Genomic DNA, 288358 nt, shown 5'->3' on the forward strand with positions numbered 1-288358 from the left:
AAAATTTAGTAAAAGGTTTGTTTGTAAAAAATAAGGATTATTTAATAATTATTTTATATTTAATGATATTATATTAAAAGTTTATGGCTAGGGACCTAAGAGTAAATATTAGAAGTTTGATATAATTTATGAAAGATTCAGATTTAAGTTAAAAAAAAAAAAATATAGTGGACATGTGTCACTAGCTAACCTAAGGTTGGTGCCACTTATATTTGCTTTAGAGATGGCACCTAGCCCCTTTCATGCATGCATGACACCTTGTAACTTTTGCATTAGCCAAAACCCAAATAATTAGATGAAAAGTTAAAGAAAACAAACCTGAAGAGTTGCAGCCAACGTGAGTTTGAGAAAAGAAGAAGAAGAAGAAGAAGAAGAAGAAGAAGAAGAGCTTGAGGTTTTTCATCAATTTTTCCACATTTGGGATTCAAATAATTTTAAGGCAAGTGTTCTAACCCCATCCCACAGTAACCTTAATCTCTGTTTCCATTTTTATTCTGCAAAAATTTGAAAGATTTCAACTGGGAACCAGACATTCTTTCGTTTTGATATAAAGCTATGAATCTATAATTTTTCGGTAATCTGACCTCTATGCAATGTTTCGGTCATAACATTTTGTAATAAACTCTGATTTAGACAAGACCTATTCCATTTGAAAGTAGACAAAAAAATCTTTATTTTGATACTAAGATCGAATGATTTGGATTTTAAATGCCTACTAAGACTTCTGTTTAAATTAACCCTACAGATTCTGTAAAACAATGACTGAAATTTCTGACCTCTTGTTGCTTAACTACTTATAACTTTCTGCTGTGAACTCAGATTCATACAAAGTATAATTTATTCGAAGCTAGACTCAAAATGCTTTCTGTGTATTCCTGATTTGAAATTTTTGGAGTAAAATTGTTAACTGAAACATCTGCTTTCATCGACCTTATGGATTCAGTAAAACAGAGCTAATATTTTCAGACCTTTCACTATGAAGTTATCTGTAACTCTCTGTTGTAAATTCAAATTCTTGTAAAACTTGATTTGTCTAAAAATAGATTGACAAAGCTTTCTAATGACACCTATTTTATATAAATTGGAGCATAATTGGTTATCCAAATAGTTCATACAATGTTCCTATCAAATTCTGCGAGCTTTGGTCGATTTCGGCTTTCCTTGTTTCTTCTCTTTGGAAATCGATTTCGGCAAAAACTCTTACTTCAGTTAAGCTTTACATTATTACCTTAAATTCCTATATACTTTTGTCCTTTATTTATTTGTACATCTGCAGCTATCATCTAAAGATCATGTTTGCATCGTAATGATTTGGCACATGCATCCCATTGTTCTGTATTTGCTTTCGATATGTGCCTCTTCCAGTTTCATTTCGTTGGACATTGAATTCACCTAACTTTCTTTTTTCAATTGAGATATATGTGATTTCTTGAAATCCTTGTATGTTCTTGCTTTTGTTTTCTTTCAAACCTGAATACATTTATGAAAGATTATGTTTGCTTCGTATTGACTCGAAATGCATATGTACATTTCGTTGTTCTGCATGTGCTTCCGATATGTCCCAATTCATTATTCACAATACCCTTTTGTACTCTGGTGTTTGTGAGATTATTTGGACCTTTGCCAGAAATGGTAAAGGGTATGTGCATAGAGCCCGTGATGCTCTAGATTATGTTTGGTGGTCATTCAGAAATGGATGGACCATATTATGTTTGGAATCCCACTTCACCTTCTATCTGTTTGATATGAAATTCAGAGCTGACCTAGTACTTGGGCAGGGTGAGAGGGCTCGAGTAGAAAAGGGCTACCTATGGATGGAGTCGAGAACTCATCACGGCGTGGAGCCACCACTGAGTTAAACCTCACATGTACTATGCTAGAGTACGATGTTTGAGCTTCTATTTCGTATTTGTTCTTTGATATGTTCTGAAATGCTTCTTATGCTTCCGAAATATTTCCATATGCCATTGAGACGTTCTGAAGCATTTCATTCACCATTGATATGTTCCAAACTGTTTCTTATGCCAATGATATGCTCCAATTACCTTTCCTTGATTGTATGAACAAAACGTGCTTCGAACGAAATGACATCGTAATTCTACAATCATGATATTCAAAATGCTCCTTACGTCTTTGTTATGCCTTGAAATTATCATATGTCATCGATATGCTCCTTATGCCAATGATATGCTCCAATTACCTTTCCTCGATTGTATGAACAAAACGTGCTTCAAATGAAATGACATCGTAATTCTGCATTCATGATATCCAAAATACTCCTTACGTCCTTGTTATGCCTTGAAATTATCATATGTCATCGATATGCTCCTTATGCCAATGATATGCTCCAACTACCTTTCCTCGATTGTATGAACAAAACGTGCTTCGAACGATATGACATTGTAATTCCGCATTCAAACAAAACATGCTACTGTTTCATCTTATATCTCTGCTTTGTATTTTGATACTTTATTTGTTTGAAACCTGTCCTCTTTGCTATGGAATATGTTAGTCACTTGCTGAGCTTTATATGCTCACCCCGTTGCTATATAAATTTTTCAGGATAGCTTATCGCTCACTATAATGTGTAAATTGGGTTGAGGTAGTGGAAGACTAGAAGAGTTTGGGGCAAATATTTTGTACTTGATAGGTTGATGTTGTATAAGTTCTTTTTGGGTGTAATGAAATATCAATGACAAATCTAGATTGATGTATCTTGTAAATATTTGAAAAGTACCTCTTACGTTCGGATTTTAGAAATGTTAAGTTTAAAACTGTGTACTGATATAAACATGTAGTACATGTTGGTTTTGTGATTGCATTAATTGCCGCGCTTATGGATTTATGATGTGGTTATGGTTTAGTTAAGTTGCCTTTGGATTTTAAGAATCATCTAGTGACATGGTGTATGATTATAAACTGCACAGGTTTTGTGAATTGTGGATTGTAGAGGTGAATGACTTGAATGTTTTTCTTAGTGATCTCAAATGTGTGATTGGATCCTGGATTGTTTGTTGAATTATAATATTATCAATTTTGAGTTAGGTTCACACCTCCTGAATGAAAATTAAATTCAGGGGGGGGACATAACATACATGGGCCTAGTTAGCCCCTAATTGGTTTGGCCCAAATCCAAACCCAAATACATGCTAACTACGAAATCTAAGACATTTGCTAAGCTAAACAAGTCCCAATATCTTGGTTTCTTCCAGCGAGCTTCTAGCGATCTTCCGACGAACTTCCGACAATCTCTCGGCAATGTTCCGACATGTTCCGACGATCTCTCGGCAATGTCCAATCTTCTGACATGTTTTCCTCCGGCCCAACATGATTTTTCCTATTTTAATTGTCTCATCCTGATCGACGCATCCTACGTTACTCAAAACATAGCTTAAATCATAATCACTTATCAATTGGTTTCATCATTAAAATCCAAGATTCAACAAAAGCATCATGTAATTTCAAAATAAACTAAGGGGATTTTGATTACCTCGTTTATCGAAAGCTGTTAAGGCGTAGTTTGCCACCTCACCTTTGTTCATTTTCTCCTCATCTTCGGACGAGCTCGATTCGTCCCAAAGTGCTTCTCTCTTCCTGCATTTATAGCAAGTAGTTACATTCTTTTTGTTCTTTAATTTTTATTTCATGAACTTTTTAAATTTCATAGTGAGGAGTTTAAGTTCACCATCACATGAGCTTATGCTCGAGTGGTCTTCAATTGTTCTAAGTCTGAAATCTTTCCTATTCTTTGGAAGGTTGTTCTCAAGTTCATTTTGTGCCACATTGGTCATTTCGTAGGTCATCAAAGACCCAATTAGTTCTTCGAGTGGAAGCTTGTTTAAGTCTTTTGCCTCTTGTATGACAATTACTTTTGAATCCTAGTTCTTATGAAAAGAACGTAAAATTTTGTTTACAAGTTCAAAATCCAAAAAACTTTTACCAAGTGCTTTTAAACCATTGATGACATCCGTAAAATAAGTGTACAAGTCTCCAATGGTTTCGCTTAGTTTCATATGAAACAATTTGAGGTCATGCATTAAAAGATTAATCTTCAAAACTTTTACTCTACTAGTGCCTTTGTATGTGGTTTCAAGAATGTACCAAATATCAAAACCCGTTTCGCAAGTCGAAACCCGATTAAATTCATTTTTGTCTAAGGCACAAAACAAAGCATTCATAGCTTTCACATTTAAAGAAAAAGTCTTCTTCTCCAAATCATTCCAATGGTTCATTGGTAGAGAAGACCTTTGAAAACTACTTTCGACAATATTCCATAAATTCAAATCCAAAGAAAGCAAAGAAACTCTCATTCGAGTTTTCCAATATGTGTAGTACGTCCCATTGAACATGAGAGGACGAATGAGAGAGTGACCCTTGTTAGGATCGAGAGCACTAAGAGGGGGGGGGGGTGAATTAGTGCAGCGGAAATCTTATAGCGATTAAAAACGAAAGCTGCGTTCGTTCGATAAAAGATTATTATGATGCAAAAGCCGATTTACAGTTTGTATCTAAGTGCAATTTGCGTAGTTTGCATCTAAATGCAGTTTTGCGTCTAAATGCAGTTTGCGTCTAAATGCAGATTGCGTCTAAGCGCAGTTTGCATCTAGGCGCAGTTTGCGTCTAAGCGCAGATTGCGTCTAAGCGCAGTTTGCGTCTAAACACAGTTTGCGTCTAAACACTGTTTGCGTCTAAGCGCAGTTTGCGTCTAAACACAGTTTGCGTCTAAGCGCAGTTGGCGTTTAAGCGCAGTTTGCGTCTAAGCGCAGTTTACGTCTAAACGCAGTTTGCGTCTAAACACAGTTTACGTCTAAACACAGTTTACGTCTAAACGCAGTTTGCGTCTAAACGCAGTTGGCGTCTAAGCGCAGATGACAGTTTGTAGTTATAAATGGAATCAAGACGTAAACGTAAACTGCACAGAAACTCGTTCGTAAAAGCGCAGAAGACAGTTTGCAGTTATAAATGGAATCAAGACGTAAACGTAAACTGCACAGAAACTCGTTCGTAAAAGCGCAGAAGACAGTTCGCAGTTATAAACAGATTCAAGACGTAAATGTAAGCTGCAATGTAAAGATCGTACGAAAACACCTTTTTACGTCTGAATGCAGATTCGGAAAGATTAGAACTTAGAAACTTATTCGTAAAAGCGCAGAGAGCAGTGGCTATGTAGGAGGTTTGCAGTAATGATAAAGTGCTCAAAATAAACGCAAACCAGAGATTTAGAGTGGTTCGGTCAGTCTTGACCTGCTCCACTTTTGGCTTCCTCCACCGGCGAGGTCACCGACGTCAACTAGGGGCCTTCCTTCAATGGGTGAAGGCCAACTGCCCTTTTACAGTTTCTCTCCTTTTGACGGGCTCAGGAGACAACCCTTACAGATCCTTTCTCTCCTCTCTTTACAACTCAAGACTTGAAGAACAGAGAAGAGGAGAACTTTAGGACTTTACACAAATTTGAGCTCTTAGAGTCACTGAAAAGATCAAGAATTTGGTGTGGATTTGTATCTTTTCAGTGCTGAATGGGTGGGGTATTTATAGGCCCCAACCCAATTCAAATTTGGAGCTCAAAACGATCAAATCCCGGAATCAGGCGGTTGCACCTCTTGACTGGAGAGGTTGCACCGCCTGGCAGAGCTCGAAGACTGAGCCCAAGTGGTGCCACCTCTTGACTGAGGCGGTTGCACCTCTCTGCCAGAGCTCGAAGACCGAGCTCAGGCGGTGCCACCTCTCTGTCAGGGAGGTTGCACCGCCCAGTCTTGCTCGAAGACTGAGCTCAGGCGGTGCCACCTCCTGGCTGGGGAGGTTGCACCGCCCAGTCTCGCTGGGAGGCTTAGCCCAGGCGGTGCCACCTCCTGGCCTAGGCGGTTGCACCTCCTGGTGCAATCAGGGTCCGAATGGTTAACTCCATTCGGCCTAATTTCAGTCTTTCAGGGGCCCAATTGCCCCAAGATTAAGCTAATGGGATCACCTCCCATTTTCCAACTTAATCAACGTGCTAACTACGATTAGATCTAAGACAATTTCTGCAGCTTTGCTTCGGTGCGTAAATCGCTTCTTCCGACGAGTTTCCGGCGAACTTCCGTCGATCATCCGATGAACCCTCGGTGATGCTCCTGCGGACTTCTGGCAAACTCCTGGACTTTGCGACGATCCACTTGGCAAGTTCCGACGAGCTTCGCTTGGCAAGCTTCTGGACTTCTCGGATCTGTTCTCGCAGAACCTCCGACGACCGTCCGAACTTCCGTCGAACTCTCGAACTCCCAACGTGATCATGAACTTGACTCTGGTGCAACTCCTGCTGCTTGTCTAACTTTCATCGTAGTTAATCCTGCACACACAAAACAAAAACTTCGATCGAGACAATTAATCCTAAGCAATTAACCAAGTTGTCCGGCATGTCATTGGTCCCTCGACGCTTCGCCCGATTCTTCGGCGCATCGTCCTTTCCTGCAGCCTATTGCCCAATCAGCCAGTTGACTCCGCAACTCCGATATCCTTGGCATAATACCCGCTCTTCTTGGCCCGATGCCCGAGTCCACGGCCCGAAGCCTTCTGTCGATACGTCGATCGATCCACCGGCCCGACGTCCAATCTTCTGACATGTTCCTCCGGCACAACATGATGTTCCTGCTTTAATTGTCTCATCCTAATCGAAGCACCCTGCGTCACTCAAAACGCAGATTAAATCATAAACATATATCAAGGAGCTTCATCATCAAAATACGAGATTCAACAATCTCCCCCTTTTTGATGATGACAACTACTTGATGACGGAGTTAAACTGAACTCCCGGAGTTTAAACAAACTCCCCCTATCAATATACCTTATTGATAGAAACTCTTAGATTCAAAAATCTAAGCAACATGTCATCATAATCGGAGTTAACCTTAACTCCCAGAGTTTAAACAAACTCCCCCTATCAATATGCCATATTGATAGAAATTCTTGGATTCAAAAATCCAAGCAACATGTCATCATAAACTTATGCATAACATGTGATGTCATCAACATACTTCTCCCCCTTTGTCATCAACAAAAAGGAGAAGTACCACAATCAAGTGTTTGTGATGTAAGTTTTAACTCATTGCATGAAAAACATAATATCAAGTTTTATCATCATGTAGTTTTGAAGCCAGAAAATTTAGCAAATGTTACATCATGCTTAGAACATTCAAGCTATCAAGTTTTAGATATGCAAGTTTTACAGCATACAAGATAGCACTTTTATGCAAGCTAGCAATGTTGCAACATTTTAGAACTTGCAAGCTAGCAATTTAGAGATGTTCAAGAAGGCAACTCTTTCTTCTTGAAATATGCAAGTTGTAAGCTAGCAACTTTTTACGATATGCAAGTTTTGCTTCTTGAGATAGGCAAGATAGCACTTTTGCAAATTTTTGTTTGGCAAGCTTGTGATGTTCAAGATAACAAGCTCTTTCTTCTCTTTTGAGAAGTGTCATTTTTGCTTTCTTTGCAAAGTGCAAGCAAGTTATCTCCTCCTTAGTCATTGTCAAAAAGAAGAGAAAACCCTTTCTGTCAATTTCTAAATCATGACAAAGGTGAGTAATCATTCTTATTTCAAAATTCCATAATTGAGATAAACCTTGAATTCAAATCAAGGCAATTTTAATCAAGGTTCATATCATATGCAATACATTACGTAGAAAGCATAAGTATTGCATGCATCATTTTAGCAACAAATCGTAGCATTTCATCACATGGCAAGATATCATCAAGTAGAATTACGATGCAAGTTCTTGATATCTTAACATGATGAAAATTCAAATATGGCACTTATAGTATCAATTCATATATTTCTCCCCCTTTATCATCAACAAAAGGAGAAGTAGCTCTAGCTATTTTAAAATATATGCAAGTTTTTATAACATGAAGCTATATTTTCATCACAACATATAAGCACAAAAGCATAGCAAGATTCTTAGGTTCAATCATGGCAATTCAACACTTGCTTCATGTGCAAGATTGCACTTGCTTTTCTTTGCATGTTCTAACTAGCAAAAGCTTTCTCCCCTTTGCTTTTGTCGAAAAGAAGGGAGAAATCAATAGCCAAAAATTTTTAATTATTATACAGGCCATATTACAAAATCTTGTCATGATATCAAGAAAGTTCAAGAAGGACATGATCCATTCAACAAATCCTTTTAATAGGGCAAAGGAATTATATAACCAAGAATCATGATTAAAATATTTCAATATCATAGATCAAGTCATGATTCGTGATTCATCATAAAGCAAATTAATTTTCAGTCATCACATAAGGCATTTAAAGAATTTTTGAAACATAGAAGAATGATTAATTTAAGCATGTAATGTTTCAATCAAAATCAAGTCATGAATACCAATACTTTCATATTGTGAGTATCAATTCATGAATACCAAAAGATATTATTTGTGATTTCAATTTTGCAAGATCATGATTATGATTTAGACATAACTTATTCAAATCAAATCGTCAACTTGAAACTCATAGTCAAGTCATTAAAATTAATTTCGAAATTCACAAAATATCATGAAATCAAAAGACAAGTTGCATTTCATTTGAAGAACTCCTTTTGATAAATGTAGGGAGCATAATGAACGATCTTGATTTATATAGAGCTTCATGTTATAATTATCAAGATCATGATTTTAATAATTATTCTCTTTAGCAAAGAATCACAAAAGCACTTTATTTTTGCATAAAAAATCTCATTGTATTATGATTTATAAATTCTTTTTCTGCACATGAATCATAGGAGATATGTATGTGAAACAAATCTTTGCAAGCAAAGACACTATCATTCATATTTCAAGATGGAATTTATAAGCAGGAATCATTTCATCAAATCCATTTTAGAAAAATATTTTTCAAAAGTGTATGAGAAAATCCGATTGTTAGGATACCAATTGTTAAGTGAATCCGAAAATGAAATTAGTACTTTCATGCATTCGGATAAGATTTTGCTATAGATTTTCAAGTTCAATTATGAAGATAAAGCATGCTCATGATCATAAAAATTTATGTATCGAAAACATATAATTTCCAACATGTTATAGTGTAAAATCATCATGGCAATTAAGTGTTTTGAACATTGAATCAAGAATGTCCGAAAAATAATCTTAACACGTTCATGCATTCGAGCACATTTTTGCCATAGTTTTTCAAATATACTCATGAGAATAACACATGCTTATCATCGGCTTAAAATCTCATGCATATAATTGTTAATCGAAATATTTAATTTCATCATTATGCATTTCTTCAAATCAAACATGATCTTTAATCAAAATCGAGAAATAACAATGGAAATCAACGTAATGCACATTATTACTTCTTAACCATGATTTCATATTTTCAATCAGGATCATTTTATTTGTTTATCATAAAATATGTAATATTATCATTTTCGAAATTACTTAGTATGATCATAATAATTTTTTTAACATGTAATTTTTAAGAAAATTAATTCTAAACTAAAAGAGAAAAATACATCATGAAAGCATCAAGTAATTTCAAAATAAATTAGGGGGATTTCGATTACCTCATCATTGTGGGCTGTTAAGGCGTAGTTTGCCGCCTTGCTTTTGTTGACTTTCTCTTCTTCGGAGGAGCTCGATTCATCCCAATTTTTGTTCTTCTTCTTGCGTTTAAAGCAAGTAGTTCGATTCTTTTTGCTTTTTAATTTTCATTTCATTTGTAGTTTAAGTTCACCATCACTTGAGCTTATGCTCGAGTGGTCTTCAAATGTTCTATGTCCCAAATCCTTCCTATTCTTTGGAAGGTTGTTTTGTTCATCATTGTCCTCATCACTTGAGTCATCGCTCAAGTGGCATTCATTTGTCCAGAGTTCCAAATCCTTCCTGTTCTTTGGAAGGTAATTGTGTTCAACATGTTCATCATGTGCATTGTGCACCATTTCATATGTCATCAATGAACCAATTAGTTCTTCAAGTGGTAAGTTGTTTAGGTTTTTAGCTTCTTGTATTGCAGTTACTTTTGAATCCCACTTCTCAGAAAGAGAACGCAAAATCTTGTTTACGAGTTCAAAGTCCGAAAAACATTTTCCAAGAGCTCTTAAACTATTGACGACATCCGTGAAACGGGTGTACATGTCACCTATAGTCTCGCTTGGTTGCATTCGAAAAAGCTCGAAATCATGCAATAAAAAGTTAACTTTCGAGTCTTTGACACTACTAGTTCCCTCGTGCGTGATTTCAAGTGTTCGCCAAATGTCAAAAGCTGTTTCGCACGTAGAAATCCGATTGAACTCATTTTTGTCCAAAGCGCAAAATAAGGCATTCATAGCCTTTGCGTTTAAAGAGAAATACTTCTTCTCCAAATCCGACCATTCGTTCGTCGGTTTAGAGGTAAGTTGAAAACGTTTTCAACGATATTCCATAAATCCAGATTTAGAGAAATCAAGAAAACTCTCATTCGAGTTTTCCAATAAGTGTAGTCCAATCCGTTAAAGAACGGTGGACGAAAGACCGAAAAGCCCTCTTGAAGAGCCATTTCTCTCGGGTGTAAATCCGAAATGAGAAATACCCCGCTCTGATACCAATTGTTAGGATCGAGAGCACTAAGAGGGGGGGGGGTGAATTAGTGCAGCGGAAATCTTATAGCGATTAAAAACGAAAGCTGCGTTCGTTCGATAAAAGATTATTATGATGCAAAAGCTGATTTACAGTTTGTATCTAAGTGCAGTTTGCGTAGTTTGCATCTAAATGCAGTTTTGCGTCTAAATGCAGTTTGCGTCTAAATGCAGATTGCGTCTAAGCGCAGTTTGCATCTAGGCGCAGTTTGCGTCTAAGCGCAGATTGCGTCTAAGCGCAGTTTGCGTCTAAACACAGTTTGCGTCTAAGCGCAGTTGGCGTTTAAACGCAGTTTGCGTCTAAGCGTAGTTTACGTCTAAACACAGTTTGCGTATAAACATAGTTTACGTCTAAACACACTTTACATCTAAACGTAGTTTGCGTCTAAACGCAGTTGGCGTCTAAGCGCAGATGACAGTTTGCAATTATAAATGGAATCAAGACGTAAACGTAAACTGCACAGAAACTCGTTCGTAAAAGCGCAGAAGATAGTTTGCAGTTATAAATGGAATCAAGACGTAAACGTAAACTGCACAGAAACTCGTTCGTAAAAGCGCAGAAGACAGTTCGCAGTTATAAACAGATTCAAGACGTAAATGTAAGCTGCAATGTAAAGATCGTACGAAAACACCTTTTTACGTCTGAATGCAGATTCGGAAAGATTAGAACTTAGAAACTTGTTCGTAAAAGCGCAGAGAGCAGTGGCTATGTAGGAGGTTTGCAGTAATGATAAAGTGCTCAAAATAAACGCAAACCAGAGATTCAGAGTGGTTCGGTCAGTCTTGACCTACTCCACTTTTGGCTTCCTCCACCGGCGAGGTCACCGACGTCAACTAGGGGCCTTCCTTCAATGGGCGAAGGCCAACTGCCCTTTTACAGTTTCTCTCCTTTTGACGGGCTCAGGAGACAACCCTTACAAATCCTTTCTCTCCTCTCTTTACAACTCAAGACTTGAAGAACAGAGAAGAGGAGAACTTTAGGACTTTACACAAATTTGAGCTCTTAGAGTCACTGAAAAGATCAAGAATTCAGTGTGGATCTGTATCTTTTCAGTGCTGAATGGGTGGGGTATTTATAGGCCCCAACCCAATTCAAATTTGGAGCTCAAAATGATCAAATCCTGGAATTCCGGGATCAGGCGGTTGCACCTCTTGACTGGAGAGGTTGCACCGCCTGGCAGAGCTCGAAGACTGAGCCCAGGCGGTGCCACCTCTTGACTGAGGCGGTTGCACCTCTCTGCCAGAGCTCGAAGACCGAGCTCAGGCGGTGCCACCTCTCTGTCAAGGAGGTTGCACCGCCCAGTCTTGCTCGAAGACTAAGCTCAGGCAGTGCCACCTCCTGGCTGGGGAGGTTGCACCACCCAGTCTCGCTGGGAGGCTTAGCCCAGGCGGTGCCACCTCCTGGCCTAGGCGGTTGCACCTCCTGGTGCAATCAGGGTCCGTATGGTTAACTCCATTCGGCCCAATTTCAGTCTTTCAGGGGCCCAATTGCCCCAAGATTAAGCTAATGGGATCACCTCCCATTTTCCAACTTAATCAATGTGCTAACTACGATTAGATCTAAGACAATTTCTGTAGCTTTGCTTCGGTGCGTCAATCGCTTCTTCCGGCGAGTTTCCGGCGAACTTCCGTCGATCATCCGATGAACCCTCGGTGATGCTCCTGCGGACTTCTGGCAAACTCCTAGACTTTGCGACGATCCACTTGGCAAGTTCCGACGAGCTTCGCTTGGCAAGCTTCTGGACTTCTCGGATCTGTTCTCGCAGAACCTCCGACGACCGTCCGAACTTCCGTCGAACTCTCGAACTCCCAACGTGATCATGAACTTGACTCCGGCGCAACTCCTGCTGCTTGTCTAACTTTCATCGTAGTTAATCCTGCACACACAAAACAAAAACTTCGATCGAGACAATTAATCCTAAGCAATTAACCAAGTTGTCCGGCATGTCATTGGTCCCTCGATGCTTCGTCCGATTCTTCGGCGCATCGTCCTTTCCTACAGCCTATTGCCCAATCGGCCAGTTGACTCCGCAACTCCGATATCCTTGGCACAATACCCGCTCTTCTTGGCCCGATGCCCGAGTCCACGGCCCGAAGCCTTCTGTCGATACGTCGATTGATCCACCGGCCCGACGTCCAATCTTCTGACATGTTCCTCCGGCACAACATGATGTTCCTGCTTTAATTGTCTCATCCTAATCGAAGCACTATGCGTCACTCAAAACGCAGATTAAATCATAAACATATATCAAGGAGCTTCATCATCAAAATACGAGATTCAACAACCCTCTTGAAAGCCGAAAAGAGATATTTCTCTTTGGGTTTTAAACCAAATGAGAAGAACGTGGCTCTGATACCAACTGTTAGGAATGAGTCGGCACAAAGAGGGGGGGGGGTGTGAATTAGTGCAGCGGTAAAAACATCAGTTTAATTAAAAATCTTCTTGTTATAAAACCTGATCTCGAAAATATATACTTGAAAGCGAATGCGAGCATAGGCATAGTAAAAGCATAGTAAGGAGGAGAGGCAATTTGCTATAAAAGTAAATTGCTCAAAGTAAATGTAAACCGAGTTTATAATGGTTCGGTCGTCGTGACGTACATCCACTCTTGATTCCTCCTCCGTCGAGGCCACCGGCATCCACTATCGGTTTTCCTTCAATAGGCGAAGACCAACCACCTTTTACAGCTCTTTCTCCTTTTATTGGGTTTAGGAGATAACCCTTACACTCCCACTTACTCTTCTCTCAAACTATTCTAACACTTAGAAGGAGAGGAGTTCACACAAGATTGTAGCAGCGTTTCTTTCTTTTTTTCACTCTCAATTCTTGTGTAATTTAACCAGGGATGAGAGAGGTATTTATAGGCTTCATGTTGATTCAAACTTGAAGCCTAAAAATGTCTCATCCCAGGTTTTTTGGGTCTTAGCGGTACCACCGCTTGGAAGATTGTGCTAGTCATAGGTGCCCAGCAAACCAATCACGTGAGTGATGACATGTGTGACTTGACTCGAAATTTTTTTGCTTATTATATTTTGGCATTTATCACTTTATATTAACAAATGCATATATGCATGTATATATTGCGATGTCCTTGGATCTGTGCAATGAGAATCAGATCATGATGAGATCACGATAATGAGACCGATTCAACTTTAAACACAGATCCTAAATAATCCCGATCATAGGTTACTCAAGAGGGAACTTGAGATAACCGGACAGACTAGTGTGTTGTATACCCGTCCATATGATGGATGTAGATGGTCTCATAGCTGCTCATGTGGGGACACTAGGGATATAGTATAAGTGCTCATTGGAGAATGAGTTCACTGATTGATTCTCTTACGAAATGTTGGATGGTTGATAATACTTTATTGTCAGACAGTGATTCCGTAGTCCTAGTGATATATCTGGTCCTTAGACTTGAGATACCAAGGATGTCCTATATGAGTGCTCCATTCTTTGATACCGGACTTATAGGTTTGGTTGTCCCAGATCTTGTACAACCGATCATTGGGAGTGGTAGTTAATCTTACGAGGGCTATTGAGTGTTGATAAAGGATCATCCACTCTCGATGTCATGAGACAAATATCTCATGTGTTCTTGCTCAAACAAATCCCTAGCTAGGGTCATTCAGTTTGGGAGAGAAAGAGTTCTTTGGGAGAATCCGATTAGAGCGAGACTCGAGTAGAAATCATAAGGGTCTGACAACACCATTCCCGGTATACGGTCTCTGGGATATATATGGATGAGGGACTATAGGTACATGGTAATTGAGGACAGACAGGTCCAATGGATTGGATTCTCTTGTATTGTCTGGGGACTGTGGCGTTGTGGCCTAGTACATCGACAATCGATGAGTCGAGTGAATTATTATGGAGATAATAATTCACTAAGCCAGAAGGAGGTCTGACAAGTATGACTCACGGCCAACTCGATATTGGGCCTAGAGGGTCATACATATATGGTAGGCACTACGATGAGTAGAGGTACGGATATGAGATATCCGCCGGAGCACCTATCTTATTGGATATCCAATAAGTCCCTAAATTATTGGATCATATAGATGAGATCCAATAAGAGCCCGTGAGAGAATATTAGATAGCGATCCACTAATCTAAGAGGCTTGGGTAGTTGGATGCAGATCCAATACCCAATAGAGGAGGATCCATTAGGGTTTGACAGGGGACCTTTATAAATATGAGAGATTCAGTGGTTCATAGGCTAGAGCTTTTGCTTGCCTCTCCTATTCTCTTTCTCCTCTCTACCTCAGAGTAAGCCTAGAGTTTTGAGGAGCGTCGTCACAGCCATGCTGTGTGGATCACCGCTAGAGAGGAGGGCGCTTGACCTCCTTCACCCTCTCCTAGAGATCTATAGGGAAATTGGGATATACGATCTCCCTGGGTAACACAATCTATTCTATACGCAGTTTTAAGTTTCTTGGATTTTTGCGTACCAATATTTGCACGACGATGAACATCTATTTGGGAATAGGGGATGTTGTTTTTCTGTTCTTCCGCTGCATATGTGATGTTGCCCCCAAAGATTTTTCAACAGTGATATTAGAGCTAGGTTGTTCGTGCGATATATTGGTTTTCAACTATATGTATTATGTTTTGGAGAAACTTTTGATGTCAAAATCATTGACGCAAAAGCAAGGAAGGGCAACAATAGTTGTTGCCGTCGATCTGCATTCCTACAACCACCTATAGCGGTAGGTACAGCCAGGCAGCACAACGCTGACGTATGCGCAAGCGTTGTGCCTACAGCAGCCGACCGGTGGCCTACTTACAGCAGGCTTGCAGCCGGTGGGGCTGGCAGCCCACGGGCAGAGGCACCTGCGGCCGCTTCTCTCGCGGCGTGAGGCGCCGTAGGGCAGCGGCGCCTACGACCACTTCTCTCGCAAGGTGAGGCGCCATAGGGCAATGGTGCCTGCGGCTGCTGCTCTCGCAGGCAAACCTCCCCCGCAAGGTGTGACGCCCACCTGCAGGGGCAACGTCGCTAGTGGGCGTGCCACCCGCAAGCGAGGGCAGCGCCCCCGCCCTCCACCGTACAACTTGTCGTCGATAAGGTGGCGGCAGCGACGACGACTGTAGTATGTGAAAGGGAGAAATGGGCTTAGGGTTTTTTGGGCAAAAGATAGTTTACCCCTCGAAATTTAAAAAATTCTAGTTCTATCCTTTTATCTAAATTACGAAAATACCCTCTTAGAATTCAAAAAATTCCCTACATGTCCCTGATTTCAAAAATGTTAATTAATTAAAAGGTTTAATTGATTATTATTTTTATTTATCTAGTAGTCCTACATGATAATGATTTATACATGTGATATATGATGTGTGGACGGATGATCATGGACCGTGTGATGTGTGTGTACTTGTGATTATTATTTTTGGGGCCTACGAGCCTCCATTTTATTTTTCGTTTATTATTGGGCCAGCGTGCCTATGATTAAGTTGTAATCACATGAGGAGGTGCAGCGGGAGTGTGGAAGCGATAACGAGACCCATGAGACAAACGATCGCGATGCATAAAGATGCGTCGAGATGTTGATAGAATCGATGAGGATGAGATGGACGATCACAGGGCATGGAGATGCACCGCTGCACACATAGATCTTGATGTGAGTGATTAGGTCCACTGGCTCGGGCCTAATCATATTAGGCTGTGGTCCATGATTATCTGGTGTGATTGCTCATGTGATGTGTGATTGCTTATACACCTAATAGATATGTATATATATATTTGCATGCGATGTAGATATATATTAAATATGTATATGTGTGACATGTCATATTAGGAGACCAACTCATAGAAACCCCTCTCTCGACAATATTAAGTCAGTAAATGTGAGGCAATTAGATTGACCCACGTGGCCTTCCATCATTATTGGTAGGGACCGATTCCCGGTGTAGGATGAGTTGGTCGAGTCCCTCGAGGCTCACCTATATCGTGATTCGCTATCTTGCCTATAATATAGAGATGTCACCGGTGACTTAAGGACATGGTATACTTGGTCGAGTCCCTCGAGGGTTTATCATCGAATCAGACTCATCTTGTAACAATGGTGTTGACTTAACCGAATAACATGGTTGGTTGAGTCCCTCGAGACTATAGTGATTCAGAGGCTGAATAGGACGAGAATCACAAGAAGTTATGATCGGCAAGAGTTGCCTATCTTTTGGGCTTAATGTGATTGGTCGAGTCCCTCGAGGTTACACTAAGACACTGATTAGATCCTGATCCTTACTAGAAGTCTACCGGAGACTTCCGTTTCACGTGCTGAGGGTGTCGCGTGACTCGCAAGTAAAATAGTGGGTGCATATTAAGATAGAAGTCCATATCTTGATTATTTATTTTTGCAAAATTTGCATGTTATTTATTTCTATTGCATCTTTATTTTTAGAAAATATCGCTTTCAAATCCCTTAAGTGGCATACTAGATGTCAACCGCCTCAATGGTCTAAATCATATGGATTGGCTCCGTAACTTGAGAATTGTTCTCACGACGGAGAAAATCGCATATGTCCTTGATACAGTGATGCCTACGCCCGAGGAAGGGGCAAGCGAGGATGAGATCGCTCGCTACGTGAAGTACATTGATGACTCCACTCTTGCTCAGTGTTATATGTTGGGCTCTATGACTCTTGAGTTACATAGACAACATGAAAAGATGGATGCCAAATTCATACTACTATATGTCCATAAACTGTTCGAGGAATAGGGAAGGACTTAGTGATAAAAGATATCCAAGAGCCTCTTCCGAGCTAAGATGACTGAGGGGACATTGGTTCAGAATCATGTCCTAAAAATGATTGAGCGGATAGAGAAACTCACAGGTCTAGGAATGGTCCTAGAGGATAACTTGTATATGGACATTGTGCTTTACCTACTAGATTTCGTTTCAAAGTTCATAATGAATTTTAATATGAACAAGCTTGAGGTGACTCTCCCAAAGCTCCTTAGTATCTTGAGGGAGGCAAAGAGCACTATCAAAAAAGAGAGGTCAATTCTCTATACTAGTGAGACTAGAAAGAAAAGGAAAGTAGAAAAGTCCCTTAAGAAGGGCAAGGGCAAGGGCAGATCAGGTAAAGCAAAGGTTGCTAAGAAAGATCCGGGAAAGAACAAAGGCCATTGCTTCCACTTTAGCAAAGATGTGCACTAGAAGAGGAACTACAAAGAGTACCTTGCAGAGAGGGCAAAATAGAACCTTGGAGAAGCTTCAAGTACATTCATGATCAATCTCCAATTGTCAGAATTTTATGATAGTGCATTGGTATTGGATACTCGTATTACTTATCATATCTATAATTTGTTGTAGATTCTAGCAAAACCAAGAAGATTAGCGAGAGGAATATTGTATAATGGTTTATTTTAGATACTACTCCACATATCATGAATGTAAGTGTGTCTAAGAGGAAATGAGATGAGGTGAACAGTGCATACCTGTGGCATTGTAGGCTAGGTCACATCCATGAGGGAATGATTCAAAAATTACTAAAGGATAGATATCTAGATCCATTCGACTATGAGTCATATGCAACTTGCAAGTCTTGCCTTCATGGAAAAATGATCAATTCTCCATTTAATGGAACTAGAGAGAGAGCCACTGAGCTATTGGAACTCATACATAGTGATGTATGTGGACCCATATCAACTCATGCCATTGGTGGTTATTCCTACTTCATTACCTTCATTGATGATTTCTTAAGGTATAGATATATGTACTTAATGAAGTACAAGTCCAAGACTTTTGAGAAATTCAGAGAGTATAAGAATGAAGTGGAGAACCAGACTGGAAAAAGTATCAAGACTCTTCGATCAAATCGAGGAGGTGAGTACTTAAGTACAGATTTTACCCAGTTCCTCAATGACCATGGGATATTATCCCAATGAACACCTCCTTATACACCTCAACTCAATGGTGTGTCTGAAAAAAGGAATCAAACGCTATTAGACATGGTACGGTCCATGATGAGTTTCGTTGATCTATCCATCACATTCTGGGGATATGCCCTAAAGACCGCAGCTTACCTTTTGAACAAAGTTTCAACTAAGTCGGTAGTATCTACACTATATGAGATATGATAAGGGAAGAAACCCAATCTTAAAGTTGTTAAGATTTGGGGTTGTCTTGCCCACATTAAAAGACACAACCCCGATAAGTTGGAATCAAGGATAGAGCGGCGCAAGTTCGTGGGATTCCCCAAGAAAACTTATGGGTATTATTTCTATCATCTCGAGGACCAAAAGGTCTTTATAGCCAAGAGAGCGATGTTCCTTGAGAAAGAATACATTCTTGGCAGAGATAGTGAGAGCATGATAGAGTTGAGCGAGGTTGGAGAACCAAGCTCAAGCACCACTCTACAGCCCGAGTCTGTTCAAGTACCTAATATATAAGTTCCAACTTTACATAGGTCCGGCAGAGTATCCCATCCTCCTAAGAGATATGTGGGATATATTAGAGGAGAGGATATTGAGGATATTGATCCTCAGACCTACCTCAGCTATTATGAGTATAGACTCTGGGAAGTAGCAAGAAGCCATGAATTCTGAAATGGATTCCATGTATTCTAACAAGGTTTGTAACCTAGTTGATGCGCCCGAAGGTATTGTACCCATCGGTTGCAAGTGGATCTTTAAGAAAAGATCATAGTAGATGAAAATGTAGAGACCTATAAAGCAAGGCTAGTGGCTAAGTGGTATCGTAAAATGTAAGGTGTTGACTATGACGAAACCTTCTCACCCGTAGCAATGCTAAAATCCATCTGAATTCTATTGGCTATTATAGCACACTATGATTATGAAATCTGGCAGATGGATGTGAAAATCACATTTCTCAATAGGAACCTCAAGGAGAATGTATATATGATACAACCTGAGGGATTCGTGTCCAAGGACTGTCCAGATAAGGTGTGCTGGTTGCTTTAGATCCATTTATGGACTAAAGAAAGCTTCCTAAAGTTGGAACATAAGATTTGATGAGGCAATCAGATCTTATGACTTCATTAAAAACGAAGATAAGCCTTGTGTGTACAAAAAGATAAGTGGGAGCACTATAACCTTTTTGGTATTTTATGTAGATGACATCCTGATCATTGGGAATGATATAGGAATGTTATCCATAGTAAAGGCTTAGTTATCTAGACATTTCTCCATGAAGAACTTAGGAGAAGCATCCTATATGTTGGAGATTTGGATCTATAGGGATAGATCCAAGAGGATGCTTGGCTTGTCCTTGTCCAGGTACATAGAAACCATTGTCAAAATGTTTGGCATGGAAAATTCCATGAGAGGTCTCATACCGATGAGACATGGGATATCGCTTTTTAAGAGTATGCCCCTAAAGACTCCTATAGAAAGGGCGAACATGGATAGGATACCCTATGCATCAGCAATAGGGTCTGTTATGTACGTCATGCTATGTATTAGGCCTGATATAGCGCATACTTTGAGTGTCACGAGCAGGTATAAAGCGGATCTAAGCTTGGAGCACTGGAAAGCAATAAAGTGAATCCTTAAGTACTTGAGAAGGACTAAGGATCTTTTACTAGTATATGGAGGTAGTGGCCTCAAGGTTGAAGGCTACACGAACTCGAGTTTTCAATCTAATGTCGATGATAGCAAGTCGAATTCAGAGTTTGTGTATATCCTGAATGGAGAAGCAGTATGCTCGAAGAGTTACAAGAGATATACTACTGTTGATTCGACCACAAAAGCGGAGTACATTACTGCAGAAGAGGCAGCAAAGGAGGGAGTCTGGGTGAAGAAGTTTATCACAGATTTAGGAGTCGTGCTAAGTAGCAAGGAGCCAATTCCTTAAATTGTGACAACTACAGGGCGATTGCTTAAATAAGGGAACCCGGGTCTCATCAAAAGTATTCTGAGGAGGTTCCAACTTATTAGAGAGATCATGACCCGAGGAGATGTAGTAGTGGAAAGAGTTTCATTCAAAGATAACATTGTAGATCCACTGACAAAGCTGTTGTCTCAGATTGTCTTTGAGCGTCACAAGGGTCTGATGGAGATCAGACACATAGGTGATTGGCTTTCGGTCAAGTGGGAGATTGTTAGTTATAGGTGCCCAGCAAGCCAATCATATGAGTGATGTCACGTGTGACTTGATACGAAATCTTTTTGCTTATTATATTTTGACATTTATCAATATTGTGATGTCCTTGGATCTGTACAATGGGAATCAGATCGTGATGAGATTACAATAATGAGACCGATTCACCTTTAAACACAGATCCTGAATAATTTCGGTCATATGTTACTCAAGAGGGACATCGAGATAATTGGACATACTGATGTGTTGTATACCCGTCCATATGATGGATGCAGTTGGTCTCATATATGCTCGTGTGGGGACACTAAGGATGCAATATAGGTGCTCATTGGAGAATGAGTTCACTGATTGATCCACTTACGGAATGCTGGATGGTTGATGATACCTTATTGTCAGACAATGATTTTGTAATCCTAGTAGTGTATCTGGTCCTATGACTTGAGACACCAAGTATGTCTTGTATGAGTATTCTATTCTTTGATACTAGACTTATAGGTTTGGCTATCTCAGATACAATCAATCATTGGGAGTGGTAGTCAACCTTACGAGGCCTATTGAGTATCGATAAAGGATCATCCACTCTCGGTGTCATGAGAGGAATATCTCATATGTTCTTGCTTAAACAAATCCCTAGCCAGGGTCATTCGGATTGAGAGAGAAAGAGTTCTCTGGGAGAATCCGATTAGAGCGAGACTCGAGTAGAAACCATATGGGTTTGATAGCACCATGCCCGGTATACAGTCTCTAGGATATTAGATAGATGAGGGATTGTAGTTACACGGTAATTGAGGACAGACAGGTCCAATGGATTGGATTCCCTTGTATCGTTTGGGGACTACGACATAGTGGCCTAGTACGTCTACAATCGATAAGTCGAGTGAATTATTATGGAGATAATAATTCACTAAGCCAGAAGGAGTTCTGACATGTATGACTTATGACTAGCTCGATATTGGGCCTAGAGGGTCACACATATATGGTAGGCACTACGATGAGTAGAGGTACGGATATGAGATATCCGCCGAAGCCCCTATCTTATTGGATATCCAATAAGCCCCTGAATTATTGGATCCTATGGATGAGATCCAATAAGAGCCCATGAGAGATTATTGGATAGAGATCCACTAATCTAAGAGGTTTGAGTAGTTGGTGTTAGGATTGGAGCGGTACTAAGAGAGGGGGGGGGGGGAGTGAATTAGTGCAGCGGATTAAAACTCGTAAGTTTGAAATCGATTTCGTAAATGTATAGAGATTTCGATTCGACGAAGGATGACTTAGCTAAAATAGCTCGAATAAAGGTAGTCAAGAGTAGGGAGATGAAAATCGAATGATTTGTAGCTAAGTAGAGAAATGGTTCAAAAAATTATACACTCACACATTCAAGGAACACCACGATGTATAGTGGTTCTGTCAAATGACCTACATCCACTTTCGAAGCCTTCTTCGATGAGGCTCCCAACTTTTACTAGCAAATCAATTTGAAGGGGAAGGACCAAATATCGCTCTTACAACCTTCTTACAAGTAGTTCACACTCTTACATATTTTTTTCAAAGCAAAAGAGGGAGGTGAACACTTAAGCTATTGAAAACAATGCTAGAGTTTTTTCTCACTTTCTAACTTCTCAAAAAGGTATAATCTCTGTTGAGAATTGAGGGATATTTATAGGCCCCAAGAGGATTCAAATTTGGGCTCCAAATTTGAATTATTTTTGGGTTTCTCGGTGTTGGCGGTGCCACCGCGTGGACTGTTCCAGCTCACTGGTTGGGCTACAAACTTAGCCCAATTGGCCCCTAACCGAGTTATAGGATTAACCCTTAATCCTAACCCAAATTATATGCAAACTATGAAATTAAGACATAGCCCTAAGCAAATTTTTAACCGGTAATGTCGAGTTTCCTTCCGGCGAGCTTTTCGGTGAACTTCCGGTGGACTTTCGATACACCCTCGAATTTCTTCCAGCGGACTCCCAACAGGCTCCCGGTCTTGTGGTGAGTTCAATGAGTCTTTGGCAAGTATCTGAACCTTCTCAGTGATCTCCGTGAACCTCCGACGATTTTTTCGGCGGACTTCCGAAAACTTCGGCAAGTCCTTGATTCTTTCTTGGTTGGTTCCGGCAGCACTTCTCGATGGACTCTCGGATACCCATCGAACTTGACTCTGGTAAACTGTTAGGACTCTAGCTTGGAGAGTCCTAATTGAGAGGGACATTCATGTAAAACTGTTAGGACTAGCTAGGAGAATCCTAATTGAGAGGGATATTCTGTTAGGACTCTAGCTAGGAGAGTCCTAATTGAAAGGGGCATTCATGTAGGAGGTTGTTTCTTAGAGAAGAATTAGGAGTTGTAAAGGAATAGGAGTCTTAAGAATTAGGAGTTATAAAGAAATATGAGTCTTAAGTAGGAGTCCTATTAGGAGTTGGTTAGAAGTAGGAGTCTTGAGTAGGAGTCCTATAAGGAGTTAGGGTTTAGAAGCCCTATAAATAGTCATGTATTCCTCCTCTTTTCATAAGCAATAGATGAATATTTTCTGCAGCCTTTGAGCAGCAACTTGGAGGGAGGAACCCCTATAGAGTTCCAAGGAGGCCGATCCCCTAAAGAGATCAACCCCAAGTTTAGAATCTACAAGGGTTCTAACACCTGGTATCAGAGCAGCGTTCTTGGCGTCTCGCTGCCCTTCCACAGCCATCCATCAACCCTCTACAACCATCCAAAGCAATTCCCACAATTGCTTAAAAGATCGTCACCGAATTCCGCCATCATCTCCACCACCGCGGATCATCCTTTGATCTCCCCGTGAATTGCAACAGGTTCTGGTTTCCTACCTTACTGCTGCTGAAATTTAGTTATCCTTATTCCAAAATCTAAAAAAAAAAAAATTGTTCCTATATTGCTGCATAAACTTTTCGTCACAAAGTTTTCATCTCTACGACGAAAGATACATTGTAGAATTCCAGCCGCATAGCACCATCTGTTTGATCTTGCTACTGTGCTTTTTCTATCCAAATTTCGTATGAAATTTTTATGACATCTTTGACACTTCCTAATAGTGGATTTCCCTTTCGTTGCATCAAAAAATTCTCAATATAAACTACTGATCTTTTATGTCCAATCTGCTGCACTTGAATTACAGAATTCAAGCCACATAGCACCATCTGTTTGATCTTGCTACTATACTTTTTCTATCCAAATTTCTACGAAATTTTTATGACATCTTTGACACTTCCTAACAGTAGATTTCCCTTTGGTTTCATCGAAAAATTCGCAATATAAACTACTGATCTTTTATGTCCAATCTGCTGCACTTGAAAATCTATGCTGCAGAAAATTTCAGCTGCATATCGTTGCCTTAACCCATCTATTTGCAATCTTTTTTTAATAAAATTTCTTATACACTTCATAGATCATCTTGGCTTCCATCTAAGATTGATCTATTAAGAAATTCATCTCTAAAAACGATTTTATGTTGCTGCAAATTTTCATCGTAACCCGCTGAAATTTTTCGACGATAATTCTGCAATTGCAACTTGCACCAATTTCCTTGCTGTTATACTGCCGAAATTTTCTTGATTAAATTAGATATCCTTGCTGTCATATAAACTGTGATTTTGCTATCAATTCCCTCCTCAATTTTCTCAAGTTTTTGGTGGAAATTACGTCGAGAAACCGTTGTTTCTTCGACGACAATTCTACTCTTACAAGACAGCACATACTTGCTGCAACTTCCACGGATTTCTGTCAAACCTTTGCTACCATCTACCACAGATCCAAAACTTTCATCCACAACCCTAAAACTCTGCCAAACCACACCCTCAAACTGCACCCAAAACAGCCACAAAACAAGCCTAAACCGCAGCCTACATCCACCAATCCACCAACCCTTTCAACCATCACTTCTCTCAACCTATACATGCCTTTAACCCAACAACAAAAGAGAGATTTTAACATCATAGATTTGGGGGCATATACTATGGCATCTAAGGAGGCAATCAATGCTAAATTCGAAGCCTTGGAGGCACGAATGGAGGATAAGATTCGGATGCTCTTTACCGAACTCAGATTGGGCCGACCACTAAGCCCGAATAAATCATATCAAGGAGAGAGCTTTGCCCAATCACACCAAGCCCAAAGAGATGACTTCCAAGGGAGGGGAGGCTATATGACTGACCCCAACTATCCATGCATGAGAGTGGACTTCCCTAGATGGGAAGAAGGAGACCCGATTGGTTGGATCTCGCGCGCGGAGCGATATTTTCGGTACCACAAAACCGCGGATGTATCTATGGTAAAAATTGCAGCTATACATCTTGAAGGGGATGCTATACAGTGGTTTGACTGATTTGAACATACTTATGGAGTCCTTTCATGGCGACAATTCAAAGAAGGACTGCTGATTCGCTTCAGACCAACCGATTACGAGAATATTGACAAACAACTAGCAAAGATCCGACAAACCTCCACCATTCAGTAGTACCAAACCAGGTTTGAAAGGTTATCTAATCAAACTCATGATTGGTCTCAAAAACAGCTATTGAGGACCTTCATTGAGGGCTTGAAGCCGGAGATCCGAGGAGAAGTTAAAGTGCGACAACCATATACGCTTATGGCAGCCATCTCTTTCGCACGACATCAAGAGGAGCAATTGAACCATGAAGCTCGGAGGACTAGGGTCGCTCCTCAACCAGTAATATTGAAGCCCTCAGCCTCCCCTACTGTCGACCAAGTCCCTATACCAAAGAGGTTAACAAGAGAAGAGTTTCGGGAGCGATATGCGAAGGGGTTATGTTGGCATTGTGACGAGCCATGGAACCGTGAGCATCGCTGTAGTAAAGGGGGACTTCTTATGATTGAACCGATAGAAGAAGAGGTCATTGAACATCCAAAAGAGAGCCTTGAACATGAAGAAGAAGATGTAGAAGAAGAGCCACAACCGACCAAAGTTACGGTACATACACTAGTTGGCTACTCAATCCCACAAACGATGAAAGTTGGAGGCTTTCTCAAACAACAACCGATCACTGTTCTCATCGACACGGGCAGCACTAATAACTTCCTAAACAGTAAGGTTGCTGTCTATATAAACTTACCTATTGAGAATTGTAGTAGGTTTGACGTTAAGGTCGTCGACGGACGGATTTTGAATTGTGATCGTAGGCGCCCGCAGGAGAAACTATTGCTGCAGGACCAAGAGATAATTACATATTTCTTCCTACTCCCTCCTGATGATCATAAGGCCATGTTCATAATTAAATGGTTGACGACATTAGGTGATATTTCTTGGAATTTTATGCAACTAATTATGAAATTTTACAGTAAGGAGAAACAGGTGATACTAAACGGGAAACGTGGGGGCGACATAACGACGATTTGCACACAACAAATGAAGAAGGTTTTGCATAAAGCATGCAGCAGATTTTTTATACAACTTGAGCAGCAAACTAAGGGAGAGCCAATACAATTTGAAGATCCAAACCTACTTCCTTTGCTTGCTGAATTTTCAGATATATTTGATGAACCGTACAACCTACCTCTTACCCATCGGAATGATCATTATATAATGATTCTTTCAGGCAAACCTCCAGCAAATACTCGGCCATATCAATGTCTATATCTCCAGAAGGATGAAATAGAAAGGATTGTAAAAGAAATGCTTAAAACAAGAATTATTCGGCCAAGTTGCAACCTCTATTCTTCACCGGTGCTACTTGTACGCAAGAAGGACGGAACATGGCGAATATGCGTTGATTACCGAGCTCTCAATGGCATAACCATCAAGGACAAATACCTTATTCCAATAGCAGATGAATTGCTAGATGAAAGGGAGCACAAATCTTTACAAAGCTGGACCTTTGATCCGGGTATCATCAAATATGAGTGTGCGAAGAAGACATACAGAAAACCACCTTTTGAACACACAACCACCATTACGAATTTTTGCTTTCTTCAACAGAAGGTGGAATATCTTGGATATATCATATCAGAGGAAGGTGTGACAGTGGACCCCTTCAAAATTGAAGCAATGCAAAACTGGCCTACCTCGAGAAACGTAAAATTGCTACATGGCTTTCTGGGTTTAACAGGCTACTACTGCAAGTTCGTGAAAAACTATGGCGAGATCAGTGCACCACTTACTTCCTTACTGAAAAAAGATGTCTTTCAATGGTCGGACAGAGCCTCCGCTGCCTTCGACAAACTTAAGGCAGCCATGACGACGACGCCGGTGCTAACACTACCAGATTTTAGCCGACCCTTCATTATTGAGGCCGACGCATCTGGAGTCAGAATTGGAGCCATTCTCATGCAAGATGGTCGACCACTCGCATACACTAGCAAGGCATTATCTCCCTCCCATCAAAATAAGTCAACATATGATAAAGAGATGCTCGCCATTGTGCGCGCAGCAACGAGGTGGAGACCCTACTTGATTGGTCGACGATTTCAAAATAAAACCGACCATTAAAGCCTCAAGTACTTTTTGGAGCGAAAGATACCATCCCCTGAGCAGCAAAAATGGGTAACAAAACTTCTTGGATTTGATTATGAAATAACTTACAAAAGGTGGAAAGAGAATGTTGTTGCAGATGCGCTTTCGCAGCTACCTAAGCAAGCTGAATTTTCGGTCGTTTTACTTCCAACCAGCGACTTCCTTGAGGATATTAAGATGGAATGGCAGGAAGACTCGGAGACTAGTAAGATCAAAAAAAAAAATTAGAGGAAGCACCAAGCTCCATGGCTTATTACAATCGGGACTCAAAAGAATTATGCTATAAGGGACGCATTGTGCTTGTGACAAATTCTACTTGCATCTTCAAGAGCAGATTTTGGACAAAGTTATTCCATATACAGGATACTAAATTGAAAAGGAGTGCGACATATCACCCACAAATCGACGGCCAGATAGAAGTTGTAAATAGGTGCTTGGAGACAGCCCAAAGCCACCCACCAAATATGACTACCCAAAGAGAACTCCAGACCCAGCCAAGTGCCATTATTGATCGACGGATCATGACTCGACGACGACGACCCACTAATGAAGTGCTAATACAGTGGGCGAACCTACCAATAGAAGATGCCACTTGGGAGAACTATGACGACTTGAAGATCAAATTCCCAGAATTCATGAATCATCAGCCTCGAGGACAAGGCTGATTTGAAGAGGGCGGGTCTGTTAGGACTCTAGCTTGGAGAGTCCTAATTGAGAGGGACATTCATGTAAAACTGTTAGGACTAGCTAGGAGAGTCCTAATTGAGAGGGATATTCTGTTAGGACTCTAGCTAGGAGAGTCCTAATTGAAAGGGGCATTCATGTAGGAGGTTGTTTTTTTGAGAAGAATTAGGAGTTGTAAAGGAATAGGAGTCTTAAGAATTAGGAGTTGTAAAGAAATATGAGTCTTAAGTAGGAGTCCTATTAGGAGTTGGTTAGAAGTAGGAGTCTTGAGTAGGAGTCCTATAAGGAGTTAGGGTTTAGAAGCCCTATAAATAGTCATGTATTCCTCCTCTTTTCATAAGCAATAGATGAATATTTTCTGCAGCCTTTGAGCAGCAACTTGGAGGGAGGAACCCCTATAGAGTTCCAAGGAGGCCGATCCCCTAAAGAGATCAACCCCAAGTTTAGAATCTGCAAGGGTTCTAACATAAACTTGCTTTATGTCTTCAAGCTATCGTAGTTAATCCTGCACACTTAACTCAATAATATGGATTAGATCAATTAACCCATCAATTGACTTTATCATCAAAATCCGATATTCAACAATCTCCCCCTTTTTGATGATGATAATCAATTGATGGCGGAGTCAATCATAACTCCCTCTATCTATATGTCATATTATGAGAAGATAAAAATACTTGAATTTAATCTCTTTGAATTCAAGCCTAAACCGATAAGTTCTATCCGCTGAACTTATCGTTATTCTTAATAAGCATGAGCAAATACGAAACTTCATATTTCTCATAATTTCAAGGCATGAAAATTATTTTTAAGCCGAATGATAAAAGATAATTATCATTTCGATAAGAAATAATAATAATTTAAAATTTCAACATGGATCTCATGATATAAATGGAAGTCATGATTTCATATGATCATGAGACAATTGCTTATCATATATATAATATATATATATATATATATATATATATATATATATATATATATATATATATATATATATATATATATATATATATATAATGATAAACATGATATGACAACCAATCTAAAAACTTTCATATGCGATATGCTCAAAAAGTTTTACGATGCTTTTAAGGAATAGAACACATATAAGACATTTTTCATTGCATTATACAACATATAAGCTATTGCAATACGATACATATAAGTCATGCTAATTTCATATTTGTACAAGTCATTAATCTTTTGCACATTTTTCTCCCCCTTTGTCATCTACAAAAAGGAGATGAGTTTTCAAGCATAAAACTTATGATCATTGAAGCCATTCATAAAATCATCTGATAAAAAAAATCTTGAAAATGAGATATCAAAATTGACAAAGCTTCAACTTGGCATTAAGATCGATCATTCAAGGAAGACATCAAATCATCCAAAATAACATGAATTTGCCATCAAAATGTTGACAAATTTTAGGAAAGAAACATCCAACATTATATACTAGGATAATGTCAAATGCATGTCAAGGTAGCATAGAGGTTTACAATAATAAGAAAGGTTTAACACAACGATTATTCCTTAGGAGGAATTCTAGAGTTCCTATACATGGCATCTATCTTCTGGTTCATCTGTCGTAGTTCCCTCAAAATTTCAACTTATTGTAATTGGATTTGGTCTTGTTGTGATTTGAGTTGCTCTTGTTGTGATTTGATTTGATTTAATTCTACCATGATAGGATCTTCAGAAGATGAAGTAGGAGCTGGTTCTGAAGGTGCTACACCAAAGGGACTAGGAGGAGGAGATTCATTTCCCTTAAAAATGGGTGTTTCAAGGTGTTCTATTGGTGGGGGAACTGGATCAGTCCTTCTAGGTTGCCTAATCCATATACCATTACCAAAAGTGCACCTAAGTCTCTTGAATAGGTTTCTGTTGATAGTGTTAAATTGATTGACCTGAATTATTTCTTCATCGGGCGAGACACAAATATTATAGGCAAGCATTAATCGAGTGACTAACCCCCCATACGGTAACATTGAGTCTTTAGCTATTATGTCCTGCATATGTTGCCAGATTAAGTATCCAAAACAATTATTTTGGTCGGTCATAATCCAATATATAGTACTTAACTCTATTTGACTAATCTCATCATGATGAAATTGTTTAGGAAGTAGGATGCTTATCATGATGTGATGAAGAAATTTAGAGTTAAAGGGCAACAAGTGCTCGTAACTTTTGGGAATTATGCCTAGGTTCGGATTTGCAAAAATAGTTTCTAAGGCTTCGGAGTAAGTTGCTCCGATTGCATTGATATCCCATTTAACTCACATATAGTGCTATCAATGATTCGAATTTGTGTTCCTACGAGGTAGGTAGTTAAGCTATCATTGTCCACACTTAAGTTTGCATAAAATAACCTAACTAACCTAGGGTAAATCGGTTCATCGATTTGTAGGATAGATAAGACATCTAAATTTGTAAACCATCTAATGGGTTCTAGGTTTCCAAGTTCATCTAGATCAACATGTTTGCCATTATGTATTATTCTTGTTTCGAAATTTGGATACCTAAGGGCTACTTCATTAGATCTAAAGAGGATTTGGTCATAGGAATCTCCTTCCACCCTTTTCCCTTTGGTTCTTGATGATCTCTTAGGAGCCATATCTAATCATGATGATAGATTAAGAGAGAACTTTAAAGAATAGGCCAAATAATGAGAGGAAGAAAAAAAAAATTTTAGATCTTACCTTATATAAGTTTCCTTGGGAGGTAGAGAGCTTGATCCAAGAAGAACCCCTCTCTTTAGAACTTTAAAGAATAGGCCAAATAATGAGCGTTTAGAGGCTTCGAATGATGTTGAGAGAGGTTTAGAGGGCTTTGTGAGAGTGTTAGGGAGGATGCTCTCGGGTTGGGGGCAATTCCACCACCGACCCTAAGCCCCCCCCCCCCCCCCCCCCCCCTCTTTATAAGGGGCTTCTCGGGTGGTGCCACTGCCTGGGGACCGAGCACCTAGGCGATGATACTGCTGGTTCTAGCGGTGCCACCACTGGCACGTTAAAAAATGATTTTTTTTTTTATTTTCAGAAGTTTTAATGTGTTTGATTTAAGATAGGATAGTGTCTTGGATCACTCTTTAAGATGTCATTCAAAATCGAAAAGAAAGAAGTCAAATCCATGAAAACCAAAAAAAGGATGAAATTTTTTTGAAAAATATATACAATCAAGCTCATTCACAAGGACAATTCAACATGCATAATTCCCTTCTAATAAAGTCAAATTGATCTTTATTTAAGGCTTTTATGAAAATATTTGCTAATTGATACTTTGTATCAATAAATTCTAGAATGACATTATTATTATTGACATGATCTCATATAAAGTGATGTCTAATGTCAATATGGTTAGTTCTAGAGTGTTGAATTGGATTTTTGGTTAGACAAATAGCACTTGTATTCTCACATTTTATGGGAATGTTCTTTAAGTAAATTTCATAGTCTTCCAATGTATTTTTCATCCAAACAACTTGTGCACAGCATGCACTTGTAGCTATGTATTCGGCTTTCACCGTAGATAGTGCAACCGAATTTTGTTTCTTGAAAGTCCAAGAAACAAGTGCATGTCCTAAAAATTGACATGCTCCGGATGTGTTTTTTCTATCTATCCTACATCCACCAAAATCGGCATATGTATAAGTTATTAAATCAAAATTATCATATTTTGGATACCATAATCCTAAATTATGAGTTCCATTAAGATATCTAAGGATTCTTTTAACACTTTTAAGATGAGACAATTTAGGATTAGCTTGAAACCTAGTACAAAGTCCTATAGTAAACATAATATCCGATCTATTTGCGGTGAGGTAAAGTAAACTACCAATCATTCCCCTATATATTTTTTGATCAAAGCTTTCACCACTTTCATCTATGTCTAACTCAGTGGAAGTACTCATAGGAGTGTTTATAGCTTTTGAACCATCCATGTTAAATCATTTTAACAATTCTAATGTATATTTAGATTCATTAAGAAATATACCATTACTAAGTTGTTTAATTTGCAATCCTAAAATGAAGGTTAATTCTCCCATTAGGCTCATTTCAAATTCATGACTCATACACTTGGCAAATGATTTATATAGTGATTCATCTGAAGAATCAAAAATAATATCGTCAACATAAATTTGAACAATAAGAAAATTATTTTCAAAATATTTGATAAACAATGTAGTATCAACCTTGCCTTTTGTAAAATTATTTAAAATAAGAAAGGAACTAAGCCTTTCATACCAAGCTCTAGGAGCTTGTTTTAAGCCATAGAGAGCCTTAGTCAATTTAAATACATGATTAGGAAGAAGAGAATTTTCAAATCCGGGAGGTTGTACAAGCTACACTTCTTCGGAAATAAAACCATTCAAGAAAGCACTTTTGATATCCATTTAAAATAGTTTAAAATTATTACTACTAGCATAGGAAAGGAGCATCCTAATGGCTTCTAATCTTGCCACAGGAGTGAAGGTCTCTTTGTAGTCGATACCTTCTTCTTAGTTGAAACTTTTGGCCACTAGTCTAGCCTTGTTTCTAACCACGATACTGCATTCATCTTGCTTGTTTCTAAAGATCCATTTAGTACCAATGACTAAATGATCACTAGGTCTAGGAACAAGCTTCCATACCTCATTCCTCTCAAATTGGTTCAATTCCTCTTGCATTGTGATAACCTATGAATCATCTTTCAAGGCTTCGTCAATGCATTTAGGTTCAATTTGAGAAAGGAAGGTGGCGTTAGCATAAAAATTCTTGAAGGAAGAACGAGTTTGAACCCCTTTTGATATATCTCCTATAATTAGCTCCTTTGGATGAGCATCTACATACTTCCATTCCTTGGGTAAGGAAATTTCGGAAGAAGATGCATCAAAGTTGCTATTTTAAGGAGGGCGTTCATTTAAATTCAAATTATCAAAACCAAGATCATCATCAAAATCATTTTTCTTTAACTCGAAAATTTCATAAAAAACTACATGAATAGACTCTTCTATAACTAAGGTTCTTTTGTTAAAAATATGAAAAGCCTTAGAAATGGAAGAGTAACCAAGAAAGATGCCTTCATCGGATTTAATATCAAATTTTCCTAAGGCATCCTTTTCATTCAAAATAAAGCATTTGCAATTGAAAACTTTAAAATAAGAAACATTTAGTTTTTTGTTATTCCATAATTCATAGGGAGTTTTTGATAGAGATGGTCTTATTAGAACCCTATTCATGATATAGCAAGCCATATTAACAGCTTCGACCCAAAAATACTTAGGTAGACTATGTTCGTTTAATATTTTTCTTGTCATTTCTTGTAAATTTCTATTTTTTCTTTCAACTACCTCATTCTGTTGAGGATTTCTCGGAGTGAAAAAGTTGTGGTTATATCCATTGGATTCATAAAAACTTTGGAAGTCACGGTTTTGAAATTCACCACCGTGATCACTCCGAATTGATGAAATCATGAAGCCTTTTTCGTTTTGAGTAAGTTTACAAAATTTAGAGAAACATTTGAAACAATCACTTTGGTGAGCCAAGAAATAGGTCCAACTGTATCTTCTATAGTCATCTATAATTACGAAGGTATATTTGCTTCCTCCTAGACTCGTTGTGTCAATTGGTCCAAATAAATCAAATGGATCAATTGCAATGGTCTAGTGGTGCTAATTTGATTTTTTGATTTGAAACTAGTTTTTATTTGTTTTCCTAGTTGACAAGCATCACACACTTTGTCCTTAACAAACTTCATATTGGGAATCTCTCGTACTAACTCTCTAGATGAAATCTTAGATATTAGTTTCATACTTGCATGGCCTAATCTCCTATGCCAAAGCCAAGCATCATCATTTAAAGCGGAAAAGCACATTTCATTACTAAGTTCATCAAGGTTGATGGTGTAGATATTATTTGTTTTAAGGCAATCATTAATATGTTATTATTTGGTTTTTCAATAATGCACACATTAGATTCAAATCTAACGATATAACCTTTATCGCATAATTGACTAATGCTTAAGAAATTATGTTTTAATCCATCAACTAGCAACACATCATCAATTGAAAAACTTGATTTGTTACCTATGGTTCCCTTGATAATGATTTTACCTTTGTTGTTGTCTCCGAAGGTAACATACCCTTCTTCTTTGCTAGCGAGCATAGAGAAATGAGATGGATCTCTGGTCATGTGCCTTGAGCATCCACTATCAAGATACCATCTCTTGCTCCTAGCTTGTGAGTTTGTTTACAAAAGAGGATGGTTTTTAGGTGTACCCATTTGATTTTGGATGCCTCAAAAATTGATCTACTAATTTTGTTATTCATCATTGAATTATTTATAGTTCCTTTAGGAGCCCATATCAACTTATGTGGACTAATTTTCTTAAATAGACATTTGTAAAAAACATGTCCGGATTTACAACAAAAGTTACATTTCAAATGAGGTGAAACATGTAATATGGGTCCTTTAATGAAGGTGGTAGGATTTTGGTGAGATCCTCTCACAAAACCAATTCCACTTCTATTTGCAACGCGACCCTTGTTTGCAAGGATCCTGTCCAAGCCTTTGCTACCAACCTTAAACTTGTTTAAGGTCTCCTTAAGTAGTAAATCTCATTTTTTATTGCTTCTAAGTGTTCACACTTAGAGCATGAAGGAGTTTGAAGACTATCAAGCTTATTTTGTAGTAAGGCATGCTCTTTCTTTAATAGATTGAACTTCTTACTAATAGTTCTACACTCATCAAATAATTCATGAAAAGTGATAGAAAGTTCATCGAAAGATAAATCTTCATTAATTAAATCACATACCTCTCCTCCTAAAGCCATTAGCGTGAAGTTTGCCTCCTCTTTGTTGCTAGCTTCTTCATTCTCGGAATCACTTGAGTAATCCCAAGTCGCTTTTAAAGCTTTTTCTTCTTCGGTTGCTTCTTCTTGGCTTAGGGATATTCATTTTTGAAGTGCCCCGGCTTCTTACATTTGTAGCATATTACTTAGTCCTTTTTATGTTCAAGTTTGTTTTTGGTGTCATTTTTAAATTTATTCTTTCTTATAAATTTTTAAAATTTTTGAGTTAAAAGTGCAATGTCATCATCACTGTCCTCATCACTTGATGTTCCTTTCAAGTGGTCTTCTTGTGTTCTAATTGTCATATCCTTCCTATTCTTTAGAAGGGGGTTCTCAAGCTCTTCATGAGTATGACACATCATTTCGTAGGTCATTAGAGACCTAATAAGTTCTTTGAGAGGAAATGTTTTAAGGTCCTTGGCCTCTTGAATGGTCGTAACTTTTGAATCTCAACTCTTTGGAAAGGATCTTAAAATTTTAGTTACTAGTTCAAAGTTAGAAAAACCTTTACCAAGAGCTTTGAGTCCATTGATGACATCCATGAAACCGGTGTACATATCTCCGATGGACTCACTTGGTTTCATCTAGAAAAGTTCGTAAGAATGCACAAGAATGCTGATTTTGGACTCTTTCACTCGGCTAGTGCCTTCATGAGTGATCTCAAGAGTTCTCCAAATATCAAAAGCCGAATCACAAATCGAAACGTGATTAAATTCATTTTTTTCAAGTGCACAAAACAAGGCATTCATAGCCTTTGTATTTAAAGCAAAAACCTTCTTCTCTGATTCATCCCATTCGCTCATCGAAAGAGAAGATTTTTAAAATCCATTTTCGACAATATTCCAAAGCTCAAAATCCATGGAAATAAGGAAGATCCTCATACGAGTCTTCCAATACGTGTAATCTGACCCATTAAACATAGGCGGACTGTCATGAACAAACTTCGAAACAGGATGTTTGATGTAATGCTTATGTATATCTGTGTCTTTTGGTATGTTCATACTTTGACTAGCATGTAGAGGGATAGCCGAAGGCTTAATAGTTCCATTTTAGTTGGGTTTGGTGGCCGTTTTAGGCTTGTAAATAAAAGTTATGTCATGTTGACACTTGTGAGATATTTTCGATCTATAATGGACCATTTTACCCTTTGTTGTGCAACTGTTCAGAGCTTATAAAGTCTGTTTGTAATTTGCATTATCTATGATGTGTTTTCGGAAATGTTTACTTGTGGATCTCGAATGAGGCATTTTCTCTAACCCGTTTTCTCTTTTGTGGGTCCTAAGAGACATGGGAGGCTTCGGGGAGGCTGACCTTTACAGACGGACACGCAAGGGTGCCGCACGACTTAGGCAAAACCAGCTAAGTCCGTGACAGATGGTATCAGAGCGGGACAAGCACTCATAGAAACACTTAGCATGCAAATGTGGGGGACCTAGCGGGGCTACGTTGAGGGCAGTCAGCACACGCGCGACCGTTAGAGGGAAAACAGGCATGGAGATATAGGGAAAAGAGTCGCTCAGAGGAGCGGGCATCTGAGATTGGCATTCAGAGGAATGGCCAACCCTTCACGCAAGAGGTACCATGAGAACAGATAAGCTTGGAAGTGCTAGTCATAGGTGCCCAGCAAGCTAATCACGTGAGTGATGGCACGTGTGACTTGATACAGAATCTTTTTGCTTATTATATTTTGGCGTATATCACTTTATAACTATTGCATAAATGCATACATATATTGTGATGTCCTTGGATTTGTGCAATGAGAATCGGATCGTGATGAGATCACGATAATGAGATCGATTCACCTTTAAACACATATCCTAAATAATCCCGGTTATAGGTTACTCGAGAGGGACATCGTGATAACCAGACAAACTGGTGTGCTATATACCCGTCCATATGATGGATGCAATTGGTCTCATAGCTGCTCGTGTAAGGACACTAGGGATACAGTACAGGTGCTCATTGGAGAATGAGTTCACTGATTGATCCGCTTACGGAATGTTGGATGGTTGATGATGCCTTATTGTCAGACAGCGATTCCATAGTCCTAGTGGTGTATCTGGTCCTTAGACTTGAGACACCAAGGATGTCCTGTATGAGTGCTCCACTCTTTGATACCAGACTTATAGGTTTGGCTATCTCAGATCTAGTACAGCTGGTCATTGGGAGTGGTAGTCGACCTTACGAGGGCTATTGAGTGTCGATAGAGGATCATCCACTCTCAGCGTCATGAGAGGAATATCTCATGTGTTCTTGCTCAGACAAATCCCTAGCCAGGGTCATTCGGGTTGAGAGAGAAAGAGTTCTCCGGGAGAATCTGATTAGAGCGAGACTCGAGTAGAAACCGTATGGGTCTGACAACACCATGCTCGATATACGGTATCTGAGATATTAGATGGATGAGGGATTATAGGTACACGGTAACTGAGGACAGACAGGTCCAATGGATTGGATTCCCTTGTATCGTCTGGGGACTACGGCGTAGTGGCCTAGTACGTCCGTAGTCGATGAGTCGAGTGAATTATTACAGAGATAATAATTCACTGAGTTAGTAGGAGTTCTGACAGGTATGATTCACGGCCAGCTCGATATTGGGCCTAGAGGGTCACACACATATGTTAGGCATTGCGATGAGTAGAGGTTCGGATATGAGATATCCGACGGAGCCCTTGTCTTATTGGATGCAGATCCAATACCCACTAAGGGAGGACCCATTAGGGTTTGACAGGGGACCTCTATAAATAGGAGGGATTCAGAGCCCCATAGGCTAGAGAGCTCTTGCTTGCCTTTCCTATTCTCCTCTCCCTCTCCACCTCAAATCAGGCCTGGAGTTTTGAGGAGCGTCGTCGCAACCCTGCTGTGTGGATCACCGCTAGAGAGGAGGACGCTTGACCTCCTTCACCCTCTCCTAAGGATCTGCAAGGAAACAGGGATATACGATCTCCCTAGGTAACACAATCTACTCTATACGCAATTTCATGTTTCGCGGATTTTTGCGTACCAATCTTCGCACGACGACGAACATCTCTTTGGGAATCGAGGATTTTGTTTTCTTGTTCTTCCGCTGCGCATGTGATGTCGCCCCCATGATTTCCCCATAGTGGTATCAGAGCCAGGTTGTTCGTGCGAATGATTGGTTTTGAACTGCGTGTGTTGTGTTTAGGAAGAATATTGACGTCAAAATCGTTGACGCAAAAGCGAGAAAGGGCAACAACAGTTGCTACCCTCGATCTGCGTGCGTGAAGCGCAGTCGAAGGCGGGCAGCATAGGGGCTGCGTTTGCAGCAGCCGGCCGGCGGCCTGCTTGCAGCAGGCTTGTGTCCGGCGGGGCTGGCAGCCCGCGGGTAGAGGCGCCTGCGGTCGCTTCGCCCGCGGGGTGAGACGCCGCTGCTCCCGCGGGCGAAACCCCCCCTACTAGGGCGGCTGCCCGGCGGGGCAGCACCGCCTGCGGGCGTTGCCCCGCCGGTAGAACCGCCCGCGGAGGCGGCGACGCCCGCGGGGGAGCCCACCTGCAGCGGCAGCGGCGCCAGCGGGCGTGCCGCCTGCAAGCGAGGGCAGCGCCCTCGCCTTGCCGCACAGGCCGCCGCCAGTAGGGTGGCGGCGGCGGCAGCAACAACAAAGGGTAGTAGGGTATTAGGGTTTTCTGGGTAAAAGATAGTTTTGCCCCTCGGAATTTGAGAAATTCTAATTTCTGTCCTTTGTCCAAATTACGAAAATACCCTTAGGAATTGAGAAGTTCCCGACATGTCCCTGATTTCAGAAAATATTAATTAATTAAAATGTTTAGTTGATTATTATTTTTATTATTATCTAGTAGTCCTACATGATGATGATTATTTATACATGTGATGTATGATGTGTGGACGGATGATCATGGACCGTGTGATGTGTATACTTGTGATTATTATTATTGAGGTCTGCGAGCCTCCATTATATTTCTCGTTTTTGTCGGGCCTGCGTGCCTATGATTAAGTTGTAATCACATGAGGAGGCGTATAGGGAGCGTGGATGCGATAGCGGGACCCACAAGACGGACGATCGTGATGCATTGAGATGCATCAAGATGTCGACGGAACCGACGAGGACGAGATGGACGATCACAGGGCATGGAGATACACCGTTACACACATAGATCTTGATGTGAGTGATTAGGCCTACTGGCTCGGGCCTAATCATATTAGGTTGTGGTCCATGATCATCTGGTGTGATTGCTTATGCACATACTAGATATGTATATATATTTGCATGCGATATAGATATATATTAAATATGTATATGTGTGACATATCATATTAGGAGACCAAATCATAGAAACATCTCTCGATAATATTAAGTCGGTAAACGTGAGGCAATTAGATTGACCCACGTGGCCTTCCATCGTTATGAGTTGGAACCGATTCCCGGTGTAGGTTGAGTTGGTCGAGTCCCTCGAGACTCACCTATATCGCGATTCGCTATCTTGCTTACGACATAGAGATGTCACCGGTGACCTGAGGGCTTGGTATGCTTGGTCGAGTCCCTCGAGGGTATATCATCAAATCAGACTCATCTTGTAACGAAGGTGTTGACTTAACCGAGCATCATGGTTGGTTGAGTCCCTCGAGGCCATGGTGATTCGGAGGCTGAACAGGACGGGAATCACAAGGAGTTGTGATCAGCAAGAGTTGCCTACCTTTTAGGCTTAGTGTGATTGGTCGAGTCCCTCGAGGTTACACTAAGACGCTGATTGGATCCTGATCCCCACTAGAAGTCTGCCGGAGACTTCCGTTTCACGTGCTGAGGGTGTCGCATGACTCGCTAGTAAAATAGTGGGAGCATATTAAGATAGAAGTCTATATCTTGATAGTTTATTTCTTGCAAAATCTGCATGTTATTCATTTCTGCTACATCTTTATTTTCAGAAAATGTCGCTTTTAAATCCCTTACGTGGCATACTTGATGTCAACCGCCTCACTGGTCCAAATTATACGGATTGGCTCCGTAACTTGAGAATTGTTCTCACAACGGAGAAAATCGTGTACGTCCTTGATACAGTGATGCCTACGCCCGAAGAAGGGTCAAACGAGGATGAGATCGCTCGCTACGTGAAGTACATCGATGACTCCACTCTTGCTCAGTGCTATATGTTGGGCTCTATGACTCCTGAGTTATAGAGACAATATGAAAAGATGGATGCCAGATCCATTCTCCTACATGTCCGTAAATTGTTTGAGGAACAGGGAAGGACTCAGCGATATGAGATATCTAAGAGCCTCTTCTGCGCTAGGATGACTGAGGGGACACCGGTTCAGAACCATGTCCTAAAGATGATTGAGTGGATAGAGAAACTCATAGGTCTAGGAATGGTCCTAGAGGATAACTTGTGTGTGGACATTGTGCTTCAGTCCCTACCAGATTCCTTTTCACAGTTCATAATAAATTTTAATATGAACAAGCTTGAGGTGACTCTCCCAAAGCTCCTCAATATATTGAGGGAGGCAGAGAGTACTATTAAGAAAGAGAAGCCAATTCTCTATACTGGTGAGACCAGAAAGAAAAGGAAAGCAGAAAGGTCCCTTAAGAAGGGAAAGGGCAAGGGCAAACCAGGTAAAGCAAAGGTTGCTAAGAAAGACCCAGTAAAGGACAAAGGCCAATACTTCCACTATGGTAAAGATGGGCACTGGAAGAGGAACTGCAAAGAGTACCTTGCAGAAAGGGCGAAACAAGAAGCTTGGTGAAGCTTCAGGTACATTCATGATCAATCTCCAATTGTTAGATTTTTGTGATAGTGCATTGGTATTGGATACCAATATTGCTTATCACATCTATAATTTATTGTAAATTCTAGCAAAGCTAAGGGGAGATTGACGAGAGGAATATTGCATAAAGGTTTGTTTATGTAAGACACTACTCCACATATCATGAATGTAAGTGTCGAAGAGGAAACGAGAGGAGGTGAACAGTGTATACCTATGGCATTGTAGGCTAGGTCATATCCATGAGGGAATGATTCAAAAGTTGCTAAATGATGGATATCTAGATCCATTTAACTATGTGTCATATGCAACTTGCGAGCCTTGCCTTCGTGGAAAACGGACCAACTCTCCATTTAGTGGAACTGGAGAGAGAGCCACTCAGTTGTTGGAACTCATACATAGTGATGTATGTGGACCCATGTCAACTCATGCCATTGGAGGTTAGTCCTACTTCATTATATTTACTGATGATTTCTCAAGGTATGGATATGTGTACTTAATGAAGTATAAGTCCGAGGCTTTTGAGAAATTCAGAGAGTATAAGAATGAGGTGGAGAACCAAACTGGAAAGAGTATCAAAACTCTTCGATCAGATCGAGGAGGTGAGTACTTAAGTACAGAGTTTACTCAGTTCCTCAAGGACCATGGGATATTATCCCAATGGACACCTCCTTATACACCTCAGCTCAATGGTGTCTCTGAAAGGAGAAATCGTACGTTATTAGATATGGTACGGTCCATGATGAGTTTCGCTGACCTACCCATCTTATTCTAGGGATATACCCTAGAGACCGCAGCTTACCTTCTGAACAGAGTTCCAACTAAGTCGGTAGTGTCTACACCATATGAGATATGGAAAGGGAAGAAGCCTGATCTTAAGGTTGTTAAGATTTGGGGCTGCCCTGCCCACATTAAAAGACACAACCCCGATAAGTTAGAATCAAGGACAGGGCGATGCAAATTTGTGGGACACCCCAAGGAAACTTGTGGGTATTATTTCTATCATCTCGAGGACCAAAAGGTCTTTGTAGCTAAGAGAGTAATGTTCCTTGAGAAGGAACACATTCTTGGCGTAGACAGTGGGAGAATGATAGAATTGAGCGAGGTTGGAGAACCAAGCTCAAGCACCACTCTACAGCCCGAGTCTGTTCAGGTACCTAATACACAAGTTTCAACTTTACGCAGGTCTGATAGAGTATCCCATCCTCCTGAGAGATATGTGGGACATATTAGAGGAGAGGATGTAGAGGATATTGATCCTCAGACCTACGAGGAGGCTATTATGAGTATAGACTCTGGGAAGTGGCAAGAAGCCATGAATTCTGAGATGGATTCTATGTACTCCAATAAGGTTTGTAACCTAGTTGATGCGCCCGAAGGTATTGTACCCATCGGTTGCAAGTGGATCTTTAAGAAAAAGATCGGAGTAGATGGAAAGGTAGAGACCTATAAAGCAAGGCTAGTGGCTAAGGGGTATCGTCAAAGGCAAGATGTTGACTACGACGAAACCTTCTCACCCGTAGCAATGCTAAAATCCATCAGAATTCTACTGGCTATTGCAGCACACTATGATTATGAGATCTGGCAGATGGATGTGAAAACCGCATTCCTCAATGGAAACCTCGAGGAGGAGGTGTATATGATGCAACCTGAGGGATTCGTGTCCAAGAACTGCCCAGATAAGGTGTGTAGGTTGCTTAGATCCAGATAAGGTGTGTAGTTGGAACATAAGATTTGATGAGGCAATCAGATCTTATGACTTCGTTAAGAACGAAGATGAGCCTTGTGTGTACAGGAAGGTAAGTGGGAGCGCTATCACCTTTTTGGTATTATATGTGGATGACATCCTCATCATTGGGAATGATGTAGGAATGTTATCCACAGTAAAGGCTTGGTTATCTAGACACTTCTCCATGAAGGACTTAGGGGAAGCATCCTATATCTTGGAGATTAGAATCTATAGAGATAGATCCAAGAGGATGCTTGGCTTGTCCCAGTCCAGGTATATAGAAACCATTGTCAAAAGGTTTGGCATGGAAAATTCCAAGAGAGGTCTCATACCGATGAGACATGGGATATCGCTTTCTACGAGTATGTCCCTAAAGACTCCAAAAGAAAGGGCGAACATGGATATGATACCTTATGCCTCAGCAATAGGGTCTATCATGTATGCCATGCTATGTACTATGCCTGATATAGCGCATGCTCTGAGTGTCACGAGCAGGTATCAGGCGGATCCAGGCTTGGAGCACTGGAAAGCAGTAAAGTGTATCCTTAAGTACTTGAGAAGGACTAAGGATCTTTTACTAGTATATGGAGGTAATAGCCTTAAGGTTGAAGGCTACACTGACTCAAGTTTTCAGTCTGATGTCGATGATAGCAAGTCGAATTCAGGGTATGTGTACACCTTGAATGGAGGAGTAGTGTGCTGGAAGAGTTCCAAGCAAGATACCACTGCTGACTCGACCATAGAGGCGGAGTACATTGCTGCATTAGATGTAGCAAAGGAGGGAGTCTGGGTGAAGATGTTTATCACAGATTTGGGAGTCATTCCGGATAGCGAGAAGTCGACATCCTTATATTGCGACAACTATGGGGTGATTACTCAAATAAGGGAACCCGGGTCTCATCAGAAGTGTTCTGAGGAGGTTCCAACTTATCAGAGAGATCGTAACCCGAGGAGATGTAGCAGTGGAAAGAGTTCCATCCGAAGATAACATTGCAGATCCACTGACAAAGCCGTTGTCTCAGATTGTCTTTGAGCGTCACAGGGGTCTGATGGGGATCAGACACATAGGTGATTGGCTTTAGGTCAAGTAGGAGATTGCTAGTCATAGGTGCCCAGCAAGCCAATCACGTGAGTGATGGCACGTGTGACTTGATACAGAATCTTTTTGCTTATTATATTTTGGCGTATATTGTTGAATCTCGTATTTTGATGATGAAACTACTTGATATATGTTTATGATTTAATCTGCGTTTTGAGTGACGCAGGATGCTTCGATCAGGATGAGACAATTAAAGCAGGAACATCATGTTGTGCCAGAGGAACATGTTAGAAGATTGGACGTCGGGCCGGTGGATCAGTCGACGTATCGACAGAAGGCTTCCGGTCGTGGACTCGGGCATCGGGCCAAGAAGAGCGAGTATTGTGCCAAGGATATCGGAGTTGCAGAGTCAACTGGCCGATTGGGCAATAGGCTACAGGAAAGGATGATGCGCCGAAGAATCGGACGAAGCGTCGAGGGACCAATGACATGCCGGACAACTTGGTTAATTGCTTAGGATTAATTGTCTCGATCGAAGTTTTTGTTTTGAGTGTGCAGGATTAACTACGATGAAAGTAAGACATGCAGCAGGAGTTGCGCCGGAGTCATGACAATGATCACGTTGGGAGTTCGAGAGCTCGACGGAAGTTCGGACAGTCGTCGGAGGTTCTGCGGGAACAAATCCGAGAAGTCCAGAAGCTTGCAAAAGGAGCTCGTCGGAACTTGCCAAGTGGATCGTCGCAGTCCAGGAGTTTGCCGGAAGTCCGCAGGAGCATCACCGAGGGTTCATCGGATGATCGACGGAAGTTCGCCGGAAACTCGCCGGAAGAAGCGAGTGACGCACCGAAGCAAGCTACAGAATATGTCTTAGGAAATAATCATAGTTAGCACTTTGATTAAGTTAGAAATGGGAGGTGATCCCATTAGCTTAATACTGGGGCAATTGGGCCCCTGAAGAACTCAAATTGGGTCGAATAGTTCAACCCATTCGGACCCAGGTTGCTGTGGGAGGTGCAACCGCCCAGGCAGGGAGGTAGCACCGCCCAGGCTATGTCTCCCAGCGAGACTGGGCGGTGCAACCGCCCCAGCCAAGAGATGAAACCGCCCAGGGCTCAGTCTCCGAGCGAGACTGGGCGGTGCAACCTCCTCTGTCAGGAGGTAGCACCGCCAGAGCTTAAGTTTCGAGCTCTGCCAGGTGGTGCAACCTCTCCAGTCAGGCGGTGCAACCGCCCGAGCTCAGTCTTCAAGCTCTGGCAGAGAGGTGCAACCGCCCCTGACAGAGGTGGCACCGCCCAGAGGCTTAGTCTTCGAGCTCTGCCAGGCAGTGCAACCTCTCCAGTCAGGAGGTGCAACCGCCTGATCCCAGAATTCCGGGATTTGATCGTTTTGAGCTCCAAATTTGAACTGGGTTGGGGCTTATAAATATCCCACCCATTCAGCACTGAAAAGAAATAGAACTACATCGAATTCTTGATCTTTTCTGTGAATCTAAGAGCTCAAATTTGTGTAAAGTCCAAAAGTTCTCCTCTTTCTGTTCTTCAAGTCTTGAGTTGTAAAGAGAGGAGAGAAAGGTTCTGTAAGGGTTGTCTCCTGATCCCGTCAAAAGGAGTGAAACTGTAAAAGGGCAGTTGGCCTTCGCCTATTGAAGGAAGGCCCCTAGTTGACGTCGGTGACCTCGTCGGTGGAGGAAGCCAAAAGTGGAGTAGGTTAAGACTGACCGAACCACTCTAAATCTCTGGTTTGCTTTTATTTTGAGCACTTTATCATTACTGCAAACCTCCTACATAGCTACTGCTCTCTGCGCTTTTACGAACAAGTTTCTAAGTTCTGATCTTTCCGAATCTGCATTCAGACGTAAATCGGTGTTTTCGTACGATCTTTACATTGCAGTTTACATTTACGTTTTGATTCTATTTATAACTGCAAACTGTCTTCTGCGCTTTTACGAACCAGTGTCTAAGTTCAGATCTTTCCGAATCTAAGCTTAGACGTAAACTGCGCTTAGACGCAATATGCGCTTAGACGCAATCTGAGCTTAGACGCAAACTGCGCTTAGATGCAAACTGCGCTTAGACACAATCTGCATTTAGACGCAAACTGCATTTAGACGCAAACTGCGTAAACTGCGCTTAGACGCAAACTGTGTTTAGACGTAAGCTGCACTTAATCATAAGTAATCTTAGAATCGACTTTTGCATCAAAATAGTTTTTATCGAACGAACGCAGCTTTCGTTTTTAATCGCTGAAAGATTTCCGCTGCACTAATTCACCCCCCCCCTCTTAGTGCTCTCGATCCTAACAATTGGTATCAGAGCGGGGTATTTCTCATTTCGGATTTACACCCGAGAGAAATGGCTCTTCAAGAGGGCTTTTCGGTCTTTCGTCCATCGTTCTTTAACGGATTGGAGTACACTTATTGGAAAACTCGAATGAGAGTTTTCTTGATTTCTCTAAATCTAGATTTATGGAATATCGTTGAAAACGGTTTTCAACTTCCCTCTAAACCGATGAACGAATGGTCGGATTTAGAGAAGAAGTATTTTTCTTTAAACGCAAAGGCTATGAATGCCTTATTTTGCGCTTTGGACAAAAATGAGTTCAATCGGGTTTCTTTATGCAAAACGGCTTTCGATATTTGGCGCACTCTTGAAATCACGCACGAGGGAACTAGTAGAGTCAAAGACTCGAAAGTTAATATTTTACTGCATGATTTCGAGCTTTTTCATATGAAACCAAGCGAAACCGTTGTTGACATGTACACCCGTTTTACGGATGTCGTCAATGGTTTAAAATCACTTGGTAAAAGCTTTTCGGATTTTGAACTCGTAAACAAAGTTTTGCGCTCACTTTCTAAAACTTGGGATTCAAAAGTAACTGCTATTCAAGAATCGAAAAACTTGAACCAATTTCCACTTGAAGAACTAATTGGTTCATTGATCACATATGAAATGACGTGCAATGCACGTGAAGAACTTGAGAACCACATTCCAAAGAACAGGAAGGATTTGGGACATAGAACATTTGAAGACCACTCGAGCATAAGCTCAAGTGATGGTGAACTTAAACTACAAATGAAACAAAAATTAAAAAGTAAAAAGAACGGAACTACTTGCTTTGAACGCAAGAAGAAGAACAAAAATCAGGATGAATCGAGCTCCTCCGAAGACGAGGAGAAAATCAACAAAGGCGAGGTGGCAAACTACGCCTTTACGCCTTTCGACGCTGAGGTAATCAAAATGCCTTTAATTTACTTTGAAATTACATAATGCTTTTCATAATGCATTTTTCTTTTTTATTTTCTTGAAAATTGCATGTTTAATAATTTTATAATGAAAATACAAAAAATTAGGAATCATGCTTATCATTCTAGTAATTTTGAAAATAATCATGAAAATTGCTTGTTTATGATAAACAAAATGATTTTGATTAAAAATACATTATGAAATCATGCTAGATGTGGTTGAGAAGTAATAATGTGTATCATGTTGATTTCCATTGTTATTTCTCGATTTCGAGTATATGAAATCATGTTCAATTTGAAGTTATGATTAATGAGTATATATTTTTGAAATTATGTATGATGATTCTTGATATTTATGGATTATCGATTTTCATGATAATAACAGTGGCTTTAAAAAAAATTAATGTATGTTTTCATAAATGAAAAGGCATGCTAACATGAAATCGACCACTTAAAATGAAACACTTAAAAAGGGGGAAAATATATTATCAATGAAATCATGAATCTATTTATGTTATAAATTTTGTGAGCCATAAAAATGATTTTGATGATTTAAATTTGAAATGAGTTTTATCAAAATCATGATCTTGATTTATCAAAATGAATGAATTGAAAATGAATGATGATTTTTCTCTTGAATGATTGTGACTTGTATTCCTTATATTCATGATATGATTTTTATGCAATTCTTTGTATTCATGAAATATTTATCTCATCACCCAATTATTTCTTTTCAATATTCCTCAAGTGATGATATGAATGCATGAGATATTCATGAATTTATTTTGATGTATGCAAATGAGAAGTTTCGATCATGCATGGTAGGATGCAATGTGACAAATTAATACCATGATGATTTGAAATATTTATGATTTGGAATGATGCATATGCTTTTTATTATGATAATGTATGATGTGTATCATGAATGCTTAAAAAAAAATTAAATAAATAAATGTTTATATCATGTTAGATGGTTTTACATATTATGCATGATAAGCTATAGTGATGAGTGAAACAATGATTGAAATAATATGAATGATGATTTGAAATCATGCATATAATAATGAGTTTATATGTTTTGAAAATGTGCATGTTTTAATTTGAAAATATAATGATGCACAAATGAGATTGATACTAACCTTTGTCATGATTTAAAAAATTGATGTAAAGGGTTTTTCCCTTCTTTTTGACAATGACAAAAGGGGAGATAGTTAGCTTGCACAATTCAAGAAGAAAGCAAAAATTGCACTTCTCAAAAGAGAAGAAATTGCTATCTTGAACATCACCAAGAAGTGCTATCTTGCAAATTTCAAGACACACAAATGCAATCATGCAAAATTTGTAATTTTGCACATCATTAAAATTTATGATGCTTTGGTGATTATGCATGTTCTAAAATGTTATAAAATTCACTAGCTTGCGGGCCTTAAAATGTAGAAATTTTTTGCTAGCTTGAATATGGTAAACTTGCTATCATACTACCATGATGATGAGCATGCCTTATCTTCATGATTATATTTGAAAAACTATGACAAAAATCTGTCCAAATGATTAAACCTGTTAAAATTATTTTTCGGACTTTTTTGATTAAATGATCAAGTCACTTGATTGCCATAATAATTTTACACAATTACTTGCCATGATTACATGTTGAAAATTATGTGCTTGAATACAAAAATTTCTATGATAATAAGCATGTTTTACCTTCATGATTGTAATTGAATATCTCTAGTAAAACCCTGTCCGAATGTATGAAAGTGTCAAATTTTATTTTCGGATTTTCTTGATCCTAACAATTGGATTTTCTTGATACATTATTTCTCTTCCGAACTTAACAAGCATATGTCATATCAAGTTTAATTCACATCATTGATTTTTGACATATGGAATCATCTAGCAAATGCACTTATCATGTGAAAAATATTTTTCGAGAAACATATTTGATGGTTCCCTCTTATAAAAGGAAGATATTTTTACATACAAGGATTTGACACACTTACACATCTTAATCCTTGCAAAAATGAAGTGTGCTTTAATATCTTATCGATTTGAACTTCACATATGACTTTCCTCCTTCATGTAAAAAGATAACAAATAAAAAGGAAGAAGCAATAAAAGCTATCTCCATGTCATGTTTTCCTCGAGATGTTTGCATTACTGGTATCCTATCACTCACTGTTGGAAAATGACATGAACCAACTTATGGCATCGCACTTATATTTAAAATTTGCTTATATCGTTCTCCTTGTTGTTGATGACAAAGGGGGAGAAATATATGAATTGATATGTTTGCTATCACTAATGATTGCTATCACTGATGCTGATATGTTTGCTATCATTAATGATGATATGGTTGCTATTACTGATGTTGATATGTTTGCTATCACTGATGTTGATATGGTTGCTATCACTGATGCTATGATTAGGCCATACTTGCATCACCAAGTAATATATGATTGCTATCATTGCTATATGCCCTATATCAAGATATCAAACAAAAATTTGCATCGTACGAGCTGATATCTTACCATGTGATGCAATGCTACACTTGCTAAAATATTCGAAATGTGTACATCATGAAATGATATCAAAATCTTGCTTCACAGCTTTACATGTCGATATCATGCCATATGATGAAATGCTACAATTGATAAACACTTGAAATGGTTGCGTTACGATATCAAAAGCTAACACTGCAAAGGAAGCAAAAATTTGCTAGCTTGCAACTTGCATATTTCAAGAAGCAAGAGTTGCCTTCTTGAACATCTCTAAACTGCTAGCTTGCAAGTTCTAAAATGTTGTAACATTGCTAGCTTGCATGTGCTATCTTGTATGCCGTAAAACTTGCATATCTAAAACTTGATAGCTTGAATGTTCTAAGCATGATGTAAAATTTGCTAAATTTTCTGGCTTCAAACTGCATGATGATATAAATTGATATTATGTTTTTCATGCAATGAGTTAAACTTATATCACAAACACTTGATTGTGGTACTTCTCATTTTTGTTGATGACAAAGGGGGAGAAGTATTTGATGACATGACATGTTATGCATAAGTTTATGCATAAGTTCATGATAACGTGTTGCAAGTATTCATGATGAATATTGCAATGACTTGAATTCAGTTTGAATTCAAGGTTCTATCAATATGGCATATTGATAGGGGGAGTTTGTTTAAACTCCGGGAGCTAAGTTTAACTCCGTCATCAAGTAGTTGTCATCATCAAAAAGGGGGAGATTGTTGAATCTCGTATTTTGATGATGAAACTACTTGATATATGTTTATGATTTAATCTGCGTTTTGAGTGACGCAGGATGCTTCGATCAGGATGAGACAACTAAAGCAGGAACATCATGTTGTGCCGGAGGAACATGTCAGAAGATTGGACGTCGGGCCGGTGGATCAGTCGACGTATCGACAGAAGGCTTCGGGTCGTGGACTCGGGCATCGGGCCAAGAAGAGCAGGTATTGTGCCAAGGATATCGGAGTTGTGGAGTCAACTGGCCGATTGGGCAATAGGCTGCAGGAAAGGACGATGCGCCGAAGAATCAGACGAAGCGTCGAGGGACCAATGACATGCCGGATAACTTGGTTAATTGCTTAGGATTAATTGTCTCGATCGAAGTTTTTGTTTTGAGTGTGCAGGATTAACTACGATGAAAGTAAGACATGCAGCAGGAGTTGCGCCGGAGTCATGACAATGATCACTTTGGGAGTTCGAGAGCTCGACGGAAGTTCGGACAGTCGTCGGAGGTTCTGCGGGAACAAATCCGAGAAGTCCAAAAGCTTGCCAAAGGAGCTCGTCGGAACTTGCCAAGTGGATCGTCGCAGTCCAGGAGTTTGCCGGAAGTCCGCAGGAGCATCACCGAGGGTTCATCGGATGATCGATGGAAGTTCGCCGGAAACTCGCCGGAAGAAGCGAGTGACGCACCGAAGCAAGCTGCAGAATATGTCTTAGGAAATAATCGTAGTTAGCACTTTGATTAAGTTAGAAATGGGAGGTGATCCCATTAGCTTAATACTAGGGCAATTGGGCCCCTGAAGAACTCAAATTGGGTCGAATGGTTCAACCCATTCGGACCCAGGTTGCTGTGGGAGGTGCAACCGCCCAGGCAGGGAGGTAGCACCGCCCAGGCTATGTCTCCCAGCGAGACTGGGCGGTGCAACCGCCCCAGCCAAGAGGTGCAACCGCCCAGGGCTCAGTCTCCGAGCGAGACTGGGCGGTGCAACCTCCTCTGTCAAGAGGTAGCACCGCCAGAGCTCAAGTTTTGAGCTCTGCCAGGCGGTGCAACCTCTCCAGTCAAGCGATGCAACCGCCCGAGCTCAGTCTTCAAGCTCTGGCAGAGAGGTGCAACCGCCCCTGACAGAGGTGGCACCGCCCAGAGGCTCAGTCTTCGAGCTTTGCCAGGCGGTGCAACCTCTCCATTCAGGAGGTGCAACCGCCTGATCCCGGAATTCTGGGATTTGATCGTTTTGAGCTCCAAATTTGAACTGGGTTGGGGCTTATAAATACCCCACCCATTCAGCACTGAAAAGAAACAGAACTACATCGAATTCTTGATCTTTTCTGTGAATCTAAGAGCTCAAATTTGTGTAAAGTCCAAAAGTTCTCCTCTTTCTGTTCTTCAAGTCTTGAGTTGTAAAGAGAGGAGAGAAAGGTTCTGTAAGGGTTGTCTCCTTTTCCCGTCAAAAGGAGTGAAACTGTAATAGGGCAGTTGGCCTTCGCCTATTGAAGGAAGGCCCCTAGTTGACGTCGGTGACCTCGTCGGTGGAGGAAGCCAAAAGTGGAGTAGGTCAAGACTGACCGAACCACTCTAAATCTCTGGTTTGCTTTTATTTTGAGCACTTTATCATTACTGCAAACCTCCTACATAGCTACTGCTCTCTGCGCTTTTACGAACAAGTTTCTAAGTTCTGATCTTTCCGAATCTGCATTCAGACGTAAATCGGTGTTTTCGTACGATCTTTACATTGCAGTTTACATTTACGTTTTGATTCTATTTATAACTGCAAACTATCTTCTGCGCTTTTACGAACTAGTGTCTAAGTTCAGATCTTTCTGAATCTGAGCTTAGACGTAAACTGCGCTTAGACGCAATCTGCGCTTAGACGCAAACTGAGCTTAGACGCAATCTGAGCTTAGACGCAAACTGCGCTTAGATGCAAACTGCGCTTAGACGGAATATGCATTTAGACGCAAACTGCATTTAGACGCAAACTGCATTTAGACGCAAACTGCGTAAACTGCGCTTAGACGCAAACTGTGTTTAGACGTAAACTGCACTTAATCATAAGTAATCTTAGAATCGGCTTTTGCATCAAAATAGTTTTTATCGAACGAACGCAGCTTTCATTTTTAATCGCTGAAAGATTTCCGCTGCACTAATTCACACCCCCCCCTCTTAGTGCTCTCGATCCTAACATATATCACTTTATAACTATTGTATAAATGCATACATATATTGTGATGTCCTTGGATTTGTGCAATGGGAATCGGATCGTGATGAGATCACGATAATGAGATCGATTCACCTTTAAACACATATCCTAAATAATCTCGTTCATAGGTTACTCGAGAGGGACATCGTGATAACCGGATAGACTAGTGTGCTATATACCCGTCCATATGATGCATGCAACTGGTCTCATAGCTGCTCGTGTAGGAACACTAGGGATACAGTACAGGTGCTCATTGGAGAATGAGTTCACTGATTGATCCACTTACGGAATGCTGGATGGTTGATGATGCCTTATTGTCAGACAGCGATTCCGTAGTCCTAGTGGTGTATCTGGTCCTTAGACTTGAGACACCAAGGATGTCCTGTATGAGTGCTCCACTCTTTGATACCAGACTTATAGGTTTGGCTGTCCCAGATCTAGTACAGCTGGTCATTGGGAGTGGTAGTCGACCTTACGAGGGCTATTGAGTGTCGATAAAGGATCATCCACTCTCGACGTCATGAGAGGAATATCTCATGTATTCTTGCTCAGACAAATCCCTAGCCAGGGTCATTCGGGTTGAGAGAGAAAGAGTTCTCCGGGAGAATCCGATTAGAGCGAGACTCGAGTAGAAACTGTATGGGTCTAACAACACCATGCTCGATATACGGTATTTGGGATATTAGATAGATGAGGGATTATAGGTACACGGTAACTGAGGACAGACAGGTCCAATGGATTGGATTCCCCTGTATCGTCTGGGGACTACGGCGTAGTGGCCTAGTACGTCCGTAATCGTTGAATCGAGTGAATTATTACAGAGATAATAATTCACTGAGTTAGAAGGAGTTCTGACAGGTATGATTCACGGCCAGCTCGATATTGGGCCTAGAGGGTCACACACATATGGTAGGCATTGCGATGAGTAGAGGTTCGGATATGAGATATCCGACGGAGTCCTTGTCTTATTGGATGCAGATCCAATACCCACTAAGGGAGGACCCATTAGGGTTTGACAGGGGACCTCTATAAATAGGAGGGATTCAGAGCCCCATAGGCTAGAGAGCTCTTGCTTGCCTTTCCTATTCTCCTCTCCCTCTCCACCTCAGATCAGGCCTGGAGTTTTGAGGAGCATCGTCGCAACCCTGCTGTGTGGATCACCGCTAGAGAGGAGGACGCTTGACCTCCTTCACCCTCTCCTAAGGATCTGCAAGGAAACAGGGATATACGATCTCCCTAGGTAACACAATCTACTCTATATGCAATTTCATGTTTCGCGGATTTTTGCATACCAATCTTCGCACGACGACGAACATCTCTTTGGGAATCAGGGATTTTGTTTTCTTGTTCTTCCGCTGCGCATGTGATGTCGCCCCCATGATTTCCTAATAGGAAGAATGTCGAGCACACAAAGGTTGGGATGGCTGAGTTTAAGCTACGACTCAACGTTGACAACTACACTTGATGGTGCGGCAAGAGAGGCGCTTGGTAGAGGATGAGTGTAACATCCCTGATTAGTCCCATATCGAAAGTGGGCAAGACTAAGATTGGCTTATAAGGGTCTGATGAGTGTACTACTATCAACTTCAGCTTAAGCATTTTGGTTAGTGGATTAGACCAAACGAAGTTGATAGGCTAGTTAGCTCATCAGGCCCGAGTCATTATATTTGGTATCAGAGCCGACCTAGCATTTGGGCATAGTGAGGGGGCTCGAGTAGGAAAGGGCTACCCATAGACGGAGTCAGAGGACTTGTCACGGCGTGGAGCCACCACTGGGCTACGCCTCACATGCACTATGCTAGGGTTTGATCTGGGTTATGTAGGGGCTTGACGAGGACGTCAAGCCTTTGAGTGGGGGTGATTGTAACATCCTTGATTAGTTCTACATTGAAAGTGGGCAAGACTAAGATTGACGTATAAGGGTCTGATGTGGTTTAGACCAAACGAAGTTGATAGGCTAGTTAGCCCATCAGGCTCGGGTCATTATAATGGGACCATCCAAGGTTGAATGAGTTGCCCATCAAAGCTTACTCAAGGGAGGGTTGACCCATGGAATGGTGGGCATGGTGGGCGCGAGGGCCACCATCAACTCAATGCAAAAAATGAGGAGCGGAGCAACTTGGGTGTAACTTGGCGAAGTACCCATGCCACATGAAGGGAGGACAGAGGTCAAGGATATAAACTCTTGCAGAGGCAAAAGCAGGATCATGTTCATGGGAGGGACTTGATCATGCAGAGGTATGATCGAAGCAGCTAGAGAGTTGGACTGCTCCAAAGCTCATATTCGCTTGAGAGTGCACGACAAGTCAGAGAACAAGGTCGAGTAAGCGAACAAACCCTACAACATGATGGCAGAGGCCATGCATGGGAGTTGTAGTCTGTCTTTCCATCGACTAAAGGGAGCTGCATGCAAACTCCAAGTACCGAGACAAGGCTGAAGGGTAGAGGCTAAGGAACTTCGTAAGCCATTGCAGCTAGAGTAGAAGATTGAAGACTCAGCAAAGGTGAGGAGTTGTAGTGTCGGCAAAGGCTTCGACAAGGACGTCAAAGGAATAAGTGGGGGAGAATGTCACGGACAAACTTCGAAACAGGATGTTTGATGTAATGCTTATGTATGTCCGTGTCTTTTGATATGTTCATACTTTGACTAGCATGTAGAGGGATAGTTGAAGGCTTAATAGTCCCATTTTAGTTGGGTTTGGTGGTTGCTTTAGGCTTGTAAATAAAGGTTATGTCATGTGGACACTTGTAAGATATTTTCGGTCTATAATGGACCATTTTACCCTTTGTTGTGCAACTGTTCAGAGCTTGTAAAGTATGTTTGTAATTTGCATTGTCTATGATGTGTTTTCAGAAATGTTTTCTTGTGGATCCCGAATGAGGTATTTTCTCTAACCCGTTCTCTCTTTTGTGGGTCATAAGGGACATGGGAGGCTTCGGAGAGGCTGACCTTTCCAGACGGACACACAAGGGTGCCACACGACTTAGGCAAAACCAGCTAAGTCTGTGATAGGATGTGTAATAGAATGACCCTCTTGCATGCCGGAGTAAGCCATCTCTATTGGGTATTAAACCAAATATGAGAGTGAGCCTTGCTCTGATACCAATTGTTAGGATCGAAGCGGCACTAAGTGGGGGAGGGTGAATTAGTGCAGTGGATTAAAACTCGTAAGTTTGAAATCAATTTCGTAAATGTGTAGAGATTTCGATTTGACGAATGATGACTTAGCTAAAATAGCTCAAGTAAAGGTAGTCAAGAGTAGGGAGATGAAAACTAAACGATTTACATCTAAGTAGAGAAATGGTTTAGAAAATTAAACACTCACACATTCAAGGAACACCATGATGTATAGTGGTTCGGTTAAATGACCTATATCCACTTTCGAAGCCTTCTTCGATGAGGCTCCCAACTTCCACTAGTAAATCACTTTGAAGGAGAAGGACCAAATACCCCTGTTACAACCTTCTTATAAGGAGAAAGAGGGAGGTGAACACTTAAGCTATTGAAAATAAGACTTTGCTAGAGTTTTTTCTCACTTTCTAACTTCTCAAAAAGGTGTAATCTCTACTGAGAATTGAGGGGTATTTATAGGCCCCAAGAGGATTCAAATTTGAGCTCCAAATTTAAGTTACTTTTGGGTTTCTCGGTGCTGGCGGTGCCACCGCCTGTCAGTGGTGGTGCCACTGCCTATCAGTGCCTGACACTGACAGTGTACTGGCGGTGCCACCGCCGGACCTCTTGGGTTCTGGGCGGTGCCACCGCCCAATCCAGTGATGCCACTGCCTGGATTGTTCCAGCTCACTAGTTGGGCTCCAAACTTGGCCCAAACTAGTCCAAACTCGGGCCCAATTGGCCCCTAACCAGGTTATAGGATTAACCCTTAATCCTAACCCAAATTATATGCAAACTATGAAATTAAGACATAGCCCTAAGCAAATTTTTAACTGGCAACGTCGAGTTTCCTTCCGACGAGCTTTCCGGTGAACTTCCGACGGACTTCCGATACACCCTCGGATTTCTTCCAACGGACTCCCAGCAGGCTCCTGGTCTTGTGGTGAGTTCAACGAGTCTTTGGCAAGTATCCGAACCTTCTTGGTGATCTCCGCGAACCTCCGACGATTTTTTCGACGGACTTTCAAAAACTTTGGCAAGTCCTTGATTCTTTCTGGGTTAAGTTTGGCAGCACTTCTGATGATTCTTTGGACTTTCAACGGACTCTCGAACACCCATCGAACTTGACTCCGGTAAATTTGCTTTCTGTCTTCAAGATATCGTAGTTAATCCTACACACTTAACTCAATAATATAGATTAGATCAATTAACCCATCAATTGACTTCATCATCAAAATCCGAGATTCAATAATTGGATGCAGATCCAATACCCAATAGGGGAGGATCCATTAGGGTTTGATAGGAGACCTCCATAAATAGGAGGGATTCAGTAGTTCATAGGCTAGAGCTTTTGCTTGCCTATCCTATTCTCCTCCCCCTCTCCACCTCAGAGCAAGCCTAGAGTTTTGAGGAGCGTCGTCAGAACCATGCTGTATGGATCACCGCTAGAGAGGAGGGCACTTGACCTCCTTCACCCTCTCCTAGAGATCTATAGGGAAATAGGGATATACGATCTCCCTAGGTAACACAATCTATTCTATACGCAGTTTTATGTTTTGTGGATTTTTGCACACCAATCTTCGTATGATGACGAACATCGCTTTGGGAATAGGGGATTTTATTTTTCTGTTCTTCCGCTGCGCATGTGATGCTGCCCCCAAAGATTTCCCAATAGATTATGTCTGGGTGGCACCACCACCTGACATAGTGTTGGAGACTGTGTCACGATGGTGCCACCTGTTGGGTCACTGTTTGGGCCTTTCATTGGGCCCAACATAGTACATACATGGGCCCAACTAGCCTCTAATTGGGTTGGCCCAATTTCAATCCCAATTATGTGCTAACTACGAAATCTAAGATAATTACTAAGCTAAAAAGTCTGTAAGTCTAGGTTTCTTCCGACGAGCTTCCGACGATCTTCCGGCGAACTTCCGACGATCTCTTGAAAATGTTTCAGCGGACTCCTAGCAAGCTCCTGGACTTCATGACGATCTTCTTAGCGAGTTTTTATGAGCTTCTTTGGCAAGCTCCTGGACTTCTCGGTTAATTCCGGTAGAACCTCCGACGAACGTTCGGACTTCCGACGAACTCTCAAACTCCCAACGAAATTGTGTTCTTGACTCTGAGACTTCATTTTGCTTTATGCCTTGCTATCATAGTTAATCCTGCACACATAAAACCTACTTTGATCTAGACAATTAATACTAAGCTAATCAGATGTTGTCCAGCACGTCATTGTTCATCAACACCTCGTCTGATTGTTCAACACATCGTTCTCTCTTGCGGCCTATTACCCAATCGGTCAATTGACCTCCGTAACTCCGATTTCCTTAGTATAATATCCACTCTTCTTGGCCTGATGCCCGAACTCATGGCCCGAAGCCTTCTGTCGACACATCGACTGATCCTTCGGCTCGACGTCCAATCTTCTAACATATTTTTCTCCGGCCCAACATGATTCTTCCTGCTTTAATTATCTTTCCCTGATCAAAGCATCTTGCATCACTCAAAACGCAGATTAAATCATAAACACTATCAATTGGTTTCATCATCAAAATCCGAGATTTAATAGAGTCGGCATCACCCGCGGGTGAGCCACTTGTAAGTAGGGGTAGTGCCTCTGACCCCCGCTACATTAGGCCACCGCCGGTAGGATGGCGATTGCCGTAGAAAATATGGGAGAAAGGGATTAGGGTTTTTTTTTATACAAAAGACACTTTTACACTTTAAAATTTTAGAAATTTTAGATTCTGTCCTTTGTCCAAATTATGAAAATATCCCTCAAAATTCAAAAAAATTACTTGTATGTCCTTGTATGTCCTTATTTTTTATTATTTTCTAGTAGTCCTATAAAAGGATGATGTATACATGTGATGTATGATATGTGGACGGATGATCATGAATCGTGTGATGTATGTACTTGTGATTATTATTATTGGGGCCTACGAGCCTCCATTTTATTTCTCATTTATTATTGGGCTTGCGTGTATATGATTAAGTTGTAATCATAGGAGGAGGCGCAATAGGAGTGTGGATGCAATAGCAGGACCCACGAGACGGACGATCACAATGCATGGAGATGCGTCGAGATGCCGACGAAACCAACGAGGATGAGTTGAATGATCATAGGGCATGGAGATTCATCACTGCACACATAGATCTTGATGTGAGTGATTAGACCTACTAGCTCGGGCCTGATCATATTAGGCTGTGGTCTATGATCATCTAGTGTGATTGCTCATGTGATATGTGATTGCTTATATACCTACTAGATATGTATATATATTTACATACGATATAAATATATATTAAATATGTATGTGTGTAACACGTTACATTAGGAGACCAAATCAAAATCCCCTCTCACGATAATATTAAGTGGGTAAACGTGAGACAATTAGATTGACCCACACATGGCCTTTCATCGTTATAGGTAGGGACCAATTCTCGATGTAGGTTGAGTTGGTCGAGTCCCTCGTGGCTCACCTATATTTCGATTCGCTATCTTGCCTACAACATAGAGATGTCACCGATGGCCTGAGGACATGGTATGCTTGGTCGAGTCCCTCGAGGGTATATCATCGAACCAGACTCATCTTGTAATAATTGTGTTGACATAACTGAACATCATGGTTGGTCGAGTCCCTCGAGACCATGGTGATTCGGAGGCCGAATAGGACGGGAGTCACAAGGAGTTGTGATCGACAAGAGTTGTCTACCTTTCGGGCTTAGTGTGATTAGTCGAGTCCCTCGAGGTTACACTAAGATACTGATTAGATCCCGATCCCTACTAGAAGTCTAACGGAGACTTCTGTTTCACGTGCTGAGGGTGTCGCGTGACTTGCTAGTAAAATAGTGGGAGTAAATTAAGATAGAAGTCAATATCTTGATTGTATTTTGTAAAATCTGCATATTATTTATTTATGCTGTATCTTTATTTTTAGAAAATATCTCTTTCAAATCCCTTATATGGCATACTTGATGTCAATTGCCTCACTGGTCCGAATTATATGGATTGGCTCCGCAACTTGAGAATTATTCTCACGGTGTAGAAAATTACGTACGTCCTGTTAGGATCGGAGCGACACTAAGAGGGGGGGGGGGTTAATTAGTGCAGCGGTAAAGTACGATAAACTTTTGACGATTTAAATACTTTCGGAAACTTCGTACGATAAAAGCAACGTTTCGTTTGAAACTGTTTCGATTGCGTTTTAACTTGAAGGGATACGTAAGAAGGAGACAAAGAAGTAGAGCATCAAAGTGAAGATGCCACCGCTTAGTTCTCGGGTTCTAGGCGGTGCCACCGCCTACACTATTTCAACTCATTGGTTGGGCTCCAAACTTGGCCCAAACCAGTCCGAACTCAGGCCCAATTGGCCCCTACTTGAGTTATAGGATTAACACCTAATCCTAACCCTAATTAACATGCTAACTACGAATTTAAAGACATTTTCTAAGCTATTACAAAGTCCGCAAGTCAAGACTTTTTCCGGCGAACTTCCGATGAACTCTCAGAAACCATTCTACTGACTCCCAGCAAGCTCCTAGACTTCATGATTTGATCTTGGCGAGTTCCAATGAGCTTCTTCGGCAAGCTCCGATCTTTCTTGGTGAGCTCTGCGAACTTCCAATGAACCGTTCGGCGAGCTTCCGAAAAACCCTTCGGCAAGCTCCCTACTCATTCTCGGCTAGTTCCGGTAGCATTCCCGACGAACCTTCGGACTTCCGTCAAACTCTCAAACTCGCAACAAATCCTTCGCGCTTGACTCCGACACTTTGTTTTGCTTTATGTCTTCGTCGTTATCATAGTTAATCCTGCACACACAAGCCAAAACTCTACTCCGATCTAGACAATTATTACAAAGCGAATTGACATTCTGTTGCCTGGCACGTCATTGGTTCGTGCTTCGTCCGATTCTTCAGCGCATCGTCCTCTCTTGTGGCTTGTTGCTCAATCGACGGTTGACCTCTGCAACCCCGATATCCTTGGCGCAATCCCGCTCTCCTTGGCCCGATGCCCGACGTCTGAAGCCTTCTGCCGTCCAATATCCTGACGTGATCTCCTCCGGCGCAACGTCAATTCCTCCTGCGTCAACTGTCTAATCCTGATCGAGTAGACCTGCATCACTCAGAATGCAGTTAAATCATAAACACATATCAATTAGTTTCATCATCAAAATCCGAGATTCAATAATCTCCCTATTTTTTATGATAACAACTAATTGATGACTAACGGAGTTAACCTTAATTCCTCGGAGTTTAAACAAACTCCCCCTATCAATATGCCATTGATAGAACACTTGGATTATCCCAAATCCAAGTAACATTCATCACATGTTATGAAAAACATTTAAACCATCATGCAAATATATATATAATATTTAATTCAATGCATGAAGTCATCAATATACTTCTCCCCCTATGTCATCAACAAAAAGGAGAAGTAGCTCTAGCTATTTTAAAAGATATGCAAATTTTTGCAACATGAAGCTAGATCACAACATATAAGCACAAAAGCATAGCAAGATTCTTAAGTTCATGGCAATTCAACACTTAAATTTTTGTGCAAGATTGCACTTTGCTTTTCTTTGCATGTTCTAACTAGCAAAATCTTTCTCCCCTTTGTTTTTGTCGAAAAAAAGAGAAGAGTACAAGCTAGCCAGCATTTGCCCTGAGCTAGCAATCTTTCTCCCCCTATGTCATTGCCGAAAAGGAGAGGAACCAATGATTTAGACTTTTACATAAATTATGAATTTGCATCAATCAATATTTCAATCATCACATGATATATACAAGACAAAAATGCAAAGAAATCATGTCATAAAAGACATCAATTGTTAAACATGATATGATAATAGTCTCAAAAATTTCAATTTGTGATACATGTGATACATTGCGGATACTAAAAAATTTAATGCGATGCTTTTAAGGATATCAACCTATTTTTGATACAAAGCATGGAAAGAGCAATTATATTGCAAGTTTTCTAAGTTTTGCATTTTTTGCTTCTTTCGAGATAGCAATTCTTTGCTTCTCTACAAGCTAGCAACTTTTACGATAGCAAATACAAGATAGCTTTCTTGTTGAAGTGTGTAAGCTATCGATTCTTGCTTCCTATTGTAATGTGCAGGTTGCCAAGTCTTGCTTCTTGAGATAGGCAAGATAGTGATGTTCAAGAAGACAACTTTTGCTTCTTGAAATAAGTAAGTTAGCAATCTTTGTTACTTAAGATAGGCAAGCTAGCAATCAAGTTTTTGTATCTTCTTGACTTGTGCAAGCTAGCTATCTCCCCCTTTGTCATTGTCAAAAAGAAGGGAAGACCCTTTATATCAATTATGACAAAGGTAAGTATCAATCTTATTTGTGCATCATCATATTTTCAAATTAGAATATGCATATTTTTAAAAACCCTATATTTATTCATGCACGATATTGAATAAATCGATCAACATTATGAGGATATCATACATGATACTAAAATTTTTAACTATTTGTCAACATTTTGATCATGATACCAAACATTCATCATTTAGAGTATTCATGATACAAAACATTAAATCAATATTTATAATACATTATTTTAGCAACAACTCAGAGTATTTTAAATCATGATTTACATCATATGTAATACATCACATCATAATTAGAAGGCACAAGTATTGCATATATCATTGCAAATCATAAATGTTTCATATCATGATGGTATCAATTTGTCAAATTATATCCTACCATGCATGATCAAAACTTCTCCCCATTTGTATTTCATGCATAATTTCACTTCATCACATTAGGAGTATCAAGAGGAATTAATTGGGTGATGAGATAAATATTTCACGAATATATGAAATTATATAAAAAATCATATCATAAGTGTTTTATACATTCATATCATCACATGAAGGAATATAAACAAAAATTAGTGATGAGATATTACTTCATGAATACAATAAAATTCATATAGCATATCATGGTTTATTAGAATTAGTCTTCCTTTTGGTGAATAGCAAAAAGAATAGTAGGAGAGCAAGATCTCAATTCATGCACATCAAATATTCAATCATCAAAATCATGATTCATCTAGAAAATTATCCTCTTTAAATATTCCAAGAGAGAATCATGATGAACATTCTTGGTTTACATAAAGTTTCAAAACATAATTATCAAGATCGTGATTTTGATAAAAAATTATTCAAATTTAAATCATCAAATCCATTATCAAAATCCAAGAGATTCACAAAGATGATACAAATGGATTCATCAAAATCAATAAGATTGAGCAAAATAATTTTCAAGAATGTTTTCCTCTTTTCGATTGTTTCAAAACTTATGATTTTGTTTCATTTATGCCAAATAAAAACATGTTTCATGTTTAAAACCGAAAGAGTAAGATTTATTTCAACAAAGATCAATAAGGTACTTTCATTATGGTAAAAATCAATAATCCATAAATCGTAAGATTCAACATGCATAATTTTGAAATTTATTAAGCATGATCAATATGCATGACACTAAAACATGGTTTCAAAATGTTTAATATGTTTATTACACAATTTCATCATTATGCATCATTATATATAACTTTACAATATCATGCATAAAATCATCAAATCATAGTATTAAAATATTAATATTTTCATTACAACTTTATGCATCATTAAGTATACAATTGTCAAGCATGACACTTCACTATTTCATATAAGCACGCCTATTTTATTTATGTTAAATCAAAACATACATCATTTTTTAAAGCCACTTTTATGTCAAATCAAAAAATGCATCATTAAGCATGATCATTATGCATTACTTCAAATCAAACATGATTTCATTTATTTTTAAAATATTTATCATGATAGAGCATATAAGCCAAAGAAACTATTAAACATAAAGCATATTCATCAATGATGGTTTCATTGAGTATAAAGTATTTTCAACCAAAATCATTTGTTATTTGTTGTAGTTATACATTTTTCTTTTTAGGTGAATCTATCTTTCCATGCTTAGTTTGCATACAAAAGCCGTGCATCATTTTCTAAAGCAACTTTCATCATGGTATAAATCGATAATCCATAAATCGTAAAAGATCATTATGGAAATCATCAATAATCAATAAACTATAAATTACCCAAAACTCATCGTCATCATGCATAGCTTCAAAAAATAAATTTATTAGGCATGATATCATATTTCATAAGGCATTTTTAATCAAAATCATTTTATTTATCATAAAAACATAATTTTCATGATTATCTTCAAAATTACTAGAATGATAAGCATAATTTCTAATTTTTTTATATTTTCATGTAATTTTTAAGAAAATTAATCCTAAACTAAATTAAAAATAACTCATGAAAAGTATTATGTAATTTCAAAATAATTCAAGAGAGTTGAGTTACTTACCTTGTAGTCGAAGCTCGTCAAAGCCCAATTCGTCGTTTCACCTTTGGAAGTTTTTTATTCATCCTCGGTTGCCTTCCACTTCTTTGGCTTCTTCCTCCGTTTAAGTTCATTGTTTATTTTAGATTTTTGTTTGATAAACTTATTAAGATTTAGTGTTCGAAGTTCAAGTTCATCATTGTCCTCATCACTTGAGTCATCGCTCAAGTGGTATTCATTTGTCCGGAGTTCCAAATCCTTCCTATTCTTTGGAAGGTGATTTTGTTCACAATGTTCATCATGTGTATTGTGCACCGTTTCATATATCATCAACGAACCAATTAGTTCTTCAAGTAGAAAAATATTTAAATCTTTTGTTTCTTGTATTGCGGTTATTTTAGGATCCCACCTTTTTGGAAGGGATCTTAAAATCTTGCTTACGAAATTAAAATTCGAAAAAGATTTACCAAGAACTCTTAGATTATTGACGACATCCGTGAAACGGGTGTACATGTCGCCTATAGTCTCACTTGGTTGCATTTGAAAAAGCTCAAAATCATGCAATAAAATGTTAACTTTTGAGTCTTTGACTCTACTAGTTCCCTCGTGCTTGATTTCAAGTTTTTGCCAAATATCAAAAGCCGTTTCGCACTTAGAAATCCGATTGAACTCATTTTTGTCCAAAGCGCAAAATAAGGCATTCATAGCCTTTGCGTTTAAAGAAAAATATTTCTTCTCCAAATCCGACCATTCGTTCTTCGGTTTAGAGGGCAGTTGAAAACTGTTTTCAACGATATTCCATAAATCCAAATTCATAGAAATCAAGAAAACTCTCATTCGTGTTTTCCAATAAGTGTAGTCCAATCCGTTAAACAACGGTGGACGAACAACCGATAAGCCCTCTTGAAAGCCATGAAGAGCCATTTTTCTCGGGTGTAAAACCGAAATAAGAAATACCGTGCTCTGATACCAATTGTTAGGATCGGAGCAGCACTAAGAGGGGGGGGGGGTGAATTAGTGCTGCGGTAAAGTACGATAAACTTTTGACGATTTAAACACTTTCGGAAACTTCGTACGATAAAAGCAACTTTCGTTTGAAACCGTTTCGATTGCATTTTAACTTGAAAGGATACGTAAGAAGGAGACAAAGAAGTAGAGCATCAAAGTGAAGATTGTTTGCAGTAATATAAATGACAATAAGATAAACGCAAACCGATTTATAGTGGTTTGGTCATGCGACTTACATCCACTTGCGAAGCCTTCTTCGATGAGGCTCCCAACTTCTACTAGCAAATCACTTTGAAGAGGAAGGACAAATACCCCTCTTACAACCTTTTACAAGTGGTTCACTCTCTTACAAATTTTCAAAGAGAAAGAAGGAGGTGAACACTCAAGCAATTGAAAACAAAAACTTGCTAAAGACTTTGCTAAGACTTTTATCTCAATCTCTTGCTTCTCAAAGGTTATATTCTCTGTTGAGAATTGAGGGGTATTTATAGGCCCCAAGAGAATTCAAATTTGGGCTCCAAATTTTGAATTCTCTTGGGTTCCCGAGGCTAGCAGTGCCACCGCCGGACCTCTCGGGTGCTGAGCGGTGCCACCACTCAGTCCAGCGGTGCCACCGCTTGGTTCTCGGATTCTAGGCGGTGCCACCGCCAACACTATTTCAACTCACTGGTTGGGCTCCAAACTTGGCCCAAACCAGTCCGAACTCGGGCCCAATTGGCCCCTACTTGAGTTATAGGATTAACACCTAATCCTAACCCTAATTAACATGCTAACTACGAATTTAAAGACATTTTCTAAGCTATTACAAAGTCTGCAAGTCAAGACTTTTTCCGGCGAGCTTCCAGCGAACTTCCGGCGAACTTCCGACGAACTCTCGGAAACCATTCTACGGACTCCCGGCAAGCTCCTAGACTTCACGATTTGATCTTGGAAAGTTCCAATGAGCTTCTTCGACAAGCTTCGATCTTTCTCGGTGAGCTCCGGGAACTTCCAACGAACCTTCCGGCGAGCTTCCGAAAAACCCTTCGGCAAGCTCGCTACTCATTCTCGGCTAGTTCCGGCAGCATTCCCGACGAACCTTTGGACTTCCGTCAAACTCTCGAACTCGCAACAAATCCTTCGCGCTTGACTCCGACACTTTGTTTCGCTTTATGTCTTCATTGTTATCGTAGTTAATCATGCACACACAAGCCAAAACTCTACTCCGATCTAGACAATTATTACAAAGCGAATTGACATTCTGTTGCCCGGCACGTCATTGGTCGACGCTTCGTCCGATTCTTCAGCGCATCATCCTCTCTTGCGGCTTGTTGCTCAATCGATGGTTGACCTCTACAACCCCGATATCCTTGGCGCAATCCCGCTCTCCTTGGCCCGATGCCCGACGTTCGAAGCCTTCTGCCATCCAATATCTTGACGTGATCTCCTCCGGTGCAACGTCAATTCCTCCTGCGTCAACTGTCTAATCCTGATCAAGTAGACCTGCATCACTCAGAATGCAGTTAAGTCATAAACATATATCAATTAGTTTCATCATCAAAATCCGAGATTCAACACGTCCTTGATACAATGATGCCTACGCCCGAGGAAGGGGCAAGCGAAGATGAGATCGCTCGCTATGTGAAGTACATTGATGACTCCACTCTTGCTCAGTGTTACATATTGGGCTCCATGACTCCTGAGTTATAGAGACAACATGAAAAGATGGATGCCATATCCATTTTTCTACATGTCCATAAACTGTTTGAGGAATAGGGAAGAACTTAACGATATGAGATATTCAAGAGCCTCTTCTGTTCTAGGATGACTGAGGGGACACTGGTTTAGAACAATGTCCTAAAGATGATTTAGTGGATAAAAAACTCATAGGTCTAGAAATAGTCCTAGAGGATAACTTGTGTGTGGATCTTGTGCTTCAGTCCTTACCAGATTCCTTTACATAGTTCATAATGAATTTTAATACAAACAAGCTTGAGGTGACTCTCCCTGAGCTCTTCAATATGTTGAGGGAGGCAGGAAGCACTATCAAAAAACCAGTTCTCTGCAATAGTGAGACCAGAAAGAAAAGAAAAGTGAAAAAGTCCCTTAAGAAGGACAAGGGCAAGGGTAGACCAGGTAAATCAAAGGTTGCTAAGAAAACCCGGCAAAGGATAAAGGACAGTGCTTTCATTGTAGGAAAGATAGGCACTCGAAGAGGAACTAAAAAGAGTACCTTGCAGAGAGGGCAAAACAGAAGTTTGGAGAAGCTTCAAGTACATTCATGATCAGTCTTCATTTGTTTGACTCTTATGATAACACATTTATGATAACACATGAGTATTGGATACCGGTAGTGCTTATCATATTTATAATTCGTTACAGATTTTAGTAAGACCTAGGAGATTGATGAGAGGCGAGATGGACTATAAGATGGGCAATGTTCTAGTCATAGGTGCCCTACAAGCTAATCACGTGAGTGATGACACGTATGACTTGACACACAATCTTTTTGTTTATTATTATATTTAGCATTTTATCACTTTATATTGTTTGTTGCTCAAATATATTGTGATGTTCATGGATTTGTGCAATGAGAAATGTATCATGATGAGATCATGATAATGAGACCGATTCACCTTTAAACACTAGTCCTAAATAATCCTGGTCATAGGTTACTCGAGAGGGTCGTCGAGATAACTAGATAGACTGGTGTGCTATATACCCATCCATAAGATGGATGCAACTAGTCTCATAGCTGCTCATGTGGGGACACAAGGGATACAGTACAGGTGCTCATTGGAGAATGAGTTCACTAATTGACCCGCTTACGAAATGCTGGATGGTTGATGATGCCTTATTGTTAGATAGCAATTCTGTAGTCCTAGTGGTGTATCTGGTTCTTAGACTTGAGACACCAAGGATGTCCTGTATAAGTACTCCATTCTTTGTACCAGACTTATAAGTCTGGAGGTTCCAAATCTAACACAGTTGGCCATCGAGAGTGGTAGCTAATCTTATGAGGACTATTGAGTATCGATAGAGGATCATCCACTCTCGGTGTCATGAGAGGAATATCCCATGTGTTTTTTGCTCAAACAAATCTTTGGCCAAGGTTATTCGGATTGAGAGAGAATGAGTTCTCCGAGAGAATCTGATTAGAGTGACACTCGAGTATAAACTGTATGGATCTAATAATACCAGGTAATTGATCAGAAAGGTCCAATAGATTAAATTTCCTTGTATCGTCTAGGGACTACGGCATAGTGGCCTAGTACGTCCATAGTCAATGAGTCGAGTGAATTATTATGGAGATAATAATTCACTAAACTAGAAGGAGTTCTGACAAGTATGACTCATGACCAGCTCGATATTGGGCCAAAGGGTCATACACATATGGTAGGCGTCGTGATGAGTAGAGGTTCGGATATAAGATATCCGTTGGAGCCCCTATCTTATTGAATATCAAATAAGCCTATGAAATATTGGATCCTATGAATAAGATCAAATAAGAGCCAATAAGAGATTATTGGATAGAGATCCACTATTCTAAGAGGCTTGGGTATTTGGATGGAGATCCAATACCCGATATGAGAGGATCCATTAGGGTTAAGTTGATATGGGGCCTCTATAAATATGAGAGAACTAGTGGTACATAGGCTAGAGCTTTTTGGTTACCTCTTCTATTCTCCTCCCTCTCTCCACCTTAGATAGTAGGCTTGGAGTTTGAGGAGTATCATCATAGCCTTGATATGTGGATCACCACTAGAGAGGAGGGTGCATGACTCCTTCACCCTCTCCTAGATATCTATAGAGATTCATGGATATACGATCTTCTTAGGTAATATAATCTTTACTAGACGTAGTTTTCTATTTCGTGGATTTTGCGCACCAATCTTCGCATGACAATGAATACATATTTAGGAATTGATAATTTTATTTTTATATTCTTCCGCTGCGCATGTAATATTGCCTCCAGATTTCCCAACCCAATTAAGCCAAAGTTGTTGTAGTACCTATTGGCGAGGTCATCCTACATCTTCCTAGTGGAGCTATTATTGCATTGGATGCATGCTACGTTGTTCTTTCTATTATCAAAAATATTATTTTCATTTTATATTTGATAGTTAGTGGATATAAATTAGTTTTTAAGAACAATGATTGTTCAATATTATTTGATAATGAGATCATCAGGAGAGAAACATTGTATAATGGTTTATTTATGCTAGACACTGCTTCACATATCATAAATGTAAGTATGTGTCACGCCCCCCCGAATTTGTTGTATTATAATTCAACAACAATCCATTCTAGGATCTGATCACACATTTGAGGACACTGAGAAAATATACAAGTCATTTTCATATATTCCATAATCCATAAGACCTGTGTAGTTCATCATTGTACCATCATATCACTTAATGATTCACAAAATCCAAAGCCAACTCAACTAAAATCTAACCACATCATAAATCCATAAGCATGGGAATCTATATAATCACAAAACTAACATGTACTATATATTTATATTATTACACAATTTAAACTTAACATTCTTAAAATCTGTATATGAGGGATACTTTTCAAATATTTACAAGATACATCAATCTAGATTTGTTATTGATACACACAAAAGGAACTTATACAACATTAACTTATCAAGTATGAAATATTTGCCCTAAAACCTTCTAGTTTTCCACTACCTCAGCCCAATTTAAACATTTTAGCGAGTGATAAGCTATCCTAAAAAATTTATATAACAACGGGGTAAGCACATAGAGCTCAGCAAGTGACTAACATATCCATGATGAAAGAGGACAGTTTCAAAGGATATCAAGGACATATAAACATTTCAAAGAATATCAAAGAACAACTATGAAACAGAAGCTCAAATGACACATAGCAAAGGAGTAGGATTAGTTAGAGCATATCATTGATGTAAGGAGCATTTTGGATATCAATGGTATATAAAATGTTACGGAGCATATCAATGGCATATAAAGCATTTTAGAGCATATCAAGGATGTATGAAATGTTTCAGAGCATATCAATAACAAATGAGATATTTTGGAACATATCAAAGGACAAATACGAAATAGAAGCTCAAACGTCGCATACGACGTTGCATATATTTCATTCTTATCCAAAGCATATATAGAAGTACATAAACAAAGCTCTGAATATCATATCAAACAGATAGAAGGTGAAGTGGGATCCCAAACATAATCTAGAGCATCGCAGGCTCTAAGCACATACCCTTTATCATTTCTGGCAAAGGTCCAGATAATCCCTTTACCATTTCTGGCAAAGGTCTATATAATCCCTTTACTATTTCTAGCAAAGGTCCAAATAATCCCACAAATACCAGAGTACAAAAGGATATTTGAACAATAAATTTGGACATATCAGAAACACATGCGGAACAACGGAATGTATGTGCCTATACGAAACATTGTGATACAAACATGAACTTTACATGATAGATGCAGGTATATAAATAATTAAAGGACAAGAGTATATAGGAATTTAAAGTAATAATGTAAAGCTCAACTAAAGTAAGGGGTTTGCTAAAATTGATTTCCAAAGGGAAGAAACAAGAAGAGCCGAAATTGACCAAAGCTCGATTCTAGCAAAATTTGAGAGGCACTTGTATAAATTATTTGGATAACCAATTATACTCATATTTATATAAAATAATATCATTCAAAAGATATGTCAATATAGTTTAAGGTAAATCAAGCTTTGTATGAATTAGAGTTTGCTGCAGGGAGTGACAAATAATTTCGTAGCAAAAGGTTTGAAAACATAAGCTCTATTTTATTGAGTCCACATACTCGATGAAAATAGATGTTATAGTTTGTAATTGTACACCAAAAGTTTCAAATCTAGTAAGCACATAAAGAATTTTGAGTGTAGTTTTGAATAAATCATACTTTGCATGAATATGAGTTCCCAAAATAAAGTTATAAGCAGTTAAGCAATAAGAGGTCAGAAATTACAATCCCTATTTTATATAATCAATATGTTTAATTGAAATAGAAGTCTTAATAGGCATTTAAATTCTAAATCATTCAATCTTGGTATCAAAATAAAGATCTTTGAGTCTAATTTCAAATGGATTAGGCTTTGCCTAAATCAGAGCTTAGTAGTAAAAGTTAGGTCCGAAATAGTACATAGAGGTCAGATTATCGAAAAATTACAAATTCATAGCTTTGTATCAAAACGAAAGAAAGGTTTGGTTCTAAGCTGAAATATTTCGAATTATGAAGAACTAAAATGAAAACAAAGATTAGGATTACTGTGGGATGGGGTTAGAACACTTGTCTTAGAAAAGTTTGATTCACAAAGAAGCTCATATGTCATCATTAGAATAAACATAGGTGGCACCAACCTTAGGTTAGCTAGTGACACATGTCCACCTTTTTTTTTTCTTAAACTTAAATTTGAATCTTTCATAAATCATATCAAATTTCTAATATTTACTCTTAGGTCCCGAGCCATAAAGTTTTAATATAATATCATTTAATATAAAAAAATTATTGAATAATCATCATATTTACAAACAAGCATTTACTAAATTTTCAAAAATGGGGGATGTTACACTCTCTCCTCAAAAGAAAAATTTAGTTTAAATTTATCATACCTCTTTTGACGAAAAGATAAGATCAAAATTTTGTACCTAGATTGAGGCTATCAACATCATTGAGTCTTCTATGATGACTTTCATTTTCAAATCCAGATGTCTTGACCCTCTTGTTATTACTTTCTAATTCATTTTCAATCGTATTTTTATCGTTTTCCACCAGTGCTCAGCCTCTACGTCTAATAGGAATGTGGCAAAAGAAATATTTTGATCGTTAGAATAATTCTTTTTTGTTTTAAATGATAATGCATATTTCTGTTTGGCATAAAAAGATAAAGGCATGCTTGGATGAAATCAAATCACTTAGATTAAAACAAAAAGGGAGAATGCATGTTTTCTTGAAAACACCTCTAAAGCTTTTCGATTTTTCAACAAGTGATTCTTAGTGATGAATCTATCTTAAGTAATCTCTTGAAAATGATCTTGATTTGATGATTTGAATTTAAATGAGCTTTATCTTGATTTTTTGAGATTTATAACTTGAGATTTCTTATGCATGAATCGAGTTCTCATGTGAATCTATTTATGTTGCCTTCATTGAATTTTTCGCAAAGTGATTTTGATAATTTAAATTTGAGTGAAAAATTTTCAACTGAATCATGAACTTTCTTTTTTATTTCTCTACTTGCGTTATCTTTTATGAGAATCAAAATATTTTCTATCTTTGATTATTTCTTCTTACCATTTACTAAAGAAGAGACTTATGCAAACAAACTATGATCTTGATAATAGTTTGCAATGGTTTGAAATTATACATGTTATATATTGAATATTTGAAACCATGTTTTGGTATCATGCATATCATGTTGATTTAACAAATTGAATGAGTTGAAAATGAATGATGATTTTTCTCTTGATTATAACTTGTGATATTTTTTATATATGAATCATCATCTTGATTTCTCGATATTCGATACATGAGATTTATCTATGAATCAAGATTTTTCATACTATGATTCTTCTTGGTATTCACTAAAAAGGATGTATTCAAATTAACCATGATATGCTACTTGACATTTTGATAATTTATGACTTGAGTTTTGTTATACATTATTCCCCTCTTCTTCATTCTTATTTACAATGATAAAGGAGAGAAAAAAAATCACTAGCATTTCAAGAGATCGATAAATTTATTTATTTCATTTTGAATCTCTTGCAAGTGATTTTGATGATCTTGATTATTTGAAGTTGAATGTTTGGTACCAATAATCATAAAGTGATAAATACTTAAAGATTTTAATATCTTAGTATCATGTATGATATGCCCATAGTGATAATCGATTTATTTTTGGTATCATGCATGTAGTAAGAATGAAATGAAAGGTTTTAAAATTGTGTATGTTTTAATTTGAAACCATAATGATACACAACCATATTAAAAAAAAGGGGGGGGGGGGGGGGGGGTGGGGGGGTGGGGGGTGGTTGATACTCTAACTTTGTCATGATTTGAAAATTGATGTAAAGGGAAAAGAATTATAATATTATATTATTCCCTTCTTTTTTACAATGACAAAGGGGGAGAAAAATTGCTAGCTCAAGATGCAAAATTTAAAAACTTGCACATTGCAAAAGAAGCAAACTCGCTAGCTTGCTCATCTAAAAAGAGAAGCAAGAAGTGCTATCTTGCAAATCTCAAGATGCACAAATGCAAACTTGCAAAATTTATAATATTGCACATCTTTAAAATTTATGATGATTTGGTGATTATGAATGCTCTAAAATGACATAAAATTTGCTAGTTTGTATGTTGTAAAGTGATGAAAAATTGTTGCTAGCTTGTATGTTGTAAAACTTGCATATCTCTAAAATTTGTTTCTTAGATGATGCAATTCTCTCTTTTTTGTTGATGACAAAGGGGGAGAAGTGTGATGATGTTATGTATGATATTTTGCTTGGATTTTTGAATTCAAGAGTTCTATCAATATTGCATATTGATAAGGGGAGTTAAGGTTAACTCCATCATCAATTGGTTGTCATCATCAAAAAGGGGAGATTGTTGAATCTCAGATTTTGATGATGAAACCAATTGATAATGTTTACCTGATTTGCGTTTTGAGTGATGCAGGAAGCTTCGATCAGGGAGAGACAAGTGAAGCAGGAAGAATCATATTGGGTCGGAGTGGAACATATCAGAAGATTGGACATCGAGCCAGAGGATCGGTCGACATGTCAACAGAAGACTTCGGGTCGAGAATTCGGGCATCGGGCCAAGAATAATGGAAATTGTACCAAGGAAATCGGAGTTGCGAAGGTCAACTCACCGATTGGGCAATAGACTGCAAGAGAGGATGATGCACCGAAGAATTGGATGAAGCATCGAACCAATAACATGACCGGACAACATTCGATGAGCTTTATAATAATTATCTAGATCGAAGTAGGTTTTTGGTCTAATTGAGTCGGTATTGGGATGAAACAATGCCAACTCAATTATGGGCCAATTAGGCCTAAATTGGGAATGATTTGGGTTCATTGGGAGGCCCATTCAATGACCCATATGTTGAGCCAAGCGGTGGCACCGCTAGAATTGGCAATAAAACCGCTTGTGAGTTAGAAAACTCGAAAAACCTAGTCTCTGAGGCTGTCAGGGGGTGGTACCACCTAGACACAGTCTCCCAAATGGTAGTACTGCCAGCCTAGGCAGTGGTACCGCCCAATGTCAGGCTACAGGTGGTAGTACCGCCCGTACCCTGAAATCTCAGGGATTTAAATTTTGGGCTCCAAATTTGAATCCATTTGGGGCCTATAAATACCTCACTCTTTCCTACTTAGGACAACAAGAATTGGGTAGAAAGGGGGAAAGAATCCTTGATGAAAAAGAGTTAAAAAAGCTTGAAAAGTGTTGAGTGTTCCCCTCCACCTCTTAGAGTTTAAAGTTCATTCTAAGAGAGGTGTGAAACTTGTAAAGGTTCTCTCCTGAGTCTATCAAAAGGAGAATAGAGTTGTAAGAAGGTGGTTGGTCTTCACCGATTGAAGGAAGACTGTTAGTGGATGTCGGTGGCCTCGACGAAAGAGGAATTGGGAGTGGATGTAGGTCATGATGATCGAACCACTATAAACTCGGTTTGCATTACTTCTTGCAATTTACATTTACTGCAAACTACCTTACTTACTTCATTTGCTCATTACATTCTTACAAACATTTTAAAGTTAAACACCTTCCGAGATCGGTTTTCGACGAACGAAGATTTTACAAAATCGACGTTTTTATCTACTGCACTAATTCATCCCCCAACCCCCCCTCCCCTCTTAGTGCCGACTCGTTCCTAACAATGTGTACTTACTGAAGTACAAGTCCAAAGTTTTTGAGAAATTCAAAGAGTATAATAATAAAGTGGAGAACCATATTGGAAAAAGTATAAGACTCTTTAATCAGATCGAGGAGGTGAGTACTTGAGTACAAAGTTTACCCAGTTCCTCAAGGACCATGGAATTCTATCTCAATGTACACCTCCTTATATACCTCAGCTTAATAGTGTATCTGAAAGGAGGAATCGTACACTAGTAGAAATGATGCAGTCCATGATGAGTTTCGCTGACCTACCCATCTCATTTTGGGGATATGCCCTAGAGACCGTAAGTTACCTTCTGAACAAAGTTCCAACTAAGTTGGTAGTGTCTACACTATATGAGATATGGAAAGGGAAGAAGCCCGATCTTAAGGTTGTTAAGATATAAGGCTGCCCTGCCCACGTAAAAAGACATAACCCCGATAAGTTGGAATCGAGGATGGAGCGGTACAAGTTCGTGGGATACCCCAAGGAAACTTGTGGGTATTATTTCTATCATCCTGAGGACCAAAAAGTCTTTGTAGCCAAGAGAGCAGTGTTCCTTAAGAAGGAACACATTCTTGGCGGAGACAGTGAGAGCATGAAAGAGTTGAGTGAGGTTAGAGAACCTAGCTCAAGCACCACTCTATAGCCTGAGTTTGTTTAGGTACCTAGCACACAAGTTCCAACTTTACGTAAGTTCGATAGAGTATCTCATACTCCTAAGAGATACGTGGGACTTATTAGAGGAGAGGATATTGAGGATATTGATCCTCAAACGTATGAGGAGGCTGTTATGAGTATAGACTTCGGGAAGTGGTAAGAAGCCATGAATTCTGAGATGGATTTCATGTACTCCAATAAGTTTGGAACCTAGTTGATGCACCCGAGGGTATTGCACCCATCGGTTGCAAGTGGATCTTCAAGAAGAAGATCGGAGCAGATGGAAAGGTAGAGACATATAAAGCAAGGCTATTGGCTAAAGGGTATCATCAAAGGCAAGGTGTTGACTATGACGAAACCTTCTCACCCATAGCAATGCTAAAATCCATCTGGATTCTATTGGCTATTACAACACACTATGATTATGAGATCTGACAGATGTACATGCAAACCACATTCCTCAATGGTAGCCTCGAGGATGAGGTGTATATGATATAGCTTGAGGGATTCATGTCCAAGAACTACCGAAATAAGGTGTGTAGGTTGCTTAGGTCCATTTATGGACTAAAGCAAGCTCCTAAAGTTGGAACATAAGATTTGATGAGACAATCAGATCTTATGACTTTGTTAAGAACGAAGATGAGTCTTGTGTGTACAAGAAGGTAAGTGGGAGTGCTATCACCTTCTTGGTGTTATATGTGGATGATATCCTGATAATTGGGAATGATGTAGGAATGCTATCCACAATAAAGGCTTGGTTATCTAAACACTTCTCCATGAAGGACTTAGGGGAAGCATCCTATATCTTGGGGATTCAGATCTATAGAAATAGATTAAAGAGGATGCTTGACTTATCCCAATTCAAGTACATAGACACCATTGTCAAAAGGTTTGGCCTGGAAAATTCCAAGAGAGATCTCATATCGATGAGATATGGGATATCGCTTTCTAAGAGTATGTCCCCAAAGACTCCTGAAGAAAGGGCGAACATGGATAGGATAATACCCTATGCCTTAGTGATAGACCTTATCACTAAAGTATCATGCCTGATATAGTGCATGATATGAGTGTCACAAGCAAGTATCAAGCTGATCTAGGCTTGAAGCACTGGAAAGCAGTAAAGTGTATCCTTAAGTACTTAAGAAGGACTAAGGATCTTTTACTAATATATGGAGGTAGTAGCCTCAGGTTTGAAGGCTACATGGACTCAAGTTTTCAGTCTGATATCGATGACAGCAAGTCGAATTCGGAGTATGTATACATCGTGAATGGAGGAGCAGTGTGTTGGAAGAGTTCGAAGCAATATACTACTGCTGACTCGACCATAAAGGTGGAGTACATTAATGCAGCAAAGGCAGCAAAGGAGGGAGTCTGGATGAAGAAGTTCATCATAGATCTAGGAGTCATGCCAAATAGCAAGGAGCTGATTCCTTATATTACGATAACAACGGGGCGATTGCTCAATTGAGGGAACCCGAGTCTCATCAGAAGTGTCCTGAGGAGGTTCCAACTTATTAGAGAGATCGTGACTCGAGGAGATATAGCAATGGATTTCTCAATAAAGGCGTCATCAACCATCCAGCATTCCATAAGCGGATAAATCAGTGAACTCATTCCCCAATGAGCACCTGTACTGTATCCCTAGTGTCCCCACATGAGCAGTTATAAGACCAACTGCAACCATCATATAGACAGGTGTACAGAACACCAGTCTGTCTGGTTATCTCGATGTCCCTCTCAAGTAACCTATGTTATATTGTGATGTCCTTGGATCCGTGCAATGGGAATCGAATCGTGATGAGATCACGATAATAAGACCGATTCGCCTTTAAAAATAAATCCTTAATAATCCTGGTCATAGGTTACTCGAGAGGGACATCGAGATAACTGGACAGACTAGTGTGCTATATACCCATCCATATAATGGATGCAGCTAGTCTCATAGTTGCTTGTGTGGGGACACTAGAGATATAGTACAAGTGTTCATTAGAGAATGAGTTCACTAATTGATCCGCTTACGGAATGCTAAATGGTTGATGATACCTTATTGTTAGACAGTGATTTCACAATCCTAGTGGTGTATTTGGTCCTTAGACTTGAGACACCAAAGATGTCCTATATGAGTACTCCATTCTATAATACCAGACTTATAGGTTTGGATGTCTCAAATCTAGTACAACCAGTCATCGGGAGTGGTAGTCAACTTTACGAGGGCTATTGAGTGTCAATAGAGGATCATCCACTCTCGATATCATGAGAGGAATATCCCATATATTTTTGCTCAAATAAATCTCTAGTCAGGGTCATTCGGATTGAGAAAAAAAGAGTTCTCTAGAAGAATCCGATTAGAGCAAGACTCGAGAAGAAACCGTATGGGTTTGACAGCACCATGCCCGGTATACGGTCTCTGGGATATTATATGGATAAGGGGCTATAGGTACATGGTAATTGAGGACAGACAGATCCAATGGATTGGATTCCCATATATCGTTTAGGGACTATGGCGTAGTGGCCTAATACGTCCGTAGTCGATGAGTCGAGTGAATTATTAAGGAGATAATAATTCACTAAGCTAAAAGGAGTTATGATATATATGACTCATGGCTAGCTCGATATTGGGCCTAGAGAGTCACACACATATGGTAGGCGTTACAATGAGTAGATGTTCGGATATGAGATATCTACTGGACCCCCTATCTTATTGGATATCCAATAAGCCCCCGAATTATTGGATCCCATGGACAAGATTCAATAAATACTCATTATAGATTATTGGATAGAGATCCATTAATATAAGAGACTTGGGTAGTTGGATGAAGATCCAATACCCAATATGGGAGGATCCATTAGGGTTAATTTGACAGGAGGCCTCTATAAATGGAGGGATTCAATGGTTTATAGGCTAGAGCCTTTGCTTACCTCTCTTATTCAATGGTTTATAGGCTAGAGCCTGGAGTTTTGAGGAGCATCATCGTAGCCCTGCTATGTGGATCACTGCTAAAGAGGAGGGCACTTGGCCTCCTTCACCCTCTCCTAGAGATCTACAAGGATTCAGGGATATACGATCTCCCTAGGTAACACAATCTGTTCTATACGCAGTTTTAAGTTTCACAGATTTTTGTGCACCAATGTTCAAGCAATGACGAACATCTCTTTGGGAATAGGGGATTTTGTTTTTGTTCTCCCGCTACGCATGTGATGTCGCCTCCAAAGATTTCCCAACAGTGATATCAGAGCCAGGTTATTCGTGCGATCGATTGGTTTTGAACTGTGTGTGTTATGTTTTGGAAAAGCTTTTGGCATTAAAATCGTTGACACAAAAGCGAGAAAGGGCAGCAACTGTTGATGCCCTTTTTGTCGTCGCAGATGGCAGTGCTGCCATCTGCGTGTAGACAAGCAGTCGCAAGGCCGGCCATGTGCAGGCAGGGCCCCTACAGGCAAGCCTACAAGCAGGGCCGCAGGCACGGCGGCCACCTGCGCCCGCGCGCAAGGGCGGCACCTGCAGGTGTTGGACCCGTGGGTAGAGGCGCCATGTGGGAACGACGCCTGCGGTGCCCATGGGCAAAAGCGCCGCGGGGTGAGGCACCTACGGCCGCTGCGCTCGCGAGCTGAGGCACCGCAGGGCAGCGGCGCCTACGGGCGCTACTCCTGCTGGGTGACACGCCGCAGGGTAGCGGTGCCTGCGGCCGCTGCTCCCACGGGCAAAACCCCCAGCAGGGGCGGCCACCCAGCGAGGCAGCACCACTTGCGGGCATTGCCCCACTAGCAGAACCGCACACGGAGGCGGCGGCACCGCCCACGGGCACACTGCCCGCAAGCAAGGGCACGCCCCGCCCCCTGCCGTACATGCCGCCGCCGGCAGGGTTGCATCAGCAGCAGCAGCAATAGGGGAGAGAGAGAGAGAAGGGCATTAGGATTTTAGTGCAAACGATAGTTTTGCCCCTCGAAATTTCAGAAATTCTAGTTCTATCCTTTTATCCAAATTATAAAAATGCCCCTCGGAATTTAAAAAATTCTCTACATGTCTCTAATTTTAGAAAATATTAATTAATTAAAAAGTTTAATTGATTATTATTTTTATAATTATCTAGTAGTCCTACATGAGGATGATTTATTCATGTGATGTATAATGTATGGATGGATGATAATGGACCATATGATGTGTGTACTTGTGATTATTATCGGGGCATGCGAGCCTCCATTATATTTCTCATTTATTATCGAGCCTGTGTGTCTATTATTAAGTTGTAATCGTACAAAGAGGCGTAGCTGGAGCGTGGAAGAGATAACGGGACCCACGAGACGGACGATCGCGATGCATGGAGATGCGTCAAGATGTTGACGGAACCGACGAGGATGAGATGGATGATCATAGGGCATGGAGATGCACCACTGCACATATAGATCTTGATGTAAGTGATTAGGCCCACTGGCTCGGGCCTGATCACATTAGGCTATGGTCCATGATCATATGGTATGATTGCTTATACACATATTAGATATGTATATATATTTGCATGTGATGTAGATATATATTAAATATGTATATGTGTGACATGTCATGTTAGGAGACCAAATCAGAGAAATCTCTCGCTTGATAATATTAAGTCAGTAAAAATGAGACAATTAGATTGACTCACATGGCCTTACATTGTTATAGGTAGAGACTGATTCCCGAAATAGGTTGAGTTGGTCGAGTCCCTCGAGGCTCACTTATATCGCGATTCGCTATCTTGCCTACGACATAGAGATGTCACCGGTGACCTGAGGACATGGTATGCTTGGTCGAGTCACTCAAGGGTATATCATCGAATCAGACTCATCTTATAACGATGGTATTGAGTTAACCGAACATCATAGTTGGTCGAGTCCCTCGAGACCATGGTGATTCGGAGGCCGAACAGGGTAGGAATCACAAGGAGTTGTGATAAATAAGAGTTACTTACCTTTCGGGCTTAGTATGATTGGTCGAGTCTCTCGATGTTACACTAAGACGCTGATTTGATCCTGATTCCCACTAGAAGTCTACCGGAGACTTCCGTTACATGTGCTGAGGGTGTCGCGTGACTCGCTATTAAAATAGTCTGAGCATATTAAGATAGAAGTCAATATCTTGATTGTTTATTTTTGTAAAATCTGTATGTTATTTATTTATGCTATATCTTTATTTTCGAAAATGTCGCTTTCAAATACCTTATATGGCATACTTAATGTCAATCGCCTCACAGGTTCAAATTATACGGATTGGCTCCGCAAATTAAGAATTATTCTTACGGTGGAGAAAATCATGTATGTCCTTGATAATCAGCCTACGTCCGAGGAAGGGGCAAGCGAGGATGAGATCGCTCGCTACGTGAAGTATATTGATGACTCTACTCTTACTCAGTGTTACATGTTGGGCTCTATGACTCTTGAGTTATAGAGACAATATGAAAAGATGGATGCCAGACCCATATTACTACATGTCCGCAAACTGTTTGAGGAATAGAGAAGGACTCAGTGATATAAGATATACAAGATCTTTTTCTGAGCTAGGATGACTGAGGGGACACTGGTTCAGAACCATGTCCTAAAAATGATCGAGTAGATAGAGAAACTCACAAGTCTAGGAATGGTCCTAGAGGATAACTTGTGTGTTGAAATTGTGCTTCAGTCCCTACTATATTCCTTTTCATAGTTTATAATGAATTTTAATATGAACAAGCTTGAGGTGACTCTCCCGAAGCTCCTCAATATATTGAGAGAGGTAGAGAGCACTATCAAAAAGGAGAAGCCATTTCTCTTCATTGGTGAGACCAGAAAGAAAAGGAAAGTAGAAAAATCCCTTAAGAAGGGCAAGGGCAAGGGCAGACCAGGTAAAAAAAAGGTTGCTAAGAAAGACCCGACAAAGAACAAAGGCTAGTGCTTCCACTCTAGCAAAGATGAGTATTGGAAGAGGAACTGCAAAGAGTACCTTGCAAAAAGGGTGAAATAGAAGCTTGGAGAAGCTTCAGGTATATTCATAATCAATCTTCAATTGTTAGATTTTTGTGATAGTGCATTGGTATTGGATACCGGTATTGCTTATCGCATTTGTAATTTGTTGTCGATTCTGGCAAAGCCGAGGAGATTAGCGAGAGGAATATTGCATAATGGTTTGTTTATGCTGGACATTGCTCTATATAGCATGAATGTAGGTGTGTCTAAGAGGAAACTAGATGAGGTGAACATTACATACATGTGGCATTGTACACTAGGTCACATCCATGAGAGAAGGATTCAAAAATTACTAAAGGATGGATATCTAGATCCATTCGACTATGAGACATATGCAACTTGCGAGTCTTGCCTTCATGAAAAACTGACCAACTCTCCATTTAGTGGAACTGGAGAGAGAACCACTAAGCTACTGGAACTTATACATAGTGATGTATGTTGACCCATGTCAACTCATGCCATTGGTGGTTACTCCTACATTATTATCTTCACTGATGATTTCTTAAGATATGGATATATGTACTTAAAGAAGTACAAGTCTGAGGCCTTTGATAAATTCAAAGAGTATACGAATGAAGTGGAGAACCAAACTAAAAAAAGTGTCAAGACTCTTCGATCAGATTGAGGAGGTGAGTACTTAAGTATAGAGTTTACCCAGTTCCTCAAGGACCATGAGATTTTATCCCAATGGACACCTCCTTATACACCACAGCTCAATGGTGTGTCTAAAAGGAGAAATCGTACGCTTTTAGACATGGTACGGTCCATTATGAGTTTCGCTGACCTACTGATAAGACCCTAAAGTCTTATCGTAAAAAGAAGAAGAGAAGGGGATGATCACTTCGAGGGGATCGACCTCCTTGATCGCTTCGAGGGGATCGGCCCTCCTTGATCGCTTCGAGGGGATCGGCCTCCAAGGGTTTGTCAAAAGACAAAATAGTATTTTTTATAGATAAGCGAAAAGAAGCAGTTACATCTCTATTTATAGAGTTCCGACTTTAGCTAAACTAAACAGACTTAATAAATATGCAGAAAATAAAAGGATGTTAGGATCGAGAGCACTAAGAGGGGGGGGGTGAATTAGTGCAGCGGATATTTTTCAGCGATTAAAAAGCGAAGGCTGCGTTCGTTCGACAAAGACTATTTTGATGCAAAAACCGATTCTAAGATTACTTATGATTAAGTGCAGTTTACGTTTAAGCGCAGTTAGCATCTAAACGCAGTTAGCGTCTAAATGCAGATTGCGTCTAAACTCAGATTGCGTCTAAGCGCAGTTTGCGTCTTAGCGCAGATTGCGTCTAAGTGCAGATTGCGTCTAAACGTAGATTGCGTCTAAGCGCAGATTGCGTCTAAACGCAGATTGCGTCTAAGCGCGGATTGAGCAGAAGTATAAAGACAATGTGCTGCTGTTGTACAGCTCAAAAGGTAATCTGCAAGAAAACAGATTTACGTCTAAACGCAGATTTGCGTCTAAACGCAGATTTACGTCTAAACGCAGATTTACGTCTTAAACGCAGATTAGACGCAGATTTACGTCTGAACTTTGAAACTCGTTTGTATATTCGCAGAGGGCAATATGCATTTGAAATCAAGACGTAAACGTAAACTGAAATCTGACGATTGTGCGAGGAAAGCCGATTTACGTCTAAATGCAGTTTTACGTCTAAATGTTGAAACTCGTTCGTAAAATTGCAGAAGACAGTTTGCAGTTATAAATAGAATCAAACTGTAAGTGTAAACTGCAAAGAAACTCGTTCGCAAAGGCACAGAGAACAGTTCTGCAGAATCAAAACATAAACGTAAACTGTAATGTACTAAAACACGACTTTACGTCTGAATGCAGATTCGGAAGAACAGCACTTAGAACTTGTTCGTGAAAGCGCAGAGAGCAGTAGTAGTGGAGGAGGTTTGCAGTAAAGATAAAGTGCTCAAAAATAAACGCAAACCAGAGATTTAGAGTGGTTCGGTCAGTCCTGACCTACTCCACTTTTGGCTTCCTCCACCGACGAGGTTGCCGACGTCAACTAGGGGCCTTCCTTCAATGGGTGAAGGCCAAACTGCCCTTTTACAGTTTCTCTCCTTTTGACAGGCTCAGGAGACAACCTTTACAGACCTTTCTCTCCTCACTTTACAACTGAAAACTTGAAGAACAGAAGGAGGAGACTTAAAGGCTTTACAACACTTTTGAGCTCTTAGAATCACAGAAAAGATCAAGATTTCGGTGTAGGTCTGTATCTTTTCAGTGCTGAATGGGTGGGGAATTTATAGGCCCCAACCCAATTCAAATTTGGAGCTCAAAACGATCAAATCCCGGAATTCCGGGATCAGGCGGTTGCACCTCTTGACTGGAGAGGTTGCACCGCCTGGCAGAGCTCGAAGACCGAGCTCAGGCGGTGCCACCTCTCTGCCAGGGAGGTTGCACCGCCCAGTCTTGCTCGAAGACTGAGCTCAGGCGGTGCCACCTCTCTGCCAGGGAGGTTGCACCGCCCAGTCTAGCTCGAAGACTGAGCTCAGGCGGTGCCACCTCCCGGCTGGGGAGGTTGCACCGCCCAGTCTCGCTGGAAGACACAGCCCAGGCGGTGCCACCTCCTGGCCTGGGCGGTTGCACCTCCTGGTGCAATCAGGGTCCGAATGGTTCATTCCATTCGGCCCAATTTTAGTCCTTCAGGGGCCCAATTGCCCCAAGATTAAGCCAATGGGATCACCTCCCATTTTCCAACTTAATCAGCATGCTAACTACGATTAAATCTAAGACAATTTTTGCAGCTTTGCTTCGGTGCGTCAATCGCTCCTTCCGGCGAGTTTCCGGCGAACTTTCGTCGATCATCCGATGAACCCTCGGTGATGCTCCTGCGGACTTCCGGCAAACTCCTGGACTTTGCGACGATCCACTTGGCAAGTTCCGACGAGCTTCGCTTGGCAAGCTTCTGGACTTCTCGGATCTGTTCTCGCAGAACCTCCGACGACCGTCCGAACTTCCGTCGAACTCCCAACGTGATCATGAACTTGACTCCGGCGTAACTCCTGCTGCTTGTCTAACTTTCATCGTAGTTAATCCTGCACACTTATCTCAACACATAGATTAGACAACAAATGACAATTGACTTCATCATCAAAATCCGAGATTCAACAATCTCCCCCTTTTTGATGATGACAATCAATTGATAATGGAGTTATCCTTAACTCCCCCTGTCTATATGCCATAGTTGAGATAAGTCAACCTTGAATTCAAGACCTAAGAATTCAAGTGACGTATTGATAAGTTAGATCAGTTAAACTTATCAATACTCCCATCATGATACTCATCATGATGTATCTCTTCAAAGATGATGTCAGGGCTTGACATTCATCATCAAGTTTGTATGATTGTGTTTGTAACCATTCATCATGTAGTATGAACATTATCATATAAAGCTGTGAAGCACTATTACATGATGCATACATTTGAAATATACTATCAAGTTTTTGCATTTTCTTCACATGATAACATATCAACTCAGGGCATAATGCAAACTTTAGCACATGTTTTTGTATCTCTTGGTGATGCAAGGATGGCATAATCATAGCAGTGTTTATAGCATCACTATAGTATGGCAGTGTTTATCAATTCATATATATATCTCCCCCTTTGTCATCAACAAAAAGCATAATAATCATGATACCAGGAAATTAATCAAAGCAAGCTTATAGAGGAATTTCACATAGATTGCTCTAAATACTTCTTCCCCTTTGTGTTATAATCCATTGTCCATGTAAAGATTTTGCAGGATGGAATACATACACATGAATCACTTCATCAAATCTATTTCAGATACTTATTTTTCATGAAAGTGTACGAAAAAATCTGGTTTATAGCATTCGAAAAATAAGATGCATTCGGAGAAGATTTTGTTGCATATAATCATAGAGACATGGCAATCAAGTGATTTGATCATACAATATAGTCCGAAAAATAATTTTAACAAATTTAAGTATTCGGACATATCAACATTCCTAATTCTCTTCTAATGAAGTCAAATTGTTCTTCACTTAGAGGCTTTGTAAAAATGTCAGCTAGTTGATATTTAGTATCAATGAACTCTATGGTTACGTCATGATTGGTGACATGATCTCGTATAAAGTGATGTCTGATATCAATATGTTTTGTTCTTGAGTGTTGTATAGGATTCTTGGTTAAGCATATTGCACTTGTGTTATCACATTTAATTGGAATATTTTTGAGATGAACTTTATAATCTTCTAAGGTATTTTTCATCCATACAACTTATGCACAGCATGCACTTGCTGCAATATATTCAGCTTCGGTTGTTGATAGTGCAACCGAGTTTTGTTTCTTTGATGACCAGGAAACAAGGGCATGTCCTAAAAATTGACATGATCCTGATGTGCTTTTTCTATCTAATCTACAGCCAGCAAAGTCAGCATCAGCATAAGCAATTAACTCAAAATTCTCTGATTTTGGGTACCATAATCCTAGATTTGTGGTACCATTAAGATATCTAAATATTCTTTTAACTGCTTTGAGATGATATCTTAGGGTTTGATTGAAATCTAGCACAAAGTCCTACACTGAACATGATGTCTGGTCTGGTTGCAGTGAGGTAAAGTAAACTTCCTATCATACCCCTATAAGTTTTTTGATCAAAGCTTTCTCCACTTTCATCAGTTTCTAACTTAGTGGAGGTGCTCATAGGAGTGTTACTAGCCTTTGAGTTGTTCATATTAAACCTTTTTAATAAATTCATGGCATATTTAGTTTGACTAATAAAGATGCCATTGCTTAGTTGTTTGATTTGTAAACCTAAGAAGAATGTTAATTCTCCCATTAAGCTCATTTCGAATTCAAGACTCATAGTTTTAGCAAAAGATTCACACAGAGATTCATTTGTAGAGCCAAAGATGATATCATCAACATAAATCTGAACAATGAGAAAATTATTTTCAAAATTCTTGATAAACAATGTAGTATCAACCTTGCCTTTTATGAAATTATTTTTAATGAGAAAAGAACTAAGTCTCTCATACCAAGCCCTTGGGGCTTGTTTTAAACCATAGAGAGCTTTAGTTAATCTAAACACATGATTAGGGAGGCTATTATTTTCAAATCCAGGAGGTTGTTCAACATAAACTTCTTCAGAAATAAAACCATTTAGAAAAGCGCTTTTAACATCCATTTGAAATAACTTAAAATTATTACAACTCGCGTAGGCAAGGAGCATCCTTATGGCTTCCAATCGAGCCACAGGTGCGAAGGTTTCTTCGTAATCGATACCTTCTTCTTGGTTGAAACCTTTGGCCACTAATCTAGCCTTGTTTCTAACCACGATACCATTTTCATCTTGCTTGTTTCTAAAGACCCATTTAGTACCAATAACTAAATGGTCATTTGGCTTAGGAACAAGCGTCCACACCTCATTTCTCTCAAATTGATTCAATTCATCTTGCATTGCGATAATCCATGAATCATCTTTCATGGCTTCATCAACACATTTGGGTTCAATTTGGGAGAGAAAGGCGGCGTTGGCACAAAAATTTTTAAAAGAAGATCGTGTTTGAACCCCCTTTGATGTGTCTCCTAATATTATCTCCTTAGGATGAGCATCTACATACTTCCAATCCTTGGGTAAGGATGTTTCGGAAGTGGATGCATCCAAGTTGCTAGTTGGAGAAGGGGTTTCATTTAAATTTAAGGAATCAAAATTAACATCATCATCAAGATCATTTTTCTTAGTTTCGGAAATCTCATTAAAAACAACATGAATGGATTCTTCAATAATTAAAGTTCTTTTATTGAAGATACGAAAAGCTTTAGAAACCGAAGAATAACCAAGAAAGATTCCTTCATCGGATTTAGCATCAAATTTTCCTAAGTTTTCCTTTTCATTTAAGATAAAACACTTACACCCAAAGACTTTAAAATATGAAACATTGGGTTTTTTGTTATTCCATAACTCATAAGGAGTTTTGGTGAGTAAGGGTCTTACTAGTACTCTATTTAAAATATAACATGCAGTGTTTATGGCTTCGGCCCAAAAATATTTGGGTAGGCTATGTTCATTCAACATGGTTCTTGCCATTTCTTGTAAATTTCGATTTTTTCTTTCTACAACCCCATTTTGTTGAGGATTTCTTGGAGTAGAGAAATTATGGTTGTATCCATTGAGTTCACAGAATTCTTGGAAGTCATGGTTTTGAAATTCTCCACCATGATCACTTCTAATTGACGAAATCATAGAACCCTTCTCATTTTGAACAAGTTTACAAAACTTGGTAAAGCATTTAAAGCATTCATTTTTCTGTCTTAAGAAGTAGGTCCATGTATATCTGCTATAGTCATCAACAATGACAAAGGCGTATTTGCTACCTCCTAGACTCGATGTGGAGATTGGTCCGAACAAGTCCATATGGATTAATTGTAAGGGCCTAGAGGTGCTTATTTGATTTTTAGATTTGAAGCTGCTCTTAATTTGTTTACCTAATTGGCAAGCATCACATACATTATCCTTGATGAACTTGATATGAGGAATTCCTCTTACAAGTTCTTTGGATGATATTTGAGTGATCAGTTTCATGCTAGCATGACCTAATCTTCTATGCCATATCCAAGCATCCTCATTTAAGGCAGAAAAACACATTTCATTACACAAATCATTGATGTCAATAGTGTATACGTTATTTTGTTTCAATGCAATCATAGATATATTTTTGTGTGGTTTTTCAATGATGCAAGCATTAGATTCAAATCTTATAATATATCCTTTATCACATAATTGACTAATGCTCAAGAGGTTATGTTTTAAACCATCAACTAGCAAAACATCTTCAATAGAGAAGTTGGATTTGTTACCTATGGTTCCTTTGCCAATGATTTTACCCTTGTTGTTGTCTCCGAAGGTGACATATCCTTCGTCTATGCTAGTGAGCTTAGAGAATTGAGATGGATCTCCGGTCATATGCCTTGAGCATCCACTATCAAGGTACCATCTCTTGCTCCTAGCTTGCGATGGTTTAGTTTTCTACAAGAAAGGATGATGTTTAGGTACCCATTTGCTTTTGGGTGCCTCATAAATAGATCTACATTTTCTATCATGTTGCATCGAGTTTATCATGGTTCCTTTAGGAACCCAAATCAGTTTGTTTGGACTTATTTTCTTGAATGGACAACAATGTGTCCTATGTCCAGATTTGCAACAAAAGTTGCACTTGGTTTGGTGTTGAACATGTAAGATGGAGCCTTTTATAAAAGTCGTTGGATTTTGGTGAGGACTTCTCACAAATCCAATTCCGCTCCTTTTTGGAACGTGACCCTTGTTTGCAAGGATCATGTTCAACGACTTGCTACCAACCTCGAATTTCTTCAAGGTATCCTTGAGTAGCAGGTTTTCTTTTTGTAAAGTTTCTAAATCATGACATTTGATACATGAATTTAAACTATCATGATGTTCGACTTTTAACTTATCAAACTCACAAGTAAGACTATCATGCACCTTTTTCAGCAATTTATATTTTCTACTTATACTCTTGCATTCGTCAAATAAGTCATTGAAAGCATTTAATAATTCATCGAAAGATAAATTAGCATTTAATGAATCTGTTACCTCCTCTCCGATAGCCATTAAGGCGTAATGAGCAACTTGCTCGGTGTTGGACTCCTCTTCCTCAGATGCGCTTGAATCATCCCATGTTGCTTGGAGCGCCTTCTTCTTTATTGTTCTTTTCTTGACTTGGGGACAGTCACTCTTGTAGTGTCCCGGCTTTTTACATTCATAGCAGATTACTTGGTCCTTTTTGGGTTCAAGTTTATTTTTTGCATCATTCTTAAACTTGTTTCTTTTAAAGAACTTTTTAAACTTTCTTGTTAGGAGTGCCAAGTCATCATCACAGTCCTCATCACTTGAGTTTTCTCTCAAGTGACATTCTAAAGTTTTGAGTGCCATATCCTTCCTGTTCTTTGGAAGGATGTCTTCTTGCTCTTCATGAGCTTTACAAGTCATTTCGTAGGTCATTAATGACCCGATTAGTTCTTCAAGAGGGAAATTTCGCAGATCTTTTGCCTCTTGAATAGCGATGACTTTAGGATCCCAACTCTTAGGAAGGGATCTTAGTATCTTATTAACAAGATCAAAATCCGAAAAGCTCTTTCCGAGTCCTTTTAGACCGTTGACGACATCCGTGAAACGGGTAAACATGTCGCCAATGGTTTCACTCGATTTCATCCGAAAAAGTTCGAAGGAGTGTAACAGCAAATTGATTTTTGACTCTTTTACTCTACTTGTGCCCTCATGGGTCACTTCGAGTGTGTGCCAAATATCGAATGCAGTTTCACAAGTTGAAACACGGTTAAACTCGTTTTTATCAAGTGCACAAAATAAGGCATTCATAGCCTTTGCATTTAGAGCGAAAGCCTTCTTCTCCAAATCATTCCAATCGATCATTGGAAGAGAAGACTTTGAAAAACCGTTTTCGACAAGATTCCACAGTTCAAAATCCATAGAAATAAGAAAGATCCTCATTCGGGTCTTCCAGTAGGTGTAGTCCGTCCCATTAAACATGGGTGGACGTGTAATAGAATGGCCCTCTTGGTTTCCGGCGTAAGCCATCTCTCTTGGGTTTTAATCCTTTTGAGAGTTAACCGTGCTCTGATACCAATTGTTAGGATCGAGAGCACTAAGAGGGGGGGGGTGAATTAGTGCAGCGGATATTTTTCAGCGATTAAAAAGCGAAGGCTGCGTTCGTTCGACAAAGACTATTTTGATGCAAAAATCGATTCTAAGATTACTTATGATTAAGTGCAGTTTACGTTTAAGCACAGTTAGCGTCTAAACGCAGTTAGCGTCTAAATGCAGATTGCGTCTAAACTCAGATTGCGTCTAAGCGCAGTTTGCGTCTTAGCGCAGATTGCGTCTAAGTGCAGATTGCGTCTAAACGTAGATTGCGTCTAAGCGCAGATTGCGTCTAAACGCAGATTACGTCTAAGCGCGGATTGAGCAGAAGTATAAAGACAATGTGCTGCTGTTGTACAGCTCAAAAGGTAATCTGCAAGAAAACAGATTTACGTCTAAACGCAGATTTACGTCTTAAACGCAGATTAGACGCAGATTTACGTCTGAACTTTGAAACTTGTTTGTATATTCGCAGAGGGCAATATGCAGTTGAAATCAAGACGTAAACGTAAACTGAAATCTGACGATTGTGCGAGGAAAGCCGATTTACGTCTAAATGTTGAAACTCGTTCGTAAAATTGCAGAAGACAGTTTGCAGTTATAAATAGAATCAAACTGTAAGTGTAAACTGCAAAGAAACTCGTTCGCAAAGGCACAGAGAACAGTTCTGCAGAATCAAAACGTAAACGTAAACTGTAATGTACTAAAACACGACTTTACGTCTGAATGCAGATTCGGAAGAACAGCACTTAGAACTTGTTCGTGAAAGCGCAGAGAGCAGTAGTAGTGGAGGAGGTTTGCAGTAAAGATAAAGTGCTAAAAAATAAACGCAAACCAAAGATTTAGAGTGGTTCGGTCAGTCCTGACCTACTCCACTTTTGGCTTCCTCCACCGACGAGGTTGCCGACGTCAACTAGGGGCCTTCCTTCAATGGGTGAAGGCCAAACTGCCCTTTTACAGTTTCTCTCCTTTTGACAGGCTCAGGAGACAACCTTTACAGACCTTTCTCTCCTCACTTTACAACTGAAAACTTGAAGAACAGAAGGAGGAGACTTAAAGGCTTTACAACACTTTTGAGCTCTTAGAATCACAGAAAAGATCAAGATTTCGGTGTAGGTCTGTATCTTTTCAGTGCTGAATGGGTGGGGAATTTATAGGCCCCAACCCAATTCAAATTTGGAGCTCAAAACGATCAAATCCCGGAATTCCGGGATCAGGCGGTTGCACCTCTTGACTGGAGAGGTTGCACCGCCTGGCAGAGCTCGAAGACCGAGCTCAGGCGGTGCCACCTCTCTGCCAGGGAGGTTGCACCGCCCAGTCTTGCTCGAAGACTGAGCTCAGGCGGTGCCACCTCTCTGCCAGGGAGGTTGCACCGCCCAGTCTAGCTCGAAGACTGAGCTCAGGCGGTGCCACCTCCCGGCTGGGGAGGTTGCACAGCCCAGTCTCGCTGGAAGACACAGCCCAGGCGGTGCCACCTCCCGGCCTGGGCGGTTGCACCTCCTGGTGCAATCAGGGTCCGAATGGTTCATTCCATTCGGCCCAATTTCAGTCCTTTAGGGGCCCAATTGCCCCAAGATTAAGCCAATGGGATCACCTCCCATTTTCCAACTTAATCAGCGTGCTAACTACGATTAAATCTAAGACAATTTCTGCAGCTTTGCTACGGTGCGTCAATCGCTCCTTCCGGCGAGTTTCCGGCGAACTTCCGTCGATCATCCGATGAACCCTCGGTGATGCTCCTGCGGACTTCCGGCAAACTCCTGGACTTTGCGACGATCCACTTGGCAAGTTCCGACGAGCTTCGCTTGGCAAGCTTCTGGACTTCTCGGATCTGTTCTCGCAGAACCTCCGACGACCGTCCGAACTTCCGTCGAACTCTCGAACTCCCAACGTGATCATGAACTTGACTCCGGCGCAACTCCTGCTGCTTGTCTAACTTTCATCGTTGTTAATCCTGCACACTTATCTCAACACATAGATTAGACAACAAATGACAATTGACTTCATCATCAAAATCCGAGATTCAACAAAGGAAAGCACAGAAAATAAAAGGAAAAAATAAAAGGATCCTAACAATCCCGCCTCCTTCAATTCAGCCTTGTCCTCAAGGCTGAGCAGCATCAAATTCTGGAAACTTCTCCTTTAGCATGTTGTAGGACTCCCAAGTTGTCACGGACAAACTTCTCAACAAGACGTTGGATGTAATGCTTATGTGTGTCCGTGTCTTTTGGCATGTTCATGCCTTGTACAAAATGTAAAGGGGCGGCCGAAGGCTTATAAGTCCCATTTTAGTTGGGTTGGTGGCCTCTTTAGGCTTGTAAATAAAGGTTGTGTCATGTGGACACGTGAGAGAGCTTTCGGTCTGTAATGGACCATTTTACCCTTTGTTGTGCCACTGTTCAGAGCTTGTAAAGTCTGTTTGTATTTTGCATTGTCTATGAAGTGTTTTTCGGACATGTTTGCTTGTGGATCCCAATTGAGGCGTTCTCTTTTGCCTGTTCTCCCTTTTGTTGGTCCTAAGGGACAATGGGAGTCTTTGGGGAGGCTGACCTTTGCGGACGGACACGCAAGGGTGCCGCACGACTTAGGCAAAACCAGCTAAGTCCGTGTCATATGGTATCAGAGCGGGACAAGCACCCATAGAAACACTTGACATGCAAACGTGGGGGACCTAGCGGGGCTGCGTTGAGGGCAGTCAGCACACGCGCGACCGTTTGAGGGAAAACGGGCATGGAGATGTAGGGAAAAGAGTCGCTCAGAGGAGCGGGCATCTGACATTGGCATTCAGAGGAATGGCCAACCCTTCGCGCAAGAGGCACCACGAGAACAGGCAAGCTTGGAAGAATTTGGAGCGCACAAAGGTTGGGATGGCTGAGTTTGAGCTACGGCTCAACGTTGACAACTATACTTGATGGTGCTCTAGGCAAGCGAGGCGCTTGGCAAGAATGAGACCATGCAAGGTGGAATGAGTTGTTCAGCGATCGAAAGAGTTGTGCAAAGCTCACAGAGGTGAGGGGAATTGCTAACTCAAAGAATTCGGTACTCATACATGGGCTTGTATGCGAATGATGGAGTGTTCGCGGCCATCCCAAGGCGGCCGAGACTCGGCACCATGGAGCATTGAAACTTTCTCTTCGGCATTTGAAGGATACGTCCGTAGGAGGCTGAAGTGTGCAACGAGTTCAGCATGTTGCTAGGCCTTGAGGGGTGCAGTGGGGGCTGTATTGACGGTGAGTCGCAATCTAGCAAGTGCGTTTGCAGGAGGCAGAACAATGCACAGTTTGTTCAGCAGATCGGAGTAGTCCAAGGGGATGGTGGTCTCCGAAACGAAGAGAGATGTTGCTCCAACGAGATAGTTATCCAGGAGGGATAAGTCTCGGCACTCCAGAGGGAGAATCATGTGAGACGGACTTCACATGTTGAGGAGGAGTACCTCACAAACAACAACTCCACGAAGCTCAATGGACCGAGCAAGCAGCGAGGAGTTGCCGCATGATCTCGCTCGAGAGAATGCATTGGTGGATGCATTGCGAGATCAAGTGGGGGAGCGATCTTAAGCAACTTAAATGAAGGCACACTTGGAGTCGATGTGGAGATCGGACTCAAGGGAGGGCTGACCCGTGGAATGGTGGGCGAAAGGGCCACCATCGACTCAATGCAGAAACGAGGAGCGGAGCAACTTGGGTGTAACTTGGCGAAGTACCCAAGCCGTATGAAGGGAGCCAGCAGAGAAGTTGGAACATGGAGCAGAGGCACAGTGCTTTTCTTAGACAGAGGTCAAGGACATGAGCTCTTGCAGAGGCAAGAGCAGGATCATGTTGTTCCATGGGTCCTTCATTCTGACGGAGTGGACTCATCTTGCATGGTGCCAAAGACGAAGGGAGCTTCGGGGCACATGCACCTTATCTCGGAGAAGCATTTGATGGAGGAACTAAGGCGACTCAATTTGCGGAGGCGAAGTTGGGTTCAGAAGGCCTTAGCACGGGGCAAGAGGACGCAGAGGCGGGTACTCTTGAAGAATATGCCACAGTGTTGCCATTCGAGTTGCTATGAAGGAAGCGGTGCGCAGCGGAGATTGTGCTGGTAGGGGCAGAGGCCTAGGATCCAGGCAATGGTGCACCAATTGCAGTGAAGTCGGGGGACTTCGGGAGCTACTAGGCGACGGACTGTCCTAGAGCGGTGCTTCATCTAGGTGTGACCCAAGAGTGGGTGGATGAAGGTCGATTGCCAAAGGAGCGAACAAACTCGAAGGTGGAAGAGACCTGGCGATGTATTGGCAGAGGCCACACATGGTGGGTTCACAATTCGAGTTTATTCCACAAGGATCAGAATGCAATGGAGATGTCACCAGGAGGCGACATGGTGCAGCGGATCGTGGTGGAAGACAATAGTGAACAGTTCGTGGCAATGCGATACACACGACAGTGCGTCCCGTGAGGGATGAGATCATATGGAGGTATGATCGGGAGCTACTGGGAGCTCCGCTTTGGTGAACAACACGACGGCAAGAAGGGCTATGGATTCAAGGATTGAAGGCCATGGTACCGCAGAGGCGGGTCTTCCGGGCGTGCACCGAATTTTGCATCGGATGAAAACCTTGGTCATCAGCATATGGGGGCTGGGTTCCACCAAGGGAAAAGTTCGAATGCAAGTACCAGTGAGTCCCATGGGAGGGACTTGATCATGCAGAGGTATGATCGAAGCAGCTGGAGAGTTGGACTGCTCCAGAGCTCATATTCGCTTAAGGGAGCCCGGCAAGTCAGAGGACAAGGCCGAGTAAGCGAACGTTGCTACCAAGGAAGCTATGGAGAACAGAATCGGTGCAAACCCTACAATGCGATGGCAGAGGCCATGCATGGGAGTGCAGTCTGTCTTTCCATCGACCAGAAGGAGCTGCTTGGAGAACATAGAGGTGTTGAAGCAGGGGGTCGAAAGGGGCGAGGAAGCGACGACGAGTCCAGAGGGACTTAGCTACCCAAAATCAAGCATCAGTTAGAATGGAGGTGGACTCAGAGGAGGGCCACGGAGACATGTCTACTGATCGTGAAGAAAAGGGATGCAGATGCGAGGCGACGGATAGTAGGGCCATGGGCATTGCAGCGCCATGGTACCGCAGAGGCGGGACTTCCGTGCAAGTCATTGATCCCTTGCTCTCACGGAGGGAGAGCGTTTGGTCGTGAAAGGGGCCGAGGAGGTGGAGCATGCAGAGGCAATCTCCAAGTACCGGGACAAGGCTGAAGGGCAGAGGCCGAGGAACTTCGTAAGACCGGTGTCAGTGTGCTTCTCATCAAGACAGCCGTAAGTGAAGGACTTCGGGTCATGCAAGAGTGCACGACCAAGGAACGAAGCTGGCAGTACGCGGTGCTGTACCTTTGCTACTCAGTGGAGTAGGCGGCAGGGTTGATGGAGAAGACGGTACAATCCCAGAGGCGACCTCATCTATCAGAGAATTACTCCAAGTTGGGGTGGAAACTTCCTGCATTCCAGAAGTTCAATGGCTTTGAGAAGGTGAATCACAGTAACTAACTCAATGCAAGGAGTGCAAACACTTCAAGTGCTTCAGAAGTGTGAGCAAAGAGCAGGCGAAGGCCAGTAACCAGCTCGATGCATGAAGTACAACCTCGAGGAGGCGGGCGAAGTCAAGTAACCTTTGCCTTCTCAACTCTTAAGAGAATGGGCGAAACCGAGTACCCCAATTCTCTTATCTATCCAGCAGAGGAGCTCTGCACAAGTTCAAAGACCCTTCGAAGATAATGGAAGACAATAGTTGTCAAATCCTCACCAACGGTGATCAGTGCTACTGAGAGTAGATTGTCCGCTTCATTTCCCAACGAAATGCCAATCGAAAGCGGAAGTGATGCGAACCTACTTGGATATGACAACTAACTGAAAGAAGAGTCAATGAGCAGATTTTGTGGAGGAATGACCCAAAACTTCAGAAGTTTGCGAGGCGATGCTCGTTAAAGCTCCAACAAGCATCCACCCAGTTCAAGCAGCATGTGGAGATTTTGAGAGACTGGCGCAGTAAGGATGGGCTTTTCCTTCATTTGGTGGATCCGCAGGAATCAACGAGGATCAACACAACTCAGCCAACCCCACACCAGAGTCAGAGTCATTGGCGAGTTGAAGCAGCATGGCGGATCAAAGGTTCGACTACTCAAAAACAGCAGCGGAGAGCAGTTGGGAGCCAGGAGGCGCATTGCAGCTGGAGCAGAAGATTGAAGACTCAGCAAAGGCGAAGAGTTGCAGTGTTCACAAAGGCTTCGACGAGGACGTCGAAGGGATAAGTGGGGGAGAATGTCACGGACAAACTTCTCAACAAGACGTTGGATGTAATGCTTATGTGTGTCCGTGTCTTTTGGCATGTTCATGCCTTGTACAAAATGTAAAGGGGCGGCCGAAGGCTTATAAGTCCCATTTTAGTTGGGTTGGTGGCCTCTTTAGGCTTGTAAATAAAGGTTGTGTCATGTGGACACGTGAGAGAGCTTTCGGTCTGTAATGGACCATTTTACCCTTTGTTGTGCCACTGTTCAGAGCTTGTAAAGTCTGTTTGTATTTTGCATTGTCTATGAAGTGTTTTTCAGACATGTTTGCTTGTGGATCCCAATTGAGGCGTTCTCTTTTGCCTGTTCTCCCTTTTGTTGGTCCTAAGGGACAATGGGAGTCTTTGGGGAGGCTGACCTTTGCGGACGGACACGCAAGGGTGCCGCACGACTTAGGCAAAACCAGCTAAGTCCGTGTCAAAGTGGCATCTTCCTTTGGTAAGTTGGCCCATTGCACCAGCACTTCAGTTACAGGATGTCTGCGGTACATGACAACTCGTCGATCAAGTATGACCTGTGGTTGAGCTTGAACTTCCCCAGTAGTAGAAGTGTCTGGCAAGTGGCACTACACTATTGCATCATCACCCAATTTCCTTTTAAGGCATGCAACATGAAAGACTAGATGTAGTTTAGAGCTAGCAGGCAAATCCAAGCGGTAGGCCACTGGTCCAATGCGTTCTAATACCTTATAAGGCCCAAAAAACCGAGGAGATAGCTTCATGGAAGATCGGACCTTTATGGAAGTTTGCTTGTAGGGTTGAAGACGAAGGAAAACCCAATCACCTACAGTAAATTCTCATTCACTTCGGTGTTTATCAGCTTGTTGTTTCATTCTTGCTTGTGCGGCTGTGAGGTTATCCTTTAAAAGCTGAATAATCTTATTTATATCCATCAATTCCTTGTCCACTTGATCAACTTTAGAAGAACCAGGTACATACTTTGTAATTGTAGGTGGGGGTTGGCCATAAACTACTTCAAATGGAGTCATTTGAATAGAAGAATGGTAAGAGGTATTATACCACCACTCTGCCCAGGGAAGCCATTTGACCCATTCCTTCGGTTTGTCGCTAGTAAAACACGGAGGTAATTTTCTAGGCACCTGTTTACCACTTCAGTTTGCCCATCTGTTTGTGGATGATAAGCAGTGCTCAAATTCAGCTGAGTACCTTGTAAACGAAAAAGTTCTGTCCAGAAGGAGCTAGTAAAAATCTTGTCTCTGTCACTAACAATTGAACGGGGACTCCCATGCAATTTAGCTATGTTTTCCACAAAAGTACGAGCAACACTTGCAGCAGTATAAGGATGTCGTAAAGCACAGAAATGAGCATACTTTGTAAGTCTATCCACGACTACAAGTATAGTACTCTTTCCTTGAGATGATGGGAGACTGTCAATGAAATCCATAGATATGTCGGTCCAAGTAGCATCAGGAATAGGGAGGGGCTGTAGTAAGCCTGGGGTGGCTACTGTCTCACTTTTGTGACGTTGGCAAACATCACATTCAGCAACAAATTTCTTGATAAAATTTTTCATACCTTTCCAGTAAAAAAGTTGTCGAACTCGCTTATAAGTGCGGAGAATTCCCGAGTGACCAGCAATTGGTGATGAATGGAACTCCTTCAGAATTATTGCTTGGCAAGAAGAATGTGGGGCAACTGCTATTCGGCCTTTATAGCGCAAGTCCACCGAATCCCAACTATAATTTGAGACAGAACCTGGGACTTCTTCTAAGTTTTTAATGATGTTTTGGATCTCAGGATTATTTGACCATTCCTTTCTGATAACTTCCAAAGTCTCGCAAATAGGAATAGAAATAGCTACTAGTTCAGCTTGTTCTGGAAGGCGTGAGAGGGCATCGGCTACTAAATTCTCACTCCCCTTTTTATAAATGATCTCATAATCGAATCCCAGTAGCTTTGTGACCCATTTCTGTTGCTCTGGAGAAGAAATCTTTTGCTCTAGAAAATATTTGAGGCTTTTGTGATCAGTGCGTATTTGAAACCGTCGACCAATTAGGTAGGGTCTCCACTTTGTGACTGCATGTATTATAGCTAGCATCTCCTTGTCATAAATAGATAAACTTAAATGGGAAGGGGAAAGAGCCTTACTAGCATAAGCGATAGGCCGACCTTTCTGCATTAATACAGCCCCTATTCCAGCTCCAGAAGCATCAGATTCAATTACAAACATCTTATTAAAATCGGGCAAAGCCAGCACGGGTGTAGTAGACATTGTAGTTTTCAAGAATTGAAATGCCTGAGTTGCCTCTTTTGACCATCTGAATGCATTTTTCTTTAGAAGTGACGTCAAGGGGGCACTAATTTTGCCATAATTCTTCACAAACTTTCGATAATAGCCGGTTAATCCCAAGAACCCCCTTAAAGCTTTGATTGACTTTGGAATTGGCCAATCTGTCATCACTTGGATTTTTGAAGGATCAACTGCAACTCCCTTTTGAGATATGATATGGCCGAGGTACTCAACCTCAGGTTGCCCAAAACTGCACTTGGATTTCTTAACAAAAAGACCATGCTCACGAAGAATATTAAAGACAGTTCGTAAATGTAATAAATGACTTTCTAAGGAATGACTGTATATTAAAATATCATCAAAGAAAACCAAAACAAACTTACGGAGATGAGCCCGAAATATATCATTCATTAAACTCTAGAAGGTAGAGGGTGCATTGGTTAACCCAAAAGGCATTACTAGAAACTCATAATGGCCATTATGTGTCCTGAAGGCAGTTTTCTGAACATCCTCTTCATGTACTCTGATTTGATGATAGCCTGATCGTAGGTCCAATTTAGTGAAGACCTGAGCTCCTCCTAATTCGTCCAATAGTTCATCCACTACTGGAATAGGATATTTATCTTTCACTGTAATGTTGTTAAGTGCTCGATAGTCGACACACATCCGCCATGAGCCATCATTCTTTCTGACTAGTAAGACTGGGGAAGAATATGGGCTAACACTAGCTCGTATAACTCCTGTTTTGAGCATCTCCGTGACAATCCTCTCTATCTCTGCCTTTTGGAAATGTGGATATCTATACGGTCGGACATTAGTTGGTGCCTTCTCGAGTAATAGTGGAATCCGATGATCATGACATCTAAGAGGTGGAAGTCCGTGTGGCTCTGCAAATATATCCACAAACTCTGTTAGCAATGATTCAATATTTCCAGCCGGAATGTTCACTGTCATTTCCTTTTCAATGTTATGCAATTGCACCAAAAATCCGGTGTGTGTCTTCCGAAGGACCCGCTCCATCCGATGGCTCGTGATAGTTGTAACCTTACCCCCACGTCTTCCTTTGAGAGTCACCTGTCTTCCATTAATAAAGAACTTCATAATCAGTTTAGAAAAATTCCAAGAGACATCACCTAGGGTTGATAGCCATTCAATTCCGAGCACCACTTCATAGTCTTCCAAGGGTAATAAAAAGAAATCCACAAATAATTCTTGACCTTGCAAAATTAGTTTTATCTTTGAGCACTTGCTGTCACAGGTTAAAATCTGTCCATCGGCGACCTTGACTTCAAATTTGTCACAACATTCAATGTGGTAAGCTAATCGGGCTGCAATTTTTCTATCCATAAAATTATTAGTGCTACCCGTATCAATCAAAACAGTGACAGACTGGTGTTTAAGAGTTCCCCCAATTTTCATAGTTTGTGGATTAGAGTAGCCAGCCAATGCATGCACTGTATGTGTGACGGCTTCAACATCATCATTAATTTCCACTTCTTCTTGATCGGAATCTAATACTTCTACTTCTGGTTCCTCCTCGATCGGTTCAATCATCAAAAGTCTTCCTTGTTTGCATCGATGCTCTTTACTCCACTTTTCATCGCAATGCCAGCACAAACCCTTCGCTAACCTTTCTTTGAGTTCTTCTCGGGTTAGTCTGCTAGTGTTATAGTTTCGACTTGGAGTAGATGAGGTAGGTTGCCTGCTAATCACCTATTTATTGGCACCTCTATTTCGACGATATTCCACACTGATTTTTTCTTCATGTAGGCGTGCAAATGAAATCGCAGCCATCATAGTGCGAGGTTGACGAGCCTTAACCTCACACCGGATCTCGGGAATAAGCCCTTCAATAAATGTACCCATAAGTTGTCGTTCTGACCAATCTCTAGCTTGGTTGGACAATCTTTCAAATCTACTCTGATATTCCAACACTGTTGAAGTCTGATGAATTTTGGCGAGTTGGCCATCAACATTCTCATATTCGGACAGGCCAAAGCGAACAAGAAGTCCTCTTTTAAACTGCTCCCACGAAGGAATTCCATGGCAAGTTTCGTACCAATCATACCACTGGATTGCATCTCCATCGAGCTGGATTGAGGCCACTTCTACCTTAGATTCTTCTGGAGTTATGTGAAAACGAAAAAAATTTTCCGCCCTAGAGATCCAACTGGTCGGATCCCCATCTTCCCATCGTGGAAATTCTACCCTGATACGTGGGTAGTGTGTGTCACCATCCTGGGGACCTTTTCCTGTATCTCTCGATCTGTTTAGCGTAGAACTTGAACTTCCATCTTGTTGAAACCCGCTAAAGTGCTCTAACAAGCTCTTTTTGAAATCATGAAGAGTTTCTTGTAGCCGATTTTCAATTCTGGTTTCCAACGCTTCCATTTGTACCTTCATTGAGTTATCGGTAGCCATTGCGTACGATTGTAAGTCGGTAATCCCCAATTCTTGTTTCTGATGTCTAGTCAAGGGCATCTGCATAGTATCCGAGCAGTAGCAGCGACAGTGGCGACAGCCGGCAGCAGCAAGGGAACCCATGCGACTGTGGCGCGGCTGAAACAAGGCCAGAGCAAGTGTGCTCTGTTTCGGTTAAATGCAGAGCAAGGTGTGGCGCGGCTGAAACAAAGGCAGAGCAATGTGTGCTCTGTTTCGGTTAGATGCACAGCAAGGTGAAGCGCCGGCAGCTGGGAGACGAGCGGCGGTCGTCGCAAGGTGGCCCACAGCGGTGATGGGTCGGCTGGGCGGCAACGGCACTCGAGGGAAAGAGGAGTGCTGGAGGAGGCGCGGCTGGTGGAGGCGCGGCTGGAAACAAGGGCAGCAGCGGTGAGTTGCCCTGTTTCGGTCGCCGTGAAGAGGAGGGGGGCAACCGGCGGCTGCGGCTGCGACCCGGGGTCACGGTGGCAGAGAAGTTAGGGCAGCGTCGCCGAGAGTCTCAACGACGAAGGGGTGGTCCGTTGGCAGGGAGACGGCGCCAGCGATCCTTCTCGCTCGAGCGAGACGGGAAAGCGAGGATGAGAGGTCGCCGGCTGGGGGGCAGCGGCGGCGTTGGTCGATCGGCTGGGACGCAGCGCCGGCAGTGGAAAGGAGGTAGCAAGGAAGGGCGCGGCCTGCCGGAGAGCAGGGGCGGCGGTGGGCTGGTCGCAAGCAGAGGAAGCAGGGATGCGTGGCTGCGGCTGCTTTCTCTCTTCCTTTCCTTCTAATTTTTTTTTTTTTTTAGTTACGTTGCAGCGGGAACGTGCCAAGGATCGCTGCTCTGATACCAATTGATAAGACACTAAAATCTTATCGTAAAAAGAAGAAGAGAAGGGGATGATCACTTCGAGGGGATCGACCTCCTTGATCGCTTCGAGGGGATCGGCCCTCCTTGATCGCTTCGAGGGGATCGGCCTCCAAGGGTTTGTCAAAAGACAAAATAATATTTTTCATAGATAAGCGAAAAGAAGCAGTTACATCTCTATTTATAGAGTTCCGACTTTAGCTAAACTAAACAGACTTAATAAATATGCAGAAAATAAAAGGAAAGCACAAAAAATAAAAGGAAAAATAAAAGGATCCTAACACCTACCCATCTCATTCTGGGGATATGCCCTAGAGACCGCAATTTATCTTCTGAATAGAGTTCCAACTAAGTCAGTAGTCTCTACACCATATGAGATATAGAAAGGGAAGGAGCCTGATATTAAGGTTATTAAGATTTAGAGCTGCTTTGCCCACGTTAAAAGACACAACCCCGATACCCAAAGGAAACTTGTGGGTATTATTTCTATCATCTCGAGGACCAAAAGGTCTTTGTAGCCAAGAGAGCAATGTTCCTTGAGAAGGAACACATTCTTGGCGGAGACAGTGGGAGTATGATAGAGTTGAGCGAGGTAGGAGAACCTAGCTCAAACACCACCCTATAGCCCGAGTCTGTTCAGGTACCTAATATACAAGTTTCAACTTTACGTAGGTCCAGTAGAGTATCTCATCCTCCTGAAAGATATGTGGGACATATTAGAGGAGAGGATGTTGAGGATATTGATCCTCAGACCTACGAGGAGGCTATTATGAGTATAGACTCCGAGAAGTGACAAGAAGCCATGAATTCTTAGATAGATTCCATGTACTCCAACAAGGTTTAGAACTTAGTTGATGTGCTCGAGAGTATTATATCCATCGGTTGCAAGTGGATCTTTAAGAAAATGATTGGAGTAGATGGAAAGGTAGAGACCTATAAAGCAAAGCTAGTGGCTAAGGGGTATCATCAAAGGAAATGTGTTGACTATGATGAAACCTTCTTACTAGTAGCAATACTAAAATTCATCCGAATTCTATTGGCTATTGCAGCACACTATGATTATGAGATCTGACAGATGGATATGAAAACTGCATTCCTCAATGGGAACCTTGAGGAGGAGGTGTATATGATACAACCCGAGGGATTCATGATCAAGGACTGCCCAGATAAGGTGTGCAAGTTGCTTAGATCCATTTATGGACTAAAGCAAGCTTTCCGAAGTTGGAACATAAGATTTGATGAGGCAATCAGATCTTATGACTTCGTTAAGAATGAAGATGAGCCCTATGTGTATAGGAAGGTAAGTGGGAGCACTATCACCTTTTTAATGTTTTATGTAGATAACATCCTTATTATTGGGAATGATATAGGAATGCTATCTACAATAAATATTTGGTTATCTAGACACTTCTCTATGAAGAACTTAGGGGAAGCATCCTAAATTTTGGGGATTTAGATCTATAGAGATAGATCCAAGAGGATGCTTGGCTTGTCCCAGTCCAAGTACATAGAAATCATTATCAAAATGTTTGGCATGGAAAATTTGAAGAGAGGTCTCATACCAATGAGACATGGGATATCGCTTTCTAGGAGTATATCCCCAAAGACTCCTGAAGAAAGAGTGAACATTGATAGGATACCTTATGCATAAGCAATAAGGTGTATCATGTATGCTATGTTATATACCAGGCCTGATATAACACATGCTCTGAGTGTCACGAGTAGGTATCAGGCGGATCAAGACTTAGAACACTGGAAAGTAGTAAAGTGTATCCTTTAGTACATGAGAAGTGTTAAGATTAAGAGCACTAAGAGGAGGGGGGGGGTTGAATTAGTGCAGCGGAAAACTTTCGACGATTTAAAATGACGTTCGTACGATAAAAACGATTTTGGTGAGAAAGCCGATTCGAAAATCAATTTAACTTGTGATTAAGCGAGATGTAGTTAAAGTAAAGATATAGAGACAATTTGCAGTTAAGATAGAGAACAAAATGCAATTGCAAACTGAAATACGACGTTCGTACGATAAAAGCGATTTCGATATGAAAGCCGATTCAGAAATTACTTTAACTTAGATTAGGCGAAGTGCACTTAAAGTAAAGCTATGGAGGCAGTTTGCAGTTAAGATAGAAAACAGAAAGTAAATACAAACCGAGATTTAGAGTGGTTCGATCAATCTTGACCTACATCCACTTTTGGCTTCCTCCTTCGATGAGGTCACCGACGTCCACTAGAGGCCTTCCTTCAATAAGCGAAGGCCAATCACCCTTTTACAGTTTCACTCCTTTTGACGAGCTTAGGAGACAACCCTTACAAAATTTTCTCTCCTCTCTTGAAAGATCAAAACTTAGAAGAAAAGAGGGAGGAGAACTTCTAGCCTTTACAACACTTTTGAGCTCTAAAAATCACAGAGTAAGATTGGATTTTCGGTGCCCTTTTATGCAGGAAAGGGTGGGGTATATATAGGCCCTAAACTGGTTTGAATTTGGAGCTTTAAAATGTCATCTCTCGGATTTCCGGGGTCCTAGCGGTACTACCGCCAGACTAGGCGGTACGACCGCCTGACAGAGCTCGGAGACCGAGCTCTAGCGGTGCCACCGCCTGACTAGGGCAGTTCCACCGCCCAGCTTTCTTGGGAAACTGAGCTCCTGGGCGGTGCCACCGTCGGCCAGGAAATCTGAGTCCGAATGGGCGGATTCATTCGGCCCAATTTGGGTCTGTCAAGGGCCCAATTGCCCCCAGATTAAGTTAATGGGATCACCTCCCATTCCAAGCTTAATCTACATGCTAACTACGATATTTCTTAAGACATTTACTGCAACTTGCTCTAGTGCGTCAATCGCTTCTTCCGTCGAGCTTCCGGCGAACTTCCGGCTAACATCCGACAAACCCTCGGCAATGCTCCGGCAGACTTCCGGCAAATCTCTTGGACTTGCGATGATCCACTTGGTGAGTTCCGACGAGCTTCTTTGGTAAACTCCTGGACTTCTCGGATTTGTTCCCGTAGAACCTCCGACGACCGTCCGAACTTCCGTCGAACTCTCGAACCCCAACGTGATCATGGTCTTGACTCCGGCGCAACTCCTACTGTATTTCTTACTGCCATCGTAGTTAATCCTACACACTTATCTCAACATATGGATTAGATAACAAATGACAATTGACTTCATCATCAAAATCTGAGATTCAACAATCTCCCCCTTTTTGATGATGACAATTAACTGATAACGGAGTTAACCTTAACTCCCCCTATCTATATGCTATACTTGAGATAAGTCATTCTTGAATTCAAAGCCTTTGAATTCAAGAGATATATTGATAAGTTAAGATCATTTAACCTTATCAATACTCCCATCATGATTCCTATTATGATGTATTTCTCTGAAAATGATGTCAAGGCTTAACATCCATTTTCACGTTTTACATTTCAAATGTGAAAGATAGCAATTATAGCAATTCATCATATGGCAAGATATTAACATGTAAAATTACGATGTACGTTCTTGATATCTTAACATAATGCAAATATTTCAAGTGTTTAGCAATCATAGCATTTCATCACTTGACAAGATATCGATTTGTAGAATTGCGATGTAAGCTCTAGATATCATTACATAGTGCAAATATGGCAATCATAACAATTCTATCACCAATTTATCAAATATTTCGAGGCAAGCTTTTGATATCTCAACATAATTCAAATTTAAGTATGGCACTCATAGCATCAATTCATATATTTCGCATTCAAATATGGCACTCATAGTATCAATTCATATATTTCTCCCCCTTTGTCATCAACAAAAAGGAGATCAATATAAGTAAATTTTAACTCAGTTTATATCAATTTTCAACAATGAGGGATAGGATACCAATTATACAAATATCTCAAGGAAAACATGACATGGAGGTAACTTTCATTACTCCTTCCTCTTTATTTGTTATTATCCTTTTGCATGAAGGAGGAAAGTCATTTGTGAGCTTACCCGAATGAAGTTAAAATTGATAAGATATTAAAGCATGCTTCATTTTTACAAGGATCAAGTTATGTGTGTGAATCAAATCCTTGCACGTAAAATAATTTCTCGAAAGATATAAGAAGGAATTATCAAATCCATTTCTCAAAAGATATTTTTCACATGATAAGTCTATGAGAGATGCATTTGTTAGTTGATTTCATATGTCAAAAATCAATAATATGAATCAAACTCGATATGACATATGTTTATTAAGTCCGGAAGAGAATAATGTATCAAGAAAATCCGATTGTTAGGATCAAGAAGGTCCGGAAATGAAATTTAACACTTTCATGCATTCGGATAAGGTTTTGCTATAGATTTTCAAATTCAATCATGAAAATAAAACATGCTTATTATCATGGAAATTTTTTATCCAAAACACATAATTTCCAACATGTAATTAAGACATGTAATTGTGTAAAATCATCATGGCAATTAAGTGATTTGATCATTAAATAAAAAAAGTCTAAAAAATAATCTTAACAAGTTCATGCATTCGGACATATTAGCATTCCTAATTCTCTTCTAATGAAATCAAATTGTTCTTCACTTAGAGGTTTTATAAAAATATTAGCTAGTTGATGCTTAGTATCAATGAACTCTATGATTACATCATGATTAGTGATATGATCTCGTATAAAGTGATATCTAATATCAATATGTTTTGTTCTCGAGTGTTGAATGTGATTCTTTGTTAATCATATTACACTTGTGTTTTCACATTTAATGGAAATGTTTTTAAGATGGACTTTATAATCTTCTAAGGTGTTTTTCATCCATACAACTTGTGCACGACATGCACTAACTGCAATATACTCAGCTTCGGTTGTTGATAGTGCAACCGAGTTTTGTTTCTTAGATGACTAGGAAACAAGGTAATGTCCAAAAAATTGGCATGTTCCTGATGTGCTTTTTCTATCTAGTCTACACCTAGCAAAATCTGCATCAGTATAAGCAATTAACTCAAAATTCTCAGTTTTTGGATATCATAATCCTAGATTTATGGTATCTTTAAGATATCTAAGTATTCTTTTAACCGCTTTGAGATGAGATATCTTAGGGTTCGATTGAAACCTAGCATAGAGTCCTACACTGAACATGATATCTGGTCTAGTTGCAATGAGGTAAAGTAAACTTCCTATCATACCTCTATAAGTTTTTTGATCGAAGCTTTCTCTACTTTCATCAACTTCTAACTTAGTGGAGGTGCTCATAGGAGTGCTAATAGCTTTTGAGCTATCCATATTAAATATTTTCAGTAGATCTAAAGCATATTTAGTTTGACTAATAAAGATGTCATTGCTTAGTTGCTTAATTTGTAAGCCTAAGAAAAAGATTAATTCTCCCATCAAACTCATTTCAAATTTGAGATTCATGGTTTTAGCAAAAGATTCACAAAGAGATTCATTCGTAGAACTGAAGATAATATCATCAACATAAATCTGAACAATGAGAAAATTATTTTTAAAATTTTTGATAAACAATGTAGTATCGACCTTGCCTTTTGTGAAATTATTTTCAATAAGAAAAGTACTAAGTCTCTCGTACCAACCCCTTGGGGCGTGTTTTAAATCATAGAGAGCTTTAGTTAATTTAAATACATGATTAGGAAGGCTATTATTTTCAAATCCGGGAGGTTGTTCAACATAAACTTCTTTATAAATAAAGCCATTAAGAAAAGTGATTTTAACATCCATTTGAAATAACTTAAAATTATTATTACTAGCATAGGCAAGGAGCATCCTTATGGCTTCTAATCTAGCTACAGGAGTGAAGGTTTCTTCGTAATCGATACCTTCTTCTTGGTTGAAACTTTTGGCCACTAATCTAGCCTTGTTTCTAACCATGATGCCATATTCATCTTGCTTATTTCTAAAGACCCATTTAGTACCAATAACTAAATGGTCATTTGGCCTAGGAACAAGCTTCCACACCTCATTTCTCTCAAACTGATTTAACTCATCTTGCATTGCGATAATCCATGAATCATCTTTCATGGCTTCGTCAATACATTTAGGTTCAATTTGGGAGAGAAAAGCGGCGTTAGCACAAAAATTTTTAAGAGAAGAACGTGTTTGAACCCTCTTAAGATGAGCATCTACATACTTCTAATCCTGGGGTAAGGATGTTTCGGAAGTGGAGGCATCCAAGTTGCTAGTTGGAGAAGGGGTTTCATTTAAATTCAAATAATCGAAATTAACATCCTCATCAAAATCATTTTTCTTGATTTCGGAAATCTCATTGAAAACAACATGAATGGATTCTTCTATAATTAAAGTTCTTTTATTGAAGATATGAAAGGCTTTAGAAACTGAAGAATAACCAAGAAAAATTCCTTCATCGGATTTAGCATCAAATTTTCCTAAGGCATCTTTTTCATTCAAGATAAAACACTTACACCTAAAAACTTTAAAATATGAAACATTGGGTTTTTTATTGTTCCATAACTCATAGGGAGTTTTGGTGAGTAAGGGTCTTACTAGAACTCTATTCAATATATAACATGCAGTGTTTACGACTTTGGCCCAAAAATATTTGGGTAGGCTATGTTCATTCAACATGGCTCTTATCATTTCTTGTAAATTTCTATTCTTTCGTTCTACTACTCCATTTTGTTGAGGATTTCTTGGAGTAGAGAAGTTGTGGTTGTATCAATTAGATTCACAAAATTCTTGGAAATCACGGTTTTGAAATTCACCACCGTGATCATTTCGAATTGATGAAATCATAAAACCCTTTTCATTTTGAACAAGTTTACAAAACTTGGTGAAATATCTAAAGAATTCATTTTTGTGTTTCAAGAAATAAGTCCATGTGTATCTACTATAGTCATCGACAATGACAAAGGCGTATTTGCTACCTCTTAGGCTTGATGTAGAGATTGGTCCGAACAAGTCCATATGGATCAATTGTAAGGGCCTAGAGGTGCTTATTTGATTTTTATATTTAAAACTACCCTTAATTTATTTTCATAATTGACAAGCATCACACACATTATCTTTAATGAACTTGATATGAGGAATTCCTCGTACAAGTTCTTTGGATGATATTTGAGTGATTAGTTTCATGCTAGCATGACCTAATCTCCTATGCCAAAGCCAAGCATCCTTATTCAAAACCGAGAAACACATTTCATTGCAAAGATCATTGATGTCAATGATGTATACGTTATTCTGTTTTAATGCAATCATAGATGTGTTGTTGTGTGATTTTTCAATGATGCTAGCATTAGATTCGAATTTGATGATATATTCTTTATCATATAATTGACTAATGCTCAAGAGGTTATGTTTTAAACCATCAACTAACAAAACATCTTCAATAAAGAAGTTGGATTTGTTACCTATGGTTCCTTTGCTAATGATTTTACCCTTGTTGTTGTCTCCGAAGGTGTCATAGCCTTCGTCTATGCTAGTGAGCTTAGAGAATTAAGATGGATCTTTGGTCATATGCCTTAAGCATCCACTATCAAGGTACCATCTCTTGCTCCTAGCTTGTGATAGTGTATGTCTCTACAAGAAAAGATAATTTTTAGGTACCCATTTACTTTTGGGTGCCTCAAAAACTGATCTACATTGTTTATTATATTGCATATAGTTTATCATGGTTCCTTTACGAACCCAAATCAGTTTATTCGGGCTAATTTTCTTGAATGGACAATGATACGTTTTATGTCTATGTTTGTAACAAAAGTTGCATTTGCTTTGGTGCCGAACATGTAAGATAGTCTTTTATGAAGGTGGTTGGATTTTGGTGAGGACTTCTCACAAATCTGATTCTACTTCTTTTGGGAATGTGACCCTTATTTGTGAGGATCATGTTTAAAGACTTGCTACCAACCTCGAATTTCTTCAAGGCGTCCTTAAGCAGCAAATTCTCTTTTTGGAGAGTTTCTAGATCACGACATTTTTCACATTGAGCTAAACTATCATGATATTCAGTTTTTAATTTATCAAAATTGCTAACAAGACTATCATGCTTATTTTTTAATAATTTATATTTTCTACTAATTATTTTACATTCATCAAATAAGTCATGGAAGGCATTTAATAATTCATCAAATGATAAATATGCATCAATTAAATTTGTTACCTCCTCTCCGATAGCCATTAGGGCATAATGAGCAACTTGCTCGGTGTTAGACTCCTCTTCTTCAGACGCACTTGAATCATCCCACGTTGCTTTGAGCATCTTCTTCTTTGATGTTCTCTTCTTGGCTTGGGGACAATCACTTTTGTAGTATCCCGGCTTTTTGCACTCGTAGCAAATGACTTGGTCCTTTTTGGGTTCAAATTTATTTTGTATCATTTTTAAACTTGTTTCTCTTAATGAATTTTTTGAATTTCCTTGTTAGAAGTGCCAAGTCATCATCACAGTCCTCGTCACTTGAGTTTTCTCTCAAGTGATCATCTAAAGTTCTAAGTGTCATATCCATCCTATTCTTTGGAAGGATGTCTTCTTGTTCTTCATGAGCCTTGCAAGTCATTTCATAGGTCATTAATGACCCAATTAGTTTTTCAAGAGGGAAGTTATTTAAGTCTTTAGCCTCTTGAATAGTAGTGACTTTAGGGTCCAACTCTTAGGAAGGGATCTTAGAATCTTATTTACAAGCTCAAAATCCGAAAAACTTTTGCTGAGTCCTTTTAGACCATTGATGACATCCGTGAAACAAGTGTACATGTCGCCAATAGTCTCGCTCGATTTCATTCAAAAAAGTTCAAAAGAATGTATCAAAAGATTGATTTTTGACTCTCACTCTACTAGTGCCTTCGTGAGTCACTTCGAGCGTATGCCAAATATCAAATGCGGTTTCATAAACCGAAACACGATTGAACTCATTTTTATCAAGCGCACAAAATAAGGCATTCATAGCCTTTACATTCAGAGCAAAAGACTTCTTTTCCAACTCATTCCAATCGATCATTGGAAGAGAAGACTTCGAAAATCCATTTTCGACAAGATTCCAAAGTTCAAAATCCATTGAAATAAGGAAGATCCTCATTCGGATCTTCCAATAGGTGTAATCCGTCCTATTGAACATGGGCGGACGTGTAATAGAGTGCCCCTCTTGGATTTCGACGTATGCCATCTCTCTTGGGTTTTAATCTATTTGAGAGTTAACCTCGCTCTGATACCAATTGTTAGGATCAAGAGCACTAAGAGGGGGGGGGAGTGAATTAGTGCAGCGGCGGAAAACTTTTGACGATTTAAAATGACGTTCGTACGATAAAAACGATTTCGGTGAGAAAGTTGATTCGGAAATTACATTAACTTGTGATCAAGCGAGATACAGTTAAAGTAAAGATATAGAGGCAGTTTGCAGTTAAGATAGAGAATAGAATGTAATTGCAAATCGAAATACGACGTTCGTACAATAAAAGCGATTTCGGTATGAAAGCCGATTTAGAAATTGCTTTAACTTAGATTAGGTGAAGTGCAATTAAAGTAAAGCTATGGAGGCAGTTTGTAGTTAAGATAGAAAACAGAAAGTAAATGCAAATCAAGATTTAGAGTGGTTTGGTCAATCTTGATCTACATCCACTTTTGGCTTCCTCCTCCGATGAGGTCACCGGCGTCCACTAGAGGCCTTCCTTCAATAGGTAAAGGCCAACTACCCTTTTATAGTTTCACTCCTTTTGATGGGCTTAGGAGACAACTCTTATAGAATTTTCTCTCCTCTCTTGAAAGATCAAAACTTGGAAGAAAAGAGAGAGGAGAACTTTTAGCCTTTACAACACTTTTGAGCTCTAAAAATCACATAGTAAGATTGAATTTTCGGTGCCCTTTCATGCAGAAAAGGATGGGGTATATATAGGCCCCAAACTGGTTTGAATTTGGAGCTAAAAAATGTCATCTCCCAGATTTCTGGGGTCTTGGCGGTACTACCGCCAGACTGGGTGGTACTACCGCCAGACTGGGTGGTACGACCGCCTGACGGAGCTCGGAGACTGAGCTCTAGCGGTGCCACCGCCCTGTCTTGCTCAGAGACTAAGCCCAGGCGGTGCCACCGCCTGACTGGGGCGGTTCCACCGCCCAGCTTTCCTAGGAGATTGAGCTCCTGGGCGGTGCCACTGCCAGCCAGGAAATCTGGGTCCGAATGGGCTTATCCATTCGGCCCAATTTTGGTCTGTCAAGGGTCCAATTGCCCCTAGATTAAGTTACTGAGATCACCTCCCATTCCTAGCTTAATCTACATGCTAAGTAGAATATTTCTTAAGACATTTACTATAACTTGCTCCTGTGCGTCAATCGCTTCTTCCGACGAACTTCCGGCGAACATCCGACGAACCCTCGGCGATGCTCCGACGGACTTCCGGTAAATCTCCTGGACTTGCGATGATCCACTTGGTGAGTTCCGACGAGCTTCTTTCGCAAACTCCTGGACTTCTCGGATTTGTTCCCGCAGAACCTCTGACGACCGTCCGGAATTCCGTTGAACTCTTGAACCCCCAATGTGATCATGGTCGTGACTCTGGCGTAACTCCTGCTGCATGTCTTACTGCCATCGTAGTTAATCCTGCACAATTATCTCAACATATAGATTAGATAACAAATGATAATTGACTTCATCATCAAAATCCGAAATTCAACAAGAAGGACTAAGCTAGTATATGGAGGTAGTAGCCTCAATGTTGTAGGCTACACAAACTCGAGCTTTCAGTCTGATGTCGATGATAGCAAGTCAAATTCGGGGTACATGTACACCTTGAATGGAGTAGTTTGTTGGAAGAGTTACAAGCAAGATACTACTATTGACTTGATCACAAAGGTGAAGTACATTGCTGTAGTAGAGGCAGCAAAGGAGGGAGTCTGGATGAAGAAGTTTATCTTAAATCTGGGTGTCATGCCGGGTAGCGATGAGCTGATTTCCTTATATTACAATAACTATGGGATGATTACTCAAATAAGGGAACCCGAGTCTCATCAGAAATCTAAGCATGTTCTGAGGAGGTTCCACTTGATTAGAGAGATCGTGACCCGATGAGATGTAGCAGTGGAAAGAGTTCCATCCGAAGATAACATTACAGATCCACTGACAAAGCCATTGTCTCAAAGCGTCACAGGGGTCTGATGGGGATCAGACACATAGGTGATTGACTTTAAGTCATGTGGGAGATTGCTAGTCATAGGTGCCCAGCAAGCTAATCACGTGAGTGATGGTATGTGTGACTTGACAAGCAGTCGTTTTACTTATTATATTTTGGCATTTATCACTTTATATTGACTATTGCATATATGCATGTATGTATTGTGATGTCCTTGGATATGTGGAATGGGAATCAAATCATGATGAGATCATGATAATGAAATCGATTCGCCTTTAAACATAAATCCTAAATAATTCTGGTCATAGGTTACTTGATAGGGACATCGAGATAACCGAATAGACTAGTGTGCTATATACCCATCCATATGATAGATGCAGCTGGTCTCATAGCTGCTTGTGTGGGGACACTAGGGATATAATACAGGTGCTCACTAGTGAATGAGTTCACTGATTGATCTACTTACGGAATGCTGGATGGTTGATGATACCTTATTGTCAGACAGCGATTCCGTAGTCCCAATGGTGTATCTGGTCCTTAGACTTGAGACACCAAGGATGTCCTATATGAGTGCTTCATTCTTTGATACCGGACTTATAGGTTTGGATGTCCTAGATCTAGTACAGCCGGTCACCGAGAGTGGTAGTCAACTTTATGAGGGCTATTGAGTGTCGATAGAGGATCATCCACTCTCGGTATCATGAGAGGAATATCTCATGTGTTCTTGCTCAGACAAATCCATGGCCAAGGTCATTCGGATTAAGAGAAAAAGAACTCTCCGTGAGAATCCGATTAGAGCAAGACTCGAGAAGAAATCGTATGGGTTTGACAGCTCCATGCCCGGTATATAGTCTTTGGGATATTAGATGGATGAGGGACTATAGGTACATGGTAACTGAGGACAGACAGGTCCAATGGATTGGATTCCATTGTATTGTCTAGGGATTGCGGCGTAGTGGCCCAGTACGTCCGCAATCAATTAGTCGAGTGAATTATTATGGATATAATAATTCACTGAGCCAGAAGGAGTTTTGACAAGTATGACTCACATATGGTAGGCATTACGATGAGTAAAGGTTCGGATATTAGATATCTACCGGACCCTCTATCTTATTGGATATCTAATAAGCCCCTGAATTATTGGATCCCATGGACGAGATCCAATAAAAGCCCATGTGAGATTATTGGATAGAGATATATTAATCTAAGATGCTTGGGTAGTTGGATGAAGATTCAATATCCAATAGGTGGCGATCCATTAGGGTTAAGTTAATTGGGGACCTCTATAAATAGGAGGGATTCAATGGTTCATATGCTAGAGCCTTTGCTTACCTCTTCTATTCTCCCCCCCCCCTCTACACTACAGAGTAGGCCTAGAGTTTTGAGGAGCATCATCGCAGCCTGTTGTGTGGATCACCGCTAGAGAGGAGGGCATTTGACCTCCTTCACCCTCTCCTAGAGATCTACAAGGATTCAGGGATATATGATCTCCCTATGTAACACAATTTGTTCTATATGCAGTTTCAAATTTCACGGATTTTCGTGCACCAATCTTCGCATGACGATAAACATCTCTTTGATAATAAGGGATTTTATTTTTGTTCTTCCGCTGCGCATGTGATGTCGCCCCCAAAGATTTCTCAACAGTATCTAATACCAATGTGTTATCATAAGAGTCTAATAAATGGAGACTGATCATGAATATACATGAAGCTTCTCTAAGCTTATATTTCACCCTCTCTGCATGGTACTCTTTGTAGTTCCTCTTCCAGTGCCCATCTTTGCCACAGTGGAAGCACTGGCCTTTGTCCTTTGCCGGGTCTTTCTTAGCAACCTTTGCTTTACTTGGTCTGCCCTTGCCCTTGCCCTTCTTAAGGGATTTTTCTACTTTTCTTTTCCTTTTTGATAGTGTTCTCTGCCTCCCTCAACATATTGAGGTGCTCTAGGAGAGTCACCTCAAGCTTGTTCATATTAAAATTCATTATGAACCATGGAAAGGAATCTGGTAGGGACTGAAGCATAATGTCCACACACAAGTTATCCTCTAGGACCATTCCTATACCTATGAGTTTCTTTATCCACTCAATCATCTTTAGGACATGGTTTTGAACCGATGTCCCCTTAGTCATCCTAGCGTAGAAGAGGTTCTTGGATATCTCATATCGCTGAGTCCTTCCTTGTTCCTCAAATAGTTTGCAGACATGTAGGAGAATAGATCTAGTATCTATCTTTTCTTGTTGTCTCTATAACTCAGGAGCCCTAGAGCCCAACATGTAACACTAAGCAAGAGTGGAGTCATCATTGTACTTCACGTAGCGAGTGATCTCTTCTTCGCTTGCTCTTCCTCGGGCGTAGGTATCACTATATCAAGGACGTACACTATTTTCTCCGCCGTGAGAATAATTCTCAAGTTGTGAAGTCAATCCATATAATTTGGACTAGTGAGGCGGTTGACATCAAGTATGCCACATAAGAGATTTAAAAGTGACATTTTATGAAAATAAAGATGTAGTAGAAATAAATAATATGCAGATTTTCCAGAAAATAAATAATCAAGATATAGACTTTTATCTTAATATGCTCCCACTATTTTACTGGCAAGTCATGCGACACCCTCAGCATGTGAAACTGAAGTCTCCGGCAGACTTCTAATGGGGAACAGGATTCAATCAACATCTTAGTGTAACCTCAAGGGACTCAACCAATCACACTAAGCCCGAAAGATAGGCAACTCTTGCCGATCATAACTCCTTGTGATTCTCATCCCGTTCGACCTCCGAATCACCATTGTCTCGAGGGACTTGATTAACCATGATGTTCGGTTAAGTCAATACCATCACTACAAAATGAATCTGATTCGATGATATACCATATAGGGACTCGACCAAGCATATAATGTCCTCAGGTCACCGGTGACATCTCTATGTCGTAGGCAAGATAGCGAATCGCGATATAGGTGAGCCTCGAGGGAATCGACCAACCCAACCTACATCGAGAACCAGTCTCTTCCTATAACGATGGAAGGCCACATGGGTCAATCTAATTGTCTCACGTTTACCGACAATATTATCGAGAGAGGGGTTTCTTTGATTTGGTCTCCTAATATGATATGTCAGACATATACATATTTAATATATATCTACATCGCATGCAAATATATATACATATCTAGTATGTTGATAAGCAATCACACCAGATGATCATGGACCATAGCCTAATGTGATCAGGCCTAAGCTAGTGGACCTAATCAATAACTCACATTAAGATCTATGTGTGCAGCGGTGCATCTCCATGCCCTATGATCGTCTATATCGTCCTCATCGGTTCCGTCGGCATCTCGACGCATCTCTATGCATCGTGATCGTCCATCTCGTGGGTCTCGCTATCTCTTCCACACTCTCGCTGTGCCTCCTCATATGATTACAACTTAATCATAGGCACGCATGCCCGATAATAAACGAGAAATAAAAATGGAGGCTCAGAGGCCCCAAAAATAATAATCACAAGTACAAACATCACACGGTCCATGATCATCTGTCCACATATCATACATCACATGTATAAATCATCATCATTTAGGACTACTAGATAATAATAAAAATAATAATCAATTAAATCTTTTAATTAATTAATATTTTTTGAATTCAGGGACATGTAGGAAATTTTTCGACTTTTGAGGGGTATTTTCATAATTTGGACAAAAGGACAAAATTATAATTTCTCAAATTCACAAGGGCAAAACTATCTTTTTGTCCACAACCCTAAAACTCCCCATGCCCTGCTCGTTGCGGTAGCTGCCACCCTACCGGTGGCAGCCTTGTGCGGCGGCGAGCGTGGGCGGGGCCCCCACCTGCGGGCACCCCTACGGGTGGTGCTACCCCATGTAGCACCCGTAGGCGACTGTGCTGGCGGGCGTAGCACCTGCAAGTGCCTTTGCCCGCGGGTCTAGCACCCACAAATGCCGCACTTGTGCTCGGGCGTAGTGCCTACGCACAAGTGGCTGTCGTGCCTACGGCCCTACCTGTGGGCGCTGTTGTAGGGGGCCTGCTTGCATGCGGCTAGCCTTGTGGCTGCCGCTGTAGGCAGCCTACCTGCATGCAGATGGTAGCAGTTCCATCTACAATGGCAGCAAGGCTAGCAACAGTTGCTGCGCTTTCTCGCTTTTGTGTCAACGATTTTGACACCAAAAGCTTCTCCAAAACATAACATATGTTTTTTAAAACCAATCTATCGCACGAACAACCTGGCTCTGATACCACTGTTGGGAAATCTTGGGGGCGACATCATATACGCAACGGAAGAACCAAAAACAAAATACCCAATTATACGAAGATTGGTGCGCAAAATCCGCGAAACTTAAAACTGCGTATAGAATAGATTATGTTACCAAGGGAGATCATATATCCTAGAATCCTTGCAGGTCTCTAGGAGAGGGTGAAGGAGGTTAAGCGCCCTCCTCTCTAGGGGTGATCCATAGTGATCCACATAGCAGGGCTGCGACGACGCTCCTTAAAACTCTAGGCCTGCTCTGATATAGAGAGGGGGGGGAGAATAGGAGAGGCAAGCAAAGGCTATAGCCTATGAACCACTGAATCCCTTCTATTTATAGAGGTCCTCTATCAACTTAACCCTAATGGATCCTTCACTATTGGGTATTGGATCTCCATCCAACTACCTAAGCCTCTTAGATTAGTGGATCACTATCCAATAACTCTCATGGGCTCTTATTAGATCTCATCCATGGGATCCAATAATTCAGGGGCTTATTGGATATCCAATAAGATAGGGGCTCCGACGGATATCTTATATCCGAACCTCTACTTATCGCAATACCTACCATATGTGTATAACACTTTAGGTATTGAATCTCATATTTTGATAATGAAACTAATTGATAGTGTTTATGATTTGATATGTGTTTTGAGTGAAGTAGGAAGCTTTAATCAAGGAGAGACAATGGAAGCAAGAAGAATCATGTTGGGCCGGAGAAAAATGTCAAAAGATTGGACGTCACACCGAAGGATCGGTCGACGTATCGACATAAGGCTTTGGGCCATGGTTTCAGTCATCGAGCCAAGAAGAGTGGATATTATGCTAAGGATATCAGAGTTACGAAGGTTAATTGGCCGATTGGACAATCGATCGTAAGAGAGGACGATGTGCCGAAGAATCAGACGAAGCGTCGATGAACCAATGACATGTCGGACAACATGATTCAAGCTTTGTAATAATTGTCTAGATTGAAGTAGGTTTTTATGTGTGCAGGATTAACTACGATAGCAAGGCATAAATCAAATTGAATTCCTAGAGTGAAGAACGTGATTCCATTGGGAGTTCGAGAGTTCATCAGAAGTTCGGACGTTCGTTGGAAGTTCTGCCGAAATTGACCAAGAAGTCCAGGAGATTGCTAAAGAAGCTCGTCGGAACTCGCTAAGAAGATCGTCGTGAAGTCCAGGAGCTTACCGGGAGTCCATTGGAACATTGCTGAGAGATCATCGGAAGTTCGCCGGAAGATCACCGAAAGCTCGCTGGAAGAAACCTAGGCTTACGAACTTTGTTTAGCTTAGTAAATGTCTTAGAATTCGTAGTTAGCACATAATTAGGATTGAAATTGGGCCAACCCAATTAGGGGCCAGTTGGGCCCATGTATGGACTGTGTCGGGCCCAATGAAAGGCTCAAATAGTGACCCAACAGGTGGCAGCGTCATGGCACAGTCTCCGAGACTATGTCAGGCGGTGGTACCACCCAGACACAGTCTCTGAGAGGCTGTTAGGCGGTGGTACCGCTAGTCTGGGTGGTGGTACCGCCCTGCACAGGTGATGGTATCACCCGTACTCGGGAGACCCGGGATGAGACATTTTTAGGCTCAAAGTTTGAATCAACTTGAGGCCTATAAGTACCCCTCTCATCCCTGGTTATAGTATACACAACTGAGAGCAAAAAAAGAAAGAAAACTCTATTTTAATTGCATGTGAACTCCTCTCAAAGTTCTAAGTGTTAGAATAGTTTGAGAAAGGAGTAAGTGGGGGTGTAAGGGTTATCTCCTAAACTTAGTAAAAGGAGAAAGAGCTGTAAAAGGTTGTTGGTCTTCCCCTATTGAAGGAAGACCGATAGTGGATGTCAGTAGCCTCGACGGAAGAGTAATCAATGGAGTGGATGTAGGTCATGACGACCGAACCACTATAAAAACCTGGTTTGCATTTTTTTTGTACAAATTACCTTACTGCAAACCTCTTTACTTGCTTACTGCTTTCAATACGTTTACAAACATGCTTTTAAGTTAAGCATATTTTCGAGATCGGTTTTCAATATATGAAAGAATTTTCTGAAACCGATATTTTTAATTGCTGCACTAATTCAACACCCCCCCCCCCCCTCTTAGTACCGACTCGTTCCTAACAGTTGGTATCAGAGCCACGTTCGTTTCTCATTTGGTCATTTGGTTTAACACCCAAGAGAAATGGCTCTTTTCGACTTTCAAGAGGATCACTCTCTCATTGGTCCTCCTTTGTTCAATGGGACGGACTATACATATTGGAAAACTCGAATAAGAGTTTTCTTATTTTTATTGAATCTCGATTTATGGAATATTATCAAAAATGGATTTCAAATGTCTTCTCTTCCAATGAACCTTTGGAATGATTTAGAGTTCTTTAAATATGAAAGCTATGAATGCTTTGTTTTGCACCTTAGATAAAAATGAATTTAATCATGTTTCTATTTATGAAACTGTGCACGATATTTGGTACATTCTTGAAACCACACATGAAGGCACTAGTAGAGTCAAAGTTTTGAAGATTAATCTTTTAATGCATGACTTCAAATTGTTTCATATGAAACCAATGGATTTTGAACTTGTAAACAAAATTTTACGTTCTCTTCATAAGGATTGGGATTCAAAAGTAACTACTATACAAGAGGCAAAATACTTAAACAAGCTTCCACTCGAAGAACTAATTGGGTCTTTAATGACCTACGAAATGACAATGTGGTACAAAATGAACTTGAGGACAATCTTCCAAAGAATAAGGAGGATTTCAGACTTAGAACAATTGAAGATCACTCGAGCATAAGCTCAAGTGATGGTGAACTTAAACTCCTCACTATCAAATTTAAAAAGTTCATGAAACAAAAATTAAAGAACAAAAAGAACGTAACTACTTGCTATGATTGCAAGAAGAGTGAAGTACTTTGGGATGAATCGAGCTCATCCGAAGACGAGGAGAAAATCTACAAAGGCGAGGTGGCAAACTACGCCTTAACGGCTTTCGACAACGAGGTAATCAAAATCCCCTTGGTTTATTTTAAAATTACATGAAACTTTTCATTCGTTATTTTTAATTTAGTTTAATTATTTTTCTTAAAAATTGTATGTTTAATAATGTAATGAAAATGCTAAAAAAATTGGGATCATGCTAGTAATTTTGAAAATAATAATGAAAATTACATGTTTTTATGATAAAGAAATAAAATGTTAGATTTAAATGTAATGATAAATATATGTATATTTTTAAGAAGCATTAATGTGTATCATGTTGATTTCCGTATTGTTTCTCGATTTTGAATGAAGATGCTCTATGATTAATGATATCATGCCCAAAGTAATGATGCATAATTATCATGCTTAATAAGTTTATATTTCAAATCATGCATGATGATTTTTGTGATTTATGGATTATCGATCTTTGCCATAATGAAAATTCTTTTTCGGTTTTAAATATTGATGCATGTTTTTATTTGGCATAAATGAAAAAGGGGCACGCTTTTATGAAATCAATCATATTAATTAAAACACTAAAAAGAGGAAAGCTTTCTCCTTGAAAAATTTCTTTTTCTCTACTTTATCGATTTTCAAAAAGGAGAGATTAATGAATCTATCTACATTTTTTATGAATCTATTGAAAATGATTTTGATGTGATGATTTAAATTTGAATGAGCTTTATCTTGATTCTTCGAGATTTATAACATGAAATCTTTTATGAATCAAGATCTCTTATTTGATCTCTTATGTTTCTCTTTGCCATTTACTAAGGAGGAAAATAATTCAATTCATGATCTTGATTTCTCGATATTTGATACTTGAAATCTTTCTATGAATGAAGATCATTTTCTCCTTATTTCTTTTTGCTATCTACTATCTAAATGAATCATGATTTTTCAAAATTATAATTTTTATGATTCATAATGAATTGAGAGATTTTATATGCATAAATTGAGATCTTGTTCTCCTACAAGATTAAATGAATTTTATTTATATCATGATCTACCAAGAATTCTTTTCGTTGATCATTTAAGAGGAGATTTGTTAAAATGAATAATAGTTTCTCTTGATTTCTTGAATTTTAGACTTGATCTTTCATTTTTTATGATTAAAATAATGATTGAAATATTGATATAATTATGAATGATGATTTGATATTATGCATGTAATACTTTAACTTGTGATAATGATGTATGCAATGATGAAATATTATTTTGAAATTCATGACTTAATTTTTCATCTTTGAAAATTATTGTAAAGGAAAAAGAATTACAAAATCATATTTCTTCCCTTCTTTTTGACAATGACAAAGGGGGAGAAAGAACTAGCTATGATTGTTCTAAAATTATGTAAAATTTGCGAGCTTACATGGTGCAAAATGTGTTAGCTTGCTTAATATAAAACTTGCTATCTTACTAGCTTGCATATCCAAAAATTGCTAGATTGCCCAACTCAATAGAGAAGCAAGAATTATTAGCTTGCACATCTCAAAGGAGAAGCAAAGATTGCTAACTTGCATATTTCAAGAAGCAAAAGTTACTTTCTTGAACATCTCAAATATTGCTAGCTTACATTTAAAAAAAAAATGATGTAAAAATTTGCTAGCTTGCATTATGTAGAACTTGCTATCTTGAACATCACCAAGACTTGCTAGCTTGTAATCTCAAGAGAAGCAATAGTGCTATCTTGCCTATCTCAAGAAGCAAAACATGCTAAACTTGCACATATAGCAAAATTTACAAACTTGCAAAACTCAAATTTTTGCTAGCTTTCAAGATGGTAAAACTGAAGATAATGTTTATTATGCAATGATTTGAACTATAATATCTCAAACACTTGATAGTTGTACTTCTCCATTTTATTGATGACAAAGGAGGAGAAGTATGATGATGTTATGCATAAGTTTTATGATAACATATTGCTTGGATTTTTGAATCCAAGAGTTCTATCAATATGACATATTGATAGGGGGAGTTTGTTTAAACTCTAAGAGTTAAGGTTAACTCCGTAATCAATTGGTTGTCATCATTAAAAAGGGAGAGATTGTTGAATCTCGGATTTTGATGATGAAACCAATTGATAGTGTTTATGATTTGATATACGTTTTGAGTGACACAGGAACCTTCGATCAAGGAGAGATAATGGAAGCAAGAAGAATCATGTCGGGCTGAAGAAAAATGTTAGAAGATTGGACGTCACACCAAAGGATCGGTCGATGTATCAATAGATGGCTTCGAGCCATGGTTTTGGGCATTGGGCTAAGAAGAATGGATATTGCACCAAGGGTATCGAAGTTACAGAGGTCAACTGACCGATTGGGCAATCGGTCGTAAGAGAGGACGATTCGCCGAAGAATCAGACGAAGCGTCGATGAACCAATGACATGCCAGACAATATGATTCAAGCTTTGTAATAATTATCTAGATCGAAGTAGGTTTTTATGTGTGTAGGATTAACTATGATAGCAAAGCATAAAGTAAAATGAAGTCCCGGAGTCAAGAACACGATTTCATTGGGAGTTCGAGAGTTCGTCGGAAATTCGGACGTTCATCGGAAGTTCTACCAGAATTGACCGAGAAGTCCAGAAGCTTGCCAAAGAAGCTCATCGGGACTCGCTAAGAAGATCGTCATGAAGTCCAGGAGCTTGTCGGGATTCTACTGGAACATTGCCGAGAGATCGTCGGAAGTTTGCCGGAAGCTCGCCGGAAGAAACCTAGACTTACGGACTTTATTTAGCTTAGTAAATGTCTTAGAATTCGTAGTTAGCATATAATTGAGATTGAAATTGGGCCAACCCAAATAGGGGCTAGTTGGGCCAATGTATAGATTGTGTTGAGCCCAATGAACGGCCCAAACAATGACCTAACAGGTGGCACCGTCGTGACATAGTCTCTGAGACTGTGTTAGGCGGTGGTACCGCCCAAACACAGTCTCCGAGAGGTTGTCAGGCGGTGGTACCACCAGTCTGGGTGGTGGTACCACCCAGTGTAGAGTGTCAGGCGGTGGTACCACCAAACTGGGCCGTGGTACCGCCAAGTGTCAATGTTAGTGTCATGGCACTAGCGATGGTATCGCCCAACATAGGTGATGGTATCGTTCGTACCCGGGAGACCCGGGATGAGACATTTTTAGGCTCAAAATTTGAATCAACTTGAGGCCTATAAATACCCCTCTCACCCCTGGTTAAAGTACACACAATTGAGAGCAAAAAAGGAAAGAAAACTCTGTTTTAATTATATGTGAACTACTCTCAAAGTTCTAAGTGTTAGAATAGTTTGAGAGAGGAGTAAGTGGGGGTGTAAGGGTTATCTCCTAAACTCGGTAAAAGGAGAAAGAGCAATAAAAGGTGGTTGGTCTTCGCATATTGAAGGAAGACCGATAGTGGATGCCAGTGGCCTCGACAAAAGAGGAATTGGTGGAGTGGATGTAGGTCACGACGACCGAACTACTATAAAAATCTTGTTTGCATTTCTTTTGTGCAATTTACCTTACTGCAAACCTCCTTACTTGCTTACTGCTTTCAATACGTTTACGAACATGCTTTCAAGTTAAGCATATTTTCGGGATTGATTTTCAACGCATGAAAGAATCCCCCTCTTAGTGCCGACTTGTTCCTAACATTAGGCCCAATATCGAGTTGGCCATGAGTCATACCTGTCAGAATTCCTTCTGGCTTAGTAAATTATTATCTCTATAATAATTCACTCGACTCATCGATTGCAGACATACTAGGCTACCACGTCGTAATCTCCAAACGATATAGGGGAATCCAATTCATTGGACTTGTCTGTCCTCAGTTACCATGTACCTATAGTCCCTTATCCATCTAATATCCCAGAGACCATATATCGGGCATGGTGCTGTCAGACCTATACGGTTTCTACTCGAGTCTTGCTCTAATCGGATTCTCCCATAGAACTCTTTCTCTCTCAATCCGAATGACCATGGCTAGGGATTTGTCTAAGCAAGAACACATGAGACATTTCTCTCATGACACCGAGAGTGGATGATCTTTTATCGATACTCAATAACCCTCGTAAGCTTAACTACCACTCCCGAAGACAGGCTGTCCTATATTTGGGACATCCAAACCTATAAGTCTGATATCAAAGAGTAGAGTACTCATACAAGACATTCTTGGTGTCTTAAGTCTAAGAACCAGATACACCACTAGGACCATGGAATCACTATCTGACAATAAGGCATCATCAACCATCCAGCATTTCGTAAGTGAATTAATCAGTGAACTCATTTCCCAGTGAGCACCTATATTGTATCCCTAGTATCCCCACACGAGCAGCTATGAGACCAGCTACATCCATCATATGGACGGGTATACAACACACCAATCTGTTTGGTTATCTCGATATTCCTCTCGAGTAACCTATGACCAGGATTATTTAGGATCTGTGTTTAAAGGCGAATCGGTCTTATTATCATGATCTCATCATGATCTGATTCCCATTACATGTTAGGATCGGAGTGGCACTAAGCGGGGGGGGGGGGGGGGGGGGTGAATTAGTATAGTGGATTAAAACATTGATTTTGGAAAATCTTTCGTATAATAAAAAACCGAACTCAGAAGTGCTTAATTTGATCTTGGCGAGTTCCGACGAGCTTCTTCGGCAAGCTCCGATCTTTCTCGGCGAGCTCCGCGAACTTCCAACGAACCTTCCGGCGAGCTTCCGAAAAACCCTTCGGCAAGCTCCCTACTCATTCTCGGCTAGTTCCGGCAGCATTCCCGATGAACCTTCAGACTTCCATCGAACTCGCAACGAATCCTTCGCGCTTGACTCCGACACTTTGTTTCACTTTATGCCTTCATCGTTATCATAGTTAATCCTGCACACACAAGCCAAAACTCTACTCCGATCTAGACAATTATTATAACGCGAATTGACATTTTGTTGCCCAGCACGTCATTGGTTGGCGCTTCGTCCGATTCTTCAGCGCATCGTCCTTTCTTGTGGCTTGTTGCCCAATCGGCGGTTGACCTCTGCAACCCCTGATATCCTTGGCGCAATTCTGCTCGACGTCCGAAGCCTTCTGCCGTCCAATATCCTGACGTGATCTCCTCCAGTGCAACGTCAATTCCTCCTGCGTCAACTATCTAATCCTGAACGAGTAGACCTGCATCACTCAAAATGCAGTTAAACATCTAAACATAATCAATTAGTTTCATCATCAAAATCCGAGATTCAATAATCTCCCCATTTTTGATGATGACAACTAATTGATGACTACCGGAGTTAACCTTAACTCCCCGGAGTTTAACCAAACTCCCCCTATCAATATGCCATTGATAGAACACTTGGATTATCCCAAATCCAAGCAACATTCATCACATGTTTTGAAAAACATTTAAACCATCATTCAAATATATATAAAATATTCAATTCAATGCATGAAGTCATCAATATACTTCTCCCCCTATGTCATCAACAAAAGGAGAAGTAGCTCTAGCTATTTTAAAAGATATTCAAGTTTTTGTAACATGAAGCTAGATTTTCATCACAACATATAAGCACAAAAGCATAGTAAGATTCTTAAGTTCAATCATGGCAATTTAACACTTGCTTCTTGTGCAAGATTGCACTTTGCTTTTCTTTGCATGTTCTAACTAGCAAAAGCTTTCTCCCCTTTGTTTTTGTCGAAAAGAAGGGAATAGTACAAGCTAGCCAGCATTTGCCTTGAGCTAGTAATCTTTCTCCCCCTATGTCATTGCCGAAAAGAAGGAGAGGAACCAATGATTTAGACTTTTACATAAATTATGAATTTGCATCAATCAATATTTCAATCATCACATGATACATACAAGACAAAAATGCAAAGAAATCATGTCATGAAAGACATCAATTGTTAAACATGATATGATAATAGTCTCAAAATTTTCAATTTGCGATACATGTGATACATTGCGATACTAAAAAATTTAATGCGATGCTTTTAAGGATATCAACCTATTTTTGATACAAAGCATGGCAAGAGCAATTATATTACAAGTTTTCTAAGTTTTGCATTTTTTGCTTCTTTCGAGATAGCAATTCTTTGCTTCTCTACAAGCTAGCAACTTTTACGATATGCAAGTTTTACTACATACTAGCTAGCAAATTAAAGATGTTCAAGAAAGCAAGCTCTTTCTTCTCTTTTGAGAAGTGTCATTTTTGTTTCCTTAGCAAAATACCAAACTAGCAAGGGACTATGTTTTACATGAGGCAATCAAACAATTTGGCAAGTGTTACATTTGTATCTTTTCTTTAGATGTGTAAGAAAGTAAGCAAGTTTTTGTATTTTCTTGACTTGTGCAAGGTAGCTAATTTCTCTTTGAGATGACCCTTTACATCAATTCAAGATAGCACATTAGCAACTCTTTCTCTCTCTTTGTCATTGGCAAAAAGAAAGGAAGATTTAAGTCATGAATATCAAAAGAATAATTTTATCATGAATATTTCATCATTGCGTGCATCATTATTGCATGCATAATACCAAATCATCATATATATTTTCAACACATATAAACTCATCATTATATGCATGATTCCAAATCATCATTCATATCATTTCAATCATTGTTTCAATCATCACTATAACTCATCATGCACAAAATGTAAAATCATCTAACATGATACAAACATTTATTTTCAAAATATTTATCACTATTTTCATGTATCATAATAAAGTATTCATAATACTGAACATTAAGTCAACAATGATTCATTTTATCAAATCTCTTCTTTTTATAAATAATAAAAATTATAGATGTACAAATAAGAGATTGTTATTAAAAAAAATCTCAAGTAGTAAATCCAAGAAGTCAAGATCATAATTCGAATACAAACTCATTCAAATTCAAATCGTCAAATTCATCAAAATCTCAACATTACTTTCAAGAGATTCAAAATGGTATACATAGATTTATCATAAAGCAAATTAATTTTCAATCATCACATAAGGCATTTAAAGAATTTTTTAAACATAGGAGAATGATTAATTTAAGCATGCAATGTTTCAATCAAATTCAAATCATGAATCCAATACTTTCATATTGTGAGTATTCATGAATACCAAAAGACATTATTTGTAATTCCAATTTTGCAAGATCAAGATTATGATTTAGATAAAACTCATTTAAATCAAATCGTTAACTTGAAATTCAAAATCAAGTCATCAAAATCAATTTCGAGATTCACAAAATATCATGAAATCATTAATCTCGATCAGATGGGAAAAGCATTTTTTAAGTGATTCTTTTTCATCTAAGCATGCCTTAGTCATTATATGTCAAATCAAGATAAGCTTGAAAGTTCAAGACGTAAAGGCAAAATCTTATAAAACAACTCATCAAGCAAGATTTTAAACATCTATTTTCAAGCCAGAGTAAGTCAAGGATTCAATTATCTCATGTCATGAATTCCAACAAGCATCTCAAATTATCAACATCACATTAAAAAGATATTTCAAAAGGACATATCGATAAGTGATTCATTTGTATCATTTCATTTTCGGAAGATTCTCCTCTTTGGTAAATAAATCTAGGAGAACAAAATGAATTAAGGGAGATATAACATGACTGAAGCATTGAACATGATTCATATTTAAAATGTGTCTCATGTCATAAGTATGAATCAAGCATTTGTGAAATCCGAAATCATCCTCAAAGTCACATTCAATAAATTCATACATGACAAGCATAGATTTATTGAAAAGTCGATAAGATAGAGGATCGCATTTCGTTTTTATAAATTTCTATTCATGTGATTTGCTTCTTATAAGCATGCCTTTACCTTTAATAAAACAAGTGTCAACATTTAAGACGGAAAGAAAAATTTCGTACAACAAATCATCAAGCAAGATTCCATGATAACATCCTTTTAATATCTTGATATTCATCATCAAGTATTATTTCATAAAGTATGTTCAAGAGAAATCATTAAGACCAAATGCATGATACACTCATTTATTTTCAAAATATTCATCATGTTTATTTTCATAAGATTCACAAGATTGTTAAAATAAATTCATTAATTTCAATAGGATAAAAAATTCATTTCCATTTCATACAATTGATTTCATGTGAGGGTATTCAAGTCTGTTGTGAAAACATGTATCATCATTTAAAATCGAAACATAAGTTTCGTCATGAAGCCGTCAAGACCAAACACATCATGATATCACATCTATCATCAAAAGACTATCAAGAAATTCATACATAGATGTACATGTACTATGTCATCTTAATATGTCATAAAAACGATTAGACCAAAAACATGTTAATCTAAAATGAGAGTTTCAAATCAACATTTACTTCAAAAACTCATGACACAAAATCATCAAGATACACATGTATGGATTAATCCTAAGCATTATCACATATCATATAATTATCATCCCTAATGTTGCATACATCATTCAACATTTCAAAACATAACATGCATGAAACCTTAGCAATATACTTTTCATGATCAATTTTTTTAATTTTTCAAAGATGCTAAAAAGAAAAACATGATATAGTTTTTGAAAAACAATTTTTTATTTCCTATTCCTGCTATCTAAATTAAGCACTCATGAAAAACTTTAAGTAATTTCAAAATAATTCAAAAGAGTTGAGTTACTTACCTTGTAGTCGAAGCCCATCAAAGCCCAATTCGTCATTTCACCTTTGGAAGTTCTTGATTCATCATTGGTTGCCTTTCTCTTCTTTGGCCTCCTCCTCCGTTCAAGTTCATTGTTTATTTTAGATTTTTGTTTAATGAACTTATTAAGATTTAGTGTTCGAAGTTCAAGTTCATCATTGTCCTCATCACTTGAGTCATCGCTCAAGTGGTATTCATTTGTCCGGAGTTCCAAATCCTTCCTATTCTTTGGAAGGTGGTTCAAGTGCTCACCAGGTTCAAAATGTTCCAAAAGTGTCATTTCATAGGTCATTAATGACCCGATTAATTCTTCTAATGGAAAATCATTTAAATTTTTTATCTCTTGTATTGCGGTTATTTTAGGATCCCACCTTTTTGGAGGGGATCTTAAGATCTTACTTACGAGATCAAAATTTGAAAATGATTTACCAAGAACTCTTAGATTATTGACGACATCCGTGAAACGAGTGTACATGTCGCCTATAGTCTCGCATGGTTGCATTCGAAAAAGCTCAAAATCATGCAATAAAATGTTAACTTTCGAGTCTTTAACTCTACTAGTTTCCTCGTGGGTGATTTCAAGTGTTCGCCAAATATCAAAAGTCGTTTCGCACATAGAAATCTGATTGAACTCATTTTTGTCCAAAGCGCAAAATAAAGCATTCATAGCCTTTGCGTTTAAAGAAAAATACTTCTTCTCCAAATCCGACCATTCATTCATTGGTTTAGGGGGAAGTTGAAAATCATTTTCAACAATATTCCATAAATCCAAATTCATAGAAATCAAGAAAACTCTCATTCGAGTTTTCCAATAAGTGTAGTCCAATCCGTTAAACAACGGTGGACGAACAACCAAAAAGCCCTTTTGAAAGCCATGAAGAGCCATTTCTCTCGGGTGTAAATACGAAATGAGAAATACCGGGCTCTGATACCAATTGTTAGGATCGGAGCGGCACTAAGAGGGGGGGAGGGTGAATTAGTGCAGTGGATTAAAACGTCGATTTTGAAAAATCTTTCGTATGATAAAAACCGAACTCGGAAGTGCTTAACTTGAAAGCGTATTCGTAAAGTTGTGCAGCAAAAGTAATGAGGAAGTAAAGCACATATGAAGGTTTGCAGTAAGGTAAATAGCAATAAGTAAATGCAAACCAGAGAACACACCAATTTTATAGTGGTTCGGTCAAATGACCTATATCCACTTGCGAAGCCTTCTTCGATGAGGCTCCCAACTTCCACTAGCAAATCACTTTAAAGGGGAAGGACAAATACCCCTCTTACAACCTTTTACAAGTGGTTCACACTCTTACAAATTCTTGAATAGAAAGAAGGAGGTGAACACTCAAGCAATTGAAGATAAGACTTGCTAAATACTTTGCTAAGGCTTTATATCAATCTCTAACTTCTCAAAGGTTGTTATTCTCTACTAAGAATTGAGGGGTATTTATAGGCCCCAAGAGGATTCAAATTTGGGCTCCAAATTTTGAATTCTCTTGGGTTTCCGAGGCTGGTGGTGCTACCGCCTATTAGTGTCTGACACTGATAGTGTACTGGCGGTGCCACCGCCGGACCTCTCGGGTGCTGGGCGGTGCCACCACTTAGTCCAGCGGTGCCACCGCTCGGTTCTCGGGTTCTGGGCGATGCCACCGCCTACACTATTTCAGCTCACTAGTTGGGCTTCAAACTTGGCCCAAACCAGTCCAAACTCAGGCCCAATTGGCCCCTACTTGGGTTATAGGATTAACACCTAATCCTAACCCTACTTAACGTGCTAACTACGAATTTAAAGATATTTCCTAAGCTATTACAAAGTCCGTAAGTCAAGACATCATCCAGCGAGCTTCCGGCGAACTTCTGGTGGTCTTCCGATAAACTCTCGAAAACCATTTTGCGGACTTCCGGCAAGCTCCTAGACTTCACGATTTGATCTTGGCGAGTTCTGACGAGCTTCTTCGGCAAGCTCCGATCTTTCTTGGCGAGCTCCGCGAACTTCCAATGAACCTTCCGGCGAGCTTCTGAAAAACCCTTCGTCAAGCTCCCTACTCATTCTTGGCTAGTTCCGGCAGCATTCCCGACTAACCTTCGGACTTCCGTCAAACTCTCGAACTCGCAACGAATCCTTCGCGCTTGACTCCGACACTTTGTTTCGCTTTATGTCTTCATCGTTATCATAGTTAATCCTGCACACACAAGCCGAAACTCTACTCCGATCTAGACAATTATTATAACACGAATTGACATTCTATTGCCCGACACGTCATTGGTTGGCGCTTCATCCAATTCTTCAGCACATCGTCCTCTCTTGCGGCTTGTTGCCCAATCGGTGGTTGACCTCCGCAACCCCAATATCCTTGGCCCAATTCCGCTCTCCTTGGCCCGATGCTTGACGTCCGAAGCCTTCTGCCGTCCAATATCTTAACGTGATCTCCTCCGGTGCAATGTCAATTCCTCCTATGTCAACTATCTAATCTTGATCGAGTAGACCTGCATCACTCAAAATGTAGTTAAACATCTAAACACAATCAATTAGTTTCATCATCAAAATCCGAGATTCAACATTACACAGATCCAAAGACATCACAATATATATATATGCATATATGCAATAGTCAATATAATGTGATAAAATGTCAAAATATAATAAGCAAAAATATTGTGTCAAGTCACACGTGCACTCAAATGATTAGCTTGTATGGCACATATGACTAGCAGCCTTATTGTCAGACAATGATTTTGTAGTCGTAGTGGTGTATCTGGTCCTTAGACTTGAGACACCAAAGATGTCCTATTTGAGTGCTCCATTTTTTGATATCAGATTTATAGGTTTGGATGTTCCAAATATAGCACAACCAATCATCGGGAGTGGTAGTCAACCTTACAAGGGCTATTGAGTGTCGATAGAGGATCATCGACTCTCGATGTCATGAGAGGAATATCTTATGTGTTCTTGCTCAGACAAATCCCTGGCCAGGATCATTCGGATTGGGTGAGAAAGAGTTCTCCGGGAGAATCCGATTAGAGCAAGACTCGAGTAGAAACTGTGTGGGTTTGACCGCACCATGCCCGTTATACGATCTCTGATATATTATATGGATGAGAGACTATAGGTACACGATAACTAAGGGCAGACAGATCTAATGGATTGGATTTTCCTATATCATCTGGGGACTACGGCGTAGTGGCCTAGTACATCCGTAATTAATGAGTCGAGTGAATTATTATGGAGATAATAATTCACTGAGCCAGAAGGAGTTATGACAGGTATGACTCACGGCTAGCTTGATATTAGGCCTAGAGGGTCACACAGATATGGTAGGCATTATGATGAGTAGATGTTCGGATATGAGATATCTATTGAATCTTGTATTTTGATGATGAAACCAATTGATAATTGTGTTTATGTTTTAATCTGTGTTTTAAGTGACGCAGAATGCTTCGATCAGGATGAGACAATTAAAGTAGGAAAAATCATGTTGTGCCGGAGGAACATGTTAGAAGATTGGACGTCGAGCTGGTGGATCGGTCGACGTATCGATACAAGGCTTCGGGCTGTGGACTCGGGCATCGGGCCAACAAGAGTGGGTATTGTGCCAAGGATATCGGAGTTGCGGAGTCAACTGACCGATTAGGCAATAGGCCGCAGGAGAGGACGATGCGCCGAAGAATCGGACGAAGCGTCGAGGGACTAATGACATGCCGGACAACTTGGTTAATTGCTTAGAATTAATTATCTCGATCAAAGTTTTGTTTTACATGTGCAGGATTAACTATGATGGAAGTAAGACATGCAACAGGAGTTGCGCCGGAGTCAAGACTATGATCACGTTGGGAGTTCGAGAGTTCTACGGAAGTCTGAACGGTCATCGGAGGTTCTACGGGAACAAATCCGAGAAGTCCAAGAGCTTGCCAAAGAAGCTCGTTGGAACTCGGCAAGTGGATCGTCGCAAGTCCAGGAGTTTACCAGAAGTCCACCAGAGCATCGCCGAAGGTTCGTCGGATGTTCGCCAGAAGTTCGCCAGAAGCTCGCCGGAAGAAGCAATTGACACACTGGAGAAAGTTGCAATAAATGTCTTAAGAAATATCGTAGTTAACATGTAGATTAAGTTAGGAATGGGAGGTGATCCCATTAACTTAATCTGGGGGCAATTGGGCCCTTGATAGACCCAAATTGGGCCGAATGGATCAACCCATTCGGACCAGAATTCCTACTAGGCGGTGGCACCGCTAGGGTCGGCGGTGGCACCACCCAGGAGATGGTCTCCCAGGAAAGCTGGGCGGTGCAACTACCTGGGCTCAGTCTCTGAGCGAGACTGGGCGATGCAACCACCCTAGTCAAGCGGTGGCACCACTAGAGCTTGGTCTCCGAGCTCTGTCAGGCGGTCGTACTGCCTAGTCTAGTAGTAGTACCGCTAGGACCCCGGAAATCCAGGAGGCGACATTTTTTAGCTCCAAATTTAAACCAGTTTGGGGCCTATATATATCCCACCCTTTCCTACATGAAAGGGCACCGAAAATCCAATCTTACTATGTGATTTTTAGATCTCAAAAGTGTTGTAAAGGCTTGAAGTTCTCCTCCCTCTTTTCTTCTAAGTTTTGATCTTTTAAGAGAGAAGAGAAAATTCTGTAAGAGTTGTCTCCTAAGCTCGTCAAAAGGAGTGAAACTGTAAAAGGGTGGTTGGCCTTCGCCTATTGAAGGAAGGCCTCTAGTGGACGTCGGTGACCTCATCGGAGGAGGAAGCCAAAAGTGGATATAGTTCAAAATTGACCGAACCACTCTAAATCTCAGTTTGCATTTACTTTATGTTCTCTATTTTAACTGCAAACTGCCTCCATAGCTTTACATTAACTGCACTTTGCCTAATCTAAGTTAAAGCAATTTCTGAATCGGCTTTCATACTGAAATCACTTTTATCGTACGAACGTCGTTTTAAATCCTCGAAAGTTTTCTACTACACTAATTCAGTCCCCCCCCCCCTCTCTTAGTGCTCTTGATCCTAACAATATCTGTCGGGGCCCTTATCTTATTGGATATCCAATAAGCCCATGAATTATTGGATCCTATAGATGAGATCCAATAAGAGCTCATGAGAGACTATTGGATAGTGATCCACTAATCTAAGATGCTTGGATAGTTGGGTAGAGATCCAATACCCAATAGGGTAGGATCTATTAGGGTTAAGTTGATAGGGGACCTCTATAAATAGGAGGGAACCAATGGTTCATAGGCTAGAGTCTTTTTTGATTTGCCTCTTCTATTCTCCTCCCCTTCTCCTCCTCAAAGTAGACCTAGAGTTTTGAGGAGCGTCGTCGTAGCCCTGCTATGTGGATCATCGCTAGAGAGGAGGGCACTTGACCTCCTTCACCCTCTCCTAGAGATCTATAGGGATTCAGGGATATACGATCTCCCTTTTGGGAAATTTGAGGATTTTATTTTTTCTGTTCTTCCGCTGTGCATATGATGTTGCCCCCAAGATTTTCCAATAATATTAAGCCTAGAAGGTCACACATATATGGTAGGCATTACGACGAGTAGAGGTTTGGATATGAGAAATCCGCAAGAGCTCCTATCTTATTGGATATCCAATAAGCCCCTAAATTATTAGATCCCATGGATAAGATCCAATAAGAGCTAATAAGAGATTATTAGGTAGAGACCCACTAATCTAAGAGGCTTTAGTAATTAGATGGAGATCCAATATCCAATAAGGCATGATCCATTATGGTTAGTTTAAATACGGGACTATAAATATGAGGGACCCAAAGGCCCATAGGCTAGGGCTATTTATTCTCAAATTTTGATGATGAAACCAATTGATAGTGTTTATCTGATCTACGCTTTGAATGACACAGGAAGCTTCGATCAGGGAGAGATAATTAAAAGCAGGAAGAATCATGTTGGGCAAGAGGGGAACATGTTAGAAGATTGGACGTCGAGCCGAAGGACCGGCCAACGTATCAGCAAAAGGCTTTGGGCCATGGGTTCGGGCATCGGGCCAAAAAGAGCAAAAATTATGCCAAGGAAATCGAAGTTGTGGAGGTCAACTAGCCGATTGGGCAATAGACCGCTAGAGAAGACGATTTGCTGAAGAATCAGACGGAGCGTCGATGAACCAATGACATGTAGGACAACATTTGATTCAATCCTTATAAAAAATGTCTAGATCAAAGTAGGTTTTAAGTGTGCAAGATTAACTATGAGAGCGATCAAGTCATAAAGCAAAATGAAGTCTCGGAGTCAAAAACGAGATTTCTTTGAGAGTTCGAGAGTTCGTCGGAAGTTTGGACATTCGTTAAAAGTTCTGCCAAAATTGACCTAGAAGTCCAGGCACAAGCCAAAGAAGCTCATCAGAACTCACTAAGAAAATCATCATGAGGTCCAGGAGCTTGCCGAGAGTCCACTAGAATATTACCGAGAGATCGTCGAAAGTTCGTTGAAAGATCGCCGGAAGAAACCTAGACTAACCGGACTTGATTTACTTAGTGGATGCATTAAAATTCATAGTTTACACATAATTGGGTTGGAATTGGGCCAACTCAATTGGGGGCCAATTGAGCCCTTGGGCTGTGTTGAGCCAAGTGAAACACCCAAATAGTGACCCAACAGGTGGAATCATTGTGGCATAATCTCTAAGACTATGTTAGGCGATGGTACCGCTAGACTGCCCAGACTCAATCTTTGAGACTGTCAGGCAGTTGTACCACCCAAACATAGTCTCCCAAGCAGTGGTACCACCCAGTGTTAGTGCTACAGGCGGTGGTACCGCTAGTACCCCGAAAATCGGGGATGAGACACTTTTAGGCTCCAAGTTTGAATCCACTTGAGGCCTATAAATACCTTTCTCATCTCTGGTTAACAAACACAAGATTTGAGAGCAAAAAAGTAGAAAAACACTATTGTAATCTTGTGAGAACTCCTCTCAAGCTCTAAGTGTTAGTGTGGTTTAAGAGATGAGTAAGTGGGGGTGTAAAGGTTCTCTCCTAAACCTATCAAAAGGAGAATCGAGTGTAAAAGGGTAGTTGATCTTCGCTCATTGAAATAAGATCAGTTGTGAAAGCCGGTAGCCTCAAGTGAAGAGGAATCGGGAGTGGATGTAGGTCACGACGATCGAACTACTATAAATCAGTGTGCATTTCTATTATTATCATTTACTTACTTTGCTATGGCTTCACTTCCTCCTTACTTTGCTTTCACTATGCTTACGAAAAAATATTCAATTTCAAGTTATCTTCCGAGATCGGTTTTTATCGTACGAAGAGATTTTCAAACCGATATTTTTATCCGTTGCATTAATTTATCCCCCCTTTTAGTACCAACTCGATCCTAACAGTTGGTATCAGAGCCACATTCTTTCTTGTTTGGTTTAACAACCAAGAGAAATGGCTCTTTTTGGATTTCAAGAGGGTTACTCTATCATTCATCCTCCTATGTTCAATGGGACGGACTACACTTATTGAAAAACTCAAATGAGAGTTTTCTTGCTTTCTATGGATTTGAATTTATGGAATATTGTTGAAAGCGATTTTCAAAAGTCTTATACTCCAATGAACGAATGGAATGATTTAGAGAAGAAAACCTTTTCTTTAAATTCTAGATCTATGAACGCTCTATTTTGCGCTTTGGATAAAAATGAATTCAATCAAGTTTCTATTTGCGAAATGACTTTTGACATTTAACATGCACTTGAAATCATATACGAAGGCACTAGTAAAATTAAAGATTCAAAAATTAATTTTTTGATATATGATTTTGAATTGTTTTGGATGGAACCAAGTGAGATCATTGGAGATATGTACACCCGGTTTATGGATATCGTCAATGGTCTAAAAGTGCTTAGTAACTTTGAACTCGTTAACAAAATATTTAGATCCCTTCCAAAGAGTTGGGACCCTAAAGTAACGGCAATTCAAGAGGCCAAGAATTTAAACTATTTTCCACTTGAAGAACTTATCGGGTCTTTAATGACCTATGAAATGAGTTGTATGGCACAAAACAAACATGAGAACAACCTTCTAAAGAATAAGAAGGATTTAGTACTTCGAACAAATAGAATACCACTTGAGCGATAACTCAAGTGATGATGATGATGACTTTGAACTTCTCACTATACAATTTAAAAAGTTCATGAAACAAGAATTAAAGAATAAAAGTGAACTTAAAAAGAAGTTGCTAAAGAAAAAGAAAGTATTCAAGGTGGCTTGGGACGAATCGAGCTCATCCGAAGACGAGGAGCAAACCAACAAGGGCAAGGTGGCGAACTACACTTTGACGGCTTTCGTCAACAAGGTAAGCGACTCAATCAAATCTCATTTTCCTTACCATGAAATTACTTAGTGCTTTTCATAATTAGTTATATATATATATATATATATATATATATATATATATATATATATATATATATATATATATATATATATATATATATATATATATATATATATATCATGACAATTGCATGTTTTGTAATAATTCTTGCACATCAAATAAGATTAATTCCTTGTATGTTATAAGAAATAATTATGTGTGTCTTCATGATTTTGTATTGCTTTTCGGTTTTAAATAAGATGAATATTTGGTATCATGATCAAAATATTGATTTAATGCATGAAGTGATAAATGCTTACAAATTTTAATGTTTTAACATCATGAATATTATGCCCAAAATGATGTATCAAGAATGCTTGAGTATCATATATGATATACCCATAGTGATGATTTATTTTTGGTATCATGCATGAAGAAAGGATGAAATGTAAGGTTTTGAAATTGTGCATGTTTTAATTTGAAACTATAATGATGCACAAACATATTGAATTAAGAATGATACTTTATCTTTGTCATGATTTGAAAATTGATGTAAAAGGAAAAGAATTATAAAATTATATTCTTCCTTTCTTTTTGACAATGATAAAGAGGGAGATAAAACTTGCTAGCTTGCTCATCTCAAAAGAGAAGCAAGAAGTATTATCTTGCTAATCTTAAGAGAAGCAATGTTTGCAAAGTTGCATATTTCAAGAAGATACAAAAATAGATTATCTTGCACATCTCAAAAGATGTAAAATTTTGCTAACTTTCATATGTATAAAATTTGCTAGCTTGCATGCTCTAAAATGATATAAAATTTACTAGCTTGCATATTCTAATATGATGTAACACTTGTTAAATTTGCTAGCTTATAAATTGCATGGAGAAAGAATTGCTAGAATCACAAACATACTAGCTTGCACGTTTCAAGAAGATGTAAAAAACTTGCTATCTTATATATATCAAAAGGTGTAAAAATTTTATAAAAAACTTGCTAGTTTGCATGATGACAAATGCAATGATTTGAAATTATATCTCAAAAACTTGCTAGATGCACTTCTCCTTTTTGTTGATGACAAAGGAGGAGAAGATGTGATGATGAGTTGAATCATACATGGTAGGATGTAATATACTTTGATATTTTGATACCATTATGATACTTATGATAATGATCATGCATATGATGCATGCAATACTCATGATTTTATTATGATGATGTATATGATGTATTGCATATGATGTGAATCATGATTGCTTTGACTTGAATTCAATTTGAATTCAATATTTTATCAATATTGCATATTGATAGAAGGAGTTAAGGTTAACTCCGTCATTAATTGGTTATCATCATAAAAAAGGGGGAGATTATTGAATCTCAAATTTTGATGATGAAACCAATTGATAGTATTTATCTGATCTGCGCTTTGAGTGATATAGGAAGCTTCGATCAGGGAGAGATAACTAAAAGCAGGAAGAATCATGTTGGGCCAGAGTGAAATATGTTAGAAGATTGAACGTTGAGCTAGAGAACCGATTGACGTATCAGCAAAAGGCCATGGGTTCGGGCATCGGGCTAAGAAGAGAGGAAATTATACTAAGGAAATCAGAGTTGTGGAGGTCAACTGACCGATTAGGTAATAGGCCGCAAGAGAGGACGATGTGCCGAAGAATCAGATGAAGCGTCGATGAACCAATGATATGCCAAACAATATTTGATTCAAGCCTTGTAATAATTGTCTAGATCGAATTAGGTTTTAAGTGTGTAGGATCAACTACGATAGTGATCAAGGCACAAAGCAAAATGAAGTCTCGGAGTCAAGAATGAGATTTCGTTGGGAGTTCAAGAGTTCGTCTGAAATCCGGACGTACGTCAGAAGTTCTATCGAAATTGACCGAGAAGTCCAAGAGCTTGTTGGGAGTCAATTGGAACATTACCGAGAGATCGTCAGAAGTTCGCCGTAAGAAACTTAGACTAACCGGACTTGATTTTCTTAGTGTATGCCTTAAAATTCATAGTTAGTAAATAATTAGGTTGGAATTGGGCCAACTCAATTAGGGGTAAATTAGGCCTAAGTTTGGGTTGTGTTGGGCCAAATGAAAGGCCTAAATAGTGACCCAACAAGTGGAACCGTCATGGCATAGTCTCCATGACTGTGTCAGGCAATGGTACCACTAGTCTGGGTGGTGGTACCACCCAGTGTTAGTGCTACACGTGGTACCGCCCAGCACAAGCGGTGGTACTCCCCAACACAGGCGGTGGTACTGCCAATACCCCAAAAACTAGAGATGAGACACTTTTAGGCTCAAAGTTTGAATCCACTTGAGGCCTATAAATACCCCTCTCATCCCTGGTTAACAAACATAAGAATTGATAGCAAAAAAGTAGAAAAACGCTTTTGTAATCTTATGAGAACTCCTCTCAAGCTCTAAGTGTTAGTGTGGCTTAAGAGAGGAGTAAGTGGGGGTGTAAAGGTTCTCTCCTAAACCTGTCAAAAGGAGAATCGAGTGTAAAAAGGTAGTTGATCTTCGCTCGTTGAAATAAGATCGATTGTGAAAGCCGGTGGCCTCGAGTGAAGAGGAATCGGGAGTGGATGTAGGTCACGACGACCGAACCACTATAAATCAGTGTGCATTTTTATTATTATCATTTACTTACTTTACAATTGCTTCACTTCCTCCTTACTTTGCTTTCACTATTCTTACGAACAAGCATTCAATTTCAAGTTATCTTCCGAGATAGATTTTTATTGTACGAAGAAATTTCAAACCGACGTTTTTATTCACTGCACTAATTTACCCCTCCTCTTAGTGCCGACTCGATCATAATAGGGGCTTCTTGATTGCCACTTCATATTCTCCTCTCCCCTTCTCGTTCTTAGATAGTAAGTGTAGAGATTTAAGCAGCGATTTGAGGAGTGTCGTCGTAGCCCTACTATGTGGATCACCACTAGAGAGAAGGGTACTTGAACTCCTTTATCCTATCTCACAGATCTATAGGAATTCAGGGATATACGATTTTCCTAGGTAAAAACACTATCTCACATGTGGATTTAAGTTTTGCATGTTTTTGCTTACCAATCTTCGTACGACGACGAATACTTTTTTAAAAATTTTGAGATTTTTATTTTATGTTATTCTATTGCGCATGTGATGTCGCCCCTAGGTTTCCCAATAGTTTGCTATTAGCTGATCATTCACCCTTGTCTTGCACGTTTGATATCACCTTGCTTTAGATAGTAGGCTTGTAATTTTCTACTTTCGTATAGCTTTCTTTTGACCCGTACCAAGAACTCTTTTTAAAAATCTATTGCTTTTCAATTTTTAAAGTTAATTTGCTTACATCATTTAAAAACTAATATGGTTGCAGTTGAACCACTTTAGCAATCTCATATTTCAAACCTCCTAAGTATCTTGCAATGGTTTGCTCTTCTAGTTCTTTTAACAAGAGATTATCGAATTCTGCTGTGTTCTCTTGCACACTAAGAACTTTTTGCATGAAATCATAGATTTTGAGAAAGATCTCTTGCCTATAATTGTCAAGTAAATATTTTATCTTTAACTCCCTTATCATTTTTTCCCATGATCTTACTCTTCCCCTCATGTTCTCTTTGCTTCTTCAGATTTTCCCACCAAAAAGATGCATTCTGTCTGAGTTTGAGTGCCACAAGTTTTACCTTCTTTTGTTCTGCTGGTTCATGAAAATAAAAAATTCTTTCCATTGTATTAAGCCAATCGATAAAGTCATCAACATTTATTTTACCTTCAAACTCTAAAATAAACTTTGGGTTACATTTATTTTTCCACTCGTCTTGGACTCCATGCCTTGCTCGAAATCTTCTCGACTCCCTTGAATGAGGAGGTGTATTATCATCAGAAGTAAACTCTTGGATATTATTTTCATGCTAGTTGTTTATACTTTGAAGTTGTTCAATGATTTCATTTTTTTCTTGTAGACTATTTAGCAATCTTCGTAGTTGCAGCCTCAATGACTCAACATTATCTTTATAACTACTATCTTCACCAACTACATCTTTTCCATTCCACCTTGTTATGATCTCTAACATTTAGCTTTAATACCAAACTGATATAGGGGGTATTGTATAATGGATTTTGAAAGAAAGCCAATAGTATAGTTATATTTGCTGGAATAAGTTTTTCGGATAGAAAATGAACGAACTCATGATAATACTTCAATAAATCGAAAAAAAAAAGCTCACCACCAAGTTTAAAATCACAAAGGGATACAAAAACTTCACCACCCCAAGGATCATGAAAATAAAAAACTCACCACTTAAGAAAACATCCAAGGGATTTAGAGTTTAAGAGAAAACTCCAAAAGAGTTTCTACCAATATCTTTAGTTTCTAAACTTCTTTCTAACTCCTAAATACCAAAATAAGTATTAGTGCATGAAACAACCCTTCATGCATAGGGAATTACAAAATTAAATATTTTACAATTGGTAACTAACTTATTTAATACATTCTATGGTTATGAAGAAAAGCACTTTGAAATAGTTGTAATTTTGTCTAAGGAATATGCTCATGAGTTGTAAATTTTAGTAGGCTGAAGTTAAAAACCATAAGATAATATTATGGGCTATAAAGAATACCATAACATCTACAAGATCCAAATGAACTAATTGTAGCAAATTAAACACTCTTATGTCAACCTTTTCTTAGGTATAAATTAGATATTACCAATATTTATTATAATAAAATTCTATAAGTTACTACTATTGCCGTTATCCTTAAAAATTCATCTAAATTAACCCTAGAAAATAGCCCTCATGGATCCATCAACGCTTAAACTTCTCAAACAAAAACAGAATATTGATTATATTTAGTATCCTAAAATTCTATTAGTTCCAACTAGTACTGATTGTTATCCTTACAAAATTACCTAAATTAACCCAAGAAAATGACCCTTTTCGATCCATCGACGCTTCAACTTCTCACTGGCAAACAAAAATAGGATATTGCCTATATTTATTATCCTAAAATTCTATTACTCTCTGCTACTATCGTTATCGTAAAAAAATATCTAAATTAACCCAAGAAAATGACCCTCATCGATGGAACGCTTCGACTTCTCACCGACAAATAAAAGCGGCACGGTGCGCGGTGGGCATCCGCAAGGGGAACCCGGGTGCTCATTAATGAAAAGCATCCCTTGTGGCCAGCCTGTGTGTGGTCGGCCCACTACCTACTGCTACCTCTTCTGTCTCTCTCCCTCTCTCTCTATCTCTCTCTTTTTTTTTTAATCTCGACCATTAACTGTATCTGTTGACTTTCGAGCTGTGAAATCACTGTACTTCTTTAAATAATGCGTGGTGATAGAGCATCTGCCACTCTCTTGATTGTATTTTTGGGGCCCATCTCCACGAGTTATATTGTTTTTAACCAGTGTACTTCTTTTATAACTTGGGACATCATCGAATTAACTTTTGTATACTACTATATACTAATGGCGTTGGGTGAGCGTATAAGGTCATGTGATTCGGTACCACCCATTCTATAAAAATAAAAATAATAGAAATTAATAAAAAAAGGAAAACAAAAAATCAATCCGATGATTTTCCGATAAACTCTCGGAAACCATTCTGCGGACTCCCGGCAAGCTCGTAGACTTCACGATTTGATCTTGACGAGTTCCAACGAGCTTCTTCGGCAAGCTCCGATCTTTCTCGGCGAGCTCCGTGAACTTCCAACGAACCTTCCGGCGAGCTTCCGAAAAACCCTTCGGCAAGCTCCCTACTCATTCTCGGCTAGTTCCGGCAGCATTCCCGACGAACCTTCGGACTTCCATCGAACTCTCGAACTCGCAATGAATCCTTCGTGCTTGACTCCGACACTTTGTTTTGCTTTATGTCTTCGTCATTATCGTAGTTAATCCTGCACACACAAGCTAAAACTCTACTCCGATCTAGACAATTATTACAACGTGAATTGACATTCTGTTGCCCGGCACGTCATTTGTTGGCGCTTCGTCCGATTCTTCGGTGCATCGTCCTCTCTTGCGGCTTGTTGCCCAATCGGCGGTTGACCTCCGTAATCCTGATATCCTTGGCGCAATTTCACTCTCCTTGGCCCGATGCCCGACGTCCGAAGCCTTCTGCCGTCCAATATCTTGATGTGATATCCTCCGGCGCAACGTCAATTCCTTCTGCGTTAATTGTCTAATCCTGATCGAGTAGACCTGCATCACTCAAAATGCAGTTTAAATTATAAGCACATATCAAGTGGTTTCATCATCAATATACGAGATTCAATAATCTCCCCCTTTTTGATGATGACAACCACTTGATGATGGAGTTAACCTTAACTCTCGAAGTTTAAACAAACTCCCCCAATCAATATGCCATATTGATAGAACCTTGAATTCAAACTGAATTCAAGTCATTGCAATATTCATCATGAATACTTGCAACACATCATCATGAACATATGCATAAACTTATGCATCACATATCATGTCATCAACATACTTCTCCCCCTTTGTCATCAACAAAAAGGAGAAGTACCACAATCAAGTGTTTGTTATATGGGTTCAATTCATTGCATGAAAAACATAATATTAAATTTTTATCATCATGCAATCTAGCAATTTTACAACATTTTAGAACTTGCAAGCTTGCAATTTAGAGATGTTCAAGAAAGCAACTCTTGCTTCTTGAAATATGCAAGTTTTATAAGCTAGCAAATTCAAATATATGCAAGTTGGCATATTTGCTTTTCTTGAGATAGGCACGATAGCACATTTTTGTATTTTCTTGATGTTTCAAGCTAGCAATTCTCGGTGATGTTCAAGATAGCAATTTCTTCTCTTTTGAGAAGTGCAATTTTTGCTTTCTTCTTGAATTGTGCAAGCTAGCTATCTCCCCCTTAGTCATTGCCAAAAGGAAGGGAAGACCCTTTATGTCAATTTCTAAATCATGACAAAGGTGAGTAAACATTCTTATTTAAAAATTTCATAATTAAGATAAACCTTGAATTCAAATTAAGGCAATATTAATCATGATTCACATCATATGTAATACATCACATAAAACGCATAAGTATTGCATGCATCATTTTAGCAACAAATCGTAGCATTTCATCACATGACAAGATATCAGCAAGTAAAATTACAATGCAAGTTCTTGATATCTTAACATGGCATATGGCAATCATAGCATTTCGATTATCAATTTACCATATATTTCGATGCCTGCTTCTTTTGATATCTTAACATAATTCAAATTCAAATATGACACTTATAGCATTAATTCATATATTTATCATTAAAATATGGCACTCATAGTATCAATTCATATATTTCTCCCCCTTTGTCATTACCGAGAAGAATGGAGAAATCAATGGCCAAAAGATTTTAATCATTATACAAGCCAACTTACAAAATCATGTCATGATATCAAGAAAATTCAAGAAGGACATGATTCATTCAATAAATCCTTTTAATAGAGTAAAAGAATTATACAACCAATATATCAATATCATAGATCAAGTCATGATTCATGATTCATCATAAAGCAAATTAATTTTCAGTCATCTCATAAGGCTTTTAAAGAATTTTTGAAACATAGGAGAATGATTAATTTAAGCATGCAATGTTTCAATCAAATTCAAGTCATGAATACCAATACTTTCATATTGTGAGTATCAATTCATGAATACCAAAAGATATTATTTGTTATTCCAATTTTGCAAGATCAAGATTATGATTTAAATAAAACTTATTCAAATCAAATCGATAACTTGAAACTCATAATCAAGTCATCAAAATCAATTTCGAGATTCACAAAATATCATGAAATCATTAATCTCGATCAGATGGGAAAAGCATTTTTTAAGTGATTCTTTTTCATCTAAGCATGCCTTAGTCTTTATATGCCAAATCAATATAAGCATGAAAGTTCAAGACGTAAAGGCAAAATCTTATAAGACAACTCATTTATAAAATATTCATCATGTTTATTTTCATGAGATTCATAAGATTGGTAAAATAAATTCATTAATCTCAATAGGATAGAAAATTATTTCCATTTCATACAATTGATTTCATGTGAGGGTATTCAAGTCTTTTTGTGAAAACAAGTATCATCATTTAAAATTGAAACATAAGTTTCGTCATGAAGCCGTTAAGACCAAACACATCATGATATCACGTCTATCATCAAAAGACTATCAAGAAATTCATACATAGATGTACATGCACTATGTCATCTTAATATGTCATGAGAATGTTATCTTAATTCATCATAAAAACGATTAGACCAAAAGCATATTAATCTAAAATAAGAGGTTCAAATCAACATTTACTTCAAAAACTCATGCATGACGTATACATATGTATGGATTAATCCTAAGCATTATCACATATCATATTATCATCCCTAATATTGCATCATTCAACATTTTAAAACATAACATGCATGAAACCTTTGCAATATACTTTTCATGATCAAATTTTTTAATTTTTCAAAGATACTACAAAGAAAAACATGATATGATTTTTGACAAATAATTTTTTTATTTCCTATTCCTACTATCTAAATTAAGCACTCATGAAAAACTTCAAGTAATTTCAAAATAATTCAAGAGAGTTGAGTTACTTACCTTGTAGTCGAAGCCCGTCAAAGCCCAATTCGCCGTTTCATTTTTGGAAGTTCTTGATTCATCCTTGGGTGCCTTCCTTTTCTTTGGCCTCTTCCTCCGTTCAAGTTCATTGTTTATTTTAGATTTTTGTTTAATGAACTTATTAAGATTTAGTGTTCGAAGTTCAAGTTCATCATTGTCCTCATCACTTGAGTCATCGCTCAAGTGGTATTCATTTGTCCGGAGTTCTAAATCCTTCCTATTCTTTGGAAGGTGGTTCAAGTGTTCATTGTGTTCATCATGTGCATTGCACACCATTTCATATATCATCAATGAGCCGATAAGTTTTTCAAGTGGAAAAATATTTAAATCTTTTGTTTCTTGTATTGCCGTTACTTTTGATTCCCAAGCTTTAGAAAGTGATCGTAAAACTTTACTAACAAGTTCAAAATTCGAGAAACATTTGCCAAGAGCTTGTAAACCATTGACGACATCCGTAAAATGGGTGTACATGTCAACAATGGTTTCGCTCGGCTTCATTTGAAAAAGCTCGAAATCATGTATTAAAATGTTAACTTTCGAGTCTTTGACTCTACTAGTTCCCTCGTACGTGATTTCAAGTGTTCGCCAAATATCAAAAGTCGTTTCGCATGTAGAAATCCGATTGAACTCATTTTTGTCCAAAGCGTAAAATAAGGCATTCATAGCCTTTGTGTTTAAAGAAAAATACATCTTCTCCAAATCCGACCATTCGTTTATCGGTTTAGAGGGAAGTTGAAAACCGTTTTCAATGATATTCCATAAATCTAAATTCATAGAAATCAAGAAAACTCTCATTCGAGTTTTCCAATAAGTGTAGTCCAATCCATTAAACAACGGTGGACGAACAACCGAAAAGCCCTCTTGAAAGCCATGAAGAGCCATTTCTCTCGGGTGTAAATCCAAAATGAGAAATACCGGGCTCTAATACCAATTGTTAGGATCGGAGCGGCACTAAGAGGGGGGGGTGAATTAGTGCAGTGGATTAAAACTTCGGTTTTGATAAATCTTTCGTACGATGAAAAGCAATATCAATGGAAATCGATTTTAGAAACTTGATAACTTAGAAATGTATGGAAGCGTAGTAACTAAGTAGAGAAGTTTACAGTATGTAAATGGCAAGAGTAGGATGAAAACCAGATAACGCAACAGTTTTTAAAGTGGTTCGGTCAAAATGACCTACATCCACTTGCGAAGCCTTCTTCGAAGAGGCTTCCAACTTCCACTAGCAAATTTCTTGTAGGGGAAGGACTAATACCCCTCTTACAACCTTTACAAGTGGTTTACACTCTTACAATTCTTTTCAACAAGATGGGAGGAGGTGAACACTTAAGCAATATGAAAACAAGGCTTGCAAAGACTATTCTAAGGCTCTTAACTCAAACTATTGCTTTTCAAAAGGTTGTTATCTCAGTTGAGATTTGAGGGGTATTTATAGGCCTCAAGAGGATTCAAATTTAGGCTCCAAAATTTGAATTATCTTTGGTTCCCGATGCTGGCGGTGCCACCGCCCAGCTCTAGGGTCCTGGGCGGTGCCACCGCCTGGCTCTCGGGTGCTAGGCAGTGCCACCGCCAAATCTGGCGGTGCCACCGCCTACACTATTTCAACTCACTGGTTGGGCTCCAAAATTGGCCCAAACCAGTCCGAACTAGAGCCCAATTGGCCCCTACTTGGTTTATAGGATTAACACCTAATCCTAACCCTAAGTAACGTGCTAACTATGAATTTAAAGACATTTTCTAAGCTATTATAAAGTCCGTAAGTCAAGACTTCTTCCGGCGAGCTTCCGGCGAACTTCCGACGGTTTTCCGATAAACTCTCAGAAACCATTCTGCGGACTCCCGGCAAGCTCCTAGACTTCACGATTTGATCTTGACGAGTTCCAACGAGCTTCTTCGGCAAGCTCCGATCTTTCTCGGCGAGCTCCACGAACTTCCAACGAACCTTCCGGCGAGCTTCCGAAAAACCCTTCGGCAAGCTCCCTACTTATTCTCGGCTAGTTCCGGCAGCATTCTCGACGAACCTTCGGACTTCTGTCGAACTCTTGAACTCGCAATGAATCCTTCGTGCTTGACTCCGACACTTTGTTTTTCTTTATGTCTTCGTCGTTATCGTAGTTAATCCTGCACACACAAGCTAAAACTCTACTCCGATCTAGATAATTATTACAACGCAAATTGACATTCTGTTGCCCGGCACGTCATTTGTTGGTGCTTCGTCCGATTCTTTGGTGCATTGCCCTCTCTTGCGGCTTGTTGCCTAATCGGCGGTTGACCTCCGCAACCCCGATATCCTTGGCGCAATTTCGCTCTCCTTGGCCCGATGCCCGATGTCCGAAGCCTTCTGTCGTCCAATATCTTGATGTGATCTCCTCCGGCGCAATGTCAATTCCTCCTGCGTTAACTATCTAATCTTGATCGAGTAGACCTGCATCACTCAAAATGCAGTTTAAATTATAAACACATATCAAGTGGTTTCATCATCAAAATACGAGATTCAACACTTCTTTCTCTTTGAAAATTTGTAAGAGATTGAACCACTTGTAAAATGTTGTAAGAGGGGTATTTGTCTTTTCCCTTCAAAGTGATTTGCTAGTGGAAGTTGGGAGCCTCATCGAAGAAGGCTTCGCAAGTAGATGTAGGTTGCATGACCGAACCACTATAAATCGGTTTACGTTTATCTTATTGTCATTTATATTACTGCAAACCATCTTCACTTTGATGCTCTACTTCTTTGTCTCCTTCTTACGTATACCTTCAAGTTAAAATGCAATCGAAACGGTTTCAATATGAATGTCTTATATTGTGCACTTGACAAAAATGAATTTAATCGCGTTTCGATGTGTGACTCGGCTTTTGATATTTGGAGAACTCTAGAGGTCACTCATGAAGGCACTAGCCGAGTGAAAGAGTCCAAAATCAATATTCTTATGCATTCTTACGAACATTTCCGGATGAAACCAAGTGAGTCCATCGGAGACATGTACACCCGTTTCACGGATATCATCAATGGACTCAAAGCTCTTGGTAAAAGTTTTTCTAATTTTGAACTAGTCACTAAAATCTTAAGATCTCTTCCAAAAAGTTGGGATTCTAAAATAATTGCAATACAAGAGACAAAAAATTTAAATGATTTTTCATTAGAAGAATTAATCGGGTCATTAATGACCTATGAAATGACACTTTTGAAACATTTTGAACTCGATGAACACTTGAACCACCTTCCAAAGAACAGGAAGGATTTGGAACTCAGGACAAATGAATACCACTTGAGCAATGACTCAAGTGATGAGGACAATGATGAATTTAAACTTCGAACACTAAATCTTAATAAGTTCATTAAACAAAAATCTAAAATAAACAATGAACCTGAATGGAGGACAAGGCTAAAGAAGAGGAAGGCACCCAAGGATGAATCAAGAATTTCCAAAGGTGAAACGGCGAATTGGACTTCGACGGGCTTCGACTACAAGGTAAGTAACTCAACTCTCTTGAATTATTTTGAAATTACTTGATGTTTTCCATGATGCATTTTCTCTTTTCTTTTTTTTGAATAATTAGTTTTCTTAAAAATTGTATGTTTTATGTTAATAAAATAAAATGTTAGATTTAAATGATCATATATATATATATGTGTGCTTGAGAAGCAAGAATGTGTATTTTGATGATTTCCATATTGACTTTCAATGATAATGCATGAATTTTATATGGAAGGCTTGATGATTTTTTTATGAATCTTGTCTTTAGTTTTCAAACATGATGTATGTTTTTGACATAAGAACAAAACTTGAGCATGCTAATATAAAGTCAATCACATATATTAAAACTAAAAAAGTTTTAGTTATCTATAAGAATCATTCAAAATTATGTTCAATGAAACCATTGCATAATGATGTAATGAAAATATTAAACATTTTGAAACTATGTTTTAGTGTCATGCATAATGATCATGCTTAATAAATTTTGATATTATGCATGATGAATCTTGTGATTTATGGATTATTGATTTTTACCATAATGAAAGTGCCTTATTAACCTTTGTTGTAATAAATCTTACACTTTCGGTTTTAAACATGATACATGTTTTTATTTGGTATAAGTGAAATAAAATCATATGAATTGAAACAACTAAAAAGAGGAAAATATTTTTTCTTTGAAAAATTATTTTTCTCTATCCTATTGATCTTGATGTTTATTATGATAAATCTATGTATACCATTTTGAATCTCTTGAAAGTAATGTTGAGATTTTGATGAATTTGACGATTTGAATTTGAATGAGTTTGTATTCTTATGATCTTGATTTCTTGGATTTATTACTTGATTTTCTTTTAAAACAAGATCTCTTCTTTGTACTCCTATGATTTTTCTTGATATTTTATTTAAAGAAGATATTTGATAAAATGAATTATGTTTTTTGTAATTCAAGAGGTCTTATCTTTCATGACATGATGCCATTGGATTTATGGCTTGTATGCCTTGAAATAATTGAAATATTATGCACTATTTTGTTCTTCTCTTATTCTTTCTTATTTACAATGATAAAATGGGAACAAGTTATGATCATGCATGGCAGGATGCAATTTGATAGATTAATACCATGATGATTTGAAATGTTTATGATTTGGAATGATGCATATGTTCTTTATTATGATGATGTACGTGATGTATTGCATATGATGTGTATCATGAATGCTTTAAATGATAAATGTTTGGTACCAACAATCATGAAGTGATAAATACTTAAAAATATTGATTTAATGTCCAGTATCATGAATATTTTATTATCATACATGAAAATAGTGATAAATATTTTGAAAATAAATGTTTGTGTCATGTTAGATGATTTTACATTTTGTGCATGATGAGTTATAGTGATGATTTAAATAATGATTGAAATAATATGAATGATGATTTGTAATCATGCATATAATGATGAGTTTATATGTTTTAAAAATATATATGATGATTTGGTATTATGTATGCAATACTTTAACATATGATAATGATGCATGCAATGATGAAATATTCATAATAAAATTATTATTTTGATATTCATGACTTGAATCTTCCTTTCCTTTAGCCAATGACAAAGGGGGAGAAAGAGTTGCTAATATGCTATCTTGAATTGATGTAAAGGGTCATCTCAAAAAGAAATTAGCTAGCTGGCACAAGTCAAGAAAATGTAAAAACTTGCTTACTTTCTTGCACATCTAAAAAGAAGATGCAAATGTAACACTTGCCAAATTGCTTGCTTGACTCATATAAAACATTGTCCCTTGCTAGGTTGGCATTTTACTAAGGAAGCAAAAATGACACTTCTCAAAAGAGAAGAAAGAGCTTGCTTTCTTGAACATCTTTAATTTGCTAGCTAGCATAATGTACAATTTCCTATCTTGAACATTACAAAGAAATGCTATCATGCACATCGCAAAGAAAAGCAAATATGCTAACTTGCAAATCTTTAAATTTGCTAGTTTGTATGTAGTTAAAACTTGCATATCGTAAAAATTGCTAGCTTGTAGAGAAGCAAATAGTTGCTATCTCAAGAAAAGCAAAAATGCTAAACTTGCAAATCTTTAATTGCTACATTGCATGATGATAAAACTTGATATTATATTTTTTTTTCATACAATGTATTGAACTTTTTATCTCTAAACACTTGATACTTGGAATATTTTAAAATGTGATATTGATAAGAATGTTTCAAGTTGCTCTTTGTGCTATATCTTTTCAAATGAATCATGAGCCTTGATATCATATATTTCATAATATAGAAATAACAAGATTTCTTTGCCTTGTATGCCTTATGTGATGATTGTACATCAATTTGCTTTATTATGAATTATATGAATCTTGATCGTGAACTTGTTAAGAAGAATTTTAATGAACCATGAATCATATCTTTGGTATTCATGAATTGATCCTTATTGATATATTTCATGAATTCTTTGCATATTTAGCTTGTTGAATTGTTGAAATTTTTAGCCATCGAGTCCTCCCTTTCTTTTTGACTTTGATAAAGGGGGAGAAGGTTTTGCTAGCTTGTGCATTGAAAATGAAAGTAAACTTCCTAGCATGCTAAGGAAGTAAAACTTGTAAGCTTGCACTTCTCAAAAAGAGAAGAAAGATCTTGCCTATCGAAAGAAGCAAAAAGTGCAAAACTTAGAAAACTTGCAACAATATTTCTCTTGCCATGCTTTGTATCAAAAATAGATTGATATCCTTAAAAGCATCGCATTAAATTTTTTAGTGTATTGCAATGTATCACATGTATCGCAAATTGAAATTTTGAGACTATTATCATATCATGTTTAACAATTGATATCTTTCATTGATATGATAAATTATCAATCTCATGATGTATCGCATAATGATATCATGATTTACGATTGTATCATGTGATCCTTGGTGAATTTTCACATTGATATCCTTCATAAAATGATTTATTTGCATTATTGTCTTGTATGCATCATGTGATGATTGAAATATTGATTGATGCAAAGTTGATGTAAAAGTCTAAATCATTGGTTCCTCTCCTTCTTTTTGACATTGACAAAGGGGGAGAAAGTTATTGCTAGCTTGCACACTTGAATGAAGAATTTGCTAGCTCGATAATTGTAATGAAAAAATTTGCTATATCAAACATCATAAATATTGTTACTTGCAAAGAAAAGCAAAGTGCAATCTTGCACAAAAATTCAAGTGTTGAATTGCCATGATTGAACTTAAGAATCTTGGTATGCTTTTGTGCTTATATGTTGTGATGAAAATCTAGCTTCATGTTATAAAAACTTGAATATATTTTAAAATAGCTAGAGCTACTTCTCCTTTTTGTTGATGACATAGGGGGAGAAGTATATTGATGACTTCATGCATTGAATTGAATATTTTTTATTTGCATGATGGTTTAAATATTTTTCATAACATGTGATGAATGTTACTTGGATTTGGGATAATCCAAGTGTTCTATCAATGGCATATTGATAGGGGGAGTTTGGTTAAACTCTGGGGAGTTAAGGTTAACTCCGTTAGTCATCAATTAGTTGTCATCATCAAAAAGGGGGAGATTGTTGAATCTCGGACTTTGATGATGAAACTAATTGATTGTGTTTAGATATTTAACTGGATTTTGAGTGATGCAGGTCTACTCGATCAAGACTAGACAGTTAACGCAGGAGGAATTGACGTTGCGCCGGAGGAGATCACGTTAGGATATTGGATGGCAGAAGGCTTCGGACGTCGGGCATCGGGCCAAGAGCGGAATTGTGCCAAGGATATTGGGGTTGCGGAGGTCAACCGCCGATTGGGCAACAAGCCACAAGAGAGGACGATGCGCCGAAGAATCGGACGAAGCGCCAACCAATGACGTGTCGGGCAATAGAATATCAATTCGCTTTCTAATAATTGTCTAGATCGGAGTAGAGTTTTGGCTTGTGTGTGCAGGATTAACTATGATAATGACGAAGACATAAAGCGAAACAAAGTGTCAGAGTCAAGCGCGAAGGATTTGTTGTGAGTTCGAGAGTTTGACGAAAGTTCGAAGGTTCATCGGGAATGTTGCCGGAACTAGCCGAAAATGAGTAGGGAGCTTGCCGAAGGGTTTTTCGGAAGCTCACCGGAAGGTTCGTTGGAAGTTCGTAGAGCTCACCGAGAAAGATTGGAGCTTGCCGAAGAAGCTCATTGGAACTCGCCAAGATCAAATCGTGAAGTCTAGGAGCTTGCCGGGAGTCCGTAGAATGGTTTCCGAGAGTTCGTCGGAAGACCGTCGGAAGTTCGCCGGAAGCTCGCCGGAAAAAGTCTTGACTTGCGGACTTTGTAATAGCTTAGAAAATATCTTTAAATTCGTAGTTAGCACATTAATTAGGGTTAGGATTAGGTGTTAATCCTATAACTCAAGTAGGGGCCAATTGGGCCCGAGTTCGGACTGGTTTGGGCTAAGTTTGGAGCCCAACCAGTGAGCTGAAATAGTGTAGGCGGTGGCACCGCCTAGAACCCGAGAACCAAGCGGTGGCACCGTTGGACTGAGCGGTGGCACCGCCCAGCACCCGAGAGGTCTGGCGGTGGCACCGCTAGGCTCGGGAACCTAAGAGAATTCAAAATTTGGAGCCCAAATTTGAATCCTCTTGGGGCCTATAAATATCCCTCAATTCTCAGTAGAGAATACAACCTTTGAGAAGCAAGAGATTGAGATAAAAGTCTTAGCAAAGTCTTTAACAAGTTTTTATTTTCAATTGCTTGAGTGTTCACCTCCTTCTTTCTCTTTGAAAATTTGTAAAAGAGTGAACCACTTGTAAAAGGTTGTAAGAGGGGTATTTGTCCTTCCCCTTCAAAGTGATTTGCTAGTGGAAGTTGGGAGCCTCATCGAAGAATGCTTCGCAAGTGGATGTAGGTTGTATGACCGAACCACTATAAATTGGTTTGCGTTTATCTTATTATCATTTATATTACTGCAAACCATCTTCACTTTGATGCTCTACTTCTTTGTCTCCTTCTTACGTATGCCTTCAAGTTAAAATGCAATCGAAATGGTTTTAAACGAAACATTGCTTTTATCGTACAAAGTTTCCGAAAGTGTTTAAATCGTCGAAAGTTTATCGTACTTTACCGCTGTACTAATTCACCCCCCTTCTTAGTGCCGCTTCGATCCTAACAAGTTTGGCATTTTGCTAGCTTGCACTTTGCAAAGAAAGCAAAAATGACACTTCTCAAGAGAGAAGAAAGAGCTTGTTATCTTGAACATCACAAGCTTGCCTATCTTAAGAAACAAAAATTACAAAAGTGCTATCTTGCCTATCTAAAGAAGCAAAACTTGCAACTTGCACATTGCAATAGGAAGCAAGAATGATGAGCTTACACAAGAAAGCTATCTTGCATTTGCTTTCGAAATTTTTGCTAGCTTGTATATTGTGAAACTTGCATATCGTAAAAATTGCTAGCTTGTAGTCTAAAGAGAAGCAAAAAGTTGCTATCTCAAAAGAAGCAAATGTGCTATCTTGTCTATCTCAAGAGACAAAAATGCTAACTTGCACATCTAGCAAAACTTGTCAAATTTGCATATCTCAAGAAGCAAGAGTTGCTTTCTTGAACATCTCAAAACTGCTAGCTTGCATGTTCTAAAATGTTATAATATTGCTAGCTTGCATGATGTAATACCAAAAGTGCTATCTTGTATCCTGTAAAACTTGCATATCTAAAACTTGATAGCTTGAATGTTCTAAGCATGATGTAATACTTGCTAAATTTTCTAGCTTCAAAACTGCATGATGATAAAACTTGATATTATGTTTTTCATGCAATGAGTTGAACTTATATTACAAACACAAAGAATAGTTGTACTTCTCCTTTTTATTGATGACAAAGGGGGAGAAGTATGTTGATGACATGACATGTTATGCATAAGTTCATGATGACGTGTTGCAAGTATTCATGATGAATATTGCAATGACTTGAATTCAGGTTGAATTCAAGGTTCTATCAATATGGCATATTGATAGGGGGAGTTTGTTTAAACTCCGGGAGTTAAGTTTAACTCCGTCATCAATTGGTTGTCATTATCAAAAAGGGGGAGATTGTTGAATCTCATATTTTGATGATGAAACCAATTGATAATTATGTTTATGTGTTAATCTATGTTTTGAGTGACGCAGGATGCTTCGATCAGGATGAGACAATTAAAGTAGGAAAAATCAAGTTGTGCCGGAGGAACATATCAGAAGATTGGATGTCGAGCCGATGGATCGGTCGATGTATCGACAAAAGTCTTCAGGCCGTGGACTTGGGCATCGGGCCAAGAAGAGCGGGTATTGCGCCAACGATATCGGAGTTGCGGAGCTGGCCGATTGGACAATAGGCCGCAAGAGAGGATGATGCGCCGAAGAATCGGACGAAGCGTCGAGGGACCAATGACATGCCGGACAACTTATTTAATTACTTAGGATTAATTGTCTCGATCGAAGTTATGTTTTAAGTGTGTAGGATTAACTACGATGAAAGAAAGACATGCAGTAGGAGTTGTGTTAGGACTCTAGCTTGGAGAGTCCTAATTGAGAGGGACATTCATGTAAAACTGTTAGGACTCTAGCTAGGAGAGTCCTAATTGTTAGGGACATTCTGTTAGGACTCTAGCTAGGAGAGTCCTAATTGAGAGGGGCATTCATGTAGGAGGTTTTTTCTTAGAGAAGAATTAGGAGTTGTAAGGGAATAGGAGTCTTGAGTATGAGTCCTATTAGGAGTTGGTTAGAAGTAAGAGTCCTATTAGGAGTTAGGGTTTAGAAGCCCTATAAATAGCCATGTATTCCTTCTCTTTTCATAAGCAATAGATGAATCTTTTCTGTAGCCTTTGAGCAGCAACTTGGAGGGAGGAACCCCTATAGAGTTCCAAGGAGGCCGATCCCCTAAAGAGATCAACCCCAAGTTTAGAATCTGCAAGGGTTCTAACACCTGGTATCAGAGCAGCGTTCTTGGCATCTCGCTGCCCTTCCACTGCCATCCATCAGCCCTCCACAACCATCCAAAGCAATTCCCACAATTGCTTAAAAGATCGTCGTCAAATTCCACCGTCATCTCCACCACCGCAGATCATCCTTTGATCTCCCCATGAATTGCAACAGGTTCTGGTTTCCTACCTTACTGCTACTGCAATTTAGTTATCCTTATTCAAAAATCCAAAAAAAAAAAACTGTTCCTATATTGCTGCATAAACCTTTCGTCATAAAGTTTTCATCTCTACAACGAAAGATACATTGCAGAATTCCAGCCGCATAGTACCATCTTTTTTATCTTTCTACTATGCTTTTTCTATCCAAATTTCTATGAAATTTTTATGACGTCTTTGACACTTCCTAACAGCAGATTTCCCTTTGGTTATTCAAAAAATTCTCAATATAAACCATTGATCTTTTACGTCAAATCTGCTATACTTGAAAATCTGCACTGTAAAATTTCAGCCACATAGCACTATTTGATTGATTTTGATACTATATTGTTTCTATCCAAATCTCTATGAAATTTTTATGATAGCTTTGAAACTTCCTAAAAGTAGATTTCCCTTTGGTTTCATCAAAAAATTCTCAATATAAACCACTGATCTTTTACGTCCAATCTGCTATACCTAAAAATCTATGCTGCAGAAAATTTCAGCCGCATATTGTTGCCTTAACCCATCTATTTGCAATCTTTTTTGAATGAAATTTCTCATACACTTCATAGATCATCTTGGCTTCCATCTAAGATTCATCTATTAAGAAATTCATCTCTAAAAATGATTTTATGTTGCTGCAAATTTTCGTCATAGCCCGCTGAAATTTTTTGTCGAGAATTCTGCAATCGCAACTTGCACCAATTTCCTTCCTGTTATACTGCCGAAATTTTCTTGATTAAATTAGATATCCTTGCTGTCATATAAACTGTGATTTTGCTATCAATTCTCTCCTCAATTCTCTCAAGTTTTTAGTGGAAATTACATCGAGAAACCGTTGTTTCTTCGACGACAATTCTACTCTTACAAGACAGCACATACTTGCTGCAACTTCCACTGATTTCTATCAAATCTTTGCTACCATCTACCACAGATCCAAAACATTCATCCATAGCCCTAAAACTCCACTAAACCACACCCTCAAACTGCACCCAAAACAGCCACAAAACAAGCCTAAATCGTAGCCTACATCCATCGATCCACCAATCCTTTCGACCATCACTTCTCTCAACTATACATGCCTTTAACCTGACAACAAAAGAGAGATCTTAATATCATAGATTTGGAGGCATATACTATGGCATCTAAGGAGGCAATCAATGCTAAATTCGAAGCCTTGGAGGCGCGAATGGAGGATAAGATTCGGACGCTCTTTACCGAACTCAGATTGGGCCGACCACTAAGCCCGAAAAAATCATATCACGGAGAGAGCTTTGCCCAATCGCACCAGGTTCGTAGAGATGAGTTCCAAGGGAGGGGAGGCTCTATGACTGAACCCAACTATCCATGCATGAGAGTGGACTTCCCTGGATGGGAAGAAGGAGACCCAATTGGTTGGATCTTGCGCGCGGAGCGATATTTTCAGTACCACAAAACCGCGGATGCATCTATGGTGAAAATTACAGCTATACATCTTGAAGGGGATGCTATACAGTGGTTTGACTGGTTTGAACATACTTATGGAGTTCTTTCATGGCGACAATTCAAAGAAGGACTGCTAATCCGCTTCAGACCAACTGATTACGAGAATATTGACGGACAACTAGCAAAGATCCGACAAACCTCCACCATTCAGGAGTACCAAAATAGGTTTGAAAGGTTATCTAATCAAACTCGTGATTGGTCTCAAAAATAGCTATTGAGGACCTTCATTGAGGGCTTGAAGCTGGAGATCCGAGGAGAAGTTAAAGCGCGACAACCGTATACGCTTATGGCAGCCATCTCTTTCGCACGACATCAAGAGGAGCAATTGAACCATGAAGCACGGAGGACTAGGGTCGCTCCTCAACCAGTAATATTGAAGCCCTTAGCCCCCCCTACTTTTGACCAAGTCCCTACACCAAAGAGGTTAACAAGAGAAGAGCTTCGGGAGCGATATGCGAAGGGGTTATGTTGGCATTGTGATGAGCCGTGGAGCCGTGAGCATCGCTGTAGTAAAGAGGGACTTCTTATGAAAGAACCGATAGAAGAAGAGGTCATTGAACATCCAAAAGAGAGCCTTGAATATGAAGAAGAAGATGCAGAAGAAGAGCCACAACCGACCAAAGTTACGGTACATACACTAGTTGGCTACTCAATCCCACAAACGATGAAAGTTGGAGGCCTTCTCAAACAACAACCGATCACTGTTCTCATCGACACGGGCAGCACTAATAACTTTCTAAACAGTAAGGTTGCTGTCTATATGAACTTACCTATTGAGAATTGCAGCAGGTTTGTCGTTAAGGTCACCAACGGACGGATTTTGAAGTGTGATCATAGGTGCCCGCAGGTGAAACTGTTGTTGCAGGACCAAGAGATAATTACAGATTTCTTCCTCCTCCCTCTTGATGATCATGAGGCCATACTCAGAATTAAATGGTTGATGACATTAGGTGATATTTCTTGAAATTTTATGCAACTAATTATAAAATTTTACAGTAAGGAGAAACAGGTGATACTGCACGGGAAACGTGAGGGCGACGTAACGACGATTTGCACACAACAAATGGAGAAGGTTTTGCATAAAGCATGCAGCGGCTTTTTGGTACAACTTGAGCAACAAACTAAGGGAGAGCCAACAAAAGTTGAAGATCCAAATCTACTTCCTTTGCTTGCTAAATTTTCAGATATATTTGACAAACCGCGCAACCTACCTCTTACCCGTCGGCATGATCATTGTATAATGATTCTTCCAGGCAAATCTCCAGCAAATGCTCAGCCATATCAATATCCACATCTCCAGAAGGATGAAATAGAAAGGATTTTAAAAGAGATGCTTGAAACAGGAGTTATTCGGCCAAGTTGCAACCTCTACTTTTCACCGGTGCTACTTGTACACAAGAAGGACGGAACATGGCAAATATGCGTTAATTACCGAGCTCTCAATGGCATAACCATCAAGAACAAATACCTTATTCCAATAGCAGATGAATTGCTAGATGAAAGGGAGCACAAATCTTCACAAAGCTGGACCTTCGATCCGGGTATTATCAAATACGAGTGTATGAAGAAGTCATACCGAAAACCGCCTTTCGAACGCACAACGGCTACTACGAATTTTTACTTTCTTCAACAAAAGGTGAAATATCTTGGGCATATCATATCAGAGGAAGGTGTGACGGTGGACCCCTTCAAAATTGAAGCAATGCAAAACTGGCCTACCCTGAGGAACATAAAATTGCTACATGGCTTTTTGGGTTTAACAGGCTACTACCGTAAGTTCGTGAAAAACTATAGAAAGATCAGTGCACCACTTACTTCTTTACTGGAAAAAGATATCTTCCAACTGTCGGACACAGCCTCCACTGCCTTCGAGAAACTTAAGGCAGCCATAACGACGACGCCGGTGCTAGCGCTACCAGATTTCAACCGACCCTTCATCATTAAGGCCGATGCATCTGGAGACAGGATGGGAGACGTTCTCATGCAAGATGGTCGACCACTCACATACATTAGCAAGACATTGTCTCCCCCCTATCAAAACATGTTAACATATGATAAGGAGATGCTCGCCATTGTGCACGCAGCAACGAGGTGGAGATTGTACTTGATCAGGCGATACTTTCAAATCAAGACCGACAATAAAAGCCTAAAATATCTCTTGGAGTAGAAGATATCTTCCCCCGAGCAGCAAAAATAGGTAACAAAACTTCTTAGATTTGATTATGAAATAGCTTACAAAAGGTGAAAAGAGAATGTTGTTGCAGATGCGTTTTCGCAACTACCTGAGCAAGTTGAATTTTCGGTCGTTTTACTTCCAACCAACGACTTCCTTGAGGATATTAAGATGGAATGGCAGGAAGATTCGGAGACCAGTAAGATATAAAAAAAAATTAGAGGAAGCACCAAGCTCTGTGGCTCATTACAATCGGGACTCAAAAGAATTATGCTATAAGGGACACATTGTGCTTGTGACAAATTCTACTTGCATCTTCAAAAGCAGATTTTGGACAAAGTTATTCCATATGCAGGGTACTAAATTGAAAAGGAGTACGACATATCACCCACAAATCAACAATTAGACGGAAGTTTTAAATAGGTGCTTGGAGATAGCCCAAAGCCACCCACCAAATATGACTACCCAAAGAGAACTCCAGACCCAGCTAAGTGCCATTATTGATCGATGGATCGTGACTCGATGACGACGACCCACTAATGAAGTGCTAATACAGTGGGCGAACCTACCAATAGAAGATGCCACTTGGGAGAACTATGATGACTTGAAGATCAAATTCTCAGAATTCACGAATTATCAGCCTCGAGGACAAGGCTGATTTGAAGAGGGCGGGTCTATTAGGACTCTAGCTTGGAGAGTCCTAATTGAGAGGGACATTCATGTAAAACTGTTAGGACTCTAGCTAGGAGAGTCCTAATTGTTAGGGACATTCTGTTAGGACTCTAGCTAGGAGAGTCCTAATTGAGAGGGGCATTCATGTAGGAGGTTTTCTCTTAGAGAAGAATTAGGAGTTGTAAGGGAATAGGAGTCTTGAGTAGGAGTCCTATTAGGAGTTGGTTAGAAGTAAGAGTCTTAAGTAAGAGTCCTATTAGGAGTTAGGGTTTAGAAGCCCTATAAATAGCCATGTATTCCTTCTCTTTTCATAAGCAATAGATGAATCTTTTCTACAGCCTTTGAGCAGCAACTTGGAGGGAGGAACCCCTATAGAGTTCCAAGGAGGCCGATCCCCTAAAGAGATCAACCCCAAGTTTAGAATCTACAAGGGTTGGGTTGATCCAAGGAGGCCGAACGCCTGGCTGGGGCAGTTCAACCGCCTGGCAGAAATCAGGGTCCGAATGGGTTGATCCATTCGGCCCAATTTGGGTTTTTCAAGGGCCCAATTGCCCCAAGATTAAGTTAATGGGATCACCTCCCATTTCCAACTTAATCATTGTGCTAACTACGATATTTCCTAAGACATTTACTACAACTTGCTCTGGTACGTCAATCGCTTCTTCCAGCGAGCTTCCGGCGAACTTCCGTCGATCATCCGATGAACCCTCGGTGATGCTCCTGCGGACTTCCGGCAAACTCCTGGACTTGCGACGATCCACTTGGCGAGTTCCGACGAGCTTCTTTGGCAAGATCATGGACTTCTCGGATTTGTTCCCGCAGAACCTCCGACGACTGTCTGAACTTCCGTCGAACTCTCGAACTCCCAACGTGATCATTGTCTTGACTCCGGCGTAACTCCTGCTGCATATCTTACTTTCATGGTAGTTAATCCTGCACACTTATCTCAACATATAGATTAGATAACAAATGACAATTGACTTCATCATCAAAATCCGAGATTCAACAGCTCAAAGACCATTTGAGACAACGACTTTGTTAGTCGATATATAATGTTATTTTCATATAGAACTCTTTCCATTGCTACATCTCCTCGGGCCATGATCTCTCTAATAAGCTGGAACCTCATAACACTTCTGATGAGACCCGAGTTCTCTTGCTTGAGCAATCGTCCCATTGTTGTCGCAATATAAGGGAATCAACTCCTCGCTGCCCGACACGACTCTCATATCTATGATGAACTTCTTCATCCAAACTCCCTCCATTGCTGCATCTTCTATAGCATTGTACTCCACCTCTGTGGTCGAGTTAGTAGTAGTATCTTGCTTGGAACTCTTCCAGCACACTGTTCCTCCATTCAAGGTGTACCCATACCCCGAATTTAACTTGTTATTATCGACATCGGACTAGAAACTCGAGTCATTGTAGCCTTCAACCTTGAGGCTACTACCTTTATATACCAATAAAAGATCCTTAGTCTTTCTTAAGTACTTAAGGATACACTTTATTGCTTTCTAGTGCTCCAAGTCGAAATCTGCCTAATACTTACTCATGACACTCAGAACATGTGCTATATCAAGCCTAGTACATAGCATAACACACATGATAGACCCTATTGTTGAAGCATAGGGTATCATATCTATATTTGTCATTTCTTTAGGAGTCTTTAGAGACATCCTCCTAGAAAGTGATATCCTATGTCTCATCGGTATGAGACCTCTTTTAGAATTTTTTATACAAAACCTTTTAACAATAGTGTCTATATACTTGGACTAGGACAAGCCAAGCATCCTCTTAGATCTATCTCTATAGATCTGAATCCCCAAGATATAAGATGCTTCCCCTAAGTCTTTTATGGAGAAGCATCTAGATAGCCAAGCCTTTACAGTGGATAGCATTCCTACACCATTCCCAATAATCATGATGTCTTACACATATAACACCAAGAAGGTGATAGTGCTCCCTTACCTTCTTGTACACATAAGGCTCATCTTCGTTCTTACGAAGTCATAAGATCTGATTGCCTCATCAAATCTTATGTTCCAACTTCGGGAAGCTTGCTTTTAGTCCATAAATAGACCTAAGCAACCTACACACCTTATATGGGCAGTATTTGGACACGAATCCCTCAGGCTATATCATATACACTTTCGCCTCGAGGTTGCCATTGGGAAACGCGGTCTTCACATTCATCTACCAGATCTTGTAATCATAGTGTGCTGCAATAGCCAATAGAATTCGGATGGATTTTAGCATAGCTACAGGTGAGAAGGTTTCGTCATAGTCAACACTCTGCCTTTAACGATACTCATTAACCACTAGCTTTGCTTTATAGGTCTCTACCTTTCCATCTACTCTGATCTTCTTCTTAAATATCCACTTGCAACCGATGGGTACAATACCCTCGGGTGCATCAACTAGGTTCCAAACCTTGTTGGAGTGTATGAAATCCATCTCAGAATTCATGGCTTTTTGTCACTTCTCGGAGTCTATACTCGTAATAGCCTCCTCGTAAGTCTGAGGATCGATATCCTCAACATCATCTTCTCTAATATGTCCCACATATCTCTCAGGAGGATGAGATACTCTATCGGACCTACATAAAGTCGAAACTTGTGTGTTAGGTACTAGGACAAACTCGGGCTGTTGAGTGGTGCTTGAGCTAAATTCTCTAACTTCGTTCAACTCTATCAAGCTCCCACTATCTCCACCAAGAATGTGTTCCTTCTCAAGGAACATCGCTCTTTTAGTTACAAAGACCTTTTGGTCCTCGGGATGATAGAAATAATACCCACAAGTTTTCTTGGGGTATCCCACGAACTTGAATTGCTCCGTCGTCGATTCCAACTTATCGGTGTTGTATCTTTTAATGTGGGCAAGAAAGCCCCAAATCTTAATAACCTTAAGATCATACTTATTCTTTTTCTACATCTCATATTGTGTAGACACTACCGACTTAGTTGGAACTCTGTTCAGAAGGTAAGCTATGGTCTCTTGGGCGTATCCCTAAAATGAGATAGGTAGGTCAATGAAACTCATCATGGACTACACCACGTCTAATAGTGTACGATTTCTTCTTTCAGATACACCATTGAGCTTAGGTGTATAAGGAGGTGTCTATTGGGATAGAATCCCCTAGTCCTTGAGGAACTGGGTAAACTCTATACTCAAGTACTCACCTCATCGATCTGATTGAAGAGACTTGATACTCTTTCCAGTCTGGTTCTCCACTTTATTCTTATACTTTTAATTTCTCAAAGGTCTCGGACTTATACTTCATCAAGTAGGAGTAAAGTAAGAGTAACCACCTATGGCATGAGTTAACATGGGTCCACATACATCACTGTGTATGAGTTTCAATAGCTGAGTGATTCTCTCTCCAATTCCACTAAATGGAGAGTTGGTTAGTTTTTCACGAAGGCAAGGCTTACAAGTTGCATATGACTCATAGTTGAATGGATCTAGATATCCATCCTTTAGTAACTTTTGAATCCTCATGGATGTGACCTAACCTACAATGCCACAAATACGCACTGTTCACCTCATCTCGTTTCCTCTTAGACACACTTACATTCATGATATATGGAGCAGTTTCTAGCATAAACAAGCCATTATGCAATGTTCCTCTCGTGATGATCTCATCATCTAATAATATTAAATAATCATTATTCTCAAAAACTAATTTATTTCCACTAACTATCAAACATGAAATGGAAATAATTTTTGATAATAGAAGGAACAAAATAGCATGCATCAATGCAATAATAGCTCCACCAGGCATATGTAGGGCAACCTCGCTAACAGCGACTTTTGCTCTATTACTCGTCTTGAGTTCTATCTCGCCTCTCGCCAATCTCTTAGGTCTTGCTAGAACCTATAATGAATTGTAAAAATGATAAGCACTACCGGTGTCCAATACCCATATGTTATCATAAGAGTTTGACAAATGGAGACTAATCATGAATGTACTTGAAGCTTCTTTAAACTTTTGTTTCGCCCTCTCTGTAAGGTATTCTTTACTGTTCCTCTTTTAGTGCCCATCTTTGCCCTAGTGGAAGCACTGACCTTTATCCTTTGTCGGGTTATTTTTAGCAACCTTTGCTTTACCCGGTCTACCCTTGCCCTTGCCCTTTTTAAGGGACTTTTCTGCTTTCCTTTTCTTTCTGGTCTCATTAGTTTAGAGAATTGGCTTCTCTTTCTTGATAGTGCTCTCTGCCTCCCTCAATATATTGAGGAGCTCAGGGAGAGTCACCTCAAGCTTGTTTATATTAAAATTTATTATGAATTATGAAAACGAATCTGATAGGGACTGAAGTACAAGATCCACACACAAGTTATCCTTTAGGGCCATTCCTAAAACTGTGAGTTTCTCTATCCATTCAATCATTTTAAGACATAATTCTGAACCGGTGTCCCCTCAGTCATCTTAGCATGGAAGAGACTCTTGGATATCTCATATCGTTGAGTCCTTCCTTGTTCCTCAAATAGTTTACGGATATATAAGAGAATAGATCTGGCATCCATCTTTTCATGTTGTCTCTATAACTTAGGAGTCATAGAGCCCAACATGTAACACTTAGCAAGAGTGGAGTCATCTATGTACTTCACGTAGCGAACGATTTCATCCTCGCTTGCCCCTTCCTCGAGCGTAGGCATCACTGTATTAATTTCATCTATAGTATGTTACTATATTATTGCTAATAATAACATAAATTTTGCAGTTGAATGGTGGAGTCTTTTTGGAAATTCCACCCCGAACTTATAGCAATTTACTATCAAAGTACTTAGTTTGACATGCAATGCTTCAGGTTGTGAGCGAAACTAGTGTCTTTGAGCATGTAAAGATCATCAAATATTTTTGTTTCAATTAATTAATTTATTTAGATAGATGTATTAATATATTTTTAAATTATATGATATGATAGATTCATTCAAAATAGAAATCGGTTAGAACATTAATAATTACATGATTTTATTTACATAAAGTATAATCAAGCTTTGAAGGCTTGTCATGATTTACAAAATAGAATTAATTCAATCTCATTATAAGATATTAATGATTCAAATAATTGGTTGGCGGAAGAAATGGGTGTCAACTTGTAAGATGTCAAAGATGAGCTTATATTTAAAGATGATAGATTGACATGGGGAGATGTGACAAGAGTTTCAGGTGCTAGAGAATTATAAACATATACAAGACAAATGACAAAGAAAAAAATAAGTGCAAAAGCATGAAGCACGGCTCCTACTATTGTTGAAGACAAAGAATGAAATATATTTTGATGAAGAGGAAGAGGACGAATTCAATAAAGATGATTTGTGTGAAAATAATAATAATATTGATTATGATGAATGACTTTGATGCAAAATTTTATTTGTTTTGAATTTTGAGACTTTTTGTTAATGTGAGATTGTGATTTTGTACCTTATATTTTTATAATTTAATGGCATATTTTTATATTTTAGTATCTCTCTTTGCTCTGACGAGCGCCTAGCGCATAGAGCATTTTTGGATCTTGGCGCCTAACGCTTTTTAAATCATTGGAATAGAATATGATCTTGATGATATACAACCGTTATGACTCGGTAATCGGACTTAATGTCGTATTATTGTACTTATTGGATTTATTGACTTGTTTTAAAATTCATGATCATATATAAAATATTTTTCAAAATCTTCACAATCTAAATAGGTAAAATTATTTTCAAATAAAATTTTATTTTATTTATTATAAATTTTTTTATATCTTACTAATTAATTTGTCAATTGAGAGAATGTTAGATTATATAACACTATCTAATAGGGTAAGATATATTATAAATTTTAATTACGGTTATTGGCCAATACAAAAAAAGTCCACTTATGATAAGATTTTTTAAGAGATGATCTGGTGTTAGAACCCTTGCAGATTCTAAACTTGGGGTTGATCTCTTTAGGGGATCGGCCTCCTTGGAACTCTATAGGGGTTCCTCCCTCCAAGTTGTTGCTCAAAAGCTGCAGAAAAGATTCATCTATTGCTTATCAAAAGAGGATGAATACATAGCTATTTATAGGGTTTCTAAACCCTAACTCCTAATAGGACTCCTACTCAAGAGTCCTACTCAATTAAGACTCCTACTCAAGACTCCTAATAGGACTCCTACTCAAGACTCCTATTCCCTTACAACTCCTAATTCTTCTCTAAGAAAAAACCTCCTACATGAATGTCCCTCTTAATTAGGACTCTCCTAGCTAGAGTCCTAACAGAATGTCCCTCTCAATTAGGACTCTCCTAGCTAAAGTTCTAACAGTTTTACATGAATGTCCCTCTCAATTAGGACTCTCCTAGCTAGAGTCCTAACAAACCCGCCCTCTTCAAATCAGCCTTGTCCTCGAGGCTGACGATTCATGAATTTTAGGAATTTGATCTTCAAGTCATCATAGTTCTCCAAAGTGGCATCTTCTGTTAGTAGGTTTGCCCACTGTATTAGCAATTCAGTAGTGGATCGTCGTCGTCGAATCATAATCCGTCGATCAATAATGGCACTTGGCTGAGTCTGAAGTCCTCCTTGGGTAATCATATTTGGTGGGTGGCTTTGGGCTATCTCCAAGCACCTATTTACAACTTCTGTCTGGCCGTCGGTTTGTGAGTGATGTCATTCCATCTTAATATCCTCAAGGAAGTCGCTGGTCGGAAGTGAAATGGCCAAAACTTCAGCTTGCTCGGGTAGTTGCGAAAGCGCATCTGCAAGAACATTCTCTTTCCCCTTTTTGTAAGTGATTTCATAATCAAATCCAAGAAGTTTTGTTACCCAGTTTTGCTGCTCAGGGGATGATATCTTTCGTTCCAAAAAGTACTTGAGGCTTTTATGGTCGGTTTTAATTTGAAATCGTCGACCAATCAAGTAGGGTCTCCACCTCGTTGCTGCGCGCACAATAGCGAGCATCTCCTTATCATATGTTGACTTATTTTGATGGGAGGGAGATAATGCCTTGCTAGTGTATGCGAGTGGTCGACCATCTTGCATGAGAATTGCTCCAATTCCGACTCCAGATGCGTCGGCCTCAATAATGAAGGGTCGGTTGAAATCTGGTAGTGTTAGCACCGGCATCATCGTCATGGCTGCCTTAAGTTTGTCGAAGGCAACAGAGGCTCTATTCGACCATTGGAAGACATCTTTTTTCAGAAAGGAAGTAAGTGGTGCACTGATCTCTCCATAGTTTTTCACGAACTTGCAGTAGTAGCCTGTTAAACCGAGAAAGCCATGTAGCAATTTTATGTTCCTCGGGGTTAGCCAGTTTTGCATTGCTCCAATTTTGAAGGGGTCTACTACCACACCTTCCTCTGATATGATATGCCCAAGATATTCCACCTTCTTTTGAAGAAAGCAAAAATTCATAGTGGTTGTTGTGTATTCGAAAGGCGATTTTCGATATGTCTTCTTCGCATACTCGTATTTGATGATACCCGGATCAAAGGTCCAGCTTTGTAAAGATTTGTGCTCCCTGTCATCTACTATTGGAATAGGGTATTTATCCTTGATGGTAATGCCATTGAGAGCTCGGTAATCAATGCATATTCGCCATGTTCCATCCTTCTTGTGTACAAGTAGCACCAGTGAAGAGTAGGGGCTGCAACTTGGCCGAATAACTCCTGTTTCGAGCATCTCTTTTATAATCCTTTCTATTTCATCCTTCTGGAGATGTGGATACTGATATGGCTGAGTATTTGCTGGAGATTTGCTTGGAAGAATCATTAAACAATGATCATGCCGATGGGTAAGAGGTAGATTGCACGGTTCCATAAATATATCTGAAAATTCAGCAAGCAAAGGAAGTAGGTTTGAATCATTAAATTCTATTAGTTCTCCCTTTGTTTGCTGCTCAAGTTGTACCAAGAATCCGCTGCATGCTTTATGCAAAACCTTCTCCATTTGTTGTGTGCAAATCATCGTTACGTCGCCCCCACGTTTCCCGTGCAGTATCACCTGTTTCTCTTTACTGCAAAATTTCATAATTAGTTGTATAAAATTCCAAGAAACATCACCTAATGTCATCAACCATTCAATTTTGAGCATGGTCTTATGATCATCAAGAGGGAGAAGGAAGAATTCTGCAATTATCTCTTGGTCCTGTAGTAATAGTTTCTCCTGCGGGCGCCTACGATCACACTTCAAAATCCGTCTGTCGGTGACCTTAACATCAAACCTGCTGCAATTCTCAATAGGTAAGTTCATATGGACGGCAACCTTACTGTTTAGGAAGTTATTAGTGCTGCCCGTGTCGATGAGAACAGTGATCGATTGTTGTTTGAGAAGGCCTCCAACTTTCATCGTTTGCGGGTTTGAGTAGCCAGCTAGTGTATGTACTGTAACTTCGGTCGGTTGTGGCTCTTCTTCTGCATCTTCTTCTTCATATTCAAGGCTCTCTTTTGGATGTTTAATAACCTCTTCTTCTATCGGTTCAATCATAAGAAGTCCCCCTTTACTACAGCGATGCTCATGGCTCCACGGCTCGTCACAATGCCAACATAACCCCTTCGCATATCGCTCCCGAAGCTCTTCTCTTGTTAGCCTCTTTGGTGTAGGGACTCGGTCGATAGTAGGGGGGGCTAAGGACTTCAATATTACTGGTTGAGGAGCAACCCTAGTCCTCCGAGCTTCATGGTTCAATTGCTCCTCTTGATGTCGTGCGAAAGAGATGGCTGCCATAAGCGTGTACGATTGTCGCGCTTTAACTTCTCCTCGGATCTCCGGCTTCAAGCCCTCAATGAAGGTCCTCAATAGCTGTTTTTGAGACCAATCAAGAGTTTGATTAGATAACCTTTCAAACCTGGTTTGGTACTCCTGAATGGTGGAGGTTTGTCGGATCTTTGCTAGTTGTCCGTCAATATTCTTGTAATCGGTTGGTCTGAAGCGGATCAGCAGTCCTTCTTTGAATTGTTGCCATGAAAAGACTCCATAAGTATGTTCAAACCAGTCAAACCACTGTATAGCATCCCCTTCAAGATGTATAGCTGCAATTTTCACCATAGATGCATCCGTAGTTTTATGGTACTGAAAATATCGCTCCGCGCGCGAGATCCAACCAATTGGGTCTCCTTCTTCCCATCTAGGGAATTCCACTCTCATGCATGAATAGTTAGGGTTGGTCATAGAGCTTCCCCTCTCTTGGAAGTCATATATTTGGGCTTGGTGTGATTGGGCAAAGCTCTCTCCTTGATGTGATTTCTTCGGGCTTAGTGGTCGGCCCAATCTGAGTTCGGTAAAGAGCATCCGAATCTTATCCTCCATTCGTGCCTCCAAGGCTTCGAATTTAGCATTGATTGCCTCCTTAGATACCATAGTATATATCTTCAAATCTGTGATGTTAAGATCTCTCTTTTGTTGTTGGGTAAAGGCATGTATAGGTTGAGAGAAGTGATGGTCGAAAGGGTTGGTGGATTGGTGGATGTAGGCTGCAGTTTAGGCTTGTTTTGTTGCTGTTTTGGGTGCAGTTTGAGGGTGTGGTTTGGTAGAGTTTTAGGGCTATGGATGAAAGGTTTGGATCTGTGGTAGATGGTAGCAAATGTTTGATAGAAATCAGTGGAAGTTTGCTACAGAATTGTATTGTCTTGTAAGAGCAGAATTGTCGTCGAAGAAACAACGGTTTCTCGACGAAATTTCCACCAAAAACTTGAGAGATTTGAGGAGGGAATTGATAGAAAAATCACAGTTTATATGATAGCAAGGATGTCCAATTTGATCAAGAAAATTTCGGCAGGAACAGCAAGAAAATTGATGCAAGTTGCGATAGCAGAAATCTCGTCGAAAAATTTCAGCGGTCTACGACGAAAATTTGCAGCAACCCAAAATCGTTTTTAGAGATGAATTCCTTAGTAGATCAATCTTAGATGGAAGCTAAGATGATCTATGAAGTGTATAAGAAATTTCATTCAAAAAAGATTGCAAATAGATGGGTTAAGGCAACAATATGCGGCTGAAATTTTCTGCAGCATAGATTTTCAAGTGTAGCAGATTGGACGTAAAAGATCAGTGGTTTATATTGAGAATTTTTCGACGAAACCAAAGGGAAATCCACTGTTAGGAAGTTTCAAAGCAATCATAAAAATTTCGTAGAGATTTGGACAGAAAAAACATAGTATTAAGATCAAACAAATAGTGCTATGCGGCTGAAATTTTACGGTGCAGATTTTCAAGTATAGCAGATTAGACGTAAAAGATCAACGGTTTATATTGAGAATTTTTTGACAAAACCAAAGGAAAATCTGCTATTAGGAAGTGTCAAAGCTGTCATAAAAATTTCATAGAGATTTGGATAGAAAAAATATAGTAGCAAGATCAAACAATCTATGCTATGCGATTGGAATTTTGCAATGTATCTTTCGTCGTAGAGATGAAAACTTTGCGACGAAAAGTTTATGCAGCAATTTTGGAACAATTTTTTTTTTTTGGATTTTCGAATAAGATAACTAAATTGCAGCAGCAGTAAGGTAAGAAACCAGAACCTGTTGCAATTCACGGGGAGATCAAAGGATGATCTGCGGTGGTGGAGATGACGATGGAATTTGGTGACGATCTTTTAAGCAATTATGGGAATTGCTTTGGGCGGCTGTGGAGGGCTGATGGATGGCTATGGAAGGGCAGTGAGACGCCAAGAACGCTGCTCTGATACCAGGTGTTAGAACCCTTGCAGATTCTAAACTTGGGGTTGATCTCTTTAGGGGATCGGCCTCCTTGGAACTCTATAGGGGTTCCTCCCTCCAAGTTGTTGCTCAAAAGCTGCAGAAAAGATTCATCTATTGCTTATCAAAAGAGGATGAATACATAGCTATTTATAGGGTTTCTAAACCCTAACTCCTAATAGGACTCCTACTCAAGAGTCCTACTCAAGACTCCTAATAGGACTCCTACTCAAGAGTCCTACTCAATTAAGACTCCTACTCAAGACTCCTAATAGGACTCCTACTCAAGACTCCTATTCCCTTACAACTCCTAATTCTTCTCTAAGAAAAAACCTCCTACATGAATGTCCCTCTTAATTAGGACTCTCCTAGCTAGAGTCCTAACAGAATGTCCCTCTCAATTAGGACTCTCCTAGCTAAAGTTCTAACAGTTTTACATGAATGTCCCTCTCAATTAGGACTCTCCTAGCTAGAGTCCTAACATCTGGATAGAAAAAACTCTTTTAATTATCATCATAGGCTCTTTGCTCTTGTCTATAAAAGGAAAGGATCGAACATTAGAAATTTAACCTATAGATATATTTTTAATCTCCTTTAGTTCTTATTCCATTATTCATAGTATATTGTGAATGATAAGAAAAGAAGAGAAGACGAGTCTAGTTCTCCTTGTATATCAGATCGGTATTGTTGTAGCTTTTGGATCCGATGACGATGCATTTATAGATCAAATAAAGATTTTCTAGATGATATCGAAAGATACACAATGTTGATCTTAATCTATTATTATTTAATTTCGATTTTGATATTAAAACTTTTTATATGATTATAATATAATTATAATTTTTGCCCTGCTGGACAAGCTGCATCCCTCTTCTATTATTACCCACTTGTCTAGAAATCTAAATTGTAAAGCTCATAATTGTAGAATCTTTGGGCTTTCAGTTTTTTATAGTGTGTACGAGCCTTGAGGTCTTCCAATCCTCTTGTACGTTCTTATTCAATGAAAAAAGGCTTCTTTTTCAGGGGCAAAAAAATAAGTGTTAATGCATGCTTGCTGCCTCATGTGAAAGGTGAATGCGTTACAACGAGCCACACGGATGCTCTGTGCGTCATGCGTGGTTCCCTTTGGTGGACAATGAGAATTTTTCCAAAGGATTGAATCTTCTTTTCCCCAGTAAAATCCTTTTAATGCCAAATGCGGGACCCTCTGGCTCTAACAAAAACATATAAAGAATCTGTATTGATGAGAGAGAGAGAGAGAGACTGGAAATCTGATAACCGTGCATGCAACTAGATTTTGACGACTCTCATGAAATCTGAAAACTTGTACACCTATTTGCAGGTGTACAAGTTCCAAACCAACTTATTCGATGGTAGAGAGTACAAATGGGAAGGACTTACCTCTGAATGGGCGAATGTAAGTGCCTCGTCGCTAACAAACTTCATCGAATTTGTCACTTCACCAAACAATCCCGATGGCCTCTTGCGACAATCAGTTCTCTGTGGCTCTGCAGTCATTCATGACCATGCTTACTATTGGCCTCACTATTCAGCAATCCCAGCCGCAGCTGATGAAGATATTATGCTCTTTACCAATTCTAAGATCTCAGGCCATGCTAGTAGTAGGCTCGGGTAAGTCCTTTTTTATTTGAACTGCTATGTGAAATACGAGCAAGATTCATATCTTGGATGATTCATTCATGTTCTCTTAGCGAAAGTCTAGGTGGGCGGTGATAAAGGATGAGAAAATATATGAGAGAGTCACACGATACATGCTCTTGAACACCATGGGAGTTTCCCGGGATACTCAACTAAGAGTCCTGAAGCGATGATAGAAGCGGTGGGCAGAGAAGATGACATATTCGAGTTTGGTTACAGAACAATGAGAGAAAGGTGGAGCAAGTTGATCAGTATCGTCTCCACTTCCAATCGTTTCTCCCTCCAGAAGCTCTCCCCTCAGTTCAGCTCCTACTTCAAAAAGAGTAGGGAGCCGTCTCCAGGTGAATAATTAATGTTAGGATATACGCTGACTAGGATACGTAGTCTATTTGACATCTGACCCTGCAAAGTTTGCAGCTTATGCCTGGCTGAAGTGCAAGAGGGAGGAAGAAAAAGACTGTTCTGCTCTGCTCAACGGAGCGGGCATCATTTCACGTTCCGGCACAATATTCGAAGCCGATAGCCGGTACACACGGCTAAGCCTCATTAAGACGAGGGATGACATTGATTTGCTTGTTGAAGCGCTTGGAAGCTCTTATTTCTGGTGTGACTTCCTGAAGCACTGGGTTTATTTCTCGTAGGATTTGGCGATCGACAATGTGTCCGAACACCAAGAAAGATTTGTAATCACGTGACGTCGTGAAGCAAGGCAAAAATTTGCGGTGGCAAAACGTGTACCGAGCGACGTTTCCTTTTTGTGTACACGACAACTTCAAGGCGCCTGAAACAAACTTTTTTTGTTTTGACTAAAATAACTGCCATGGAACCACGAGTTCCCGGCGCACCACCATCCAGACAGAAATCTCGCAGTAAACCATCACGGAATGAGCCCACGGGAGCGACGCTGAAACCGGTGCTCCTCCAATTCATTGGGAAGTGCTTCAAAAAGGCCTTCCTTCATAACTAAGTCATCAACATTTAGTTTTAGATTTCATCCATATAGCATATGCTTGCCTTGTCCCCATCCTGCCTTCACGAGTGGATCTTTTAGCATAAGTGTGTGCTTGTTTGTACATATGGCTGCAGACTATTGAGTTTAGCCTCGTTTCTAACCTGCCATAATCCATTGGCTATAACAGCTCTAAAGGCCATTGGATCAGACTCCAAATGATCATATTTCCTTACCAAACCAACTTTTATTCGCTCCCGTCTCTGTTAGAACCGGATGTTTCGGTTAAAGCTGAACCAGATTCCAGAATCCTACAGCAAACAAGTAGTTGAAAAAGATATTGACTGAGGGGTCATAATCCTCTCCACATATCCAACGCCAGTGTGCATCCGTAAATACCTAAGACAGCAAGTCTTTCACTCAATGACGATCTTTTTATGTGTTAATTTCCAGTAGAATACTATCATTTTCCAAGTAATCAGCAACTTGCATGAGCTACCCACCATCCCATTGTTTCTTACTGACATCTCCTGTTAAGCTTCCTTTGAATTATCCTTGTTTTCAAATTTTGCACACATTCTTACCTATGCATTTCCCATCTCGGCATCTGAATCCACACCCGTCCTCAGTGTGGAGCATATGGTTTTAGCATGCAAACAACCACTTTGATGCAGCTGAAAAAAACGGTTGGCGAGCTTCAGTGCTTCCTCCATTCTCAATTTAGCTCACCACTAACAACACGTACGAACAAGCATTCCAACTTTCCATGTAGTAAAATAATTTGCAATTGCACTGGTCATACGCCTATATTTGACACAAAGGTTTGCGATTGCAATTCGAACAATAATAATTAATACCTGAGAAATATATAACAAGGTATCTCAGCCCGTGATTACTTCTCTAAACTGAGGGTTCTGAACGAGACCTCACATGATTGCTGTCAATCATGTATTGAATACTTTATTAGCATTCATTATGTTCTCAATTTTTTTACAAATGATAAGTGACGAATAGAGATATTGATCTTAGAACTTAATGCTGATTTATCATATAAGATTTTTACCAACTAGATTTGCTATCACTTTCAAATATCAGATAGATTTTGAACACTCAATCTTTTGTTACTACATTTGATATATAGATCAATGTTGTAAGTGTCATTTCTCCAAACTTACATATGTTAAAATTTAAGCATTGCCCACTAAGATAGGTGTTCGGCTTTAAGAATTTCATGTAGCATTTGAGTTCCTCATTGCAAAAGCACAAATTAAGAACACCTACTAAGGCTGCTCCATTTAGAAACGAGTTCAAATTAAGAAATTTCAACCATGCAAATGGTATTCTGAAATAATTTTTTAATTTTCGAAGGTGTCAGCTAGCTTAGTTAGCAAAAACTTTAATACTATATCACAAGTTCTGGATTCGAACCTTGCCTTCGTCACTTATGCTTAAAAACAAAAAAATTACTCTTTCTGTAAAGCTTGCAATATTATCTACCTTCCCAAGTTCAGTTAACAACTTGACAAGCTCAGCAAGTACAACGCGATCTAACATTTAGACCCATTTCAATATAGGCATAAGTATAATCGATTAATATATGCAAAAAAAAAACATCATGATGCAGGACATAAATCTCATAATATTTAAGCTCAGTGATTTCACAAAATAAATGCTAATTGAAAACATACCTTGATCCATCTATAGATACCAAAACCCCCTTGAAAATCAGATTACATGTTTTTTATTTCTCTCCCTACTCTCTCATACTTTGATGGGAGATGGAGCCCGCTTTGCGCTAACGATGAATGCGGAGGGGTTCGCATGAACATGAGGAATTTTCTATGACCATTTTAATTTTATGCTGAACTGCAGCACGCATGTACTTGCCTTATTACTAGGTCTGCATGTATAATATTGAAAGTTGCATCTCATCAACAGTCCAAGACGATCAAAACACATTACATTGACGGCTACTAACATTTAAAAGAAGGAAAGAAAAACTTCTAACAGCAAATATTAGTGAGAAAAGTGAAACTGTACTCTAAAACTTCTCTCAGGATACTTCATGGTAATACTTGTTAAGAAGCCTCTCAGAAAATTCTCCAAAAGTGAGAGTTCCATGAGGCAGGATCAACTGCATGTAAGGGACAATGGGGAACGAAAAGAATGAATAAATGCATGATATCATTTCACTAATTTGCTTTTTTTTCCTTAAAACATACCTCTTGGTGATATGGAACCGCACCCGAAAACATAAGCTTCTCATCCCTAACAAAGGAAAAAAGATAGGACATCAAAAATAATTTTATAGTAATATACGAATGGCAGACTTCACTTGGTGAACAAAGGATCTTTATAAAACTAATGTAAGACTACATAACTCCTAATTAGAGAGTCAACACCCATGATAACCGAAAACTCGAAGAGAATGAAGTTTATTCTGGTCACTGAGTGCACACAGCATATATGCTATAAATATTATTAGAAAACTCCATGGAAAAATTATGAAGGGAAGTTGTTGCTTTTGCAGAACATGAGATATTAATCTCACAGAGAAACATATCTAGAACTCTCAAATAATGCACAATAACCATCTTAGACCTTCATATGAAACTCAATTAATGACTAAAACTATCAAACAGAAGATACATGCACAATCGATTCAGTCTATGCTAAGCAAAAATAGAGAAAGTTATATATATATATATATATATATATATAAGAGAGAGAGAGAGAGAGAGAGAGGAGAAGAAGAAAGGTCAATAAGAAACTAGTAACTCTGAAATTGAGCTAAGCCTTGCCTTTGAAAATATTATCTATGTGAGGACTAGGAAGTCATTTTCACACAGCACCAGCCCTGTGGAAACCAGTAAGAGAAATTTAAGATAAGATGGCTTAACTTATATGCCTATTGTGTTTGTTCAACAAATACAAAAAGCCCCTCTTTTAAGAGAATTTAAAATCACCTATGCATACAAGCTCCTTATTTCTTGAACAAGCATCATGGAATATCCATGGAGCCATTTCAAACTATCTTCAATAAGTATAAACATTCTATGAACATAAGCAACAGACTGGCCACATGCATCACAGATTATGCAAGCAAACGATCCAGATCACTGAGAGGCAGCAGATAGAAAAGTAGGTGGTATTTTCACAATCTCTTCATCCAAATAAAATATATATCTCACCACCTTACCTAAATCCGCCATGTTAAATTCATTCCTTCAAGAAATACAATGGAAAAAAATCTTCTCATTATAACATTTCTTTGACTTCATATGAATAAAACATATAAAGCTAACTTACCAATCAGGTTGCATGAACAATGCAAAAGTTGAACGCTCCACTCCAGAAGCCTTTTCACTGTTAGGTGCCTATCAAATAAAACAAAGGGTATAAGATTGCAAACAAGGAATATGTTTGCCTCCATCTAAGAAAGACAAACAGATGGCTGTTCAGAAGAGTAGAAAATTTTTCTCTAAAACTGAATCAAGAAGTTAGTGCTGCAAATGTCGAGGCAAGACACGTAATTGTGGGCTATAGAGCATCTGTGCAGATTTAAAACAGTGATTTAAAATGGGCTATAGAGCATCTATACACGTAATTGTAAACGATAAAAACAGTGATTTAAAAAGTGCTAGGCGCCAAGGTCCAAAAATACCCGAGGCGCTAGGTGCTCGCCCGAGCGAAACGAGACGCTAAAATATAAAAATATAAAATATAATTAATAAATATAATTATTTAAATAAAAATATGATATTAAATTAAAAAATCTTATAAAATCACAATATCAAATTAACAAAAAAATCTTAAAATTCAAAACAATAACAATAATTTTAAATAAATAAAAATTAGCAATATTAAAATTAAAATAATATATTATTAATCTAATAAATAAAAAATATTGTTACTAGTATACAGTTAATAGTATACTATCGAGTCGATGTGAGAAGAGGTAGCAGCGAACAGCGAGAGCAGAAGCAGGAGAGGTGAGCGACGATAGTGATAACGACAGCGGTAGGAGCGAGAAGCGAGGCAGCGGGAGCAGGAGCGACGCCCAACGACAATGGTAGCGATAGCGATAGCGACGAGCAATGACAGCGACAACGGGAGCGATGAGCGACGATAGTGGTAGCGGTAGCAGCGATCAGCTGCAGCAGAGTAGCAGCGAGCAGCGGCAGCGATAATAGCGAGCAGCGGGAGCAATAGTGACAAGCAAGATTAGGGTTGGGGAAGTCGCGAGAGGGATGTTGGGAGGCTGATATCGGTGCTTTAGTTGGTTCAATCAAACCAACTGAAGCACCGAAAACTGAACCAAACGTAAAACACTGGTTTGGTCACCTGGTTTAACCCGAGTGCTCGCCCGAAATGCCCAGCGCTGAATATTTAACAAACAGAAGTACAAAGACAGAGCTGAGTATTTAATACAGCACATCAAATATTATATATAGAGCAAAGAGCAATAGCATTGAAAAGAAAAAATTAATCAACTATTTATGGTTGGCTATATATATTTTTTCATACCATTGAGGTCTGTATAGGGCAAATAAATGAAATAACCTTTCAAAATGAGTGTTACACTAACATGTTGACATAGAACAATGGTATATAAATCTAAAAAACAAGATGCATTGATGCAGATAATAATATTGTAAGTTACATGATACAAAAAAAATCAATTAGCTAAGTATGACATTTCAATGATTGTAGTTTGCAGGATGGAAAATGGAAGAAAAAACAACAAAATAGCAGACTGATAATTTAGTTAACAGAGAAACTAATCTTTCTGCTTCTCAGAAAGAAAAAATCTATTATACATACACGTAATGTATACACACAAAGATAAAAGCTTTTCATATTTAATCAATTGCATAATAAATAAATATATTATGCTTCTTTCTAAAACACAAATTCACAAGCACCAGCTGATGATTGAAGCACCTGTACACAATGTGGAGTAGCACAGAGATAACCACCACCTAGTATTTCAGTGGTTTCACCAATTTGATATGCTATTTCATCTTCTCCGAATACAACCTAAAGCATAAAAAATTATAGCCTCAATAATCTACATAAAAAAATCATTGTTATGAGTACAGAAAATCTAGTCTCAAAACATGACTCTTCCATAGCCATCACAGAAGCCTAAATTCTAATCATTTGTAATGATCAATGTGAAACAATCATATGCTGATGCAAACACATGCATCTACATATTTCCAAAAATATAAATATGCACACAACATTTATGTATTGATGAATAATGCTTATACCCTGCTAGTAGAATATACAGCAACAAACAGTCAATTAACTTTGTAGTTAAAGCTTTTCTAGTTCAATCAAATGTCTTAAAGGTTAAAAATGGTTTTTATTGTATGGGATTACCAATAACCAGCCATTGCAGACTGGCACATAAATAAAAACATCTGTTGGCCATAGCTACCTATTTCAAACCATTTTAAAATTAGTCCCTGACTTTAGTGGGCTTCTTAACATCCTAGCCCTGGCCAATTTATGTCCAAAGCTATACACCCATAACACTGATATTGGTGCATAAAAATGGATGCAAATATACCATCAATTATGGTTATATGAAACATTGCCTGTGTACAGATTGCAGGAGCCAAAACTAAGTCCAGTTTGACTGAACAGAAATAAAATCCAAGCCAAAGTAGTGAAAAATTGAGTTTGCTTTTCATTTATGCATAAAGTTGGTACAAGATGATTGGTTCTCAAGAACACAGTGTTTTACTCAAAACTTACATATCAAAACCAAGGATTGTAATATCAATGTGCATGCAAACACCATGTATATCCATGCTGGAGAAGCAAATACATGGCTAGGTCACTTTTGGGATGTACCCGCTGATACAAGAGAGTACTGAATGGCACGATACAAATTGTGTCAGAAACATATTGCATGTTTCCACATGAATACCTTTGATTGAAATCAATGTTGTGGATGCCTCAACCATGCAGCATACATAGCAATGTTAGTCTCACTGACAATCAAACCTTGACCCAAGCAGGTTGAAGATATAGGTAAAAGCTATGACGGTAACTAACATAGACTACAGTCATTCGTAGACAATATCATGATTAGATAATGCACAATTTTCGGAGTGACTTCGGCATTCAGATCATAATCATCAACATAAATTATTTATTGGGTACTAGCTAATGTGAGATCATCTTATTTAATTATATTGTTGGTGTTTGTTGAGTTAAATATTTATTAATTAGTATTTTATTGCTTCTTTATTAGCAAAACAATCTCGACAACTGTTACTGAATCTTTCCTTCATCTATGACCACTTGGTTGAAACTCCAGCACCTACGGATCTATGTTTCTTAAGAAGTATTCAGATGCTATATATGGTGTGTGTGTGTGAGGTGCACTGAAGAAATTTATCTTCAATTTCCAGGTATGATTCTTACTTTTTGTTTCTCTACTCTCATCTAAAAATTCATAAATAAAATATCAACGAGTTACCCCAGAATAAAAATAAATGAGCATGAAGAGTCTCTTTAGTAATAAAATAGTCAATGAATAACTTGCAGTAATGTGGCATGATAACAAAAACAGAAACTTTTAATAGAACAGTGTAATGGTGTTATCATGCTTCATATTTGAAGAGTAAAGAAAACAAGAATTACTTTGACAATCTGATCATTTCTTGTTTTAACATAAAGGCCAGCAGCACTATCAGGAGAAGATATCTTGACACCATTTCTGGTAAACATGCCACAGGTAAGGCCTACAATGATGAATAATAGTTGTAAGATTTCAGAAATATAGAAAACATTCTTGAGCTTTTTATTTGACAAAATGTGTAAATTTATGCGAGCATACAAACCCATTGACAAACTTCAATTAAATAATAACGTGGAGAAAACAAAGCAGATGATAGGTGGCATTCAATGGCTTGAAGTAAAAACTACATTAGTATAATAGACAAATATTCTATTAGGCAACAAGGTTCTAAGATAAATTTCAGAAAATGTAATTTGATCATGCCCAGCTTATGGACAGGAGTATGCAAGTTAATAAGCTAATGGACAGAATAGTTATTATCTACTATTGTATCTGACAGATCATAAACCTAGCTAAATGGAGATGACAAATGAAAATTGATGGAATTTTACTGTACAATTTTACTTAATTTTACATAAATTAAGTAAGTATATAATGATGAGTATAAATTTGTAGCATAAATTAAGTATATAATGATGAGTTTTTTCTTCAGATAATTCTTCTAGTTAGGTATCTAGTCATTAATTTTCATTAGTCATCTCCATTCAGCTAGGTTTTAAAATTCCATCTGTACAGTAATATATTATATACTTAATTTATGCTACAGATAAGAGACATTTTATAGCAAAAAACATCTTTACAAATGCAGTTTCAACCTTATATGCCATCAATGAATGAACCAATGTCAGGATTCTAAATCTTCATTATGATGATTATGACAAAAAAAAATAAAAATTTGCTGGCTCAGTTCTCTCACCTGTGAGTGAACCATGGTCAGTATGCCATCCACACCATGATGATATGGAGTTATTATTATCTCCATGGTGACTGTAAGACAATAGGGAAAACCACAGTGACTACAAGAGCAGGGAAAAGTTCTCTATTTTCACTACATATTACCATAAGACACTTAACATTTAAAATCTTCAGAAATATTAATCCATGGTGTTATCTAGATTCGAGACTCTAGAGCAAAGTGAAGCTTAAATTTCAATGGTTTATAAACGTGTGAAGTGCATCTAAATTCACACAGGATCTGTAGATTCTATACGTGTACAATCAGTACATAAAACAAAAGGAACATAACCAGATGTACCAAATTCAAAGACAAAAAACAAGAAAGACCTATGATAAAGTAGTGAAGGTTTTCTTATAGCATAAATGGAATTTCAGTTAGAGTAACCATTACCTGAGTTCCTTAGGGAAGTAATATAACAAACGACCTTTATGGCACCTAGAATGCTTGAGTATCTGCTCAAGGCTTCCATTCTCATGGTCTTTCATCTCTCTGGATACTGATCATTGTATGAAAATAATTAGAACTACTATAAATATCAATTTTATTTAGATTCAATCAGCTACAACCCTTATATTTACATGACAGTGATCAGAATAATAAAGGATGTTATTGCTAATTGAGAGAAAAAAAATTAATGCCTGAATCAAGTAAATACATGTGAATACATCATTACCAACATGTTCTTGGTTGAAGAAACAGATGAGAACATGCAACATTCACAAAGAAAGCAAACACGTAGATATTTTTCTAACCTTTTCCGATGTTCACTGTGGTAGAACCTAAGTCAAGGAGACCAAGGACTTTCAGTTTCACACCCTTGTGCCCACATGCAATGCTACCCCAACCCTAATGTTCTAAGAACACAAGTTCCTGACTGGTACAAAAGCAAATATATATATATAAAAAGGAAGTTTGGTGCCCTTATACATAACACAATGACGAAAAAAGATCCATGTAACAGTTGGGACATTATGGACAAATTTGATACCCTTCTAGACGATATCCATGCAAAAAAGCAAATAGTCTTTGAGCAATATGCAAGAATATTTTAATTCAGAATCCTATATAAAAAGATCAATAAGACTGGGATCTAGGTCTATGTCCTGGTAATTGATCCTTTATGACAATTAAAGAATCTTTCAGGGTAGTAAGACAAACTTGTGATCTAAAGAAGCTCAATGTGATCCTAAATACAACAAAGGATCTCCACTTAATCAAGAATTAGTGATTTTTCTTTGCTTTCAGAAATGAGAACAAAAACTTGAAAAGAAGCCCAACTTTTCTCAGAAGAATGTTCAAATATAGTTTCTAAGAGAATATAACATGGGTCATTAAAAAATGACCAAGCATATGTAATCATCTATCTACTTTGAAATATGAATGGACTAATATACAAGCAGCTATTAAATTAAAAGAAACAGACGAATAGCATGAACTGATTACAGATTGGAAGACGTACTTATTCTGATTAAAAAGATCATTTCAAGAGAAAAGTGTTTAGAACATGAGGATCCCAAAAGGTTCTATTTTGCAATCAATCTCTTCCTCTCTACAGTGATTTCACTATTTTGTATCTGTTTTCCTCACTATATGGGTTGACACGGGAGTGCCTAATTTACTACGATCAGCTCATGTGAACCTTGCTGATGCTATGATATTCTCTACAGCCCAAAATATTGTCTCATAACTTTTAACTCAGCCCACTCAAATATGACAGCTCATGAGCATATTCCTTAAACAAATTTAAAATTGGTTCAATGTGCTTTCTTTCATGACCAAAGAATGTATTAAAAAAGTTAGTTACCAGCTATAAAACACTTAATTTCATAATTTCCTATGCATGAATGATTGTTTCATGCATTAATACTTATTTTGGTGTTTTAGGGTTAGAAAGAAGTTTAGAAACTGATGATATTGGCAGAAGCTCTCTTGGAGTTCTCTCTTAAACTCTGTATCTCTTGGATGCTTCCTTGAGTGATGAGTCTTTTGTTTTCAGTTCTATATTCTTGTTTATTATCCTTGGGGTGGTGAACTTTCTATATCCCTTTGTGATTTTAAACTTGATGGTGAGCTATTTTTTGATTTTATTAAAGTATTATCATGAGTTCGTTCCTTTTCTATCCCAAAAACTTATTCCGGCAAATACAACTATACTATTAGATTTCTTTCAAAATTCATTCTGCATTACCCCCCATATCATGGGCTAGTTGGTAAGTATGGTTATGAAGGTTGGATTTGGCTTAGATTTTAAACATGTTCCAACTTATTCAGTACTTACTGAGTGCATGTTTGATCTCACCTAAACATGACCAACTGCCAACCTTGGCATCAAATCAAAGAATTCTATATTATTTTGTACAAGAGATAATACCATGATTTTCAGGACAGCTATAAGTGTAATATATCTTAGTAATTTAGTATCACATTCGTAGCACTAGTTCATAAACAAGATAGCCCCAAAAGGGGTACCAATCCACAAGCAATGTAACTTTAAAGAATAAACTGAGATCAACTGAAAAAACATGAACAAGCTGAACATACCATATTGATCACAATGATATGCTAGCATCAGCCCAACCTCCATCATCAGCATTCCAAGAGCTTTAAAGGCTACAGTACAACAACAAATTGCTCTATTATGAACAACATCAGCTAAAATTAAGAAACCCAGTGCAATGTTTATAAAAAAATAATAATAAACTACAAGAAGCCAAATCCATATTACAAATCAAAGTTTTTAATTTTGGGTCCTGGACCCATACCGGTCCAGGAAGCTGCACTGAGTTTCGGAAAAGCTTGAAGAAGATTAAGAAATAAAAAAGAGTTTCTACCCAGTACAAGCCCTATACCGAGCGACACAAGCCCTTTACAAAGTGTTCCGGACTGTTAACGTTGATGTATGTGCCGATTGACTGTCAGACCAATATTGTTATTGGTCCAAAATAACACAACATAACAATAATAACAATATAACAATATAACTTCAAAATCATAAGTTGGGGAGTCAATGAAGAAAACAACACTGATGTGCAGTATTTGTTCGTAGCCATCTCTTGCAGCATATTAGTTAAAAATATAAGAAGCATGTCAAGGGCAACAAATGAGAAAATTTATACGAAATCAATGACACACATCTCAAGGGGAGAGAAACAAACAACACATCATATACCCACCTAGTCAATCATCAAGAGATAAACAAATAGAAAATCTCATAAAATGTGTCCACAATATATCACAGGAATATCCAACAAGTATCAAATTGTTTAACAATTACACTATAGATGATCTATTTTACAGTTCAGAGCATATTGCTACTTTGTGAAAATAAATTTTATCCATGTAGAAAGGTTGCACATGACTGGGGAAGAATGACTTGTAACTTTCAAATGTTTCAGTTGATGTCTTAAAATGCATAAGCATGAGCATGGAGTCACCAGCCTAATTCACACCTGGATGAAGATAAAAGGAAGGGCAAAGCAAACAACTAGTCTATGGCCAACTTAATTTGCACCCAAATGCTTCTTTGTGATGATTTCAGAGGCAGAAGAAAGTCCCTATTTGCTACAAAATCATACATAAAGTGACTTTGGCCCACAAGGGTAAATTTTCTTCCTAAACAACTTTATATTACTGCAGATTTTATGATTTAAAAGGCTTATTCATGTCCATATTTTCTGTATGTTCCCGAAACAAAGAAATTAGACATAACCATATCTTACTAGAAACTACAATCTGTAGAAAGAACATGTCCTTCAAAAACTGGCAGAGATAATTATGACTTCCATAAAGTTTTCAAGAACAAAGTGAATATTGCATACAGTGGAAGAGAATCCATAATCACATTAAAGAAATCAATCAAGTAAAATCAAAATAATTAAACAAGAGTCCTAATTATAATAGGACTTTCTTCAAATTCAGGCACAGTGAAGTGGTGCATACATACCTTCTTCAAGTTCAGGCAATGAAGTAGCTGGCCATTTATTTGGCCGACAATATGAAGGGTACCTACATAACAGGATTATAATCGTTTACTGATGCCACATTGGAGTAGTTGAATGTATGTGCATCTTTCAAGAGAAAAAATAATTCATGTAAAAAAACAGAGCTGCCCTAGTAGTGTAGAACATACAAGCATAATTCCTATATGTTATATGGAATTATCAAGCTAGACAATATTTCCTACAATGCATTTTCTTCTTTCCATAAACTTGTATGCCTATACAAAATAAGATATTTGAACTATGGCATCTCTAAGCAAAAAAAAAAAAAACCTATTTCTTAATCTAGTTGGATACAGCAAGAGATAAATGAAAACAAAACTGGAAGATATTTATTTAAAAAATGGATAGTTATTAGTTTTGTAACTCATAATTAAGTCACTGAGCAGCAATTGGTTTTGGACACCAGCCATGACAATCCCTGGCCCAGCATTGGCACGAATCTGGTGCATTAGCAATTAGAAATCATAATCAAGGTTTACAATACAGTATGGATTTACTAGTCTTATAAGTTACACTGGCAGTATGCCTGGTACTGTGTCTGTACTAGGCTGTCACGGACTTAGCTGGTTTTGCCTAAGTCGTGCGGCACCTTTGCGTGTCCATCCGCAAAGGTCAGCCTCCCCAAAGCCTCCCACGGTCCCTTAGGACCCACAAAAGAGAGAACGGGTTAGAGAAAACGCCTCATTTGGGATCCACAAGCAAACATTCCAGGAAACACTTCATAGACAATGCAAATTACAAACAGACTTTACAAGCTCTGAACAGTTGCACAACAAAGGGTAAAATGGTCTATTATAGACCGAAAATCAATTACACGTGTCTTCATGACACAACCTTTATTTACAAGCCTAAAGCGGCCACCAACCTAACTAAAATGGGACTATTAAGCCTTCGGTCATCCCTCTACATGCTGTACAAAGCATGAACATACCAAAAGACACGGACATACATAAGCATTACATCAAACATCCTGGTTAGAAGTTTGTCCGTGACATTCTCCCCCACTCATTCTCCCCCACTTATTCCTTCGACGTCCTCGTCGAAGCCTTTGTCGACACTGCAACTCCTCACCTTTGTTGAGTCTTCAATCTTCTGCTCCAGCTGCAATGCGCCTCTTGGCTCCCAGCTGCTCTCCGCTGCTGTTTTTGAGTAGTCGAACCTTTAATCCGCCATGCTGCTTCAACTCGCCAATGACTCTGACTCTAGTGTGGGGTTGGCTGAGTTGTGTTAATCCCTGTTGGTTCCTGCGGATCCTCCAGATGAAGGAAAAGACCATCCTTACTGCGTCAGTCTCTCAAATGCCTCATGCTGCTTGAACTGGGTGGATGCTTGTTGGAGCTTTAACGAGCATCGTCTCGCAAACTTCTGAAGTTTTGGGTCTTTCCTCCACAAAATTTGCTCATTGACTCTTCTTTCACTTAGTTGTCACATCCAAGTAGGTTCGCATCACTTCCGCTTTCGATTGGCATTTCGTTGGGAAATGAAGCGAACAATCTCTCAGTAACACTGATCACCGTTGGTGAGGATTTGACAACTATTGTCTTCTATTATCTTCGAAGGGTCTTTGAACTTGTGCAGAGCTCCTCTACTGGATAGATAAGAGAATTGGGGTACTCGGTTTCACCCATTCTCTTAAGGGTTGAGAAGGCAAAGGTTACTTGACTTCGCCCGCCTCCTCGAGGTTGTACTCTATGCATCGAGCTGGTTACTGGCCTTCGCCGACTCTTTGCTCACACTTCTGAAGCACATGAAGTGTTTGCAGTCCTTGAGTTGAGTAAGTTACTGTGATTCACCTTCTCAATGCCATCGAACTTCTAGAATGCAGGAAGTTTTCACCCCAATTTGGAGTAATTCTCTCATAGGTTTGGTCGCCTCTGGGATTGTACCGTCTTCTCCATCAACCCTGCCGCCTACTCCACTGAGTAGCAAAGGTACAACACCGTGTACTGCCTACTTCGTTCCTTGGTCATGCACTCTTGCCTGACCCGAAGTCCTTTACTTTCGGCTATCATGATGAGAAGCTCGTTGACACCGGTCTTACGAAGTTCCTTGGCCTCTGCCCTTCAGCCTTGTCTCGGTACTTGGAGTTTACCTCTACATGCTCCACCTCCTCGGCCCCTTTCACGACCAAACGCTCACCCTCCATGAGAGCAAGGGATCAATGACTTTCACGGAAGTCCCGCCTCTACGGTACCATAGCGCTGCCATACCCATGGCCTTACTATCTGTCGCCTCGCATCTGCATCCCTTTTCTTCACAATCAGTAGATATGTCTCCGTGGCACTCCTCTGAGTCCACCTCCATTCTAACTGATGCTTGATTTTAGGTAGCTAAGTCCCTCTGGACTCGTCGTCGCTTCCTCGCCCCTTTCGACCCCTTGCTTCAACACCTCTGTGTTCTCCAAGCAACTCCCTTTTGGTCGATGGAAAGATAGACTGCAACTCTCATGCATGGCCTCTGCCATCGCATTATAGGGTTTGCACAGATTCTGTTCTCCTTAGCTTCCTTGGTAGCAACGTTCGCTTACTCGACCTTGTCCTCTGACTTGCCGGGCTCCCTTAAGCGAATATGAGCTCTGGAGCAGTCCAACTCTCCAGCTGCTTCGATCATACCTCTGTATGATCAAGTCCCTCCCATGGGACTCACTAGTACTTGCATTCGAACTTTTCCCTTGGTGGAACCCAGCCCCCATATGCTGATGACCAAGGTTTTCCTCCGATGCAAAATTCGATGCACGTACGGAAGACCCGCCTCTGTAGTACCATGGCCTTCACTCTTTGAATCCATAGCCCTTCTTACTGTCGTGTTGTTCATCGAAGTGGAGCTTCCAATAGCTCCCGATCATACCTCCGTATGATCTAGTCTTTCGCGGGACTATGTCGTGTGTATCGCATTGCCACGAATTGTTCCACCACGATCTGCTGCACCATGTCGTCTCCTGGTGACATCTCCATTGCATTCTGATCCTTGTGGGATGAACTCGAATTGTGATCCCTTCATGTGTGGCCTCTGCCAATACATCGTAGGGTCTCTTCCACCTTCGATTTTGTTCGCTCCTTTGGCAATCAACCGTCATCCACCCACTCTTGGGTCACACCTAGATGAAGCACCGCTCTAGGACAGTCCGTCGCCTAGTAGCTCCCGAAGTCCACCGACTTCGCTATAATTAGTGCACCATTGTCTGGATCTTGGGCCTCTACCCCTACCAGCATAATCTCCGCTGCGCACCGCTTCCTTCATGGCAACTTGAATGGCAACACTGTGGCATATTCTTCAAGAGTACCCGCCTCTGAGTCCTCTTGCCCCGTGCTAAGGCCTTCTGAACCCAACTTCGCCTCCGCAAATTGAGTCGCCTTAGTTCCTCCATCAAATGCTCCTCCAAGATAAGGTGCATGTGCCTAGAAGCTCCATTCGTCTTTGGCACCATGCAAGATGAGTCCGCTCCATCAGAATGAATGACCCATGGAACAACATGATCCTACTCTTGCCTCTGCAAGAGTTCATGTCCTTGACCTCTGTCCAAGGAAAGCACTATGCCTCCGCTCCATGTTCCATCTTCTATACTAGCTCCCTTCATGCGGCTTGGGTACTTCGCCAAGTTACACCCAAGTTGCTCCGCTCCTCGTTTTTGCATTAAGTTGATGGTGGCCCTCACGCCCACCATTCCACGGGTCAGCCCTCCCTTGAGTCTGATCTCCATATCGACTCTAAGTGTGCCTTCATTTGTGTTGCTTTGGGTCGCTCTCCCACTTGATCTCGCAATGCATCTACTAATGCATTCTCTCGAGCGAGATCATGCGACGACTCCTCGCTGCTTGCTCAGTCCATTGAGCTTCGTGGAGTTGTTGTTTATTGAGGTACTCCTCAACTTATGAGGTCCGTCCAACATGATTCTCCCTCTGGAGAGCCGAGACTTATCCCTCTTGGATAACTGTCCGGTTGGAGCAACATCTCTCTTCGTTTCGAAGACCACCATCCCCTTGGACTACTCCGATCTGCTGAACAAACTGTGCATTATTCTGCCTCCTGCAAATGCATTTGCTAGATTGCGACTCCACGTCAATACAGCTCCCGCTGCACTACTCAAGGCCTAGCAACATGCTGAACTCGTTGCACACTTCAGCCTCCTACGGATGTATCCTTCACATGCCGAAGAGAAAGTTTCAATGCTCCATGACGCCGAGTTTCGGTCGCCTTGGGATGGCCACGAACATTCTATCGTCCGCATACAAGCCCATGCATGAGTACCAAATTCTTCGAGCTAGCAATTCCCCTCACCTCTGTGAGCTTTGCATAACTCTTTTGGTCGTTAAGCAACACATTCCACCTTGCATGGTCTCATCCTTTACCAAGCGCCTCGCTTGCCTTGAGCACCATCAAGTATAGTTGTCAACGTTGAGCCATAGCTCAAACTCAGCTATCCCAACCTTTGTGTGCTCCGCATTCTTCCAAGCTTGCCTGTTCTCGTGATGCCTCTTGCGCGAAGGGTTGGTCATTCCTCTAAATGCCAATGTCAGATGCCCGCTCCTCCGAGCGACTCCTTTTCCCTACATATCCATGCCTGTTTTCCTCCCAAACGGTTGCGCGTGTGCTAACTGCCCTCAACGCAGCCCCGCTAGTTCCCCTACATTTGCATGCTAAGTGTTTCTATGAGTGCTTATCCCGTTCTGATACCATCTGTCACGGACTTAGCTGGTTTTGCCTAAGTCGTGCGGCACCCTTGCGTGTCCGTCCGCAAAGGTCAGCCTCCCCAAAGCCTCCCACGGTCCGACCCACAAAAGAGAGAACGGGTTAGAGAAAACACCTCATTTGGGATCCACAAGCAAACATTCCAGGAAACACTTCATAGACAATGCAAATTACAAACAGACTTTACAAGCTCTGAACAATTGCACAACAAAGGGTAAAATGGTCCATTATAGACCGAAAATCTCTCACACGTGTCCTAATGACACAACCTTTATTTACAAGCCTAAAGCGGCCACCAACCTAACTAAAATGGGACTATTAAGCCTTTGGTCACCCCTCTACATGTTGTACAACGCATGAACATACCAAAAGACACGGACATACATAAGCATTACATCAAACATCCTGTTTAGAAGTTTGTCCGTGACAAGGCGGTACAAACCTTATACTGTCTGGTAGACTTGGTACAATGTCGGTACTGAGCAGTTTCTTTTTTTTTTTTTGTCTTTTTTAGGCTTTTTTTCAAGACTCACTACATATAGACAATACCACACTTGGTACACTGATACAGATTGATACTGTACCAATCCCTTATAATTGATCAGCAAACTAAAAGAGCAACACAATTTGGACATCTGAAATAACTGACTGAACTTGTGATAGCTAAAAACTAATTCAGGTTGAAGTTTAGCTAAATTTTTCAATGACATAATACTATTTAGAATATAAGGTTTGCTCACCATGATCAACTTGGTAGGCCTAATAGCCCAAGAGGATTTAACCAACTGATATGTGAGAATGGTAAGGCAGATGAGTGGATGCCACGTATTGGCGTGTAGCGACATGAACATCCAACGTGGGTGCCTGCATTAGACACCTACAAGCGGCCACAGTGTTACGAACAAAACTATAAACAGGGTGTTTAATGTAGTGCTCATGTATGTCCGTGTCTTTGTTCATGTAACATCCCACATTTTTGAAAATTTTATAAGGGCCTATTTGTAATGTAGAGACCTAAATATAAATATTAAAAATGTGATATGATTTGTGAAAGATTCATATTAGGTTAAAAAAAAATGATGGACATATGTCACTAGCTAACCTAAGGTTGGTACCACCTATGTTTGTTCTACGGATGACACATAAGCTTCTTTCATGCATGCTTGCCACCTAGTAATTCTTGTATTAGCCAAACCTAAGTAATTAAAGGAGAAACTAAAGAAAAACTTCAGAGCTGCAGCCAACGTGGGTTTGAGAGGAGAAGGGAAGAGGAATTAAAGTAGAAGAAGAAGAAGAAGAAGCTTTGCTTTGCTTAAGGTTTTGCATCAATTCCCCATATTTAGGAATCAAACTTTTCTAAGGCAAGTGTTCTAACCTGTTCCTATAGAAAACTTAATCCCTGATTTCATCTTAATTCTAAAAACTTTGGAAGATTTTGACTTCATACTTGATATTTCTATCGTTTAGGAATAAAACTGTGAATCTGAAATTTTTCGAGATTTGACCTTTCGGTATTATTCTAGTCATAACTTTCTGAACAGATTCTTGATTTTGGAAAAACCAAATGCATCCGAAAATAGACTCACAGATCTTTCTTTTGATACCAAGATTGATAAATTTGGAGTCTATTTACCTACCGAAACTGTTATTTCAATTGACCCTATGAAATCTGTAAAATAGAGACTGTTGGTTTTGACCTTTCAGTACTCTCTTGCTTATAACTCTCTATTGAAAACTCTGATTTATGTGAAATATGATCTATTGGAAACTAGACTCATAAACCTTTCTGTTAAAATTTGATTTGAAAGATTTGGAGCATAAATGCCTATTGAATCATCTGTTCTAATCAACTCTATGAATTCTGCAAAACAGAGATAATGTTCTCCGACCTTTGGTTACTAAATTGTTTATAACTCCTTGTTGGAAACTCCTATTCATACAAAACATGATTTATCTAAACCTAGATTGATACATCTTTCGAATGACTCTTATTTTGTACAAATTGAAGCATAATTGGTTATCCAAATAATTCATGCAATGTGCCTCTCAAATTCTGTCAGAATCGAGTTTTGGTCAATTTCACCTATTCTTGTTTCATCTCTTTGGAAATTGATTTCAGCTAAAATCCTTACTTTAGTTGAGCTTTACATTATTGCTTTGAATTTGTGTATACTCTTGTCCTACAGGTATTTACATACCTGAATCTGTTATGTAAACTTCATGTTTGTATCGTAATATTTCGTATAGGCACATACATTCCGTTGTTCCGCATGTGTTTCCGATATGTCCCAATTTTATTGTTCACAATACCTTTTGTACTCTGATGTTTGTGGGATAAATATGAACCTTTGCTAGAAACGGTAAAGGGAGTTATGCTTAGAGCCCGCGATGCTCTGGCGGCCCCCTATAACTTCACTCAGACGTGGGTGAATAGAGCTCCCAAACGTGGGAGACTTATGTTCGATGGTCATTCAGAAATGGATGGACCACATTATGTTATGATCCCACTTCACCATCTATGTATTTGATATGATATCCAAAGCTTTGTTTATGTGCTTCTATATATGCTTTGGATAAGAATGAAATGAATGCAATGTCATGCGGCGTTTGAGCTTCTGATTCGTATTTGTTCTTTAATATGTTCTGAAATGTTTCATTTGTTATTGATATGCTCCGAAACATTTTATATGTCCTTGATATGCTCTGAAATGCTTCATATGTCATTGATAATCTCCGTAACATTTCATATGCCATTGATATACTCAGAAATGCTTCATATTCCATTGATATGTTCCGAAGCATTTCATCTGCCATTGATATGTTCTGAAATATTTCATCCGCCATTGATATGCTCTGAAATATTTCATCCGCCATTGATATGCTCCGTAACATTTCATACGTCATTGATATGTTCCGAAATGTTTCATTTATTATTGATTTGCTCCGAAACATTTCATATGTCCTTGATATGCTCCGAAATGCTTCATATGCCATTGATATGCTCCATAGCATTTTATACGTCATTGATATGCTCCGAAATGCTTCCTATGCCATTGATATACTCTGAAATGCTTCATATGCTATTGATATGTTCTGAAGCATTTCATTCGTCATTGATATGTTCTAAAATGTTTCATTCGCCATTAATATGCTTCAAAATGCTTCATATGTCATTGATATGTTCTGAAACATTTCATACGCTATTGATATGCTCTGTAATGTTTTATCCGCCATTGATGTGTTCTGAAATATTTTATCGGCCATTAATATACTCCGAAATGTTTCATATGCCATTGATATATTCCGAAACATTTCATATGTCATTGATATGCTACGAAATATTTCATCCACCATTGATATGATCTGAAATGTTTCTTATGCCATTGATATGTTCCAAAACATTTCAGAGGCCATTTATATGCCCCGAAATGCTCCTTGTGTCATTGATTTGCTTCAACTAGTCTTTACTCCTTTGTTATGAACAAAACATGTTTCGAATATAATGACATTGTAATTCTGCATTCGTTGAGTGGCTATTAATGAACTCTTGCATCCCTGCCTTGTACTTGGTACCTTATTTGATTTAAAACTGTCCTCTTTCTCCATGGATATGTTAGTTGCTTGCTGAGCTCTATATGCTCACCCCGTTGCTATATAAATTTTTCAGGATAGCTTGTTACTTGCTATAATATTTAAATTGGGCTGAGGCCGTGGAAAGCTAGAAGACTTTATCACTCGCTAGACTGTCGCTCGCATATGCAATGTCATATGCGATGTTTGAGATTCTGTTTCGTATTTGTTCTTTGATATGTTCCGAAATGTTTCATTTGTTATTGATATGCTCCGAAACATTTCATACGTCCTTGATATGCTCCGAAATGCTTCATATAAGGTCTGCTATACCGAATCGTACCGCCCGATACGGGCGATACGTACTGGTCCGACAGGCCAGCGGTATGCAGACCGCCCGGTACCGGTCCGATTGTAGCAGTGCACTGTAGAACTGTAGCAGTGCACTGTAGCAGTGCAGCAGTACAATGCAAAGTTGTAGTTCCGAAGCATTTCATTCGTCATTGATATGTTCCAAAATGTTTCATTCGTCATTGATATGCTCCAAAATGCTTCATACGTGATTGAAATATTCTGAAACATTTTATACGCCATTGATATGTTCCGTAATGTTTCATCCCCCAATGATATGTTCCGAAATATTTTATCCGCCATTAATATGCTCTAAAATGTTTCATATGCCATTGATAGATTCCGAAACATTTCATATGCTATTGATATGCTCCAAAATATTTCATCCACCATCGATATGCTCCGAAATGTTTCTTATACCATTGAGATGTCCCGAGACATTTCATACGTCATTTATATGCCCCAAAATGCTCCTTGCTTCAATGATTTGCTACAATTAGTCTTTACTCCCTTGTTATGAACAAAACATGCTCCGAATGAAATGACATTGTAATTTTGCATTCGTTGAGTGACTATCTATGAACTCTTATATCCCTGCCATTTATTTGGTATCTTATTTGTTTTGAAACTGTCCTCTTTCGCCATGGATATGTTAGCCGCTTGCTGAGCTCTATATACTCACCCCGTTGCTATATAAATTTTTCAGGATAGCTTGTCGCTCGCTATAATGTTTAAATTGGGTTGAGGCTGTAGAAAGCTAGAAGACTTTATCGCTCGCTGGACTGTCGCTCGCATATGCAATATCATATGCGATGTTTGAGCTTCTGTTTCGTATTTGTTCTTTGATATGTTCCGAAATGTTTCATTTGTTATTGATATGCTCCGAAACATTTCATACGTCCTTAATATGCTTCAAAATGCTTTATATACCATTGATATGCTCCATAATATTTCATCTCATTGATATACTCTGAAATGCTTCATATGCCATTGATATGTTCCGAAGCATTTTATCCGCCATTGATATGTTCCGAAATGTTTCATCCGTCATTGATATGCTCCGAAATGCTTCATATGCCATTTATATGCTCCGTAACATTTCATACGTCATTGATATGCTCCAAAATGTTTCATTTGTTATTGATATGCTCCGAAATATTTCATACGTCCTTGATATGCTCTGAAATGCTTCATATGCCATTAATATACTCCGTAACATTTCATACGCCATTGATATACTCTGAAATGCTTCCTATGCCATTGATATACTCCGAAATGCTTCATATGTCATTGGTATGTTCCGAAGCATTTCATTCGTCATTGATATGTTCCAAAATGTTTCATTCGCCATTGATATGCTCCAAAATACTTCATACGTCATTGATATGTTCCGAAACATTTTATACGTCATTGATATGTTCCGTAATATTTTATACGCCATTGATATGTTCCGTAATATTTTATCCGCCATTGATATGTTCCGAAATGTTTTATCCGCCATTAATATGCTCCGAAATGTTTCATATGCCATTGATATATTCCGAAACATTTCATATGCCATTAATATGCTCCGAAATCTTTCATCCACCATTGATATGATCCGAAATATTTCTTATATCATTGATATGTTCCGAAACATTTAATATGCCATTTATATGCCCCGAAATGCTCCTTGCGTCACTGATTTGTTCCAACTAGTTTTTACTCCCTTGTTATGAACAAAACATGCTTCGAATGAAATGACATTATAATTCTGCATTCGTTGAGTGGCTATCTATGTACTCTTATATCCCTGCCTTGTATTTGGTACCTTATTTGTTTTGAAACTGTCCTCTTTCGCTATGGATATGTTAGTCGCTTACTGAGTTCTATATGCTCACCTCGTTGCTATATAAATTTTTCAGGATAGCTTGTCGCTCGCTGTAATGTTTAAATTGGGCTGAGGCTATGGAAAGCTAGAAGAGTTTGGGCAAACATTTTGTGGAGGATATATTTTTGTTGTATAAGTACACTTGGTGTCTAATGAAATTTTGATGGTAAATATAAACTTATGAGTTTTGTAAAAGTTTAAAGAACCTCTCATATTTAGGATTTTGAAGTGTTAAGTAAATTGTTTATAACTCCTTGTTGGAAACTCCTATTCATACAAAACTTGAGTTATCAAAAATTAGATTGATACATCTTTCGAATGACCTCAATTTTGGGCAAATTGGAGCATAATTAGTTATCCAAACAATTCATGCAATGTGCATCTCAAATTCTGTCAGAATCGAGCTTTGGTCGATTTTACCTATTCATGTTTCATCTTTTTAGAAATTGATTTCAGCTAAAATCCTTACTTCAGTTCAACTTTATATTATTGCTTCAAATTTCTGTATACTCTTGTCCTATAAGTATTTGCATACCTGAATCTGTTATGTAAACTTTATGTTTGTATCGCAATGTTTTGTATAGGCACATGCATTCCGTTGTTCCGCATATGTTTCCAATATGTGCCAACTTTATTATTCACAATGCCCTTTTGTACTCTAATGTTTGTAGGATTATTTGGACTTTTGCTATAAATAGTAAAGGGATTATATGGACCTTCGCCAGAAATGATAAAGGGATTATCTGGACCTTTGCCAAAAATGATAAAGGATATGTGCTTAGAGCCCGCGATGCTCTAGATTATGTTTGGTGGTCATTCAGAAATGGATGGACCATATTATGTTATGATCTCACTTCATCTTCTATTTGCTTGATATAATATCCAAAGCTTTGGTTATATGCTTCTATCTGTGCTTTGGATAAGAATGAAATGTATGTAACGTCATATGCGACGTTTGAGCTTCTATTTCGTAGTTGCTCTTTGATATGTTCCGAAATATTTTATTTGTTATTGATAAACTCCGAAACATTTCATACGTCGTTGATATGCTCCAAATGCTTCATATGCCATTGATATGTTCCGAAATGTTTTATATGTCATTGATATATTCCAAAAAATTTCTTACATCCTTGATATGCTCCGAAATGCTTCATATACCATTGATATGTTTCAAAGCATTTCATCTGTCATTGATATGTTCCGAAATGTTTCTTCCACCATTGATATACTCCGAATTGCTTCATATACCATTGATATCTTACAAAACATTTTATCCGCCATTGATATGTTCTGAAATGTTTCATTTGTTATTGATATGCTCCGAAACATTTTATACGTCCTTGATATGCTCTGAAATGCTTCATATGCCATTAATATGCTCTATAACATTTCATATGTCATTGATATGCTCCGAAATGCTTCCTATGCCATTGATATACTCTGAAATGCTTCATATGCCATTGATATGTTCCGAAGCATTTCATCCGCCGTTGATATATTCCGAAATGTTTCATTACGTTAATGATTTGCTCCAATTAGTCTTTCCTCCATTGTTATGAACAAAACATGCTTCGAATGAAATGACATTGTGATTCTGCATTCGTTGAGCGGCTATCTATGAACTCTTGTATCCCTGCCTTGTATTTGGTACATTATTTGCTTTGAAAATATCCTATTTCGCCATTGATATATTAGTCGCTTGCTGAGCTCTATGTGCTCACCTCGTTGCTATATAAATTTTTCAGGATAGCTTGTCGTTTGCTAGAATATTTAAATTGAGCTACGACAGTGAAAAGCTAGAAGACTTGGGGCAAACCTTTTGTGGAGGATATATTTTTGTTGTATAAGTACACTTGGTGTCTAATGGAATGTTGATGGTATATATGAACTTATGAGTTTTGTAAAAGTTTAAAGAACCTCTCATGTTTAGGATTTTGGAGTGTTAAGTAAATTTGTGTAATGATATGAACATGTGGTAAATATTGGTTTTTGAGATTGTATATAATAGGTGGTTTTTGTCTTGGTGAGTTGGTTTTAGATTTTACGATTCATCGAGTAATATGGTATATGATTTTAAACTGCACAGTTCTTATGAATTATGGAATTATGGATGTGACTTGAATGTTTTCTCAGTATCCTCAAATGTGTGTTTGGATCCTGAAATTGGATTATTGTTGAATTTTAATATTATCGATTCGGGGGGTATGACATACTGACTTAACCGTCGGAGGGGTCATTGTTAGGAACACCCCCGACCTAGTTTTGTAGGAATTCGATCTTGTGAGGTGACATGAAGGAAGACCATCCGAAAAGGGCTACAGTTGGATCTAAGTGCATATTCCAACTCGAACAACCATAATCTAACCTATCAGATTGTTGTTAGGAGGGCCCAGGATGTCTCATGGAAACTTCGTAGAACCATCCAGAATAAATAAAGAGGCTGATGGCCAGAACCACACCGATGGGCCGACCGAGTTGAGGGGTCCGACCTCGATTGTGCTGAATGCGCACCATTATCGAACCCCTTTGCCTCCATCCTCCCAATCTCCTCCTTTCGAACAGCTTGCTAGGGAATTTAAGTTAAACTTCAACTACAAACTATCAAAGAAACTGACGACTTCCCATGTGGCGATTCGACAAATGGACAAGAAGTCTCTCACCAGTTATAGCAAGCGGTTCAATGATGAAGTAAAGCTGGTGACCGACCAAAGCTCATTCGTCCTCATCAACGCCTACATTTGTGGTCTTCAACCTTTAAAGTTTTCTACTTAGTTACCATATGACCACTAGTCACTTTTCCTGAATTGTTAAAAGTGGCCAATCGTCATATAGTGGTAGAGTTTGTGATTACAAGAAAAAGAAACTTCGAGCCCAAAAAGGCTACGAGAGAGGAAAGAAATTCGGAGCCAAGGAACTTAGAATGCCCTTGTAGTGACAAGTCGAGAGGGGGATCGTGTTAGGATCAATACGACACTAAGAGAGGAGGGTGAATTAGTGCTTACGCAAAATTACGTCGATTTGAAAAATTTAGTTCGATAAAATCGTTTCGACAAAGCCCATATCGGAAGGTAATGAAAATAATGACTTAGTGTAAATGTAAAGTGAAGTGAGAAGTAAGAACACACTAGATTTATAATGATTCTGTCATTGTGACCTACATCCACTTCTGATTCCTCCTCCGTCGAGGTTGCCGGCATCCACTAATGGTCTCCCTTCAATAGGCGAAGACCAACCACCTTCTTACAACGCTTTATCCTTTTCACGGGTTTAGGAGACAACCCTTACAAGCCTCACACCTCTTTTGAATGATTACAAAGCTAAAAAAAGAAGAGGACTCTTAGCACTTTTACAACACTTTTACACCCCAACACTTAGAGATTTTTTTACACTTTGTTGCTACTTTTTTCTTTCTTTCATGCAAAAAAAGAGGGGTATATATAGGCCCCAGAGGTTTCATAATTGGAGCCAAAATGTGTCTCATCCTGGATTTCTGGGGTACTGGCGATACCACCGTCATTATTGGGCGGTACTAACGCTTGACACTCTGACACTAGGCAGTACCACCGCCCAGTCTGGCGGTACTACAGCCGGTGGTACCACCTAACAGAGCCTCGGAGACTGGGCTCTAGCAGTAGTACCACCACTTGACAACATTAACTGTCGGCGGTACCACCGCCCAGACCACCTGGGAGGCTGAGCCTTATGCGGTTCCATCGCCAACTCCGACGGTGCCATCGCCTAACGTGACTCCAAGTCACAGTTTGGGCCATTAGTCCGGCCCAAACCAGCCCTGAATTGGGCCCAATTGGCCCCTAACTGAGTTAGTGGGATTATCTCCCAATCCTAACTCAATCTAGGTTCTAACTATGACAGTTAAGGCATTTATTAAGCAATCTTTGTCCGATATGTCAATTGTTCTTCCGGCGAAATCTCGATGAACTTCCGGTGAACTCTTGGCAAGCTTTTGGCGAACTCCGGACGAATTCTTGGCGAACTCCCGATGAACTCTCGGCGAGCTCCTGATGAACTCTCGACGAGTTTCCAGCACATCGTCCGAATCTTCGACGTATCATCTAATCTTTGACTCAGACTTAATATTTGCTTTATGCCTTATCCATTATCGTAGTTAATCCTGCAACACTTATCTCAACACATGGATTAGATCATTAATTTATCAATTGATTTCATCATCCAAATCCGAGATTCAACAATCTCCCTTTTTTATGATGACAACCAATTGATGACGGAGTTAACCTTAACTCCCCCGTCTATATGTCATATTGAGATAAAGCAAACTTGAATTCAAAAGGAATCACAACCTTTGAATTTAAGTTAAACACTTTTGATCATAGTGATCAAATGCAACATATCATATCAAAATTTTAATATATTGTGCATCATTAAAACATGCACAATTTCAAAACCGTATACTTCATCCTCACTTTATGCATGATACCAAAAATAAATTAACATCACTTTGGTCATATCATACATAATACTAAAACATTAAAATTTTAAGCATTTATTACATTTTGATTATGATACCAATCATCATTTCATGATACCAAACATTCATCATTTCTCCTCAATGCAAGTGTTTTAAACTATTTAGGTAAGTTTTACACCAATTTATCCAAGCTAGCAAAAATAAGAAGTAAAAATTTTGCATGATAACTACTTTTGCTTTTTGAAATAGCTAGCTTTGTTGCATTAGATGTGCAAGTACTTTTTGGTGCAAGTTTCTTTCTTTCTTCCTTTCATTCATCACAAGAAAATTTAAGCTATAAGAACAAAATCCATGAAAGGATTTGAACCATGTCAAATCCACGAAAAAAAGATTAGTTTCATTGCATCAAATTTCTACTTTTGCAAAGAGAAATGATTCAAAAATCAAAATGTGCATACTGAAGATTCATGAAACAAATCCCTTTTCTTATAAATAGAAGAAAGAAGGATTCATAGGAATTGATTATCGCATAGAAGATCAAGTCATTAATCCAAAGATCAAGGCTCTTTCTTTGCAAATAGGAGGAAGGACTCATGATCATCACATGAAAAATAAGGAATCAGGTTGTGAATACCAAAAGTCCATGAATCGAATCTTTTCTTTTGTAAATAGCAAGAGGAAGGAATGAAGGAAACAATCTCGAAAGGAAAACTCAATTTTCAAAAGTTGAGAAATCCGAAAAATATACAAGAGGAACTCATGTATTCGGAAGATCTAACATGCCTAATTCTCTTCTAATAAAATCAAATTATTCCTCATTCAATGGTTTTATAAAAATATCTACTAATTGATGCTTTATATCAATAAATTCTAAAGATTGTCATGATTATTACCATGATCTCTAATAAAATGATGCATAATGTCAATATGTTTAGTTCTAGAGTGTTGAATGGGATTCTTGGTTAAACATATTACACTAGTGTTATCGCATTTTATAGGAATGTTTTTCAAATAAATTTCATAATCTTCTAAAGTGTTTTTCATCCATATAACTTGCGCACAACATACACCTGCTGCTATATATTCAGCTTCGGTTGTAGATAATGCAACCGAGTTTTGTTTCTTGAAAGACCAAGAGACAAGTGCATGACCTAAGAGTTGACATATTTCGAATGTCATTTTTCTATCTATTTGACAACCAGCAAAATCAGCATCGGTATAAGCAATCAACTCATGATTTTTAGTTTTTGGATACCATAATCCTATATTAGGAGTTCCTTTTAGGTATCTAAAAATCTTTTTAACAGCTTTTAAGTGAGATTGCTTGGGATTAGATTGAAATCTAGCACATAGTCCAACACTAAATATGATAACGAGTCTAGTTGCTGTGAGATATAATAAACTACCTATCATACCTCTATAAGTCTTTTGATCAAAACATTCTCCATTAATGTCAATTTCTAAGTTTGTAGAAGTGCTCATTGGTGTATTAATAGTCTTAACATTATCCATATTAAATCGTTTTAATAGATCTAAAGCATATTTTGTTTGACTAACAAAAAATCCATCACTAAGTTGTTTAATTTGTAAACCTAAGAAAAAAGTTAATTCCCCCATCAAACTCATTTTGAATTCATAGCTCATACTATTGGCAAAAGATTCACATAAAGACTCATTTGAAGATCCGAAAATGATATCAACATAAATTTGAACAATGAGAAAATCATTTTTAAGATGTTTAATAAATAATATAGTATCGACCTTGCCTTTCATAAAATTATTTTGAATAAGAAAAGAACTAAGTCTCTCATACCAAGCCTTAAGGGCTTATTTTAATCCATAGAGAGCCTTAGTCAACTTAAGCACATGATTCGGAAAGTTAACATTCTCAAATCCGAGAGGTTGTTCAACATAAACTTCTTCAGAAATAAAGTCATTAAGAAAAGCACTTTTAACATCAATTTGAAATAACTTAAAATTATTACAACTAGCATAGGCAAAGAGAATCTTTATGACTTCAAGTCTAGCCACAGGAGCGAAGGTTTCTTCATAATCAATACCTTCTTCTTGATTGAAACATTTGGCCACTAATTTAGCCTTGTTTCTAACCACGATACCAAGTTCATCTTGCTTGTTTCTAAAGACCCATTTAGTACCAATTACCAAATGGTCACTAAATCTAGGAACAAGTTTCCACACTTTATTTCTCTCAAATTGATTTAATTCCTCATGCATTGCAATAACCTATGAATCATCTTTCAGGGCCTCGTCAATGCATTTAGGTTCAATTTGAGATAAAAAGGTTGCATTCGCACAAAAATTTTTAAGAGAAGAATGGGTTTGAACACCTTTTGAAGTGTCTCCAATTATTAGCTCCTTATGATGAGCATCTACATACTTCCAATCCTTACGTAAGGAGTCTTTTGAAGAAGATACATCCAAGTTGCTAGTGGGAGGAGAGGGTTCATTTAAATTTAAACCATCAAAATCAAAATCATCATTAAAATCATTTTTCTTGGATTCGGAAACCTCATTGAAAATAACATGAATAAATTCTTCTATAACTAAAGTTCTTTTATTAAACACACGAAATGCTTTAGAAGTAAAAGAATAACCAAGAAAAATACGTTCATCGGATTTTGCATCAAATTTTCCTAAAGCATCTTTTTCGTTTAAAAGAAAACATTTACAACCGAAAACTTTAAAATACGAAACATTGGGTTTTTTATTATTTTATAATTCATAAGAAGTTTTGAAAAGTAACGGTCTTACTAGAATCTTATTCATGACATAGCATGTCGTATTAATGGCTTCGGCCTAAAAATATTTGGGTAGGCTATATTCGTTTAACATGGTTCTTATCATTTCTTGTAAACTCCTATTTTTTCTTTCAATTACTTTATTTTGTTGTGGGTTTCTTAGAGTAGAGAAATTATAGTTATACTCATTTGATTCACAAAAGTTTTAGAAATCACGGTTTTGAAACTCACCACCGTGATCACTACGTATAGATGAAATCATAAAGCATTTTTCATTTTGAACAAGTTTACAAAATTTTGAAAAATGCTTAAAACAATCACTTTTGTGTGATAAGAAGTATGTCCAAGTGTATCTACTATAATCATCAACAATTACAAAAGCGTAATTGCTACCTCCTAAGCTGCTTGTATCAATTGGTCCAAATAAATCCATATGGATCAATTGCAATGGTTTAGAGGTGCTTATTTGATTCTTTAACTTGAAACTATCTTTTATTTGTTTTCCTAGTTGACATGCATCACACACTGTGTCTTTGACAAACTTGATGCTAGGGATTCCTCTTATAAGTTTTCTAGATGGAATTTGGGAGATTAGTTTCATGCTAGCATGACCTAACCTCCTATGCCAAAGCCAAGCATCATCGTTTAAAACCGAAAAGCAAGTTTCATTATCATACTTAATATTTTGTACAAGGAGGTAACATTTCATTATCATGCTTAATATTTAATCTATTGAATTCACTAAGAAGAGAGGCATGCTCCTTTTTTAATAATTTATACTTTTTGCTAACATACATTCATCAAATAAATCTTGAAAAGTATTTAACAATTCATCAAAGGATAAATGGGCTTCGATTAAGTTACTTACCTCGTCGCCAAACGCTATTAAGGCATAGTTAGCAACTTCTTTGTTGATCAGCTCCTCGTCTTTGGATGTGCTTGAATCGTCCCAAGTAGCTTTTAGCACTTTTTTCTTCTTTGGTTGCTTCTTCTTCACTTGGGGACATTCATTTTGAAGTGCCCTAGCTTCTTGCATTCGTAGCAAATTATTTGGTCCTTTTAAGTTCATTTTTGTTTTTAATGTCGTGTTTAGTTTTGTTACTTTTTATGAATTTTTTAAATTTTCTTGTTAGAAGTGCCAAGTCATTATCATCATCATCATCATTACTTGAGTTTTCTTTCAAGTGGTCTTCTTGAGTTCTAAGTGTCAAACCCTTCTTGTTCTTTGGAAAGTTATTCTCAAGTTCTTCATGTGCATTGCATGTTATTTCCTAGGTCATCAAAGACCCGATAAGTTCTTCGAGCGGAAAGTTATTTAAGTCCTTAGCTTCTTGAATTGCAATTACTTTAGGATCCCAACTCTTTGGAAGGGATCTTAGTATCTTGTTAACAAGTACTAAATTAGGAAAACTTTTACCGAGTGCTTTCAGACCATTGACGACATCCGTAAACCGGGTGTACATGTCTCCAATAGTCTCGCTTGGTTTCATGCGAAACAATTCATAACTATGAACAAAAAGATTGATTTTTGACTCCTTAACCCTACTTGTGCCTTCGTGTGTGATTTTAAGTGTATGTCAAACATCATAAGTCGTTTCGCAAATAGAAACTCGATTGAATTCATTTTTATCCAAGGCATAAAATAAAGCATTCATAGCTTCGGCGTTCAAAGAGAATTTTCCAAATCATTCCAATCGTTCATTGGAAGAGAGAACTTTTGAAATCCATTTCAACGATATTTCATAACTCGAAATCCATAAAAATCAAGAAAATCCTCGTTCTGGTTTTTCAATATATATAATCCATTTCATTGAACATAGGAGGACGTGTGATAGAATAACCTTCTTGATTGCCGGCAAAAGCCATCTCTCTTGGGTTTTAAACCAAATTGAGAGTAATCTCGCTCTGATACCAATTGTTAGGATCAATATGGCACTAAGAGGGTGGGGGGGAGGTGAATTAGTGCTTACAAAAAATTACGTCGATTTGAAATTTTTCGTTCAATAAAATCGTTTCGACAAAGCCCGTATCGGAAAGTAATTAAAGTAATGACTTAGAGTAAATGTAAAGTGAAGTGAGCAGATAAGTAATGAAAGTAAGCAATACGGAAAAAACATACTGGATTTATAATGGTTCGGTCGTTGTGACCTACATCCACTTCTGATTCGTCCTCCGTCGAGGTCACCGGCGTCCACTAATGGTCTCCCTTCAATAGGCGAAGACCAACCACCTTACAACGCTTTATCATTTTCACGGGTTTAGGAGACAACCCTTACAAGCCTCACACCTCTTCTTCAATGATTACAAAGCTAAAGAAAGAGAAGGACTCTTAGCACTTTTACAACACTTTTACACCCCAACACTTAGAGATTTTTTCACACTTTGTTGCTACTTTTTTTTTCTTTCATGCAGAAAGGTGTGGGGCATTTATAGGCCCTAAAGGTTTCAGAATTGAAGCCAAAAAGTGTCTCATCCCAAATGTTCGGGGTACTAGCGGTACCACCGCCATTATTGGTCGGTACTACCGCCTGACACTCTGACACCGGGCGATACCACCACCTAGACAGAGCCTCGGAGATTAGGCTCTGGCAGTACCACCGCCTGACAGCATTAACTGTCAGTAGTACTACCGCCCAGACCACCTGGGAGGCTATGCCTCAAGCGGTTCCACCGCTAGCTCCGGCGGTGCCACCGCCTGACGTGGCTCCAGGTCACTATTTGGGCCATTAGTCCGGCCCAAACCAACCCTGAATCAGGCCCAATTGGCCCCTAACTGAGTTAGTAGGATTACCTCCCAGTCCTAACTCAATCTAGGTTCTAACTACGACAATTAAGGCATTTACTAAGCAATCTTTGTCCAGTATGTCAATTGTTCTTCCGGCGAAATCTCGACGAACTTCCGGTGAACTCTCGGCAAGCTTTTGGCGAACTCCCGACGAATTCTTGGCAAACTCCCGACGAACTCTCAGCGAACTCTCGAGAACTCTCGGCGAGCTCCTGATGAACTCTCGGTGAGCTTCCAGCACATCATCCGAATCTTCGACGTATCGTTCGATCTTTGATTCCGACCCAATATTTGCTTTATACCTTATCCATTATCGTATTTAATCCTGCAATATTTATCTCAACACATAGATTAGATCATTAATTTATCAATTGATTTCATCATCAAAATCCGAGATTCAACAAATCGGGCACCTCCTTACAAAGAGTTTACTCCATTAAACATGTCGCATGCTGAAGTGTTCTTGCAGATAAGGGAAAAAGGCTTCCTTCGTACCCCCCCATCACTTGCGGACTCCCTCAACTCGGCATAGCAGATCATGGGCACAACACCGAAGACCGCTATAATCTAAAGTAACAAATTGAGGAGCTTATTTAGAAGGGGAAGCTATTTCGTTAACTTCATAGAGAGCGAGAATATTCCCCAAGGGCGCAAGGTCCCATTAAGCAGCAGGTGGACATAATAGTAAGAAGTCCTACATTTGGGGGATCTAGTTCCACATCCCACAAAAATTATGCGAGGGACCCCCCCCCCCCCCCCCCCCCCCCCCAAAAGGTTCTACCCCTTTAGGGATCCTCCAATTGTGTTTAAGGAGAAGGCAGAGCATCTCGATCCCGATCATGATGACGCTCTTGTCGTCTCCCTTAAGATCGTTAATACACTAGTAAAGAAAATCCTGGTAGACATTGAAAGTTCTGTAGACATATTGTATAATGACGCAGTCCTAAAGATTAGGTTGAACACCAAGGACCTTCAACCAATCTCCTCCACCCTTATTGGCTTTCTTAGGGATTCCATCACCCTTTGGGAACAACCGATCTATATATCACCTTCGGGTTGGATGATTGCTCCAAGATAGTAAAGACTAAGGTCCTGGTGGTTGATATCCTATCTACCTATAATGCTATCATCAGTCGCCCAACCCTCAACCGCCTACACGTAGTCGTCTTCACTTATTACATGACCTTAAAATTCCCCACTAGCTTTGGGGTTGGAGAAAACTTCCAAAAATTCAAGATTTCAATAAATAAATGATCGAGGGAAAATTTGAGCCCTACCTCTAGGGCATCAAGGGAAGTACAGAATAGATGGTGTGATGCATAGCATCGGTCACTAGGCTGCGAAGCGATCAATTTAAACTCGATTGGAATATCAAAAGCTTCCCCGATATGCTCAAGGTCGACCTCTGAGATACGAGAATTGAAGTCTTATGGCCTCTGCACATTTTGCAAGGCTTGACCACTCGAGGAACTCACCCCAGAAGGAACAGCCTCCCTTATCATGGTGACTCCGATCCCTTCACTGGAGAAAGCTTCGAAAACATACATCGACAATGGGGACGAGATCGGAGAGTTATCGAACCGACGTTTGAAGGAGGGAGAGGATCCTGAAGAGGAAAACATTTGACTTGACCAAGAACTAAGCGGTCACGAGCCAACTTCGTTAGGAGTCTATAGTTTTCAAGGGCTCCGAGTATAGCTGAAGGCATGAGAGACACAAATGAAGTCGAAGGTTATTTATAGGGCCCAAATGATGCTTTGCCTAATCGGCTTCTCGCTTGCCACTTCATTTGAGGAGACACGTGGTGACACACTATTGGCCGTGAGTAGATTCCATTATCATGATGGTCTCTTTGAATCTCCAACAGTGCACGCAATCTCCACGTGGGCATCGGAGCAAATGCCATGTCACCCATATACTAGGTGAAGCAAGATTCGATCAAATTCAGGTGGCACTTAAATCAAGGTGCTCGTCGAAGTTTGAGCTAGCGGTGCATGCTAATCTCCACACGGAAAATCCCATCGGACATTCCGTTGCCACTCACGCTAAGCTGACACCTCGAGTTACATGTTGATCGTGGCTAAAGTGTGAATTACAATGTGGCCAAACAACTGAGTGCCAACCGTGGCTAAACAGTGAATTACGACAACATTAGTTGAACGACCGAGTGGCCGAATCATCAGAATGCCAAGATTCATAACTAGTATACCAAGTGATTAAACGTGCATTTTAATGATGCATAGCCCATGAGCAAAATGCACATTTTGATGACAGGCAACCCAGAGGCCAAACGCGCATTTCAACAATGACCAGCATACAAGACAAATGCGCATTCCGACGATACGTAGCCCATGAGCCAAACATGCATTTTAATGACACCCAGCCTGCGGACCAATTACGTATTTCAATGATGTGTAGGTCGTGGGCCAAACATGCATTTTAACGACACCCAACTTGTGAGCCAAACGAGCATTTCGACAACACATGGTCTGCGGGTTAAATTTGTGAATCGACAGTGCACGATCCACTGATCAAATAAGCCTCTCAACGACTTCCTCTATACGAGATTGCGATGCCTCATTAATCAACAATGCATCCATCTTTGCCATTAGAGATAACAACATCATTAGGTGTCTAACGTCATCAAGCATGCTTTTGACTCGACGGCTCTACAATCCATCAAATCAAAAACGGGGGGCTAGTGATAGGTGAGAATGGTAAGGCAAATAAGTGGACGCCATGTGTTGACACATGGTGGTGTGAATAGCCAACAAGGGTGTCTGCATTAGACATATGTAGGTGGCAACAAGAGGTCAGACCTACTGACACATGGCTAGTAGCCCTAGGCGACACTTGTGCGATCGAACCCAGAGTGCGCAAGGGTTAGATTAGGTGTCATATTGTCACGGACAAACTTCGAAACAGGGTGTTTGATGTAATGCTTATGTATGTCCGTGTCTTTTGGCATGTTCATGCCTTGTACAGCATGTAGAGGGGCGGCCGAAGGCTTAATAGTCCCATTTTAGTTGGGTTGGTGGCCTCTTTAGGCTTGTAAATAATGGTTGTGTCATGTGGACACGTGCAAGAGATTCTCGGTCTGTAATGGACCATTTTACCCTTTGTTGTGCCACTGTTCAGAGCTTGTAAAGTCTGTTTGTAATTTGCATTGTCTATGAAGTGTTTTTCGGAGATGTTTGCTTGTGGATCCCGATTGAGGCATTCTCTCTAGCCCGTTCTCTCTTTTGTTGGTCCTAAGGGACAATGGGAGACTTCGGGGAGGCTGACCTTTGCGGACGAACACGCAAGGGTGCCGCACGACTTAGGCAAAACCAGCTAAGTCCGTGACAGATGGTATCAGAGCGGGACAAGCACTCATAGAAACACTTAGCATGCAAACGTGGGGGACCTAGCGGGATTGCGTTGAGGGCAGTCAGCACACGCGCGACCGTTTGGGGGAAAACGGGCATGGAGATGTAGGGAAAAGGAATCGCTCAGAGGAGCGGGCATCTGACATTGGCATTCAGAGGAATGGCCAACCCTTCGCGCAAGAGGCACCACGAGAACAGGCAAGCTTGGAAGAATGTGGAGCGCACAAAGGTTGGGATGGCTGAGTTTGAGCTACGGCTCAACGTTGACAACTATACTTGATGATGCTCAAGGCAAGCGAGGCGCTTGGTAAAAGATGAGACCATCCAAGGTGGAATGAGTTGCTCAACGACCAAAAGAGTTATGCAAAGCTCACAGAGGTGAGGGGAATTGCTAACTCGAAGAATTTGGTACTCATGCATGGGCTTGTATGCGGACGATGGAATGTTCGCGGCCATCCCAAGGCGACCGAAACTCGGCACCATGGAGTATTGAAACTTTCTCTTCGGCATGTGAAGGATACGTCCGTAGGAGTCTGAAGTGTGCAACGAGTTCAGCATGTTGCTAGGCCTTGAGGGGTGCAGCGGGGACTGTATTGACGGGGAGTCGTAATCTAGCAAGTGCATTTGCAGGAGGCAGAACAATGCACAGTTTGTTCAGCAGATCGAAGTAGTCCAAGGGGATGGTGGTCTCCGAAACGAAGAGAGATATTGCTCCAACGGGATAGTTATCCAGGAGGGATAAGTCCCGGCTCTCCAGAGGGAGAATCATGTGGGATGAACCTCACATGTTGAGGAGTACCTCAACAAACAACAACTCCACGAAGCTCGATGGACTGAGCAAGCAGCGAGGAGTCGTCGCATGATCTCGCTTGAGAGAATGCATTGGTGGATGCATTGCGAGATCAAGTGGGGAAGCGACCCATAGCAACACAAATGAAGGCACACTTGGAGTCGATGTGGAGATCGGACTCAAGGTAGGGCTGACCCGTGGAATGGTGGGCACGAGGGCCACTATCGACTCAATGCAAAAACGAGGAGCGGAGCAACTTAGGTGTAACTTGGCGAAGTACTCAAGCCGCATGAAGGGAGCCAGCATAGAAGTTGAAACGTGGAGCAGAGGCACAATGCTTTCCTTAGACAGAGGTCAAGGACATGAACTCTTGCAGAGGCAAGAGTAGGATCATGTTGTTCCATGGGTCCTTCATTCTGACGGAGCGGACTCATCTTGCATGGTGCCAAAGACGAAGGGAGCTTCGGGGCACATGCACCTTATCTCGGAGAAACATTTGATGGAGGAACTAAGGCGACTCAATTTGCGGAGGCGAAGTTGGGTACAGAAGGCCTTAGCACGGGGCAAGAGGACGCAGAGGCGGGTACTCTTGAAGAATATGCCACAGTGTTGCCATTCGAGTTGGCTATGAAGGAAGCGGTGAGCAACGGAGATTGTGCTGGTAGGGGTAGAGGCCCAGGATCCTGATAATGGTGCACAAATTACAGTGAAGTCGGTGGACTTCGGGAGCTACTAGGCGACGGACTGTCCTAGAGCGGTGCTTCATCTAGGTGTGACCCAAGAGTGGGTGGATGAAGGTCGATTGCCAAAGGAGCGAACAAAATCGAAGGTGGAGGAGACCCTGCGATGTATTGCCAGAGGCCACACATGGAGGGTTCACAATTCGAGTTTATTCCACAAGGATCAGAATGCAATGGAGATGTCACCAGGAGGCGACATAGTGCAGCGGATCGTGGTGGAACAGTTCGATGGCAATGTGATACACACGACCTAGTCCCGGGAGGGACTGGATCATATGGAGGTATGATCGAGAGCTACTGGAAGCTCCACTTCGGTGAACAACACGACGGCAAGAAGGGCTATGGATTCAAGGAGTGAAGGCCATGGTACCGCAGAGGCGGGTCTTTCGGGCATGCATCGAATTTTGCATCGGATGAAAACCTTGGTCATCAGCATATAGGGGTTGTGTTCCACTAAGGGAAAAGTTCGAATGCAAGTACCAGTGAGTTCCATGGGAGGGACTTGATCATGCAGAGGTATGATCGAAGCAGTTGGAGAGTTGGACTGCTCCAGAGCTCATATTCGCTTAAGGGAGCCCGACAAGTCAGAGGACAAGGCCGAGTAAGCGAACGTTGCTACCAAGGAAGCTAAGGAGAACAGAATCAGTGCAAACCCTACAACGTGATGGCAGAGGCCATGCATGGGAGTTGCAGTATGTCTCTCCATTGACCAAACAGACTGCTTAGAGAACACAGAGGTGTTGAAGCAGGGGGTCGAAAGGGGCGAGGAAGCAACGACGAGTCCAGAGGGACTTAGCTACCCAAAATCAAGCATCAGTTAGAATGGAGGTGGACTCGGAGGAGTGCCACAGAGGCATATCTACTGATTGTGAAGAAAAGGGATGCAGATGCGAGGCGACGGATAGTAGTGCCATGAGCATGGCAGCGCCATGGTACCGCAGAGGCGGCACTTCCGTGAAAGACATTGATCCCTTGCTCTCATGGAGGGAGAGCGCTTGGTCGTGAAAAGGGCCGAGGAGGCGGAGAATGCAGAGGCAATCTCTAAGTACCGAGACAAGGCTGAAGGGCAGAGGCCGAAGAACTTCGTAAGATCGGTGTCAATGTGCTTCTCATCAAGATAGCCGAAAGTGAAGGACTTCGGGTCATGCAAGAGTGCATAACCAAGGAACGAAGCAGGCAGTACGCGGTGCTATACCTTTGCTACTCAGAGGAGTAGGCGGCAGGGTTGATGGAGAAGACGGTACAATCCCAGAGGCGACCAAACCTATGAGAGAATTACTCCAAGTTGGGGTGAAAACTTCCTGCATTCCAGAAGTTCGATGGCATTGAGAAGGTGAATCACAGTAACTAACTCAACGCAAGGAGTGCAAACACTTCAAGTGCTTCAGAAGTGTGAGCAAAGAGCAAGCGAAGGCTAGTAACCAGCTCGATGCATGAAGTACAACCTCGAGGAGGCAGGCGAAGTCAAGTAACCTTTGCCTTCTCAACTCTTAAGAGAATGGGCGAAACCGAGTACCCCAATTCTCTTATCTATCCAACAGAGGAGCTCTGCACAAGTTCAAAGACCCTTCGAAGATAATTGAAGACAATAGTTGTCAAATCCTTACCAACGATGATCAGTGCTACTGAGAGTAGATTGTCCGCTTCATTTCCCAACGAAATGCCAATCGAAAGCGGAAGTGATGCGAACCTACTTGGATGTGACAACTAAGTGAAAGAAGAGTCAATGAGCAAATTTTGTGGAGGAAGGACCCAAAACTTCAGAAGTTTACGAGACGATGCTCGTTAAAGCTCCAACAAGCATCCACCCAGTTCAAGTAGCATGAGAAATTTGAGAGACTGGCGCAGTAAGGATGGTCTTTTCCTTCATCTGGGGGATCCGCAGGAATCAACAATGATCAACACAACTCAGCCAACCCTACACCAGAGTCAAAGTCATTGGTGAGTTGAAGCAGCATGGCGGATCAAAGGTTCGGCTACTCAAAAACAACAGCGGAGAGCAGCTGGGAGCCAAGAGGCGCATTGTAGCTGGAGCAGAAGATTGAAGACTCAGCAAAGGCGAGGAGTTGCAGTGTCGACAAAGGCTTCAACGAGGACGTCGAAGGAATAAGTGGGGGAGAATGTCACGGACAAACTTCGAAACAGGGTGTTTGATGTAATGCTTATATATGTCCGTGTCTTTTGGCATGTTCATGCCTTGTACAGCATGTAGAGGGGCGGCCGAAGGCTTAATAGTCTCATTTTAGTTGGGTTGGTGGCCTCTTTAGGCTTGTAAATAAATGTTGTGTCATGTGGACACGTGCGAGAGATTCTCGGTCTGTAATGGACCATTTTACCCTTTGTTGTGCCACTGTTCAGAGCTTGTAAAGTCTGTTTGTAATTTGCATTGTCTATAAAGTGTTTTCCGGAGATGTTTGCTTGTGGATCCCGATTGAGGCATTCTCTCTAGCCCGTTCTCTCTTTTGTTGGTCCTAAGGGACAATGGGAGACTTCGGGGAGGCTGACCTTTGCGGACGGACACGCAAGGGTGCCACACGACTTAGGCAAAACCAGCTAAGTCCGTGACAATATGTCTAACCGACCGAGCATCTGAGTCACCCAACCAATGTAGTTAGGCGTTATGGGCGTCGAACACATCAAACACGATACCACTCCTCCGTTCGAGTCACTAGCTATTCCCCTTTCTCCTTCGATAGTCCCGGGAGTAACTATCACCATAGTTGCCTATAAAAGGGATTTCCAAATACATTCCCACAAATAGGGATTATAGAATCCTTGTTTTGTTCAACTAGTCCGACCACATTAAGCTCAAGTACTAACTTGATCGTCGAAGAGGTCGTTGACGGGAGCACCCAAAACCTAGTTTTGCATGGATTCGGTCTTGTGGGGTGACCTGAAGGAAGACCATCTGAAAAAGGGCCACGATTGGATCTGAATGCATATTCCACCTCGGACAACCAGAATTTGACCTATCACCAACTATACCAGTTCATAGCTAGATGGATCCTTGTCCTGCAATTGATTTCTGCTGAAGAGCAACATCACTAAGAGCCATCGATCTTTTACTACATTCAAACAAAGTCTTTGTAGATATGATTTTCTCTCCCTCTCCTTCAACGATAATCCTAATTGACTCCCCTTATCCAACTCGTACATCTAACAAGTCGCCTTTGAATAGTCCGCACCATTCTTAAAGGCGACCTATTATAAACAAATTCTTCATGAATGTAAATTCTTTTTATCATTTTATTGACCCTTGGCATTCATCTCAATAATCTGATGTTATAAACAAAATATTTTAACGTATTACATCCTGAATTTCCCAACATTCTGATTCAGCTACTCTACTCCAATAGAATGAAATGTCAATAACAAATTCAACATCATCAAGTACTTAAGTCTAGGGGTGCGAACATTAGAGCAAGAAGTTTTCAATTATCTACATTTATGTTGTAACCAAGGTCCGCCATACCGAATCGTACCACCCGATACGGCGGTACGTACCGGTCCGACAAGCTACCGGTACGCGGACCGCCCGCTACCGGGCGGTACGCCCAAAAAAACCTCGTATCGGACGATACGGGGTAATATCGGGCAGTAACGGTCGAAATTTCGACCGTTACCGCCCGGCACCACTCGGTGTCGCCCGGTACCACTCGGTAACGGTCAAAATCGATCGTTACCGCACTGTAGCAATGCTACAGTGCTCCAACGGATTTAACCGTTGGAGCCCTTTCTCCTCCTATTTAAACCATTCTTCTCTCCCCTATTTCATTATACTCTCTTAAACTCTCTCAAACTTTTTTTTTTCTCTCATAAACTCTATAAAACAATGATTTGTGAATTCAATCGAGGCTAATTTAGGAAGATTAAGAGGAAGAACTTTCTAATCAAGAGGTATGTATTCGTTTTCTTTAATTAGAGAGTAATTAAGATATTTAAGATTATGATTAGTGTGTTTCATCCTTCTCTAAGCAACAGCATGATACAGAACAGCACCAATATATGCCTCAAGAGCTGTCTCAGACAAATATGATTCATGACGATCAATCTACGATCAGCACCACATTGATGCATCAATGGCATACGGTGTATCAATACACTATGTCATGGGATCAATTTCATGATTGGGTCCAACAAACATATCATATTGATATGTATCGGATCGAGGACCCCAATCCACCACCTGTGGAGGCCCGTCGTTCGTTTTGGTAGTAGAATCAACAATCAAGTATATCTAGATATGTGATTATTTAATTCATTTGAATTTTAGAGTTTATATTGTAACAAAATAGTCTAACAATTCAACTGATTTTTCTGTAGATATTTCAATCGATAACGGGTTGAAATACGAACCTCGAACAAGACTACCTCAAAGCCCGAAAAAGATATGTGATACTATTCTTACCTAATTTACATTGATTTTACTAAACTTATACTATTGCTATATTTATTCGTAACTTGAAAACCCTATCCTAACTTTTTTTTTAATTTTCAGGTATTTTCGGAGGGTTAAATCGATGAAATCAGGTGTACCGCTCGATACACCTCGGTGTACCGCTTTGTCACGAACGGTCGTCACGCACCCACAACAACTCCACGAACAGTCGTCGCGCACCCGCAACAACTTCATTCAACGAACCGTTTGTCGCTCGCATCTACATGTACAACTGCTTGGCAGCATGTTTTGTCTTGGTTTTGAGTCATTTTGCTTATAAAAATCTAAGTTCGAACAAGTTGCAACACTACAAAGCGACCGCTCACCGAACCGAGCAAAACAGCCCTAAAACAGCCCAAAATAGCTTTGTTTTCCTGTGCCACGGGCTGTTTTCTGCAAACCGCTTCCGCTCACCAAAACGTCAGCCATCTCAGCCCCTTGGAACCCCCCAGGTGGCACCGGGCTGGATAGGGCTTCGGTATAGTGTCGAGCGTTCAACAACCTTTCGCAAGTTCGTACGTTACCTTGACGGGAACTTGTTGTCGCGCCCGGCACCCGGTGAGCAGCTATTTGTGGACTTGCAGTTGTTCGTTCAACCCTCTAAAGTCCTTGTTTTCCCCCTCTCCCTCTTTTCTCTTGTGCACGCAAGGTGCTCGCTGAATTTCTTGTAAAGCTTCCCCTCTTTTCGTGAGACGTCGGGACTTGTCCGTCGCTCGTTCTTTCAAACTAATCAACTTTCTCTTTTACAGGTCCTTCGGGACCTGCGAGAGGTTGCAAGTGGGCTGATCTTTGCGGAACAATATCGCAAGGGCGAAGCGCGACTTAGGCAACGCAAGCTAAGTTTGCATCTTTGCCGCAAGGGTGCCTCGTGACTTAGGCAACGCAAGCTAAGTTCGCGTCTTGGCCGCAAGGGTGCCTCACGCCTTAGGCAATTCCAGCTAAGGTCGTGACATTGTGGTATCAAAGCAGGCAAGCACTTCGAGTGAGCAGTGAAGGAACTTCGTAACTTCGTCATGGCAAAGCATCGTGGCGAATCAAGCAAGATGGGGCAAGACGGACCCTTGCCCCAAGCAGCCACAGGTGGGCTGCATGTGCACACTCACTCTCATGCTGTTGGAGCCGCTCAAGAGGAGCGCGGCAGCGAACATGATGAGCGAGAAGTTGGCTACTCTCCGTGAGCAGAGGAGGCGCAATCTAGAGTGCCAACTGGGAAAAAGAGTCACAAAGAGAGACTCACAACGGCGGAAACCCGCTTGGATGTTCTTGAAGCGAGCTTGGAGGAACTCTACCATGGCCAACAAAGGCTTGTTAGGGTAGAGAGCTCGCAAGAGGAAGCGAAGTCCAGGATCGACAAGGTCGAGGCCCTAGTCGATCGACTGTCAAATGACACCAAAGACTCTGTGCAACACCTACAGGAAGTTGTGGCGGAACTCACTTCAAGGGTGGCCATGCTCACAAGAGCACTAAATGCGAGAGGAAGCAACACCCGCGTTGCACCACCATAAAACTTAAGGGCACCCGAGCCACATGGTTATGGAGGGGCCAGAGATGCCAAAGAGCTCGAGAATTTTCTATTCGACATGGAACAATACTTTCGAGCTACGAGGCCCGATTCTAAAGATCCCAAAGTTTCTATAGCAACAATGTATCTGAACAGAGATGCAAAACTTTGGTGGCGAACCCGTTGGGAGGAAATCCAACAAGGTCGATGTCGGGTTGACACATTGGAGGACTTGAAGCGGGGGTTAAGAACTCAGTTCCTACCGGAGAACACAGAGTTCGTCACAAGAAGGAAGTTAAGACAACTCCGTCAGAGTACTTCCATCCGAGACTACGTGAAACAATTTTCTACGCTAATGCTGACATACAGGACATGTCCGAGAAGGACAAGCTGTTCAGCTTCCTCGATGGTTTGAAGCCATGAGCTCAACAAGAACTAAATCAAAGGAATGTCACCGATGTGGTTGGGGCAATTGCTGCTGCAGAAAGGCTCACCGACTTTGTTTCCTCTGAAGACCCGGGAAGAAGGAAACAATCTTCAAGCAATCGCCCTCCAAAATATTCTTGGGGGAAGGAGTTGGGGGCGAACAAAATAAGAAAAGTTCCCACAAAGGGCCAAGCTCGAAAGGCAAGACCCGAAAACCTGGCGGATGCTTCTTGTGCGGAGGGCCGCACATGGTGAGGGAGTGCCCCACAAAAACAAGCACTTAATGCTTTAACAGCTTCCATTCACCCCCCCAAATCAGACAAAGGCAAGGCTGTCGCTCTTAGTTCGAGCAGTTCTGAATCCAGCAGCGACGACGAGGACTCGCAAGGACCTCGGATGGGAGCAATGCGTTTGTTGAACGTCATGCGAGGTCAAGTGGGGGAGAGCACGAAGACAAGGCTACAAAAAGCAGGAAGTAGTGAGCTGATATATGTAGACATCAAGCTAAATGGCCAAGCGACCCGTGCAATGGTAGACACGGGTGCTACCCACAACTTCATTACCGATCGAGAAGCAAAGCGACTTGGGTTGATCTTGGAGAAGAGCCCAAGTCGAATGAAGGCGATGAACTCGGAGGCCAAGCGAATCTCCGGGTTGGCGAAGGGAGTTCCCATCAAGATCATGGAGCGGGAACACCAACATAATGACGATGCCACTGGACGACTTCCAAGTGATTCTTGGAATGGAGTTCATGCATGCGGCGAAGTTGGTGCCTATGCCGTTCCTAAACTCCTTGTGTATGATGGGAGGTGACGACCCCTGCGTGGTTCCCGTCTCTCAGAGAGGAACCAAGGAACCCCAACATATATCGGCATTGCAACTGAAGAAAGGGGTGCAAAAAGGTGAATTAACCTTCGTGGCTGCTATGAAGCTAGAGCCACTCGACGAGAAGGCCATTCAAGAACCTGTTGTGGTGGCGAACGTCCTGAAAGAGTTCACTGAGGTTATGCCACCCGAGTTGCCGAAGACTCTTCCACCACGCAGAGGCGTAGATCACAACATCAAGCTGGAGCCAGGAGTGAAGCCTCCAGCGAGACCACCCTACCGCATGCCCCCACCAGAGTTGGCTGAACTCAGAAAGCAGTTAGGTGAACTTCTAAGCGGTGGTCTCATCCGCAGCTCTAAAGCACCATTCGGAGCTCTAGTTCTCTTCCAGAAGAAACAAGATAGGAGCCTCCGACTACGCGTCGTTTACCGAGCCCTCAACAAAGTGACAGTGAAGAACAAGTATCCCATCTTGCTCATCGCGGACTTGTTCGACCAGTTGGGCAAAGCCAAGTATTTCTCAAAACTCGACCTTCGATCGGGGTATTGGCAGGTGCGCATTGCTGAAGGCGACGAAGCGAAGACTACCTGTGTGACCAGGTATAGAGCGTTTGAGTTCTTGGTGATGCCTTTCGGCTTAACCAACGCTCCGGCCACGTTCTGCACTCTCATGAACCAACCATTCAAGGAGTATTTGGACAAGTTCGTAGTCGTCTACTTAGACGATATCGTCGTCTACAGTCAAACGCTCAAGGAGCATGTCCAGCACCTTCGGACAATTTTCAAGGTTCTCAGGGAGAACACTTTGTTCGTGAAAAGGGAGAAATGCTACTTTGCCCAAACAGAGATCTTATTCTTGGGACATCGAATCGGTGATGGCTCCTTTCGCATTGACAAATCAAAAGTGCAAGCGGTTGCGAAATGGCGAACTCCAAAGAAGGTGCTAGAGTTGAGATCCTTCCTTGGTTTCGTCAACTACTATCGACGCTTTATAGCGGGGTACTCGAAGCGTGCAACTCCACTGACGGAGTTGCTGAAGAAGGAGCAGCCTTGGAAGTGGTCTGACAAATGTGAAATAGCATTCCAAGATCTAAAGGCTACTGTTCTGGAAGAACCGGTGCTCAAATTGCTAGACTATGGAGCCTTTTGAAGTCCATACAGATACTTCAGACTTCGCTATTGGGGGAGTACTCATGCAGGAGGGTCATCCAGTGGCCTACGAGAGCCGCAAGCTCAACGAGACTGAGCGGCGGTATCCAGTGCACGAGAAGGAGATGACAGCGGTGATCTGTGCTGAGGACACAGACAACATCGCTCTAAGCTATTTCCAAACACAGAAGAAACTTTCCCCAAAGAAAGCACGATGGCAGGACTTCTTGGGTGAATTTGATATGGCAATAGAGTATAAGCCTGGAAAGGCAAATGTCGTGGCCGATGCATTGAGTCGGAAAGTGGAGCACATGAATGTCGTACAATTGGACGGCGGGGGCCAAGCAAGTCAATTGCACTCCAACTTCCTTTCCAGGATCAGGGATGGACTGTATAGTGACCCCCAAGCGGTTATCCTGATACAGCTCATCAAAGAAGGCAAGGCACGACGATTTTGGGTCCAGGAGGGACTCGTTTATACAAAAGGGAATAGGTTTATGTTCCCCGAGTGGATAATTTAAGGCATGAACTCTTAAGAGAGTGTCACGATTCCCTTTGGGCTGGACACCCAAGCATTCACAGAACATTGGCTCTTATGGAGAGGGCCTTCTACTGGCCGAAAATGGGGACTGATGTGGAGGAATATGTTCGAACATGCCTCACTTGCCAACAAGACAAGGCGGAGCAGCGGAAGCCGGTGGGACTTTTGGAGTCGTTGCACGTACCAGAAAGGCCGTGGGAGAGCATTTCCTTGGACTTCATATCAAGCTTGCCACTTGTAGGGAGACTCGGATCGATACTCGTGGTGGTCGATCGGTTTTCAAAGTATGCAACTTTCATTACTGCTCCCCTACACTGTTCAGCAGAGGCGGCCAAGCTGATGATGAAGGATGTGGTGAAGTATTGGGGAGTCCCGCACAATATCATTAGTGATCGAGACGCTTGGTTCCTGGGATGATTCTGGACCGAGCTATTCAAATTGTTGGGGTCAAAGTTATACTTCTCCACAAGCCTCCACCCCCAGACGGATGGCCATACTAAAAGGATAAACTCGCTCTTGGAGCAATATCTTCGGCACTACATGAGTGCCAACCAACGAGATTGGGTGAAGTTGTTGGACATTGCCTAATTCTCCTACAACTTGCAGCGGAGCTCTGCTTCCAACAAAAGCCCCTTCGAGATCATTACAAGACAACAACCGTCAACTCCTCACACCATGGTAATCGGGTATACTGGAAGTAGTCCGTCAGCCTACCGCTTCGCAAAGGAGTGGCACCGAAATACAGATATTATGAAGGCTTACTTGGAGAAGGCGGCAAGAAGGATGAAGAAGTGGGCAGACTTAGGAAGGCGACCGCAGGAGTTCAAGGTTGGTGATTTGGTGTTGGTAAAGCTCCAATCAGCATCACTCCAATTATTTAGGAACAAAGTCCACAAAGGATTAGTGCGCAAGTATGAAGGGCCCTTCCCAATTATCAGTAGGGTAGGCAACGTCTCCTACAAGTTACAGCTGCTGACGTGGTTCAAAATTCACAACGTTCTTCATGCCAGCAACCTAAAAGCCTACCACTCGAATCCGCAAGATGCTTCCCGAAGTGTTCCAACTCGGCTACCCCCCATCACAACCTCCTATGAGAAGCAAGTTGAAACCATTCTGGCGGACCGCAAGATAAAGCTACCCAATGGAGCTGAGCAGATAGAGTACTTGGTGAAGTGGCGAAAGCTTCCTCGAACTGAAGCCAGTTAGGAGCCTGAAGACACCCTACGACATGAAGAAGCAATCATCAACAACTACCAACAAGCGTCGACGAGGGCGTCGACAGTTTAAGTGGAGAAGAATGTCACGAACGGTCGTCGCGCACCCGCAACAACTCCGTTCAACGAACCGTTCGTCGCTCGCATCTACATGTACAGTTGCTTGGCAGCATGTTTTGTCTTGGTTTTGAGTCATTTTGCTTATAAAAATGTAAGTTCGAACAAGTTGCAACGCTACAAAGCGACCGCTCACCGAACCAAGCAAAATAGCCCCAAAACAGCTCCGTTTTCGTGTGCCACGGGTTGTTTTCTGCAGTCCGCTTCCGCTCACCAAAACGTCAGCCATCTCAGCCCCTTGGAACCCCTCAGGTGGCACCGGGCTGGATGGGGCTTCGGTATAGTGTTGGGCATTGAACAACCTTTCGCAAGTTTGCATGTTACCTTGACGGGAACTTGTTGTCACGCCCGACACCCGGTGAGCAGCTGTTTGTGGACTTGCAGCTGTTCGTTCAACCCTCTAAAGTCCTTGTTTTCCACCTCTCCCTCTTTTCTCTTGTGCACGCAAGGTGCTCGCTGAATTTCTTGTAAAGCTTCCCCTCTTTTCGTGAGACGTCAGGACTTGTCCATCGCTCGTTCTTTCAAACTAATCAACTTTCTCTTTTAAAGGTCCTTCGGGACCTGCGAGAGGTTGCAAGTGGGCTGATCTTTGCGGAGCAATATCACGAGGGCGAAGCGCGACTTAGGCAACGCAAGCTAAGTTCGAATCTTTGCCGCAAGGATGCCTCACGACTTAGGCAATGCAAGCTAAGTTCGCGTCTTGGCCGCAAGGGTGCCTCACGCCTTAGGCAATTCCAGCTAAGGTCATGACAGCTCGGTACACCGTACCATACCGTACCAAGCCCGGGTCAAAACGCCGGTACGGTATGGTACGGCGAACCTTGGTTGTAACCATTAATACAAGTAACAACATAGCCTAATATAGCAACTGCTATTTAACATTTCAGACATAAGATCCAAATATAGTGTTATCACAACATCCAATCAAGAATGAAGAGTACAACTGAAGGCAAGCATTGCAAAATGTCATACCGTTGCATAGCTGCAAAATCAGTTGTAGGAATGTCTAGAATTGGATTAGCATAAAAAGATCCTTTGAAAAAATCTGTTAAAAACAGACTATGGTCAGATCAAAAGTCATATTGATTGCTAATATATCAAATCATTTATACCAAGAGCTTAAAACTTTGTCTTAAAGTCTACAATACTTAAATTATCCCTTTTGTACTAAACAAAAAAAGAACAGATGAGGATATAAATGTTAACAATAGAACTTGCCGACTTTGCCAGACTCGAGCTTTTCCTTTCCATGGCTCCATCCAAAGTTATACCTAGAATAGAAAAAGAAATTTGTAAACTAATACTTAGTACCTTGATCAGAAAGAGATCTCTGGAAGAAGAAGAATAGTGCAAAAAACCAAAGAAGACAAGGGGGATGTCTAAAAGCTTGATGCCTGATTGAAAAACTGCTATACTTGAGAAGCTTCTTTTGAAGTATTAACTGAGTTGTTGTCAATAAGGCTATGCTTGCCATCCATTGCTTTACTATAACAAGTTTAGGAATTTTTTTTGTTTTTGCTTGCTGTTCATTTTCCTTTCTTTTCTTTTTATGCTTCTTTGACTTAGGTGAGTTTTAGAAAAGAATGGTGTTTGTACTAATTATATTGATGTTATAAAAGATATATATCATAGTGTAATTACTAGTATTAAAACTAATAGAATATCTAGTGAGTTTCCTATTAGTATAAGACTGCATCAAAGATCCGTATGCATTAAGCATTTTCACATTAATAATGGACAAACTTATAACCTATAGTCAAGACAGATTTCTTAGTGATGATATTATTTTAGTTCATGAGAGTTTGAATGAAATTTATTCTAAATTTGAGTTGTGGAGATAATCCTTAGAATTAATTCTTAGCGTATATTCACAATAGATTTCCTTGGTGTATTTTATTTGCTAATGGTATTGTTTTAGTTGATGAGAATTTAAATGGAGTTAATTCTAATTGGAGTTGTGGAGATAATCTTGGAAAATAAGATTTTAAATTGAATAGGACTAAGACTGAGATGTAATCTTAGTAATAGTAGGATTAGACATGAGGATATAGTTAAATTAGATGAGCAAAGAAATATCCTATTAAGTATAAGTTTTAGATATCTTGAAATTAATTATTCAACAAGAAGAAGACACGGATAAAGATATTATCTATGGAAACGAAATGAAGAGAGACATCAAGAGCTTTGTGTGATCATCATCTCTCAAATTGAAAAAATCTAAAAAATTATTATTAGACCAATGATGTTTTATGATGAAAATATTGAGATGAATGTGCGGAGTTATTAGGAGAGATATAGAAATAAATGTTTTTATTTGTGAACAATTAGATGTAGCTTCAATAAAGGATAAGATGAGAGAATCATTGAGATAATATGAACATATGTAAAGAAGAAGATGTTGTAGTCAGAAACTGCTAGTATCAATTGTACGAGAAGAGGCAGACAAAGATGAAACAAACTTTATTAAAAACTACAGTTAAGGAATTAAATACTCTTAACAAAAAAAATTATGATTTTATGTAGCTCAATGACAATAACTAGAAAATATCTATGTAGCCGACCACAATGTTGGGACTTTTAAGACTTTGTTGTTGTTGTTATTGGTTCTTTAACTAGGGCACTAAGAACTCCTACTATGTTATTCCTGTAAGAATATATAACTACTTCGATCTATACATGAGATTTACCTATAATACTTTTAATCATACTAGTTGTGTGCTTCTATTAGATAAATATTCTTATTTATTCTAGACTCTACTTCGGATCAAGCACTTTGTCTAGTTACCAATTGCTTATATTGGTCCTAGCCATTTAATATTTAGTTCCAACGAGGTCAGATTGGATTTTGGTCAATTTGGAAAGTTCAACTAGTTCAACCAATTCATCCAAATCCTAGAAATTTTAACACAAATTATTAAAGAAAGGAGAATCCATGATCTAAATTCAACCATGCGAATCCTATAATCAATCATAATCCAATCCCAGTGCCATGGACATTAGCTCTATTCTCTATATGCTCTATGACCTTTATTGTCTTAACATGGACTACTTTGTTACCAAGTTGATGTTTAAGAAGTCAACTAATCTGGAATGCTTCTATAAGAAAAACCTAAATGCTCTTCAAGGCTATAGCATGTTAGATATCCTTGAGATGTATACTTCTAAATTATACCCACAACATTCTTTAATTTAGAACAGAGTGATGGTATTTGGGTTATGGCTTGAGATTAATTAACAATAGAATCAACCAAAATAGATGGGACTCTTTTTTTGAAATACCCATGGTAATTGCTTCAAGATCAATCATGATCTAACCTTAACCATTAGACTAGACTCTATAGAAATTGGTCAAAATGAACTTACTCAGAGCCAATTAATTCCATGCTGAGATCAAGCCACAAACAAGTCTAACAATCATTTAAAAGATCAAAGGGTTCTGGGTGCCAATAAATTAGCCAAACAGTTAAGGATGGATACAACATGCCATGTACTATAGTTTATGCAATTTTGGCACTAACTAATAAGTTCATTTGTTGCATCAAAGCAATCTACTCACAAGCACATATAATTCTCTTAGTGTCCTAAATGATCACTCATATAGTGTGGCTCTAATAAAAAAGTATCCATTGTAAGAACAATATGAGACATGAATAAAACATCTTTCTTATCTAACAAGTTCTAAACATAATTCCTTGGATATCTTTAGATCTATGAGCCTTTTAATAGCTCATAGTCCACTCAACATCTTCCCTTCATCCTTGGATTTTGTTTTATTATGGAGTTGCATGTTGGAAAAACAAGTACACCAATAAAAGCTGACGGAAGAAACATCTAATCACTAATGCAGATCTCCACCAGAATTCAGTTGATCAACTCCAGAAAAGTAGAATCACTTTCTTTATGCTTCTTGTTGTAACAATGATTATCAGAGACTTAGACATAGTGAAGAAGTGAAAAGAATTTACATATGATGAAGCATCAGTCTTAGATGAACTTATCATATAAACCACCAAGTTCCAACATAAACTGGTTAACTGGTTTAACCATATCATGCTTCAGTCTAAGAGTTGTACTAATTACTAACAAAATTTTATCATTCTTTTTCTCCAAAGACCATGGGAACCTGAATAGAGTAAAAAGATACCCTATTAAACCACAAAAGAAAACCAACAAAAACATTATGTGCATATTAATTACTAAGAAGAAAAAGGGTGACCAAGGTGTTATTCAGAAAAAGATCAAGCACAACTCTAGACAATACAATCATCTGTATGAGGTTACTAACTATACCCAAAAAAAATGTTATAAATTTATAGAACTAGTGTGACACACAAGTAAGCTCACTAATGAATTGTCAGAAAGAAAAAAATGACAAGAAAATTATTATATGACTGAAAATGTTGTCAATCATATCCTACTATGCAGATAAAAAAAAATCAAGAATCATATTAGCTTTATACTCTTTCCTTTCTTCACTTATTTTAACAAAAAGTGGCTTACTTTATATCTTGCATGCATTACATAATATTAAATATTAACAAACAATTAAATCAAAGGAAAACATGACATTGTTCAGACACATTGACCATGGCTTATAGTTATCCCTACAACTGTGGGTATACTGCTAAACACTTGTCCTGGGTTGAGCCCCGGGATTTGATAGCGGCCTTGAAAAGTCACCTACAGACGCTTTATGCCCAATCATAGTTAGAAGTCTCTATTGAGACATCTGAGTTGGTTATTGAATTATTACACAAGTGATATGTCTCATGTTCGAGTCCACATGTGAACGTTATATACGTCATTTAATGTAATAAAAATATCTTTTTTAAAAAAAATATATATGAATCTCAACTCAAACTAAGGCTAAGAAAACAATGATTTCCTCTTAATTGAATGGGTTTGATTGGGTTGGGTTTGCTTGCTTCAAGCAATAGGAAGTAGAAATTACATGGTGTTAGCAACCAAAGCCCAAATTGTTCTCTTGTCCACTATAATCTTACAAGGCCACATTAAAATTCAATACCTGCTTTCTGGGTCTTCAAGCTCTTTTTTCACATCATCAGGAAGCCTTGCAACACTGTAAGGCAAGGAGGATGAAACAAGAGATACTCATCAAAATATCTTACACTAAGAGCATAGAGCAATTTAGTTTCTATTAAGGAAATTTAGAAATGCATACCTGGGTGCAAGGTGTAGGAGATTCTGACGTAACAAAGAAAACCCAGGCACCTACAGCAGCAGAGATAAGGTTCAAAAGCAAGCTTGTTCAAGTGTAAAAACTATGAAATCACATAATATTCTCCAATCAAAAGAAAATTTATTCAAGACTTGCGAATAACATTCAGTGTATGCTGAACAACAGTTTTTTGCAGTGGTCTTGTGTTGCTTTAATATACAGCTTCAAGATAAGTAGGCAAATCATTACTATATGTTCGTGGAGCTAAGAAAATTTTGCTTTCAGGAAATCTGTAAACTTAAAGTCAAAATTTGAGAATCTCAAATTATATGGATGGTGAGAGAATCAAAACTCATCCATCATACAACAATTCCACGATATAGGAAAGCTCACAGAACATAAAATTTTTTCTTCTGTAACTGTAAACTTATAGAGCAAACTCAAATTTATCAACAATCCGAAACAGTAGAGAGCAACAAGGTATTAAGTCAAAATTTGAGAATCTCAAAAGCCAAGACCCAGCAACGATACCACAATGGAAATTTTGTGGATGTCTCGAAGAAACCAACCCGATCGCTATATGACGTCACGCAAAAAAAGAATATAAAAGTAGAACGAACCCGCTAAATTACACATACATCTGACACCGAGATGATTCCCAATCCATTGGGCCCAAACCCTTCCTCGATGTTCATCGACAGATCTCTGCTCTTCTCCTGATAGCATCATTAAGGCCCGCCAAGATAAGACGAAGAAGAGGAATTGTCGGGAGCAATAGATGGAAAACGCTCAAACCTAAAAACAATATTCAATGGAAATTGAGTTTAGAACGGCGATGACCTTGATATCTGAGTAGGAGATGGTGACTGTCCTGGCCGTCGGAAACGCTCCCACGGTCTCTGCGGCCATGGAGATCCGGAGCGGAGAACGGCAAGCGGACGGGGATCGCGAGGATAGGAAGGGGTGGTCGAGCGCAGGACGTTGTTGGGCAGAGAATAGAGCCATTTGATCTCTCTCGCTCTGATGAGTCGAAGGGAAGAAAGAGCAGGAACAGAGACTTCCTTTGGCGGTCGCGTAGGAGGAGCGAGTAAAAAGAGATGAAAAAAGGGGTCTGCTTCCTCTTACGTGGAAATTAGTGGGTCGGGATTGACTTTGATTATTTGAATTTGGAAGGTAATAATTTTTTTATTTTAATTATACCTTAAACAACCCTTATAATAATATAAATACAAAAATGAAAAAACATAATTAATATAATTAAAAAATAAGAACAATATGATAAGAAAAAATATTACAAATTTATACAAAAATAAAATAATAATATAAAACAATGTAAGAACCAGATAATAAAAAATATGTCACAGTAAATAAATAAAAGAGCTTATGAGCATAAAATAATATGAAATAAAAAACCATCTTGTCATATAAATAAGTAAAATTATATTAATTATTATAACTAACTTAAATTTTGATTTTGATTTTGACCAAAAAAACGCATGTAAAAAGGACTTAGTATTCTAATTTTAACAAAATATTAATCAAAATTAAATATTTTTTTAAAATAAATGATGAAGATAAAAATCAAATCTTATGATACACTATCAAGATCTTTAACAACTATTTGACATTAATCAAATATGTTAAGCAAACTGACCATTATAATTTTGAGGTGAAATTTGAATCCTCGTCAACCAAACGTCACGTAGATTTTTTTTTTTTTTTTGTCTTAAGAACAAGTCATAATTGTTCTTCTTTCATTAACGTGTGCGGAGAGAATAAATGAGAGAGAGAAATTTTTTTTTTTAACCTGATTTTCACCCACAAGTTCAATTGCATCATAATCATCCGTAACTTACATGGGTATAAGAGTGTCTTGAAAATACATTTAAAATATTCAGGCTCAATACATATTTTACATATCAATTAAATGTTTTATATTTTTTTCAAATCATATATAATCTGAATATCATATTAAAAATACTTAAATGCTGATGCTACATCATAATATCATTAGCATTTTAGTATTTACAGAATATTAATATTTTTTTTAATTTTAAAAATACCCTATGATTTTATTTAAAAATATAAGATTATTAAAATGACTTAGTAAGAAACCAATATGATTTATATTTTTATAAAATAAATTTTATTTATTTATTTTTAAAGATTTTTTTAATTTATATATTTGATTATATTTTTGTTTATTATATATTTGGGACATATGAAATTTTTATAAGATTGTATACATTTATTTATTTATTTATTTATTTTTATTTTTTACTTATTAATTAAATTTGTCAATACACATACTTACATCAAAAAATATTCTATGACTTTTGAAATATAATTTTTCTAAATAATACTTACGTCAATACACATTTAAAATATAGATTTCATCTATTATTTACCAAATATTTAAAGAATTTCTCAACTACACATTCACTCAAATTATTTTTTTCAAATACAGATTGAAAATACAAATGTATTATTGCAACCTAAAATATAATAACTTCAAAGTTCAAATTAGTATAATATCATAAGTCAAAATATTTCAGTGTATTGCTTTAACAGTCAAAGGTGGCCATCAACCCCTATTCCAATAGCACAAAGGACAAATATAATCTTAAAAGCAATAATCTCACTATAAGTTGTTGTGGCACCACTTACTATTATATATTAAGTTCAAACAAATTTAGGAAATCCAACAGCAACACTTTTTTCAATATACCACAAATATATTAGACAAAGACTCTCTTTATCCTATATCCCTACATCGATAGATACAAGAAAAATACAAGAAACGCAAGAAAGTCAATAGAAGATTTACATGATCTAACATATTTTGCCTAAGAAACGCAAGTTCTTTATAAGAGAAAAACTAAATATAAAGGAAGTTTCTCTTATAGCAATCTTAACTCAAGTCCCAACTCTTCTACACCCTCTTATATAAAACTAAAGAATCATTTTTTCTAACTTTCTAGTCTGTCTCTCCCTCTCATCAAAATCTTACGTATATATCATATTTATAGAAATAATACTAATTTACTGAATACTTTTCTTTTTATTTAGATTCTTAATCGAAATATAATCACATTTTATCAAGGAGTTTGAATCTAATTATAAATTAAAACTCTTAATATATTTACTCGTCCTAGCAATTTTCTCACTCAATGCATCTCTTTGATGAAAATCTGAATGATGCAACTTTATTATCTAGATTTCATCGTTATCGTTATTATCCAAATGATGCAAGTTAGACAAAGAAGTTGGACTTAGATACTATGTTTAGTCAATTAGTATTTTAGAACATCAGATACCATCATACCACAGGTATGATAATATGAAAGAAGAGTATGTTCAACGAGTATCCAGCAAAGATGTTTCTATATCTAAACCATAATTTTCTTGGATGATCTTCAATTGTTAACAGAGCTACCGATTTTTTTATGACATTATTTCTCCAAAGAAACAGAGAATTTGAAAACGAAGGAACTTAGACATAAAAAATTCATGCCATTGCTCAGTTGGAAAAGAGTATACTTGTAATCCATAGTATCCATCTCGCCGGCATCCTTGTGCCAACATCACACTTTCTCAATTCCCATAAAATTTTGGATGAATACATAACAATTAACAACCATAAAAGCCTAATAGTTCATTCTAGAAATTATCTTTAAGTGCTCAAAGCACACAGGATATTTAATCTATTAGATTATAGCATCAAAGAAGAAAGAGAGCCACGGACATTGATGTGTGGTCTTGGCGTTTATTTTTAAGGCTATGGAAGCCTTGAGATGGGCTCCAAATTGTCAACAAAGCATATTTCTTTTTGGTTACAATTGCACTTATGCATCACTATTTACATATTTGCAGGAGGGAAGTCCCAAAGGTAATATAAGTTGATGTTGAAGAAAGACCACTATTAACACATTTGCGGGAAAGAAGTCAAAACTATAATAGATTATGTTATAGACATCTCATAAATTATAGCCCATGACACAAATAATACTAAGAATTCTTGCACAAACAATATCATATCAGCTATCCTTTTGATGACGGCCTTTACGGATGCACCGTAAAGATACCTAATAATGCATAAAGAAGTAAAACAAACCTGAACTGGAATCATAGCTAGCCAGCAACCACAGACAATATAGCCCTTTGGTAAGAGCAGAACACAAAACATGAAATTGAACATTGTGGATACACAGGATCGTCAGATGATCCAAGGTTGCCTGCATCCTTGTTTGATGACCCTCTGCTGCCTATCCCAAGCTCTGAAAGTGTCACTAACAAGCAAGGTGCAGCGTGAAAATTGCAATGGATATTTGTTAGTACAGCACTTTTTCAACAGAAATAAAAGAATAAATGGACTACATGCTCACCTAAATATTTTTTCACCACAGCTAATGCATGAATTCTAGCCGAAGCCTTGTTTTATACAATTTGGCACTAAAACCATATTGACTGATATCCTAAAGCCTAGACATAATCGAATATTCAGTGAAAAAAGCGACGTCGACAGCGGGGTGATCCAATCTCTTCATATTCGGACTTCGTGATGCACATTGATTCAAATTCAGGACTGGATGCCAACAGCGAACCACCTCGCCATACACCTAGAATAGGACTGGTCATGTGGCGCAAACACAACAATTAGCTTAAGGCAAGAAGATTCGAGGGGAACGGAACATAAAGAAGCCATACTCTTCTTGTGAAGTAATCTTCACTTGATAATCATCAGGCACAAGAGGTCGAAGATCCCTTTCTCTGTAAGGAGAAAAATAACAAGTCACAGAATCCATACCTCGTAATATGTTTAACTACAGATTCCAATTGAGCTAATTACAGGCTTCTTATGAACTGAACCATACAAAATGGCTAGCATCCTGAGATATCTGCCAAAACAGTTTTAGTTATTTGTGCTATGCCTCGTTACTTTATCTTTGGTATTCCCCACTCATCTACCACGTAATATGTTTAACTACAGATTCCAATTGAGCTAATTACAGGTTTGTTATGAACTGAACCATACAAACTGGCAGCATACTGACATATCTGCCAAAACAGTATTAGTTATTTTTTTCAATGCCATACTTTATCTTTGGGATTCCCCACTCATCCAATTATACATTAATTTCCATTGCTGATATTTTATCTCCATTTTGTAGCAGCACATGCTTATGATATCTATTATATCAACAGGTCTTATTTGATTTTCCTTTCTCGCCAATTAACAAAGTTTATGACAAATGATAATTTAAATTATTTTTACAACAATAACTGTTTCATAACCAAGATCTTATATGATGTCAATTATTTCATAACCCTGATGATTCCTGAACTTTTGTATAGTTTGGAACCAAGATTACCAAAGTTTGTCGTACCGTAGCATATTGCTTGGTACGGACGGTACATACCGATCTGATAAGGGATTGATACGGGTAATACATCAGTATGCCCCCATGTACCATGTGTCGGTACGCTCAGTTTGGCTCGGTACAGCTCAGCACATACTGTACAGCTGGTCGGTACATCGGTATGGAATGATAAGATGAACCATGAAGATTACAGCCTATGCTAGAACACAGTAATCACTGGGAATGACATTATCTCAAAACACAGAACTTGGTCAAATGGAGAATGTACACAACGTCTTACAGTCTTTCAGCAAAGCGAGGAAATAATGAGCTTCCACCAGTCAATATGATGCTGCAATGACAATCACAATCAATAACAAGTAAGAGTTCCTGCTTGACCATAAAGTAAACTAGTAACTAAACTTGTGTATGGAGATTATTCCAATTACCTCTCAAAGAGCACAGGGTGAAGAAGAGGATGACAAGCATTTACAGCACGGACTATGCATTCAGCTAGTCCAGCTTGGTTCATACCTTTTGAAATCCAAAACAAAAATTCTCTGCATGAGTACTTTTTAGGAAAGAAGCTCAAAATCAATTGCAGTCCTTTATTTTAGTTGGATTGGTGCCTAGAAAATAAACTTTAGATATTTGATGCTAAAATTTGGCAAAATTTTTAGGATTGATTGGTAAAATTCTACAGAAAATAGGGTGGACCGGAGCTCTTACGCAGGACCTGGGAAGATAAAACATATGAGGCCTTACAGCAAGGAAGTACTACCCCAGACTTGAGCAGTTGAACCATTTCACCAGCCATGACTTAAATTTCTAAAACCAAGTTACACTAGAGCAACCTTAACATGGTTCCACAAATCAGCCTCTTAGTTATACAAAACATAGAGTCCTTTCCTTTCCTAGAGCAGTACTTACAAAAATTTTTAGTTTGAAATGCTAGCAGTGAGAATCACTCCTTTAAAGTTCCAAGGGACTTAAATTAGTTCAGATGGTTTCATAGGCTCACTGGAACTCATCTGACCCCTTTGAAAAAGGAAGAAGCATATGATATACAGTTTAAAATGGTTGCAGCATCAGTACTGGATACATGTCAATCATCAATAAGCTTTGGGGATTTTTCAGATATGCTTCCGCTGCCTCTTCATGTATCCAAGATTTTGAATAATTAAATCAAGGTAGGCAATTTCGAATGATACCGCCCGGTACGGGTGGTACGTACCGGTCCGACGGCATACCGGTACGCGGACCGCCTGCAACCGGGCAGAATGTTTAAAAGCACCCCGTATCGGACGATACGGGGTAATATAGGGCGGTAACAGTCAAATTTTGACTGTTAACCGCTCGGCACAACTCGGTAACGGTCGATTTCGACCGTTACCGCACTGTAACAGTGCAATAGTGCTCCAAAGGTCAAATTGACTGTTGGAGCCCTTTCTCATAGTATTTAAATTTTTCTCCCCTCTTTCACTCCATTAGATTTTCATACTCTCTTAAACTATCTCAAACTTTTTTTTCTCTCCTAAACTCTACAAAACAACGATTTATGAATTCAATCGAGGTTAATTTAGGAAGATTAAGAGGAAGAACTTTCTAATCAAGAGGTATGTATTCTCTTTCTTTAATTAGAGAATAATTAAGATCTTTAATATTATGATTAGTGTGTTTCATGCATATTAAATATTGAAAAATATTTATGATAGTAAAATAAGTTTAATTAAGTTTTATTAAAATTATTTAATACTGTGATTAGTCATTTTAATGATGATTTAATCGAAATTTATTCGATTTTATGATAATTCAATGTGTTTAATACCTATTAGGATGTTTGCCATGTTTATAATGTTGAAAAAGAAATAATTAGTGAAAAATTAACAATGTTAATAATGTAATTAGTATATCTAATAATGATTTTATCATAATTTGAATCATATTTGATCAAAATTACATATTTAATGTTTCTTTTATGTGTTTGACATATATATGATGGTAAAATAGGTTTAATTAGGTTTTATTAAAGTTATTTTATGTTGCGATTAGTCATTTTGATGATGATTTAATCGAAATTTGTTTGATTTTATGTCAATTCAATGTGTTTAATATCTATTAGGGTGTTTGTCATTTTATAGTATTGAAAGAAAAGTAATTAGTAAAAAATTAACTATGTTAATCATATAATTAGTGTATCTAATGATGATTTTATCATAATTTGAATCATATTGGATCAAAATTACATATTTAATATTTCTTTTATGTGTTTGACATATATATGATGATAAAATAAGTTTAATTAGGTTTTATTAAAATTATTTAATGCTGTGATTAGTCATTTTAATGATGATTTAACCGAAATTTGTTCGATTTTATGTCAATTCAATGTGTTTAATACCTATTAGGATGTTTGTCATATTTATAGTGTTGAAAGAGAAGTAATTAGTAAAAATTTAACTATGTTAATCATGTAATTAGTGTATCTAATGATGATTTTATCATAATTTGAATCATATTGGATCAAAATTACATATTTAATGTTTCTTTTATGTGTTTGACATATATATGATGGTAAAATAGGTTTAATTAGATTTTATTAAAGTTATTTAATGCTACGATTAGTCATTTTAATGATGATTTAATCAAAATTTGTTTGATTTATATCAATTCAATGTTTTTAATACCTATTAAGATGTTTGTCATGTTTATAGTGTTGAAATAGAAATAATTAATGGGAAATTAACTATGTTAATCAGGTGATGATTAACTATGTTAATCATCATTAAAATCTAATGATGATTCTATTATAATTTGAACCATATTAGATCAAAATTATATATTTAATGTTTTGTCATGTTTATAGTATTGAAAAAGAAATAATTAATAAAAAATTAACTATTTTAATCAGGTGATGATTAACTATATTAATCATCATTAAAATCTAATTATGATTCTATCATAATTTGAACCATATTAGATCAAAATTATATATTTAATGCTTCTTTTATATAGGTAACTTATTTATGATGATAAAATATAATTAGTTATGTTTTAATAAAATTATTTAATGCTGCGATTAGTGAATTTTGATCGATATTTGGTCAATTTAATATGTTTATACTTTATAGTTTATTTGATTTAAATTTGGTAAGATTATGGCACCAAAGGAACAGTCACATGATGATGCATGGGTTCATACCCGAAAGATAGATGAGAACCGTCATCATTGGCAATGTATTTATTGTGACTACATTGGCAAGGGTGGAGGAATAACTCGAGTGAAAATATATTTAGCTGACGGGTATCCTGATGTTGCAAAATGCAAGAAGACTCCGACTGCTCCTTCTCAATTAGGCCGAACTAGTAGCATGAGGTATGGTGGACTCCGTGGTTTTATGAGAGGTCTTGGCAGGAGGTCTGCACCAGATATTGTTGATATTTATTCGCAAGCCTATCTCCCACAAACAGCAAAACAAACATAGATTGACAATGCATACACAAAAGAAAAAAAACAGGATATTGGGAAGGCAATCTCAAAATGGTTCAACTTCCACAGGATTTCAGCCAACGCAGCCCAAGGTCCATATTATCAAAGCATGGTCTCTTCTATTCAAAAGTCTAGCACGGGGATCCAACCTCCAACATCGAAGGAGATTTACGACGGGTACTTAGATGAGGAGGTGGCAGAACTAAAGGATTGGATCAAATCCTTCAAGAGGCAATGGGACGAATATAGGGTGACACTGATGTGTGATAGTTGGACAGGACCAACAAGAATAAGTATAATCAACTTTCTTATTTATTGCAACAGAAGAGTGGTGTTTCATAAGTCCATTAATGCTTCTGAAAAGATCCAAGATGCAAACTACATTAAGAGCTTGATGGACACTATAGTAGAGGAGATTGGACCACAGTATGTTGTCCAAATAATAACCGACAATGGAGCGAATTTCAAAAAGAATGGTTTGCAATTGATAGAAAAAAGAAAAACTTTGTTTTGGACTCCATATGAAGCTCATTGCATAGATCTAATGCTGAAGGATATTGGTGAGTTGGATACGGTCAAGAATTGTGTAGCTCGAACACAATCAATTACAAAGTTTATATATAATCATCATTGGGTCCACACTTTAATGCAAAAGTATGTAAACGGTGAGATACTCCGACCTGGAATTACTTGGCTTGCTACCAATTTTATTGCATTAAAGTCATTACAGCAAAAAAGGCATGACATGAAGGCAATGGTCACCTCACAAGAGTGGTCTGAACCTAGATATTCAAAATTGAGCAATGGAAAAAAGATAGAAAAGTTCATTCTTTCCTCTAGATTTTGGGAGACTACAGCAGAAATCATAAAAGGTGTGGAACCACTTTATATTGTTCTCCGTAAGGTCGATATGGACAAGCGTCCACATATGTCGTATCTTAAATATATGTTGATTTCAGCAAGAAAGGAGGTCAGGAGAGCATTCAAAGATGATTTTAAGGTCGACCAATACGTACGGATCATTGATCATCGGAACGAAGTTCATATGAATCAAAATATCCATAATGCAGGTAAATTTATATTCAGAATAATTTAATTTATTATTATTTAGATAAAAAAAAAATCATACTAACAAAATTATGTCTTGCAGCATATTATCTAAACCCGACAATTCAATATCGATATAATCTCGGAACGCAAAATGATTTCCTAACGACACTACGAAATGTTATATATCGGCTCTTGCCAATCACTACTAATGCAGCCGATGCTCTTATGGAGGGTCGATTATTTCGAGAAACAGTTGATTCATTCTCTGACATTGTAGCTATATCGTATCGTTACACGATGGATCCTGGTGAGGAAAAGTTATACATATTGATTATCAATTATATTTAATGTTAATTATTTGTTATGCTAATAAAATCTTATTTATATCTTTTTGCAGTCGAGTGGTGGCTATAATTTGGAGGGGATGCACCACATTTAAGGAAGGTTGTCGTTCGTGTACTTTCACGGACAACATCTAGTGGTTGCGAACGTAATTGGTCAACGTTTGCATTGATTCTTACGAAGGTCTGCAACAAACTCTCCTACAGACGGTTAGAGAAATTAGTATATGTCAATTATAATATACGGCTAAGATTGCGATGTGCTGAGTTGGATAAGGAGTCAGAGGAACCAGATATTGATCCCATTGACCTCCAATTCTACAACGAAGATTCAGAGCCAATGTTAGATTGGGTTGAAACAGTAGAGAACCGAGGATCCTCTACTTGATGAGGCGAGAGATCCTTAGCGTCCTTCACGTTTTATCACCGAGGCAATAAAAGAAGAAGAAGCACAACCCCAATAGGTGGAAAATCCCCCTCGATTACAACGTGACAGGAGTCAAACAACATTAAGTCAAACTACTCGAGGAACTACAGACACCCAATGGTCACAGTCGTCCGCTCAGCGTGCAAAGGCATAGGGGAAGGCAGTAGCATCAGTTGCATCGTTGGAAAGAATCAAGTCAGGCAACGAGACACCTTCACAATCACGATCAGCAACTCGTTTGGTCTAGAGACAAGACAGCAACACGGACAGTTGTGCCTCGACGGATGATGGCGATAATGCCGGGCAATCATTGGTCTCGTCTACATAACTTGAGGGTGGTGCATGGATTGAGAAGCAATATTTACACATGCCACCCAAGATTCAAATCATGGAACTCGACAAGGTACTGGTCTAGTTTATGAGCGGAAGGGGAAGGAGAAGACAGTGGATGAATTTGAGCAGATACGACAGAGCCTACATGATATAGATACAGAAAGAAGCTCATCGTATTCACAACCATCGTATTATGGAGAATCATACGGGCAACAACAGTATGGTGATAGTTGGTCATCTTTCTCTGAGCAACAGTATGATATAGAGCAGCAGATCAGTAGCAAAAGTAGAAGCTCTGACATTCACCAATATATGCCTCAAGAACTGCCTCGGACAAATATGATTCATGACGATCAGCCTACGATCAGCACCACATTGATGCATCAATGGCATACGGTGTATTAATACATTATGTCATGGGATCAATTTCATGATTGGGTCTAACAAACATATCATATTGATATGCAGATGTATAGGATCGAGGACCCCGATCCACCACCCGTGGAGGCCTGTCGTTCGTTTTGGTGGTAGAATCAACAATCAGATATATCTACATATGTGATTATTTAATTCATTTGAATTTTAGAGTTTATATTGTAACAAAATAGTCTAACAATTCAAATGATTTTTCTGTAGATATTTCAATATTTACAGAAGGATAATCCATAACGGACTGAAATACGAACCTTGAACAAGACTTCCTCAAAGCCCGAAAAAGATATGTGATACTATTCTTACCTAATTTACATTGATTTTGCTAAATTTATACTATTACTATATTTATTTCTAACTTAAAAACTCTATCCTAACTTTTTTTTTATTTTCAGGTATTTTTGGAGGGTTTTACACCTTAAATTAGGTGTACCACTCGGTACGCCATGACGTACCGCTCGGTACACGGTATTGTACCGTACCGAGCCAATCTCGAAACACTGGTATGGTACGATATTGTAGACCTTGAATTAAATCATACTAACATTTATAAGATGCCTTTTGTTCTAGTAAAGCCATTTTGTTCTTATAATGTTCGTTGTTTCATGAAAATGGACATGATAATTATTTCATGTTAGAATCATTATTTCATGCAATTTGTATTAAACATCAAATAGTCATCGATAAAATTAAATTCTCCTAAGCTCCAAAGCCTGGTTCCTTTGCAGCTCCAAAAGCTATTAGGGAACAGACTTGTAGACACAGAGATGGGACAAGAATACACATCAAATGATGATATGAAAGCTAGAATATAGAGTTACTACAGTGTTAACATCCTCTATGCACATATATTGCAGCACAAGTACTCTGTCACACTGTCTGGCTGACAGATGCAAACAAGGGGGTCTGCTTTAATAATAATAATCCCAATGTTATTTACAGACAACAAAAAATTTTACATACCAGCATATGAAAATACTACTAGTGCAGATCAATGCATTGTGAATTTTTAATTCTTCGTAATAAAATTTCAACTGAATAAATTAAAATGTCATTTATAATTAAAATGCAACACTTACCCAAATCAGAAGGACGGAAAAGCATTTCAGGAACAAGGAAACGTTCATTTGTCAGGGTAAACTCCTGCACATAATAAAACAAATAAGATGGAACAGCTAGATAACGTTTAGAAATAAGAAATATCATAAGCTACATTTTGTGTCAAGTCAATTCTCCTCTGCTCCACAGATTTCTCTGCATTGTGTTGAGAGGGTGACATTTCTTCCTTCAGCCCCGAATCTGTGGATGAGCTCTCATATGGCAGAGAAAGGTACCTTCTTGCTTCATCAAAGTCCTTGACATAGCCTTTAGTATGTTCAATACCATCAGGGAGAACATATGTGCACTTGAAAGGATTGTCTTTTCCAGATCTTCTGGAGAAATAATAAATAAAAGAGAACAATAAAACTTAAGTACCACTTGTCATATGCTAAAGCTGATTATGATACAACATTGCCGATTCATATCGGCATTGTCTAAGACCAGTCTGATCTATGGCCAATATATAAAAGGAACAGGCTAGAATTAATCAAATTCAGCTGGAGAGGAGAATGAGAAGAGAGGAGCAGATTGGAAGAATAAAGTAAAGCCAAAGAAACGCAAAATAGAAACAAAAAAATGACTCTGGAACAGAGGAGATATTGACAAATATAGTGCCACTGCAACAATTATATTTGCTGTTTGCCACCAGTGTTGGAATATTTGTCATTCGCCGCATTGGGCTGTTCTCATCAGTGACCGCCTGGCAACACAAAACATATATGACATGCATGTTTACAGTCCCACAAGTTTAAGGTGGAAACACAAAAGTAAAAAGTACAAGCATCAACGAGAAGATTACAGAAATATACAACTATGTGCAATCTCATCAAAGGCATAAGCAACTTGCAGGGTTATACCATCCACATAAAGAAACTAACCATATTTCTCAAGACTGAACACTCCAACTGTCAATAACAAAATTATGTATTCTTCGATAAAAAAAAGTTGATCATCAACACCATGTAGTGCATTACATATAGTAAGTCCATATTTAAAATCCAAATACTTATCATTCCTCGCTATAAGCCTGTAGTATGGATCTGAAATTTGCATACAACATTCAGTTAACTTTCTGTGGTCCATGACCATTAGACAATTCCAACCATAAGGCATCATTGTGAGATTTAACTTTCTGTTGCAACACCTGCTTGTCATTGATATGCCGAATGACTAAGCACATGAGAGATGCCACTAACAAGTTAATTGCCAGTTTAAAGCCTATAAAAGTCTTCTCTATATCCAGTCCAAAGCTTTTTAAATCCTTCTGTGGCTTCCCTCATATGCTAGTTTAGGATTATTATCTCTTTCAGAAACTTTTCAGGACTAGATTATGCACTTATCAAACAAAAGCTTTGACATTTTTTCAATTTCCTCAAAATTAAAAAAATCAATCTGGCTACAACAACTTGATTCTTTGAGTTCCTGGTTCTACCACATTTAAGCTCCTGTTTTCAATCCTTAAAAAAAAAAAAAGTCTTTGTTGAGTTTAGAGTCACGTGGTATCTTGCTCTTCATGTTATTCACTCAAGATGTTCTCCCAGGAAAGCAAGACTTATCAAACACACTGTGCCCCAAAAGATACCTGTTATTATATTAACCTAAAATTCTTGCTTATATCTATCACTTCAATTTTCACAAGAGAGATATTGGAAAGTATATTGATCAAACAGTTAATCAATATCAGATATGGCTAGAAACCATTTCCCCAATTTTTCAGCCTAAAAGGGCAAATGTCCATACATGTTTGAACAAGGAAGGTTAGAAACAAGTTCTAAAAGCAAAGACAATCATCTCCTCACAATTTGTGAGATCTAAAGAGGTATGAGTATACTAATACTAGTGATACAATGTAACAAGCAAAAGATAAGACTTTCACGATCGAGTCAGACAGCAATGCTTCCATGCTATGAAGGCAAGATACGATGTTGCTGGGAATTGATAATTGTGCCTGTGGTTGAGCATTCAGCCAATAAGTAGGAAATCGATATGCAAAACCAAAATTAAACATCAGAGTTTTGCCGCTGCAAAACTAGAAAGAGAAACTCATGACAAAACCACCGGGTACACAGGAATCCGCAATGCGAAACCATATAAGACCTGAGAACGTTGCCATCGCAAGAATTAGGAAAAGAATCACTAGGGTAGAAAAAGAAAGAAAAGAGATCCTACTCGTCAGTGAAGGCAACGAGTAACCTGAGGTTCAGGCTGCCCTCATTCTAGGTCAACGATGAACGGACTCACGGAGAGCTCGTGGATATGGTATCAAGACGAAGAAAACCCAAAGAAAAGGCAGAGAAAGAGTCAGTTCACCTGGCGACGCGGAGATCGCGGGGTACATCGAGGGAAACGAAGCAGAGCTTCTCCTTGGCGTGGTCAATGATGAGGGTCTCTTCCATGAGGTTGACGGAGCGGTAGGAGACGAGCTCCTTGAGGTAGTTGGTGAGAGCCTTGCCGCCGAGGTCAAGGCGCCTGACCCCGTAGTTGAGGGTGAAGTTGTGGACCACGGGGGCGGCGTGGGTGAAGGAGAAACCGCAGTCCACCACGAGGCTGCACTGGGAGTGGGACTGACAGTCCGTGCGGCGACTGGCCTCATAGAGATGGACGAGGGAGGGTGAGTCGGCCACGCAGAGGGAGCGGAAGCCGAGGTCCTCAAAGACGATCTCGTCGGTGGTGCGCTGGGCGGCCAGCGGGTTGAAAAGAGGCTCCACCAAGAGGAGCGAGGAGCGGGCAGGGTCCACACGGAGCAGGGTCCGAAGGACCCTTTCCCACACCTCCCTCTGGAGATCCGGATTGACGAGGTAGCCGCGGTCAAAGGGCCGTCGGAGGGACACGGAAGTCACGTCAGCATCGGCAGCACGGAGCTCGTCCGCCACCAGCCACCTTTTCGAATTGGCGGAACGGCCGAGGCTATTGGGGACGACGGCGATAGGATCCATATCTCCGCCGAAACCGGCCTTGCACAGCCCAGCCCCATTGTCGATGACCACGGCGCTTCCTTTCGACATGAGTTCTCCTCTCGCACTACCTCAGTCGTTATCTCCCTATGGCCACCACCTCGGACTCAGCCGCTGCCGCCGCCGCCGCCGCCGCCTCGCGTCTTTCCTTCCCGGCCATACCTGTACCTTCGGGTTGGCTTCGGGTTGAAGATGTACGTCTCATATCGTCTCCAAGTGCATTTGTATGAGTCCGACTTGACTATGGGATCGTCCACCACTCGGATCAAACATTTTGAAAAATGTTTCCTTTTTTTCGCTCACAGAAAAGCTACCCCTTCATATCATATCGTATTCTAAGACTAATTATATATATTTATTTTTTATAATTAATTATTTTTAATTTTTTATTTTAAAAAATTATATTAATATTCATATAATTACAAATGTAAAACAATTAGGTGCATTTACCCTAATGATGTTAGTTTATCAACAAAAATATAAAAATAAATTATAAAAAAATAATTTTAACATTTGGTAGTGGACGATGTCGATGGCGAACGACAATGCTGCAAGCGCCGGTGGTGGCGGACCCCTCCCTCTTTGTATTGGTGTCGATGTAAAAGACGAGTAGTTACCGCCCTTCGATCCATGCTCTCTTAGCAACCTTTGCACCATGTTCGACCACCTCCCCGATGAGTGGTTGTTGTTGTTGGATGAGACCATCATCTCAGCCCATGCCTCCTTGATCATCTGCAACACCTCCCATATCGACGGTTGCTTCTCCACCTCGATGCGATGCACGCCCCTCCTTCTCTGCAGTATCCTCCTCCCTCTTCTACCATGCACTCGAGTCCTGCCTTCCTCTCCGACGTTTACACTTTGACATCCTCCTGGAGCTCCTCATTGGGAAGACCCCCTTCCAGGACCCGGTGGAGGATCATGACGCCAACTGCTACACATGTCATCGCTAGATCAAAGTTTATAGACTTGAATCTTCTTAGTCTAGAAGTTTAAGAAGAATTGTTCACTCTTAAGATTTGAGTGTAATGAAGGATTATCGATGTGATCATTGACATCGAAAGCCAAAAGAACCTTATCTCGACAAACTTAGGACAAAATCTTGGTCTCGAGACAATCCTCACCTGAAGCCATATCTGTTAGGGTGGATTAACAAAAATGTCTAGATGAAGATAGATTACTAGTGCACATTCAAATTTACATTCACTAATAAGTATATTAATGAGGTGATATGCAAGGTGATGCCCCTCGACATAAGTCAAATCATCTTCGGGAGCCTGTACTTGTGGGATCGACAATCCATCTACTATCATTGGCCCTAATAGTATATGTTCAGGAAGGACAAAAAGAAGTTCATTGTCAAAAAGGACAAAAGCAGACAATTGCCCAAGAAAAGAGGATAATGAATGTGTGTCTAAAGTTTGTGCTGCTAGTCATAGGTTCCCAACAAGTCAATCACGTGAGTGATGGCGCGTGTGACTTGATACATAATCTTTTTGCTTATTATATTTTAGCGTATATCACTTTATAACTATTGCATAAATGCATATATATATATATATATATATATATATATATATATATATATATATATATATATATATATATATATATATATATATATATATATATATATATATATATATATATATATATATATATATATATAATGATATTCTTGGATTTGTGCAATAGGAATCGGATCGTGATGAGATCACGATAATGATATCGATTCACCTTTAAACACATATCCTAAATAATCCCGGTCATAGGTTACTCGAGAGGGACATCGTGATAACCGGACAAACTGGTGTGCTGTATACTCGTCCACATGATGGATGCAACTGGTCTCATAGCTGCTCGTGTAGGGACACTAGGGATACAGTACAAGTGCTCATTGGAGAATGAGTTCACTGATTGATCAGCTTACGGAATGCTGGATGGTTGATGATGCCTTATTGTCAGACAGCGATTCCGTAGTCCTAGTGGTGTATCTGGTCCTTAGACTTGAGATACCAAGGATGTCCTGTATGAGTTCTCCACTCTTTGATACTAGACTTATAGGTTTGGCTGTCCCAAATCTAGTATAGCTGGTCATTGGGAGTGGTAGTCGACCTTACGAGGGCTATTGAGTGTCGATAGAGGATCATCCACTCTCGGCGTCATGAGAGGAATATCCCATGTGTTCTTGCTCAGACAAATCCCTGGCCAGGGTCATTCAGGTTGAGAGAGAAGGGTTTCTCCGGGAGAATCCGATTAGAGCGAGACTCGAGTAGAAACTGTATGGGTCTGACAGCACCATGCTCGATATACGGTCTCTGGGATATTAGAGGGATGAGGGACTATAGGTACACGGTAACTGAGGACAGACAGGTCCAATGGATTAGATTCCCTTGTATCGTCTGGGGACTACGGTGTAGTGGCCTAGTACGTCCGTAGTCGATAAGTCAAGTGAATTATTATAGAGATAATAATTCACTGAGTTAGAAGGAGTTCTGACAGGTATGACTCACGGCCAGCTCGATATTGGGCCTAGAGGGTCACACACATATGGTAGGCATTGCGATGAGTAGAGGTTCAGATATGAGATATCCGATGGAGCCCTTGTCTTATTGGATGCAGATCCAATACCCACTAGGGGAGGACCCATTAGGGTTTGACAGGGGACCTCTATAAATAGGAGGGATTCAGAGCCTCATGGGCTAGAGCCTTTGCATGTCTTTCCTATTCTCCTCTCCCTCTCCACCTCAGAGCAGACCTGGAGTTTTGAGGAGCGTCGTTGCAACCCTGTTGTGTAGATCACCGCTAGAGAGGAGGACGCTTGACCTCCTTCACCCTCTCCTAAGGATCTGCAAGGAAACAGGGATATACGATCTCCCTAGGTAACACAACCTACTCTATACACAGTTTTAAGTTTCGCGGATTTTGCGCACCAATCTTCGCACGATGACGAACATCTCTTTGGGAATCGGGGATTTTGTTTTCCTATTTTTCCGCTGCGCATATGATGTCGCCACCAAGATTTCCCAACATGTGCTCCTACCCAAGAAAAGAGGATAACTCAAGCTTCAAAGGGGCTTTATCAAGAATACCGCCGATGTAATTTTTTTACCTATGATGATCTCATCTAGTTCGGAGTCAAGTAAGATCCCCACCATGGAAGCAAGATGTAGCTCGTTCAAATCACCCTCAATCTTAGCCAATGAAAAAAGATAACTTATTCAAGTCAAACCCACATCAGTACATAGCTTGGTCAAGTCCTAGTCTAAACAAGACTCAAAGCTTAAGAAAAGATGGAGATATTGCCTTCTCAAGGTATAGAAGAAACCCAGCCTCATGGGAAGTTAGATCATAGTATAATTCTATCACCAGGAGAGATCCTTTTAATCTATGGCCACCAAGGATCTTTCTTAAGATGTTCCAGCAAGATCCTCGATATCCAACTAGTCTAGAGCTTGCTTTAGCCAAGAGAATTAGAGGAGAAAGGAAAGGAGGTATTATTGTAAGCATAAAATCTATAATATATTATATTAAATACATAAATAATATTTTATGCCAGGACTAAAATCAAATAATTAGATCTGGTTTAACGATGCGTACCTTTTGATGCCATCTGAAAAGAGATCTATGTTTAATCTACAACGGTATCGTCTTTAGATCTAAGATCACTGTCAATCTGTAAAGGGGAACTACATCATTTTCCTCTCTTCCTATTTTTTCATAGGATCACTTGTATTGATGGTTAGGGAGAAGAGTTGAGAGAGACACTATAATCCCTCAATTATAATCTCTGTGAGATGTCAACTTTTTAGTAGAAGGTGTAGGATAAGTTATTACGAGAGTTCCTTCCATCAAGGTTCTCTCCTAAAGAATCCTACTTTAAGTTGACTTCTTTTCTATTGGCCAATATATTTCATCATAATCCAATTAGTTATATTATATATGTCTTATCCAATTATAAAAGACCACAAAATCTAACATTCTCCCACTTGGCCTATTAATTAATAAGTTATAAAAGAGATATTCAAAATCAAAATAAATAAAATAAAATTATTTAAAAATAATTTTACCTAATTGGATTTTAAAGAATTTTGAAAAGTATTTTATACATAGCCATGAATTTTAAAAACAAGCCAATAAGTCCAATAAATACAATAATACTATATTAAGTTCAACTATAAATGCGAGTCATAGTAGTTGTATATCATCAATATCATACTCCCTTCTATGTATCACAACATTTTAGTCTTTCCTAATATGGTCCATAATGACCCTTGTAATTTGTCTTGTCAAGACAATCATGTTATTACATTCAACTATAAATGCATAAACATAAATGTAAATAGGATAGCAGAAATAAATAACTTTAATTAAGCAAAAAAATGTCAATAATAGCATCCACCTAAACATGCATCACCATATCTTTTATAACTTGCTCACGAGTCCCATTCTAAGAACATGTTCTTTACATATTTTACACTGTAAAGCTTTTGTCAATGGATTAGCAATCATCATAGTGGCGCTCAAGTTCTCAATTGACACTTGCTGTTTTTAGACTCTTTCTTTAACCAATACTTACTATTCTTAGAGAAGAAAACTACTACGGTGTTATCACAAAATATCTTCAGTGGCCTAGTAATTGAGTCGACTACACCAAGTCCTGAGATGAAATTTTGCAACCATAAAGTTTAATTTGTAGCCTCAAAACATGCCACAAATTCAGCTTCCATTGTTGATGATGCAATAAGCGATTGCTTTGCACTTTTTCAATAAATTACCCCACTAGCTAACATAAATACAAATCCTGAAGTGGACTTCCTACTATCAAGGTAATTCACAAAATTAGCATCTGAATATCCTGTCACTTCAAGCTGATCTGATCTCCTATATGTGAGCATATAATCTTTTGTCCCCTGTAGATATCTTATTACTTTTTTTTTGCAGCTTTTCAATGTTTCATTCCTGGGTTGCTTTGGTATCTTTCTAGTATTGTAACTACAAAACTAATATTTGGTCTTGTACAGGTTTGAGCATATAATAGACTTCCAACTGCACACCTATAAAGAATATTCATCATTTGATTCTTTTCTAAATCAATTTTCGGGCATTGGTTTTGACTGAATTTTTCACCTCTAGTAATAGGTATGTTATTGGCTGAGCAAAGCTGCATATTAAATCTCTCCAAGATACGATTAATATATTCTTTATGAGACAATCCTAATAATCCTTGAGATCTATCCCTGAATATCTCAATGCCAATAATATAGGCTACCTCATTCATATCAACCATCTTAAAGTTTTTATTGAGAACTATTCTAGTTTCGTGCAATAAACCAAGATCACTACTAGAAAATAAAATATTATCTACGTATAAGACCAATATAATAAATTTGCTCCTACTTACCTTTAGATATATACATTGATCAACAGTATTTTTCTTAAATCCAAAAGAAGTAATGGTATTATGAAACTTTATATACCATTATCTAGAAGCTTGTTTAAGGCCATAAATGGATTTCTTAAGTTTACAAGCCCAACTTTCTTTTCCTTTTTTTATGAATCCTTCAGGTTGTTCCATATATATTTCCTCATCCAAATCCCTATTCAGAAATGTTGTTTTCACATCCATCTAATATAACTCAAGATCATAATGAGCTACTCATGCCATGACGATTCTCAATAAGTCCTTTTAGAAACTAGAGAAAAAGTCTCATTATAGTCGATGCATTCTTTATGAGAAAGACCTTTGGCCACAATTTCCTTTTCCTTTGAGATCTTCTCAAAGCTGTCGATTATGAATGTTCTACAAGATCATTGTTGAATCTCATATTTTGATAATAAAGTCAATTGTCATTTGTTGATCTAATCTATATGTTGAGAAAAGTGTGCAGGATTAACTACGATAGCAGTAAGACATGCAACAGGTGTTATGTCGGAGTCAAGATCAAGATCACGTTCGGAGTTCGAGAATTTGATGAAAGTCCGGACGTTCGTCGAAAGTTCTACGGGAACCAACCGAGAAGTCCAGGAGCTTACCATAGAAGCTCATCGGAACTCGCCAAGAAGATCATCGCGAAGTCCAGGAGCTTGCCGGGAGTCCGTCCGAACATTGTCGAGAGTTCATCGGATGTTCACCGGATGTACGTCAGAAGCTCGCTAAAAGTGCGATTGACGCATCGGAACATAAATTGTAGTAATCATGTCTTAATTGTTATAGTTAGAGTATATATTAAGTTAGGATTGAGAGGTAATCCTACTAACTTAATTAGGGGCCAACTAAGCCCTTAACATACCTAAATTGGGCCGAATGGAACAACCCATTCGGCCCCTGAATCTTGGACGGCGGTGGCACCGCCTAGGAGACTCGGTCTCCCAAGAATTCTAAGCGGTGGTACCGCCCTTGTCAGGTGGTAGCATCACCGGTAATTATTGCTGCCAATGGTGGTACTGCCCCTGTTAGGCAGTGGTACCACTAGAGCTCGGTCTCTGAGCTCTATCAGGGGGTAGTACTACCCAGATTGAGCAGTTGTACCGCCCAGTGTCAGATGACAAGCAGTAGTACTGCTCAGTAATGGCGGTGGTACCACCAGGACCCTGGAAATTCGGGATTAGACACTTTTAGGCTCCATCTTTGAACTCATTGGGGCCTATAAAAACCCCACCCTTTCCTGCATGAAAGGCAACGAAACCTATTGGCAAATCTTGAGTTCTTTGAGCCTTAAAGTGTTGTAAAAGTGCTAGAGTTCTTGTCCTTCTTTTCTAAGTGTTGAGATCATTCAAGAGAGGAGTGAAACTTGTAAGAGTTGTCTCCTAAGCCCGGCAAAAGGAGAAAAGCTGTAAAAGGGTGGTTGGCCTTCGCCTATTGAAGGAGGCCTCTAGTGGACGCCAGTGACCTCGTCGGAGGAGGAAGCCGAAAGTGGATGTAGGTCACGTTTGACCGAACCACTCTAAAACTCGGTTTGCATTTACTTTGAGAAACTTTTTTTTATAGCAAATTGCTTCTCCTCCTTACTGTGTTTTAACTACGTCAATATACCTTTTGACGTAAACATCTTCTGAGATCGGCTTTAATCGTACGAAGACTTTGTTGAATCTCATATTTTGATGATGAAGCCAATTGATAATTGTGTTTATATTTTAATCTATGTTTTAAGTGATGCAGGATGCTTCGATCAGGATGAGACAATTAAAGCAGAAAAAATCATGTTAGGCCGGAGGAACATATTAGAAGATTGGACGTCGGGTCGGTGGATTGGTCGATGTATCGACAGAAGGCTTTGGGCTATGGATTTGGGCATCAGGCCAAGAAGAGTGGGTATTGCGCCAAAGATATCGGAGTTGCGGAGTCAACTGGCCAATTGGGCAATAGGCCGTAGGAGAGGACGATGTGCCGAAGAATCAGATGAAGCGTCGAGGGACCAATAACATACCGGACAACTTGATTAATGCTTAGTATTAATTGTCTAGATCAAAGTTTGTTTTACATGTGCATGATTAACTATGATGGCAGTAAGATATGCAGTAGGTGTTGCGTCGGAATCAAGACCAAGATCATGTTGGGGGTTCGAGAGTTCGACAGAAGTCCGAATGGTCGTTAGAGGTTCTACGGGAACAAATCTGAGAAGTCTAGGAGCTTGCCAAAGAATCTCGTCGGAACTCGCCAAGAGGATCATTGTAAGTCCAGGAGTTTGCTAGAAGTTTGTCGGAGCATCGTCGAGGGTTCATTGGATGTTCGCCGGAGTTCGTCGGATATTCACCGGAAGCTCGCTGGAAGAAGCGATTGATGTACCGGAACATGAGTTGCAGTATTAATGTCTTAAATGTCGTAGTTAGCATGAAGATTAAGTTAGGAATAGGAGGTGATCCCATTAACTTAATATGGGGCCAATTGGGCCCTTGACAAACCTAAATTGGACCAAATGGATCAACCCATTCGGACCTAGATTTCTTGGCCGGCGATGGCACCGCCTAGAAGCTCAGTCTCTGAGCAAAGTCAGGTGGTGGTACCGCCTGAGCTCGGTCTCTGAGTGAAGTCAGGCGGTGGTACTGCCCCTGTCAAGCGGTGGTACCGCCTGAGCTCGGTCTCTGAGCAGTGACAGGCGGTAGTACCGCCTAGTTCTGGCAGTGGTACCACTAGGACCTCGAAAATCTAGGAGATGACACTTTTGAGCTCTAAATTCAAACTAGTTGGGGCCTATATAAACCCCACTCTTTCCTGCATGAAAGGAAACCGAAAGCTTGCATTTATTCTGAGAATTTGAGAGCTTAAAAGTGTTGCAAAAGGCTAGAAGTTCTTCTCCCTCTTTTCTTCTAAGTTTTGATCATTCAAGAGAGGAGTGGAAATCTTTAAGGGTTGTCTCCTAAGCCTGTCAAAAGGAGTAAAGCTGTAAAAGGGTGGTTGGCCTTCGCCTATTGAAGGAAGGCCTCTAGTGGACGTCGGTGACCTCATCGGAGGAGGATGCCAAAAGTGGATGTAGGTCAAGATTGACCGAACCACTCTAAATCTCGGTTTGCATTTATATTCTGCTCTTTATCTTAACTGCAAACTGCCTCCATTGCTTTACGTCAACTATACTTCCATTTACTCTTAAGTTGAAGAACTTTTCGAAACTGTTTTCATCGAAAACAATTTCATCGTACGAACGTCGTTTTAATCGACGAAAGTTTTTCGCTGCACTAATTCACCCCCCGCCCCCCCTCTTAGTGCTTTTGATCCCAACAATTGGTATCAGAGCCTCGTTTTCTAATTTGGTTTAACACCCAAGTAGAAATGGCTCATATCAGCTTTCAAGAGGGTTAATCTCTTATTCGTCCTCCCTTTTTCTATGGAACATACTACACTTATTGGAAAACTCGAATGAGAGTTTTCTTGCTTTCGATTGATTTAAATTTATGGCACATAATCGAAAACGGATTTGAAATATCTTCTCTTCCAATGAACCATTGGAATGATTTGGAGAAGAAGACGTTTTCTCTTAATGCAAAGGCTATGAATGGCTTATTTTGTATCTTAGACAAAAACGAATTTAATCGGGTTTCTTTATGCGAAACAGCTTCCGATATTTGGTGCACTCTTGAAATCACACATGAAGGCACAAGTAGTGTAAAAAATTCTAAAGTAAATCTTTTGATGCACGATTTTGAGATATTTTATATGGAACTAAGAGAGACTATTGCAGACATGTACACCCATTTTACGGATGTCATCGATAGTCTAAAAGCACTTGGTAAAAGTTTTTCAAACTTTGAACTCGTGAATAAGATTTTACGTTCTCTTTCTAAGAAGTGGGATTCAAAAGTAACAGCTTTACAAGAAACAAAAGATTTAAATATTTTTCCACTTAAAGAACTTATCGGTATATTGATGACATATGAAATGGTGCATAATACACTTGATGAACAGGATGAACAAAACCACCTTCCAAATAACAGGAAGGATTTGGGACATAGAACATTTGAAGACCACTCAAGCATAAGCTCAAGTGATGGTGAATAAGAACTACTCGCTAAGAAATTTTAAAAGTTAATGAAACAAAAATTAAAAAATAAAAAGAATGAAACTACTTGCTTTGAATGCAAGAAGAAGAATAAAAATTGAGATAAATCAAGCTTATCTGAAGACAAGGAGAAAATCAAGAAAGGCGAGGTGGCAAACTACGCCTTAACGACATCCAACGATGAGGTAATCGAAACCCCCTTAATTTATTTTGAAATTACTTGATGTTTTCCTTGATGCATTTTTTTTAGAATAATTATTTTTCTTGAAAATTACATATTTAAAAAATTAAAAATGTAAGAATATGATCATGCTCGTAATTTTAAAAATAATAATGAAAATTACATGTTTTATGTTAATGAAATAAAATTTTAGATTTAAATCTAATGATCATATGTATGTTTTTCTTAAGAAGAAAAAAAAAAGTATCTTGATGATTTCCGATTTTGATTGAAACCATGCTTGATGTTTTAATGAAAATATTAAGAAGTTTAATATCATATTTAATGATGATGCATGGCTTTTGTATGGAAAACTAAGCATGAAAAGATAGATTCACCTAAAAAGAAAAATGCATGACTACAACAAATAACATGATTGATGAATACCTTATGCTCAATGAAACCATGATTGATGAATATGCTTTATGTTTAATGATTTCTTTACCTTGTATGTCCGATGAATATTTTGAAAATAAATGAAATCATGTTTGATTTGAAGTAATGCATAATGATCATGCTTAATGAGTTTTGTTTCGAAATGATGCATAATGATTTTTGTGATTTATGGATTATTAATTTTCACGATAATAAAAGTGGCTTTTTTGGTTTAAAAATATGATGCATATTTTGATTTGACATAAATGAAATAGGCATGCTTATATGAAATAGTGTAAGTGTCATGACGATTGTATACTTAATGATGCATAAAGTTGTAATGAAAATATTAAAATTTTGATACCATGATTTGATGATTTTATGCATGAGATTTTAAAGTTATACATGATGATTTTTGTAGTTTATTGATCTTGATGGTTTTTATGATGAAATTTATTTTTTGATCCTAAACGATTGATGATATATATATATATATATATATATATATATATATATATATATTTGGCACAAAAAGGACAAAGGCATGCTTGTATGAAACAACTAAATAAAGAAAAGTATTTTTCTCAAAAATTCTTTTTCTCTATCTTATTGACTTTGATGAATCTATTTTATCATCTTTTTATGAATCTCTAAAAAATGATTTTGATTTGATGATTTGAATTTGAATGAGCTTTATCTTGATTTTTCGAGATTTATAACTTGAGATTTACTCTATAAAAATCGAGATCTTTTATCCTCAATGTTTCTTTTTGCCATCTACCATCCAAATGAATTATGATTGGTATCATTGCTATATTTCTTCTTATCGTGTACTAAAGAGAAAATTTTCCTAAATGAATCATGATTTTTCGGAACCATAATTTTTTTTATGATTCATAATGAATTGAGAAATTTTATATGCTTGAATTAATATCTTGTTCTCCTACAAGATTGAATGAATTTTATCTATATCATGATCTCCTAAGAATTCCTTTCATTTTTTTTTAAAGAGGAGATGTGTTAAAATGAATCATGTCTTTTGGTATTCACATGATTTTATCTTTCATGATATGATTTTTATGTAATTCCTTGTGTTCATGAAATATTTATCTCATCACCCAATAATTCTTCTTGATATTCCTTATGTGATGATATGAATACATGAAATATTTATTAATTTATTTTGATATATACAAATAAGAAGTTTCGATCATACATGGTAGGATGTAACTTGACAAAATTGGTACCATCATGATGTGAAATAAATGATGATTTGGAATCACGCATATAATGATGATTTTATATACATGATGATTTGGAATTATGCATGCAATACTTTAACTTATGATAATGATGCATGCAATAATGAAATATTCATGATAAAATAATTGTTTTGACATTCATTACTTAAATTTTCATCTATGCTATTTACCTTTGTCATACTTTATAAATTAAAGTAAAGGGTTTTCCTTTCTTTTTAACAATGACAAAGGGGGAGCAAAACATGCTAGAAAGCTAATTTGCTAGCTCACACAATTCAAGAAGAAAGCAAAAATTGTACTTCTCAAAAGAGAAAAAATTGCTATCTTGAACATCACCAAGAAAGTGCTATTTTGTAAATCTCAAAACACACACAGGCAAACATGCAAAATTTGTAATTTTGCACATCATTAAAATTTATGATGCTTTGGTGATTATGCATGTTCTAAAGTATTGTAAGATTCACTAGCTTGCATGATATAGAACTTGCTATCTTGAACATCACCAAGGAGTGCTATCTTGCCTCTCTTGAGAAGTAAAAAAGTTAACTTGCACATCTAGCAAAACTTATATTTTAAGAAGCAAGAGTTGCTTTCTTGAACATCTCAAAATTGCTAGCTTGCGTGTTTTAAAATATTGAATTTTTTTTTTGCTAGCTTATATTTTGATGATAGCAAACTTGCATGATGATAAAAATAGATATTATGTTTTTCATGCAATTAGTTGAACTTATATCACAAACACTTGATTGTGGTACTTCTCCTTTTTGTTGATGACAAAGGGAGAGAAGTATGTTGATTATATGTCATAATTTTATCATGACATGTTGCTTGGATTTTTTAATCCAAGAGTTTCTATCAATATGGCATATTGATAGGGGGAGTTTGTTTAAACTCCGGGAGTTAAGTTTAACTCCGTCATCAATTGGTTGTCATCATAAAAAAGGGGGAGATTATTGAATCTTATATTTTGATGATGAAACAAATTGATAATTGTGTTTATGTTTTAATTTGTATTTTAAGTGACGTAGGATGCTTCAATCAGGATGAGACAATTAAAGCAGAAAAAATCATGTTGGGCCGGAGAAACATATCAGAAGATTGGACATCGGACCGGTGGATCGGTCAACGTATCGACAGAAGGTGAAGGCCATGGATTCGGGCATTGGATCAAGAAGAGTGGGCATTGCGCTAAGGATATCAGAGTTGCGGAGTCAATTGGCCAATTGGGCAATAGGCCGCAGGAGAGGACGATGCGCCGAAGAATCGCACGAAGCGTCGAGGGACCAATGTGATAGAACCCTTGCAGATTCTAAACTTGGGGTTGATCTCTTTAGGGGATCGGCCTCCTTGGAACTCTATAGGGGTTCCTCCCTCCAAGTTGCTGCTCAAAGGCTGCAGGAAAGATTCATCTATTGCTTATGAAAAGAGAAGGAATACATGGCTATTTATAGGGCTTCTAAACCCTAACTCCTAATATGACTCCTACTTAAGACTCTTACTTCTAACCAACTCCTAATAGGACTCCTACTCAAGACTCCTATTCCCTTACAACTCCTAATTCTTCTCTAAGAAAAAACCTCCTACATGATTGCCCCTCACAATTAGGACTCTCCTAGCTAGAGTCCTAACAGAATGTCCCTCTCAATTAGGACTCTCCTAGCTAGAGTCCTAACATTTTTACATGAATGTCCCTCTCAATTAGGACTCTCCAAGCTAGAGTCCTAACAGACCCGCCCTCTTCAAATCAGCCTTGTCCTCGAGGCTGATGATTCATGAATTCTGGGAATTTGATCTTCAAGTCGTCATAGTTCTCCCAAGTGGCATCTTCTTTTGGTAGGTTCGCCCACTGTATTAGCACTTCATTAGTGGGTCGTCGTCGTCGAGTCACGATCCGTCGATTAATAATGGCACTTGGCTGGGTCTGGAGTTCTCTTTGGGTAGTCATATTTGGTGGGTGGCTTTGGGCTGTCTCCAAGCACCTGTTTAAAACTTCCGGTTGGCAGTTGGTTTGTGGGTGATATGTCGTACTCCTTTTCAATTTAGTACCCTGCATATAGAATAACTTTGTCCAAAATCTTCTATTGAAGATGCAAGTAGAATTTGTCACAAGCACAATGCGTCCCTTATAGTGTAATTCTTTTGAGTCCCAATTGTAATGAGCCATGGGGCTTGGTGCTTCCTCCAATTTTTTTATAATCTTACTAGTATCTGAATCTTCTTGCCATTCCATCTGAATATCCTCAAGGAAGTCGCTGGTCGGAAGTGAAACGGTTGAAACTTCAACTTGCTCGGGTAGCTGCGAAAGCGCATCTGCAAGAACATTCTCTTTCCCCTTTTTGTAAGTTATTTCAAAATCAAATTCAAGAAGTTTTGTTACCCATTTTTGCTGCTCGGGGGAAGATATCTTCTGTTCCAAGAGATATTTTAGGCTTTTATGGTCGGTCTTGATTTGAAAGTATCGCCTGATCAAGTACAATCTCCACCTCGTTGCTGCGCGCACAATGGCGAGCATCTCCTTATCATATGTTGACATATTTTGATCGGAGGGAGATAATGTCTTGCTAGTGTATGCGAGTGGTCGACCATCTTGCATGAGAATGGCTCCAATTCTGACTCCAGATGTGTCGACCTCAATAATGAAGGGTCGGTTGAAATCTGGTAGTGTTAGCACCGGCGTCGTCGTCATGGCTGCCTTAAGTTTGTCGAAGGCAGCGGAGGCTCTGTCCAACCATTGGAAGATATTTTTTTCTAGTAAGGAAGTAAGTGGTGCACTGATCTTTCCATAGTTTTTCACGAACTTGCGGTAGTAGCCTGTTAAACCCAGAAAGCCATGTAGCAATTTTATGTTTCTCGAGGTCGGCCAGTTTTGCATTGCTCCAATTTTGAAGGGGTCCACTGCCACACCTTCCTCTGATATGATATGCCCAAGATATTCCACCTTTTGTTGAAGAAAGCAAAAATTTGTGGTTGTTGTGTGTTCAAAAGGTGGTTTTCCATATGTCTTCTTTGCATGCTCGTATTTGATGATACCCGGATCAAAGGTCCAGCTTTGTAAAGATTTGTGCTCCCTTTCATCTAGCAATTCATCTACTATTGGAATAAAGTATTTGTCCTTGATGATTATGCCATTGAGAGCAAGGTAATCAACACATATTCGCCTTGTTCCGTCATTCTTGCATACAAGTAGCACCGGCGAAGAGTAGAGGTTGGAACTTGGCCGAATAACTCCTGTTTCGAGCATCTCTTTTATAATCCTTTCTATTTCATCCTTCTGGAGATGTGGATACTGATATGGCTGAGCATTTGCTGAAGATTTGCCTGGAAGAATCATTATACAATGATCATGCCGACAGGTAAGAGGTAGGTTGCGCGGTTCGTCAAATATATTTGAAAATTCAGCAAGCAAAGGAAGTAGATTTGGATCTTCAAGTTCTGTTAGCTCTCCCTTAGTTTGCTGCTCAAGTTGTACCAAAAAGCCGCTGCATGCTTTATGCAAAACATTCTCCATTTGTTGTGTGCAAATCGTTGTTATGTCGCCCCCACGTTTCCCGTGCAATGTCACCTGTTTCTCCTTACTGTAAAATTTCATAATTAGTTTCATAAAATTCCAGGAAATATCACCTAATGTCGTCAACCATTTAATTCTGAGCATGGCCTCATGATTATTAAGAGGGAGAGGGAAGAAATCTGTAATTATCTCTTGGTCCTGCAGCAATAGTTTCTCCTGCAAGCGCCTATGATCACAATTCAAAATCCGTCCGTCGGTGACCTTAACATCAAACCTGCAGCGATTCTCGATAGGTAATGATATCCGAATAGCAAGCTTACTATTTAGGAAGTTAGTAGTACTGCCCGTGTCGATGAGAACAGTGATTGGTTGTTGTTTGAGAAGGCCTCCAATTTTCATCGTTTGCGGGTTTGAGTAGCTAGCTAGTGTATGTACCGTAACTTCGGTCGATTGTGGCTCTTCTTCTGCATCTTCTTCTTCATGTTCAAGGCTCTCTTTTGGATGTTCAATGACCTCTTCTTCTATCGGTTCAATCATAAGAAGTCCCCCTTTACTACAGCGATGCTCACGGCTCCACGGCTCGTCACAATGCCAACATAACCCCTTCGCATATCGCTCCCGAAGCTCTTCTCCTGTTAACCTCTTTGGTGCAGGGACTTGGTCGACAGTAGGGGGGGGTGAGGGCTTCAATATTACTGGTTGAGGAGTGACCCTAGTCCTCCGAGCTTCATGGTTCAATTGCTCCTCTTGATGTCGTGCGAAAGAGATGGCTGCCATAAGCGTATACGGTTGTCGCGCTTTAACTTCTCCTCGGATCTCCGGCTTCAAGCCCTCAATGAAGGTCCTCAATAGCTGTTTTTGAGACCAATCATGATTTTGATTAGATAACCTTTCAAACCTGGTTTGGTACTCCTGAATGGTGGAGGTTTGTCGGATCTTTGCTAGTTGTTCGTCAATATTCTCGTAATTGGTTGGTCTGAAGCGAATCAGCAGTTCTTCTTTGAATTGTCGCCATGAAAGGACTCCATAAGTATGTTCAAACCAGTCAAACCATTGAATAGCATCCCCTTCAAGATGTATAGCTGCAATTTTCACCATAGATACATCCGCGGTTTTGTGGTACCGAAAATATCGCTCCGCGTGCGAAATCCAACCAATCGGGTCTCCTTCTTCCCATCTAGGGAAGTCCACTCTCATGCATGGATAGTTGGGGTTGGTCATAGAGCTTCCCCTCTCTTGGAAGTCATATCTTTGGGGTTGGTGTGATTGGGCAAAGCTCTCTCCTTGATGTGATTTCTTCGGGCTTAGTGGTCGGCCCAATCTGAGTTCGGTAAAGAGCATCCGAATCTTATCCTCCATTCGCGCCTCCAAGGCTTCGAATTTAGCATTGATTACCTCCTTAGATGCCATAATATATGCCTCCAAATCTATGATGTTAAGATCTCTCTTTTGTTGTTAGGTTAAAGGCATGTATAGGTTGAGAGAAGTGATGGTTAAAAGGGTTGGTGGATTGGTGGATGTAGGCTACGATTTAGGCTTGTTTTGTGGCAGTTTTGGGTGCAGTTTGAGGGTGTGGTTTAGTAGAGTTTTAGGGCTGTGGTTGAAAGTTTTGGATCTGTGGTAGATGGTAGCAAAGGTTTGACAGAAATCTGTGGAAGTTGCAGCAAGTATGTGCTGTCTTGTAAGAGTAGAATTGTCGTCGAAGAAACAACGGTTTCTCGACGTAATTTCCACCAAAAACTTGAGAGAATTGAGGAGGGAATTGATAGCAAAATCACAGTTTATATGACAGCAAGGATATCTAATTTAATCAAGAAAATTTCGGCAGTATAACAGCAAGGAAATTGGTGCAAGTTGCAATTGCAGAATTATCGTCGAAAAATTTCAGCGGGTTACGATGAAAATTTGCAGCAACATAAAATCGTTTTTAGAGATGAATTTCTTAATAGATCAATCTTAGATGGATGCCAAGATGATCTATGAAGTGTATAAGAAATTTCATTCAAAAAAGATTGCAAATAGATGGGTTAAGGCAACGATATGCAGCTGAAATTTTCTGCAGCATAGATTTTCAAGTGCAGCAGATTGGACATAAAAGATCAGTAGTTTATATTGAGAATTTTTCAATGAAACCAAAGGGAAATCTACTGTTAGGAAATGTCAAAGATGTCATAAAAATTTCGTAGAAATTTGGATAGAAAAAGCACAGTAGCAAGATCAAACAGATGGTGCTATGCGGCTTGAATTCTGCAATTCAAGTGCAGCAGATTGGACATAAAAGATCAGTAGTTTATATTGAGAATTTTTTGATGAAACCAAAGGGAAATCCACTGTTAAGAAGTGTCAAAGATGTCATAAAAATTTCGTAGAAATTTGGATAGAAAAAGCACAGTAGCAAGATCAAAAAGATGGTGCAATGCGGCTGGAATTCTGCAATGTATCTTTCGTCGTAGAGATGAAAACTTTGTGACGAAAAGTTTATGCAGCAATATAGGAACGATTTTTTTTTTTTTTGGATTTTTGAATAAGGATAACTAAATTGCAGCAGCAGTAAGGTAGGAAACCAGAACCTGTTGCAATTCACGGGGAGATCAAAGGATGATCCGTGGTGGTGGAGATGATGACGGAATTCGGTGACGATCTTTTAAGCAATTGTGGGAATTGCTTTGGATGGTTGTAGAGGGTTGATGGATGGCTGTGGAAGGGCAGCGAGACGCCAAGAACGCTGCTCTGATACCAGGTGTTAGAACCCTTGCAGATTCTAAACTTGGGGTTGATCTCTTTAGGGGATCGGCCTCCTTGGAACTCTATAGGGGTTCCTCCCTCCAAGTTGCTGCTCAAAGGCTGCAGGAAAGATTCATCTATTGCTTATGAAAAGAGAAGGAATACATGGCTATTTATAGGGCTTCTAAACCCTAACTCCTAATAGGACTCCTACTTAAGACTCTTACTTCTAACCAACTCCTAATAGGACTCCTACTCAAGACTCCTATTCCCTTACAACTCCTAATTCTTCTCTAAGAAAAAACCTCCTACATGATTGCCCCTCACAATTAGGACTCTCCTAGCTAGAGTCCTAACAGAATGTCCCTCTCAATTAGGACTCTCCTAGCTAGAGTCCTAACATTTTTACATGAATGTCCCTCTCAATTAGGACTCTCCAAGCTAGAGTCCTAACACAATGACATGCCAGACAACTTGATTAATGTTTAGTATTAATTGTCTAGATCGAAGTTTGTTTTGCATGTGCAGGATTAACTATGATGGTAGTAAGACATGTAGTAAGTGTTCCGCCGGAGTCAAAACCAAGATCTTGTTGGGGGTTCGAGAGTTCGACGGAAGTCTGGATGTTCGTCGGAGGTTCTACGGGAACAAATCCAAGAAGTTCAGGAGCTTACCGAAGAAGCTCATTGGAACTCGCCAAGAGGATCATCGCAAGTCCAGGAGTTTGCCGGAAGTCCACCGGAGCATCGCCGAGGGTTCATCGGATGTTCGTCGGAAGCTCGCTGGAAGAAGTGATTGATGCACTGGAACACGAGTTGCAGTATTAATGTCTTAAATGTCATAGTTAGCATGAAGATTAAGATAGGAATGGGAGGTGATCCCATTAACTTAATCTGGGGCCAATTGGGCCCTTAACAAACCCAAATTGGGCCGAATGGATCATCCCATTCGGACCCAGATTTCCTGGCCAGCGGTGGCATCGCCTAGAAGCTCAGTCTTCGAGCAAAGTCAAGCGGTGGTACCGCCCCTGTCAAGCGGTGGTACCACCTGAGCTCGGTCTCCGAGCAAAGTCAGGCGGTGGTACCGCTTGAGCTCGGTCTCTGAGCAGTGTCAAGCGGTAGTACCGCCCAGTTCTGGCGGTGGTACCGCCAAGACCCCGGAAATCCAGGAGATAACACTTTTGAGTTCTAAATTCAAACCAGTTGGGGCTTATATAAACCCCACCCTTTCCTGCATGAAAGGGAACCAAAAACTTGCATTTATTCTGAGAATTTGAGAGCTTAAAACTTACAAAGGCTAGAAGTTCTTGTCCCTCTTTTCTTCTAAGTTTTGATCATTCAAGAGAGGAGTGGAAATCTATAAGGGTTGTCTCCTAAGCCCGTCAAAAGGAGTAAAGCTGTAAAAGGGTGGTTGGCCTTAGCCTATTGAAGGAAGGCCTCTAGTGGACGTCGGTGACCTCGTCGGAGGAGGAAGCCAAAAGTGGACATAGGTCAAGATTGACCGAACCACTCTAAATCTCGGTTTGCATTTATATTCTACTCCATATCTTAATTGCAAACTACCTTCGTTATTTTATGTCAACTATACTTTCGTTTACTCTTAAGTTGTAGAACTTTCCGAAATGGTTTTCATCGAAAATGATTTCATCATACGAACGTCGTTTTAATCGACGAAAGTTTTCCACTGCACTAATTCACCCCCCCCCCCCTCTTAGTGCTTTTGGTCCTAACAGACTTTATGAAACTGACGATGTTCATTTGTGCAACTTACATTGCTGCAAATCACCTTAGTCTTCTACATTTTCACTTAAGGTTTCAAGTTCAAATTCCTTCTGAAATGGATTGAGTTGAAATCATTCTCGTTGAATTGGCTTTAATTGAAATAAGGTTTTTGAAATAGTGAAAGTTTTCCGCTGCACTAATTCACCCCCCCCACTCTTAGTGCGCTCTTGATCCTGACAATTGGTATCAGAGAAAGGTTCACTCTCGGTTGGTTTAAAACCCAAGAGAGATGGCATTTGCTGACAACCAAGAGGGTCACTCAATTACATGTCCGCCCATGTTCAATGGGACAGATTACATATATTGGAAGACTAGAATGAGAATCTTCTTAATTTCTATGAATTTTGAGCTTTGGAACGTTGTCGAAAATGGTTTTCAAAAGTCTTATCTTCCGGTGAACGATTGGAATGAGTTGGAGAAGAAGACTTTCATTTTAAATGCCAAGGCTATGAATGCCTTGTTTTGTGCACTAGATAAAAACGAGTTCAATTGAGTTTCGATTTGTGAAATGACTTTTGATATTTGACACACACTCGAAGTGACTCACGAAGGCACTGGTAGAGTAAAAGAGTCAAAAATCAACCTTTTAGTACATTCTTATGAATTATTTTGAATGAAATCGAGTGAGACCATTGGAGACATGTACACCCATTTTATGGATGTCGTCAATGGTCTAAAAGGACTTAGTAAAGGTTTTTCAGATTTTAAGCTCGTTAATAAAGTTTTAAGATCCCTTCCAAAGAGTTCGAACCCTAAAGTCACGGTCATTCAAGATGCCAAAGATTTAAATAACTTTCCTCTTGAAGAATTAATTGGGTCACTAATAACCTATGAAATGATATGCAAAGCTCAAGAAGAGCTTGAGGACACCCTTCCAAAGAACACAAAGGATATGACACTAAGAACACAAGAAGACCACTTGAGAGAAAACTCAAAGTGATGAGGACTTTGATGATGACTTAGCACTTTTAACAAGAAAATTAAAAAAAATCATTAAAAGAAATAAATTTAAAAATGACACTAAAAATAAACTTGAACTCAAGAAAGATCAAGTAATTTGCTACGAATGTAAGAAACTAGGATACTACATGAGTGAATGTTCCCAAGCCAAGAAGAGTGTCAAAGAAGTAGGCGCTCAAAGCAACATGGGATGACTCAAGTGCATCCGAAGAAGAGGAGCCCACCAACACCGAGCAAGTTACTCACTATGCACTAATGGCCATTGGAGAGGAGGTATCAAGTTCAATTGATGCAAATTTATCATTTGATGAATTATTAAATACTTTTCATGATTTATTTAATGAATACAAAATAATTAGTAAAAAATATAAATTATTAAAAAAGGAGCATGATTCTCTTGTTAGTAATTTGGATAAATAAAAAATTGAGCATAATGATAGTTTAGCTCCATGTACGAAATGTCATGATTTAGAAATACTTCAAAAGGAAAACTTGCTACTCAAGGACACCTTGAAGAAATTTGAGGTTGGTAGCAAGTTCTTGAACATGATCCTTACCAATAAGGGTCACGTTCATAAAATAAGTGGAATCGGATTTGTGAGTAGCTCTCACCAAAATCCAACCATCTTCGTTAAAGGCCCTATCTTGCATATTTCACCCCAAAACAAATGCAACTTTTGTTGCAAACATGGACATAAAGCTTATCATTGTCCATTTAAAAAGTGTAGTCAAACAAATTGATTTGGGTTCCTAAAGGAACCGTAAAGAATTCCATGCAACATGATAAGCAATTTAGATCGATTTTTGAGGCATCTAAGGTCAAATGGGTACCTAAAAATCATCCTCTTTTGTAGAAACGTATACCATCACAAGTTAGGAGCAAGAGATAATACCTTGATAGTGGATGCTCAAGGCATATGACCGGAGATCCATCTCAATTCTCTAAGCTCACTAGCGTAGATGAAGGATATATCTTCGGAGACAACAACAAGTGTAAAATCATTGGCAAAGGAACCATAGGAAACAAATCCAACTTCTTTATTAAAGATGTTTTGTTAGTTGATGGTTTAAAACATAACCACTTGAGCATTAGTCAATTGTGTGATAAATGATATATTGTTAAATTTGAATCTAATACTTACATTATTGAAAAATCATACCAAACCATATCTGTGATTACATTAAAACAAAATAACGTATACACCATTGACATTAATGATCTTTGCAATGAAATATGTTTTTCAGTTTTGAATGACGATGCTTGGCTTTGGCATAGGAGATTAGGTCATGCTAGCATGAAACTAATCACCCAAATTGCTAGTCATAGGTGCCCAGCAAGCCAATCACGTGAGTGATGGCACGTGTGACTTGATACAGAATCTTTTTGCTTATTATATTTTGACGTATATCACTTTATAACTATTGCATAAATGCATATATATATATATATATATATATATATATATATATATATATATATATATATATATATATATATATATATATATATTGTGATGTCCTTGGATTTGTGCAATGGGAATTGGATCGTGATGAGATCACGATAATGAGATCGATTCACCTTTAAACACATATTCTAAATAATCCCAGTCATAGGTTACTCGAGAGGGACATCGTGATAACCAGACAGACTGGTGTGCTGTATACCCGTCCATATGATGGATGCAGTTGGTCTCATAGCTGCTTGTGTAGGGACACTAGGGATACAGTACATGTGCTCATTGGAGAATGAGTTCACTGATTGATCCGCTTACGGAATGCTGGATGGTTGATGATGCCTTATTGTCATACAGCGATTCCGTAGTCCTAGTGGTGTATCTGGTCCTTAGACTTGAGACACCAAGGATGTCCCGTATGAGTGCTCCACTCTTTGATACCAGACTTATAGGTTTGGCTGTCCCAAATCTAGTACAACTGGTCATTGGGAGTGGTAGTCGACCTTACGAGGGCTATTGAGTGTCGATAGAGGATCATCCACTCTCGACGTCATGAGAGGAATATCCCATGTGTTCTTGCTCAGACAAATCCCTAGCCAGGGTCATTCGGGTTGAGAGAGAAAGAGTTCTCCGGGAGAATCCGATTAGAGCGAGACTCGAGTAGCAACCATATGGGTCTGACAGCACCATGCTCGATATGCGGTCTCTGGGATATTAGAGGGATGAGGGACTATAGGTACACGGTAACAGAGGACAGATAGATCCAATGGATTGGATTCTCCTGTATCGTCTGGGGACTACAGCGTAGTGGCCTAGTGCGTCCGTAGTCGATGAGTCGAGTGAATTATTACAAAGATAATAATTCACTGAGTTAGAAGGAGTTCTGACAGGTATGACTCACGGCCAGCTCGATATTGGGCCTAGAGGGTCACACACATATGGTAGGCATTGCGATGAGTAGAGGTTCGGATATGAGATATCTGACGGAGCCCTTGTCTTATTGGATGCAGATCCAATACCCACTAGGGGAGGACCCATTAGGGTTTGACAGGGGACCTCTATAAATAGGAGGGATTCAGAGCCTCATGGGCTAGAGTCTTTGCTTGCCATTCCTATTCTCCTCTCCCTCTCCACCTCAGAGCAGGCCTAGAGTTTTGAGGAGCGTCGTCGCAACCCTACTATGTGGATCACCGCTAGAGAGGAGGACACTTGACCTCCTTCACCCTCTCCTAAGGATCTGCAAGGAAATAGGGATATACAATCTCCCTAGGTAACACAATCTACTATATACGCAGTTTTAAAGTTTTGCGGATTTTACGCACCAATCTTCGCATGACGACGAACATCTCTTTGGGAATCGGGTATTTTGTTTTCTTGTTCTTCCGCTGCGCATATGATGTCGCCCCCAAGATTTCCCAATAGTGGTATCAGAGCCAGGTTGTTCGTGCGAATAATTGGTTTTGAACTGCTTGTGTTGTGTTTAGGAAGAATTTTGACGTCAAAATCGTTGACGCAAAAATAAGGAAGGGCAGCAACAGTTGTTGCCCTCGATCTGCATACGTGCAGCGTAGCCGAAGGCGAGCAGCACAGGGGCTGCATCTGCAGCAGCCGGCCGGCGGCCTGCTTGTAGCAGGCTTGCGTCCGGCGGGGCTGGCAGCCCGCGGGCAGATCGGGCGCCTCTACCCGCGGGGTGAGACGCCGCAGGGCTGCGGCGCTTGCCGCCGTTGTCACGCCCCTCCCGAATTTAATTTTCATTCAGGAGGTGTGAACCTAACTCAAAATTGATAATATTATAATTCAACAAACAATCCAGGATCCAATCACACATTTGAGGTCACTAAGAAAAATATTCAAGTCATTCACCTCTACAATCCACAATTCACAAAACCTGTGCAGTTTATAATCATACATCATGTCACTAGATGATTCTTAAAATCCAAAGGTAACTTAACTAAACCATAACCACATCATAAATCTATAGTTGTGAGAATCTATACAATTACAAAACCAACATGTACCACATGTTTGTATCATTCATTACATAATTTTAACTTAACATTCCCAAAATCATAACATGAGAGGAACTTTTCAAATATCTACAGGATACATCAATCTAGATTTGTCATTGATATACACAAAAGGAACTTATACAACATCAACATATTAAGTACGAAAGATTTGCCCCAAAATCTTCTAGTCTTCCACTGCCTCAACCCAATTTAAACATTTTAGTGAGCGATAAGCTATCCTGAAAAATTTATATAGCAATGGGGTGAGCATATAAAGCTTAGCAAATGACTAACATATCCATAGCAAAGAGGATAGGTTTCAAACAAATAAGGTATCAAAATACAAAGCAGAGATACAAGATGAAACAGTAGCATGTTTTGTTTGAATGCAGAATTACAATGTTATATCGTTCGAAGCACGTTTTGTTCATACAATCGAAGAAAGGTAATTGGAGCATATCATTGGCATAAGGAGCATATCGATGACATATGATAATTTGAAGGCATAACAAAGACGTAAGGAGCATTTTGGGTATCATGAATACAGAATTACGATGTCATTTCGTTCGAAGCACGTTTTGTTCATACAATCGAGGAAGGATAATTGGAGCATATCATTGGCATAAGGAACATATCGATGATATATGGTAATTTGAAGGCATAACAAAGGCGTAAGGAGCATTTTGGATATCATGAATGCAGAATCATGATGTCATTTCGTTTGAATCACGTTTTGTTCATACAATCGAGGAAAGATAATTGGAGCATATCATTGGCATAAGGAGCATATCGATGACATATGGTAATTTCAAGGCATAACAAAGACGAAAGGAGCATTTTGGATATAAATGGCATATGAAACAGTTCAGAACATATCAATGGTGAATGCTTCATTACGTATCAATGGCATATGGAAATATTTCGGAAGCAAAAGAAGCATTTCAGAACATATCAAAGAACAAATACGAAATAGAAGCTCAAACGTCGTACTCTAGCATAGTGCATGTGAGGTTTAACTCAGTGGTGGCTTCACGCCGTGATGAGTTCTCGACTCCATCCACGGGTAGCCCTTTCCTACTCGAGCCCTCTCACCCTGCCCAAGTGCTAGGTCGGCTCTAAATTTTATATCAAACAGATAGAAGGTGAAGTGGGATTCCAAACATAATATGGTCCATCCATTTCTGAATGACCACCAAACATAATCTAGAGCATCGCGGGCTCTAAGCACATACCCTTTACCATTTCTGGCAAAGGTCCAAATAATCCCACAAACACTAGAGTACAAAAAGGTATTATGAATAATGAATTGAGATATATCAAAAGCACATGTGGAACAACGAAATGTACATATGCCTTTCGAGTCAATACGATACAAACATAATCTTTCATAAATGTATTCAGATTTGAAAGAAAACAAAAGCAAGAGCATACAATGATTTCAAGAAATCACATATAGCTCAATTGAAATAAGAAAGTTAGTTGAATTTCATGTCCAAAGAAATGAAACTGGAAGAGGCACATATCGAAAGCAAATGCGGAACAATGGGATGCATATGCCGAATCATTACGATGCAAACATGAACTTTAGATGATAGCTGCAGATGTACAAATAAATAAAGGACAAAAGTATACAAGAATTTAAGGTAATAATGTAAAGCTGAACTGAAGTAAGAGTTTTTGCCGAAATCGATTTCCAAATAGAAGAAACAAGGAAAGCCGAAATCGACCAAAGCTCGATTCTGGCAGAATTTGATTGGAACATTGTATAAACTATTTGGATAACCAATTGTGCTCCAATTTATACAAAATGGTGTCATTAGAAATCTTTATTAATCTAGTTTTAGGCAAATCAAGTTTTATAAGAATTGGAATTTACAACAGGGAGTTACATATAATTTCGTAGCGAAAGGTCTGAAAATATTAGCTCTGTTTTACTGAATCCATAGGGTCGATGAAAGTAGATGTTTTAGTTAGAAATTGTACTCTAAAAATTTCAAATCAGGTATGTACAGAAAGAATTTTGAGTCTAGCTTCGAATAAATTATACTTTGTATGAATCTGAGTTCACAGGAGAAAGTTATAAGTAGTTAAGCAACAAGAGGTCAGCAAATTTAGTCCCTATTTTACAGAATCTATAGGGTTAATTTAAACAGCTGTCTTAGTAGGAATTTAAACTCTAAATCATTCGATCTTAGTATCAAAATAAAGATTTTTTTGTCTACTTTCAAATGGAATAGGTCTTGTCTAAATCAGAGTTTATTACAAAATGTTATGACCGAAACATTGCATAGAGGTCAGATTACCGAAAAATTATAGATTCATAGCTTTATATCAAAACGAAAGAAGGTCTGATTCTCAATTGAAATCTTTCAAATTTTGTAGAATAAAAATGGAAACAGAGATTAAGGTTACTGTGGGATGGGATTAGAATACTTGCCTTAAAATTATTTGAATCCCAAATGTGAGAAAAATTGATGAAAAATCTCAAGCTCTTCTTCTTCTTCTTCTTCTTTTTCTCAAACTCACGTTGTCTGCAACTCTTCAGGATTGTTTTCTTTAACCTTTCATCTAATTATTTGGGTTTTGGACAATGCAAAAGTTGCAAGGTGTCATGCATGCATGAAAGGGGCTAGGTGTCATCTTTAGAGCAAAGATAAGTGACACCAACCTTAGGTTAGCTAGTGACACATGTCCATTATATATATATATTTTTTAACTTAAATCTGAATCTTTCATAAATTATATCAAACTTCTAATATTTACTCTTAGGTCCCTAGTCATAAACTTTTAATATAATATCATTGAATATAAAATAATTATTAAATAATCCTTATTTTTACAAACAAACCTTTTACTAAATTTTTTAAAATGGGGGATGTTACACTCTCCCCTCGTTAAAAAAAAAATTAGTCCTCTAAATTTATCATACCTTATTCAACGAAAAGATGAGGATAAGCTTTCATCATTTCTTCCTCAAGCTCCCAGGTTTTTTCCTCTTCAGAATGATATCTCTAGATCACTTTAACTAGAGGGATGACCCAATTCCTCAAGAATTTTTTTTTTTTATCAATAATCTGAGTGGGCTCTTCCACATAAGACAAGTCTTTATCAATCACCTTCGGCTCATACTTAATGATATGAGAGGGATCAGGTATATACTTTCTTATCATTGAAAATGAAATATATCATGGATATGGCACAATGATGGTGGCAAGGCAATCCCGTAAGTGACAGAACTAACCCTCTCAAGAATCTCAAAAGGTCCAATAAATCTTGGGCTTAACTTTCCTTTCTTCCCAAATCTTACAAAGTCTTTAGAAAGGGAGACTTTCAGGAATACAAAATCCCCGATTTGAAACTCAATATTTCGTCTTTTGTTATCAGCATAACTCTTTTAATGACTTTGAGCAGTCTTTAACCATTTTCTTATAAGTTGAATTTTCTTAGTAGTCTCTTGTACTTTTTCTGGTGCTAATAACTTTCTATCGCCGATATCTTCCCAACATATAGGCATCCTGCACTTTCGCCCATATAAAGCTTCATAAGGAGCCATCTGAATACTTGAATGATAACTATTATTGTAAGTGAACTCAATAAGAGAAATATCTTTATCCCATTCATCTTTCCAATCCATAACATAGGCTCGAAGCAAATCCTCAAGTTTTTGAATGGTTCTTTCTGATTGACCATCAGTTTGAGGGTAATAAGCAATGCTAAACTTGACTTTAGTGCCCATAGATTCCTGTAACCTTCTCCAAAATCTAGATAGAAATCTGGAGTCTCTGTCAGAGATGATCTCCTTTGGAACACCATGAAGTCTTACTATTTCATTGATATATAAATCTGCAAGCCTATCAAAAGATTAAGTAATATTGATCGGTAGGAAATGTGTAGATTTCGTTAACCTATCAATGATAACCCAAATAGCATCATGCTTTCTAGAAGTTCGGGGTAGTCCTGAAATAAAGTCCATGGTAATACATTCTCATTTCCATTCAGGAATATCTAAAGGTTGCAACAAACCTCCAGGTCTTTGGTGTTCTGCTTTGATTTGTTGACAAGTCAAATACTTTGAAACATATATTGCAATCTCCATCTTCATGTCTTCCCACCAATAATGACTTTGGAGATCTCTATACATCTTAGTGCTACCAGGATGCATGGTGTACTTTAAATTATAACCTTCCCTCATGATTTGATTTTTCTACAAAGGGCATCTACTACAACATTAGCTTTACTCGGGTGATAACGAATGGTACAATCATAATCCTTTAGAAGTTTTATCCATCTCCAATAGAAATCAAACAAGATGACCAGATCGAGTTTGTTATCAAACAATCCCTAATAGTCGTATTTACATATAGCATATAATCCAGTGGTTTAGGTTGAATGCTCATGTGATAAGCAAAATATTACGAATCAAATTATAGATGAGACATGGTCAAACAAATATTTGCATTCTTTTAGAAACATGAATAGTACCTTCGACCACTAATTCAGAAGCTTTAAAATCATATTCCGTGATAACATACACTCTAACATGGACTGATGATTTATGAGTCAGTAATTCTTTCTTCTTATTCAAAGGGCAATCTTTTATTTAATGATCCAACTTTTCACAAGCAAAATAAACTCCAGTTACCTACAAATACAAACTTATTTCATAATCTAACTCACATCGTATACAGGATTGAATCATTTGTGGTGATTTCCCTTTTCAAATCGATGATGTCTTGACCCTCTTATTATCACATTCAGATTCATTTCTAATCTTTTTTTTTTTTTGGTTAACTTGTGCTTTCAATTCCTGTCCTTGATCTCCAAAAATTCTTTTGATCATCAGAACAATTTCGTACATCAAATATCCTCTCCAATCGCATCGTCTAATTTTCTACTACTAATATATTAGGTTCACCACGCTTCTACTACGCTACTCTGATTTAATATCCCCGATCAACCCTTTTATCGCACTTAATTAATCAAAAGTAGATGAAGTAGGTGTGATATTTCAATGATTCCTAAAATGCATCAAAGAAAATTTTCACCAATCACTATAATTCATCAGACCTCAATATATTTTGCACGTCAACATATCAAATATTTCAATGATCCTCAAACCATGCTCTGATACCAACCTGTCACGCCCCTCCCGAATTTAATTTTCATTCAGGAGGTGTGGACATAACTCAAAATTGATAATATTATAATTCAACAAACAATCCAAGATCCAATCACACATTTGAGGTCACTAAGAAAACCATTCAAGTCATTCACCTCTACAATCCACAATTCACAAAACCTGTGCAGTTTATAATCATACATCATGTCACTAGATGATTCTTAAAATCCAAAGATAACTTAACTAAACTATAACCACATCATAAATCCAAAGTTGTGAGAATCTATACAATTACAAAACCAACATGTACCACATGTTTGTATCATTCATTACATAATTTTAACTTAACATTCCCAAAATCATAACATGAGAGGAACTTTTCAAATATCTACAGGATACATCAATCTAGATTTGTCATTGATATACACAAAAGGAACTTATACAACATCAACATATTAAGTACGAAAGATTTGCCCCAAAATCTTCTAGTCTTCCACTGCCTCAACCCAATTTAAACATTTTAGTGAGCGATAATCTATCTTGAAAAATTTATATAGCAACGGGGTGAGCATATAAAGCTTAGAAAATGACTAACATATCCATAGCAAAGAGGATAGGTTTCAAACAAATAAGGTATCAAAATACAAAGCAGAGATACAAGATGAAACAGTAGCATGTTTTGTTTGAATGCAAAATTACAATGTCATATCGTTCGAAGCACGTTTTGTTCATACAATCGAAGAAAGGTAATTGGAGCATATCATTGGCATAAGGAGCATATCGATGACATATGATAATTTCAAGGCATAACAAAGACGTAAGGAGCATTTTGGATATCATGAATGCAGAATTACGATCTTATTTCGTTCGAAGCACGTCTTGTTCATACAACCGAGGAAGGATAATTAGAGCATATCATTGGCATAAGGAGCATATCGATGATATATGGTAATTTCAAGGCATAACAAAGACGTAAGGAGCATTTTGGATATCATGAATGCAGAATTACGATGTCATTTCTTTTGAATCACGTTTTGTTCATACAATCGAGGAAAGATAATTGGAGCATATCATTGGCATAAGGAGCATATCGATGACATATGATAATTTCATGGCATAACAAAGACGTAAGGAGCATTTTGGATATAAATGGCATATGAAACAGTTCAGAACATATCAATGGTGAATGAAATGCTTCATAACGTATCAATGGCATATGGAAATATTTCGGAAGCACAAGAAGCATTTCAGAACATATCAAAGAACAAATACGAAATAGAAGCTCAAACGTCGTACTCTAGCATAGTGCATGTGAGGTTTAACTCAGTGGTGGCTCCACGCCGTGATGAGTTCTCGACTCCATCCACGGGTAGCCCTTTCCTACTCGAGCCCTCTCACCCTACCCAAGTGCTAGGTCGGCTCTGAATTTTATATCAAACAGATAGAAGGTGAAGTGGGATTCCAAACATAATATGGTCCATCAATTTCTAAATAACCACCAAACATAATCTAGAGCATCGCGGGATCTAAGCACATACCCTTTACCATTTCTGGCAAAGGTCCAAATAATCCCACAAACATCAGAGTACAAAAGGGTATTATGAATAATGAATTGGGATATATCGGAAGCACATGCGGAACAACGAAATGTACATATGCCTTTCGAGTCAATACGATACAAACATAATCTTTCAAAAATGTATTCAGATTTGAAAGAAAACAAAAGCAAGAGCATACAATGATTTCAAGAAATCACATATAGCTCAATTGAAACAAGAAAGTTAGGTGAATTCAATGTCCAAAGAAATGAAACTAGAAGAGGCACATATCGAAAGCAAATGCGGAACAATGAGATGCATGTGCCGAATCATTACGATGCAAACATGAACTTTAGATGATAGCTGCAGATGTACAAATAAATAAAGGACAAAAGTATACAGGAATTTAAGGTAAAAATGTATAGTTGAACTGAAGTAAGAGTTTTTGCCGAAATCGATTTCCAAATAGAAGAAACAAGGAAAGCCGAAATCGACCAAAGCTCGATTATGGCAGAATTTGATAGGAACATTGTATAAACTATTTGGATAACCAATTATGCTCAAATTTATACAAAATAGGTGTCATTAGAAAGCTTTGTTAATCTAGTTTTAGGCAAATCAAATTTTTCAAGAATTGGAATTTACAACAGGGAGTTACAGATAATTTCGTAGCGAAAGGTATGAAAATATTAGCTCTATTTTACTGAATCCATAGGGTCGATGAAAGCATATGTTTTAGTTAGCAATTGTACTCAAAAAATTTAAAATCAGGTATGTACATAAATAATTTTGAGTCTAGCTTTGAAAAATCATACTTTGTATGAATCTGAGTTCACAGCAGAAAGTTATAAGTAGTTAAGCAACAAGAGGTCAGCAATTTCAGTCCCTGTTTTGCAGAATCTATAGGGTTAATTTAAACAGAAGTCTTTGTAGGCATTTAAACTCCAAATCATTCAATCTTAGTATCAAAATAAAGATTTTTTTTGTCTACTTTCAAATGGAATAGGTCTTGTCTAAATCAGAGTTTATTACAAAATGTTATGACCGAAATATTGCATAGAGGTCAGATTACCGAAAAATTATAGATTCATAGCTTTATATCAAAATGAAAGAAGGTCTGGTTCTCAGTTGAAATCTTTCAAATTTTGCAGAATAAAAATGGAAACAGAGATTAAGGTTACTATGGGATGGGATTAGAACACTTGCCTTAAAATTATTTGAATCCCAAATGTGAGAAAAATTGATGAAAAACCTCAAGCTCTTCTTCTTCTTCTTCTTCTTCTCAAACTCACGTTGGCTGCAACTCTTCAGGTTTGTTTTCTTTAACCTTTCATCTAATTATTTAGGTTTTGGCTAATGCAAAAGTTGCAAGGTGTCATGCATGCAAGAAAGGGGCTAGGTGTAATCTTTAGAGCAAAGATAACTGGCACCAACCTTAGGTTAGCTAGTGACACATGTCCACTATATATATATATATATATATATATATATATATATATATATATATATATATATATATATATATATATATATATATATATATATATATATATATATATATATATATAAACTTAAATCTGAATCTTTCATAAATTATATTAAACTTCTAATATTTACTCTTAGGTCCCTAGTCATAAACTTTTAATATAATATCATTGAATATAAAATAATTATTAAATAATCCTTATTTTTACAAACAAATCTTTTACTAATTTTTTTAAAATGGGGGATGTTACAGCCGCTGCCTGGGGAGGGTGAGACGCCGCTGCCTGCCGCCGCTGCTCCCGCGGGCGAAACCCCCCCCCCCACCCACTTGGGCGTTGGCCCGCCGGTAGAACCCCCCGCGGACGCGGCGGCTCCTACGGGGGCGCCCACCTGTGGCGGCAACGCCGCCAGCGGGTGTGCCGCCTGCAGGCGAGGGCAGCGCCCTCGCCCCGTCGCACAGGCCGTCGCCAGCAGGGTGGCGACGGCGGCAACAGTAAGAGGGAATTAGGGTTTTGGGCAAAAAGATAGTTTTGCCCCTGTGAATTTGAGAATTCCAGTTTCTATATTTTATCCAAATTACGAAAATACCCTTAGGAATTGAGAAATTCCCTACATGTCCCTGATTTCAGAAAATATTAATTAATTAAAAAGTTTAGTTGATTATTATTTTTATTATTATCTAGTAGTCCTACATGATGATGATTATTTATACATGTGATGTATGATGTGTGGACGGATGAAAATGGACCGTGTGATGTGTGTACTTGTGATTATTATTATTGAGGTCTGCGAGCCTCCATTATATTTCTCGTTTATTGTCGGGCCTGTGTGCCTATGATTAAGTTGTAATCACATGAGTAGGCACAGCGGGAGCGTGGATGCGATAGCAGGACCCACGAGACGGACGATTGTGATGCATGAAGATACATCAAGATGTCGACGGAACCGACGAGGACGAGATGGACGATCACAAGGCATGGATATGCACCGTTGCACACATAGATCTTGATGTGAGTGATTAGGCCTACTGGCTCGGGCCTAATCATATTAGGTTGTGGTCCATGATCATCTGGTGTGATTGCTTATACACATACTAGATATGTATATATATTTGCATGCGATGTAGATATATATTAAATATATATATATGTGACATGTCATATTAGGAGACCAAATCATAGAAACATCTCTCGATAATATTAAGTCGGTAAACGTGAGGCAATTAGATTGACCCATGTGGCCTTCCATTGTTATAAGTAGGAACCGATTCCCGGTGTAGGTTGAGTTGGTCGAGTCCCTCGAGACTCACCTATATCGCGATTCGCTATCTTGCTTACGACATAGAGATGTCACCGGTGACTTGAGGGCATGGTATGCTTGGTCGAGTCCCTCGAGGGTATATCATCAAATCAGACTCATCTTGCAACGAAGGTGTTGACTTAACCGAGCATCATGGTTGGTCGAGTCCCTCGAGGCCATGGTGATTCGGAGGCCGAACAGGACGGGAATCACAAGGAGTTGTGATCGGCAAGAGTTGCCTACCTTTTAGGCTTAGTGTGATTGGTCGAGTCCCTCGAGGTTACACTGAGACACTGATTGGATCCTGATCCCCACTAGAAGTCTGCCGGAGACTTCCGTTTCACGTGCTGAGGGTGTCGCGTGACTTGTTAGTAAAATAGTGGGAGCATATTAAGATAGAAGTCCATATCTTGATAGTTAATTTCTTGCAAAATCTGCATGTTATTCATTTCTGCTGCATCTTTATTTTCAGAAAATGTCGCTTTCAAATCCCTTACGTGGCATACTTGATGTCAACCGCCTCACTGGTCCAAATTATATGGATTGGCTCCGTAACTTGAGAATTGTTCTCACAGCGGAGAAAATCGTGTACATCCTTGATACAGTGATGCCTATGCTCGAAGAAGGGGCAAACGAGGATGAGATCGCTCGCTACGTGAAGTACTGTTAGAACCCTTGCAGATTCTAAACTTGGGGTTGATCTCTTTAGGGGATCCGCCTCCTTGGAACTCTATAGGGGTTCCTCCCTCCAAGTTGCTACTCAAAGGCTGTAGAAAAGATTCATCTATTGCTTATGAAAAGAGAAGGAATACATGGCTATTTATAGGGCTTCTAAACCCTAACTCCTAATAGGACTACTACTTAAGACTCTTACTTCTAACCAACTCCTAGTAGGACTCATAGTCAAGACTCCTATTCCCTTACAACTCCTAATTCTTCTATAAGAAAACACCTCCTACATGAATGCCCCTCTCAATTAGGACTCTCCTTGCTAGAGTCCTAACAGAATGTCCCTCTCAATTAGGACTCTCCTAGCTAGAGTCCTAACAGTTTTACATGAATGTCCCTCTCAATTAGGACTCTCCAAGCTAGAGTCCTAACAGACCCGCCCTCTTCAAATCAGCCTTGTCCTCGAGGCTGATGATTCGTGAATTTTGGGAATTTGATCTTCAAGTCGTCATAGTTCTCCCAAGTGGTATCTTCTATTGGTAGGTTCGCCCACTGTATTGGCACTTCATTAGTGGGTTATCGTCGTCGAGTCACGATCCGTCGATCAATAATGGCACTTGGCTGGGTCTGGAGTTCTCTTTGGGTAGTCATATTTGGTGGGTGGCTTTGGGCTGTCTCCAAGCACCTATTTAAAACTTTCGTCTGACCGTCGATTTGTGGGTGATATGCCATACTCTTTTTCAATTTAGTACCCTGCATATGGAATAACTTTGTCCAAAATCTGCTCGTAAAGATGCAAGTAGAATTTATCGTAAGCACAATGCGTCCCTTATAGTGTAATTCTTTTGAGTCCCAATTGTAATGAGCCATGGGGCTTGGTGCTTCCTCCAATTTTTTTATAATCTTACTAGTCTCTGAATCTTCCTGCCATTTCATCTTAATATCCTTAAGAAAGTCGCTGGTCGGAAGTGAAACGGTCGAAACTTCAACTTGCTCGGGTAGCTGTGAAAGTGCATCCTTTTTTGCTGCTCAGGGGATGATATTTTTCGCTCCAAAAAGTACTTGAGGCTTTTATGGTCGGTTTTAATTTGAAATCGTCGGCCAATCAAATAGGGTCTCCACCTCGTTGCTACGCGCACAATGGCGAGCATCTCCTTATCATATGTTGACTTATTTTGATGGGACGGAGATAATGCCTTGCTAGTGTATATGAGTGGTCGACCATCTTGCATGAGAATGGCTGCAATTCCGACTCCATATGCGTCGGCCTCAATAATGAAGGGTCGGTGAAATCTGGTAGTGTTAGCACCGGCGTCGTCGTCATGGCTGCCTTAAGTTTGTCGAAGGCAGCGAAGGCTCTGTCTGATCTTTGGAAGACATCTTTTTTCAGTAAGGAAGTAAGTGGTGCACTGATCTCTCCATAGTTTTTCACGAACTTGCAGTAGTAGCCTGTTAAACCCAGAAAGCCCTGTAGCAATTTTATGTTCCACGGGGTCAGCCAGTTTTGCATTGCTCCAATTTTGAAGTGGTCTACTGCCACACCTTCCTCTGATATGATATGCCCAAGATATTCCACCTTCTTATGAAGAAAGCAAAAATTCATAGTGGTTGTTGTGTGTTCAAAAGGTGGTTTTCGGCATGTCTTCTTCGCATACTCGTATTTGATGATACCCGGATCGAAGGTCCAGCTTTGTAAAGATTTGTGCTCCCTTAGCAACTCATCTACTACTAGAATAGGGTATTTATCCTTGATGGTTATGCCATTGAGAGCTCGGTAATCAACACATAATCGCCATATTCCATCCTTTTTTCGTATGAGGAGCACCGGTGAAGAGTAGGGGCTGTAACTTGGCCGAATAACTCCTGTTTTGAGCATCTCTTTTATAATCCTTTCTATTTCATCCTTCTGGAGATGTGGATATTGATATGGCTGAGCATTTGCTGGAGATTTTCCTAGAAGAATCATTATACAATGATCATGCCGATGGGTAAGAGGTAGGTTACGCGGTTTGTCAAATATATCTGAAAATTCAGCAAGCAAAGGAAGTAGATTTGGATCTTCAAATTTTGTTGGCTCTCCCTTAGTTTGTTGCTCAAGTTGTACCAAAAAGCTGCTGCATGCTTTATGCAAAACCTTCTCCATTTGTTGTGTGCAAATCGTCGTTACGTCGCCCTCACGTTTCCCGTGCAGTATCACCTGTTTCTCCTTACTATAAAATTTTATAATTAGTTGCATAAAATTCCAAGAAATATCACCTAATGTCATCAACCATTTAATTCTGAGTATGGCCTCATGATCATCAAGAGGGAGGAGGAAGAAATCTGCAATTATCTCTTGGTCCTGCAACAACAGTTTCACTTGCGGGCACCTATGATCACACTTCAAAATCCGTCCGTTGGCGACCTTAACGACAAACCTGTTACAATTCTCAATAGGTAAGTTCATATAGACAGCAACCTTACTGTTTAGGAAGTTATTAGTGCTGCCCGTGTCGATGAGAACAGTGATCGGTTGTTGTTTGAGAAGGCCTCCAACTTTCATCGTTTGTGGGATTGAGTAGCCAACTAGTGTATGTACCGTAACTTTGGTCGGTTGTGGCTCTTCTTCTGCATCTTCTTCTTCATGTTCAAGGCTCTCTTTTGGATGTTCAATGACCTCTTCTTCTATCGGTTCAATCATAAGAAGTCCCTCTTTACTACAGCGATGCTCATGGCTCCACGGCTCATCACAATGCCAACATAACCCCTTCGCATATCGCTCCCGAAGCTCTTCTCTTGTTAACCTCTTTGGTGTAGGGACTTGGTTGAAAGTAGGGGGGGCTAAGGGCTTCAATATTACTGGTTGAGGAGCGACCCTAGTCGTTCGAGCTTCATGGTTCAATTGTTCCTCTTGATGTCGTGCGAAAGAGATGGCTGCCATAAGCGTATACGGTTGTCGCACTTTAACTTCTCCTCGGATCTCCGGCTTCAAGCCCTCAATGAAGGTTCTCAATAGCTGTTTTTGAGACCAATCATGAGTTTGATTAGATAACCTTTCAAACCTAGTTTGGTACTCCTGAATGGTAGAGGTTTGTCGAATCTTTGCTAGTTGTCCATCAATATTCTCGTAATCGGTTGGTCTGAAGCGGATCAACAGTCCTTCTTTGAATTATTACCATGAAAGGACTCCATAAGTATGTTCAAACCAGTCAAACCACTATATAGCATCCCCTTCAAGATGTATAGCTGTAATTTTCACCATAGATCTAGGGAAGTCCACTCTCATGCATGGATAGTTGGGTTCAGTCATAGAGCCTCCCCTCCCTTGGAACTCATTGTTGAATCTCGGATTTTGATGATAAAATCAATTGATGGGTTATTTGATCTAATCCATATTATTGAGTTAAGTGTGCAGGATTAACTACGATAACCAGAAAACACAAAGCAAGAATACCGGAGTCAAGATCGATGGACGTTTAAGAGTCCGAAGAATCGTCGGAGATGCTGCCGGAACCAACCGAGAAGAAATCGGGAACCTATCGGAAGTTCGCCGAAGAGATCGTCGGAGGTTCACGGAGATCACCGAGAAGGCTCGGCTACTCGTTAAAGTCATCACAAGATCGGGAGCTTGATGGGAGTCCGTCGGAAGAAGTTCGTCGGAAAGCTCGCCGAAACAAGACTCGACGTTCGCGGTTGAAAGCTTGCTTAGGATGTGTTTTTGTTATGTAGTTCACTTGTAATTAGGATTAGGATTAAGAGATAATCCTATATCCTGGTTAGGGGTCAACTGGGCCCAAAGTCAGAGTTGGTTTAGGCTAAAAATTAAGCTAAACCAGCGAACTAGAGAGCCAAGATTGAAGCCCAACTAGTGGCTGAAAACACTGTAGTCGGGCTGAAAACACTGTAGGCGGTGGCACCGCCTAGCTGGGCGGTGGCACCGCCCAGCACCCGAGAGCTGGGCGGTGACACCTCCTTGGCTGGGCGGTTGCACCGTCCAGCACCCGAGCGCTGGGCGGTGGCACCGCCTGGTTGGGCGGTGGCACCTCCAGCACCGGGAACCCAAAAGAGAATTCAAATTTTGGAGCCCAAAATTTGAATCCTCTTGAGGCCTATAAATACCCCTCAAATCTCAGCTGAGATGACAACTTTTGAGAAGCATTTGATTGAGAGAAAAGTCTTAGAAAGTCTTAGCAAGTCTTGTTTTCAATTTGCTAGAGAGTTCTCCTCCTTTCTCATTGAAAATCTGTAAGAGGTTGAGCTGCTTGTAAAAGGTTGTAAGAGGGGTATTTACCCTTCCATTTCAAGAGACTTGCTAGTGGAAGGTGGGAGCCTCATCGAAGAGGGGCCTCGCAAGTGGAGTAGGTCATTTGACCGAACCACTCTAAAATCGGCGTAATCTCTGGTTTGCATTTTGTTCTTGTCATTTACATTACTGCAAATCTTCTTACTGCTTTAGTTCCTTATTACCCTTGCTGCGCAACTTTAAGAATACCCTTTCAAGTTAAACTTTTCAAGTTCCGTTCTTATCGTACGAAAGATTTTTCTTAAATCGAAGTTTTAATCCGCTGCACTAATTCACCCCCCCCCTCTTAGTGCCGCGCCGATCCTAACAAGTGGTATCAGAGCAAGGTTATCTCTCATATTTGGTTTAATACCCAAGAGAGATGGCTTACTCCGGCATGCAAGAGGGCCATTCTATTGCACAACCACCTTTGTTTAATGGGTCGGATTACACATATTGGAAGACTCGCATAAGAATCTTCCTCATTTCTATGGACTTTGAGCTTTGGTCTATTGTCGAGAATGGATTTCAAAAACCTTCTCTTCCGATGAGCGAATGGGATGAATCGGAGAAGAAGGTTTTTGCTTTAAATGCAAAGGCTATGAATGCCTTGTTTTGTGCACTAGACAAAAACGAATTTAATCGTGTTTCAATGTGTGATTCGGCTTTTGATATTTGGAGAACTCTTGAGGTCACTCATGAAGGCACTAGCCGAGTGAAAGAGTCCAAAATCAACATCCTTGTGCACTCTTACGAACTTTTCCGAATAAAACCAAGTGAGTCCATCGGAGACATGTACACCCGGTTTACGGATGTCATCAATGGACTCAAAGCTCTTGGTAAAGATTTTACTAACTTTGAACTAGTAACTAAAATCTTAAGATCCCTCCCTAAAAGTTGGGATCCAAAAGTTACGGCCATTCAAGAGGCCAAAGACCTTAAAGCATTCCCTCTTGAAGAACTCATTGGGTCTCTGATGACCTACGAAATGACATGTCAAGCTCATGACGAGCTCGAGAACCCCCTTCCAAAGAACAGGAAGGATATGACACTCAAATCACAAGAAGACCACTTGAAAGGAACATCAAGTGATGAGGACAGTGATAATGACATTGCACTTTTGACTCAAAAATTTAAGAAATACTTAAGAAAGAACAAATTTAAAAACAAATTTGAACAAAAGAAGGACCAAGTGATTTGCTATGAATGCAAAAAACTGGGACACTACAAGAACGATTGTCCTCAAGCCAAAAAGAGAACATCGAAGAAGAAGGCGTTCAAGGCAACGTGGGATGATTCAAGCGCATCCGAAGAAGAGGAGTCCAACACCGAGCAAGTTGCTCATTACGCGCTAATGGCGTTAGGAGAAGAGGTATGTGATTTATTTAATGAAGAGTTATCTTTTGAAGAACTATCTATCGCTTTTCATGAATTATTTGATGAATGTAGAGCTGTTAGCAAGAAGTTAAGTATCTTAAAGAAAGAGCATGCTTTGCTACAAGATAAGTTTGATAGTTTTCAAACTCCTCCATGCTCTAAGTGTGAGCACTTAGAAGCAATAAAAAATGAAAATTTGCTTCTTAAGGAAACCTTAAACAAGTTTAAGGTTGGTAGCAAAGGATTAGATATGATCCTTGCACACAAGGGTCACATCGCAAATAGAAATGGAATTGGATTTGTAAAAGGATTACATCAAAATCCTACCACTTTCATAAAAGGACCTACATTACATGTTTCCTCTTATATGAAATGCAACTTTTGTTGCAAATCCGGACATATTGCCTACAAATGCCCATTTAGGAAAATTAGTTCACAAAAATTAATATGGGTTCCTAAAGGAACTATAAAGAATTCAATAATAAATAACAAAGTTAGTGGGTCAATTTTTGAGGCACCCAAAATCAAATGGATACGTAAAAATCATCCTCTTTTGTAGACAAACTCACAAGCTAGGAGCAAGAGATGGTATTTCGATAGTGGATGCTCAAGACATATGACTGGAGATCCATCTCATTTCTCTATGCTCACTAGCAAAGAAGAAGGGTACGTTACCTTCGGAGACAACAACAAGGGCAAAATCATTGGCAAGGGAACTATTGGTAACAAATTTAATTTTTCCATTGATGATGTCTTACTAGTTAATGGATTGAAACATAATCTCTTGAGTATTAGTCAACTATGCGATAAAGGTTACATCGTTAGATTTGAATCAAATATGTGCATTATTGAAAAACCAAATCATAACATGACTATGATTGCTTTAAAACAAAATAATGTCTATACCATCAATCTTGATGAACTAAGTAATGAAATGTGCTTCTCCGCCGTAAATAATGATGCTTGGCTTTGGCATAGGAGATTAGGTCATGCAAGCATGAAAACAATATCTAAGATCTCATCTCAAGAATTAGTACGAGGAATTCCAAATATAAAGTTTATTAAGGACAAAGTATGCGATGCATGTCAACTAGGAAAACAAATAAAAACAAGCTTCAAACCAAAAAATCAAATTAGCACTACTAGACCATTACAATTGATCCATTTGGACCTATTTGGACCAATTGATACAACAAGTCTAGGTGGAAGCAAATATGCTTTTGTGATTGTGGATGACTACTCTAGATACACTTGGACCTATTTCTTAGCTCACAAAAGTGATTGCTTCAAGTGTTTCTCTAAATTTTGTAAACTCACTCAAAACGAAAAAGGCTTCATGATTTCATCAATTCGGAGTGATCACGGTGGTGAATTCCAAAACCGTGACTTTCAAAATTTTTGCGAAAGTAATGGGTATAATCACAACTTCTCAACTCCAAGAAATCCTCAACAAAATGGAGTAGTTGAAAGGAAAAATAGAAACCTACAAGAAATGGCAAGAACTATGTTGAATGAACATAGTTTACCTAAGTACTTTTGGGCCGAAGCCGTAAATACGGCTTGCTACATCATGAATAGAGTCCTAATAAGACCATCCTTATCCAAAACTCCCTATGAATTATGGAATAACAAAAAACCAAACATCTCCTATTTTAAAGTTTTTGGTTGTAAATGCTTTATTTTAAATGAAAGGGATGCTTTAGGAAAATTTGATGCTAAATCCGATGAATGCATCTTTCTTGGTTACTCTTCCGTTTCTAAAGCTTTTCGGGTTTTTAATAAAAGAACTTTAGTAATTGAAGAGTCTATTCATGTAGTTTTTAATGAAATTTCCGATTTAAAGAAAAATGATTTTGATGATGATCTTGGTTTTGATAATTTGAATTTAAATGAACCTCCTCCTCAAAATAGCAACTTGGATGCACCTTCTTCCGAAATTTCCTTACCCAAGGAATGGAAGTATATAGATGCTCATCCAAAGGAGCTAATTATAGGAGATACATCAAAAGGGGTTCAAACTCGTTCCTCTTTCAAGAATTTTTGTGCTAATGCCGCCTTCCTTTCTCAAATTGAACCTAAATGCATTGACGAGGCAATAAAAGATGATTTTTGGGTTATTGCAATGCAAGAGGAATTGAATCAATTTGAGAGGAATAAGGTATGGAAGCTTGTTCCTAGACCTAGTGACCATTTAGTCATTGGAACTAAATGGGTCTTTAGAAACAAGCAAGACGAAAATGGTATCGTGGTTAGAAACAAGGCTAGATTAGTGGCCAAAGGTTTCAACCAAGAAGAAGGTATCGATTACGAAGAAACCTTCGCTCCCGTGGCTCGATTAGAAGCCATAAGGATGCTCCTTGCCTATGCTAGTAGTAATAATTTTAAACTATTTCAAATGGATGTTAAAAGTGCTTTCTTAAATGGTTTTATTTCCGAAGAAGTATATGTCGAACAACCTCCCGGATTTGAAAATTCTCTTCTTCCTAATCATGTATTCAAATTGACTAAGGCCCTCTATGGCTTGAAACAAGCTCCTAGAGCTTGGTATGAAAGGCTTAGTTCCTTTCTTATTTTAAATAATTTTACTAAAGGCAAGGTTGATACTACACTGTTTATTAAACATTTTGAAAATAATTTTCTTATTATGCAAATTTATGTTGACGATATTATTTTTGGCTCTTCGGATGAATCACTATGTGAATCATTTGCCAAATGTATGAGTCTTGAATTTGAAATGAGCTTAATGGGTGAATTAACTTTCTTTTTGGGATTACAAATCAAACAACTTAGTGATGGTATATTTCTTAACCAATCTAAATATACACTAGAATTGTTAAAACGATTTAACATGGATAATTCAAAAGCAATAAACACCCCTATGAGTACTGCGACTAAGTTAGATATGGATGAAAATAGTGAAAATTTCGATCAAAAAACATATAGGGGAATGATAGGTAGTCTACTCTACCTCACCGCGACTAGACCGGATATTATGTTTAGTGTAGGACTTTACGCTAGGTTTCAATCTAATCCTAAATTATCTCATCTTAAGAGTGTTAAAAGAATATTTAGGTATCTTAAAGGAACTCCAAATTTAGGATTGTGGTATCCAAAATCTGAAAAATTCGATCTAATAGCTTATGCAGATGCCGATTTTGGCGGATGCAGGATAGATAGAAAAAGTACATCCGGAACATGCCAATTTCTAGGACATGCACTTGTTTCTTGGACTTCCAAGAAACAAAATTCAGTTGCACTATCCACGGCGGAAGCCGAATACATTGCTGCAAGTGCTTGCTGTGCACAAGTTGTCTGGATGAAAAATACACTAGAAGACTATGGAATTCACTTGACAAATATTCCCATAAAGTGTGATAATACTAGTGCCATATGTCTTACCAAAAATCCGATTCAGCACTCTAGAACCAAACACATCGATATTAGGCATCATTTTATACGTGATCATGTTCTTAACAATGATGTTGTTCTAGAATTCATTGACACAAAGCATCAATTAGCAGATATATTTACAAAAGCCTTGAACGAAGACCAATTTGAATTCATTAGAAGGGAATTAGGTATGTTAAATTGTCCCAAAGAATAAATATGTTTGAATGGATTTTCCGTAAAGTTTCTCATTCTCTCTCCATTCCTCGATGAATCTAATCCTTCTCCTTCAATTCTAAATGACTTGTTAAAATATCTTATCCTATCTTGAATCAAGATTAATGATTTTATGAATCTCAAAATTGATTTTGATGGTTTGATTATGAGCTTCAAGTTGACGAATTGAATTTGAATGGATTTATGATCTTGACTTATTGGAGTTATTTCTTGAAATTCTTGTTTCAATCACAATCTCTTCCTTGTGCACCTACAATGTTTGTTAGAAGAGATTTGATAAATGGATGAATGCTAAGTTTTCCTTTAAAGATGAACTCTGTGTAAATATTTCAGCATACTTAATTTTGGAGGATGATTTCTTTTTTTATATACCATGCTGAATTTCTGATGCTTCAAGTCTCATTCCCTTTTTGTTGATGACAAAGGGGGAGAAGTGATGACTTATATCATTTCGATAGCATGACTCAATGAAAATATCTTATGCGCATCGATAGCATGAATTACAAAAGCTTATGTGATATGAATGTCTTATATGTCTTATCCTTGAGAATATCACAAGATTAATTGATCATGCCTTACATCTATGAAATTTATGTCTTATCATTTAACTTATGACTTTCATCAAAGTTTCGCATTTACATTATGCTTAATGAGAATAACGATAAGTTCTACGGTTAGAGCTTATCGGTTTATACTTGAATTCAATGATGAAATTCAAGTGTTTTATCTTCTCATAATATGGCATATAGATAGGGGGAGTTACGTTTAACTCCGTCATCAATTGATTGTCATCATCAAAAAGGGGGAGATTGTTGAATCTCGGATTTTGATGATAAAATCAATTGATGGGTTATTTGATCTAATCCGTATTATTGAGTTAAGTGTGCAGGATTAACTACGATAACCAGAAAACACAAAGCAAGAATACCGGAGTCAAGATCGATGGACGTTTAAGAGTCCGAAGAATCGTCGGAGATGCTGCCGGAACCAACCGAGAAGAAATCGGGAACCTATCGGAAGTTCGCCGAAGAGATCGTCGGAGGTTCACGGAGATCACCGAGAAGGCTCGGCTACTCGTTAAAGTCATCACAAGATCGGGAGCTTGATGGGAGTCCGTCGGAAGAAGTTCGTCGGAAAGCTCGCCGAAACAAGACTCGACGTTCGCGGTTGAAAGCTTGCTTAGGATGTGTTTTTGTTATGTAGTTCACTTGTAATTAGGATTAGGATTAAGAGATAATCCTATATCCTGGTTAGGGGTCAACTGGGCCCAAAGTCAGAGTTGGTTTAGGCTAAAAATTAAGCTAAACCAGCGAACTAGAGAGCCAAGATTGAAGCCCAACTAGTGGCTGAAAACACTGTAGTCGGGCTGAAAACACTGTAGGCGGTGGCACCGCCTAGCTGGGCGGTGGCACCGCCCAGCACCCGAGAGCTGGGCGGTGACACCTCCTTGGCTGGGCGGTGGCACCGCCTGGTTGGGCGGTGGCACCTCCAGCACCGGGAACCCAAAAGAGAATTCAAATTTTGGAGCCCAAAATTTGAATCCTCTTGAGGCCTATAAATACCCCTCAAATCTCAGCTGAGATGACAACTTTTGAGAAGCATTTGATTGAGAGAAAAGTCTTAGAAAGTCTTAGCAAGTCTTGTTTTCAATTTGCTAGAGAGTTCTCCTCCTTCTTTCTCATTGAAAATCTGTAAGAGGTTGAGCTGCTTGTAAAAGGTTGTAAGAGGGGTATTTACCCTTCCATTTCAAGAGACTTGCTAGTGGAAGGTGGGAGCCTCATCGAAGAGGGGCCTCGCAAGTGGAGTAGGTCATTTGACTGAACCACTCTAAAATCGGCGTAATCTCTGGTTTGCATTTTGTTCTTGTCATTTACATTACTGCAAATCTTCTTACTGCTTTAGTTCCTTATTACCCTTGCTGCGCAACTTTAAGAATACCCTTTCAAGTTAAACTTTTCAAGTTCCGTTCTTATCGTACGAAAGATTTTTCTTAAATCGAAGTTTTAATCCGCTGCACTAATTCACCCCCCCCCTCTTAGTGCCGCGCCGATCCTAACACTCATCTCTTCGGGCCTGGTGCGATTGGGCAAAGCTCTCTCTGTGATATGATTTTTTCGGGCTTAGTGGTCGGCCCAATCTGAGTTCGGTAAAGAGCGTCCGAATCTTATCCTCCATTCGCACCTCCAAGGCTTCGAATTTTACATTGATTGCCTCCTTAGATGCCATAGTATATGCCTTCAAATCTATGATGTTAAGATCTCTCTTTTGTTGTCACGTTAAAGGCATGTATAGTTGAGAGAAGTGATGGTTGAAAGGATTGGTGGATCGGTGGATGTAGGCTATGATTTAGGCTTGTTTTGTGGCTGTTTTGGGTGCAGTTTGAGGGTGTGGTTTGGTGGAGTTTTAGGGCTATGGATGAATGTTTTGGATCTATGGTAGATGGTAGCAAAGATTTGATAGAAATCAGTGGAAGTTGCAGCAAGTATGTGCTGTCTTGTAAGAGTAGAATTGTCGTCGAAGAAACAATGGTTTCTCGACGTAATTTCCACCAAAAACTTGAGAAAATTGAGGAAGGAATTGATAGCAAAATCACAGTTTATATAACAGCAAGGATATCTAATTTAATCAAGAAAATTTCGGCAGTATAACAGCAAGGAAATTGGTGCAAGTTATTGCCGAATTCTCGTCGAAAAATTTCAGCGGGTTACGACGAAAATTTGCAGCAACATAAAATTGTTTTTAGAGATGAATTTCTTAATAGATCAATCTTAGATGGAAGCCAAGATGATCTATGAAGTATATAAGAAATTTCATTCAAAAAATATTGCAAATAGATGGGTTAAGGTAACAATATGCGGCTGAAATTTTCTGCAGAACAGATTTTTAGGTATAGCAGATTGGACATAAAAGATCAGTGGTTTATATTGAGAATTTTTTGATGAAACAAAAGGGAAATCTACTGTTAGGAAGTGTCAAAGCTATCATCAAAATTTCGTAGAGATTTGGATAGAAACAATGTAGTATCAAGATCAAACAAACAGTGCTATGCGACTGAAATTTTACAGTGCAGATTTTCAAGTATAACAGATTTGACGTAAAAGATCAATGGTTTATATTGAGAATTTTTTAAAAAAACCAAAGGGAAATCTGCTGTTAGGAAGTGTCAAAGATGTCATAAAAATTTCATAGAAATTTGGATAGAAAAAGCATAGTAGCAAAATCAAACAGATGGTACTATGCGGCTGGAATTCTGCAATGTATCTTTCGTCGTAGAGATGAAAACTTTGTGATGAAAGGTTTATGCAGCAATATAGGAACAGTTTTTTTTTTGGATTTTCGAATAAGGATAACTAAATTGCAGCAGCAGTAAGATAGGAAACCAGAACCTGTTGCAATTCACGGGGAGATCAAAGGATGATCCGCGGTGGTGGAGATGATGGCGGAATTCGGCGATGATCTTTTAAGCAATTGTGGGAATTGCTTTGGGCGGTTGTGGAGGGCTGATAGATGGCAGTGGAAGGGCAGCGAGATGCCAAGAACGCTGCTCTGATACCAGGTGTTAGAACCCTTGCAGATTCTAAACTTGGGGTTGATCTCTTTAGGGGATTGGCCTCCTTGGAACTTTATAGGGGTTCCTCCCTCCAAGTTGCTACTCAAAGGCTGCAGAAAAGATTCATCTATTGCTTATGAAAAGAGAAGGAATACATGGCTATTTATAGGGCTTCTAAACCCTAACTCCTAATAGGACTCATACTTAAGACTCTTACTTCTAACCAACTCCTAGTAGGACTCATAGTCAAGACTCCTATTCCCTTACAACTCCTAATTCTTCTATAAGAAAACACCTCCTACATGAATGCCCTTCTCAATTAGGACTCTCCTTGCTA

The 288358-nt window shown here is 39.2% G+C and overlaps 2 protein-coding genes and 1 pseudogene across 5 annotated transcripts; 1 reads left to right on the forward strand and 2 right to left on the reverse strand.

Annotated features, from left to right (window-relative positions):
- The first annotated feature begins 80051 nt into the window (after window positions 1–80051).
- LOC103972989 (alliin lyase-like) lies at window positions 80052–173219 on the forward strand (annotated as a pseudogene).
- Window positions 173220–175353: 2134 nt separating this feature from the next.
- Window positions 175354–226918, reverse strand: LOC135610091 (uncharacterized). 3 transcript variants are annotated; one of them, XM_065104110.1, is made up of 16 exons: window positions 226662–226918; window positions 226460–226537; window positions 225825–225874; window positions 225669–225722; window positions 221861–221913; window positions 221615–221687; window positions 185005–185066; window positions 183603–183671; window positions 181452–181557; window positions 181020–181090; window positions 180166–180266; window positions 178450–178545; window positions 176815–176882; window positions 175728–175773; window positions 175546–175639; window positions 175354–175405 (listed from the first exon to the last, which is right to left on the reverse strand). In XM_065104110.1, exons 1-15 carry the CDS (start codon window positions 226824–226826, stop codon window positions 175559–175561), a joined length of 1173 nt encoding a protein of 390 aa, XP_064960182.1. In that variant the 5' UTR covers window positions 226827–226918; the 3' UTR covers window positions 175354–175405; window positions 175546–175558. The 3 variants fall into 3 exon arrangements, with proteins under 3 accessions (XP_064960182.1, XP_064960181.1, XP_064960183.1); XM_065104109.1 differs by having other exon boundaries at window positions 175354–175639; window positions 226662–226917; XM_065104111.1 differs by lacking the exons at window positions 175354–175405; window positions 175546–175639; window positions 175728–175773 and adding an exon at window positions 176306–176362.
- A 3209-nt stretch (window positions 226919–230127) lies between these two features.
- On the reverse strand, window positions 230128–241556 carry LOC135610092 (actin-related protein 6-like). 2 transcript variants are annotated; one of them, XM_065104113.1, is made up of 7 exons: window positions 240666–241556; window positions 238468–238687; window positions 238334–238397; window positions 231631–231715; window positions 231483–231533; window positions 230529–230591; window positions 230128–230440 (listed from the first exon to the last, which is right to left on the reverse strand). In XM_065104113.1, the coding sequence occupies exons 1-7, from the start codon at window positions 241358–241360 to the stop codon at window positions 230401–230403; spliced, it is 1218 nt and encodes a 405-aa protein (XP_064960185.1). In that variant the 5' UTR covers window positions 241361–241556; the 3' UTR covers window positions 230128–230400. The 2 variants fall into 2 exon arrangements, with proteins under 2 accessions (XP_064960185.1, XP_064960184.1); XM_065104112.1 differs by having other exon boundaries at window positions 230128–230451.
- Between the last annotated feature and the right edge of the window lie 46802 nt (window positions 241557–288358).

This window comes from Musa acuminata, chromosome BXJ2-4 (assembly GCF_036884655.1).
Source record: "Musa acuminata AAA Group cultivar baxijiao chromosome BXJ2-4, Cavendish_Baxijiao_AAA, whole genome shotgun sequence".
Taxonomy (NCBI): domain Eukaryota; kingdom Viridiplantae; phylum Streptophyta; class Magnoliopsida; order Zingiberales; family Musaceae; genus Musa; species Musa acuminata.

Coding starts and splice junctions, on each gene's coding strand:
- LOC135610091 (XM_065104110.1), bottom strand. CDS start 226,826: ATGGCTCTATTCTCTGCCCAACAACGTCCTGCGCTCGACCACCCCTTC. Junction 221,914..225,668: donor CTTGAAGACCCAGAAAGCAG/GTATTGAATTTT, acceptor TTTCTATTCTAG/GTATAACTTTGGATGGAGCC. Junction 176,883..178,449: donor CTACTCCACATTGTGTACAG/GTGCTTCAATCA, acceptor TTTATTTGATAG/GCACCTAACAGTGAAAAGGC.
- LOC135610092 (XM_065104112.1), bottom strand. CDS start 241,360: ATGTCGAAAGGAAGCGCCGTGGTCATCGACAATGGGGCTGGGCTGTGC. Junction 231,716..238,333: donor TTTCCGTCCTTCTGATTTGG/GTAAGTGTTGCA, acceptor GGATTTCAAAAG/GTATGAACCAAGCTGGACTA. Junction 230,452..230,528: donor AAGATTACTTCACAAGAAGA/GTATGGCTTCTT, acceptor CCACATGACCAG/TCCTATTCTAGGTGTATGGC.